Below are 226844 nucleotides of genomic sequence, written 5' to 3' on the forward strand. Positions count from 1 at the left end.
GGAAAGGCAAATCCACACCTGGAATACGTCTGTTCCTTTGAGAATGAACCATTGGCACTTCTGGGATGGAAGGGATCCCATGCGCTCTGGGCCTGCTTCAGGCCACACTCAGAGCTGTCAGCCTCTCCTGCTGTAGACTGCAGTGGTATCCCCAGGTGTATGATAGGCTCAGAACCTGCAGAACCCCCGCGGTGGTGGGCTTCTTTCTTTGTGGTAGATGTGAGATGGCCATAGTGTATCTTTCACTTTGGAGGGGAGTCGTCCTGCCCCAATGCCTGGACTCCTCAAAATTTCATGCATGTAGAAGGTCCTGAATCTTCACGGAGCTCCCTCTGGAGTGTGTGTGCCTTACCAAAGCCACCAGTTTTCCGTTTACTCTTGTTCATCTGGCCCATTAATATAATGCCACCAAAGTGGTGGAGCAATATGATACTCTGCAGTATGTCCAGATATCCAGATCTCTTCAAAGTATATTATGACATAGCATAGGAAACATAACCCTGGGGGGAAACTCTAAGTGTATATTGTTGTCCACTCAACGTAAATGCTAATTTTTTTCTGTCCCTGTCTATCTGATTGGGATAGAAAAGAACACATTTGCCAAATCAGTGGTTGCATAGCCTGCACCTGAGGCCAGAGAAACCTGCTCTAGCAAATAGGCACAGCAGCTGTAGTCAGGGCTAAGGTACCTGGTTGAGCTCCTGGTAGTCTACAGTTACCTCCCAGGATAATGGGTTCTGCAGGGGTGAGAATCTTGAATTAAACAGATAGGTGATGGAAACCAGCTTCCCTGCATTCTTTATATCCTTAAGGATGGAACTAATCTGTTACCTTTACTCTCAGGACTTTTCTTTGTGGACCCCCAGGAACAAACCAAGCCCTATTATATACTCAGGGACTGAGAAAAGACCATTGAGTGGGTCATAGAACCCAGTGGACCCATTGTAGGCCAAACCTAAGACAGGATTCTGCTTATTACCTGGCCCCATGTGCTTCCCCTGCTCTTACTGGGAGCATGCAGATGATACTTCAGGCATCTAATTATCAGTGTCAACACAGACCCTGTATCCAACAGACCTTGATATGTCTGGGTATTCTCCCTTTCCCAGTGAAGTTACCCAAGTAGATGGCCATAGATATCTTTGGGAAAGGACTGGGGGAATCATTAGCATGTATTCTTGCTGTAGTGTTGAGGATCCTTCCTCCTACGGACCTGGCCAGTTCTTCAGTCATGGTCTGAAAATTGCCTCAAGTCTGGACTCTGGGAAGGGATTGGGACTTTTTTGGGGAGCTAGTGTCTCTCCAGCCTTCCAGTCACCTATCCTTAATATTTTCTGCTGGTACAAGCTAAGTAGTACCCTTGACAGTTGTCCATCTATTTTGCCTCTAGGGATGCTTTGCTGGATTAATCATCTCCATAACTCCCCATGGGCCAGGTCCTCCTGGCTGCCACTCCAGCCTTACCAGCTATTATGAGAATTGTCATTCCCTCGCTTCTGGAAGTTAAACACTGCCACTTGGCCTTTATTGTTTTAGGGTCCAATTGTCCCCATTGCTATCAGTGAGCCAAGTCCTATAACAGTATCTTCCATCGTCAGCCCTGGTCTATGAAGGAGAGCCACCACTTAACATTTTTAGAGATTCTGGTGGGCCTCTCACCAGCAGATTCTCATGACCTTGGTAAATAGTGTGTCTTTTAGTTCTTTCTATGGAACATAATTATCTGACAGGTCTTCTGGTTATCTATGGCCCATTCTGGCATACCTGAGTCTTGTAATCCCACCTGCATCATCTTCCTTAGAAATTCTAACTTAAGCTTTCTTTGGCATGGGTCATCATCACTTTTTCCATGCTTGCAGGATCCATCCTAGTGGTGACTGCGATATCTCCTGGTCCTTGCCAGGATACTGAATCCTGTAATTCAAGAGAGGGGTCCCAAATTTATTCCTTCGTTGCACAGGTGGTTCAGTATTTACAAATCAATCAATGTGGTACATCGCATTGATAAAAGAAAGGAGAGGGCGCCTGGGTGGCTCAGTTGGTTAAGCGACTGCCTTCGGCTCAGGTCATGATCCTGGAGTTCCAGGATCGAGTCCCGCATCGGGCTCCCTGCTCAGCAGGGAGTCTGCTTCTCCCTCTACCCCTCTCTCCTCTTATGTGCGCTCTCTCTCTCTCATTCTCTCTCTCAAATAAATAAATAAATAAAAACTTTAAAAAAAATAAAAGAAAGGAGAAAAACCAGATGATCATTTCAATAGATGCAAAAAAAATTCAACAAAGTACAACATCCTTTCATGATAAAAAAAAAACCCTCAACAAAGTAGGTTTAGAGGGAACATACCTCAACATAATAAAGGCATATATGAAAAACCCACAGCTAATATCATCCTGAACAGGGAAAATCTGACAGTCTTTCCTCTATGGTCAGGAACAAGACAGAGATGTCCACTCCTACCAATTTTATTCAGCATAGTACTGCAAGTCCTAGCATCAGCAATCAGACAATGAAAAGAAATAAAAGGTATTCAAATTGGCAAGGAAGAAGTAAAACTTTTACTATTTGCAGATGACATGATATTGTATATAGAAAATCTGAAAAACTCCACCAAAAAAAACTGCTAGAACTGATAAATGAATTCTCAGTAAAGTTGCAGGATACAAAATCTACATATGGAAATCTGTTGCGTTTCTCTACACCAATAATGAAGCAGTAGAAAGAGAAATTAAGGAATCAATCCCATTTACAATTGCACCAAAAACTATAAGATATCTAGGCATAAACCTAACCAAAGAGGTGAAAGACCTGTACTCTGAAAACTATAAAACACTGATGAGAGAAATTGAAGATGACACAAAGAAATGGAAAGACATTCCATGCTCATGGACTGGAAGGACAAATGTTGTTAAAATGTCTATACTACCCAAAACATTCTACAGATTAATGTAATCCCTATCAAAATACCAACAGCAATTTTCACAGCTAGAACAAACAATCCTAATATTTGTATGGAACCACAAAAGACCCTGAATAGCCAAAGCAATCTTGAGAAAGAAAAGCAAAACTGGAGGCATCATAATTCTGGACTTTAGGTTATATTACAAAGCTGTAGTGATCAAAACAGTATGGAGGCGCCTGGGTGGCTCAGTCGGTTAAGTGTCCAACTCTTGATTTTGGCTCAGGTCATGATCTCAGGGTTGTGATCTCAAGCCCTGCCTCAGGCTCCATGCTGGGCGTAGAGTCTGTGTAAGATTCTTTCTCTCCCTCTGCCCCCCCCTCTAAAAAAAAGACAATATGGTACTGGCACAAAAATAGACACATAGAGCAATCAGAATAGAAAACCCAGAAATGAGCCTACAACTATATGTTCAATTAATCTTCAACAAAAGAGGCAACAATATCCAATGGGAAAGAGTCTCTTCAAGAAATGGTGTTGGGAAAACTGGACAGCTACATGCAAAAAAATGAAACTAGACCACTTTCCTACACCATGCACAAAAATAAACTCAAAATGGATTAAAGACCTAACTGTGAGACCTGAAACCATAAAAATCCTAGAAGAGAACACACGCAGTAATTTGACATCATCTATAGCAACTTCTTTCTAGATTTGTCTCCTGAGACAAGGGAAACAAAAGCAAAAATAAACTTTTGGGATCATCAAAATAAAAAGCTTCTGCACAGTGAAGGAAATAATCAACAAAATTAAAAGGCAACCTACAGAACAGGAGAAGATATTTGCAAATGACATATCTGTTAAAGGGTTAGTATCTGAAACATATAAAGAACTTATGAAACTCAACACCCAAAAAATGAATAATCCAATTTAAAAATGGGCAGAAGACATGAATAGACATTCTTCCAAAGAAGACATACAGATGACCACCAGACACATGAAAAGATGCTCAACATCACTCATCATCAGGGAAATGCAAATCAAAACTACAATGACATATCTCCTCACACCCATCAGAATGGCTAAAATGAACAACACAAGAAACGACAGATGTTGGCAAGAATGTAGAGAAAAAGGAACCCTCCCTCTCTCACTGTTGGTGGGAATGCAAACTGGTACAGCCACTCTGGAAACAGTATGGAGTTCTCTCAGAAAGTTAAAAATAGAACTTCTCTACTATCCAGCAATCACACTACTAGGTATTAACCCAATGAATACAAAAATACTAACTTAAAAGGATACATGCACCCCAATGTTTATAGCAGCATTATCTATGATAGCCAAATTATGAAAACAGCCCAAGTGTCCATCAACAGATGAATGGATAAAGAAGATGTGGTATATATATATACAATAAGATATTACTCAACCATAAAAAGAAAGGAAATCTTGCCATTTGCAATGATGTGGATAGAACTAGAGAGTATTATGCTAAGTAAAATAAGTCAGAGAAACACAAATACCATATGATTTCACTCATATGTGGAATTTAAGAAACAGAAACAAATTTAAGAAACAAATGAGCAAAGGGAACGAGAGAGAGAAACCAAGAAACAGACTCTTAACCAACTGAGAACAAACTGAAGGTCACCAGCGAGGAGGTGGGTGGAGAATGACTTAAACAGGTGATGGGGATTAAGGAGCGCGTGTGCTGTGATGAGCACCAGGTGATGTCTCAAAGTGTTGGATCGCTATATTGTACACCTGAAACTAATATTACGCTGTATGTTAACTAACGAATTTAAATAAAAACTTTAAGGGGGCGCCTGGGGTTGGTTAAGCATCCAACTCTTGGTTTCAGCTCAGGTCATGATCAGGTCGTGAGATGCAGCCCCACGTGGTGTTCTCAGCGTGGAGTCTATGATTCTCTGTCCCTCTCCCTCCCCCAACCCCATCTCCTGAACTAATAATTAAAAAAAAAAAAAACTTAAAAAAAAAAAAGAGTTAATCCAAAATTAGGTACATGTAAAAGAGAGAAAGTGGAGGAGATCAGTAAGCGCTTCTTTTCCTGATTTTATGTTCCTTCCCCCTCCAACAAGCACCCTCCGAATCCTGTTCCACATGTATTCCCTCTGGCTTCTCAAGTTCATAGTGGCTAGGCCTTGCCGCTCCTATGGGGCAGAGTCCCTTTCCACCCTTATCAGGCCCAGCACTTCCATGCTGGGTTCTGCTGCAACTAACCTAGTATAGGCCTAGTGACTAGGAGGAGAAGTGGGGGCAGATCCTGAAGGGATACCTGTTGCTTTGTGAGGGAGAGCCATCTGCCCTCTCTTCCAGCAGAGGAGGAACACTTGCTCTCACTATCGAGGAGTGAGCTACTTCTGGAGGCTCAGAAGATTCAGAGGAATTTGTGGAGTTAAAATCTTCAGGAGCATCCACCCAGATATCGCCATTCCAAGTGTCAGAATCTCGGGTTTTTCCAACTAGGACCCTGACTTTAGCCTAAGAGATCTGCCTTATTTGGGAACTTAACTGTCTCTGAAGTCAGTCACTCAGACTACTAAATCCTGGGCTGAGTCCTCAGCTTCTCCGCCCTTCCACTGCAGGAGATGTGGGCTTCTCTCTATGAACCAAAGAGGCCCTCTGGTTTTTATACCCAGCATTATCCTGTAGCACATCCACGGAGCTTAGCAATATCCTTATAGCTACTATTTCCTATGTACATCTCAAGCATCTCGTACACTGTGCCCTCTAGAGCATTCCATTCTATTGGTTCACTCCCCCAATTCACCACTGGGTGTGCTCCACCTACCTCCAGTGATGGGGTCCTCGTTGTAAGATGGGTGGTGATCCAGTTCCAAAACCCCATCTCATCACCAGCTTTCTCATCCACTTCTGTTACCAATTGTCAGAAGGTCAGGTTCTCAAGAGTTGATGCTGAGTTGGAGTTTGGGATGTAAAATGCTTGTTAGAGATCCATACCTATGAAAGGAAGGGAGCAAAAGCAGGAGTGGGCTGAAGGAAGTCTGTGCTGCAGGGTCACCAAAGTCTCAGCCAATCAGCAGTTCACCTTGGAGGGAGAGGTCCCATCAGGGTTGTCAAGTATCAAGTCTAAATGGCTAGACCTTTACACCCCTACTTTGTTAAGTCGCCAGATGCAGCCTGCCCCAGGAAGAGCATGACCTCAGGCAGGACGGCCCTGGCACGCTCTGAAGGAACTGACACTGGAGACTGCCTGCATATTACTCTCCCTGCAGCTGGGCAGCAGGTCCTTCCTTGAAAGGGGACCTGGACAACACATCACCATGTGTCCCACAGTAACATGAAAGTGCGTAAATCCTGAGCGTATAGCTTGGTGAACTCACCCAGGTAACCATCACCCAGCTCAAGAAATCACAAAAGCCCCATATATCCCTCTTAGTGTTTCTCCTTCAAGGTAACTATCCTTCTATCACTGTAGACGCATTTACCTGCTTTTTTTTTTCATTAACTGTGATCAAATACACATCACATAAAATTTATCTTTTTTCTTTTTTCTTTTTTTTAAAGATTTTATTTATTTATTTATTTATTTATTTGAGAGAGAGAGAATGAGAGAGATAGCACGAGAGGGAAGAGGGTCAGAGGGAGAAGCAGACTCCCCGCGGAGCAGGGAGCCCGATGCGGGACTCGATCCCGGGACTCCAGGATCATGACCTGAGCCGACGGCAGTCACCCAACCAACTGAGCCACCCAGGTGCCCAAAATTTATCTTTTTTTAAAAAAAAGATTTTATTATTTATTTGTCAGAGAGAGAGAGCGTGCACACAAGCAGGGGGAGCGGCAGGCAGAGGGAGAAGCAGGCTCCTGGCTGAGCAGGGAGCCGGATGCAGGGCTCCATCCCAGGACCCTGGGATCATGACCTGAGCCAAAGGCAGACGCTTAACCAACTGAGCCACCCAGGCACCCCTAAAATTTATCATCTTAACTATTTTTAAGGGTACAGTTCAGGAGTGTTAAATACATTCACATTGTTGTGCAACTGATCTCCAGAACTCTTTTCTTCTTGCAAAACTGACCCTCTGTCTATATGCATATATACCCATTAAACAACTTCCCAATCTCTCCTTTCCTCACCCGCTCGCAACCACCATTCTACCTTCTGTCTCTGATTTTGACTCCTCTAGGTACCTCATATAATTGGGATCATACAGTATTTGTCTTTTTGTGGCTGGCTTATTTTATTTAGCATAATGTCCTCAAGGTTCCATGTTGTAGCATGTGTCAAAATTTCCATCCTTTTTAGGGCTGAATGATATTCTATTGTATGGGTATACTTTGTTTATCCATTCATCTGTGAACAGACCCTTCGGTTGCTTCCACCTTTTGACTATTGTGTATAAGGCTGCTATAAATGAGTGTACTCCTTTACCTGCTTTTGAACTTTATACAAATGGAATGAATTATATCATGTGTATTCTTTTGTGGTCAGCTTCTTTCCTTCAACACCATGTATGTGAAATTCATCCATCTTATTGCATATAGCAATAGTTTATTCTTTCTCATTGATATATAGTAAGTAGTCCATTGTGTGATCACACCCTAAGTTGCTCATCCATTCTACCATTGATGGACATTTAGGTTGTTCCCAGGTTTTAATTTATTTATGAATAGTACTGCTATGAATACTCTTGTTCCTGTCTTCTAGTATACGCATGTACACATTTCTGAGGGTATATACCCAGGAGTTAAATTGTGGTTTTAATTTGTCTTTCCCTGATGACTAATGAGGTTGAAAAACTTTTTATGTTTATCAGTCAATTGCATATCCTCTTTTGTGAAGTGCTTGTTTATGTCTTTTACCCTTTTCTTATTTGGGTTGTCTTTTTTCTCAATGATTTTTAGTTTTGTAGTATTTGTATGTATTTTCCAAAGAGTGTTTAATTCTCCACTGTAGATGGCATGGTCTTGCTCCAGAATCCCAGGGATCTCTCTGGGGCTTGTCACAAATTACGCACACCATCTTCTCCCATCCCCCCAGCCTTGTGCATGTGTATTCCTGATAAGTGTCTCTTGTTGGATGTATGGATTGCAAATATAGTCTTCCTCCCTGTGGCTTGCCTTTTTGCTCTCTTAATGGTGTCTTTGATGAATAATAGTTCTTCATCTTTTTTTTAAGATTTTATTTATTTATTTGACAGAGAGAGAGATAGCGAGAGCAGGAACACAAGCAGGGGGAGTGGGAGAGGGAAAAGCAGGCTCCCCACAGAGCAGGGAGCCCAATGCGGGGCTCGATCCCAGGACCCTGGGATCATGACCTGAGCCGAAGGCAGATGCTTAACAACTGAGCCACCCAGGCGCCCAATAATTCTTCATCTTAATAAGTTCGAATTATCAATCCTTTTTTTATGGTCAGCACTTTTTGTATTCTGTTTACTAATTACTTTCAAAATATGCCTAAGAATAAACATGTATCTATTGAAATAATATTCTTTTGTGGCCTTCCTAAGGTTATATTGTGTAGTCCTCAAGGGCCCACTGGATGAAACACAGACTGGCTAACATGAATCACATGATCACACCCCCACCAAGCTCCCCAGGCTCCTCTCACTGCTCCCCTCTCTGCACTTCCCCCTTCAGCTATTTGCTGAAGAACTCGCACTCATATCAGCAATTCTGGAAACAGTGTGTCAGGAACCTATAGCAAACACTCCTCTTTCCCACCAGGGCCCTGATTTTTCATTTATTTATCATTTTTTAAAGTAATCTCTACACCCAATGTGGGGCTCGACCTCACAGCCCCTAGATCAAGAGTCGCATGCTCCACTGACTGAGCCAGCCAGGCTCCCCCAAGGGCCTGATTTTGTTCAGACATCCACCATGGTTCTGTACATCAAAGGAAGATGGCCCCACTCTGAGCTACAGGAGGGGCATCCTGATTGCCTAATCCAATCATGGCTCCACAGTCTTCCTGCCATGGGACCCAGTTCTGGCTAAGGAAATGTGTGCAGCTCCTGGGAAAGTCATCTTTGCTCCTGCCCAAGAGAACAGGAAGAGGGACCCCACTTCTTACTTTGGAAGTTATGGGGTCTTGGAGCAAATTCTATACACTGAGCACAGAGATTTGCTTGAAAGAACCTGGGCCTTTGATGATGTCAGGCACCAGCGATTGTCCTGTGTCTGAAGAGCAACCTTCTGCCAGTCTGCATTTCCTTCTGATTTAAGCCCATTTTGCATCAGTTTCAGTCCCTTTCATCTGAAAGCACCTAGTGACCTTGGATGAATGACTGAATGTGGACATCCTTGGTGGATTGTGATGTGCAGGGCCAGCTTCACTGGTGTGTGACCTTGCTGTCACGTGAGGCCTCATGCTTAGTAGTACCCCCCCCACGACCCCCAGCTTGGTTTACTGTTATGTTGTTACTGTTTCAAAATTCTTTTTTTTTTTATTTTATTTATTTATTTGAGAGAGAGAGACAGAGATAGCGACAGAGATAGCAAAAGAGAGCAGGAGCAGGGAGGAGAGGGAGAAGCAGGCTCCCTGCTGAGCAGGAAGCCGGATGTGGGGCTCGATGCCAGGACCCTGGGATCATGACCTAAGCCAAAGGCAGATGCTTAACCGACTAAGCCACCCAAGTACCCCTCAAAATTCTTCATAACTTATGATCAAGGGGCCCTGCATTTTCATTTTGCACTGGGCCCCCCAAATTGCGTAGCTGGTCTTAGCGGCATGACATTTCTTATCTCCTTGTTTTTCTTCATCTGCCTTCTCAAGCTTTGAATCGTCACAGCTTCATCTTTAAGACCTACTCCAGATGCTTCATCTGTAAATCCCACCAGCTTAACTGTAAAATGAGGAGGCTGAGCTCATCCTTCTGGATACTTTCCAGCACTGTTAAGAATTCAGCTTTCCCCCAACCCATTTTGGTAAGTAACGACTTTTCACTACCCAAAAGGGACCACTCACTACAGGCAAAATCCAAGCCCCCTGGCCTAGCACTCATCTTCTTATTCAATAAGCTGTTCATGTCACTCTTTCAACCCCAACCTCCATTGCTCTCCAATGGGAATCACCCCCTTCAGTCAAAATGAAAACAATAGAGGCTCCTGGCAGGCTCACAGAGAGCATGTGACTCTTGATCTCAAGCCCCACGTTGTGAGTTCGAGCCCCACGTTGGGTATAGAGATTACTAAAAAATAAATAAATAAAACTTAAAAAAATGGAAACAATAATAACAGTGAAAACAATGCATGTGAATAGTGGTTTACAGACTAACACATATTACAACAAATCCTTGCAATAATTCTGTGAGATATAATTTTTTAAATTACCTTGTACCTTTATTCTGATACAAATAGAATTTGCTGATCAGCATTATGCGTAGTGCAAAAGTCCACAAACTTAATAAGTATAGTTACTCGTCACTTTTAACAACTTTTTATTTTGAGAGAATTTTGGACTTATAGAATGGTTATATGAAGAATACAAAGACCTACCATATACCCTTATTCAGATTCCTAAAATGTTACCATTTTATCACATTTGCTTTATCATTCTTCACCCCATATATATATATAAATACACACACTCATATATACTCATATATACACACATATATGTTCATTTAGAGGTAAAAAGGCATATCGGTAATTTATTCTCAAGTGGTCAACTGGCTCAGGAAATAATCATATATATTTATATATTTAAATATATAATATACAAAGTTATATATTATATATTTATATATTAATATATAAAATGTATTATTTTTATTATATATACATTTCCTCAACCATTTGAGAGTAAATTGCAGATATGATGCCTTTTTATCCCTAAATACTTGATTTCCTGAAACAAGGGCATTCTTTACATAACAATAACAAAATTATAACATTTGAAAAATAACATTGAGGGGCACCTGGGTGGCTTGGATGGTTGGGCGTCTGCCTTCAGCTAGGGTCATGATCCCAGAGTTCTGGGATCAAGTCCCGCATCGGGGTCCCTGCTCTGCGGGGGGGCTGCTTCTCCCTCTGCCTCTGCCTCTCTCTCTCTCTCTCTCTCTCTCTCTCTGACTCTCATGAATATATAAATAAAACATTTTAAAAAAAAGAAAAATAACATTGATACCCTAATACTATATAACCTACAAACCTTATTCAAATATCATCAATTGTCTCAATAACGTCCTTTATAGCAAAGAGGAAAAAAGTATTTTTCTGGTTCAAGATGCAATCCAGGATCACATGTTGTAATTCATCAACAAGTCTTTCTAGTTTTCCTCAATCTAGAATAATTCCTCAGTCTCTCTTGGCCTGCCATTACCTTGTCACTTGAAGGGTACAGGCCCGATGTTGTGTACAAAATCATTCCATTTAGGTTTATATGGGTGTTTTCCTCATGATTAAGTTTAGGCTATGCATTTTTGGCAGGAATATCACAAAAAATGATGCTGTGTTCTTCTCGGTTCATTAAATCAGGAGCCATATGATGTCTATTTGTCTCACTACTGGTGATGTTAATTGACTTTGATTCCTAGGTTAAGGTGGGGTTGGTCAGGTTTTTCTTTGTCCATTTCTAATTAATAATTGCCGTGTCAGGAGGTATTTGTATACCATATCCTATTCCTCATAAAACTTTCACCCACTAATTTTAGTATCCATTGAGGCTAAAGTTACTAAATCTTTTTTTTTTGTTTGTTTTATCTTTAAGTAATCTCCACACACAACGTGGGCCTCAAACCCACAACCCCAAGATTAAGAGTCACATGCTCCACCCACTGAGCCAGCCAGGCGTCCCAAGTCACTAATTCTTTTAACTGAAAAAGTAAACATGACTCAATGGTTCAAAAAGTCAAAACAGCTTAATAAATACAGTAAACAGTACAGTGAAAAGTAAGTCTTCTGATATCAGATCCTGACTCCCTCCTTCTGCTATTTGTTTTTTCTGTGTCCCTGTGGCAGAGACAATGTTACAGGATACCGAAACCTATTTCATTTTCTTCTTTCTAGGCCTGCAAGAGGACAACACTTTCTACCCAGCCTTGCAGCGAGGCTGTGCCCAGGAGGCCAGTTCTGGCTCAAGGGCAATGCAGAGAAGTGATATGTGCACTTCTGGGCTAGAACATTTAGTTCCAGTGTACGATTCCCCAGCTCTCCCTTCCCTTGCTGCAGCAGCTGTGGAAGCCATGGATTTAGATGGTGGAGTTACCAGATGGAAACAGCCTGGATCCCTGAGTCACCACATGGAGAAGAGCTGCCATCCAGAGTTGCCCGTTTCGCATTGGATGCTCAAGAAATATAAGCCTTTGCTGTGGTGAGTAACTGATATTTCAAGTTTAATATTGTCACTACAACATGATTTAGTTTATCCTAATAAAAATGTCCTGAAAATGTCCCTCATGTATTAAAACTATGTATTTATGCATAATTTTACTGTATGTAAATATATTATGAGATAGTCTGTATCTTCCTTTTCTTACCTAACAACATTTTTGAGATTGTTCTCCATCAGTATATATGGCTCCTTCTTCTTCAGAGTTAGAAAGTGTTCTATTATGTGAATGTACTTTAGTGTATTTGGAAGGTAGCTTTCTTTCATTTAAATTTCTTAAATAGGTACTACATACATATAATTTAAAAGCAGTTCAAAGAGTATGTGTGAAAAATTCTCCCTCCCATGGCTTCCCTGAGCGAACACATTTCCCACCAAAGGTAACCAATATTTCCTGTTCCGTATGTATACTTCCAGAGATATGGATGTTGAAATGAACCTCACTTAGTCTCAGGTTTGTCTCAGATCCCAAAACAATGAGTCACATTCAAAGTTAGGTGCAAATCCACCACCACAGGATTTACAATGGAAGATTGTAGAAAACCAGTTTTTCACTCTCAGTTCACCACCCACCTCCAGACTATAAAAGATGTTGGAGAGGTTGAAAAAGAGAGGAGATTCAAGGTTTTTAGAGAAAGCTACCGGTGTCCTGAGTCATTGCCACACCCCTAACCTCATGGTAAGGACTATGTGCCCAGCACCTCACACTGATGGAAGGAGTTTTACTGGGATCACCCAACAGTACGTAATATGTGTTCCTTCCAATTTGGGAGACACAGTGGCCAGTTTCTGAGTTATGGCTGGAATATGTCAAAGGTGAAGGGCTGGCTTAGGCATCCCCTGGGGTAGAGATGAGGCTATGATTTGGGATGTAGCAGCACTCCCAACGGTGGGTCAAATGAATATGTTTTGCTGTGGTACATACTTGCAGGGGTTCTGGAGAAGCTCGGTCTCAGATCCTGTTCCAGAAAGCTGCCAGAGGGACTGCATTTCAGTGGGAGGAGGGTGGAGGTCCATCCCCAGATGCCCAGAGTCTTGAGAAAGAATTATGAACAAACAACTGTAAAAGCAATGCATTCATCTACAAGAAAGAAACCACAAAGATGTGATCCCCATCGATGGAATGAGGGAGCTTTATAGAACTAAGGAATCCAGTCCCTTCCCCAAAAAGAGTAGCTTTAAATCTCTGCGAACCCCAGAGAATGCAGATGCCACTCAGGGCAGCACTGGTTAAGGACAAACTTGACTGTCTGGCCTATTACTTCCTCCATGCGCTCCAACTTTAACAGGCCTTATGGTTGTGCAAGTCACTCACTGAAAAGCGTCCCTGGCTGTAGGTGTAAACGGGGGCTGCAATCCAGCCTGCTTTCCGCGCTCCAAACCATATGCCCTGGCAGGGGGTTGTGTCTTCTTGGAGGAAGAACTGCCTTTTTCTACTTCACATAGAGGTGCAGTTCTCTCCCCATGGGGTGGCATCCATCCACAAGGGGAACCTCTTTCTGACCTACACTGAGGCAGCACGTGGACTAGCAGCCACCCAGCATGGAGGGCTCAGCAATAGCTAGCAAGAGGAAGAAAGGAACAGAAGTATTGAATGAGGAAGGAGTGAAACTGATCACACGGTCCTTTTCCATGGGAGGCGACCCACCTCACAGAGGCCCAAGCTAGAGGGGAGAAGCCTCAGTTTTAAATCAATTTTAGAGTGATGACTATTACAGGGGGCTGGGCATTTTTGTTGCTTAACTGATGCTGTTTGGGAGACTAGCATGACACTAGGGAGACACTTGGGAGACTTATGACACGTAAGAGTGACCAGCAAAGTTGAGGGACCTGACCAAGATTTCATCTAAGGGGGCAAGAGAAAACTAGAGCCCCAGAGAATAAATTAAAGGACCAGTGGAAGAGCTGCACCCTGTAGCGGAGACCGCTAGCTCCCTACTAATGCACATTCCCTCCTTCAGTCACAAAGTCAGGCAATGTTTCCCAGTGTCTCTTGCAATTAGATAGAATCTTTAGACTCAGTTCTCTCTAATGGAATGTGAGCCGGGTTAGGGTTAATGTGATGGATGCCACTTCCAGGACTGGCCTAGTAACAACTTCTCCCCACTCCCCCCGCCACTGAAACTCTTTTCTTTCCTCTTCCACTAACTGGATACAGTTGGTGACAAGGACATCAAGGGTGATAGGCAGAAGGAACCTGGGTCCATATAAAATACGAATCACAAAGGGAAAAAGAATAACTTTACAGTGCAGAGAACTGGCAGACAACCACCTTAACCAAGTGATCAAAGTTAACACCACCATACCATATGCCTCCTGATATGATGCACTGAAAATAAACGATACCACTTCTGTAGTGTTCCTTCCAGAAATGCATATCCTCAAATCTAATCAGGCAAACCCGATGAACTGAGGACATTATATAAAATAAAGGGCCTGTACTCTTCAAAAAGTCAAAGCCGGGGTGCCTGGGTGGCTCAGTCAGTTGAGTGACCTGACCCTTGATTTTGGCTCAGGTCATGATCTCAGGGTCATGAGATCGAGCCCCCACGTCAGGTTCCATGCTCAAGGCAGAGTCCACTTGGAATTCTCTCTCCCTCTGCCCCCCCGCTGTCACACTCATATGCGCATGCGCTCTCTCTCAAATAAATAAAAATCTTTTTAAAAAAATGTCAAAGTCATAAAACAAAAAGACTGTAGATTATTCATTTAAAGGAATTTAAAGAGATGGACTTTTTTTTTTTAATTTAAGTAGGTTCCACACCCAGACTGGAGCCCAGTGCTGGACCTGAACTCACGACCCTGAGATCAAGACCTGAGCTGAGATCAAGAGTCAGACACTTAAACAACTGAGCCACCCAGGCGCCCCCAAGGAATTTGACAATTTTAAATGCAGTGTGTGATCCTGGCCCAGAAAAACAAGTTTTGGTTTTATTTTGACATAAAGGATATTTTGGGGACATTTAGAAAAATAGGGTATGATCTGTAAGTTAGATAATAGTATCATGTCAACATTAATTTCCAGATTTTGAGAATTGTACAATGGTTATGTAGGAGAATGTACTTGTATTTATGAAACACACACTAAAATATTTAATATTTAGGCATAAAGAGATGTGTCTATAAACTACTCTCAAATGGTTCATAGAATATAATGACATGGATACAGAGAGAGAAAGAATGACGAAGTAAATGTGGTAAAATGTCAACATTTGCAGAGTCCAGGGGCAGGGTATATGGGAATTCTTGGTACTAATTTTGCAACTTTTCTGTAAGTCTGACATTATTACCAAATAACTTTTTAATAAAAGAAGCTGGTTAGGTGGCTGGCAAAGGAATGTGGCCTGTGCCTGTTACTGATTAGACTGGGTAGATTGGGTTAATCCCTTACAACATGCAGCCAGCTCTGCCTATAAGAGGTTAGAATCCAGTATAGGTGGAGAGATTCATAGTTATATGGGCCTGCCTGCCAGTGACAAATTCATGGGGAGACAATCTGTGAGTTCCTGCATGGGAAGAACACAGGAGTCTTTTTTTTTTTTTAAGATTTTATTTATTTATTTGACAGAGAGAGAGAGAGAAATTGCACACAAGCAGCAGAGGGAGAAGCAGACTCCCCGCTGAGCAAGGAGCCCCATGCAGGGCTTGATCCCAGGATCCCTGGGATCATGACTTGAGCCCAAGGCAGACGCCTAACTGAGCCACACAGGCACCCCAAGAACACAGAGTCTTAAGCGCCAAGGACAGTACTTAAGGCCGTGGGAACTCAAGTGGTGTCCACTAATTTAGCTAATTAAAGTATCAAGATTTCTTTTGTTCTCTCCAGTTTTCACAGTGACTGAGAGTGATAAGGGCAACGAGTCTTCTACACGAGAGGCAATGCTTCACATAGCTCGAGAATAATTGCCCCAGTAAAATATGTTTCTTTATCATGAGATGCCAAGTTGGAATATCCTATGGAGGGAATGCAAAGTCCAGTAGTTTCTTAGCCACTGTGGGTGCTGTGGCTTTTTGACAGGGGGATGCTTCAACTCATCCAGAAAAGAAATACACTATTACCATAAATACTCATGACTCATATAGGGAGGTAATTGTGTGAGGTCTCTGGATATATTCCAATGGTCTCCTAGGACATGATTCTAATATATGTCCCACTTTTATAAGGTTTCCTGGGTTACCTTGTTCAGGGGTAAGGCATGCATTGACCATGTCTTCTGCTGTCTCAGAAAAGTTTCCCCATCAATGTTTAATATCATGGCCAACTTGTCCCTTCCGTGGCGTCCAGTGTCCACTTGAAGTTTTCTGGTGCTATGGAGGCTGTCTTTCTGGATCTTGCAAACAATCTTGTGCATATATGATGGCATTCTTGAACCTCTCTGTAGGTTCATCATTCAGTTTTTAATAGAAATCACTGTGTTTAAAGACTTCAGATAGAGCAGCTTATTAGCACAATGATCTGCAAGTGTTTCCTCTGATTTTTTTTTTAGTGTGGGCCTCCACTTCATGACAGTAATTCCCAAGACATCAAGAAACTCGCTTATTTGGTGTCCATTTTTAATAGGGACACTTGAGGAGGTAAAAAGAAAAAAACGTTCTCTTTCTTTCCATGATTTTCTGAAGTCATAGACCATGAGTCAGAATGTCAGAGTATATTGGTAGCTCCTTGCTGTGTTTAACAAGATACCGTAAGAGGTAAGCTCAGGCAAGAACGTCCTGGTTTGCAAGTGGGTAGGAAAAGGAATCGAGGGAGCACAGAAGTGGGTCCTTGTGCCTCAACAGCAGGAAAAAAGACTGAAAAGGTTATCCACGAAGATATTTCAGTTAAACAGAGGACTCCAGCACTAGTGCAAAGAACAGTCTCGAGGCTTTCCTTCCACCTATGCCTTTGATTCATATGGCTTCCCTGTAACTGCCCTTAAGTTGGGAGAGAGAGGCATGGAGTAAAGAAATAAATGAAAGTTGATACGTCTATCTTGAAAAAAATCTTTTAGGCATGATTTCTGGCATAAGAAGCTGCTTAGAAACAAATCGACCTGAAGTTTCTGAGGGAATTGTATTGCCATAACCCCACAAGCCTGGCCTGAATAAATCAGTAAAGCCATAAAACAACACTTGGATCTCCAGACTTGCACCATCGGGAAGCAGGCTGTTAGGGCCGTATAGTCCCCAAAGAGGGCATGCTCCCCACTTCAGGTATAGACAGGGAGAGCGATGGCTGAGGGCTTAACCAGAGCATAAGGAGAACAAGGAAGGACAAGAGAATTTTTCCTAAAGAGCAAAACTGGGTCTAATCTAGGAGCTTCCTTCACCACCAGGAAAGGGAGTCTTCACAATATCCATCCAGCAGGATTCCATGATTGCTTGGGACATGACTGTTCACATTTCCCATTCTCCCTCTTCCAAATAGTTTTTATTGCAGTTTTTCCTGTCCCCTCTGTCACTGTGTAGTGGGGTCGTGGTGAAGTGGCAACAACTTGGCTTTTAGTTATAGGCTGCTGCACTGTGAGGAAATTCATTCAGGCCAATTAAAGAAGGCTGTGATCCAAATTTGGTATGAATGCCATAATTGGATAGGACTTCTTGTGGTCTCCCTTAGGGGAAGGGTGAGTATATTTGGTGACCAGAAAGACCAACTGTAACAGAGACCTCTTGCTGTCTACCAAAAACCATTATTCTCTGCAGGCACACAGCTGAACTCTTTCCCATATTCCCTTCCAGTTTGGGAGTGGCCATATGATAAAGTTTTCTCCAATGTAATGTGAGTGGAAGCAATGTGTACCACTTTGTGACTTATGGGATGGTACAACACAAAATGGAAGGAGGCTAGGGTCCTGAATAATAGCAATGAAAGACAGCCATGTCCCTGACCTGAATATCTGCCCAGGACTGTTAGGTGAGCAAGAAATAAACTATTTTGGGGCACTTGGGTGGCTCAGTCGCTTAAGCGTCTGCCTTAGGCTCAGGTCATGATCTCCAGGGTCCTGGGATCAAGCCCCAAATCAGGCTTCCTGCTCAGCAGAGAGTCTGCTTCTCTCTCTCTCTCTCTCTCCCTCTGCCCCTCCCCACTGCTCCTTCTCTCTCTCTCAAATAAATAAGTAAAACCTTTTAAACAAAAAAAGAAACTATTTTGCTAAGTCACGTTTTGGATCTGTTTGTTGCAGAGATATACCCCATGAGTCGTGCTTATTCGATAAAATGATTACACATGTACATCCTTTTTAAACGCAATTATTAATGGTAATATACTAACCACCCTGTAAAGAACCTTGCTTTTTTTCATTTAATGTCTTGGTAAGTATTCCATATCAGTACATTAAAAACTTCCTCATTTTTCTTTTCTTTCTTTTTCGCTTTTTGATAGCGTAAGTACCACAATATTTAACCAGTTCCCTACTGATGGACATTTAGGCTGTTTCTGATCTTTTTGCTAGACATTCTCATGCTCAAGTTCTTTCAGTTGGTCCCCTGCAAATGCCAGATACGGGTCAGTTTCACGTCCGGCATGCTCTAGTTTTACTCTCTGATGGGGGACTTTACTTAGCTTCTTTTAGCCAAATTGCAAAGCTAATATGTGACATTATTGATTCTCTGTGGCACACTATGATAAATTGTATATTGAAAAATAAACTCAAATGGTTACAAGTCAAATATTGACACTGCAGGGAGGAATATGACATGGTGCTTACCAGCATGAATTACAGTCAAACAGCCCTGGGTTCAAATCTCAGCCCTGCTCCCTGTAACAGGTAACTTAACCTTGGGCAAGTTACCTAACTCCTCTGAGCATGTTATCTCACCTGTAAAATGGGAGTTATTGTGAGGATTAAATGAGACGGCAGGTGAAGCATTTAGCGCACAACTATCAGTTAAGAAGTACTGTAGATTTTTCCTTAATATAGCATTTTTTTTCTAATGACCAAAGAAAGCAAAAGTTAGACTTGACTCTGAGGTTAGGGCGTGCATTATAAGTATCTTTATTCTTAAGGTAGGAATTGTTTTTCAAAAGGTTAAATCATTCAAGTTTTTATCTTTTTTTAAATGATTTTATTTTACAGTTTTCTGCAGCTTGGTACTTTCTTTCTAAATTCTACCACTGGCATCTTCCCATGTCAGTAGAAATTATGGGCTTCATTTTTTTTAATGGCTATACCCATTTTGGGGGTAACTTCATTTTTAATAAGAACAAAGCCCTCATACTTGTAACTGTTCATATGAGTTTCCTATCAAAATATTGGGTCAGGGCTGATCTGTATTACAGGTCCAGGAAATTCAGTCACTGTCGATATTATCATTGATGTTAAAGCAAACACAGAGACTTCATTGCTTTGGGGAGTGAGAAAGAATTGTAGAAAACACATGCAAATGTAAATGCCATTCTCCTAGCACTTGAATTCCAGAAGTGAAACTGGAGGGCTGAACTGTCCATATTAGGAAATGACTGGTTGCTTGATGACCACACAGTTAAGCTCAGTATTTTGCTTTTGGGGGCGGTGGGGGTGACATGGAAGGGAATTGGTCAGGAGGATATTATTATTAGATCAGTTAGCTTTAGAACTATTCTATTCTCTTCCAGCATAATCTCAGTGCAGTTATAAGAATTGTAAAATCAAGTTTTCACTTCAATTGGAGAGCTTGAAAACCTAGCTGAGTTGGGGTTTTTTTGTTTGTTTACTTGTTTGTTTTTTAATGAACTCACGACCCTGAGATCAAGCCCTGAGTTGAGATCAAGAATCAGATGCTTGGGCGCCTGGGTGGCTCAGCTGGTTAAGCGACCGCCTTCGGCTCAGGTCATGATCCTGGAGTCCTGGGATCGAGTCCCACATCGGGCTCCCTGCTCAGCAGGGAGTCTGCTTCTCCCTCTGACCCTCTTCCCTCTCGTGCTCTCTGTCTCTCATTCCCTCTCTCTCAAATAAATAAATAAATAAAATCTTTAAAAAAAATAGAGTCAGATGCTTAACCAATTGAGCCACCCAGGTACGCCCCCAGCTCAGTTTTTTATTTTGTTTTTGTTTTTGTTTTTAAGATTTTATTTAGGGTTGTCTGGGTGGCTCAGATGGTTAAGCGTCTGCCTTCGGCTCAGGTCCCGATCTCAAGGTCCTGTTCTCAAGGTTCTGTTCTCAAGGTCCTGGGATAGAGTCCCGCATCGGGCTCCTTGTTCAGTGGGGAACCTGCTTCTCCCTCTCCCTTTGCCCATCCCCCTGCTTGTGCTCCCTCTTTCTCTCTCTCTCTCAAATAAATAAATTTATTTTTCAAAAAATAAAGATTTTATTTATTTGACAGGGAGAGAGAGATAGCTAGAGAGCACAAGCAGGGAGAGCAGCAGAGGGAAAGGGAGAAGCAGATCCCCTGCTGAGCAGGGAGCCCTACATGGGGTTTGATCCCAGGACCCTGAGATCATGACCTGAGTCGAAGACAGATGCTTAACTGTCTGAGCCACCTAGGCGCCCCCTCAGCTCAGTGTTTAAAGTTGAAGTTTCTGAATCAGATTCCCAAATGAGGTTATCTGTTATTCCCTGAAATTGCAGCAGGTGGAAATTCTGTTAAGACTGGTTTGAATCGGAGCGCCTGGTGGCTCAGTCGGTTAAGCATCTGTCTTCGGCTCAGGTCATGATCTTGGGGTCCTGGGATCGAGCCCCACGTCCACCTCCCTGCTCAGCAGAGAGCCTGCTTCTCCCTCTCCCACTCCCCCTGCTTGTGTTCCCTCTCTCGCTGTGTCCCTCTCTGTCAAATAAATAAATAAAATCTTAAAAAAAAAAGTTTGGTTTTAATGAAAGCACTCAACATGTGCTCTTGCTATAAAGTAGTAAATGAAGGCATGGAGTACAGACAACCCTTTCAACCTCTCTGGCATTTCATATATTTCACCTTAATAAAATACCAGGAATTCCCATTATACTATAATCAGGTTTCTTTAGCTAAGAAGGAGGGATAAAATAGCAGTAAGCTGCCAATGGGAACATGGCTGTGTCATGTGCTTTGTGGGGGCAATAAAGACATGATGAGCCAGGGAACCAAACACCTCACGCCTCACAAAAGCAAGTGCTCCCCTCCCTACATTTGAGAAACTCATTTCCTCCACCCCATATTTGGGAAGCTTCTTTTTCACTGAAGTTTCTCTAGGATACCTTGCATCCTCTAAGCCCACGTTTCCAAAATACCACCATAAATTCTCTATACTTTTTCTCCTGAAACTGACAGATTTTTTTTTTTAATTCAGAGAGGACAAGAATCCTGGCCAACCTTAACAACAGAAAATGCATATTACTGGGATGCCTGGGTGGCTCAGTCATTAAGCGGCTGCCTTCGGCTCAGGTCATGATCCCAGGGTCCTGGGATCGAGCCCCGCATGCTCCACGGGAAGCCTGCTTCTCCCTCTCCCTCTGCCTGCCTGCCACTCCCCCTGCTTATGCTCTCTCTCTCTCTCTCACTCTCTGTCTCTGTGTCAAATAAAAATAAATAAAATCTTAAAAAAAAAAGAAAATGCATATTACTGTTCTTGATAATTCAACATTCAGTGTTGGTGCCTGGAAATAAAGATTATTTGAGGGATGTAAAACCCCCGGGCATGTGTAGGTGTCTGTGTACACATTTAACAGCAATTGGTTGGCACCATGATTCTCCCAGCCGACCAAGCTCACTGCCAGGCCAACTTCAGCTTAGGCATCCTCTCCTCTTAGACTCACCAGCACTTGACAGCCTCTGGCTTATCACAGCTCTGTTGGGTGGGGAGCCAGATGGCTTCCAAAAAGCCCCAACCAGAGGCACAGACCTATGACCAGATGTCTCGTTTTGGGACAGATGGCTTGAACTGCTGCCTTTTGCTTTGCCAGTCTGTGGGACGGCTGAGTGCTAGAGCCACCAAAGAAATCTGGATGGAGTTTGCAAAGACAGCCTTCAGTTAAGTATCAAGGAGACTGAGACAATCCAATGTTTTCAAAGGTGAGTCACTTTGGGATCGATGAGTCCCTTTTTAATTGCTTTAGAGGTCTGACTTGTTCTATTCCTCAGTGAGGGGAAGAACAGTATGGTTAAGGCCGTTCATCAGAATGTTGGCCAATCCCAGAGGCAGAGGTTTGGAAAGGACCCTTGCAGTGAAAGTAGGTCAAAAGGGAATATGGCAAGAGAGCAGCTACCTGCAGAAGGCTGGCTGCCCGCTGCCAGGAGTCCTTGTTACTTTGAAGCCGTTCTCAAAGTTCAGCTTTGGGTCTCAGTAATTGGGTGCGGACAGTTTTCCAGGGTTGACTAGCTTGTGCAAGCTCACACATCAGGTAACTCAAGTCATCAGACATCAAATAACAACTGTCTGATTCAAAATATGAAAGGTTCAGTAAAAGAAAGGACTGAAGAGTCAGCCTGATGGGCATCCCCTCCCCGCTCTGTGGGAAAACACACTGCACAGTGAAAGCCCAATCAGGCTTCGGACAACATTACTGGTGCCTCCACCTCTGTGACGAGGTCCCCTCAGGAATCTGTGGACTTGATCCACCACCTCTCATACCCCATTGGACAGTCACACTCTTTCTCTACACATGTTCATAACATTTACTCAGCAGAGGCTTTACACATGCTCATAGAGGCTCCTGAGGCTATACCTTGATCTCAGGACAAGAGGAAACCTTAATCATCTGGTTACATTTTAATTTTCCATGGCATTAAAGGTACAGTAACTGCAGGACAGTCCTCTCCTGCCTTACTAGGGTAGTCAATCCTGCAAAACCTCTTGTGGAGCCAATGCAAGCTGAAAATGTAATCACTGGTAATTTCAATGGGAAAATATTTTATGTTTCTTGAGTTCCCAAACTGATCCACCATTCATGCTAAAATGCCAAATCTCATTAAGACAGACCCAATTACATTAACAATTAATATTGGCTATCATGAACACAAACGGAAGCCATCTTTCCCTTTACTAGTTATGACTAATTACATTATTATTCTATAATATGACCATTTCCCTGTTGTTTCTTAGCTTTTACGCCCTGTATATTTAAGATTAAATTTATAACAAAACATACATACAAATAATACCCATATTTATACAATTCAATCTTTAGTTTTAAAAAAAGAGCAATAAAATCAGTGAAAACCACACAAATGATATTAGTTTTACCGAACAAGTTGAAATACAATAGACATGGGGCGCCTGGATGGCTCAGTCGTTAAGCGTCTGCCTTCGGCTCAGGTCATGGTCCCAGGGTCCTGGGATCGAGCCCCGCATCAGGCTCCCTGCTCAGCGGGAAGCCTGCTTCTCCCTCTCCCTCTCCCCCTGCTTGTGTTCCCTCTCTCGCTGTGTCTCTCTCTGTCAAATAAATAAATAAAATCTTGAAGAAAAAAAAAGAAATACAATAGACATGACATGTGAGCTTACCCCTGCTGTAAATAAGCGAAACAGTGAGAAATCAGATGGGAAAACATAAGGTAACATAGACTAACCATGTGAAGGGGATGCATGGTGGCTCTCTTCTTTAGGTGCTAAACAGCTCCAAGAAATACATCCAACTAAATCCAGCCTAGTAGATGCAAAGAAATGCCCTGGGTATCCTTATCTTTTATTGCAAAACAAAACAAAACAAAACAAAACAAATTTTTTTAAGATTTTATTTATTTGAGAGAGAGAGAGACAGAGAGAGCATGAGAGGAGGGAGGGTCAGAGGGAGAAGCAGACTCCCCACTGAGCAGGGAGCCAGATGCGGGACTCAATCCCGGGACTCCAGGATCGTGACCTGGGCTGAAGGCAGTTGCTTAACCAATTGAGCCACCCAGGTGCCCAAAACCATCTCAAAATTTATCCCTTTAACTTAAAAACAATAAGCATTATTTTTCACTGGTCTGTGGGTTCACTGGGGGTTTCTTTTGGTCTGGACTGGCACACCTGGACTTAGTCTACAATGGTCTGGCTCACATGTCTGGGGGTTGGCAGGCTAGTTGGTCTAAGGGGCCACACTCATATGTTTGGCAATTGGTTAGATGTCAGATGAGGTCTCTCCTCACCCATCAGGTCAGCTATGAGCTTTTCACAAAGTCGTGGAAGAGTTCCCAACAGCAAGAGAGAGCAAGCCACAATTTGTAAGCACTTTTTAAAGAATCTCCTTGTATCAGATTTGCTAATGTCCCATGGAACAAAGCAAGTCACATGGCCAAGCCTAGATTCAGAGAGAGACTACACCTCTTGTGGGGAGAAGCTGGAAAATACCAAGGCTATTCTGTTCAATCTACTATATCTTGGAAGCCAAAATAGAGAGATTGAATGATATTCCTTATAAGCAGAATGGGTGATTTATCTCAGGGTTTAAACATATTTCCATGGGGGTGGGGGGGCGACTTTTCTGTTTAACTACTGAGGTCATCTAGTAAGGCTGCCATCTTGGGTCCACTACTGCACCTGAGGGAAAGAGATAAAACCAAAGAAGGCAGAGACTCTGTAGGCCACATGAAGGAATTTCAGTCTTGATCCCAAGAGCAATGGGAAGCCATAGAGCATTTTAAGGAGAGATAAGATCACTTGGGCTGCAGTGAGGATAGTAATTCTGGAAACTTTTTCAGGAAGGGGAATAGTGAGATAAGCCTTTAGTCGTAGAATACGGGGTTAAGGGAAAGATTTTGTTGTTGTTGTTGTTTTCTTTGGGTTTTTTTGTTTGTTTTGTGTTTGTTTGGTTTTATTTTTTTTTGTTTTTTTAAGGAAAAGATGGTTGAAACTAGAGCTTGATAGAATACTGATGGAAGGATCCAATATTGCAAGAAGTTAGAAGGAGAGCCCTGGGAATTGGGAAGGGAAACTAGAGTACACATGAAATGGTTGGCTTACAAAAAATTATCATACAATAAAATTGTATTTTTGTTTACAGTTCTATAGATTTCAACATATGCCTAGATTCATGTAACTACCACAACTGGGATACAGAAGAGTCCCATCTCCCCAAACCTTCCTTTTTGCTATCCCTTAATAGTCACTCCTCCACCCCTAACTCCTGGCAACCACTAACTTATTCTCCATCACTACAGTGTTCATCTTTTCAAGAGTGTCACTTTGAGACTAGCTTCTTTCATTCAGCATAATGCTTTTATTGTTATGATGTTATGATGTCAAGCTGTTGGGTATATCAGTATTTCATTCTTTTATATTGCTGAGTAGTATCCCATTGGGGTCAGCTTCTGATAGCATTCCCCAGGTCAGTAAATGGTTTCACTATTCTACCCATTACTCGGGCCAAAACCTTGGCTTCCTCCTTGACTCGACTCTCTTCTTCAACCTGGATACATCCAAACCATCAGTAAATCCTGGTGGCTTTACTTTCAGAATAGACTTGGAATCTGACCACTTCTTACTACCTGCACTGCTGTCATCTTGTTCAGGCCACCATCATCCTTTGCCAGGGCAAGTGCTTCTACTCTTACCCCTCCACCTTCAGTCTATTCTCCACACAACAGCTAGAATGAGTCTTTTAGAGACTTAAATCTGATCAGGCCATTCTTCTGCTCAAAACTCTCCAGTGGTTTCAGTGTTAACAATCCATAGTTGTCACCATGGCCTAAAAGACCCACATGATTGGGCCCCTGACTACCTCTCTGATCTCTTTTCCTGCCACCATCCCCTTCACTCACTCTGTATCAGCTCTAGGGGTCTCCCTGCTATTCCGTTAGCAAGCCAAGCATGCTCCTGCCTCAGAGCATTTGAATCTGCTGTCTCCTCTGTCTGGAATACTCCTTTCCTAGATTTCCACGTGGCTCAGCCCATCAAATCAATTCCAGTTTCTGCTTATCAGTCCCTCTCTAACACCTAAAATAGCAGCTACCTGACACCACTGTCTAACCCTTATTCTGCTTTATTCTTCATCAAAGCACACATGTATTTCTTTTTCTCTCAACACTAGAAAGATGAGGATTTTAGGATGAAGACTTTCGTTCACTGCTTAACAAGCATGTAAACGGGTGCCTTGCTTGGCATATAGTGTGAGTTCAATGAATATTTTCTATTTAATAAGTTATAGAGGGAAAAAACAGAATGGGAACATATGTCGATTTCTAGATTTTAGGACATTCTACATTTATTTCATTTCATTTCAGTATAGTTATCATATAGCGTTGTATTGGTTTTGGGTGTACAATATAGTGATTCTGTAATTCCATACATCACCCGGTGCTTATGTGCACTCCTTCATCCCCATCATTTGTATCACCCATCTCCCCACCCACCATCCCTCTGGAAACCATCAGTTTGTTCTCTATAGTTAAGGTTCTGTTTCTTGGTTTGTCTCTCTCCTCCCCCTACCCCCACATTACTTGTTTGTTTTTTTTTAAGATTTTATTTATTTGACAGAGAGAGACAGCGAGAGAGGGAACACAAGCAGGGGGAGCTGGAGAGGGAGAAGCAGGCTCCCCACTGAGCAGGGAGGCTTGATCCCAGGACGCTGGGATCATGACCTGAGCCGAAGGCAGATGTTTAACTGACTGAGCCACCCAGGTACCCATTGTTTATTTTGTTTCTTAAGTTCCACATATGAGTGAAATCATATGGTATTTGTCTTTCTTTGCCTGACTTATTTCACTTAGCATTATACTCTCTAGTTCCATCCACATTGTTGCAAATGGCAAGATTTCATTCTTTTTTATAGCTAAATAATATTCCATTGTGTATATACCACATCTTCTTTATCCATTCTCTATTGAGGGACACTCAGGCTATTTTTATAATAATCTAGCTATTGTAAATAATGCTGCAATAAACATACGGGTGCATGTATTCCTTTTATTTAGTGCTTCTGCATTTTGGGGGTATAAGGCATTCTGCACTTCCTGTTACTTATACAGTAAGATAATCAGGGGAAGGTGTACGAGAAGTGTAGGGCTGCAGATTTGCACAGATAGTGGAAAGCAAGTTAACTAGAAAAATATAATGAAATTTCCAGGCATTGTTCAGAGCCCATTTAAGGTTGAAATTTAATAACTCAGTGATGCCAGTCTGTTCAGCAGGACAATTTTTTACAACAAGATACAGGCACCGAGAAGCATGTTGGTCCATCTAGGGTGGAAGACTTAGGTGGGGAAAAGAGAGTGGCAGGCAGGCTTAGGAGTAAGAGTAGGACTGTAATGGAATACCGTTGTATCTAAGAATGTATTAAGAGGGGAAGTGAAGAATGTGAACTAATGGGGGCTTTCAACGGATTAGAGGTACTGATAAAGTGAAAAAAGTTAAGTTCTTGAGCAGTCAAGCTGAAAGGACATCAGGCTGTAACTGGACAGAAGGATGTTTCAATTACTAATTTGTGACGCGATAACGTTTCTGGTGAGAAGGTCCAGGTTTTCTATTGGGATTGGGAGGCTGATGTAAGGGTCGCTAGAGATGACGCCCGGACAGTAACCGGGCAGTCTGAATGAAATTATCAAGATGGAAGATAGAGGAGAGAAAAGTAAGACAAGAAGCTGGATGCACCAATGAACAGATGATCTGTAAGAGGCGATTAAACAGGTGGCAAAGTCTTGAGAGTAAGTGTCGGAGAAGCAAAGGTTTTTACAAGAGGTGACAGTATTCGGCAAATAGCTAGCTCCCCGAGCTTCTGAACCTGGGAAGTGAGAATACTAATTCTCCAGGGGATGAAGTATCCTCGGGGGACAGCCAGGTCTCAGTCGGAGACGTTCAGAGAAAACTGATCTGGAAGCGGGAATCTCAGGGAAAGATCGATTTGATAGCAGAGAGTTGGGGAGGGGACCGACGCAGAAGAAAACACGGACACCCCCCGTCTTTTATTTACCTTCCTCCCAACCTGACGCCTCGCCACACCAACCTCCGCAACTAGAAAACAGGCAGAGAATAGTGAACGCAGACCGGGAGTTCTGAGCTGTAGTGCGCTATGCCGATCGGGTGTCCGCACTAAGTTCGGCATCAATACGGTGACCTCTCTGGAGCTGGGGACCACCAGGTTGCCTAAGGCGGGGTGAACCGGCCCAGGTCGGAAACGGAGCAGGTGAGAACTCCCGTGCTGCTCAGACCCGCTCTTTTCAACTGTGCGGAAGTCCTCACACCGGAACGCCGCGGAGTTCGCGCTTTCCCATTGGCGGAAACTTCCGCTAGCGTCAGTCCGCATCCGCCAACGACTCGGTCGGGCGGGGCCGTCCCTAGAAGTCACTTCCGCTTGACCCCGCCCCTTGGTCCCTTTTTGGCCGCTTCCGGCCTTAGCCCCCGCCCCGTCCAGTGTGGTCCCGCCCCCGCCCCGCCCCGGGCTCGCGGCCGCGGCCCCGCGGCACCGCTTCCGGTGCGGGCCCCGCCCCGGCTGTGGCCCCCGGCTGCGGAGGAGTCCGAGACGCAGCTGCTGCGCCGGGGCCTGAGCGGCCGCCGCCACCCCCACCGGCGGACCCGGAGCGCCCCGCACAGGTAAGCCGCATGGGGCCCGGCTTCTTCAGTCACGCGGGAGCAGGGACTGTGGCAGGTGGAGGGGCCGGAGGGGTGCGAGGGGAGGCAGGTGTGTGGGGGGAGACGCGAAGGCGCGGGCGAGCAGAGCCCGGGGGCTGCGGAGGAGAAGTGAGAGCGCCGGGAGGAGACCCGAAGCGCCCTGCAACCCTTAGGGTGATTTGAGATAAAGAGATGGGAAGAGTAAAGGCCCCCGGGAACTGAGAGGGAAAGGATAGGTGGGGTTGGGGCGATCGAAGAAGAGCCAGCGGATTGGCTGGGAGGGCTTGGTAGAGGTAAAAGTGATAGGGCTGGACTGGGGGCCATGAAGAAGGGGGGGCTGGCGTAACCGGGGAAGGAGGTATGGGGCTTCAAGGGGACCGGGGCCAAAGGGATCCGGCTGCGAAGGTAGCGGGAATGGTAGGGGAGGCCGGGTTCAAAGCTACAAGCAGTCCGTTGCACCGGGCATGGTGGTCCGGGAACTTTGGGGGGAATGGGGGAGGGGGCCGAGTGAAGGGATGAAGTGGCTTAGATTTCTGAGACACAAGTTTTCTAAATGTAGGCAGGTGGCATTGTTGTTTGGATCTTTCTGCTTAGGGACGGGGTAGATGGGCTCTTTGGGGGAGGGTGTGTGTATTGAGTTGTGGAACTGAGTCATCTCAATCTTACTAAAGAAGCAGTGAGACACCTCCCCCTCTGCTGGGGACAGCACACTGAGAAGATGGTGCCACAGGACAAGAAGCAGTTGTTCAAAGACTGGCAGGACTCAGTTGAAAAATGATTCCTCTTGTGATAGATTGTAATGATGATAAGGAAAATTAAATTGATCGCCGAATTATTTGCTTTTTATTCTTTTAATTTTTTTTGACGCCAATTGTTTTTATCCTAAATGAATACTTTTGCCAGCTGGATTTAATGTGGGTGTAAATCTCATGTTTTGTTACACTATAAAAAGGGCTAAAGCAGAATGAAAGCAATGCTACAGGCATAACTCACACTTTCTCAAGTGCCAAGAGGAAGTAAAGGCAGTAAGAGGCAAATTGGAATTTGAATCTTTCACAGATTACAAAAGGCAAAAGCAGTGCTTCTCAGATAAACAATGAGTATTTTTATCTTTACTTTTTTGCCTAGCTTTAAAAAAAAAAATTGCACCTTTTCCCCCTACCCATTAAAAGATTAGTAAATGCAAGCAGTTTTTATTGCTAGGGATGTGATTCCTTCCCCATGAATTTTTGAAGATGCTGAAGGCACGTAGTATTTTATCTTTGTAGTCAGTTCTAAAACAGCGAAACAATGCAAATATCAAGTCTCAACCTGTGCAGTGAAGCTTCTTTCATGTGATGACAACATTGTACGCCATGTTGCAAGTCCTGTTCACCTAAAATTTGCCCGTGCATGGTAATCCATTCAGTAATGGAGGCGTGCTGAGGAAACATAACTCAAGTGAGGTTTGTTGGGGGTGGAGATCTGGAGAGGAGGAAGGGAAAGGGGGAGCTAGAGTGGAGAGGAGGGTGTGAAAGGGGGATGTGTTTGGAGATTGATTGGTAAGAATGCTGATAAACCTGCCCCCAGAATACTTTTGGCCTGAAAGCCTTTTCTGTTTGCATTTGTCATAAAATATCATAGTAGAAGTGAATCAGAAGGAAAAGGGATGTGAAGAGATTTACTTGGCTGTTTATGAAAAAGAAGCATTAACTTGTTAGATAATATTGATATCTGTTTCAATTTAATTAACTTTAAAATCTCCAGAGGAATTCCCCTGTTTGTTTTTTGAGTGACCATTGCAATTTGAAACTCTTGCCTCCTTGCGTGTTTCTTTCTTTCATGTTGTTGAAATTGGATTCTTTTTGAGGCTGTAATGTACAGTTAGCGTGGCTCAGCCCACTTGAAAAGCAGGCTGGCAATTCGATCTGGGAAATTTGAAAAGTTTTAAACCGAAGAGCAGTTTGCTATGTTCTGCTTTTGTATGCGAGAAATCATTCTGTCTCCCTGATAGCTCTGTGTCTAGCTAGGATGGTACTTTCTTTCTCTGATGGGCCTGGGAACGTAAGCCGCGTTCTCTCCTTTGTAGGCAGGCCCTTCTTTCCTTCATTATTGTGGTTTGCATACTCACAACCTTTGTACAGTGCAAACCCAGTTGCCTTTTCAGTGATAAATAAGGCTAATGTTTGATAATGTCAAGAGAGAAAGATCAGAACACAGAGGCTAGATACCGTCAGGATTTACTTTTTTTTAAACCACAGTTCACCACTGCTGAGATTCATCCCGCATTTCCTCTCTTAAATCCCGTTCTTCACCATTCCCTACCACTCTCCCCCCCCCCCCCCAACCCCCAGCTCCCACAACCACTCCTCTTAGAACCCAGGCTTTGGAGCATATGTCTAGTGTTCAGAACTCACACCCTTTCCTAGAAAAAGTAAAGTCTTTTAATACCTGTTTTACCATTTTTTCCCCTTGTTTCTTCTTTGTGGTTTCTGTTAATCACTTAAGGTTTAGCCCCAGTGTGCCGGCTGGGCTGTACCCAGGTTCAGAGCCATGCCCATCGGTGGGTGAAGCTTGAGGCCGTGATGGAGCCGCTGGCGCAACAGAAGCAGCCTCGGCAGCCTCCGCCACAGCAGGCCCCACGCCTGGCTCCTCTGCAGATGGACGCCAGAGAGAAGCAGGGACAACAGATGAGAGAAGCCCCGTTCTTGTATGCCCAGAAGCTGGTCACACAGCAGACTCTTCTTTCTGCCACCCCCGGGAGGCCATCTGGCAGCCCTGCCCTGGGTCCCTTGGCCAGAGGGCCACCAGCCGCGGCAGTGGCCCGAGTTTTTGAACGGAGCAATGTGAACTCCGAGCCCGAGGAGGAGGAAGGAGGTCTGGAAGATGAGGATGGGGATGATGAAGTTGCAGAGGTGGCTGGGAAAGAGGCCCAGGCCGCATCCAAGTATTTTCATGTGCAGAAAATGGTTCGCCAGGACCCCAGAGCAGCATCTGGATCTGGTCTGCTTCCAGCACCAGGGCTCCCACTGCGTGGACAGCAAGCTAAAGAAGACCATACCAAAGATGTTTCCAAGGCCCCACCTTCAGTCTCCACAGCTGGGCAGCCGAGCTGGAATCTGGATGAGCAACTCAAGCAGGTCAGTCTTCGTGGTGCGGGGGTCATTTGTTCTTCCTAAAGGCTGGCCGAGAGGAGTCCTGTCAGGGCCAGGATCTCTGCCAGTCCGTGCCTTCTCACCCCACCTCCGTGACCCAACCGCCTAGCCATGAACAGACTTTGAGTTTTTTTTCTCTCATACTTGTTTTCTTGATTACAGCAATGAAGTGTGCAAGTTACTCCTAATACAGATTGATTCAAGTGGGATGTGAAAGAATGTCAGTACAATCTTTTTTTTTTTTTTTTAAAGGAAGGGTGAGGTTGCAACAGTGTTATAAGGGATATCTAAAAATGCAGTGTGTGACTCTAATTACAGTTCTTTTAGTGAAAGAACAATCTTGCCTAAGACCGTTCCTTAGCTCCAGGCTAAACCAGGATCATGCTCTTTAAGGACAGTTTTGTTGTTTTGCAGTTAAGTATAGCTGACAAGAAGTGCTTGCATTGTGTATATTTTCCAACAAAGAGCATTGCAGACATGATTTCATTTCACCCTTACACCACCCCCTTTGAAACAGGAAAGAGTAGACCTCAAAATTCCCAGTTTAGCCAAGGCAAGCTTATGTGATTTTCAAACATGAGTGAGCATCACAGTCCTCTCAGGAGCTTTTAAAAAATACAGATTCTGGGGTCTTAAAGAATTATTTTGGGGTGGAGCCTAAGGAATCTATGTTCTTAACCAAGCCTTTGGCTTCTAATTACTCTTCTCTTTCTGACCTGCAGTGCTTGAGTTTTTCCTCACCCAAAGAATGGGAGTGCTGATGGGTTGTTCCAAGTTAAGTGACTCATTGATGCTTAGGGAGTTCGTGACAAAGCTGGTAGTACCTGGGTACTCCCCATAAGTACATGCTCTTCAGTGGCCCAGTGGTGCTCTTTGGAAATCCGTTGTGAAGAGCTGTGGGTTTTCACAGGGCAACTGAGAAGTCATCTAAAAGGTCCTTTGGAACCTGAAAAATCCGCGTCTTTGTGTAGAGGAGCCCTGTGTAGTTGATCAGAGTTTTAGCACAGCAGTGTTTGCAGTGGATTCCAGAGCAGGCAAAGTGGGGGTTCAATTCCCATCTTCCATTTATTACCCTTGTGATCTTTCGGGAGGGCTCTCAGTCTCTCTGAGCCTGGGTCTTTCATCTGTGAAGTGAAAATGACGAAGCGGGCCTCCCAAGGACGGTGTGAAGTTAGACCGAGCTATGGCGCGGTAGGTAGTAGTGCTCCGGGTGCTCTTTTATGCACGGAGTGCCATGCTCTGCTGTATCCCCATGGACAGGCTCGGAAGCAGGCAAAAGATGCTGAGGTGCCCTGGGGTTTTCCCTCAGCTCACCAGGCGGTAGTGGCTGAGCTGGGACTAGGATCAGAGAGTCCCAGCTTCCACGACAGCGGCAGCCTGGCCGCCAGCCCAGACCCGCCTCCTGGCTGATTGCTTTAGTTTAGCAAAACATCTGTGAGTTGCCTGCAGCCCCCGCGCTGCCTTGTGGCTGGCAGAGTTCCATGCCGGCCGGCCGCTGAGTCAGCTGGGCGGCTGAGTCAGCTCGGAGCGGGATCCCGCCCTGACAGCACTGGGAAAGTTCAGGCCCAGAGGCGGCTGGGCTGCCCCCGCCTTGGCAGCTGGCCAGCCTCTGCGTGTGTGCGGTCGTTCCTAGAAAGTGCAGCCGCGTGCGAGGAACAAGTGGAGCTCCAGAGCCTGTCTGTCTTCAGGAAGTGCAGCAGGTGTTGAGGTCAAGCCATTAGAGCTTTGAAAAAAGACTTCAGAAGCGGCGTGTGCGTGCACACTCGGGTGCACTGTGGCAGGCACCCAGCGCTGTGTTCTGGGCGCGGCAGCCCCATGCCTACACAGTTCAGTGCTCAGGGGCTGGCTGTTGGTTTCTGAAACCCTTTGAGTTCATTTTAAGTTTCTGAGGCATACTCACTAATTATAGACTGCCTGGCAGAGCACCTGCCAGAATGTTTTATAAACACCAGCAGAGCTGAGACCTAATCTCACACCCTAAATTTCCCTTTCCCTTGGATTTGGAGATCCAGAACTGGGTTAGGGGGTCATTGTTACAATGACTTTGAAACCTGAGATGCATACCTCCTTTTCTTTTTTGAATTTAATTTTACAAAATTGCCTTGGTCTGTGCCCTCCTCCTTTGTCTAAACCTGCCTTTAAAGGAGTAAATAAGGGGCTTCTGGGTGGCTCAGTGGGTTAAGCGTCTGCCTTCGGCTCAGGTCATGATCCCAGGGTTCTGGGATCGAGCCCTGCATCACACTCCCTGCTCAGTAGGGAGCCTGCCTCTCCCTCTTCCTCTCCCTCCCCCCCGCTGGTGCTCTGTCACATTCTCTCTCTGTCTCTGCTCTCAAAATAAATGAATAAATGTTAAAAAAAAAAAAAAGTAAATAATATGCTAGGGATTAAAAAACCTTTTTTTAAAGTTGTGCTTATGAAGTGGGGCTGAAAAAATATCCTTGGGGAGAGCCTGTAGAAACCATTACAGACCATGAAACTAGCTTTTGTTTCTTATGGGTTAACTTGCAGAGAGCAGAAATGGAGTATCCCTTGCTCCAGAAACAAAGATCTTCTGCAGGTAATACAAAATGATCTCACTGTCAATATGTTGAGGTGTCCATTTTGTTCTTTTATACAACAGACTTTGTTACAGAGGCTTCCCTGGGCCAGGCCTGAGCTCCATGGACTAAGGAACTCACAGTCTAAGCAGAGGCAGTGTGTGGAAACCTCACGGGCATTGGGTTTCGGGTTGCAGTAATTTCACTCTGTCCTAAGTCAGCTGAAGGCCAACCGCCCAGTCTTAGCTATGCTGTTCGATATTTTTTTTTACTGAAAATTTTAATGTATTTATTTGAGAGAGAAAGAACACAAGCTGGGGGAGAGGGAGAGGGAGAAGCAGACTCCCTGCTGAGCAGGGAGCCCGATGCAGGGCTTGATCCCAAGACCCCGGGATCACAACCTGAGCCAAAGGCAGATGCTTAACCTACTGAGCCACCCAGGAGGCCTATGCTGCAGATATTTTAAAACAAGGTTTTGTTTCAGACATTCACATACCAGGGTAAAAACATTAATTTTGTCTACAGCATAGCTAGCCTAGTTTGGTAAGCCAGTGGGGATACTCAAATAATATTTTGTAAGACTTTGGGGGGTGCAGGTCGGCAGGCATCTGCCAACGAAAGAGCAAAATTTAAAAAGCTTAAGGTCTCCACAGATTATCTTTTGCAATCCCTTTCTGAGAACATGTGAAGTCAAATAATTTTATGGGTTCTCTTTAAAGAAACTCTTAGAAAGTAATTGCTTCTTAAGGCCCAGATCGTTAGACAGAGTATAGTATTCTCTGACACCAGAGTGATGGGAAGATGGATGATGCCATTGAGCCAAGCATTCTAAAGCCCATCAGATTTCGATGGGCAGAGTAAATAATTGTAAAACAAGGCAACAGACAAAGAGCTGCGTGTCCCTTCTCTCGAGGGAGATCAGTAGAGCCCTGTCAGCATACAACCAAGTGGGGGGTGTTGCTGACCTATTAGGGGTGGTCATCTGTCCTCCTGGGAAGAGGGTAGTTTAGGCAATACAGGCTTTGTCTGTCTTGAGCCTATTAATGGAGCCAGGTTTCCAGAAGTAGAAAGATGAGCAATGGCTTGAGAGGCATGGGGAGCCAAAGCGTGTATGTTTGATTTTTTGCATACTTTGGCAGTCACCTCGGTTACTGAGTGTGGGAAGGAGGAAGGATGGCTGACTGCTTGGTCTCTGGAATCTGTTACCAAGAGTTCCTCTAAGTAGTAAGGTGCCGTTTCTTGGGCTAGTCCTACTTTTCTTGGTACATACTGCATGTCTTTGGAACATTTGATGCTTTTTGTAAAGATTGTGTGAACTATTGCCTGAATAAAAATAAAGTCATAGGCTTTCCTCACTTTTCTTTGTAGGTTTATCTTGCATGTCCTTAGCTCCTACCGTCACAGTGGAATCCATTCAGTGGTTCTAAATTGAGGTTGATCTCCACCCACCCACCCTGCTCCCAGATGTTGTTTGGCAGGGTCAGGAGACATGTTTGGTTGTCGAGACTGGGATGGGGGAGATGTGCTACTGGCGTGTTGTGAGTAGAGGCTCTACTGGTAAACATCCTTTCCTGCACAGGACAGGCCCCCGCAACAAAGAGTTACATGGTCCAAAATATCAGCAGTGCTGTGTTGAGAAACCGGCTTTACATTGTGTCATTAGAAAAAGAACATATGGGGCGCCTGGGTGGCTCAGTCGTTAAGCATCTGCCTTCGGCTCAGGTCATGATCCCAGGGTCCTGGGATCGAGCCCCGCATCGGGCTCCCTGCTCAGCGGGAAGCCTTCTCCCTCTCCCACTCCCCTTGCTTGCGTTCCCTCTCTCGCTGTGTCTCTCTCTGTCAAATAAATAAATAAAATCTTTAATTAAAAAAAAAAGAAAAAGAACATATGCCATGCCTTCATCAGACACTGCCCTAGACTCCATTCCTTTGTGTTTCGGTCTTGGTCACTGAAGAGTTTGGCAACCTTGAGTTTTCGTCACATCTACTTTCAGTATCTATGTTGAGTTCATGTCTTTCCCCATAGTCACCTGGGTGACCAAACTGTCACTTAGGAGAGGATTGGGACCTAGAACTTGTGCTCTCTCATTTGGCTTGACCAGTGGTGCTTCTAGCCTAGCATTCCATGATGTCTAAGATGTCTGTGGTGATATGTGAGACAGCTTGGTTGCCCTTTTAGACATTAACCCCAAAAGGTTAAGGCATAAATACTCAGCTAACATGTTAATTAGTAACAGATTTAATTATTAAATCAACATTGGTTTTGGAGCCAGAAGATGTGGATTTAGATCCAGCTCCACTGCTTGCTTGCTGTAGTACTTGGGGCAGGTGTCCTACCCTACCACTCTGAACTCATACATACATGAATCCCACAGGCTGGAAATTATCCTCTCCCACTGTGCTCAGGGAGCCATTGTAAAGTTATTACCAACGTGGAAGAAGAATTACAAGTGTGAAAGCTCTTTGTAAATTTATACCATCATACAAAGGTTGGGTCAGATTGGCATTAGCACCAAAATACTTTTTGAAGTTGTAATTCCTCAGTCTTTCCTACTTTTGTAGTAAGTCCTAGACACTGCCCTGAAACAATTCCATTTCACGTTTCCCAGAGCTGTGACCAAACTCTCGTTTTCTGGAGTTCTCTGAAACATTTCAAGATTATGTGAGCTGAAACCAGTCACCTTTTTTTTAGTCAGCACTTTAAAATAATCTTTTCTTTTCTCTTCGTTGAGAAATCATTGTACTTTTGAAGCTGCTTCTTTCCATGTTAAAATAGGGGTATGTGCTTGTTTCTTCTTTAGGTAGAACTAGGCTTTATTTACATTGAATTCTTTTTTTTTTAAGATTTTATTATTTATTTGAGAGAGAGAGAGAGCACGAGCAGGGGGAGGAGCAGAGGGAGAAGCAGACCCCCCACTGAGCAGGGAGCCCAATGTGGGGCTAGATCCCAGGACCCCGAGATCACAACCTGAGCCGAAGGCAGATGCTTAACCCCAACTGAGCCACCCAGGCGCCCCATGTTTACATTGAATTCTTATAAATACATGATCATGACCTAACTGAGGCCCTTACCCTTCTTGCCAAACACTGATCCCACCACACACATCTGAGATCCCGTCCCCCTCCTAATTTTCAGGGACTTGCTCCATCAGAGAAAGGCCTGTTGCCCTGACTCTTTGGACCCACTGGCTTCTGAAGCTTTTTCCACATTCATATGTGTTCTGCTGTCTCCCAGATTTAAAAAACAACAGCAAAAAACTCCTTTAATCAATAAATCTGTCTAGTTCATTTGTTAAAAGGGAATTAGAAGTCATTTTAAAAAACTTTCCCTTGAGGATACATTTCCTTCCAGCTTAGTTTTCATTGTCTCCTGTCCCCACAGCAGAGCCTCTCAGAAGCATTGTTTGCACGCCTGTCACCTCTAGCTCACTCACTCCTCCATGCGCTTCAGTCTAGACTCTGACTCTTCCATGTTCCTGAAGTTCGTCTTGGTCAGGCCTCCCAGTGACCGCCGTGTTGCTAAGCCTAGCCTACCCTCACTTCACTTGATTTCTCAGTGGTATCGAATACAGTAGACCCCTCTCCTTGAAACATTCTCTTCCTTTGCTTTCCGTACCGCCTCTGTTGGCTTATTTTCCTTTCTCTGTCTCTTCTGACAACTAGAACCCCACGTTCCCCAGAGCTGGTCTTAAAAACCCTCTTCTCTATATCCCCCTCCCCGGGCAATTTCTTTTAGTCTCATGGTTTTAAATACTGTCCACAAGCCATTGATTCCAGCGTGCATTGTTTGAGCCCAGGTTTCCATTCTGAGCTCAATCGCTGTATTCCCAGCTACCTTCTGGACAGTTCCACTGAGACATAATACTGGCTTCTCAAGTTTAACACATATAAACCTGAACTGTTGATTTCCAACCTAGTCCCCTACAATTACTTCCTCCTTTATTTTTCCTTCTCTGTAAAGGACATTTCTCTCCATTTGGTGATTCATATCAGAAACCTTAGAGTTGACTGTCTCTCATACCTCCTACCCTGTCACTCTATCTGGTGATGTCTAGTCATCACCAAGTCTTATCAATTCTCCCATCTAAATGTCTAGAATTCCGTCCCTTCTCTCCTTCTCCACTATCACCTACCTAATCCAGGCTACCTCCCTACTGCTGGAGCTATCAACAAGTGTCTGTGTCTTCCCTCCCCCATTCTAATCCATTCTCTACACAGTAGCTAGAATCTTCTAAAAAACAAATCAGATTATGCCACTCCTTTAATGCCATCCAAGTATGATGTCAGTTGCTCTAATTGTAAAAGGTAAAATCTGCATAATCTGATCCCTGCCTGTTTGTCAACCTTATTTTTGCATATCTCCTCACCTATCACTGTACCCGAACCATCCTGGCCTTTTACTATGCTAGTCCTGCCTAGAACACTCCTCTAGGCTAAATCTGCCCAGCCTTTAGTTCTCACCTTATACATCACTTCCTCAGAGGCACTGTCTTCCCCTTTAGTGTAGATCAGGTTATATGCTGTCATTGAACATTATCCTTTTGTATTTGTGTGGTTGATTGGTTTGGTATGTGATTCCTATACTAGATGGTAAGCTCTAAGAGAATAGGGACCATATCTGCCTTGCTTATCATTGTGTCCTGGTGCCCAGCGGAGTGATGGCAGATAATAGGTGCTGGATAAATACTTGTGTCTTCCACTGTCTTTTACTTTGCCCTGTTTTTGTTTCTGTTTTCTTAATGCAAATGGCACCATTTCATTTTTTTAGAGTAGTCTTAGGTTCACAGCAAAACTGAGTGGAAGGTACATTGATTTCCCACACCGCCCCTGCCCCAACTTATGCGCAGCCTCCCCCACTATCAAAATCCCCTGCTAGAGTGGTACATCTTTTGCATTCCATGAACCTGCACTGAGACGTCATTAGCACCCAAAGTCTATAGTTTATCTTAGGGTTCACTCTTGGTGTTGTATGTTCTGTGGGTTTTGACAAATGTATAATGGCACATATACACCATTGTAGTATCATACAGAGTAGTTTCACTGCCCTAAAAATCCTCTGTGCTCCACCTATTCATCCCTCCTTCCCCTTCAACCCCTGGCAACCCCTGATTTTTTATTTTTTTTTATTGTCTCTAGTTTTACCTTCTTCAGAATACCATATATTTGGAATCATATAGTATATAGCCTTTTCAGATTGGCTTCTTTCACTTATTAATATACAGTTAAGATTCCTCCATGTCTTTTCATGGCTTGATAGCTCGTTTATTTTTAGCATTGAATAAGATTCCATTGTCTGGATGTAGTACAGTTTATTTATCTATTCACCTATTAAAGGACATTTTGGTTGCTTTTGCAATATGAATAAAGCTGCTATAAAAATCTGTGTACAGGTTTTTGTGTAGACATGAGTTTTCAGCTCATTTGGGTGAATACCAAGGGACACGACGGCTGGATTGTATGTTAGGAGTATGACTAGTTTTGTAGGAAACTGCTAAACTGTCTTCCAAAGTGTGGCTGTACCATTTTGCATTCCCACCAACAATGAATGACGGTTCCACATCCTTGCCAGCATTTGGTGGTAGTAATGTTTGGTATTCTGGCCTTTTTTTTTTAATTGAAATTATCATTGAGATAATTGTAGATTCACATGCTGTTATAAAAAGAATAATTGAGAGAGATTCCTGTACACTTGCCCAGTTTCCCCCAACAGTAACTTTTATTTATTTTTATTTTATTTATTTCATTTTTTTTCTTAGATTTTATTTATTTGAGAGAGAGAGAAAGAGAGAGCAAAAGAGAGTGAACAGGGAGAAGGGCAGAGGGAGAGGGAGAAACAGACTCCCCTGCTGAGCAGGGAGCCCGATCAGGGCTTGATCCCAGGGCCTTGAGATCATGACCTGAGCCAAAGTCAGACACCCCCAGTGGTAACATTTTATAAAACTATAGTATAATATCACAACTTGGATATTGACGATGTTATTACCCACTGATCCCATTTAGAGTTTCCAAATTTTACTTGTACTCTGTGTCTATTTTTTAAGCCTATTTAGTTGTATGTTTAATATATCTACTTAATAATGCATTTGAAGCTGCAGATTTCTCTTAAGGTCACACTTTTGTTATATCCCACAAATGTTGGTATGTAATGTTTTCATTGGTTAGTACTAAACATTTCATTATTTTAGTTGTCATTGCTTCTTTAATCCGTGGGTTGTTCAAAGTGTTTTTTAGTTTCCAAATATGTGGGTTTTTAAAATATATCAATTTATAGCTTTATAATTAAGCTCTAACCATTGTGGTTAGAGAGCTGGTATGATGATAATTTTCTGGAATTTGTTACGATGTCCTATGTTGGCCTTATATATGAGCAGTTTCTATAAATTCTCCATGTGTGCTTGGAAAGAATGTAAATTTTTCTTTTGATAGATGTGGGGTTATGTATCTGTCTGTTGGATCAAGCTTATTATTAGTTGTGTAATTCAAATCTTCCTTATCCTTACTAAGTTTTGTGTAATGTTTCAAAGAGAGGTGAATTAAAGTATTCCAGGGTGGGACTGGCTTTCTTTTGGTGAGTGTTAGTACATTTTTTTTCTTACACATTCCAATCTTTATGTCTTAAGACCACATATAAAAAAAGACCTATAATCTCTGCCTTTTTATTAATTTAATCCATGTAGTTTTTTTTTTTAAGATTTTATTTATTTATTTGACAGAAAGAGATAGAGAACACAAGCAGGGGGAGTGGGAGAGGGAGAAGCAGGCTCCCCCGCTGAGCAGGGAGCCGGATGCGGGGCTCGATCCCAGGACTCTGGGATCGTGACCTGAGCCACCCAGGCGCCCCTTAATCCATGTAGTTAGTTATTAGGATCGGTGATACATGTGGGTCTATTTCTAACCTCTAGCTTTGGATTTTCAGTTTGACCAAGGGTTCTCTTTGCTTCTTGTTTTGTCCTCTCCTATCTTTTGTCATTTGATTGAGTTTTTTTTTTTTTTTATTCAGTCTTTATCTCCTCTACTGGTTTAGAAGTTATATTTCTGTTTCTATTCTTTTCTTGGTTACGTTTAGATTTTGCCTTGCATTCTTGACTTTTTATTCTACTCTCAAACAATATTAGGACTTTAGAGATTCTAGTTTTAACTTCTACTCCACTCCCATCTTCCGGTTTATTGTGGACAGTATTTTAGTTCCAGTTTGTTCTAACCCCTCCCCCAAATTAGTTTTTTCCCCAAATGCTAATGGTATTTAGACTGCCCACCAGGTTTATCCATTTCTTTGCTCTCCGTGACTTCTTCCAGCCCATTCTCTCCCTTTAGGCTTGGTCTTCTTTATACTTTTTTACTAACTCTTTTAGCAGAGATTTGTATCTAGTAAATTTGGTATGTCTGAAAAAAGTTTTTTTAATTTATATCTTTATTTTGCCCTTACTCTTGTGTGATTGATTATAGCTTTTAATTCTAGATTGACCCGGATGTTTCTTTTTTTTCTTTCTCATTTTCTTTCTTTCTTTCTTTCTTTTTTAAAGATTTTATTTATTTATTTGACAGAGACACAGCGAGAGAGGGAACACAAGCAGGGGGAGTGGGAGTGGGAGAAGCAGGCTTCCTGCTGAGCAGGGAGCCCGATGCGGGGCTCAATCCCAGGACCCTGGGAGCGTGACCTGAGCCGAAGGCAGACGCTTAATGACTGAGCCACCCAGGTGCCCCTCTTTTTTTTTTTTTTTTTTAATGCAGGGCTTGAACTCACAACTGTGAGATCAAGACCTGAGCCTAGATCAAGAGTCAGACGCCCAACTGACCGAGCCACCCAGGCACACCCCCCTTTTTCTTTTAAGTAGACCCTGATTTTTTTTTTAACACTTTGATGATATGATTCCACTCTCTTCTAGCAACTGTTTTGCTGTTGAGAAGTCTGTTGTCAGTCTAATCTTCGCCTTTGTGAATCCTTTTTCTCTCTTGTGCTTTTAAGATTTTTCTTTTTGACTGTTATTTTGCACTTGTACTTCAGTATTCTAGGGTTGGATTTACTTTTATTTATTCCACTTGGGCCTTGTTCTGCTCCTTCAACCTGATCTGAGTCCTTTTCTCCTTTGGCCGCTCTTTTTTCCCTTGACTTCTATTCTAACAGAAGTATTTGGACCCTCTCATTCATTCTTCTCTGTATCTTTTATAGCTTTATCTTTTTATGTCATCCCCCTGCATTCTGGAATGTTTTCACATTCTATTTCCCAATTTTGAATTCTCTCTTCAGCTCTCTCTATTCTACTTAGTAACTGAAAATATTGTTTATCTTAATATTGTGCTTAATTTCTGTACTTTTTTTTGACTTTTTAAAAACCTGCCTGTTTTTACCAGTTGGTTTCTATTCCTTCCTTTAAACTCTTTGAACATCTTTAACTTTTTAAAAACTATATTATGGAATTGTTAGAACTTTTTGTTATGGAAATCTCCTGCATACAAAAGAGAGGATGGTAAGGAACTGCCTGTGTCCTTTACCCAGGTTTCAACAATTACCAACATTCTGCCATTCTTTAAACATGCTTATTTTAGAGACGCTTTTAGATGATTCTCTTATCATTCTTGGAACACAGGTTCTTGTTTCATGTTACTCTCCCATATGGTGGTTTATTTCCTCTTGTGGTATTTTTGTTTTCCCAGTGTAAGCTCATTTTGAGCTGGGATTTGGTTCCATGGGAGTCCCATGTGCTAGATTATGGAAGCATTCCTAAGGGGAAGTTTTGTCTGCTCCTACGCTGAGGGCCCTACAAGTTTAGCTGGTTGTCATTGTGTTGGGGTAATGTGAATTTGGAGTCTCTGTCTGTGCCTGATGAGAACCTGGGCTTCCATGTCTTATGGACCCTATTTTTCCATGAGGGCCATGACAGGCGGCAAGGTTCCTTCTTTTTCAGGCCGGTGGGCAGTTTTTTAAGCCCCAGTTAATGGGGGATGGAAATGTAGTCCTTCCTGGCCACTGGCTTTATGCGGTTATCTCAGTGCTGGGTCCTGGCATGCAGGGGGCCTGCAGCCTGGACTCCTCTCCCTTTGGATTAAATCTGAGGTCCTCAGGCCTTAGATGTTAAGAACTATATCCAGGTCCTTCTCCCTTGAGTCCTACAGCTTTGGCACCTTCTCACTGCCGGTTGATTTCCTTTTTGTTTCTGGCACTGTAGACTCTGCTTTCTCTCTTGGTTTCAAGCTAAGCTGTATGTGTAAGGAGTGTGGAGTGCTGAATTTTATCTAGCATTTCTGCGTGAGGTTTTCTTTGGAGAGGGAGGGGGGCAGTAGACTTCCTCCATATCAGCCTGTCCTCAATCATGGTTTTGTTTTTGATTTTAATAGCTTAGGCTTTTGACCTCTTGTGTGCCAGGTACTTGCCTTATTTCACTGGGTTGTGTGAGGCAGGCCCTGATATTATCACCCTTTATGTGTTTGTTTTACAAATGAGGAAAGAATTGTGCTGCTTATAGTCTCACAGTTGGGAAGCTGGGCTTTTATATTAACCCAGGGGGTCTGACTTCAGCCTCCACACTTTGCCTCCTCCTGTGCTCCCTCTCACTCCATTCCAGATAGAGCAGGGCAAGGATAATCTTTTTTTAGTGCTCATGTTACTCTAAAAGTAACTTTGATTTATTTTTTCTAATTGTCAGAGTAATTCAGACTCATTTTAGAAAACATGAAAAATATAAACATTTGTAAAGGAGAAAATATAATCACTATAACCACATAACTTAGATGTAACTGTAAACATTTTCCTGTGCAGTTGACCGTTGAGCAACACAGGTTTGAACTGGATGGGTCCATTTATATGTGTATTTTTTCCCATAAATATGGTATAGTATGTGGATGTTTTTTCCTATGATTTTTTCATAACAGTTTCTATTCTTTAGCTCAGCTTTCTATAAAAATACAGCATATAATATATATACATAATATGTGTTAATCAACTGTATGTTTAATTGGTAAGACTTCTCGTCAACAGTAGGCTATTGGTAGTTAAATTTTTGGGGAATCAAAAGTTATCCTCAGGTTCTCCACTGTATGCAGGGTCAGCATCCCTCATTCCTAACCCTGGTGTTGTTCAGGGGTCAGCTGTATTTCCTTTGTGTTAAAAAAAATAAATGCCTGTAGGGGCACTTGGGTGGCTCAGTTGGTTGAGCATTGGACTCTTGGTTTCAGCTCAAGTCATGATCTCAGGTCCTGGGATCAAGCCCTGGGTCAGGGCTCTGAGCTCAGTGGGAAGTCTGCTTGAAATTCTCTCTGTCCCGGGGCGCCTGGGTGGCTCAGTCATTAAGCATCTGCCTTTGGCTCAGGTCGGGATCCCGGGGTCCTGGGATCGAGCCCCGCATCGGGCTCCCCGCTTGGCATTCCCCCTGTTTGTGTTCCCTCTCTCTCTGTCAAATAAATAAAATCTTTAAAAAAAAAAAAAAAAGAAATTCTCTCTGTCCTTCTGCCTCTCCTCAGAGCATGCGCTTGTGTGCACTCTCTCTCTCAAATAAATGTATAAATCTTTTTAAAAAATGCCTGTGATAGGCATTTTATATATAATTTCATGTCCAACTTTCATCACCTAGTAGACTATGAGGAATTTTTATCATTAAAATTTATTGTAAAGGATTATTTTAAACGTTTAATTTAAAAATACATATATATTACAGAAGTTATATTAACTTAAATAATTTTAGAAATATAGAAGTGCATAAAGTAAAAGCCTGACTTTCAATTGGTCATTGTTGTTAACACTTGGTACTCTATATCTTTTCAGAACTTTCTTCTTTACAAATACATTTTGCTTGTTTTTAACAAAAGTAGGAACTCTACATGTTATTCTATAAGGTACTGTATTACTCAGTGTTATGGCTGTCTTTCCCTGTGTGTTCATAATGATCTATATTAATATTTTTATAAGCATTTATCTCAGAATTATATAAGTAATATGAATAGATGCTCAGGAAAATTAAAACTACATAGGAAGATACAGAATAAAAATTTATAGTTTAAAAAAATACAGTGTTCTGTTGCCTACTCTGCTCCCTTCCATCCCACCCCACCCTATTCGACGGGAGGCTCCAGTTGGCATGAATCTGCTTCTAGGGCTTTTCATATATATGTATATATGAATACACATATATATATGAATACACACGCACACATATATACATACATATATACATACTGCACTGTGTAGTTACAGAATGTGTTAGAGAAGAGAGAGTGTGTGTATGTGTGTGTGTTTAGTATAAATTAAACTATCTTTGTAGATGCTGTGTAACCCTCTACCCTTGTGTCTACATTTCTGTGGTAGGTGAGTTTATCCTAGAGATTGAGTTTGTTGTGTCAAGAGGGTATATGTATATTATTATCTTTTCCTGTTTGCCTTTTTTATTTGTTTTTGTCTTATCCTGCTTGTGGCATTTGTCCATTTTTCTTTCTTTTTTTAATTGTAAAAAACACATGAGATTACCCTCCTAACAAAATTTTAAGCGTACAGTACACATTAACTGTAAACACAGTGTTGCACAGAAGATCTCTAGAACTTTTTCATCTTGCATGATGGAAACTTAAACCCATTGAATAGCCACTCCCCATCACCCTACCCCGCCAGCCCCTGGCGACCACCATTTCCCTTTCTGCTTTGATGAGTTTGACTGCTTTAGATATGTTATTTAAGTGGAATCATGCAGTGTATGTGTCTTTCTAAGACTAGCTTAGTTCACTTTCATTACATTTATTTAACTTTTTATTGAAAGATTTACATTATTTAACAGAATGCTCTCCAGGTTTATCCATGTTACCACATCCTGCAGGATTTTCTTCTTTTTCATGAGTCAGTATTCTGCAGCTGAGTAGAGTTGACACACAGGGTTACATTAGTTTCAGGTGTACAACATAGTGATTGCACAGGTCTCTACTTTACACTGCGCTCACCACAAGTGTAGCTGCCGTCTGTCGCTATGCATTTTATCCCCATGACTTAACTCATTCCATAACCAGAAACCTGTATCTCCCTCTCCCCTTCACCCATTTTGCCCATCCTCCTATCTCCCTCCCCTCTGGCAACCATAAGTTCATTCTTTGTATTTATGGGTCTGTTTCTGCTTTTTCTTTGCTTGTTTATTCATTTGTTGTTTAGATTCCACATATAAGTGAAATCATATGGCTCTTATCTTTCTCTCTGACTTATTTCACTTAGCATCATACCGTCTAGGTCCATCCATGTTGTTGCAGATAGCAAGATCTTATTCTTTTTTTATGGCTGAATGATAGTCGTGTGTGTGTGTGTGTGTGTGTGTGTACCACATCTTTATCCATTCCATATCTTGGCTCTTGTAAATAACAATACTGCAGTAAATATAGGAATGCACATATCTTTTCGAATTAGTGTTTTCATTTTCTTTGGGTAAACACCCAATAGTGGAATTACTAGATCATATGGTATTTCTATCTTTAATTTTTTAAGGAACCTCCTTACTAATGTGGCTACACCAGTTTACATTCCCACAAATTGTGCATCAGGGTTACTTTTTCTTTTTTTTTAAGATTTTATTTATTTATTTGAGAGAGCGAGAATGAGAGAGAGAGAGAGAGAGCACATGAGAGGGGGGAGGGTCAGAGGGAGAAGCAGACTCCCCGCTGAGCAGGGAGCCCGATGTGGGACTCGATTCCGGGACTCCAGGATCATGACCCGAGCCAAAGGCAGTCGCGTAACCAACTGAGCCACCCAGGTGCCCTGGGGTTACTTTTTCTTGACTTTCTCACCAACATTTGTTATTTCTTGTCTTTTTTTTTTTTTTAAGGTTTTTATTTTTAGATAATCTCTGTACCCAACATGGAGCTTGAACTCACAACCCAAGATCAGGAGTGATATGCTCCACTGAATGAGTCAGCCAGGTGCCCCTTGTCTTTTTGATTCTAACCATTTTAACAGGTGTAAGGTGATACCTCATTGTGGTTTTGATTTGCATTTCCCAAGGGGCACCTGGGTGGCTCAGTCAGTTAAGTGTCTGCCTTCAGCTCAGGCCATGATCTCAGGGCCCTAGGATCCAGCCCCCCACATCAGTCTCCCTGCTCAGTAAGAAGCCTGCTTCTCCTTCTCCCTCTGCCCCTCCACCCCGCTCATGCTCTCTCTCTCTCAAATAAATAAATAAAATCTTAAAAAAAAAAAAAGACTGTGAGTGATTTGCATTTCCTTGACAATTAGTGATGTTGAGCATCTTTTCATGTGTCTGTTGGCCATCTATCTGTCTTTGGAAAAATGTCTATTCAGGTTCTCTGCCCATTTTCAGATCAGACTATTTGGGGTTTTTTGGGTGTTGAATTGTATAAGTTCCTTATATATTTTGGATATTCCTTATCGAATATACCATTTGCAAATATCTTCTCCAATTCAGTAGATAGTCTTTTGTTGATGGTTTCCTTTGCTGTGCAAAAGTTTTTTTTATTTTGGTGTAACCCCAGTAGTTTATTTTTGCTTTTGTTTTCCCTGCCTATTGAGACATATCTAGAAAAATGTTGTTAAGGCCAATGTGAAATAAATTACTGCCTATGTTTTCTTCTAGGATTTTTATGGTTGGAGATCTCACATTTAGGTCTTTAATCCATTTTTAATTTATTTTTGTGTATGGTGTGAGAAAGTGATTCAGTTTCATTCTTTTGCATGTAGCTGTCCAGTCTTCCCACCATTTATTGTAGAGACTGTCTTTTCCGCATTGTGTATTCTCACCTCCTTTGCTATAGATTATTTGACCATATAAGCATGAGTTTATTTCTGCTATACCACATTTTCGTTATTCATTCATCCTTCACTGAACACTTAGGTTGATTCCATATATTGATTACTGTGAGCCATGCTGCACTGAGCATGAGAGTGCAGATACCTCTTCGAGATCCTGATTCTTGGGGTGCCTGGGTGGCTCAGTCTTTAAGCGTCTGCCTTTGGCTCGGGTCATGATCCCAGGGTCCTGGGATCGAGCCCCGCATCAGGCTCCCTGCTCTGCAGGGAGCCTGCTTCTCCCTCTCCCACTCCCTCTGCTTGTGTTCCCTCTTTCTCTGTGTCTCTCTCTGTCAAATAAATAAATAAAATCTTGAGAAAAAGAAAAAAAGATCCTGATTCTTGGGGCTCCTGGGTGGCTCGGTCGGTTAAGCATCTACCTTCAGCCCAGGTCATGATCCCAGGGTCCTGGGATCGAGCCCTGCCCCTCCCATTGATCTTCCCCCAGCTTGTACTCTCTCTCTCTCTGTCAAATAAATAAATAAAATCTTAAAAAAAAAAAGATCCTAATTCTTTTGGATAAATATCCAGAACTAGGATTACTGTATAATATGGTAGTTCTGTTTTTAATTTTTTCAGAAACCTTCATACTGTTCTCCATACTGGCTGTACCATTTTACATTCCTACTAACAGTGCACAGAGATTCCAGTTTCTTCACATCCTCTCCAATACTTCTTATTTTCTGTTTGTTTTTATAATAGCCATCCTAACAGATGTGAGGTGATATCTTATTGGTTTTGATTTGCATTTCCCTAATGATGAGTGTTGTTGAGCATCTTTCCATGTGTCTGTTGGCCATTTGTATGTCTTCTTTGGAGAAGCGTTTATTCAAGTGTTTGCCCCCTTTGTAATTGGGTTTTTTTTTTTTTTCTGCCATAGTTGTAGGAGTTTCTTTTTTATTTTTTCTAAACTTTATTTATTTATTTGAGGAGGGGTGGGGGGAGGTGCAGAGGGTGAGGAAGAGGGAGAGAAGCAGACTTCCTGCTCAGCATGGAGCCCAACACGGGGCTGAACCAAAATCAAGGGTTGGATGCTTAACCGAATAGGCCACCCAGGCACCCCTGTAGGAGTTTCTTATATCTTTTAGATATTAACCCTTATCAGATATATGATTTGCAAATATTTTCTCCCATTCTGTATGTTGCCTCTTGCTATGTTGAGTGTTCCCTTGGCTGTGCAAAAGCTTCTTATTCTGTTGTAGTCCCATTTGTCTGTTTCCTGTTGTTGCCTGTGTCCTATCCAAGAAATCATTGCCAAGACTAATGTCACAAAGCTTTCATCCTGTATTTTCTTCCAGGAATTTATAGTTTCAGGTTATGTTTAAGTTTTTTATGTATGGTATAAGCTGAGGGTCCATTTTCATTCTGTGCCTGTAGATATTCAGTTTTCCCAGCACTGTTTGCTGAAGGGACTGTCCTTTCCGCATTGTGTATTCTTGGTACTCTGTCAAAGAGCAATTGACCATATGTGTGTGGGTTATTTCTGGACTCTGTGTTCTTTTCCCTTGGTCTATAAAATCTGTCTTTATGCCAATACCATACTGTTTTGATAACTGTAGTTCTGTGATATGTTTTGAAATCAGGAAGCATGAGACCTCAGCTTTGTTCTTTCTCAAGATTGATTCAGCTGTTCAGGGTCCTTTGTGGTTCCATATGAATTCTAGAATTGTTTTTTCTATTTCTATTTAAAAAATGCCACTGGGATTTTGGTGGGGGTTGATTGAACCTATAGATCTCTTTGGGTAGTATGGACATTCCAACAGTATTAAGTCTTCCCATCCATGACCATGAGATGTCTTTCCATTTTTCTGTATCTTCTTTAATTTCTTTCAGCAGTATTTTGTAGTTTTCAGTACACAAGTCTTTCACCTCCTTGGTTAGGTTTATCCCTGAGTATTTAATTTGTTTGATGCTATCAAATATGGGATTGTTTTTCTTAATTTCCTTTTTGGATTGTTCGTTGCTAGTGTATGGAGACACAACTGATTTTTGTACGTTGATTTTGTATCCTGCAACTTCCCAGAACTCACTTCTTAGTTCTAATGGGTTTTTTTGTGTGTGGAATCTTTAGGGTTTTTACATTTGATTATGTCATCTGCAAATAAAGATAATTTTACTTCTCCCTTTCCATTATTTCTTTTTCTTGCCTAATCACTCCAGCTAGGACTTCTAGTGCTGTATTGAATAGAAATGGTAAGAGTAGGCATCTTTGCCTTGTTCCTGACCTTAGAGGAAAAACATTTAGTTTTTCACCATTGAGTATGGTGTTAGGTGTGGGCTTTTCATTCATGGCCTTTAAAATGTTGAGATAATTTGTAATTTACTTCTATTCCTAGTTTATTGAGTATCTTTGTCATGAAAGGATGTTAAATTTTGTCAAATGTTTTTTCTGCATCTATTGAGATAATCATGTGATTTTTATCCTTCCATCTGTTAATGTGCTATATCCCATTGATTGATTTTTGTGTGTTGAATCATCCTTGCATCCCACGGCATGAATCCCATTTGGTCATGGTATATGATCCTTTTAATGTGCTGTTGATTGTGGTTTGTCAGTGTCTTATGAAGGATTTTGCATCTGTATTCATCAGGTAGTTTTCTTGTGTCTTTTTCTGGCTCTGTTGTCAGGGTAATGCTGATCTCATAAAATGAGTTTGGAAGTATTCTTTCCCCTTTAAGTTCTTAGAAGAGTTTAGGAAGGATTGGATGTTATTCTTCTTTAAATGTTTGGTAGAATTTACTTGCAAAGCCATCTGATTCCAGGCTTTTCTTTGTTGGAAGGTTTTGGATTCTGATTCAGTCTTCTGTAAGTCACTATTTGTGTATGAGAGACCACAGCCTGGGAGAGGTGACAGGCAGCACAGGGCAGTGGGCATCAGACACGCACACCATGGTGCCTGTCACCCCTAGGATGGGGTTGCGGGGCTCGGGGGGAGCCTTAGGAGAAGCTCTCAGAATTGTAAAAGGGGCTGACTTTTAAACACAAAGTGCAACTGTTTTCTGTGTGAGGAAACCCGCTCTGTGGAATACCAAACTTGAAATGAAAGGATTTTTTTTTTTTTTACTTTATAAAATAATTCATCATAGCATTTTTTTTAAAATGTGTTCTTCTGTACATTCAAATTATGTAGCTTGGGGGCACCAGGCTGGCTCAGTCGATGGAGTGACTCTTGATCTCTGGGTTGTCAATTGAGCCCCACATTGGGTGTAGACACTAGTTAAAAATAAAATCTTTTTGGGGGCACCTGGGTGGCTCAGTCAGTTAAGCAGCTGCCTTCAGCTCAGGTCATGATCCCAGGGTTCTGGGATCGAGCCCCGCATCGGGCTCCTTCCTCAGTGTGGAGCCTGCTTCTCACTCTCCCTCTGCCTGTACTCTCCCTCTCTGTCTCTGTCAAATAAAGAAATAAAATCTTTAAAAAAAAAAAAAAGCTTTTTTTTTTTTTAAATGTACTTGTGGAGCACCTGGGTGGCAGGCACAGTTGGTAAGCGTCCTACTCTTGGTTCAGCTCAGGTCATGATCTCGGGGTCCTGGGATCAAGCTGCGTCTGGCTCAGCGGGGTCCCTGCTTGAGATTCTCTCTCCCTCTGCTCCCCCCCTACACACACACCCTCGCTCTTTCTCCGCCTCCCTCTCTCAAAAATAAATAATTCTTTTTAAAAAATTTAGCTTGGGAAAAAAAAGTTTCGTGAAGTTTCATGAAAAAAGTTTCTGAAGCACTGACTTTGGCAAGTTTCCTAACCTCTTCAGATCTCAGTTTCCCCTTCTGTCAGATGAAAGTCAGATGAGGTGTTCTCCTCAGCTCTCCCCCGCTGGCTCTCTGAGCTCTGTGGTGTAAATGGATGGCAGCGGTCATTGTGGGAGTCCAGGGCTGGGTAGCTTGCAGGGCAGGACGAGTCTGCTGGGAGAAGGAGCTGGGATTTTGCTCTGTGGCTCAGGCTTAGACTTGGCCGGGCTAGCAGGTTCACTCTTTGGCAGAGGGGTATCCACATCACCAACACTGCACTTTAGTTTTTCTTCCTCCCTTTGTAGGAACACCCCATTTCTGGGCAGTCTTCTTGGTTATGGCCTGGAGGGATTGTGTGCCTAGAAGGGAAGGGAAGACCGCTGTCTTCTCCCCTCCCCCACACTTCCTCCTTTCTACTGCTTAATCAGAAAAGTGTCCCTTAGCTCTTTTTCCAAGCCACCAAGTTTGAATTGATCTTTGCTGCTAGTGAGAGGTGGGGAGGCACTTTCTGGTTCCTGCTAAAGTTACCTGACAGCGGAAGGCGTGCATCTGATAATTATAACTCTAGGGCTTCCGAGGCCTGAGCGATTTAGCTAAGAGCAGTAATCCTGATCTTATCAGGAGGGTTTTGTAGTCCAACAGTGTTGTTTATAACAATATCTGTTTTACTTCCTGGGGCTTCAGTCACCTCTTAGGATTCTCCTATAATCCTGCCCATTACCCCCTTGTGCATGTCTCATTACCTCCTGGAATCGGTTAAAAGTGGTGGGAGGGCAAAGATGTTTTTCTTTTCTTCCTACCAAGATCTGGGAATTGGACTTTTAACATTACAGCATCAAAGCCTGGCCAGCAGTGGGGCTGTGTGGTGTAGGTGCTACCCACAGTAGAGCCGAGGTCTTGCTTATTCAAAAAATAACAGTAGTAACAACAGCAACATTCAGCCCTAATACTTTGGTTACATTTTATATTTCAAAGCAGTTAATAGTATCCATGAGTTTGCCATCAGCCCCTTTGAAGTCTAGTTCCTTTGCTAATGACTACTTTGAGATTCAGGCCCCAGGAATTTGCCAAGATCCTTGACCTTGGGGTTCAGAATCTATTAGATTATAGAGTAGACAGAAAGGAAACACATTACTGTTCTGTGTTTTCAGAGAACACTCAAGAATCTCTATAAAGGTTGTCAGTATGTGTGACAGTGTTCTGACAGGACGGTTTCTTAGAGGTTTTAGAATCTGGGGAGCCCAAGTGAAGAGTTGGAAGCTTAGCCTCTGCACTTCGGTCTGAAGGAAAGGGTTAACTCTTGCCTTGGGGAGGAGTGAGGGATGGGAACTAAAATTGCTTTGGACATCTGAGCTGTGCTTTAGTAAGATATTCCAGGTGGTCAAGGAGTAATCCTAAAATAGCCTAGATACTTAATTGCTTTTAAAGTCAGGCTCTCCTGTCTCTGGGGAGGTACAGCTCTAAGGAATGCAGTGCTGGCTCCTAAGATCTTGGAGGCGTGGTCTGGTGTGCCCTTTTTCCCCCCCTTTTCCCAAATCCCAGTAAAAAGAAAGGCCCAAGGTAGCCTTCTCGGGTCAGGAAACACTGGTTGAATTTCTCCCTTTCTCCTCCCCAGAAGCTTGGCTCTTGCCACGGCCAGCTGCCATAACCCGGCTTCTTTCAGGGTTATGGGATATTCTCCCTCCCTCCCTCTCTCTCTCTTTCTCTCACACACCCTATCCACCAGAGACAGTGGTCTCTTTTTCCATTAGCGCTCAGAGGCTTCCTGCTCGATTCCCTGCCCAGCGTCTCTGCACTTCCATTCTCTTGGTAAGATTCACAGCCATCTTCTTTGTCTTTCCCACCCTTAGTACAGGTCCCGTCATTTCTCCCTGGGCCCACTGCCCCCCACCCCACCCTGGATTCTGCACGGCTGCTGCACAGCCAGCCAGCCAGCCCCGGTGCTGGCTTTCCCTCTCTGGTCTTCTGTGCCGTCTACAAAAGTAGTATGTCGGCATTGCAAATCATTACTGGGGGCCATTCAAGAGTATCTGTTGTTAAATGAAGGGTCATACTGCTCCCTTACTGGAAAGGCTACATATTGTGAAGGTGTTAGTTCACTGAATTATTCTATCATTTCATTGCAATCCAGATTTTCTTCACTGGGGGCAAGGGAGAAGCGGGAGAGCAAGTGATGGGGCTTGACAGATGAGTCAAAATTAATCTAGAAAAAATAAGCAGTTTTTTTAATCATCTCTCTCTCCATTAAGCTCCACGAGGTCAGAGGTTCTAACTATCTTGTTCTTTTTCCCTCAGAACCCTTCACATTATCTGGTATATCCTAGGTGATCAAATGTTTGTATGTGAATGAATATAATGAAAAATTGAAAAGTGAAAATCCCCCATAATCTCAATCCAATTAGGTATCTACATACATTTGTATATTTATATTCTATTTTCTCCAACAAAAGTGGGTCATTAAAATCATCTAAAACACCAATTTAATCACTTACTTTTCTGTTCAGAAAACATCCACTGCCTCCCTCCTGTTCACAGTTCAGAATTTAAATTTCCTTCTGGTATTCAAGGCATCTCACAGCCTGTTTCCACCTCAGCTATTCAGACTTGCATCCTCCCTGCCAAAACACGCCCTGTTTACCCCCCCACTCCATGCTCATTTACACTGTAAATCTTCCCTCAGCCCATTCTTCCAGGCCGGCTTTATCTCCACCTTTCTTCCACCTCCTGGGCGCTTTGTGTTTTGGCACTTTGACTTGCTCTATTAAATGTGTGTGTCCAGCTTATTTTTCCAACTACTCGGTAAAACTCCCAGTGGGGAGAATCACTTTTTTGGGGGGTGGGGGTATTCTCAGCAGTTTGCACAAGGCTCTACCTGGGGTGGTTTCTCAGGAAATCAGTGTTGATTGAATTTGTCATAGGGTCTTTGCTTCTCAGGACATAAAGGGCCCCTAGAGGCCCTCTCATCCAGGCCTGTCTCATGTTGGATTCCACAGCATGACGTCCTAGACAGATGGCCATCCAGGGGCAGGAAGCTGCCCACCTCCTGAGAAGGCCCCCTCCATTCCTGGGCAGTTCGGATTTTTAGAGAAGTCCTTATTCTGTCCACCTGAAATTGTCCTCGTGGCAACTTCTGCCCAGTAACTCTAGTTCAGCCCTCTGGGGCTTTACAGAAAAAAAGGAAAAGGAACAAAAACAAAAACAAAAACACCCTTCTTCTTCTTCTGTAAGGCAGCCTTTTAGATTTTCTAGGAGTGAATATATTTCCCCTCTGTCTCCTTGATCTTCCAGGGTTGAGGTGTTGAGGAAGCACTGTGTTAATTTTGAGAAGCAGGTTAGACTGATTCATTGTTTTTTGAAGGCCTTTTATGTGTGAGTCACAGTGCCAGGTGCCATATTCCACTGGTCCTCCCAGAGGCATAACCTGCTTAGCTCTCTTTCTCTTTCCCCTGATGCCCTGGCCCCGGGGGAAGACAGGGGCCCATCCTACCCTGGATGTTCTGTTTTGGAGGTAGTGGTGAAAGGTTAGCAATTCTTATTCCAGTACCCCCCAGCACCCTAGATAAGTCTCCAGCTGATGATGTGTGAAGGCTGGTTTCCTGGCTGGCTGTACTTCCCAGATGTCACCAATGAAATGAATCAGGGAATTAAAGAATCTCCCTTTGAGAGGACCCCCGAGGGCCAGGACTTGTCATTGTAGGCACTCTATAACTGGAGGATTTTTTTTCTTCTCCTCCTCCCTCTCTCCTTTCCTGATGTCCCAGTGAGAACACTTTGTGCTGTTTTTTCCACCCACCAGGCAGAACAGGCGTAACAGAGAGAGCCAGACCTGGGTTCATGATATATTGGCGCTGCCACTTGGAAGCTCTGAGACCCCAGGCCAGTTAACCCATTTGCTCTTTGAGCCACTGTTTTCCCATCTCTAAAATAACCACCTCTACATCACACAACTCAGTGAGAAAATGCCTGCAAAGCCCCTGGCCCAGCCCTCGCTGCAGAGAAGATGCACAAACATCAGCTTTACGCGCCCCTTTCTCCTTCCCCCAACCTTCTTTCGCTGCCATTTTTGAGGGATTTAAAGGCACAACACCGTGGCTTCCCTGGGGAAAAGAAGCTGAATGTGGACATAGTAGCCAAAGTAGTCCTGGGTGGGTATTTGGGGACAAACTGTCAGTTTCCTGTGAGCTCCTGGTGAGATCAAAGCGGCTAAGAGGGTTCTCAAGTAGGAGAGGCTGGGAAGGTTGTAAATGGCAGTAAGTGAGCCCTCGCTGCGCTACCGCTGACTTCCCTGACTTCCCTGCACGCATCTCGGGGCTATTGAATGTCACAGAGCCTGTTCCCCTGGGCTGTAGACTTGCCTGCAGTGGCCCTTCAACCGAAATGCTTTTCTCGGGGACCCCTCGGCACTGTTGAGCTGGCTCCCTTTGGACATGTGTTCCCCACACTCACGTCTGCCACTCCCCACTGGCCTCCCCACCATGGTCTCAGTCAGCCACACTTGGCATCCAGGAAAGAATCATCGCTGGGCTTCCAGCAGTCACACCCACAGCCAGGTGAATAGGTCAGGAAACCTGCACATAACCTCAAAGTGCCTAAGGGAGCTGTGTTTTGCAGTAGTTGATCAGAGCCGAGAAGATAGCGTGGAAGCCTGTAGTCCTCCCCGTGAGAGGAGGAGGGAGAACAGAGGCGTTATGGGGTCGGAGGTCCCTGCCTTTCAGTAAACGTGTCCGTGCTTTTTATGTGCTGGGGGTTGGAGATACCCCAACGGGCCACACGCAGACGGGGGACAGAGGCGGGGGCACAAGTTGCCAGCACACTAGGTGACAGCCCAGAGGAGAAAGGCGTTGATTCTGCCCAGTGGGCAGAGGCGGGAGACTTCGTGCAGGGAAACAGCATTCCAGCAGGACTGTGAAGGGTGGGCAGGTCCAGGAATTACTCTCACTTCAGCCAGAAAATCCTGTGAAGCAGGGTTTAACAGCCCTGAGACAAAGAGTAATGCAAAGGGAGTGGACATTTCCCCATCAGCCCCAACGGGATATTTTAGATTAAGTAATGGCCCATCCTTGCCCTGGACAAAAGAAAACACCTCCACTCCTGGGAAACTCTCACCCTGTGTTTTCTTTAAATGATCACTAAAATTCCTATCTGTGGAATGGTGGGATTGCCCAAAGAGTTGGATGTCCTCTTTCCATCCTGTTCTGGCAAATCTCCCTGCCCACTGCAGTCACTGAGCTAGGGGTGCCTCAGATTAAAATCCTGTCACTAAGCAGATTTTTAAGGGTTTCATATACAGCGGGCCAAAGCTAGAGCAAGATCCGACCCTCCCACCGCTCGGGTTCTGATACCATTTGAGCAAAGCTGGAGATAGCCAAGGGGTCATGACAACCCCCAGTCCCCTCCCCCCCCCCACCCCCAAGGCATTCTCCTCTGTTCCTGAGCTGAGCTCTCGCACCTGGGTGTTTATTTTCACACGTAGTCACACGGTGCTTGCACTGGTGTGCTGGTTTTGACAGTCCTCTCCTGCTGTGGGAAGCCCTGTCTGGATTCTGGGTTGTGGATTCCGTCCTCCCCACCCAGCTGAGTGTTAAATCATTTCTGAGGGAGCATTCTGAGTGCCTGGAAGTTACTGTAATTAGCAAAAAAACGGTGTTTTCATCTCTCTTGGTGACCAATAGAGAAAGAATCCTCCTGTGAACAGAATCCGCTTCAGATCTCCAGCTAGAGAGGCTGGGAATTGAGCTGCCGCAGTAAACAGCTGACATAACAGAAGCAGCAATGATCCCCCATTAAATGTCTTTCAGCCGATAGGGGCTCCCGGGATAATTGACTTTCCAGCAGGAATTACTGGCTCAAACAAAATCACTGGGCATTAGGGCAACCTCCTGCATCCTTTGAAAGGGGGACTGTAACTCTCTCTGGTTTTGCTGACCTGACAGGCATAATTTATCTTGATTATTCATTGTGCTAGTTGCCACCAGATGACACCAGATTTCTGTTGACTGTAATTACAATGTGGGGATGAATCTTAGCTTTTTTCTTTTTTTTTTTTTTTTTTTTTTCCTCCTGCTTGGTTATTGGCCTCCCTGAGCTGAAGAGCTGTAGGGAGATCTCTAACGTCTGCCTGGGGAGATGATGAGTGCACAGTCAGATAGCATTTACTGAGCACTTCCTTACACACATCTTTGACGAGATAAGCAGGGAAACAATTTGGTGTAGCCTGTTTCATTTCAGCTGACAGAGTGTCAGTTCTTCTTGGTTATACTTACCTCCCTGTGTTCTAAATTGCTTCTATCAGAAAATGGGTCTGCATCTCAGAGCCCTCTTTGAGTAGGGGAAGCAAAGTATGGTCCCAAAATATAACTGAATAATAACCTCCTGCTTTCAGGCAAGCTTGATTAGAGGGGGCGATAGGAAAGAAGGGAATTAGACCAGGCTTTTGTATTATTGACGAGGTTTTACAATGCGATCCCTGAGCAGTTCAAAGAAAGTCCTCCCAAAAACCTCTGCTCCCCATCCCCAGATGCCCCTCCCCAGCCATTTGCACACCCCAGTGCTTGCACGTGCACATGTAGTCCTGGGGGAGAAGTGAGAGAGTGACAGCCTCCATGCGTCTAGTCCCATCCACCAGGTCCTCCGCTGACCAGCATGGCAGAAGTAAGAAGTAAGCAGACTTCTGCTGTGACATTTCGTATTCCCCACTAGTGGAGGGCCTTTTTGACTCTTCTGTACAGTAGATGTGTGTATATTTAGAAGAGGTGCTTAATTGATTAAAATAGCCAGTTACTGCCTTTTAACAATGTTGTAGTTCATCAAGCATTCACTGGGGCCTATTAAGTGCCAGGCAGTGTGCTGTATGTTGGGGGTATAAAGATGGATGAGACCCTCTCCTCTCAAGGAGCTTACAGTGTGGTGAGGATGATAGATAATTCCAAGATATGTTAAATTCCAAACCCAAAATGTACAGAGATTGCTTCCAGAGTACTTAGTGCAGCCGCAAGTGAGAGGAAGGCTTCCCCGAGAAGATGTTGCCTAATCCGAGGAGTTAAGAGTTACCCAACTGAATAAAGGCAGGAAGCAGTTCCCAAGAACATAAACAAAGGCATATTTGCCATTTCCTCCTATTGGGCTGAGTGGTGTTGGTTTAACCTAATCAATTAAATTAGGATTAGGTTTTCGTTATCTCTCTAATGGAAATGCATTTCACCCTAGTGGCACAGTCTCTGTACCTTGGGAATAATGTCAAGCTCTGAGGACCCTCCTATCACTAGACTTACGGCTTCTAGTGGGGAGGCTTGGTCAAGAGACCAGAACTTCAGGACCTGTGTCCTGCTCGCTGTGACCCTTTATCCTCCACTTAGAGTGTTCATGAGGGAAGCTGGGCTAGGTGTCTTTAATAACATACCATATAACATACCGTGTAGTATCTAAGCATGCCATAAAAATCATACAAATGCGTATACCATACAGAACCTGAAGAAAAGTGGTACAGCTCAGAGTGATGGCTTCTGGAAGATCAGCTAGGGATGAGCAGGTTCTCAGAAAGTTGGGCCTCTGTGTCCTTCCCTTCCAGGATTATCAAGGGTAAGTAACACCCACCCTCCTCCAACAAATGGATGTGATTCTTCCACCTGACTCTCTCTTATTTTGGAACTGTAACTGAAAGCAAAAGATGTCCCTGTAGGAGCGGCAGAGGTGGTCAGCTGAGCAGTCTTTTATAGTCTTAAGCCAGGATAGCACAGTTGCTAAGGGTTTTCGTCTTCGTCCTGAATGATTGCCTCGCCCTCTGCCACTCTGTCCTTCTCCCTTCTGAGCTCTGTGCTTTGTTCCCCTTCAGAATGGTGGTTTGGCCTGGACTGATGATGCGGATGGAGGCCGGGGAAGAGAGATCTCTCGAGATTTTGCCAAGGTCTGTAATGTTTCCTTTGTGATAACGAAAGGGGCAGTTCTCCAGTGGGTTGTTGTATCTGATCCCCAAGGAATAAGGACAGGAGTGGCCTGTGAGTCACATCTGTAGTCAAACAGAGAGATGGTTGTGTATCTCTGGTGTGAGACTTCCTGCATTAGATGGAATTTTTCATTGTGGTTTTTTTTTTTTTTTCCTGGGGGGACTGGGATTGCAGCTGTATGAACTGGATGGTGATCCGGAAAGGAAAGAGTTCCTGGATGACCTCTTCGTCTTTATGCAGAAGAGGGGTGAGTGTGCAGTCTACGCAGTTTTTCAACTCAGTGAATATTAATTGAGTGCCTACTGTGTGCAATTCACTGTTAGCCATCCTCCGTGCAGAGTGCCAGCATCTTACTTAGCCCAGGAGAACAAGAGGCATTTCCTGCCGATTGGTTCTGGCCTTAGCAGAGTAATTGGCAGACAACGAGATCGAAATGGGCAGAGAGGGCCTTGGCAGAAAATGAATGGAATGATCCATCCAGATTTGGTCCTGCCTTATTTGTGATGCTCTCTTCTGATTAACTGGTCTCTGGAGGTATTTCGAATTCAAATGTACTTTTTTCTTAGCCTTCTAGCAACCTTAGACATCACTTAAACTAGTATGTGGGGTTTCCTGTTGGTGTACCTAGTCTCAAAGAGACTGAGAAAGGCCAATAAAAGAATAGAGGTCCCTCAGGATTTGCTGAGAGGGTCTGAAATGATCCGGGGAAAGGGAAGGCTAACTCTTTTTCCTTATCCATTGGCTCTTTGATTTTTTGCACACACTGGCTTGGTTGGGGCATTCCTGCAGTTTAATTGTAGTTTGCGTGGGCATCTGCTTCATAATACACCTTCCCACTTCTCTGTCCATCTCTCCTTCTCACTCCCACCCCCCCTTCCCCAGCCATCTCCACTTTGGACCCTGGCGTGACTGAATCTTGAGCCCAGTGACTCAGCTTCCTGGCTTTATATCCTGTCATAGCAGTGGGTTCACCAGCCAGGTCAGCCCTCGGGAAGCATGGCCAGAAACCCAGCCTCTCTAGGAGAAGGTCCTCAGCAACCTGCCTAGCTCCACCTTCATCACCTTCAGGACAAAGCCACACGAGAGAGCTGTTCACACCAGCCTCTTGCCTGGGACTCTGCTTATGTCTGATCATGCATCCCCGGGTTTCTGTGTCAGCTCCTTTATTGAGACCTGGGACTGAAATCCTCCTCTTCGTCTTAGGCTGAGCTATAATGGCAGCCCCCAGCAGGTACTATTCTGTGTGAACTCTTTTCTCTCCCTCTTCCCCCCTCCCTCAACACACCCTTCCCTCTCTCCCCCTCCTTCCACTTCCTTTACCTTCTAAAGCCTCATTGCTGTCCTAGTAGCATGCCCATTACTGCTGGTTTTTCTTACAAAAACAATTGAAAGTTTTGAGTCTAAGTGTCCTCCCATCTCCAAGCCTCTCAAAGCAGTCTAAGCAGCCTAATTAGTTTGCTCCTCCAACTGCTATCTGGAGCTGCATGTGTCAGTAAAAAACAAGAATATAATCCTGAAAGATAATGTGACTCGCAGCAGTGAAACTCCCTGGTTGCCCTGAGAGCGAAAAATCCACTTAATACTTTGGTCTCCCTTCCAATTACCTTTTAATTATTTACAAGCTCCACAAGCCCAGCTGGTGCAGACCCAGGAGCTGATCCCGTCTCAGAGGGGCTGCCATAGCAATATAGATTTTAATCAGCAGTGTGGCTCCACTGTCTTATTTTTTCCTTTATTGTTTGTCTCCCTTCCCAGAAGGATTTTTTTAAAGGAAAATGGAAGTTAGATCAGCCTAGCCAAGAGTGAATCTCGGAAATGATTTGTTTACTACTCTGTGTCCCCGCTAGACTAGGAGCTCCTTGAGGACAGCCACTTTATCATTTCTTTGTGTCCCCAGGCTAGCACGGGGTCAGACAGGGAGGTGCTCAAAAGGTGTTTGCCGTATGAGCAGTCCTGTAGGTTTTCCTTACTCAGCAGGCCCTGCACGGGGAGGCTGAGCTGCCCCCCTTTGATAGCCACCCCGTAATTGGAAGCTGGCAGGAAAAAGCAGCATGCACTGCAAAGCCTGCCCCTCCGCGGCGGCTGGGGATTGCCAGACTGCCATCGAGTAGATTTCTGAGCAGGAGTAAGTGACTCCCTTTGATCGTGTCAGTTCACGGTTATTCAGGCTGGACAAATCTTTTTTGTCCTCAGCACTTAAAATGTTAGGTATTTTCACTGTTTGCTGGCATCACCTGTAGAAACAGAGGAGTCCATTTTGCTACTTGTTAGTTACCTGAATACAAGGTTTCTCAGCCTCAGCATATTTACTTAGGGGACTGGACAGTCCTTTGTGGTAGGGGGCACCCCCCTGAGTCATGATAACCAAAAATATCTCTAGATAGTGTAAACGTCCCCTGGGGGACAGAAGCACGTTCCCCCACCGCACCCCCCCCATTGAGAACCACTACTATAGAAGGATGGGAACGAGGGTGAAGGTCTAAAATTTCCTTTGCAGAGAAATTCTTTCTGGAAGTCATCTTACCTCCGCTCAGATAGCAGGACCTGAGGGCAGCAGGGGCCTGTGCCGAGCAATATCACAAGCGCCTCTCCCGCGGCTGAGTGCCCAAGGAGTGGGTGCTGGGACCCTGTCCTAGGCTGGGGCTCAGGGGAGGCCTCTGAGAATAGCTGCACTTCCCCCAGGTAGGAGGTAACAGGAGTGGAGGACCCACACAGGCGGAGGCAGAAGCGTGTGACCCCATGACCCAGGCATAGCCGGCACCCCACCGACCAAGAAGTTAGCACTCTGGTCTATGCACATAGAACGTGGGGAGTGGCACCAGAGCTGGGCCTTCAGGAAGCTTGCTGTGGCAAGCAGTGGCGGGAGGGGGGTTGGGTAGAGAGGGGAGAGCAAGGCACAGAGGCAGGGTGGAGGTGGTTCCCTTTAAACTCATGGTGATCTCCTCCCTGGAAAACTCGCATCTGATAGTCTAACCTAGAGGGGGCGCCTCAGGAGGGCTGCGAGCAGATCAGAGTTTTACTCATGTGAAGCTTGCTGTGTTTGCTCTTCACACAATGATGAGACCGAGGGCCCCCTGGACATTTGTGACTGATTCATCACTCCCAAATCGGAGTGTCTGGGGCACTCAGGAGCCAGATATCATTAGTTGGGTCCGAGGAAAAGCCTCAGAGACTCCGGCAGCAGGCCAGCGATCCTCCTCCAGAGCTAACAGGAAGGAGAAACGTAGAATTCACAGGAGCCACTAAAAACGGCCTGAGTTTCAAAGGCCTGCTGGGAGTGGGGGCAGGCAGCTTTGATGCTGCAGGCTGCACCGCAGAGGAAGGGGACAGGGCTCTGAGGGAGGCAGTGGCCAGCAGGCTGCCCCAGTGACCACAGCTGCAGGTGATAAAACGGCTGTCCAGTGGGAGAGGGGCCAGGCCATAACTGCTGCTTTGTGCAGGGTCTCCTTCGCTTGTTAACACGTTTAAGTGAATTGACTGCAACAGATGGGCCTTTCAGCTCCAGGCACCTTGGTTTCTGGGCCAGACCAGGGTGACTTGCACCCTGTTGACCCCTCCCCCACCAGCAGAGCAAGCTGCCCCAGAAGGAGCCTGAGAAGAGACCCAGGCAGGGGAAAGAGCTGTAGACTGAGTGCAAAGCCAGGCTCACATCCCCCCCGACCCATCTCCATGAGCTAGAGCAAATCCTTCTCCTTCTGGGGGCCACAGTTTCTGTACATGTAAAATGAGAGGGTTCAATTAGAGTTAATCTGGAAGTTCTTCCAAGTTCTGTGTTCTGTATTAAGTCCATGACTGTCTTTTGAGCTCCCAACACATAATGAGCCACCCTCAGTGACCAAAAAGAGAAGAAAAGCCCCTTTAGCAATTTTCTATCAAAACAGTTGTGTTTTGACCCCCAAGACCAAGTGCTTCTCCCCTTTCCTTACCTAAGCCAAATTGAAGTCAAGAAGTTGCCTTTGCTTCTGCTACCCCACCCGTGTTTCTCTAGAAAGATTGGTTAGATTTCAGAGTTCCGATGCCCCTTCTTACTTACCTTTGGCTGCATGTGCCTGCACGCACACGTGTGTGTAGAAAATACACACACGTTTCTTTGCCAGAAATAAAGCCAAACTATTGTAAATAAAATTCTCTGGCTAATTAAATTGACTGTGGGTGATTTCTGAGATATCATTCTGTGATAGATATTCCAGGGGGAAATCTAAGTAGGCCAGAGGGGGACTAATTTGGAAGTCTGATAAGCAGAGGCTTATAAACAGTTCCATTCTTCATCAGTGAGGAAGAAAAGCTTGTTTTCTTGTTCCCTAGGCCGTGAAACAGAAAGAAATCGATTTTGCTGTTATTTTTATTATCCCATGTACTTTATAGAACCGTTTCAACCCATTTTCTGATCTCCCCACAGCTCCAGCTCTAAGGGGTAGAGAGAGCAAAGGTCACCAGGTTAAGGGACTTGCCTAAGGCCACAGAGCCAATTTAGCATTTGTCCCCTGACTCCTGGGCCAGTGCTCTTTCCCTCTCCTGCACTTGAGAAACTTGGTCCCTAGTACCAGCAGCTCCATACTTCCTGTTCGGGCAACGGGCAGGCCTTGTCTCTCCTTCAGCCTTCTGAGCCCCATGGAGAATGCTGGTCCACCTCCACGGTGGGGTGTCCGGTAGGGTCTGACAGCATCTAGCCGATTAACCCAGAGGTAGAACTATTCATGTAAGAGGAGTCTTCATCTCAGGGTAAGGCCTATCTCTCAAGGAAGGGCAGATGTGACAGTTCACAGCACAGAGGCTGCCATCTGTCAGGGCAGGATGGGGTGGGGGTGCAGGGCATAGGAGGCAGAAGTTCTGACACATCATGCACGCACCCAGAGCACCCTCTCCCTGCCCCAGCTGGACACACCAGGTGAATGAACTGCTTAGTCACACAGAGGACAAGTTTTGTCAAGACCTCACCTAGAGAACTGCCCTCCTTCCCCCACTAGTTCTGTTCAAGGCTGCAAACTGACCTTGGTTTTCCCAAATGGATTGTTGAATCTGGTTTTGATGTGTATATACAAGGAATTTACTGTGGGAAAAGGGTTTGGTCTGCCTCAAAGTGCAATTTGAGTGTTTTTCCTTCTGTTGTGTGCTTATCTATCCATCTCAGGCAAGGAAATGTTCATGACATATATTGCTTTGCCTTTTGGTGGAGGCAGTTTCTCATATATTCTTTTTATCTTGAAGTAAATGGTCTGCCATGGACACTCTTCCTGATCGACTAAAATATGTTGTCTTTGTTAGATGAAATAGGCTTTGGGACTTCATTTTCTAACTTTATCCCGAAATGAAAGTCTAAAATGCAAATCTTTGTCTCTCAATTAGCCTTTGTCTGAGGCCAAATCTTTTTCTCTCCTCAGGTGTTTCAACTACTACTGATAAACTGCTTTTTTCTTTTTTCCACTTGTAATAGTCATGTAATGCCCTGTATCTACTCAGTTATCCATAATAACGGGAAGGGATCCTGGTTTTTGGAAGGCATGATTAATTTGAAGAGCCCAATTTTGTTATTAAATTCAGTCCCCTCCGCTTCAATTTTCTTTTTAAAGATTTTATTTATTTATTTGAGAGAGAAAGAAGAGAACATGAGCTAGGGAGATGGGCAGAGAGAGAGGGAGAAGCAGACTCCCCACTGAGCAGGGAGCCCAACATGGGGCTCAATCCCAGGACCCCGAGATCACGACCTGAGCCAAAGGCAGACGTTTAACCGACTGAGCCACCCAGGCGTGCCCACCCCCACCTCCTCAAATCTTTTGATACCTTTAGCACCTGGTAAAATGGAGTTGATAGTTTTGCCTTCTTTGTTCCAGGTGAACTAATATTTAGTACCTCATCCAAGGGTTGGTGCAGGAAAAGTCAAAAGCAAGGGTTTGGTTACACTTACACTTGAGAAGCTAGTGCCATGGATTGACAATGAAAGACAGCTATGCACTCCCCAGGCCAAAAGGCCCTTGAGTGGTTGGGCCTTTCCCCAGCCAACTTTCTGCCCCCTCTCCTGGAAACACCAGTCAGGTCTGTTGATCAGCAGCAGTCAAAGCAGAGAAGACCCAGTGGTTCGCCTCCTTCTAACTCCTTGGCCAACTTCTCTGAACAGAGTTTTTGAGGAAGGAGACAGCATAGCCCTAACCTTCATTTGATTATTAGCCAGAGGAGAAGACAGCATTAAACACTGACCTTCACCTAAAGCAATTAGTCTGAGCTAGAGTACCAAAAAGAGTGAGGAATTTAAAGTGAACCTTTCAGGTTGGCTGCTAGGAGTATAAATGGGCACAAGCACTTTGGAAATGTACTTGGTAGGATTTACTACAGCTAAACATAGGCCGACGCTGTTACTCAGTAACTCCACTCCTAGGCGTATACCCAACAGAGATGAGTGCTGCGTTCGCTGAACAACATCTCCAGGGTCGTCAGAGCAGTACCATTCGTTAGAGCCCCAAACTGGAAAGAACCCCAGTGCCCATCAGCGGTGGAATGGACAAACGGCACAGTCCTATAGTGGAATTCCACACGCGACAAAAAGGCATGAACTGCTGTACACATGGGAGGGCTCTCACGAACCTAAAGTTGAACAAAAGAAGCCAGACATGAGAGAGTAGATAGGACATAGTTACACGTATACAAAGGTGAAGAAAATCACCTGCGGAGATATGGGTGAGGATAATGGCTGCCTCCCGGGAGGGAAGAGGTAGGGGATGCGTGTTGATTGGGAAGGGGCACGAGAGTTTCCTGCGGCCCTGGAAGCATTCTGTGTTTTGATCTGAGGAGTGGTTACAGGAGTGTACACAGAAGTAGAACCCCAGTGAGCTGTGTATCCTTCAGCTTAGTGCGCTATAGTATGTATCTGTTAGACCTGCTCACTGGGAAATCAGAGGTAGAAGGCTTCGAGACACCTGTCAGTGCAAAATGGCGATATTTGTCCATCTTGCCTCTGCTCTGCTTTGTGGAACAGTCGACTACACATTGTGCTGCACGCTGCCAGACACGGCTGCCCCGTTTCCTAGGGTGAGGTATTTTCTACGTAAACAAGTTAGGAGGAAGATCACCAGTCATTTCTCTGCCTGTTTCTGGGCAGCAGGACCAGAGCAGGGTAAGAATTAATATGCAGAGGAATGGACAGGAAGCCTGTCTGCCTGTGCACATTCCCTGCTTCACATGGGTCTTAACTCTACTAGGCTCTCTGCTCGGCCACCCAGCTCTCTTGACAGGCAATGGAAATGATTAATGATCTTTTTTTAAAGCCAGGAAAAAGCAGCAAGGGTCCTCGGCAGGGCCATGTCCTGGGTCCTGGGCCCTCGCCCCGTGATCAGTGGGCAGGAAGGCAACCATGTGACTCTGTCTGGGGTCCCTGCTCCCAGTTGCATCTGGTCATCATTGGAGTGGGCCCATTCTCTGCAGTGGGGAGGAAGTCGCCCTCCCTCCCACACTCCTGCCATCTCCCATCTTTGTCTCCAGTGCCCAAGGAGGCCATCTCCTCCGTCTGCCCTCACCCCTATCCCTAGCTCTGTCTCCATAGTCTGAGTGGCAGGAAGGAGAGCAAAGTGCCAGGGACCAGGATTTTTTTTTGTTTGGCTCAATCTGGCTGGAAGCTCCTGATGACAGCTTTGGCCTTGCGAGTGCCCGTGCCCAGCGGCATTCCCACCACCCAAGGGTTAAAGCCCCAGGAGCGCCACAGCCTCGCTGGGTCCCCGGCCCTCATAAAAGCCTTTTTTCTACACTGTCCCTTGGGCTGCTTCAGGCTCCCTGGCTGAAATCTGATAAGGGCCCTCTTTGTTGGAACTGTCAGTCTCTTTTATTGAGGAGGGAACTGGAGACCAGCGGCATTTCTTGGGGTACAGATAAGGCCCTGGATTCCTGTCAGAAGGAGCATGATTAATTACCCTCAATCCTAGCTCCTGCTTTGATAGCAGTGACTGACAGTACACAGGCTTCCCCATCAGGTACTCACACCCCCTCTGGGAGGTGTGATGGGGGCGGAGATTCGGCCTCCTGCAGGGCCAACACCAGTGACCCACAGAGCGCTCTCTGCAGTGGCTGCTTGCCTCCTTCCTGGTTCTTAGCAGGTTGCTTTTGCATTTATTGTGGACAGAGACCTGTCACCTCTCAGATGAAGAGCCTCCTTAGAGGAAGATCTAATCCAGCCCAGAGAGCAGGCCATAGATGCCCCTCTTCCCCTCAGGGTTGAGGAAAGAACGAACATTGTGGTTTGTGGCCACACAGGGGTCTTCCTAGGAGAAGTTCCTAAACCACCATCTCAAGGTCACTTGGCAACATTATTCCATAATTCAGGCAAGCTCCTAAAACCAAGTCACCCTCCCTTCAGTAATAATCATGACTATCAATTTTTGTTTTAAGTTTTAATAAAAACTTATTTAGACTCATGTTCATCTAGTCCAAATTCCTCATTTCAGATGGAGAAACTGAGACCTGAATATGTCCATCCCTCATCCCCACCCCCCAGTATGATATATTGGTTCTCTTTCTTGTTAAGAAGATAAACTCAGCTAAAAGGCCTTCTCCCCCTCTCTCTTCATAGCTGAGTCTCCTTGGGACAAGGGAGATGGGTGCCAGGTCTGTTAGGCACAGAGCAGACTGTAGAGACAGACCAGCCTGAGGATCCAGCCTCTTTCTTGGTTGTCAGAAGAATGGAAGCCAGGACAGGTTTTGTGTCTGGATTGTCTGGATAACGTGAGAAAACCATACCGTCATTTTGAGCTGGCACTCAGAATAGTCTCGGCTTTGTTTCTGACAGCACCCGGGGGGCCTCCTGCCCTGGGAGCTATTTTTAGCAGTTTCACAGAGGGCCAGACTCTGGGAAGAACGTGCCCAGTCTCCTTATCCACTGATCTCTGAACAAGGGTCCCTGGCTGGACCACAGAGCAGAACTGTGGGGCCCACCACCTGGTGCCAGTGCACCCCAGACCTGTGGTTTCTTCCCAGAGGGGCGGGGAAGAAGTCACTTTTTGGTTAGATTTACAGTCTTGACTTCAAATGCCACTTTCCCCTTCCTTGTCCCAGCTCCCATACCTACCTCTGTGTCTGCCACCCTGAGCAGTTCTCAGCCTCATGCAGTCACACTCTACGACTATAAAAAGGTGCATTTTTCCTGAAATTTCTACAACTATAACATCGTTATCTTTCAAAGAAGCCACCTCAAATAACTAGACAGTCCAGTGACTACTCAGAGTAAATGTATAATTCCTCTCTAGGGAGTTGCCTCCAGAGGTAGTGTGAGCCACACCTGAGAACCTCTCATGGTTTATGACTACACCTCATCTTCAGATAAAATCAGTATAAACGGCCTGGTCACTTCCTATTCTCCTGGCTTGCCTCCATGAACGACCATTTCTAAATGTAAAATACACCCTTTATGTTTGAAGGTTTACCACCATTGGAGATTCTAATGAAAATAATGCCAACTCAGAAGGCCATTTGCAAATGGATCTCCAAAACCACAGGGTAGCTGGTTCCCCAAGGTGACTGTTCTGGAGAACAGCGCTCCATCGGCTGGGCAAGCCCCCGCCTGGTCTTACACACTCAGCCGCGCCCATCTGTGTATGGCACAGACCCAGCCATATTCCACTCTTTAATCCCTGCTTCCTCATCCCTTCGACCCCACCAAGTGCAGTCATAGATTCTTTACCTTCTCCAACCCCCCGGCTCTCCATCCGTTCTGCTGCTGCTCGTCCACTTTGCATGGGATGTGGACACAAAGAGCTTACGCACCCTCGGCCTCCATTCCCCAGGCTGTTTACTAAGGGTCATGACCCTAATGAACCTGCTGGGACCTGAGAGGAGAAGGTGACTTCTGCTCAGGGCTGTCAGCATCAGACATGTGATGCTGGTGACAGGTCTGGCAGGCACACCACAAGCATGACAGAAGTGCGTCAGAGGGTCCCAGTTGGGTAACCCATAGCTGGTTGCTTTGACTCTGAGAAACCTTTTTTTTTCCCCATCTGCACGGCAGTTTCATCTGTTAAACACTATAATTCTTTAGGGCATGGTGAGGGGGAAACAGTCTCTCTCTGCCTTCATGCAGCTTACAGTCCTCCTGGGATGCCAGGTGAACATACGTAAAACGATTAGAGACTAATTACCTGCTGACCTTGTAGGGCTTGTAATAGGAATTCTGAGAGAGAAGAAATCCCCTGAACTGGGATAGTTAGAAGATTCTTCCTGAAGGCCAGTGTGTAGAGGATTTGAGCGGAGGCAGGTCACGTTAGGCTTGATGAGGGAAAACACAAAGCGGAGAGTAGAAATGAGCCTGGTCTGGGGAGGGTCATGAGGAGACCCAGCTAAAGAGTGAGAGAGTGCGCCATCGGGACGCTTGAAATACTTCACAGGCAATCTTTTAAGGGGTGTGGGGGACCCTGGTGATGAGACTGGGCAGGCGTCAGGGTCTGTGGTGTGGAACAAGGACACGAGCGTCGTGATGGCCGCAGTGCGCAGGTGGAGCACGTGGGTGAGAGGCCGCCGTGGGCGGAAAGGAAGATACATCTGAGAGGCGCCTCCAAGGAAGAATCAGTGGCGCCTCCTAACCACCTCAGGGTGGGCGATGGGGAAGCGAAGAGGGGCCATTGCCGCCTGAGACCTCAGAGGACGATGGTGTTGCTGGAAGAAGAGGAAGTGGTGAGAAAGGAGGGGCTGGCTTTGGGGATAACGGTGAGCTCAGTGTGAACATTCTGACTTGGAAGTGAACAGGTCACCGGGGAGATGTCCTGGAAGCTTCTGGGAATGTGAGGGGACCTTGAGAGTGGTCCTTCCAGAGTCTCCAGGTGATGCCATGAGGATGCAAACTGGCCTGGACCGTGAGTGTGCTCAGGCTGACAGGCCTCCAGAAGGAGGTGGACCTTAGCCCTGGTCCTGCCAGGAGACCAGTTCTGCCAGACCAGGCTCTTGTGCTTATGTCAGGAATCAGATTTATTGTCCAGAGCAGCACAGAGAGGAAAAGTTAACCAACACAAGCTGTGTGTCTTGGCAAGGTACCCACAGTCCTCTGCTATTTTTACCTGTGTATCTTTGGATCTAACACTATGACCCCTTTGTGTTTGACCCTCCAAGGACCAGCTGGAAAAACGGAGTTCTCGAAGACCTCGTGCCCCCTCCTCACACTGCTGCCACACAGCCCCCCCATGTTCATGCTGCTTGCCCTTCATGGGACTCTTTGCTCCATTCTCTTGCTTGAATTACCCTGTGGAAGAGTTGTTGAGGCCAACATTTCAGGGCTAGGAAGAAAATGCCATTCCTTGAGGGGAAAGAAGCGGGAGGAGCTGAAACAAACAGCACTGCTCGAAAGTCAGGCTGGCTCACCGCCCACCAGGCCGTCAGCGAGACCCTCGGCAAGACTGGGCGGTGGGAGGGGTCCGAGGCAGAGGAGAGCAGCCTGTGTACAGTAAAAGGAGTTTGCCATCAAAAGGCAACAAGTCTCATACCCTGCCCCGGACGGTGACCCTTCCCTGTGGAATTCTCCCCTCTGACCTCCAGATCATTAATCCTGAGGCTGCCAAATGACAGTCATCCATCACGCCTCCTGCCGAGCATCCCAGCGGCCTGTGGAAGGACCCCGGGCCCGCCCTCCCTGCCGTCCCCTGGTGCTCATTAGTGGGCCTTCCTGCCTGGTGCCAGGCTTCCTAATCAAGTCCCCGGCTCCTCTCACTTCCCTTCGGGGCCAATGGCGGAAGCCGCTCTGACCCTCCCTCTTTCAGAGGCCAGGGAGGGGTGGAGCGATTAGTGGGGAGAGAGTCGTTCAGTGGCTTTTCATCCCCCTAGAGACCTGTGTGTGTCCAGCAGCCCCTTTGACTCAGTGGGGGACACAGGAGAGAAAACATCTCTCTGTCCTGCCGCAGGAGAGGAGGAAGCAGGCGGTACTGTTACAGAGTGCACTGGAGCTATGCGGGTGGGTGGTGGAACCGCTCAAGTGGCTTCTGAAGGCCCCAGAGGGGTGTGAGTTGCCACATCATTAGGAAAGAATCTGGACTCATCCTGCTAGCCAAAAACAAAACAAAACAAAAACCCAACTTTGAGGCCATCTAGTGCAGCCATCTTATTTACAGATGGGAAGACAGAGCCAGAGGCTCATGTTTTAAGCAAGACCACAAAGCCTGTGAATCGGACCTTTTTGCTCATCCCAAGGAGAACTGGCAGCTAGTCTTGATAGCTTCCAGCTTTGGGAATTTGAGTCAGATTAAAGCAGATTCATGAACATATTTCCAACTCTGCAAAAGCTGGGCACATGCATATGTCTTCTTTCTCTGCTTGATGACACAACCCTCTGTTTCTCTATTTGGGCAATCACAGGGACCCCCATCAATCGAATCCCCATCATGGCCAAGCAGATCCTGGACCTGTATATGCTGTATAAGCTGGTGACAGAGAAGGGGGGCCTGGTGGAGATCATCAACAAGAAGATCTGGCGGGAGATCACCAAAGGCCTGAACCTGCCCACATCAATCACCAGCGCCGCCTTTACCCTGAGGACCCAGTGAGTGGCCGGGGCCTTAGGGAAAGGAAGCTGAGGCTGGGAGAAAGGGGATGTTTTAACCTAGAGGAGAGGAAGGAAGGAAATTCCACTGTACAGTGGGCAAGATGGGAGGAATTCCCAATGCAGCCAGGAGCCAAATCCCTTTCTACTAAGTGATCATGAGAGCCACCATTTCCCAAGTGTCTGCCAAGGCTACTTTGCCATTCTGTTTCTTTCAGACCTCACCATCAACCCTGTGAGGTAGGTGCTGTCTCATTCTTCAGGAAACAGAAACTGAGTCTCCGAGGTTAAATGGTTCGATCAAGGCCATACCAGCTAGTAGTAGCAGAGCTGAGATTCACCCCTGGGCTTCTGGCCCCGTAGCACTCTTTCCAGGACATTATCTCCCACACGGCACCTCCACCCTAAGCCTAGCCCTTCCTACCTGACACTCTGCTTGCCTGGCAACAGAGGACCTGGGATTTGGGACCTATTTTTATCATCATTTGAATTAATTATGGGGGTACTAGGAGCAGGGGAACCAAGGGTAGCATCAGAGAATGAGGGCCAAGGGGAATCTGTTCGTTGGAACACACTGGGTATTGCTCTCTGGAGAATACGGAATGAGCATCGGTGAGGCAGTATGCTGAAAAGGAGAAGGGCTTTATCTTTGGAACTGTTCCAGCAGAAGTTGGGGACGGAGCTGTAATCAGTACAGCAGTCCTCCTCTCAAGGTTCTTGGGTAGATGATTGCTTCTTGGGACATGTGATGCAAAGAGGGACAGGAAACAGTGCTCCTACCTGACCAGCCTGACTCAGAATCGTGAGGGCATCCAGGAGCCAGGAGGACATTGCAAAAACATTTCTAAATGGCACCTAAAACAGTGCCAAAACAAACATGAAACGTGAGTGAAGATGTGCTTTATTTCACTTAAGGAACGGTGCCTCCATTTGGAGCAGAGTTTGGTACAGTGTTGAGTAGCAGCTAGAAGGGCCTGGGGCAGGGCATCCGACCTCCCTGGACCTTCCTCTTCGGCCAAGTGATCCTGTGTCCCAGAGGCCTGTCCCACAGAGACCCATAAACTTAAACTGGGTGGCTTCTTGTACCGTTCTGGACTATTCTCCTCCCTTCCTTCCTTCCCTCCAGGTACATGAAGTATCTCTATGCCTATGAGTGTGAGAAGAAAGCCTTGAGCTCCCCGGCAGAGCTCCAGGCCGCCATCGACGGCAACCGGAGGGAGGGCCGGCGGCCCAGCTACAGTTCCTCCCTCCTGGGCTACTCTCCTGCTGCCGCCACCGCCGGGGCCCCCGCCCTTCTCTCCCCACCCAAGATCCGTTTCCCCATCCTCGGGCTGGGCTCCAGCAGTGGCGCCAATGCCAGCAGCCCTCGGGTACCCCCTGCGACCACTCTCAGGAAAGGTCTGTAGGGCCCCGCAGGGAGGGTGGGCAGGGTGGGAGTGGCAGAGCCCACTGTCAGGTGCGGGGGCCGGGGATCATGAATCAGTCCAGCTCCTGTGCCTTTGCCAGGTGATGGCGTCCCAGTGACAACAGTGCCCGTGCCAAATCGCCTAGCTGTGCCTGTGGCCTTGGCAGGCCAGCAGGCCGGTACCCGGACGGCCGCGCTGGAACAGCTGCGGGAGCGGCTGGAATCAGGGGAGCCCCCCGAGAAGAAGGCGTCCAGGCTGTCGGAGGAGGAGCAGCGCCTGGTGCAGCAGGCCTTCCAGCGCAGCCTGTTCAGCGTGGCACGGCAGCTGCCCATGAAGATCAGGATCAATGGCAGGGGTGAGCGCCAGGCCCCCAAGCAGGGCCTCCCTTCCCGCTGGGTGCCTACCTGGGCTCCCCTCCAGGGCCCGTTCACATCCTGTGACTGGGCTTCACATCCCAGAACAGTCTCAAGGCCAGAAAGTCACATGGCGCTTGTGTGGCCACTGGGATCTCAGCTCACCAAGCTGACCAAAAATTGCCTCAGGCAGCGCCCTGTTCTCTGGCAAAAAAGAGGAGTCCTTCAAGGAGGAGGGTCCAGAGGCCCTCGGGGACAGCTGCTGTGCTCCTCTTCCTCACCAGCCTTTTGATCTGTCTAAATGAAAGGGCTCAGCCTTCCCCCCAGCGCCTCCCCGGATGTAGAGCTGGGCTCTGGGCGGAAGGCAGCCCCTCCATCCCCAAGCCTCCACAAGGGGCCCGAGTGCCTCAGGCCAGGCTGCCTGTGACCCTCCGGAACCAGGGGAAAAGAGGAAATACAAGTTTGGTAGCATCGTTGACATCCTTCCCTCCCCCTCCTCGTTTCTCAGGTGCCCTGCCTTCTCCTGAATCACACACTCCATGCCCCTTGTTCCCCCCCCACACACACACACACTTTCTTTGCGGTTCTTGCCCTTGACACTATCGCAGAACAAACTTCAGTGAGCATGTGATGGGAAGAAGTCAGGTGTGAAGGGAGCTGTGCGTATTCGCAGGCAGTGCTCCCTGCCCCCCCGTCCCCAGGTGAGGAGCAGAAGGACGCTGGCGGCAACAGCTCTGCTCTGTGCCCCTCTCAGGGCTGGTGCCCCTGGTCCTGCACCAGCCAGACACTAAGAGAAAAACAGCTCATCCGGAAGAATTCTTGGCTGCATGGTGAAAGGGCGGAGTCTGGGGTGAGCCAGGCAGAGGCCCCAGGTACCAGCACCTGCAGCTTTCACAGATGGTCAGGTTGAAATGGGTCACAGGTGCCGGGCCACACACTGAGCAGGCAAACCCTCTCCTTGAGGACCCAGCCTGCTTAAGCGGAGGAGGAGGAAAGGCAGATTCCCAGAGGTGGTGACTGGGCTTTCCTCGTCTCTGGTTCCCCAGCCCAGTGGGTGGTAAGTGCTTAGTTAGGGTTGGCCGAATCACGTTGAAGGTGTCGGTGCACAGCCAGGAGCCAGGGTCAGTGCTTTGCTGCCTGTGATCCCTTTCCTTGGACAACAGAGGAAGTGGGGGAAGTAAGTGGCTCCTCGGAAAATGGGGAAAGCAAGCAATTGGACATTGGCAAGCCTGGGTTCTCTTGCCAGACCTGACGCTCAGGAGAAGGTTGTACGGATGCTTTCTAGAAGTGGGAGGCCTCGGCCAGCTGTGGCCAGTCCGGGAGAGCGGGAGAGCCTCCGAGAGGACATTGCAGCGCCCGGAGGCCTGACCAGGCCCGCTGTCTCCCTTGTCCCCAGCAGAAGACAGATCAGAGGCCTCGGCTGCAGCGCTGAACCTGGCCACTGGCAGCATCGGGAGCATCAACATGTCTGTGGACATCGATGGCACCACCTATGCAGGTGAGGCTCTTGGAGCTCCGAGGGAGGTCCACAGCGTGGCAGTCCTGGCTGGCCCTGCTTGTCACCCTCCCATCTGAACCCCCTTCCCGGGGGTGGCTTTCTTGCATGTAGTCTCAAGGTTCCAAAGGTTAAGTGGTTTTTCCAGCCAGAAGCTGAGGGTTGCTAACAGGATGACAGATTCCCCCCAACTTTGACAGAACAATAGAAACCCTCCGTCTGACCCTTTTGGACCAATGGCTGGCTCGTTAATTGCAGCCGTCCTTTAGTGTGAAGCTACCCACGCCCTAAACATGTCATAAGCCACCTGTGACATATCGCTCTCCTCGGACCAGCTCAACCCCGCTCTCCCTAAACACCGCCTGTCATTCCCTTTCTTTAAAATGGACCAAGGACTGACATGCAGGCAGAGGAATCTGAGTGCGGCAGAAGCAGCCCCTGTTTGTAGGATTTCGCCCAGTCCTTCACAGTTGTCCTTCTCAGTCTGATGGGCAGTGGTTTGTTGGCTGGTTGGTTTAGCACCTCTACTGAGTCTTTCCAGTTGCTGGAAACCAGCCCTTTCCCCACCCCCATTTCTTTGGTTTAGGTGTGAGTTTGGGAACAAGCCCAGCCAACTCTTACTAAGAGCAGCTTGATGAGTGGGGGCGGAGAGCCCAGGCATGCTAGCCTCATGTTGGACAGAGGGCTCAGGAGGTGCCCGGTAGAGGGGCTTAAAGCTGCACGTTCCCGTCACACTGGGGGCATTTCCTCAGGGCATGTTCTGTCCCTTTGAATGTTCCTGTTCTGGGGGTTGGGGGCTGGGCCCCCTTGGGGCACCACACTGCAGGCTCAGGCTCTGGATCTCTGCTGGGCCACCAGCGGTGGGCATCAGGGTTGCAGCCAGGGAAGGGACAGAGTTCGGAGGCAGCCTGCAGAGAAGCAGTGATGCCAGGTTGCCTGCCAGTCACCACATGGCCGGTGCTTCGGAGGCCACAGTCAGAGGTTTCTGCCTGACACCAGGGGCCCCTCGAGGAGACCAGGCGAGCCAGCAGGCAAGGCCTAGGTGCCCTTTGCCATCTGGTGGTGTTCAGTGACCTAGGAGGCTTGGGGGCTGTGAGTGGGTCCACGGAGAAAGCAGGGAAGGAGGGGATCCGTGTCTAGAGCTGATAATCCTCTCCCTATCTCAGGAGAAAGGAGGAGATCACACCTCCTTCTCTCAGAATGGGGAGCAGTCAGAAGAGAGGTGAAAGTTCCCCAGACCTCACCTGCCTCAGTCCCCGTCCCACCTGTGCCCTTTGTCAGTGGGTGTGCAAGTCGCGCAGGCCAGGAACCAGGAAGTTGTTCCCGGGAGCCCCCAGAGCCGAGTGGACCCCGCTACTCTGCTCTCTCCCCGTCTCCGGCCGCACGCACCGCCGCTACCCTGGTTTGGGCCTCTCCCCGCTGTTGGAGTGGCTTCCTTGCAGGCCTCCATTGCCCTGATTCCACCCAGCCCCACGGAGAGCATTGTAAGACAGATCTCATCATGTCCCTCCCCTTAAAACCTCCAGGGGCGTCACCATCAGCACAGTGCGGGGGTAAGACCCGCCTCCTGAGAGGCACACAGGCCTCCCACCTCTCCCACCTCAGGCGCCGGCCCCCCTCCTCCCGCCCTTGAGTGCAGGCTGCCGGGCGCCCCCGCCGCGGCTCTGTCACAGCTCTGCTTGGCACGCCGGCCCTTCCTCCGGCTGCTCTTTCTGCCCGCCCGGGCCTGCTCTCTCCCCCGGAGCCTTTCCTGACCTGCTCGCCCTTGCCTTCTGACCTTCTCTTTGTTCCCACCACCCGCCGGAGAAGGGAGCAGCACCCGCAGAGCACTGGTTGTGTCTCCTCAAAAGCATGGTTTACCTCTGCCCCCTCGCCGGCCCTGAGCACCCAAAGGGGGAAGGTGTTCAGGACTCCGGGCGGCGGCCAGCGTGGGGTGCGGAGGATCGCAGCCCCGCGCTGGGTCAGGCAGCGCACGCGTGCGGGGACAGAGCACTGCCTGTGTCTCCTCAGCTGCTCACACTTGCACCCCCCACCCCCCGCCAGGTGTGCTGTTTGCCCAGAAGCCCGTGGTCCACCTCATCGCGGGGCCCGCCCCCCAGAGCCTGGGTGGCAGCGCCAGCGGCAGCAGCAGCTCTCACTGCTCGCCAAGTCCTACCTCGTCCCGGGGCACCCCCAGCGCCGAGCCCTCCACCAGCTGGTCCCTCTGAGGGGCAGGACCCAGCTCCCCACGCCCCACTCTCCTGTCGAGAGTGAAGGAGGTTGATGCACAGAATTTACCTCATCTCGCGGAGCCCATGTCAAACACCATTTGGCCAGATGTTGAGAGTTTGGACGTGTCCGTCTGTCCAGGCTCCGTTCAGGTCCTGCTGTACTCTGGGGACAGGGAGAGGCTGCAGGGGCAGGACAGGGCAGCGTTGTCCAATCAGGGATCGCCCTGGAGAACCAGGCAGGGTCTGCGGGCGTCCAGCTTCCTCCCGGGTTCCCAGGCCACCTCCCGTCCCGGGCACAGTGTATCGACAATCTGTAAGCCGGCACAGGGCTGGAGGCCCTCCACAGCCCTTCCCCTTTAATTTATTGCCCTTCCCCTGCCTTCTGTCAGGACCCCAGGGTCACTGGCCTCTTCCCCTGCTCAGTCCTCCAATCTTTAACTCCCGCGTGGGGCTGCTAGGGGCCAAGACCATGCCTTCGAGGCCCTTCTCTGCTGAGCATGGGATGGGGCCCTCCTAACCCGCCTTGACTACCATGTTTGGTTCCAGGGGTGTGGGTCCCTCAAATCCAAGTCTTGAAGCAGTCCTCAGGGCCCCATACTCCCCTTTTAGTGGTCCCAGGAAAAAGGGCACACGAGGGCAGTCCTCAAGTCCCAGGGCTTACCGGGTACCTGCTGAGGGAGAGGCAGAGCCTCAGGGGGCTGCCCAGGCAGGCCCTGGCACCCATTTCATACTGACCCTTTTCTGGCCCTCCCAGACCTCAAGCCCTCACTCGCCCTTGTTGGCCAGCTCTCCCAAGAACAGTCCACTTGTCCCTTGGGCCCTCCCTTCTCATGGGGCCACCTCAGCCCCGGCATCCCCAAACCTGCTGATGTCAGGTTCATTGAAATACCTCAGATTTGTAATTGTTGATGTTTGATTCTTCAGGAAGTATTTGCATCTCTGAAATCTTTTTTATATGTGTCTTGCTGACTTTTTTGTTTTTAATTTTTATTGTTGTTACTGTAGCACCAAAGAAATGAAAGCAGATCACCCCCAAAGCCGAGCAAACATTTGGTACCCCAGCCCCTCCGACCCTTCGCTAAGACCCCGGTGAGGAGGCGGGGAGGCAGGGAGGAGAGATGACTCAGGGATCACAGTGGCAGGGGAGGCGGTGGAACGAGAAGGCCCATGCTCATGAAGGTTGGGTCCTGAGACCACACAGTTCGGGAGATGGCCCCTGACCCATTTCCTGCCGGAGCAAGGCTTGTGGCACACCCCTCCCTGGCTCCCCAGGGTGGGGACAGAATGGTTGCCCTTCACTCGGCATTCCCATCTCAGGGTAGGGGCAGGCCGGAGAGGCTGAGTTGCCCCAGGGGATAAGGGGATGCTGTGAACTCAGTCCTCGTCTGGGACCCTGGGCTGGAGCAGGTTGCTCCCATGTTGGAAAGACGAGTGGTTGTCACACAGGGCTCCCCTCTCATTGAGTACGCCCTGCAGAGCTCAAAGAACACCACCCACTGTGACATCATCAGGCCCTGGTGGTTACAGGCCTCATTGCTGGCGGGAGCCCTTGCGCAGCTAGCATTCAGCCCTGTCTACAGAAGGAAAAGGAAATCAAAAGCTTGAGCACAAAACAGCTACCTCAGCCTGGTAAGCTGCAGCTCTGCTGGACTTCATCTTCTCGCTCCCCTCCCCAGGCTTCCACACACTCGCTCTCACATACACACACACAGCCCCGTCCACTGGGGCCTGACCCTCTTCTGGCCTCAGGAGCCTTCCCACCTTACCCACCAGGTAAGCGCAGGTGGTGGGCAGAGAAGGGCGTCTGGGATCTTGTGCCAGAGAGGAGCCCAGTTGGCTGGCGCTGGGCCTGCTTGAAAGTGTTGCAACATTTGGCCAGTGTGTCTTTCTCAGGGGTTTGGTCACGAAGGATGGACTCTTCCCAGCCGGAAGATGCAGGGACAGTACACTGTGGCTTTCTGGTCATTGGATCCTCTCCCCTTCCCCACGCAGCTTGAAAGCCCAAGAGAGGGGATGCCAGCAGGTGTCCCAGGAGCAGGGCCCCGGGCAAGAGAAGCTTTCCCTGAAGGGCACAGGGCAGGCCATGGGCCAGGACCGCTCTGGGCACCGCCCCCCCCCCCACCATCTATGTGTACTCTGACCAGGAAAATGTTCTAGCACATGGGTAGCCTAGGCAGTGATAAATACCTCAGACGTCCTCTTGCAGCAAGTGTCTGTATATGTGGTGGTTATTTTCTATCTTACATGTTCTCGAATGTTTATATTTCAATAAACCTCTACCTCTTCACACAAGCAGATCTTTTGGGTGCTTTCTGTGACTCTCCCAGTGGGCAGCGAGACCCCAGAGTGCTCAGCCTTTTTTTCTGCCATGATACACATCCTATGGCTACAACCCAGTTTTGGTGCAACCAAAAGAAATAGGCAGGGAGGGAAAGCATGGAGGACCTATAGCTGCCCTCTTCTGCAACAACACATGCCTCACCTGTCTGTGCAGCCCTCCGAGGCAGGCAGATGGGGACCTCTTTGCCGTTTGGAAGTGCTAGCAAATGAGGGAGACACTGGGATGGTCTTGAGCTTCTCTCATTCTAAACACCTTTTGAAAGAAATGACCAGTCCTTTAGTGTTTTGTTTTTTAAGATTTTATTGATGGATTTGAGCAAGAGAGAAAGAGAGCAGAAGTGGGGGGAGAGGGAGGAGCAGACTCCCCGCAGAGCAGGGAGCCCAACTCGGGGCTCGATCCCAGGACCCCAGGATCACACTAAACCAACTGAGCCACCCAAGCGCCTTTGTAGTGCATTTTCAAAAAATAATCTGTACACCCAACGTGGGGCTCAAACCCACAACCCTGAGATCAAGAGTTGCCCACTCTACTGACTGAGCCAGCCAGGCACCCCTAGTCCTTTAATAACTGGTAACCAGTAGTTGGTATCACATCTGACAGCTTCCTGTGACACAGCAGGGGGCTGCCACGTGGAGCTGCAGCAGGCCTAAACTAGCAGAGATGAAGAGAACCAGGGTCCAGAGACTTCCAGGGTGGAAACAGTGCACCGTGACTGCAGGGGGGATGCTGAGGGAGAAAGTGGCAGATGTGTAAGGCTTCTGACAGACCTGGAGAATCTAGGAAGAACAAAGTGCCAGGCCACTGCAATTCTGTCTCATTTCAAATTAACAAGAAGATACAGAAGAATATCTTAAAGACTTTGAGCAAGGGAAGAATTTCTCAAATTAGCCACTCCAAAAGAGTTTACCAAAAGATACAGGTATCATAAAATGACAAACTGGGGCGGGGGAGGGGAGCAGACTCCTGGGTGGCTCAGTTGGTTAAGCGTCTGCCTTCGGCTCAGGTCCTGATCTCAGAGTCCTGGGATTGAGCCCCGCATCAGGCTCCCTGCTCAGAGAGCCTGCTTCTCCCTCTCCCTCTGCCTGCTGCTCCTCCTGCTGTGCTCTCTCTGTCAAAAAATAAATAAAATCTTTAAAAAGGGTCTGGGGGGGGGGCAAGGTCATGAACAAGTGTTTTGTAGAAGAGGAAATACAAATGGCTGGACCTCATTGTGATCAAGGAAATGCACAGAAAGCCATTCCACACCATCAGTTTGGCACAAACTTTAGTCTTACAATGCCAGGTTTTGGCAAGGATGGGTAGCAATGGGAACTCTCACAGACTGCCAGGGGAGTGTAAATTAGTCTAACCACTTCGGACAACATTTTGGCATTACCTAGTAAAGTGACACATGCCCAGCAATTCTGCTCCTAGGTTTGTACCCCAGAGGAACTGCAAGGATGCCCCCAGGAGACCTGAGAGCAAATTTCTGAAGGCTGGTGTGTGCTGTTTTAAGTTCATTGCATGAAATAACTCCTTGGATCCTCTACACATTTATGAGATGAGACTATTATCCCCATTTTACACATGAGGAAACTGAGGCACAGAGAAGTTGGGTAGCCTGAGTTCCTTTAGCTAGTGAGAAGAGCTTGCAGGGCTTCTAATTCAGTGGCAACAGAGCCCAAAGTCTGCCCTCCCCGCAACTGCTAAGCATTCTACACACAGTGTCTCATTTCCACTCCACCCACACCCCTATGAGGCAGTGACTTTGTTCATTTTACAGATGAAGAAACTGAAGAGCAGAAATGTGCTCGAAGTCACACCTCTAGGGAATGGACTCCATAACCTCTCCTGCATGTGCCTCCCTTCAGTGAGGTGCAGGGGCGGCCCACCCCGGTGACAGAAGGAAGCAGAGGTTGGAGGGTGTGTTTAGTTGTCCCAAGTCTCCGTTCTGCCCACGTGCCCCTTGGTCTCTGCACAGCCGGGAGTCACCTGCCGGCCACTAGCAGCCCCAAGGTGCTCCAGTGCCGCCGTCCGGGCTCCGCGCCGTAACCTCCCCCACCTCATTGGTCAGTGCTGGTCACGTGCCGTCCACATAGCCAATGGGAGCGAGGGGGCGGCGCGGCGCGGGGCGGGGAGGGAAGCCCGGACGCCGACTGCGCCTTTGCCTGACAGTCCCTGCCCAGAAGGAAAGGAGAGTTGGTGGCTTGCGGCTTCTGAAAGAAGGTTCGGAATCACCAACGGAGGGAAGGGAAGAAGGAACAGACCAGAGAGGCAGGACCGGGACGAGTGGGGGGCCCTGCTGCGCTTGGAAACAGTGAGGTACAAAGCCCGGCAGCAGCTGGGACACAGGGACAGACAAGAAGGGCAGCGGGTGGCGGCTAGCCCTCTGTGGCGGAAAGCAAACAGGAGCCGGTCTGCGGGAGTGAGCCGGTGGAGGGTGGGTGCCTGGCCTGAAGGAAGGGCCCTCCGGGAGGGCAGCGCTCTGATTTGGAGCGCACTGGGCCCTTGGCATGGGGACCCAAACCACTCAGGCCCATGTAAGCAGAAAGGAGAGGGATTTATTTTCCGGGTGTGGAGGACCCCAAGGACAGCGGAACCTGGGGCTGGCCTCAGCAAGCGCTGCCCATGGAAGGTACTCCTCTCCTTCTGAAGACCAGCTCGCCCTGCTGCCCAGGCCACAGAGCAAGGCGACATTACCATCCCAGAGGTCAAGTTTATGTCTTCTCCATAAAAGAGACCTCCTGGGCTGAACCAAAATCTCGCCATCCCAATTCCACTTCCTGGGAACTGTCGGCTCCATTTGCTCTCACTGAAATTCAGCTTTTTCCGCAGTGAAAAACGGCAGTTTACAGTTCCCAAGTTCTCTCTGTGTCTGGTCTTCAGCCCTGGAGAGACTATGATTTTGTCTCAAGTCTAGTGATCAGGAACGGGCCATTGGCTCAGTTGGGCTCAGGACCCAGTGCTGGACCCATCCACTGAGAACTCGGCAGCCCCCACTGCAGTGGTGTGAATGGCAGGGAGGGCAGAGAACATTTTGCAGAAACGACGCTGGAGAAACAATCTCAGAGGTGTTCTGTCCTTCCACCCTGCCAGACTCCCCCTCTGCAAAACTCTGCTTCAGTTAAGTCAGTAGATGGAGGAAGTGTAAAGTGACGGAGCTGAGTAGGGTTCCGATTCTGGAAGCACATGGCCCAGCTGACAGAGCTCTGTAGGGCAAGGAAACACACAGCAGGGTAGGGAAGGAAGTTCAGAAAGAGAAAAATGGTCAGGTGACCTCGAGGGAGGTTAACTCTAAGTCAGCCTTGCTTGTGGCCATTGAAGATGGCCATTCTATCAAGCTCAGAAACGAGAAACCACCTTTGTGGGACAGGTTAGGGGAACCAGACGGTTTAGCTGCTGTTTTGCTGAAAGACTTTGGGCACGTTACTGCCCTTGTCTGGGCAGTTTCCCTATCTGTAAAATGGGGACTATAGAGTGATCTATAGATCATAAGTGAATCAGAACTCACTTTGAAAAGTCTAAAGCCCAATGCCCAAGGCCTTCGCCAGCAAGACAGAAGGCCCGTGGTCATCATTCTGCTGGCACCAGAGGGATGAATGGACCAACAAGCCCCACAAGGACCCCAGAACCCCACTGGCCACTCCCTGCCCAGCTCTACTCCTAGCCACAGGGCCCCCCCTGGGAAAGGGCAGGTGGCCTCATCCACTGAGAGTCAGGAACCTTGTGCCAACAAGGGCATTTCAGGCCCTCTAAGGCAGGCAGGGGACAGGGAGGCCTCTGACTGCAGCCACCTGTGACAGGTCCCGTGGCTCAGGCCTGACAGAAACCCTGGCATGGGGGGCTAAAGACATAGCCATACAGGCCTCCCTTCTCCCCAGGGAGTCCTTGCCCACCCTTGGTTCCTAAAGCCTGTCCGTCTGCTGTCAGCTCACTGGGGGCAAAGGGCAGACCTCAGTCTCGTGTGGCAGAGTGACGCTCTAGGCCTCAGTCTCCACACCACCTTTCTCCCCCAGTCGGGGCGCTGCCCTGGTTGCCAGGTTTTCTCAGACCTCTCCTCCCTGGCTCTTGGGCTTTGTCTGACATCTAGGGACAGATGAAGCAGCAGCCGAGCCCACAGAGGGCAGAGAGGCAGGGCAGGTACCAGGTGTGGAGTAACTCCAGCTCTACCCAGGAGAGGGGAGGCAAGCTGAGGAATCCATTCAGAACCAGCAAAGGCCCAAGCTGGAAGGACCCTCAGGGCCTGTTTCCACCCCCACCCCCAGCTTGCAGATGGGGAGACAGGCAGAGAGAGAAACTGGGCCTGGGTCTCAGGGAGGCAGGGGTCACTCTGTTTCCTTCTCTGGAGAGTCCCCAGCTGTTACCTTTAGGGGTTGAGAGGTGGCTGGAGGTTCCTGCCCTCCCGGTGCTAGAGCACTGATGCTCAGAGCTGCAGTGGCTCCTACCCTCTGGGGACCCTGTTCTCAGCCTGAGGGTCAGAACTCTTGGAGTTGACCCCATTCTCTAAGGGGTCCCCAGAGAGCAGTTGAGGCAAAAGATAGGAGTCCACACCCCATGAGGCTCCTCCATGCAGGGTCAGAAAAGATGAGGACCTCCATGGTATTCAAGCGTAAAGCAGGAGCTGCTCCAGGCAGTGGAACATGCTACATTGTCTATCATTGGCAACTGCATATTACAGCACATTGTTTCCTGAGTTTATTAATTGTAAATAAGGCCTTGTTGATGAAATACTGGATAAATAGACTTTATGACTAAAGCCCTATATGCAGGTGGTCTTGGGCACACCTCCATGGTTTTATGACTTTAGTACTGACTCACCCTAACTGGACCCCCAGGGGAAACTCAGGGGGACCAGGCAGCAGGCACTGAGCCAGGTGCACTATCTCATGTAATCCTCACATCATCCTCTGAGGTAGGTAAGGTGGTATCCCCATTTTACAGATGAGGAGACTGAGGCCTTGAGAAGGCAGACTTGCTCATTGCTCACTGAGCTGGTCCGTGGTAGAGCTGATGCGAACACAGGACTTCTTGGCTCTGAAGGCCACCCTCCTTTCATTTGTGACCCCAGGCCCAGGAACCCAGATGTCCTAACTCCTCGCCATGCCCCTCCTGCTTCCCCTGTGCTCCCCTCCTCAGAGAGGAGAAGGCAGACCAGGAGATACATCAAGCCCCAGGCCTGGCACTGTGTCCCCCCTACCCAGGGGATGACAGGGCTCTCTTAGCATGTCCCAGGTGCCCTCTCCTGTCTATCCCAAAACCTCATGGGAGGGGGAAGAGTTGTGAGCCCCTCTGCGAGGGAAGGGGGTTCCTCCCTGCAGACCCCTCAGATCCGGGTGCCCCTCACTCCGTGGTCCTCACTTTTCTACCACTGCTGCTCTAGCCCCAGCTTCTTGGCACGGCTCTCTGCCACCTTGGGGAGGGGGGAAAGAGGCAGTGAGAGGTGGGGAGGGGCTTGACCAAGTCTGGGAAGGGCAGGTCAGGGGCACGGGGCATTGGGCGTAGGGGACCATGGGCCTCCTGGGCATGCAGGCCTGGCAGAAGCACAGAGGCGGAGGGGTGCTGAACACCAGGTTCTGGGCACCCTCTGGGGCCACCTGCTGAGCCCCTCCAGCTCTGGGTCCCAGATTTTCTGGAGCTCAGCACCCATCCGGGCCAGCTCCAAGCCCACCTCCTTCAGGGAATGCTGGGAAAGGGGGGGCGGGGAGAGGGGGTCATTGGCTCCTAAGCTGATCTGGTGCTTCAGGACATCACCCCACTCTGGTTTCAGAGCCCCATTCTCACAGGGGCCTGCCTGGGACTCTGCCTTGACCCAAACAAGGGGCGTAATGGCCGTCAGGTGCTGGGAGAGGCTGATAGAACAGCACTTGGGGGAGGGAGCAGGATGGCCTCATTCTGCTCCTCTAGCCGTACACGTGACTACAAACTCCCCCGAATCCAAAAATGCAAATGGGTGATAGTCCCTCAGGGCTCCCTATTCGCTATACCACCCAGCCTAAAGGCTCTTGAGGGCAGGCCAGATTTCCAAACCCTCCCCATCTCCAGATCCTCCCGTCTCCCCACATGCAGGTCCCTGGCCTGCAAAGCCTTAGCCCTGATGCACTTTGCATTGATTGGCGAGCCACAGTGCAGGAGCAAGACCACCTGGTGCTCCAGCCTGGGATGGAAAAGGCCCTCTTGTTTTTTTTGTTTTTGGTGAATTTTTTATTTATTTGACAGAGAGAGACACAGCGAGAGAGGGAACCACAAGCAGGGGGAGTGGGAGAGGGAGAAGCAGGCTTCCCGCGGAGCAGGGAGCCCGACGCGGGGCTCGATCCCAGGACCCTGGCATCATGACCCGAGCCGAAGGCAGACGCTTAACGACTGAGCCACCCAGGCGCCCCTAGGCTCTGCTCTTGACCCTCAGGGAGCACACCCTGATCCCAACTCCCTGGGTCCAACAGGCCAGGCACCCTACCCTCTGTGCCTCCTGAATTCAGTCCTGCCTTCACCTCCCCAGGTGGCCTTGGTCTCAGCTCCTCCAGTCCCTGGTTACCAGGGCCCAGTGTGGTCTTAGAGGGCTCAGTCCACACAGCAAAGGTGGATCAGAGTCTTCTCCTTTGCCTGGGAGGCCCCATCTCTAGCCCTACCCCCACCTTGATCTGAGGGAGGGCAGCCAGGACCCCAACCAAGCTTTTACCTCCTGTGGGAGCTGGAGCAGCTCCTGCCCTGCCTGCCCCCGAGCTCTCCCCTCTACCTCTGGTGGTGCCCACCCTCAACACTACTTGGCTCCTTTGCCAGCTTTGGCTCTGGCAGCTCCTGGGGCCTGGTGGGACAGCAAGATCTGTCCCTTCATCCCCACCCCATTCTGAGCATCATTAGCCCACCCAAGGTCAGGGGGCCCCTCAGATCGGGCACAGGCCCAATTCTTAAGAGTTGGACATAGTGTGACCCACTGGGTAAACCGAACAGGGTCATGGGATCAGTGAGGATCAGAACCCCTGAGTACTGCCGACACCACTCCCAGTGTACAGATGAAGAGCTGAGCCAAGATAGCCAGGGCCACCAGGCCACAGCCTTTTCTGTGTCCTTAGGAACCCTGTCCTCCCCGCCTGAGAGGCCCAGGGAGGATTCCACAGGGGCCTCCCCCACAGTCTGTGTGGCTGGGGGCTGAGGGGAGTGGGCTTGCCTGGTGCCCACTCAGCAGGTGACAGTCTGGTCCCTGGGCCTCAGGGGGGCTGAGGGTGGAGTGGAGCACACCTGCCCTGTGCAGACTCTAGGGGCTTGCCGGGGGCTCTGCCATGGCCTGCACCTGTGGGCAGAGGCTGGGTGGTTAGTACTCAGGGACACTGGCCTCCCTTCTAGGCTGATCGGACTGTCCAGGTTCTCCTTCTTGTTCTGGGCTATGAGCAGGCCTGGGCCATGCGGACCTGAGGGCACCACAGGCAGCCTCCAGCTCCTCCCCACCTTCCACCTCTAGATCCTGGCAGCCATCTGGTTTTTCTTCCCCAGAGCCTGCATCTTGCTCTGTCACTAGTCCATCTGAGGGGACCCCCACCCCATCCTCTTGTGCCCATAAACACACACAGGCTCTTGGGTCTGGGCAGGGCCTGGCCTGTAGACAGGAGCTCGATCTCCAGCCTGGACCCTAGCCTGCCTGGGGGCTTACTGAGCAGTGCCCACCCCTCCTCACAGCGGCCCCTCCTGTGGCCCCTCCAGTCTTTCTACAGCCGTGTCAGGGGCCTGGGGTTAAATAAGGGGAAGAGCGAGACAGAACAGCTGGGTCCCCAAGATCTCAAGACATACCCAGCCCACCCAACAGGAAGGTAGCCGGAAGCAAATTGAGAGGCATTATGGGTTGAACTGTATACTCCCCCCAAAAAGCTATGTTTGTGTTTTACCCCTAGTACCTCAGAATGTGACCTTATTTAGAGATAAGGTCTTTGCAGAGGTAATCAAGGTGACATGAAGCCATTAGAGAGCCCTAATCTAATCTGACGGGTGTTCTTCTAAAAGGGAAATTTGGACACACACACACACACACACACACACACACACACACACACACACACACACGGAGAGCGCCTTGTGAACAGCAAGGCAGAGGTTGGGGTGATGCTTCCACAAGCCAAGGAACAGCAGGGACTGCAGCCACCAGAAGCCCGGGAGAGGCAGGCACAGGTGCCCCCCCCCCCCCCCCCCAAGCCCCCAGACGGAACCACCCCTGCCGGCACACTACCACACAAGGGGGCTGAGATGGAACCCCGGGCGGCAGGTCCCTGGCCCCAGCAGGACCCTGACTGGAAGCGGGCCTCTCGCCTCCAGGCAGCCTTGCCTGCAGCAGCGGGAAGCGTGCACTGATAGGAGCGAAACTTTCATGACTGCATGCCGACCCGGCTCTGAGCCTTTTCCGTGCTTGCCGGATTGAACCCTCCTACTCAGGGGCTGGAGAACTGGAACTGTTCTTGGTGTCTGTTTCCTTGTTTGTTTACAGATGAGGCCCAGAGAGGGAGAGTAACATGCCCAAGGTCACGTAGCGAGTAGACTGTGGAGGCAGGATTTGTGCCCGGTGTTCAGGCTCCGGAGCCCACAATCTTAACCACTAATGTGGGGACAGTGAAGAGCACAGGATCCTGGGATCAGGATTGGAGGAAGACAGACTGAGGTGAAGCCCCAGAAGGGGTCAGTATAGAAGGAGCTTGAGGTGGGGGATGGGATGGAGGTGGAGGGTGCTAGAGGCCCTGGGAGCCCCTCCACCCTCTTGCCAGCTAGCTGTTGCCCAGTCTCCCCGAGAGCCTCTGCCCTACTGTGACTTTGACCAATCGGTTACTCCCCACAGGACCCCTGCCCATGACCCAGCACGGAATTCTAGGCCACCCTCCCTGGACAGGCGCAGAGCCCAGGGCACCCACTTGCTCACAGAAGGTGAGTCCTGGGCAGGCCTCCCTGGGGACTGGAAGGCCCTAGAGTTGGGGCCCACAGACACTGGTTTACAGATCCTTTGCATGTTGTTTGCATAGGGCCCACCCTGCACCACTTCCTTCTGGGCACCTGAATCCGCCCTGAGGCGGAGAGAAGGTCTCCCGCAGCACTGCTCACCCTCCGGCACTGTGAGCCCTGCTTTCTCACTGACGTTGTCCACTGCAAACCCCCGTCTTGACTAGTGTGCACACCCCAGAAAGCGTAGAGTCTCCCTCCAGGCCCTGAGGAGACAACCCCCGACCCTCAGGGGTCTGGGTCGAGAAACAGACAAAAACTTGAGATTTCTTTCTGTACAAATGCACAATTGCAGACAATCACTGCAAATTTGCTTCCTTGAGGAACTAACAGTCCTCTCAGAGCAAAGCTCTGGACCCCAGTTCAAGATACACTGATTCAGACCAATCCCACATTTTACGAGGCCCAAGGCTACCGAGACCTTCTCTCACACTCCTTCCAGCCGGATCAACAGATCAGCCTCACTGCGGCAGAACACACCCCCATCCTGGGTCCTCGCAACTCTCCATCCCTGCATCTCCCAGCCACCTCCTTGCTGACTCTGTTTCTCTGTGTCTGTGTGTGCACATCTGGGAGCATGTGTGTGTCTCTGGGGGTGTGTGTGGGTGGGTGTGTGTCCACCAGTCTGTCTGCTTGTGCACACAAACATTTGCCCTGGAGGCTAAGGGAGGGCACCAGCCAGAAGGAGGTGGTCCCCAAACTGGAGTTCAAGTCTGGTGGACAGGGCCCCAGACACCCCAGCCCTTGCTCTGCCCCCCTTGCTCTGGCCTGTTGCATATTTCACCCCTTCACCCCCTCTACTTCTCAGCGGGGTCGGGGACTGCTCACAGCACTGCCCCACCTCCACACCTCTCATCTTTGGGCCTTTGCAGGTGCTCCTCCCTCTTGCTGAAATGCCCTTCGTTCCTTTGCCTGTTCATCCTTCCATGACAGTTCAGAGGCTCAGAAATCCCCTCAATGCGGAGGATGTACCCATCTGCTGCCCCCCTCCCCAACTCCCACAGTGCCTCTCCCCTCAGCGGGCATATTGTAATTGCTCACTTGATGATTGTGTGGCCCCAAACCACAAGCTTTTGGGGACAAGGAGTCGTCCAATCTGACTATGGTTCTCCTTTGCACAGGAAAGGGCCAGACATGTAGTGGCTGTTCAGAGAATGTATGCTAAATGGATGGATGGATGGATGGGTGGGTGGATGGTTGGGTGGCTGGGTGGAGCATAATGAGGAAGAAGCAGGAGAAAGGTAGTGTAGGGGTAAAGCTAGGGGCCATCCTAAGAGCAGGAAGAGACTAACTGGCCTGCAGTAGGGAAGACTGGGCAGCGGGGAAGAGAGTGAGGAGGGGCTGTGGGGAGGGGGAGGAAGGCAGACAGAGGGCCCCCAGCGGGAGGATGCCAGGCCTCACTCTATCTCTGGCAGCTCTGCAGCTCCTCTTTAAAGTTCAGGGCAAATGCCACCTCGTGCTTGCGTGCCTTCCAGGACGCGGCCACCTTCTGATGTGATTCTTCCTCTAGCTTTCCCTGCAGGGGCACTGGTACCTCCTGGGCCTGGAGGGTGCTAGTAGAAACGGAGCAGTCTAAACACTGCATGGGCCCCAGATAGCCCCAACCCATTTTCAATGGTTTCTTTCCAAGTTGCACAGATGTCCTCACTATGTCTCACTGGCTGGGATGGGGACTGGGGCAGAGATGCCTCCTCCATGGCCCCTACACACACAGAGCCCCTGTCCTGGGCACTTCCACTCCCAAGCATCCTGACATCCTTAGCAGCCCAGCAGCTAAGATCATCTCACCTCCCGCCGCCCCACCAGGCTGGCCCTGGGCCAGCAGTACCACCCCTTGGCCATGTGTGGCAGAGACAGGACTTGTTTTTTTTAAGGTTTTATTTATTTATTTATTTATTTGACAGAGAGAGAGAGCACAAGCAGGGGGAGCGAGAGAAGGAGAAGCAGGCTAGCAGGGAGCCCGACGCGGAACTCAATCCCAGGACCCTGGGATCATGACCTGAGCTGAAGGGAGACACTTAACCATCTGAGCCACCCAGGCGCCTGAGACAGGACTTGTTGAAGCTTTAAGATTTCCCACATGCTCCCCTAAAAGGGCCAAAATGGGACAACCAGGAGTGTTGATACCTGGGGAAGGGAGCCTGGCTTTGGCCCCATGGTTCAGGGTTTGGGGCTCTGGACTATTCCAGCTGGAGACAGGCTAGCCCACCTCCTGTCTACAGGGTCATCTCACCCAGTGTGGAAGCAGGACACCCACTCCAGCTTGGACAACCTGAGGGTGGGCCTGAGCAGCCACTTGCCATGTCTCCTGGCCAGGGGCCACCCCCAGCACTGATGGCAATACTGCCCTACCCGCACGCGGCCTTGGGGCTCTGCCTCTGGGGCCTGCACGGGGCCCTCTGACACCTGCTCTCCTTGAGGCCGCTAGGACGGCTGCTCTAAGCGGACCACTGGTCATTGGCACTTCCGCCTAGCTCTTCCAGGCCTCCTGTTCACCTGTGAAGACCCCCCACTCCACCCAGTCATGGCTTAGCATCCACCAGGACTGTGGGGCTCATGTGGCTGGGATCAGTCTGCTCAGGCTAGCTGCCACCAGAGCCCCTGCTTTCCTCAAACTCTGGGACGCAACTCTTCCAGGAGGCCTCCTCCGACCCCAGCCCACAGAGGCTTCTCTGAACTCCAGGCTTTGGTTCTGGACCAGATAGTTTAACACTGGACAGTACCAGGATGCACATTACCAAAGGGTGCTCTTTTTCTGGGACCACAGGGTGAATGGCGTGTGCTAGAGCTGTGCTATGTCGAGGCCCTGCTCCATCTGTCCCTCCTGGACATTCTCTTTCCCATGGTGTCCCTAGAGCTCCTCACCTGCCTTCGGAATCCCCCAAGGACAGGGTCTAGACTCCCCTGCTTCTCTGCCCCCTGGCATAGGTGGGCACAGGCTGGCTCAGTTGGCACCCTGGACTCCCTGTGGGGCTGACCCTGCCGGCTGTCTTGGGCCACCTGGGTGAGCATCAGCAGCTGCTCTGCAGCAAGGTCGCATCCCGAGCCTGGGCAGGGATTAAGACTCCACCCAGGCCCTGAAGTGCCTGGGCCCTGTCACCATCCCACCTCTGCTCCCGGCCCTGCAGGCCTGACACCAGCACCTCCTGCAAGTACACATCCCAGGGTCTCCTCACAGCCTCCAGATCACACTGTTTTGACGCTGAACGAGTTCTTCCCCACCCTCGGGGCTTTGTTTTCCCATCTGAACCAGGAGGGGAGTCGGCTGGGTAATGGCAGTGTCTTCCCAAATATTGGGGGGTGGGGGTGTTCCTCTCTGGGCTGCACAGAAATCTTTGCACTGCCCTCCCTCCCCAGCTGCTGCTCCAAGAATGAAGACCAGAGAATGAAGTATAAGGCAGGGCCAGTATTCAGGGCCCTGCCACGCACCCAGAGGAGTGCTCTGGGCCAAGGGGCTGTTGGCTCCTCTGGTTCAAACACGGCTGGCCTTTTCCACTTCTGTCTGCAGTAGAGGATCCTACCGGACGACCTCTTCCCCTAGGCCCCTCCCCCACAACTGGGCACCCTGATTTGTCTTCTGCGTCCTGGTCTGGCCTCCTCCACTCCTGTCCCTGGGACTCCTGCTCCAGGTAGGCCAGGGAGCATTCCACCTGCTGGGGGGAGGGCTGAAGGCAGCACTGAGCCCCTGGAGAGGGCCGTCCCTGCCCCCAGGCACAGCAGTGCCTGCAGATTCTGATAAAGCAGGCTGGCTCCACCAGCTGTGAAAACCCCAGCCAGGGGCCCAGCTGCCAGCCCAGCACGGACCCGTGCCCTGGCTTGTACACAAGGGACACAGCTCCAAGGGGGTGCCCAGCTATTATCACTACGGGCTCCAGATGTGTGACCCTCCACCTCTAGCTGAACCTGAAACACCAGCTGCTGATGGCTTTGGAGCTCCAGCAAGAGGACCAGGGACACTGTCGTGGAATGCTAGAGAGCTGGGAGGCAGGAGCAGACAGGCTGTCGGGTGAGTCCCCAGGGTCACCCCAGACACCGTATGGAGCAGGAGCTTTAGGAGGGGCAGCTATGGGCTGAGACCCCCAGGTCACTAAAGGCTTAGGTACCTAGGCTATCACAAGGTGGCCCTGCCCACCACACCCTCACATGGGGCAGGGGTGCTGGGTGCCTCCCCTAGAACCTTCAGCTTGCATGAACCTTCACCTTCCTCTCTCCCTGGGGACTGCAGCTTTCACCAGGGGCAACTGGGCCTTGAAGGAAACTGTTCTGTCCACTGAGCTAAAACCAGCCTCTCCCTCCCACTCTCCCTCGGGGGGCCACAGGGCCCCCGGTCCTTCCTTTGCCTCCAACCAGCACCTCGAGCCACATCAAACAATGCACTGCACACCTCCAGAGGGCGCCATTCGCGGAGATGACACTGTTCAGCACAGCAGCCCTGTTGGGGACCCAGTTCCCGTCTGTCTCCTTTGGATGCCCCAGACCTTGACAAGCCTTCCTGAGAACATGACCCCAGATGTGAGCACCAGCCCTGAGCATTCTGGAGCTCTCAGCCTGGGAAGAGGCCCTTGCTAGCACAGGGGACCTCCTGAGGTCCCCTATGGATAAGCAAGGAAGATCAGGGAGGGAAGGATGGACGCCTCACTTTCTGCTCCTGCATGAGGAGCTCACTCCGGGCCCTGCAGAGTCCCAGCTCACATCCCTGCCTCCACAGCACCTGTGCTGGCTGGACATGGCCTCCAGTATGGCCTGCAGGTGGCCAGCCAGCTTGGCCCAGTGCCCTGGCTCTCTACCAGCCATATCCACAGGGCCTTCTCTGAGGGCCTCCCGTCCTGCTCTGGGGCTCTGTCTGAGCACCTGCCAGGAAAGAGGAGCCAGGCTTCAGCCTGGGCTTCAGGCGCTGCCATGCCCACCTTTCCCACACTCACCTGCACCCTTCAGTGGGGCTCAGTGAGCAGGCACAGTCCAGTGGCCAAAAATGACAGGAGGGCCAGGGGAACCAGATGGGGGAGGGGCATCAGGTCCATGGGGCTCTGCCTCAGTTGGGAGACCCTGGAGCTAGGGCACCAGCTTCTGAGGCCCCTTCAGATAATGGAAACTGAGGCCCTGATGCTGAGCATGCACCTATACCTGACAACACCTTGGCTCAGGATTTTCCCTGGTGATTGAAATTTCAAATAAGCATCTGCCTCAACCCCACTAAATAGTTCTCAGTTCCAACAGCTTCTATGAGCCACAGTGCTGACTCTGGCCCAGCCCTTTGCTGAACAACCAAGTTCACCTGGCCCTCCCCGGCTTCAGGAGGGGGAACTGAAGCTCCAAAGGGGACGTCAGTTGCCCCAGGTCATGAAGGGGGTCCACTGCAAACTGGGCCCACACTCCCCGATCCCTGCTGCTCCCCTTCCCAGTATAGGAGTCTGGAAATGGCAGGGGACAGGGAAACATTTTGGGGACACCGTAGTTTAGCTCTAATATAGGGGGTCAGAAGCCCTTAAACCAAGTTACTGCTTCAGTACCCCTTTGGCTTCCATAGCTTTAGCTGGAAGATGGGGGTCCTGAGCCCTAGGCCTCACCCACTTCACCTCCAGGGACTGAGCCTCAGAATTCTACCACTGTCTTCCCACCCATGCACCTGGGCACCAAGCACTCTGCCCCAGCTCTGTGTGGGCACAGGGAGAAAGTACCGAGGAGAGGGTCACTGGGCTGACCTCCCCCACCCCACTAACTGACTTGCTCACTCACATTCCCAGACCCAATCCCTGCTCAGGATGGCACTGCCACCCACCAGCCCTCTCCCCGCAGACACCTCTTCTCTCTCGACTCCACGCCCACATTCTTGAGGCCGCTTCCAAGCTCTCTCTCCACATTTCACCACCACACAAGGCCTCTCCAAGATGGACTGTGAGGACTGTCCGCCGCCCCCACCTCCCACACCCTGGCACAGCGCCCACAACTCCACTCCAGCTGGGTGCTCTGTCTTCCCACTAAAAACAGGCGCTCCCCACAGACCGCCCCCAGCGCTTACCGAGAACCCCAACTCTGCCTGGCTTGGTTGTGGAAGGGCTCATGGTCTGCGGGAGTGGGGAGTGGCACGGGCCAGATGCTGAATTTACAGAGCCTGCGCAGAGGAAGGCACAGCCCCCAATGCTGTGGGAGCACAGGGAAAGGGAGCCTGATTCTCCCTTGGAGCGCCCAGGAAGGCTTTCCAGATAGGTGACCCTGGAGCTGAAGCTCAAAGGTGAATTAATTGCCCTAGAGAAGGCAAAGATGGATGTGGCAGGCGAGAGAGAGAGAGAGAGAGAGAGAGAGAGAGAGCAAGAGAGCACAGGCGGCAGGACAAGGAGGGGATCAGAGGAGCTGGGGCCTGGAGAAGGCAGCAAGCTGAGCCAGGAGCCCAGCAGGGCAAAAGGGAGGTCACAAGGGCCAGGAGCTCCTGTGGGTCTCAGGTGGCTGGTAGCAGGGCTCAGGGCAGGGGCATTTCCCCGGTTCCCTTGAACTGTGTTGCAGTTCTCGGCCCGCACAGAAGAGGCTTGGTGGGCACAAGGATAGAGGCCTGGGGAAAGAGGTGGGTCCCAAGGGGCTGGGGATATGGAGCAAGGGTCCTCTGGAGGTGGCCCTCCGCTTGAGCTGCCAAAGTTGCAGGCTTCCAGCACTGGGGGAACGAGGTGGGAGGGTGTGTGTGGGGGGAGTTACCTGTACTTCACCTCAGGTTAGATCTTTTTCCAAGTGCCTGACACTGCCTCTTTTTCTCCTAGGTGTGAGTTCTTTCGGGAGCAAAAAGACAAAAGAAGGAAGCTCTAATGGTAGAATCTGAGGCACGGGAGAGCTACTGAACTGCAGATTTTGGAGAGGGGGCTGGGAGATGGCTCCTACTCCATTTCAGAGGATGAGAGCGGCTTCCTTACCGGGAGGCAGGGACTCCTGGGTTCCCAATGTGGGAAGGGCTGGTGGGAAGATGCGCCCGACTTACCTCCTCGGAGCCCGGCGCCCAGGGCAGGGCTGGAGACAGGAGCCGCCTCGAGCTCCTCCACCCTCAGCTGCCCACGCGGTCCTGGCTTCTAGGAGCCATGGAAACCGCGGGCCACACCAAGCGGCGGGGGGGAGGAGACAACACAGTCCTTTCGCGTCGCTGAGTGGATGAAACCCTGAGGTGAAACCAGGCTGGTGTGGCCGTACACGCCCAGCAAGGGGGCCCGGGCAAGAATGGCAACTCATTACCTTCGGTCCCGGAGGCAGGATCCTAAGGGAGCGGGACCGAGAGGCGGGGACAGCCAGGCCCTCGGTCACCCACAGCACACTGGAAGCGCCTTCTGAATTTGTTTGGGGGGCGGGTGCATTTGGTTGGAAGGGGACCGGGATCCGTTCTTGAGGCCACATGAGCGTAGCAAGCCTCTGTGTTGCCTTAGCTTCGCTTGTTTACTTCGGATGGGGTGGTGGAGCTAACAGAACTGGGGCCGCACCCCCGTCAGGCCACGCCGTCGGACCTCAGTTTAAGCGAGAGCCGGAGACCTAAGATCAGAGGAACAGCCTCAACCCCGGAAGGAGGGGCCCGGCTCGCAGCGCGCCTGCCCGGGCGGGGAGAGGACGCCTCGCATCAGGGGCGTGGCCAGCCCTCATTGGGGGAGTGGGCGCGGCCCGGAGGAGCGGGGGCGGGCGGCCCGCCCCCACAGAGAGGTCCGGGGAGGGGCGGGGACCGGGGAAGACGCGCCGGCCCTCGCGCTCTGGCGCTGGCGGGGAGTGCGGGCGGCCAGAGGCAGCTCCCGCCCGCTTAGCTGGGCGATACCAGCTAGAGCCCTGGGGCGTGAACGCTCACAATCCGTGAGGTCCCCCAAAAGACCCGACCTTGTCTTTCTCCTGTGGAAAGTGGGGTCCCGTTAGGGGCGGGACAGCGGGTGGGAGGGGCTTCAGCGATCCCACCGTCGCCGCCTCGGCGAAAGGGGGCGTCGAGTGGCTCGGAAAAATGGCCCGCGGGGTGTGATCGCGGGCTTTCCCTTGGCGGCGTTTTCGTTTTATTGAGACAGTGCGGGTCTGCGTACGGCGCTGCTCAGGGAAAAGGGAACTTCCTTTCCCCCAGACCCCGTCCCTCCAGAAACCCCGCCGACGTGGCTCTCGGGGTTCTTCCCCGAAACTGTTCTGGATGCCCACGGGAATGCGGGCGTGCCGCAGGTCTTTAATAGACCCCACACACAAAGAGAATAAGGTCTCATTTGCTTCTTCCACGAAACCGGGAGCGGCGCCGGCCTTCCCGAGCCTCTCAGGACACAGGCCTCCGTCATCTTTGGCGCCCTCCGGGGTCCCCGGGCCAGGCGGACGCTCAAGGTCCGCCGGGTTTTCACTGAGGCAACAGCGAAACAATGCCCGCCCCTCCGCGCGCAGGAAAGGGTTGGCGGGCATGGGCGGAGTCGGATCTACAGAGGAGGCAGGGTCCCCCGGCCGGGTCGGGGCTCCACCTCTCGGCTCCCGGCGCCCGCGGGCGGGGACGGCACCCGGGGCGAGGCTTGGGGCCTACGTGCGTCGCGACACGACGGGGGGCGGGCCGCGGCCGGGGACGTCCCCTCTGCCCTCCCGGAACCAGTCTCCACTGCTGCCGCCCGAACCGGGGCAGCGAAGGCGGGTCCTCCAGAGCCTTCGAGTCGGGGCCTAGAGCGGCTAGGCCATCGAGCCGGGTCGAGCAGGGACTGGCGACGGCTGCGTCACGCGAGGGGCGGGGCCGTTGCGGGCGGAGGCCGGAGCCGGAAGCGGAAGAGGCGCTCAGAGCGGGGAGTGGGGCCTAGCCGCAGCCGGATCCTGGGAGACGGTGAGTGTGGGCCCAGGCCCGCGGCGGCGGCGGCGGCAGCAGCGGCGGGGGGTGAGTCGGAGGGACGGGCGCGCTGGTGCGGGTCTCCGGGCTCCTGGTTCCGTCTCAGCCTTGTCTCTTTCCTTTCTCCCCCTCGGCCCGCCTCTGGCCGCGGCCGCGACCTCTCACCCCTGACCCGCCGCTTCTCCCCCGGAGGGGCGGTCACCGCAGACCCCGACCTCTCGATCCCGCGGTGTCGGAGTCTGAGCCAGAGCGGCTTCTGAGGCCCCTGCAGGGATCCAGTTTCTGCCCTGCACCTCCCGCGGAATGGGGTCGGGGTCCTACCTGGGAGAGCCTGGAGGGGCCTTTAGACCCCTCCCATACCGTCTGCTCGAGGCCTGCAGACTCCTCCTCCCCGCGCGGCCTGAAGTTTGATTCTAGCTCAGGCTGGCCATCCGCCTGTCTCCCGGGTCGCCCCTCGCCGCTACTGGCGGCGGTTATGGGGGAAGGGGCTCAGATCTCTGAGAACCCAGGGCGCCTCAGGAAGGGACGCGAGCGAGGGCCATAGGCCTCCAGCGTGTTTTGTTGTGATGATGGAGCCGCTCCAGCCCGGGGGAGGGGCCGGGCCAAGCTGACAGTACAAATGCCCGGGCTGCTCCCTGGACCGGGAGTCTCTGTGTGCTTTAGTTCCGGGTGCGGGTGCCCTGGTGTGGAGCTGGGGTGGGAGTTGCCTGGGCCAGGCCCCCGTCGAGGCGGAGTTGGCTGCCTTCCTGCTTCCCTCCTCCATGCCCTTGAAAAGGAGGAGCGTTTCACCCGGTGTTGGCGGCTTGTAAGGTGGCAGGTTTGAGGTTGCAGTGGTGGGGCAGCGTCAGCCAAAAATAACCATGGGGCGCTGGAGTGGCTGGGATCCGGGAGGGCAGATGCCGACCTGGCTGGCTGCTCTTCTTGTCAACCCAGTTCTCTGGCCAGGAACTGCAAATGAGAAGTCAACTAGGCCTATGCTCAGAAAAGCTGGCATTCTTGGCCTGGTTTCCTTTATGTTATCTCTTTCTTCGCTGTGTAAGAGCAGAGCCTTCCTGAACATAATTGTGACCCTTCGCTTCCTTAACCTATTTGCTGGGGTCTCAGAGGTTCAGAGATAATTGAAGAGAAACGGGATCTAGAGCCTTGGCTGGGAAAATAATGAGGGACATCTGGTATTCCCAATATTTCCCCTGCCTAGAATGTGTTGAAGCAGAGGTTATCTCCTCTCTGATTACCTTGTGTGGTACTTTATAGCTCTCATCCCTGTCATCTCCATCGCCAAGTTGGCTGGGAGGTGTTGTCTCCCAGTTTTCAGGTATGGTGGCCAAGGCCTAGCGTCATGAGGCCAGTAAGTGGCAGCACTGGGATTTAGTTTGGGGTTTTCTACCCAGAGCTCTCTCTCCCCTTGGAAGGGACTTATAAAGTATCTTTTATGCCCTAACATAGACCCAGAGGTGTTGTCTGGAATCTTTTTAACCTTGTTAATGAAAAGCTGACTTCATTAATACATTTGACCTAAAGGCGTGTGCTAGGCACTGTTAAAGAAGTGGCATAATTTAATCCTCACAGAGTCCTATAAGAGATTACTGTCCTCTTGTTGCAAGAGGAGGTTGAAGGTCAGAGTAGTTTCATCTTCCATGTCACTTAGGGAGATGTGAGATACTGCCTTCATTCCATAACTTGGGCACCTGACCCAGGGTAATTGCAGGAAAACAGTGAAACATTAGTCAGCTGATCGTCAAAACAGAAGAGCAGTTTAAGCTCTTGAGGAGCTGTCAGTGATTTTACATAGTATTTACCTCCAAGGGGGGTTGCTGGGGCCTGGGCTTCCAGGTAGATAGGGGAAGAAACCTGCTGGTGGGGAGATCGAGAGCAGGGATTTTCTCAGGATCATGGAGAAGCTCCCAGGGATTTAGTCAGATGTGCCTGGCCGCCCTGCCCATCCACAGGGAGCTGGTTCATTCTGCTCTCCTGACAGACCCTTCTCGTGAGATGGGACCGCCTCAGTGGGTTTGTCCAAATGTGCTTAGTCAGGCGAGCCCAGGACTGACCACCACTGGGGTTGGCTAAGGCCAAGTAAAGGGTTGGGAGGAAGGCTGGCCAGCGTTCTGGGTGTGGGTGGAACAGTGAGCTGGCCTCACAAAGCCATCTTCCTCAGCAGGTGTCTGATCCAGCATGACAATTTCCTGTGGTGGATTTAAGTCCCTGCTGAACAGGGACAGTGAGGTAGGGCCCTTTTGGCCTGCCTCTCTGAGCACAGAAGCTTGCCAGGCACTTAGCCCTTTGGCTTCTCCTGAGATGAGCACAGGAGAGGGGACTGGAACAGGGGGTCTAGCAACGGTGGTACAGTTGGAGGCGAGGAACTGGCTGGCATGGCACCGCAGCTGGTCAGAGGGTGCCCCGGGGGTCTTGGGCAAGAAACTAGGGTGCTCTGAGGATGCTGGCATCAGTTTACTGGTGCTGAGACAGAGCGTGGAGCAGCAGGGGCTGGACAGACCCCCAGGTCTGTTTGGCCAGCCCCTCAGATCGGCTAGGGAATGTTTGTAAGACCCTATGCGCCTCCTTCTCCAAGGGCTGGTCTTCTCGTTTCCGCCTGTGGCCTCTCACACTGATCTGTGGTCTTTGCTCCCTTGAGTGGGGTCTAGTTCAGGGCCTCAGCCAGGCAACTTGGCTTCAAACTTGCGGGCTTTCACCCTTTGCTCCTGTGTGTTGGCTCCCTGCCAACAGCCCTTTGACTCTGGCCTCTGGCTTGACAGACCAGTCACTTCATAGGACCCCACAGACAGGAGGGAGCTGCGCCCAGGAGGCTCTCCTCTCTCCTTGGCCTTGGTCTCCTGGGATGGTGCTTACCAGCCCCGCCCCCCTTCTGTCTCTGCACCTGTGCTGGCTTACCCCGGTGCCCTGAGCACTCAGGCCCCCAGGCCCCGCGATGCTGTGCTGGGGAGGCAGCTGTTTGTTTGTTCATTGGCACAGAAGGGTGTTGCCCGTTGTGTGCTGTTTGACCAGTGTGACCTCAGAGCTCTTTTTTGCTTCATAAACCCCTGGGAGGGGCTGCCCCCAAGCACAACAATGGGCCTCTTCTTCAGGAGCGCCTAGGCGCCCCGAGCAGCCCCGGGGGCTGGAGTGGCTGGAGGTGGCTGGCCGCCCGGCTGCACATTAAGCAAGGCTCTCTCTTCCCCGCGGCCTAGATGCATCACTGTAAGCGATACCGCTCCCCTGAGCCAGACCCCTACCTGAGCTACCGATGGAAGAGGAGGAGGTCTTACAGTCGGGACCACGAAGGGAGACTGCGGTACCCGTCTCGAAGGGAGCCTCCGCCCCGGAGATCTCGGTCCCGAAGGTGACAGGGGGCTAGGTGGGAGGGAGGGGCTCCATCACTCGGCAGGGCTGGGGAGACAGTGTGGAGGCTTGTGGCGGCCCTGGGCTCCTTTGGGGCCTGCCGCCTCTGCTACTGTGTCCCTCCCACCCCCCAGAGCTCAGCTGCGTTCCCGGGCCTCTGTGTTCACTGTCGTCCTGTTGCCCCTCTCTCTGTCCCTGAGTCTTCCTTCTCCAGACACGTTCCCCAGCGTCTAGGCCGGCATCTCCCCTGCTGACTTCTGAGCCTCCCTTGTTGGGGTTGAGAACGCACCCTCTGTCCTTTCCGGAGCTCGGCCCCTCATCCTGTATTAGCAGCCACAGGGAGCTCTGGGGCGCTGGGACCCTCCAAGGCCCGGTGCTGAGCCTCCTGCCCTGGAGGGGTGCTGCCAGCTGCCCGGGTTCCAGAGGCGGGACTTCATGCACACGCTCTCCCCCCACCCCCACCCCCACCCGATGCCTCCACTCCAGCAGGCCACCCTGGGAGCTCTTTGTGGGGCTTCACCACACGCCTTTTGCCCAGAAGCGAAACCCGGGCTAGTGGGAGGAAGGTCCCCAACTTACTGATGTCCTCACCCCCCTCCCGGCAGCCACGACCGCCTGCCCTACCAGAGGAGGTACCGGGAGCGCCGTGACAGCGACACGTACCGGTGTGAAGAGCGGAGCCCGTCCTTCGGCGAGGACTGCTACGGGTCTTCACGTTCCCACCACCGCCGGCGGTCGCGGGAGAGGGAGCCGTACCGGGCCCGCAAGCACGCCCACCACTGCCACAAACGCCGCACCAGGTCTTGTAGCAGCGCCTCCTCGGTGAGTGGTGGCCAGAGTGTGCTGGCTGGGGCTTCAAGGTCCCATCTCTTTCTAGCCTTCTCTCAGGCTGGCTGGTCTGGGTGAGTACTGCCAGCCCCGCGCACGCGCATTGCGTGTGCGTGCGTGTGTGTGCGCGTGTGTGTGTCTGTGTCGTCTGGTCCAGGTGCAGGGCTGAGCGGGGGGGGCCCGGCCCCTCCGACTTCTGGCCGATGGCGGCGGCAGTGAGAGGGGCTCTGGTTCCGGCGCCGGCTGGCCCCCCGGCCTGTCTGCGTCTCCACGCTGCTCGGGGCCCCGGGCCATGTGGTGCGCGTGGCCGGGGACACTTAGGGAACCTGATAGGGTTGCTGGTATGTGGTCTGGAGCTGCGTGGCCAGGTCCCTCCCGCCCGGAGATGGCCCACAGCCACAGCCGCAGCCATGGGCACTGGCTGGAGTGCACACGGGTAGGGGAGGCCTGTCAGTCAGCTCAGGCCGGGAGCTTCCCTCTTTGACCTCTGACCTCCAGCCAGGCCCTCTGCAGCCTCGCCTCTTCCCATGAGGGGCGGTCAAGACAAGGGGGACAGGCCGCCCATGTGCCGGGGCGCGTGGACGGATGGCAGGAAGGCCCGCAGCCCCAGGCCTTGTCTGGTTGCCGGCCACACGCCGGGAGCGGGGCCTGGCCGTGTCGGGAGCGTGGAGGTGGTCTGGATCTCTGCCGCGCTGCACTCGGGGGCCCCTCGTGTGTCTGTCAGGTCGCGTGCCATCTTCTCCTCTCCTCCCCATCCCTCTTCCCTCCCGCCGGCCAGGAGGCCCCTGAGGAGTAGCGGCGGGACCGGTGCAGGGGCCGGGCTTCTCTTCTGCTCCGCTTTCCTGTGACTTCCTTGAGCGGCCATGGCTTGAGGGTCGACCGCGGGCGGCCCAGCGCGGCCTGGTGGCCTCTGTGCACGCCGCCACACACTGCTGCAGGATGGCAGCGCAGGTCTGTGGCCCCGCTTCTTCTCTTCCGGGTGCCCTCTGTCGTCAGGAGGCGCGGGATGGCCCGGCCTGTGAGATCGTGGGCGCCGAGGCCAGGGCCGAAGCTGGCGTGGGGCCCGTGTGGGCCGTCGTGGTAGGAGGGTCGCCCGGCCTGCTGAGGCTGGCGGCATGAGGGCCGCCGGCGGAAAGCCGTTTCTGGTGGCGACGGGAAGTGTGGCCGCGGAGGCCCGTGTGGGGGCAGGTGGCGGCTTGGCTCCGAGTGGCCGCTGTCGGGCATGCGCAGGGCCGCGTGTGCGAACTGAGGCAGGCGAGGGCCGGCCGGGCGTTGTGCAGCTGGAGCCAGAGTGGCCTCTGGCCGTTGCGGACGAGCGGACCCAGGCTGAGCCACAGCCACCTTCTTGCGCCGTTCTCGCTGCGTCTTCACGCTGGCTGGAGCCATCCCGGGAGGGCCCGGGAGGGGGACCCTCAGTGGCGAAGGGAGCCGGGGCCCGGGGCTCTCGGTGCCGCCCGGCCCCTCGGCAGCGGAGGCTTGGTCGTCTTTCTGAGCGTTTGCAGCGCCCTTCTCTTAGATAATGTCCGAGTTTTCTTTACATACCTGTAGCTGTTTTTACTTTTCTGTTTTTGAAGTCAGTTTGTGTCTTGACGTGTCCCTTGCAATATCCCTATCGTTATATATGCTGTGTGCCTTATGAAATGCTGGGATCTGGAAAATCCAACCAACCAACCCACCGGCTCCTCACCGTCTCCACCTCTGCCTTTGACTGACACCTCAATCTGTCAATCGGAACCGCCTACCATGCGATTGGTCGGATGGCGTTTCGGGGGGCGGTGCATGCAGAGAAGCCAACAGAGCAGTAAGCGCAGCAGCCGGAGTGTGGAAGATGACAAGGAGGGCCACCTGGTGTGCCGGATCGGCGATTGGCTCCAAGAGCGATGTACAGCCACCTTTCGTAAAACTTTACCTCTCTACTTTCTCCCCCCTTGTTAGACGAGACCTCTCCTGTCCGGAGGGGCCTCTAGTGCGCGTGGCGCCTTAGCGGGGCCACCAGTAATTGCCTGAATGACACAGACGCTAGCAACTTCTGTTTTTAAGAGCGTAGCCGTGAGAGAGAAACCTTTTTTGTTTTTGAGAATTTGAATGCTGTGAACTTGCAGGAGCTGCCGGCCGTCTGCCCTCCAGGCCCTCATGCCCTGCTTCTTTTCTCTCCTAGATGAGATCGTGGGGAACCTGGGCGAAGGCACGTTCGGCAAGGTGGTGGAGTGCTTGGACCACGCCAGGTGAGCGGTCCTCCTGGGCAGAGCCAGCCTGCGGTTCCTGAGGGCGGTGGGCGTCAGAGCCTCTCCCATGGCTTTCCAAAGGGTCACGCCATAGGGTGCTGGCCTGGGCGTGCTGGGCTTCTGCTAATCCCCTGAAATAGGAAGAAATTCCCGGGGCTCCGCAGGCATGTGGCCTCCCTGCCCACGAACTGTTGGCTGGCAAGGGGCGCTGCCCTGGCAGCCCCTCGGGCCCCCGGGGCTGTGGTGGTGGCTGTGGGGCACACGGCCGAGGCCCCGGCTCTTCAGTGGTCCGGGTCCGCTTCCTGCCATCTCATGGCGGGTTGGGCCTGCGTGGGGGTTGGGAATACTGCTGAGCCCAGACCAAGCCCGAGCCCCCCCTACCCCGCTCGGGAGGTCTGCCTGAGAGGCTGTGCGCGGCCCGGTTGAGAGGAACAGGACTCGGGCTCTCTGACTTAGCCGGCCGCCACCTTCTCCCACGTGGCCAGGCTTGATTGCAGGTCCCTCTGAGTGCGCAGGTAGAACAGGGCTCTATCTGTGTGTGTTTGGTGCTTCTGGGGAGTCTTGCTGCCTTCCAGGCTGCATGGTGACATGCTCTTGTCCCCTCGCCATTCCTCCAGACCAGAACTCGTGCCCCTCTACCTTAGGCTGGAAGGCTGCCTCCTGGGAGCCCGCTGCCTCCCTCTTCTAATGGCACTCTCACTGGTCTGGTGCTTTAGCTACCAGGTGTTCGTGTCCTTGTTGTGTCATTTGAGCCACATGCCACCCATCACAACCTTTCCACTGTGTTAGAGGTGAAGAGATCTGACCCATACCCCCCAGGTGTTGAGTGCTGGCACTGAGTACCACTGTACGGGGTGCTCAGAAAGAGTTGGACCTAGCCATCCAGCTAGCTCTGTGGCTTCCATATAAGGTAGTGACAGTGACTGACAGGAAATCTCCCTGGGCTCCCAGTTCCCACCCCTCGGACCCAGTGTGGCCCACCAGGTTAGGGCTGGGGCCAGTGGGCATGGGGACGTGTAGACCGCACTGGGACCAGAGAGACAGGAGGCAGACCTGCAAGCTGTGACACACAGGGGCAGCTAAGCTCTCTGGGCCGTGCCCCCGAGTAGCTGGAGGGGCAGTGAGCCTCTGAAGTCACTGAGGGGCAGGCACAAGGCTCGGGGGACATTTAGGGGGTCCAGAGGGAGTTGGCCAGAGGAGTGGTTATGAGGGGGTAAATTTCACTTCGGCAAAAGGGCCTGATCCTCAGCCATCCAACCCTGGTGGTGGCTGCCCATGGGAGTGACGAGCTCCCTGTGTTGAAGATCAGAACGCCATTGAGGGAGCCTGGAGCAGGTGGCCTTTCCTCTGAGGTCTTTCTCTGCCCTGAAAATCTGGGAAAATGGGAGAGGGAGAGAAAAACAAGGGTATTCTCCAGAAGATGCCTCTGCCCTGGGGCCTGTGAGCCTTTTCCTTAGGCACCAAGGCCAGCCTCCCGGAGGCCTTAAGGAGCCACATCCTTATGGGCCAGGGCTGTCTCACTCTAGTTCCCCACTGGGCTTCTAAAGTCTGGCTGGCCCTTCCCAATAGCCGCCAGGCCTGGCAGTTGAACCTCAGCACGTTCCCTGCTCTGCTGGCACCCTGGAGGTGGCCTATGGGGCGGGGCTGGCAGATGGGAAGCGCAGAGCCAGGAATTCTTTAAAATCCTCACTGACACTGAAGAGGCCTCCCGGCACTCGGTGGTCTCTGATACGTGCTGTGGCTGGTTGCTAAGCAGGCTGGGGGGGGCTAGAGGAAGTGTAGTAAAGGGAGCGCCCCGGGGACTCGCGGCGAGAAGACCCTATTGCTGGCACCCTTACCCTCTTACCAAGGCTTCGTCCCATCGTGGAACCCCCACCCCAGGGGGCGCTGTTTGCCCAGACCTGGAGATGTGCTTTAGGAAGGTCAAGAGGTGCTGCGAGAAGGTTCTGGCTGGGATGGCCTGGCCAGGGTCAGGGCTGACTGGCCTACAGGTCGGGTTACTGAGTGAGCTGGTTCCGGTGCTGGCAGGCGGGCTAGGCCTCTACTCCTCTGCGCAGTCTCCCGGGAGCTGGCAGTGGCTGGCATCAGATAAGGCCAGGCTGGCCCCAACACGCTAACTCAGAGACGCCAGGGGAGCTTGCTGCTGGGAGAGTGGAGGTGTGGCGTCACCGGGGGGCAGGCTGGGGGGCAGGTGTCTGCGCTCGCCAGACACCAGGAACTCCTGTTCCCGGACTCCTGAATGGTGTTTGCCAGGAGTTGCCAGATCGGGGTGGAGGGTGGGGGGAGAAGGGCAGGGGCCCTTCTCCTGAGAACCGCTGCTTCCTTCCCGGATCCCAGAGGGAAGTCTCAGGTTGCCCTGAAGATCATCCGCAACGTGGGCAAGTACCGGGAGGCCGCCCGGCTAGAAATCAACGTTCTCAAAAAAATCAAGGAGAAGGATAAAGAGAACAAGTTGTGAGTGTCACAGGGAACCAGAGGGAAGCTCTCGGCGGGGATGGTGTCCGCTCCGGCCCCAACTGCCTAGACCCCCTGGCGGAGCCATGTTCTCTCACCTGGTTGGCGCCAGGCCTTCTCCTGACGCACAGGGCCGGGCGGCCGGGCCCAGAGCCAGGACAGGTGGCCCAGTGGGCCCTGCCAGAGGAGCCTTCGGGTTGCAGGGCAGGCTCCACCCCAGCCATTGTGTGGTGTGCGCTGAGGCCGACTCCCAGGCCCGCTTCCGTAAATAGGGGCCTCGTGGCTCACAGCGGGGGTCCTGGGTGGGGGTCAGACGAGACGCAGCCCCGAAGCTGCTGGGGCTCGCACGCGTGCGCTGAGCAGCTCCTCTCCCGCCAGCCCCGTGCAAGCCGTGCGGGCTCAGGAAGCTCAGTTCCAGGAGCTGGAGAAAGAAAGGCACGATTCCATCTCTTTCTGAGGCGCAGGGACTATGGCCGTGTCATAAGTCGACAGGGCAGGACCCCTCGGACCAGCCTCCCCCTGTGGCAGTAGGAGGCGGTTTAGTCCTCCCCTGAGCTGATCTGGGTGACCTCCGGTGGGAGACGTGCTCCTTGTCTGTAACCGATGGTTTTTTTTCAGGAGCACGTGTGACCCAGGGGCCTGGGAACGGGGACCGGCTTCACCTGAGGGAGGGGCGGGGAGCCAGCCCCCCAGCAGAGACTGAGCCCCCCCCCCCCCCCCACCCCCATCATTCTCCTCTAGCCTGTGTGTCTTGATGTCTGACTGGTTCAACTTCCACGGTCACATGTGCATCGCCTTTGAGCTCCTGGGCAAGAACACCTTTGAGTTCCTGAAGGAGAATAATTTCCAGCCTTACCCCCTGCCGCACGTCCGGCACATGGCCTACCAGCTCTGCCACGCCCTCCGATGTAAGTGTGCGCACCACCACTCCCCCGTGCACACCAGCACGCTGCCGACCATCATGCCCGGCCCAAGAGGCGCCGGGTCCCCTTGGGCTGAAAGGCTTTCAGGGAGGACTCTCTGGGAGGAGGGAGAGGCTTCGGTCGCCTCTAGGGGCGCCTGAGCCCGCCTATGCCCCGGGCACTCAGGAAGAAAGGAGAGAGTGCTCCAGAATCTGCCCAGCTCGCCGTCCTGCAGAGGATGGAAAGGTTGAAGGCTGACTGGTAGATCCCAGCCCCAGGCGCTGCCCACACAGACCCTCCACCCGACCGTCCCTTCCCATCTGCCTGCTGGCCTTTCGGAGCCTCCTTTGGAGGTGCATGTGCCGCGCACCGCAGGATGTGGTGGTATGCGCAGGGCAGAGGTTCCTTGGAGAGGAGGTAGATAGGCCTAGAGCTAGGCTGTCCGGGGTCTGCACGGATGGAGGGAGCAGGGACGAGCACTCCCAGCGAGGGGAGCTGCTCAGTGAGGGCCCAGACTCCAGCACGTGCTGAAACTCAGAGGAAGAGAGGGCCCGTTGCTGGGGAGAGGTGCGTCACACCTCGGGGAAGGTCTTGACCACCAGCTGGGAGCTTGGAGCCAGAAGGTGCTAGGTGGCAGCCGGGTGCCACCATGGGTGGGGCGGGGACCGGAGGAGAAAGGTAGAGGTCTCCTCCCAGGCTGAGGGATGGAAAGAGGCAGGGCTGGCTTCAGGGGTGGCCCTGTGGTTATTATTTTAGTTCAGTGTTCTATTGTTGCTATCTTAACATTCTTTGAAACTTCTGAAAAAGGGGACCTGCATTTTCATTTTGCCCCGGACCCACAAATAATGTAGCTGGTGCTGGGGAGAGGGAGCCTTCCCAGGCTGATGCTGCAGCCTCCGGGAGAGACTTGAGGAGCTGTTCTAAATGGGAAAAGCATCCCCTGCCCCTTTTGTAAAGTATCAGACCCAGCCAAGGCCCCAAGCACCAAGAACGTGAGAGGGAAGCCAGTGTGGAGGCAGAGACCGCTCTGCTCCCCGGGCCCCCTGCGGGGGTCGGGGGTGCGAGGGTCGCCGGCAGGCCAGCTGTAGAGGTGAAATCTGGCCCAGTGCTGGCAGAGGGGCCTGAGAAGCAGCCGGGGTTCTCAAGGTTCTGCTTCTGTCCTTCCTGCTTCCCCAGTTCTACATGAAAACCAGCTGACCCACACAGACTTGAAGCCAGAGAACATCTTGTTTGTGAATTCGGAGTTTGAAACCCTCTACAATGAGCACAAGGTATGGGCCGGGAGAGGGCAGGGCCACGCCCTGGGGTGGGTCCCCCGCCGGGCCAGACTCCTGACCTGGCTTCCTTGCCTGTCAGAGCTGTGAGGAGAAGTCGGTGAAGAACACCAGCATCCGGGTAGCTGACTTCGGCAGTGCTACCTTTGACCACGAGCATCACACGACCATTGTGGCCACCCGTCACTATCGCCCACCTGAGGTGATCCTTGGTGAGTGACTGGATAGCCGCCACCCGATAAAGCGGACCACTGTCAGGAGGGTAGAACTACAGGCGGGGATGCACCTGCCCCCGGGGGCCGGTGTCACACTGTGGTGGCTCACTTGGCCCTACACAGAAAGGGTCTTCTGTTGGGGTTTGGGCAAGAACCCCGCCTCGCCAGAGCGGCAGCTGTCCTTTGACATCTGGGCTGGGAGCCCAGGGCTGAGTCTCACGGTCTCCCCCCCACGTTGGCTTTCAGAGCTGGGCTGGGCACAGCCGTGCGACGTCTGGAGCATTGGCTGCATTCTCTTCGAGTACTACCGGGGCTTCACGCTCTTCCAGGTAAGGCTGAGGCCTCCCACAGCATGCGGCGCGCCTGAGCGCTGCTCCTCGGGCGGGCTACAGGGGCTGGCATGGGGAGCCCTGTGACCGCCCCCCGCCCCCCTCGGGCAGCACGCTGGCACTCTCGGGCTCCTGAGGTTGGGGCAGTGGGGCTCTCAGGGCAGGAGGAGTGAACATTTGAGGCAAGGGGCACAGCCTGAGGGAGGGTGCAGAGAGGGGCCGGGCAGGGGCACATTCTGGGAAGAGTAAGGGAAGTCACTGGAGAGAGGTGCAGTGATGGACAAGTCCACCCGAGAGGTTAGGGAGCGTGCACTTGACCTTGAGCGAACAGGCTGGCCACCAGGTCAGAGGCTGGGACTACTGTTCACTGGTGGGTTCACATCTCTTGGGGGCAAGGAGTGTCCCTTATTTTTTTTGAGGGGCCAGAGGCTGGTACTGACCCCTGCTTGCTCTATCCCTGCCGTTCCAATAGACCCATGAAAACCGAGAACATTTGGTGATGATGGAGAAGATCCTAGGGCCCATCCCATCACACATGATCCACCGTACCAGGTAAGGAGCCCTGCTGGTGCCCTCGGGGCTCCTAGAAGCCTTCCCTCCTGTCCCCTACTCCGAGTGACCTGGCAGACCACTTGCCCAGACCTTCCCGCCCTGCTGCACCGGGCCAGCCCCCAGACTGCCGCTGTCTGCCCCCCAGCCCCCACCCAAGACACATCTCCCCCTGCCACCCCTAGCGCTTGACCCCTTCCTTTCCTTTGCTTTCAGGAAACAGAAATATTTCTACAAAGGGGGCCTGGTGTGGGATGAGAACAGCTCTGATGGCCGGTATGTGAAGGAGAACTGCAAACCTCTGAAGGTCAGTTTCTGGCTTCCCCCAGCTCAACTCATGCCAAGGAGACCCCAGGCACTGGGCAGACATACAGCAGAGACAGGCCAGGCAGCTAAAGGCTGCCTCCTCGCTCCAGCTCTATGGGAGGCCACACCGAGGCTGCTGGGTGCCGGCCGGCTGTGGGGCTGCTTGCACACCGCCCCCGAGGGGCCCTTAGCCCCGCCCCTTCCCCACAGGGTGGCTATGGATGTAATGGGGGAACACCAGAAGAGCCAGATGTCAGAGACCCTGCTGCTTCCTGTCCCCCCTCTTCTCTCAGTTTTGGGAAGAACTAGGCAGGACTGAGGTGAGGGGGAGGGAAGACATAGACCTGGCCAGAGAGCCTGTCAACTGCATTTGGTGCCCGGACAAGTGAATTCTGCAGAGGTGATTCTACCCACCTGTCAGGACTTTGCATGCGGGGGCAGAGGCACCGAGCCAGCAAGACCACCCAGTAGCCTGACAAGTTCAGAGCCAAACGCTCTACGCAGGCATGAGAGGAAAAGGAGCGGCTCACTGTCCAGGAGGGCAGAAGTAGTCCTCCAGGGAGGCAGCACTGCCTCCTCAGCCCATTGCAGCAAGGCTTCCCAGAGGCACAGGGACCTGCTGTGGCTTCCCACGACCCTGCCATCACACTGAGGCACCTTGTGTCCCTGAGCAGAGTTACATGCTCCAGGACTCCTTGGAGCACGTGCAGCTGTTTGACCTGATGAGGAGGATGTTAGAATTTGACCCTGCCCAGCGCATCACACTGGCGGAGGCCCTGCTGCACCCCTTCTTTGCTGGCCTGACCCCTGAGGAGCGGTCCTTCCACACCAGCCGCAACCCAAGCAGATGACAGGCGTAGCCCCCCCTCCCCCCCACGAGCTGGAGCGCAGGACTGGGCTGCCCGGCCTTCTCTCCAACTTCCACCACCAGGCCTCAGGGCCAGAGCCACCCAGCGAACAGTGCAATGTGAAGGAAGGCCGGAGCCTGCAGGGGACGAGACTTGATGCCCAGCTGCCAGAAAGCACAGATTTGACCCAAGCTATTTATATGTTGTAAAGTTATAATAAAGTGTTTCTTACTGTTTGTAACCCCTGGTACCGGTGTGTCCGTCTCCAGGCTCCTTGCCTTCCCCTCCCCCTACCTTATTAATAAAGTCTTTCTTAGCAGTTCAGCTTGTGGAGAGCTAAGTGTGAACTAGGCTGGCACGGAAGGGCTAGCCAGTGACAAGATAGATGCCGGGTGGCCCTCTGGGCCCCAGAGAAGAGCCCGGAGGTGGCAGGCCTGCTGGAAGGCACCGGTTCCCCTAGGCCCCACGGAACCTAAGGCAAAGGGCCGACCGGGCCTAGCCTGGCAGCATATAGTTTCACCTCTCCTGGCCCCATCACCGACTGCCACTTCAGGCTGCACGTGCCCGAGAACTGCGGCCAACTGAAGGCTGGCGACCGTGAGCCAACCAAGCTGGGCTCCTGGGGCTGGGGGTGGGGGGGGGCGCGGCACCTCACTGCGGCCCGCACAGCAATTTACTAGAGCCCAGGACTCTTGTCATTCAGCTTTATTTTAAGTGCTGGTTTTTGGTTCCCCAAGAGCTGCATGGGTGATGGTCCTGACCACCTGACTGGGGCTCCCTGGGGACTGGGGGGGCGGGCAGGATGCCTCTGAAACGAGCTGAAGGTAGAGGAATCATGCTGATCTTTAACAGGCCCGGGGAAGGCCCAGGCTAAGGGCAGGAAGAGGCTCCAGAGCCACCCACAGGGAGAAGACAGGCTTGGGCACGACCTCCCAGTGGCCCCTCAACAAGGCCCACCCCCTGCAGCACCACTGCAACTTACCGGATCAATCAGAGTCTGCTGAGCCAGGGCTCCTCAAGCTCCTCTTCCACCGTGCCCAAGCGGGGGACCTTACTGCACGAACAGGCAGGCACCCAGAAACCGTTTAATGGTTGCTTACTAAAATGCCTATAACCCAGCACTGCTCCGCAGACTGTGACCCTGCCCCTAGAGAGAGGGCTCTATCTTGGGAGCTTCTTGGCCCTGAGAGTGAGCAGAGGCTCAGGGAGGGTACACACAACAAGGCTCACAATCTCTGGCCTCCTCCCACTGCTGGAGACAATTGAACATTTGAGGGAGGACGGGAGGGAAGGAGGGACCAGCCCTCTGCCCTGCCTCATCTGCTCCTGGCTATGTTCCTATAAGAAAAGCGTTAAGTAGCCCGAAGCCCATGGTAGCAGGACCGACCCTGTGTCCGTGATCCTTGGCGAGCCCTCCCACTCACCCCCCTAAGCAGAGCGGGTGGGCAGAGAGCAGAAGGTAAGCCTGAAGGCCTGGCCCCTGCCAGGGACTCCAGGGCATGGCTCCTGTTCTGAAACCAGCCTCCAAGGTCTAAGCCTATGAGGTCCAAGGGCTTTCCTGCCTTAGGATCTGAGCAGCAGTATGCTCCTATGGCTGAGCCCCGCCAGCTGGCTCATCTAGAACTAGCCTCATTTTGGCATCTTTTGAGATAGGGCGCTGGCCCCAAGCGTACTCATCTAGAGTGGACAACCATAAAGGGTTCAATGCCCAGACATTGTAAGAACTGGGGTGGGGCCCAGACGAGAGGGACATGCGCCCTGCTCTGGGACGACAGCTGCAAAAGACCGTTTCAGGGAAAAGAGACGGGGGGGGCATAAGAAAGGGGGGTATACAGGCAGGCAAGGAGATGGGAGCGGGGTAGTGGTGGCCTAAGACAGAAGCACCAGGGAGCCTCTTCTGGCTCAGCACCAGGCTCCCCCAGGGACCTCCCCAATACTGAACATTAAAGCTGCACCCTGAGGGCTCTGGCCCCAGACTAGGCAAAGGCTCTGCCCCCAGCCAGAGAGGGTATGGGGCTGGGGGCACTGCTGGCAAGATGGGCACTGTGGTTCTATAGTAACATAATCTCGTACTACCTATGCTGAAAACAGAGAAACAGTATAAAATCCCAATACAGTAAAACCATCCTGATGCCACCCCCTTCCCTGCGTCTCAGAGTGATGGAGTGGAAAGGAAGAAGGACCCTTGAAAAAAATCCCAGCATAAAACTTGCATCAGCTCAGGAGAAAGGGTCAACAGTCCCCAAATCAACTTGTGGTGGGGCTCTGGGAAGGCCTCCCCAAAGCCCTCAAAAATGAACGGAGTGCAAGTCTGCCCTCTGGCGGCAGCTGCAGCACAGCCGGTTCGACATGATCAGGGGAAAGGCCGCCCGGAGCGGGGGCGGGGGGCAGAGGACCCGGAGCCAGAGCAAGAACAGGCCCCCAAACAGGACCCACCCGACCCCGCAAGGTGCTGGCCCAGGCCCCAGTGACTGTAAACCTGAAACTCGGTCCGTGAGCTGCCTAAGTCTGTAAACAAAGCCCCACCCAGCCACGCAGGGGGCCAAGTGTAGAGATGTTGAGAGCCACTCAGCCTGCCACCCACCCAGGACACCCAGTGGGAAAGCCTTCCTCGGCTATGGGCAGGTGACAGGTCATTTTTAAATATGATCTGTTCTCTCACAGAAGAAACAAATCCAAAAGCGAAAAAATTTAACAAGGTCCATGAAGCTTCACATCCTTAAGGCGTTCGTTGTCAAGTTCAGTGTGTCCGGAGCAGCAGGGGACTGCAGGGTCCAACTAGCCCAGAGCCCCTCTAGGCAGAGTGCAATGGAATGACGAACTTGCAGCCAAAGGGTGAGTGGTAGCTGATGCCCACCTCCTGGAACACCTGCTGGGGGAGGCCGATGTCACACAGGTAGATGCGGCCCGCACGCTCCCCCAGCGGCAGAGGCAGGCCCAGAGCCAGCGACCACTTGGCGTCGATACCCTGTTCGCCTTCATGCACGGGCGGGTCGATGCTGAGCACCGGCGCCCGGTTCCGGTTGGCCCAGGCCACCGCTGCCTTGTACCAAGGCTGGTCCCGCAGGAAGGCATTCTCGGGGCAGTCCAGGCAGTTGATCACCAGGTCCACGGGGCTAGAGGGCAGATCTGCGGGTGGAAAGAGCGGCACATGGGAATCGCTGTAAGCAGAGAGCAGCCCAGGTGGGGACTAGAACCCAGATGGCCCCAAGGGGGTCTTGTTCTGACACCACTCCGAGGCCTCGCCACAGTTGTTGCAGTTGTTGCAACAAGGCTGGGCCAGGCCCCAGGACTTCCAAGGTTGGGCTGGGTACCAGAGACTAAGGACGTGTCAGCCCGATGGACCACTGTCCTCGTGGAGCCCCCAGGCCGAAGTGTCGTGCTGCTGGCCGTGCAGGTCATCTCTGGGCGCAGCAGATGCACATCCAACTAACACCCTAAGTACATTATGAGCTCTGAGAAGGGGGAGCCGACTGCCGAGTCAGCCCTCCCAGGGAGTCCTGCCCAGAGCCCAGCAGAAATGGGCGCTGACGGCCATGTGCGGAGTGGCCCAACAACTGCAAGCAGGCCAGAGCCTTGAGTTAGCCTCCTCACCCAACCGGAGCCAGCCTGGTCTTGCTGCATCCCGCCCCGCGCCCCCACCCCATCTCATGAAAATGGGGTCTCCTTACAGCCCAATCTTAGGGATAGGGAGGGAACCGGTCACTTCTCCAGGCACTTAAAAAAGTTTCTCTGCTCAAACCAAGCCTCTGGGAGGGACAGCGTTAAGAAGAGATGTCTCAACAACCATGTAAGTCTTGACCAGCCTAAGAGGATAATTTGAGAATAGGAGAAATCAGACCAAATTCAAAGTCAGCATCCTCAGACTTGGCTCTTGGAGTTGAAATTGGAAAGCTTTTAGGTAGGCAGAGGAAGAATTGCCTAAAACAAGGCTTCATGTTACAGATCTCAAGCGGGGGAACCCAGAGCAGACCCGCCCCCTGGCTACAGTAATGATATTTCTCAATTAGGGACTCAGGGCTTCCTTACTTAGAACAGACCACCAGGACAAGGGGTGGGGGGATGTTGCCCGGGGCCAGGAGACTTTCAAGAGTGAGAACAGGGTCTTACTTTCCACATGCACACAGGAGCCTGGCCTGAGAGGAGACTGAGCTTCTGGCCCAGGGTCTGGCCCCAACTTGCCATCTGACCCCTGGCAAGGCCCTTTCTTCGTATTTCTTCTCTCTTCTCCTCCTCCCCCACTCTCATTAGAACCCACTCCAATCACTTTGTCCCCTCCACCCTACCCCACTTGAAATTGCTCTGGTTGAAATCATCAGGGGCTTCCACACAGCAAGATCCAGTGGTTGATTCTCAACCTTCATCTGAGCCTAACCTAGAGCGGCTTGCTGGCAGAGCTGACCGCACCACACCCCGTCTTCACTTGCCTTCCAGGTGCCAGGCTCTCCTGCTTTTCCTTCTCCCTCCCTGTCTGCTGAGCTGCTCTCTCAACTCCCTGACTTGTAACCAAAGAACTCAGACTTAACAACTTCCCTACCTCTTCCTAGAAGATAGCTTATCCAGGCTCGTCAGGGCTCATTCCCACCTACACACTCGGCACTCCAGGCTGGACCCCTTCACCTACCTGCGGACTCATCTGTATCAGTCAGCATTTCCACCTGCATATCCAACAGGCACCTTCCTCCCCAAACCTCCTCCCACAAGTCTTCCCATCTCCATCCTTCTGGTCACTCAGGCCAAACACTTTGCAGTTGTTCTTAACCCTTCCCTGTCACATCCCTTACATCCAGTCTGCAGCCTCTAGCTCCAAAACTAACTTAGAAACTAACCCCCCTTTACCTCCTCTCCCACTACCACCAGCTGGTTGAGATCATCGGGGCTTTCACACAGCCACCAGCATCTCCTTCTGGTTTTGCATGATAGCCTCTTAACACCTCTCTTTGTAAACTTCTAGTCTACTCCCCAACAGCAGCTAGAGGATCATTTGGAATCTGAGCTGAATTCTACCTTCCTGCTACTTATTCCTCCAGTGACTCTCCATCTCAGCTAGGGTAAAAGTTCAAACCCTTACAGTGATCCACAGGCCCTTTACACCTGACCCTGAAATGTCTAATTCTGCTACTCCCTACGCAACCCTCCAACCCTCTCTAGCTCCCTTCCCTACTTTATCTCCGTAACACCACCATCTGGCCTAACAGAAAGGTTACTTCTTTGTCTCTTTGTCCTAAGTAGAATGAAGCATGAATTTAAAAAAAAAAAAAAAAAAGTCTACTGCCACATCCTCAGTGTCAGGAGTAGTACCTGTTCCATAAATGTTTGTAAAGTGAACAAGTGGGTCCCCAGCACTCCATCTGAGTAGTGGGAGAGGGAGGACAGCGAAGGGATGGGAAGTAAGCAAGTCCACACCCGAAGTGTTTCCTTCGTGTACAAAGACTCCTAACAGGCAGAGGACACCTTGCATCCGTGATGTTCCACCCGTCGCCACTGGGCGGCAGCATCAGACCATCAAACTACGTGAGGAGGGGGGAGGCCGAGGCCCTAGCCCAGCCGGACGCAAGTGCTCACCTTTGAGGTTAGACACTTGCTGGCCCTGGGTCTTGCTGAAGAGAGAGAGCTCGTTGGTGATGGGCTCCAGCATCTTGACAAAGTTGGGCAGGAAGAGGATGACGTGGACATCATGGTTGGCCAGGTGCCTTCCGCAGCTGATCCCCTGCGCCCCTTTCACATGCGGGCCACACAGCAGGGCCACTGTGGGCCTCTGGTGAACATTTTTGGGATTCAACCTGGAACAGAAGGTAAACTAGCATTATCAGCTGCAGACCTGCCAATCCCTACGCCCTAAACCAGACGAGCGCCTCTCGGCACCTGTCGCTCTCCAAGTTCTTGGCAGCCCCAGGTCCCAGAGGGGGTGAAAAGCCACCCAACTCCAGGACTACAAGGTGGCATTCCCACGGTCCCACACCTCAGTGTCACTTCATCTGCTGGGTCCTCTCACTATAGGCAGTTCACCCAGATCTCATTCCATAGAACACTGTTGCCAGAACACTGCTCTCTGACCAGAAACACGTAACTGTTCCGTGGGACCTGCGAAGCCCAAACTCTGATTAGCAAAGAGATGAAGTCATTTCCAGATCCTGCCATCCAAAGCTGAGCCATAGGTAAGGAAGTTTGGAAGATTAACTCTGGAGCTGTTCCCAACTCACAGGCAGTGTGGTCTGCCTCCGGAGCGGAAGGCAGGGGGAGATGGACAGCAAGAAATGGGCTTAGGTCCCTCCTTAGCAATGACAGTCACTTACTAGTCTCCCAAAGGGAGGCAGATGACAGATGCTGTTCCAGAGAGGAAACCCCTGTGCTCCAAATACATTTGGGGGAATTTAGCAATGTACTCTGCATATATACCAAACCATTCATTTCCCACACTACATCTGCATGTTAAGGAAACATGATGAGCACTTCTCCCTTCAGAGACACCTGAGTTGTGGCATCTGACTTACCCATGTCTGTTCCTGAAGACGCTTCCTCTCACAGAGGCATCCCCCATCGGAGGACTCAAAGCAGACCCTGGCATCACATAGCTGACAGCAGAGGGCAGGGTCCAGACCCTGGCAACAGACCCATCTGGATGGGAGACCTGGCTCCACTACGTACCAGCAGCACCAACGTGGGCAAGCCTTTCTGCTCTCTGAGCCTTAGCTTGCTCATCCTCAAACACCAGGCCACTATTCACCTTCAAGGTGAAGTCATCAGGACCAAATTAAACACAGCTGTGAAAGCACAGTGATTAAACTGCATGGTACTGGACACACATGAAGCAGATTACTAGCTGTGGTGATCCTTCTCAAAGGAGCTGCAGGAGATGGCCCTTCTGAGAGGTCAGAGGCAGCGAGAAAAGCCAGGTCCAAGGACAACCAGCCCTAAGAAGCTGGCTAGAGGGCCATGTGACGGGGTGAGGACATTCACACCCTGCCCCCACACTGCTGTTTCTGAAATCTGTCGGCAGCTCAGCTCCCTACTGCGAAGCTGTTGCAAAGCCCTACTTCCCAGTTCCAGAGAATGACTTCACAGATCCCAGCCACGACCACGGGCTCTGTTCTATCCGCCTTCGGCACAGGCTACTCAGACCCAGACCCCTCGCCCTGCTGCTGGCCTCTGTTAATAACCCCTCCTCTGCAGGACTTCGCTTGGATGCTACTGCGGCTTCCCGGATGATCCTCTGTTTCCTCTACCGCCGCAATGTGCTTTCTGGAGACCTCACTAGCCTTCCAGAGCGCAGGTGTAGTATTTTATTCTCATGTCCCTAGTCCTAGCACAAGGACTGGCACATGATATCAGTAAATGACCACAAATAAAATTAAGCACTGCTTTTGACATATGGGCCCAGAGGGCAGGTAGGAAGGCACCAAACTCCAGCTCTCCCACTGGGTGGTTCTAGAAGTTCTCAGGTATGGAACTCGGGGTTGATCTCTGAGTGAAGGACAAGTGCCAAAGGCTGAGTCTCTGAAGGCTCTTAGAAGGGAGGCCTCTGGTAGCCAGGAGTGTCAAAGCCAGCTGTTATCAGGAAAGAAAGGGTCAAAGGGCGGCTTGCTGAGACAATAATGAGGACTTCCGGGAGGTGGGCAAGAGGGGCAAACAAAACCCTCAGAGCACCCAGGAAAGGGACTTCACAGAGGGACGCACACTGACAAACTCCTCCAGCAGAGCAGCACCTCCCCACGCGTAGCCCCCGCCAGTCCGGAGGCGTTTACCTGTTGGGTCCTCCGAGCAGGGTCAGGGCCATCTGGCTGGCGCACACTCCTGTCATCTCCAGTCTCCGCTCCAGAGTCAACCCGTGCTTCTCAGCCACAGACAACAGCTTTTTATGCAGTTCATAGGAAACACTTGGGACAACCAGGCCAGAGTCTGCAGTTCAAAAGGAGGTGAAGAGAGAAAGGGAAAGTGATTACAGGAAACCAGATCCACAAATGTTTGTACTTGAGCCAGGATTCTGTGAAAGCCAAGACTCTGAGACTGGCCCTCCCCTGGCCTGTCGGCCTAATGTGGGACGGAGGTGTACCATGGAGGCCCCCAGAGTAGCGGGTGGGGAATTAACAACTTGCGCCCAGTCCCAAAGAGCAGGGGCAAGCTTAAGCTGTCTTAGCACTTGATTCTTTAAGATTTTATTTGAGAGAGAGAGAGCGCATGCATGCAGGCACCCACGAGCAGGAGCGGGGGGAGGGGCAGAAGGAGAGAGATGAGCAGACTCCCTGCGGAGCAGGGAGCCCGATGCAGGGCTCCATCCCAGGTCCCTGGGATCACGACCTGAGCCGATAACCGACTGAGCCACCCAGGCGCCCCCCTCGTAACAGTTCAGCTTCAGACCATAGAAGCCAAAGCTACCTGGATTGCTCGGGTTATTACAGGGAAAGGCTGGCATAGCCTGCAAACAGCAGCCTGTGCGCCACGTCAGAAAAGAACAGGCTTTTTTCCGAGTGGGGGGAATGGCACCCCTGGCAGTGGGACTGTCCTCGCGAGCAGACTCCTCCTTCCCCACAAGTGGAACAGGTGCCAAGCCTCTAGGCCCTCTGCCCCCACCGTGCCGTCCCAGGTCCCAGCTGGATGACTTGCCCATCCCATCCGCTCCCCACTTCCTCCTCCTCCTCCTCCTTAGCCCTTCCTCTTTGCTTAAGAAATTTAATGAGCAACTTGTTTTTTCAAATAATTTGTCATTTTTCTCCCAACATTTGGGGCGAATGTAACCTAATGCTCAAACCTCAGGGCAAGAGTACATGGAAAGCAACCTACTCAGAAGAATCTTGAACATTTGCCATAAAAAAAAGGAACTCTATAAAGGTTGGGGAGAATCACTCAAAGTACAGCATGGAAAATACTTGGTTTATAAGGCCAAAGTCTGCAGCAGCTGAGACACTTGAGTCTTACCTGCATTAGCACCAACATACGAGGTGCATTTCAGGGCCCAGAAAACCAGGACAGGAAAGAAACACCAAAGTAAAAAACTGTGATCTGTGATGAGCAGCTCGTCTTGACAACCAATGCCATCTGACAAATACTAGAAGCCATTGGCCTGGCCCCAAGGGAGCAGACCTTTGCCAAAGAGCCCCATTTGGCCTCACTGGCTGACAGACCAACGCACACAGATTCCAATTAGCAAGTCATCGTGGGACTGCATGTAACTAGTTTTGTCTGGCTGGATCAGATGCCTTTTCAGAGCCTGTGTCTTCATCTATACTGGACTGTAAACTCCTAAAAGCAGGGAAATAAACCCTTTACTTCTTTGGCCCCCATCTCCTCAACTTGCTTCAGCTACATTTATCAACAGAGGTGAGTCCTCATCAAGTACTCAAACATAGTGCTATTTCTGGTCTGGCCTAACTCTATGGTAGAAGTTTTCAGGAAGTTCATCATCTTATCCTATTGGTTGCAAAGCCCTGTCTAGAAAAACTTGTCTTCCTCCCTGATCATTTCAGAAATAATTTCTTGAAGTTCTATCAAATATCCAGCCCTGCCTCCACAGACTCTTAAAACCACACAGAACGAGGCTATGGCAGTACATTTGAACAACAGGAATCCAAGCACAAAGACTGAAGCCAAAGCACCAAGGTATATATCCTGTCAAAGGAAGGCAAAATAGTAACTTAATGTAGTAATGACAATAAGAGATGTCTACACATCAAAATTAATGCTATCCTGTTGGTTAACTGAAGCCTTCTACCTGCCTGAGTCCTATCCCGGCCTTGGCACAAACAGTGCCATCAGGAACATGGATGGTCTCTTCTCTCTTTCCGAAATGTCAGTCCTAAGTTCCAATGCTGGAGGCTGCAGCCTGACCTTGCATGTCAACAGCTGATTAAAACAGCCATTTTTATGGCCTGCTCCAGGCACGCACATATTATCAGAACTAATTAGGAATCATTGATAGCAGTATGAAAAGGCCAAAGGAATTCTCAGGAGTCCTAAGCCACTAACCACCTTAAACCTGTCAGACAAGTCATGCCTACTTCAAACACCCTCTTTACCTGCAAAGTCACACAAAAGAGAGCTTTCCTTTGACCTGTGCATTTCTTCACCCGTTTATCTGCTTTCTGGTGAATCTGAAACGGGTCAAGGTAGGGGGTCCTGAGCATGTCACCCTACAAGTCAAGCATCCTGTGGGTCTACATCTTGTGCTGTAGGCGCAGGCACCTCCCTCTCCCATCCCGAGGGCTCTCTGGAGGCAGGCTGAGCGTTTTCTCCTCACAGTCCTGAAAGGTACAAAACTCACAGTACAGGGAGGGGAGAGCAGAGCCCACACCCCGGCTGGCTGGCTGCTCCAGCGGGGAGCTCTCTGATGCTGGGGAGCGCTGCTGATGAGCTGGCACACTTTGTAGCCTAGGGCAAGACAAGGCCGGGGTCCTTCCTCCTCAGTCTGCCAGTTACAGGGCCTAGGACTCTGCGGTACCCTACACCGTTTCCCTGAAAGGGACGTGCAAGCACCACAAAATGTTCCTTTTCAACATTTACACGTAAAGTCCCACCACCAGTCAGACTGGCTTATCAGAAACAGGCAGAGGGAATAAAACAAACTCCAAAGGAAGGGAACCAAGAACATAGCGTGTAAATGGCAAACAATAACATTGCCAAAGCCTGAACATGAGCCAAGCCTAATTATGTTTGGGCTGGCAGGTGGATCTTCATTGTTCTGGAACCAAGGCAATAAAATCCATTGGTAGGGTTTCTCTCACTATGTATTTTACAGCTGTCGGTGAAACAAGAAAGGGAGATATAATTACAGCCAGTTCGTGACAAGCAGAGCACATCTTAGGATCTGATTAACCTTAGGGTATCCAGGAAAACAGCTTAAGCACACTCTGTACAGAGGCTGGGAGACAAGACTCCTCCCAAACAGCTCACTCCACAGCATGAGGCTGGGGCCCTGCAACCTCACAGGCCAGCCACCACAGTGCCTGCTGCGGCCTCCCCTTCTTCAGGTCTCTCTCCCTTCCACAGGCTCCTTCCAGTACATACGACTTAAGGCCTCCGCCTCGTTCTCACACCCTCAAGCACCATGTCCAAACCTTCTCCAGCAGCTTCTGCGTGTACATCCCTCCCTGACCTTCAAACCTCCCAGCCTTTTGGTTGTGTGACAAGACTCCCACAACAAAGTGTCAGCTCCGATCTAAACTCAATCCTCACACTGACATGGCCCTTTAGTTAGAAAGGCTGTGTGCGCCCCATGTGTTACCAATGAGGAACACAGCTCATTGAAGGCTCCATGCCTCACTGAGGGCATGGGATTTCTCCAGGACTATGAATTCTGATTCCATTCTGTGGGGGTCACACAACTGTGGGGGGATATCACACTGGTTTGGTTTGGTTTTTTAAGTTCTTACTTTAATTACCCAGTGCTCATCACAGCAAGTGTACTCCTTAATCCCCATCACCTATGTCACCCACACCGCCCACACCTCCCCTCTGGTAACCAGCAGTATGTTCTCTATAGCTAAACACACGGATTCTTTTCAGGAGTATAAACCAGTAAATTCATACCCTCAGACCCACACTGTACAAGACAGCCCCTGTAGATTTACAAGAAAGCTACATAAAATGAAATTTGGTGTCACCTGTATCTCTGAAAGAAGGATTAGCTACAAGAAGCCTAAATACTCAATACTCTTCATTAGGGCCCACAAGGCCTCCGTGATCTGGCCCCTGTTTACTTCACCCCCTTTACCTTGGACCCCAACTCCCACCACGCTCCAAGGCACCTTGGCTGCCTTCTGATTCCTAAACATATTCCAAGTCCCTTCTGGCCTCAGGAAGCATGTCCCCTCTCCTGGGACTCTTTTCTCTCTTCCAATGTTCTACCCACACTCATAGCTGGTCCCTCATTTTTCTTAAAGAAGTCCCTCATTTGTCTCCTTCCCCTCTTAAATATCCCTCAGTCTCAGCAGGCTGCTTATTTTCTTCACTGTACTGAACACAACTTGTAAATAACTGTTTTCATTTTGGACTATCCATTTTGCCAGACTGCAAGCTCCATGAAGGCAGTGACCGTGTCTGTCTGGTTCACTGTGCTAGCCTGTTCTTCACGGTGCCTTCAGTGTCAGCACAGGGCCTGGTCGGTCTACATAAATATGTGTGGAATTAATGGAAGAATGGGAAGGAGACCTATAAAACTGCCTCAGCGAGTTCCATTCTGCAGCTGGGTAAGAGCCCAGCTGTAACCAAAGGTAAGTGTGGGTGAGGTGTTTCAGATTCTTTCCCCACCTTTTCCTTCCCCCACTTACAACAACTAGACAAACCCCCTGTCCACCCTGGACCTCATTCCTTCAGGTTAAAGCTCCACTGAAACAAGCTTTGGACTCAAGAGGTAAAGGACCTCCTGACAAGATGGCTTATTAATTATGAAGGGGAGAAGTATCTTTACAAAGAAGAAACTCGGTGGACGATACCTCACCAACTGATTAACTCAGCCCCAAAGGTGAGACAAACTGACACTGTATATTCTTACGATGTGATACCAAAATCGTGGGGAAAAGGTTTAACATGAATCACGTGGAACATAAATCACATGAATCAAAAGGAACAATCGGGGCACCTGGGTGGCTCAGCTGGTTAAGTGTCTGCCTTTGGCTAGGGTCATGTCCCAGAGTCCTGGGATCAAGTCCCCCATCGGGCTCCCTGCTCAGCAGGGAGTCTGCTTCTTCCTCTCCCTCTCCATGTGTGCTCTCGCTTCCTCTCTCAAATAAATAAATCTTAAAAAAAAAAAAAAGGAACAATCAGTAAATAAAACTAAGGGATATTCCGCAAATCAACTGGCCTAGACTCTTCATAAATGTCAATATCACAAGAGATGACAAAAGTTGTGGGAACTCTCCTGGTTAAAGGAAACAAAAGAGATACAACTGTATCTCGACTACATCTCATATGATGTAATGCACAACTGTTGACTAAAAATACAGCTATAAAGGACATGATTGGGACAACTGGAGAGCTGTGGATAAGGAGTGTATATTAGATAATATTTTGTGTTAACTCTGTTTCCTGAGAGCAATCTTACAGTGTGGTTTTAAGATCAACATCCTACTGAATGTACCGGGAGGTATGTAGGGGTAATGTAACGAAATGTAATGATAGCGACTAAATCTCAAGTGGTTCAGGTATGCGCTTGTGTGTTAATATAAAGTAAATGTGGCAAAATATTAATAGGTGAATCTAAATGAAGAGTGCATGATGTTCATTATACTATTCTAGCAACTTAAAGTGTAAAATTGTCTTCAACATAAAAAAGGTTTTTTTTGGGGGGGGGCACCTGGGTGGCTCAGTCCGTTAAGCTTCTGCTTTTGGCTCAAGTCATGATCTAGGTCATGATCTCAGGGTCCTGGGATAGAGCCCAGTGTTGGGCTCCCTGCTCAGCAAGGAGTCTGCTTCTCTCTCCTTCTGCCCCTCCCCACCGCTTGTACTCTCTTCCTCTCTCTCTCAAATAAATAAATAAAAATGTTAAGGGAAAAAAAGAAGGCTAAAGTATTTAAAAATAAATAAGTAAATAAGTTGGGGGGAGAAAAGAGAGTTAAGTGCCTTCAAAGATGACCAGCTAACACATCAAGCCAGTGGTAGGGTGGGGAGTGGCAGGAGACAAGAGAGTAAAGTAAAAAAACACAAAAACAAACCCTGTTTCCCACAGTTTTACAGCCTAGCTGAAAACAGAAAATATACATGTGCAAATACCAGAAACTAAACTGTTATCCTGAGCACACGTGTAAAGTACAGATTTCAAACCAGGAGCTGCAGGACGCCTGGGTGGCTCAGTCAGTGAAGCGTCTGCCTTCAGCTCGGGTCATGATCCCCAGGTCCTGGGATGGAGTCCCGCATCAGGCTCCTTGCTTGGGAGGGAGCCTGCTTCTCCTTCTCCCTCTCCCTCTGCTTCTGCTGCTGCCCCTGCTTGTGCGCGCTCTCTCTCTCTCTCTGACAAATAAATAAAAATTAAAAAATCTCAAACCAGGAGCTGCAGGTGATAGGTTCAAATTCTCAACCATGCCTGGAAAGGCAGGCAGGACTGTAGTCAGGACAGGAGGGAGAGAGAGCACTCCAGGTGGAGTGGGGAGGAACCATGAACAAAGTTCCACAAGCTGAAATCTGGATGACCTGTGCAGATGCAAATTCCCTGCTGGAGCCCCGAGGCTGATGTGAAGTCTGGCTTAGAGTAGTGGGCAGACCCAGACTTCAGAAGGCTCTAAAGGCCAAGGCCTATGACAAGTATCCACCTGATTATCCAGGCCCAGAAACTCTGAAGGACACCACATTAAAGGGCTGACTACTCCCTCAACTCCTGGCACTGGAGGATCTGATTAGAACCTGAGGTTCCTAAAATCAACCAAGTCACTGACAAGAAAGTCTGCCTGCAGAGACACCATTTCAGAAACTAGATTAACTCTGTTCCATGAAAAGTTATAGTGGCACCTGCTGCAGCACAGGTGTGTTAGTGCAGGCGTTCTGATCCAGAACATCTCCTAGAATTTACCTCCTGATGTGTCCCTGTGGCTCTGAGGAGCACAATCGCTGAAGGAGGTCTCACCACCTTTAGGATAAAATTCTTCAATGGCCACTTCTAAACTCAAAGATTTATTTCTTCCTGAATTCCTGTTGAACACACAAACCCAAAGCAGACTTCCTGATTATCTGTTCTTCAAGAGATAAGCACACTGCTGGTCTTAAAAGCATCAGAATATTTCTTAAGGGACTCTTGGTGACAAGAAGTAAAAGAAGGCAGCCAGAGCTCAGAGGCAGAAATGGAACACTAGCTGTGGAAGACAACTGCCAGCCTCAAACGTGAATGTCAAGCTTGTCCTGAGAGCAAGACACATCCTCACTTAAGTTCAAAGATTTAGCTAGCCAAGGTGGGAAGAGTAAAGAGACAAGCCATAAAGCAGCAGGAACACACCGACTGTGGCTTCACCAGCAGCTCCCCTTCAGAGCAGGAACGAGAACTGCTTTTACCAAGAGAAATGGGCATGTTTAAGTGGTGCTGGACTCAAGGGAAGCTCAGACCAGAGTGCGTCACTCAAACTTGGACTTGATCCTTTTTCAAGACAGTAAACAGTAACTCTACTTCAGGGGCACCTGGGTGGCTCAGTCATTAAGCATCTGCCTTCGGCTCAGGTCATGTTCCAGGGTCCTGGGATCGAGCCCCGCATCGGGCTCCCTGCTCAGCGGGAAGCCTGCTTCTCCCTCTCCCACTCCCCCTGCTTGTGTTCCCTCTCTCGCTGTGTCTCTGTCAAGTAAATAAAATCTTTAAAAAAACAAACAAATAAAAACCTCTACTTCAGGTCATCCTCCTCATATACTTGCTGCTCCCCAAATCTCAGCAGACAGATAGTATGGAGGCAAAGGAACACCCTTCAAGCAAAGCAAATGGGACAACCACAGAGAGTCACTGTCTGCACCAACAGCACCCTGCTGCCTCCCATCTGGGCTTCTAAACACTTGAGGGCAGAAGGCAGAAGGGCACCATTCCAAAACAAATGGTGGAAGTTAAGTAAGAATTCTACCCAGGGCGCCTGGGTGGCTCAGATGGTTGAGCGTCTGCCTTCGGCTCAGGTCATGATCCCAGGGTCCTGGGATCGAGTCCCACATCGGGCTCCTTGCTCGGCAGGGAGTCTGCTTCTCCCTCTCTCTCTCCCCCTGCTTGTTCTCTGTCTCTCCCGCAAATGAATGAATAAAAATCTTAAAAAAAAAAAAAAGAATTCTACCCAATAGGAAGGGTTCTTGAATTAATATACCCAAGAAAAATTTATTAGCATTCAGGAAATGAAGAATTTGAGACACTTTAAAATCATTCCTGATTTCAAAGTCTTACTGGATCACTTAATGCCAACAAAACGGGGATAATAACAAAATGGGGAGAACACTGCAATCTCACAGATGCACCATGAAAATTGTGACCTACATGAAGTGCTTAGAATGGTTCCCCGTGACATAGTAAATATCCAGTGAACTTTCACTACTATGACACTGATGTAATTATAATTATGTTGCTTCTCCTGAACCAGACTCCCACCATCCCCTTGCTGCCACCTCCAAACCTGCTATAATTTGATTACAGAGTAATACAAATTACTCTATAACATTTAGTTACTCTGTAAGGCCCCTGGGGTGACAATGACTTACCCAGAGGATCTAGAATGGTGCCTCACACATAGTATAAATTTTATAAATCTCGATGCTTTGAAATAACCCTACTGAGGCAGCCTTTGCAATTCATATTTGAAGTAAAAAACTGACTAACAATCATAAACTGGGCATTGTACTAGCTATTCCACATGATCTCATTTAATTGACAATTTTATTCCACTTTACAGATAAGGCAACAGGCTCAGTAGCCCCCATTTGGCTACATAACTCCATTCTCTGACTCTACAGAAGCCTCCTCATTGAAGCTTTTAATAACTCCCTGACCTCTCTCTCAGTGTGGTTACTCTACTATTTGCTTTCTCCAAGCTCAGCCACAAAGCACCGCAGGAGGGAAATCACAAAACCATGCAGACTTGGCCCGCCACAGACAGGCAATCTAACGACAACTAGACTCTCAGTGCCATTCTTCCTGCCCCACAGGTTCAATGCCTTTGAATCCTCCACTCTCTTTTCCACCTGCTTTCAACCATCAAATTCCCCTTCATCACTTCTCTCACACCTTTGTCTTCCTTTCCATTCAGGGGTCCAAACCTCTGGTACATTAGTTATGTATGAACCTAGTCTCCCTACTCTGGTATCTCTCCTCTCATTCCACCCTGAAATCTATCATGAGACCAGTCTTCCTGAAGACACTGAATCTTCCTGGAGCTCCTGGGTGGCTTAGTCGGTTAAGCATCTGCCTTCGGCTCAGGTTGTGGTCCCAGGGTCCTGGGATCGAGCCCCGCATTGGGCTCCCTGCTCTGCAAGGAGCCTGCTTCTCCCTCTCCCTCAGCCTTCCACTCCCCGTTTGTGTTTTTTCTCTGTCAAATGGATAGAAACTTAAAAAAAAAAAAAAAAAAAAAAGACTATGTCTTCTTAAAAGAGACTCGGATCATGTCATTTTCAGAATCCTTCAGCTGTTCCCTATGGCATAGGACAACGATAGCATACGCACACAAGGCTCTGTGGTCCAAAGCTTATTTAATTCCTGCTACTCCCCCACACAAACACTCTCCCTCCTGGCCAAACCAGATGATGGCCAATCTCCCACACGGCCCTTTACTCACACTATTCACCAGCACCTACCAGCCTACCCACACATCTCCTCTTTCTCTCTGCCTGGTGAAATTCTGCCCATGCTTCAAGGCTTCTGTCCTGCTCCCTTTGTGAAGCTGTTCCTGATCAGCCCAGCCTTCAGGACCTCTCCTGACTCTCAACATCCAGTGTAATTAACATCCACACCACTGGACTCCAGGCATGTATGGTATCCTTCCATTCCTAATACCATTTTTAGATTAAAAAAAAAAAAGATTTGAGAGACAGCGCATGTGTGCACATGTGCATATGAGGGGGGGAGTCTCAAGCAGACTCCCCTCTGAGCATGGAGCCCCATGAAAGGCTCGATCCCAGGACCCTGAGATCAGAGCTGAAATCAAGAGTCGGACACTTAACCGAAGAAGCCACCCAGGCGCCCCTTCCTAATACAGCTTAATAACGAATACAAGATCTTAGAGTGACTTACACAAAATAAGCAACAGTATTTAGACTAACCTATTTATTTTAGAATAATATGAATGTTGAGCAAAGATTCTTCTTTGAAGCCTTACCTCTCTCCTAACCAGTGTTCTTTGAGAACCTCTTACCACTGAACAGAATGCTCACACACATCTCACATTTTACAGCCAAACTTAATAAACAAGTATGTGACCACTGGATAGCATTATTTAGCAAGCTAAGTCCAAGCTGGAGGAATGTCTTAGAATCTGTGATTGTTGGAGACAGCAGCACTGTCAAAGGACTCGAAAAGGCTTTCCAAAGAGAAAAGATTTGGGTTAAACAAAGAGCTAAATTTAGTTGCTTCCTGAATGTGTTTTCCCAATCAACAGACCTTTTATAACACTGCCCCCATAACACACACACACACACACACACACACACACACACTCACTCCTATTGCCAAGAGGAGTGTGAGCAATTATAGCATAATGGCTTGGAAACTGTTGACACCACTCAGCACGCAGTCAATGTGCTGGATACCAGCAGCAAGCTGTCAAAATCCTCAGACGCAAGCCATCACACCACATGGGTAGTAAACATGTTGTTCTTTTGCTACCCTGGAGATTAGCAGAAAATAAGGTATTTGGGGTTCTAGGACATGAATGCCAAAAGGCTAGCTGGGGAGCTATCCAAGCCACCCTCCACAACTGATCTAAGCTGGTCCGTTTCTGAGGACACTAAAGAGAAATGACCGTAGTCTATTGTGCCATTACACTGCCCATCTCCTCTGAAACTGTTCTTCCTCCTCTTTAACCTAGCTACCTTCCGAAGGTAAAAGGAAATGTGATAGATAAGGTTTGTAAGAGTCTTTATCTCTCTGGGCCTCAATGTCCTCATCTGCAAAACGAGAAAATCATACTAAGTGAACAAGTAACCTAACACTAACACGGTCTTAGGTTGTTTCCCCGCATATTCTAGATAGTTTGCCTTACTCTGACTGTAACATCTGCTTAGAAGACCCCAGCCATGCACTATCTGAGTAAGAGTAGAAACTGAGGCTTGGGTCTTGTTGCTGGAACAGAGATAAAAACCACCTGTAGGAGAAGCTGCTCAGCAAGGCAATGGCTTGCTTGCTCTATTTCCAGCATAGACCCTGCTTGGCAAAAGGGCTTCATTTGCACTCCTATCACTACTGAGGACAAAGAGGAAAACCAGACAGCATGAAGTTGCAGGGCCTCTCATCCCCTCACTGTCATGACTCGATGAAGTGCAACTGGTCACCAGCACACACAAGCCGCCACACCTGAGCGCTTGGCTGAGGACCAGCTCACGTGGTTTGTTGTTCGCTTGTTAATGGCAATTCTGGAAAAAGAGTTTCATGCGAGAGAAGGGAACTTTTTACTTCTGTCATTAAATTAAACAAGGTGTGGGGCGCCTGGGTGGCTCAGTCAATAAGCGTCTGCCTTCGGCTCAGGTCATGATCCCAGGGTCCTGGGATCGAGCCCCGCATCGGGCTCCCTGCTCAGTGGGAAGCCTGCTTCTCCCTCTCCCACTCCCCCTGCTTGTGTTCCCTCTCTCGCTGTCTCTCTCTCTGTCAAACAAATAAACAAAATCTTTTTAAAAATTAATTAATTAAACAAGGTGTGAAAATCAAATTGGGGAGGTGGAGCGTGTAGTAGGAAAAAATTCCCACCCTCCCCTTTGTCTACATTAGCAATGTTTTCTCAGGCTCTTTTAGATCTGAGAATCTTTCCTGAGTCTACTATTCTATTCCTTTTAGCCACTTCACTCCAACGTAGGCTCTATCTCCCCAAGCTCAGGAAATTTAGGGAAACGACCTGTTGCATGACCAGACCACCTCAGCTCAGACAGCTACCAGCAGAGGTGGCTTATTTCGCAAATGAGGGCAGTAAAAGAGGGGAGCCGTAGGGGCAGATGAATAGCAGGAACTGAGTGTGCTACCAGACCTGCTGGATGATGGCTGCCTCTGAAAAGCTTAACACCTGGCAACTGAATCAGAAGCCTGATTCTGAGCTGGGCTGTTTGCCCAAACACAGGTGGTAAAAATCAGAGTTCAGGAAGTCACATGTCAGTGCCACTTAGGGAAACTACCTTAGTAAAGAGGTATGCCCACCAGAGTCCACCTGCAAACAATGGAAAAATAATTTGGTACTCTCTTAGCCTGACAGCCTTTTTTTCCCACATGGAAAGCAGGTGCAAACTTCTATACTCAGCAAACCAAATACAACACTGCTGTCTACAAAAAAGCCACGCCATATCTGACTTTCCTCCAAATGTAATTAAGCCATCTCCATAATAAGTCCTATAACCACTACTACTGTTCCAAATTTATATTCCCTATATTCAAACCCTCAAACCAAAATGAATATTGTACTTAGTTCCTTCTCTACTTAATTAAAATGATTATGATTCCTCCTTCAGCTCTTCAAGATCATTCAATAAGAATGGTTTTCCAACTGTATTTGAAGAAGCCCAGATAATAATGTGGCTTAGTGAGAAGCGACAGGGATGAGGTAGACTACACCTCTCCTATAGCTGGTTTTATCTGCCTCCAAATTCATTTGAGAGAGAACAGAGTGAGAGAGAGAGAGCACGAGACGGGGGAGTGGGAGAGGGAGAAGCAGACTCCCCAACGAGTGGGGAGCCTGAGGCGGGGCTCCATCCCAGGACCCTGGGATCCTAACCTGAGCCGAAGGCAGACGCTTAACGACTGAGCCACCCAGGTGCCCCTCTAATGCCACGTTTGAAGAAAAGATCCTAATGTTAAAACCACTGAGGCAACAGACTAGACTATCGTATACAATGACTGACGTAACTACCAAGGCACTACTCTGTTACGTGAGAAACAGGGACTAGCCAAACCCTCCCTGACCAGGGGTAGTAGGAGATGAGGATAGTATAGTAAACAAATGTAATTTATTGAAACCCCAATTTTAGCCAGTGGTTTCAACCGTCCATCTCTGTTTTTTACCCCAACAACTAGTAAAACAGAATTGAACTTCTGGTGAAATGTACAGGTAGTAACAGGCAAGCCAAAGTGAAAAGCCAAAGATCTGATTATGTGAATCTAGACAGCTGGCTCCTATGCCTTCAGTTGTTAATCATGACACACTAAATAAAGAGCAGACCAGAACCTGTCAGATGTGGATATAAATGGACATGAAATCAGCCCCCTACCCCACACCCCCACATCCCCCCTGGTAGGTAGAATGCCATATTAACCACATTTCCCAAGAGACAATAATAATAGCTAACCACAAAGCCACTTCAGTTAATTCCTACTACAAGACTCTGATTCAGAATTTAAGTCATTCTCTTTTCAGCGTAACTGAAAGGGGAGAGCAGCCGGTGGGATGCAGGGCTGTGCAACTCACCCGTGCAGAACTCCTTGCTCACACCGTGGGGCACTGTGATCCGCCGATAGACAATGGGCTCCGACTCCAGGATGTTCTCATCGTGGCGGTACCGAGTTGGCCTTTCATTTGGGACGCCCCGGGAACGGGTACCGCTTCTCCGCTCATAGGTATCAATCTCCTCAAACACAGCTGCCTTGTCAAAGAGGGCCAGGTTCCCTTCAAAATCAAAATCTGTGTCTGGGATCTCTTCGATATCATCCCCGAAGCACTCGTCATCTTTATTCTTCATTTGGCCATTCTTTAAGCCACTTTTCTTTGGAGTTGCCTGATTTGGGTGTCTGCTACTAGATGACCCTAGAGAAAAAACAGGGACTAAGGTCAGTGTGCCCACAGAAAGCACTCAGTGGAAATGGAAAATACATTAGTCTTTTATGGAGAGTGTTACAGGAATCAAAGTGAAGATGGTAAAGGTAAGCTATTTCTAAATCATATTAAGTAGCACAAACTACCACAAATCTCAAATAATAGATTTCATATATTACCCAAGTAACAGGGAATATAAAATAAGTACGACTCCTGGAAATCTTAACCAGTTCTATCCTTCATAAGGAAATTAGTTGGGGCACCTGGGTGGCTCAGTCGTTACGTGTCTGCCTTCGGCTCAGGTCATGATTCTGGAGTCCTGGGATGGAGCCCCACATCGGGCTCCCTGCTCAGCAGGAAGCCTGCTTCTCTCTCTCCCATTCCCCCTGCTTGTGTTCCCTCTCTCGCTGTCTCTGTCAAATAAATATTTTTTTTTAAAAGGGAAATTAGTAGTGACAGAGGCTTTTTTGACAACTGAATATCAAAAAAAGTAGAAGGGGAAGAGTACAGCAGTCTCTTCCCACAGGTCTGGGTGGTTTGATCTCAAATGTCTAGCAACAGTTAACAGAGAAATACCAGCCCCCCCCCCAAGTAAAATAAGTCCAACTCCTTGTAACCTGAAGCTCACAGGAACAGAATATTCAACTGGCTCCTAATTCTACGCTTACCAAGCAAGCAACCTTCTGATTTTTAATTTGATCTCAGCCTAGACCCCAGCAGGAGAGAATCTCTGCTTTAGAGAGATTCCAGATCTTGAGCCAGGCATACATCTATCACTACAAGTTGGTATTTTGATTTATAAACCTGTTTTTAGATCTCTTAATTAATGTGATCTCTTTTCTCAACACTTGTCAGTAAGCAATTTCTGAACCATCAAATATGACAAGGACCATACTGACCTGATTCTACAGTGACCACACCAAGATGCACAGCAACACCAACAGCAGGCACCCTCTATCTGGCCATTACACACCACTTAACTACTCTTCTGGCAGCCAAGACAGAACACCCCACAGAACTCTCCCAACCATCCATTCCCAGATAACCCTGAATTGAGTTTATACTCTGAGCCAATCTGACCACCCTGAAAGGGTGGACCAGGTTATTGGTATGCCAAATGGAACCTCCAATATGGTTTAAATAAATGTAATGTACTTCCTTTTGAAAGACTGAGCTCTCAATTATTAAAAATACTCAAGTAGAGGGGTGCCTGGGTGGCTCAGTCATTAAGCGTCTGCCTTCAGCTCAGGTCATGGTCCCGGGGTCCTGGATCGAGCCCCGCATCGGGCTCCCTGCTCCACGGGAAGCCTGCTTCTCCCTCTCCCACTCCCCCTGCTTGTGTTCCCTCTCTCGCTGTATCTCTGTCAAATAAAAAGAAAAAAAATCTTAAAAAAAAAAATACTCAAGTAGAGGTTAGAATGATCACAGGCAAACCCCTTCACACACGTATCATCCCAACTATACTACTCTAACTTCTCACAGTAACTCCCTTCTACCCTATAGATCAGCCAGGAGACCTAGGATCCAGCTGCAGTTCTCATTAACATATTATCTTATACCTGTCATCCAACTTTTCAATTTCCACGTATGTAAAATGTTCACTGTTGTATCCCCTGCACAGTTCCTAGCACATAGCAGGCAGTCAAGAAATATTTAACGAATTAATCAACACTGACAAAAACAATTACAATAATTATTCTGAAAGATGTGTACTGGCGCCTGGGTGGCTCAGTCAGTTAAGTGTCTGCCTTCAGCTCAGGTCATTGTCCCAGGGTCCTGGGATCGAGCCCCGCATTGGGCTCCCTGCTCAGCGGGAAGTCTGCTTCTCCCTCTCCCAATCCCCCTGCTTGTGTTCCCTCTCTCTGTCAAATAAATAAAATCTTTAAAAAAAAAGAGAAGAAAAAAGAAAGATGTGTACTGTGTCAACAGAACTCGTGTCCAAATCTTCCTAATGTCAAATACTGGTATGGAAAAGGGCTGAGCTGGAAAATGAGATCTAGGCCTCTGAAAAAAACTAAGGCTGGCCAAAATTATAAAGGAGAGGAAGATCTAGCTGAGCCACCATAAACAGCTTGAATTATGAAACAATGACAAGCCTGTCAAAATCTGGGTTAAGTTCTAGGTCCAATAATCTGACAAAAACATTTAGTGAAAGCATGCTGTGTACCACAGCTAGGTGCTAGGAATAAACTATATAACCAAGACATACTACTCACAAAGGAAGGAGGAGAGCTATAAAAAGCAAGTAACTAAAATACAATGTGGTAAGAGTTAGAGTAGAAGTTTATATAAAGTATCATAGAAATGTGGATGAGATAGGAATGGGAGAGCAGGCATGAGAACACAGGTCAGGTTAACACCATCGGCAACAGAGCAGGGAGGGGAAGAACCAGAAAAAAAAGTCCAGTGTGCAGGACGAATGTTCTGCCTCAATATTAAATCAAGGCATACTATTAGAAAACAGGTCTCGGGACGCCTGGGTGGCTCAATCAGCTCAGGTCATGATCCCAGCGTCCCGGGATCGAGCCCCACATCGGGCTCCCTGCTCAGCAGAAAGCCTGCTTCTTTCTCCCTCTCCTTCTCCCCCTGCTTGTGTTCCCTCTCTCGCTGTCTCTCTCTCTGTCAAATAAATAAATAAAATCTTAAAAAAAAAAAAAAAGACACTGAATCTTCTCTTTACTTTTGAACTAAAAAGAATAGAAAATTAAGATTTATGAGTTTAATGTACGGATAGGAACTGGCACCCTCATGAGGTTTCATGCCAGCCAATCACTGCCAGTATTTGAGGTATCAGAGGAAAGAGTGCTGTTCCATAACAAGAAGTGTGTCTGTGCAAGTGGACTTAACATCAATTTTTTTTATCATGGTAAAATATACATAACAAAAAACTTACCATCTTAACCATTTTTAAGTATACAGTCCAGTGGCATTAAGTACATTCACACTGTTGTACAACTGTATCAATTTTTAGCTACTAAAGCATACTGAAATGAGTAGGTAGCTTAAAAAGATTCCTATACCTTTGCGTTCTCTCTCCCTCTCCCAACATGGCGGCCTCAGCAAAAAAGAAGAATAAGAAGGGGAAAACTATCTCCCTAACAGACTTCCTGGCTGAGGACGGAGGGACTGGGGGAGGAAGCACCTATGTCCCCAAACCAGTCAGCTGGGCTGATGAAACAGATGACCTGGAAGGAGATGTCTCAACCACTTGGCACAGTAATGATAACGACGTGTACAGGGCACCTCCAATTGACCGTTCTATCCTGCCCACTGCTCCACGGGCTGCTCGGGAACCCAATATCAACCGGAGCCGTCTTCCGAAATCGCCGCCCTATACTGCTTTTCTAGGGAACCTGCCCTGTGATGTGACAGAAGAATCCATTAAGGAATTCTTCAGAGGATTAAATATCAGTGCAGTGCGTTTACCATGTGAACCCAGCAATCCAGAGAGGTTGAAAGGTTTTGGTTATGCTGAGTTTGAGGACCTGGATTCTTTGCTCAGTGCCCTGAGCCTCAGCGAAGAGTCTCTAGGTAACAGGAGAATTCGAGTGGACGTTGCTGATCAAGCACAGGATAAAGACAGGGATGATCGTTCTTTTGGCCGAGACAGAAATCGGGATTCTGACAAAACAGATACAGACTGGAGGGCCTGTCCTGCCACAGACAGCTTCGATGACTACCCGCCGAGGAGAGGTGATGATAGCTTTGGAGACAAGTATCGAAATCGTTACGATTCCGACCGATACCGGGACGGGTACCGTGATGGGCCACGCCAAGATACGGATCGGTACGGGGGCCAGGATCTCTATGATGACCGAGGCGGCAGGGACTACGACAGAGGCTACGACTCCAGGATAGGCAGTGGCAGAAGAGCGTTTGGTAGCGGGTACCGTAGGGACGATGACTACGGAGGAGGTGGGGACCGCTACAAAGACGGCTACGACAGACGAGACGAGCGGCCCTGGAGCTCCAGGGACGACTACTCCCAGGACGACTACAGGCACGAGGAGAGAGGTCCCCCCAAAAGACCCAAACTGAATCTAAAGCCTCGGAGGACTCCTAAGGAAGATGATTCCTCTGCTAGCACCTCCCAGTCCAGTCGAGCGGTCTCTATCTTTGGAGGGGCAAAGCCTGTTGACACAGCTGCTAGAGAGCGAGAAGTAGAAGAGCAGCTGCAGAAGGAGCAGGAGAAGCTGCAGCGCCAGCTGGATGAGCCAAAACTAGAACGACGGCCCCGGGAGAGACACCCCAGCTGGCGAAGTGAAGAGACTAGGAATGGGAACGGTCCAGGACAGGAAGTGAGTCATCACAGACTGGGACCTCGGCCACATCTGGCAGAAATGCACGAAGGAGAGAGAGTGAAAAGTCTCTAGAAAACGAAGCACCCAATAAGGAGGAAGACTGTCACTCTCTAACTTCTAAGCCTCCCAAATCTGAGCAGCCTCTGAAGGTAATGCCAGCCCCTCCACCAAAGGAGAATGCTTGGGTGAAGCGAAGTTCTAACCCTCCTGCTCGATCTCAGAGCTCAGACACAGAGCAGCAGTCCCCTACAAGTGGTGGGGGGAAAGTAGTTCCAGCTCAGCCACCTGAGGAAGGACCAGCAAGGAGAGCAGATGAAAACGAAGTAGATGGGGTGAGTGTCCCAAAAGGCCAAAGTGGGAACTCCAGCCGTGGTCCAGGAGATGGAGGGAACAAAGACCACTGGAAGGAGTCCAATAGGAAAGATGGCAAAAAGGATCAAGACTCCCGATCTGCACCTGAGCCAAAGAAACCTGAAGAAAATCCAGCTTCCAAGTTCAGTTCTGCAAGCAAGTATGCTGCTCTCTCTGTTGATGGTGAAGATGAGAACGAGGGAGATTACACCGAATAGACCTCTGCACCCTGTGCTTTTTCCTAGTCTCTCCACCCTGGAACATTCGAGAGCCAATCAAACCTCTCTCCAGACAAGACAATAAAACTCACCATCTCCTGGGGGGGGGGGGGAAGATTCCTATAAACTATGTATTAAAATAATAATAATGCAATCATAATGAACAAAAGCATGGCAGAGCTAACACTTCCCCTATTCCTCTTATAGGCCTTCTCATTTTTTAAATACTTTATTTATTTGACAGAGAGAGAGAGATAACAAGAGCAGGAACACAAGCAGGGGCAGTGGCAAAGGGAGAAGCAGGCTTCCCGCCAAGCTGGGAGCCCGACGTGGGGCTCGATCCCAGGACCCTGGGACTGTGACCTGAGCCGAAGGCACACACTTAACGACTGAGCCACCCAGGTGCCCCTCTTAAGGCCTTCTTTAGCTAGAATGAAGTTCTTAAAAAATTAACCAGGTCTAAGAAGATGGTCTCCCAAATTAAAAAGTATCAAGGTTATTCCAAACATGAATCCAAATGGACTATCACTGACTAACTTTACACTAAGTGTATATTCTGCATCAGGAGTCTGCAAACTATTTGGACTCTGCCAAATCCAGCCGCACTGCCTGTTTCTGTAGGTAAGTTTTACTAGAAAAGCCACACTCATTTGTTTACATATTGTCTAAGGCTACCTCTGTGCTACAAAAGCAACAAAAAATACTTAAGACAGAGACCTTATGACCTGCAAAGTCTAAAGTATTTAACATCTGAGCTTTTTTTTTTTTTTAAAGATTTTATTTATTTATTTGAGAGAGAGAGCAGAAGCAGGGGGAGCGGCAGGCAGGGGAGATGGAGAAGCAGGCTCCCCACCCAGCGGAGAGCCTGATGTGGGGCTCCATCCCAGGACCCTGGGATCATGACCTGAGCCAAAGGCAGACGCTTAACGACTGAGCCACCCAGGCGCCCCTAACATCTGACTTTTTACAGAAGTTTGCTCACCCTGCTCTCCATCATGCCTCCCAGAGGTATTCTTTTTGGTTATTTTTTTTTTTTCAACTAATGACTTTTCAGCCACGAAAAATTTTTTCCAGGACCAGTTCTCTGAACCTCTCTTTCAATAATAATAATTAGTAATAATAATTATAAGTGTGTCACTTATTAAACTACTGTCTTTTTTTAAGATTTTATTTATTTGAGAGACAGCACATGAGCACAAGCTGGGGGAGGAGGAGGCGAGGGACAAGCAGACTCTCTGCTCAGTGCAGAGCCCAACACAGGAGCTCAACGTCGGGTGCTCAACCCTGAGCTCATGACCTGAGCTGAAATCAAGAGTTGGACGCCTAACCGACTGAGCCACCCAAGTGCTCCTACACTACTGTCTTTCAACTCTACACTCAATCTTCGCAATCCCAGGCTGGAACTCTACAAACTACATATTTCCTTCCTTAGCTGGCTTCCTGTTAGGTTCCACTACCAGTAGTAGATACCTGAAGAGGATAGAAGGAGAAAGGAAGGAGGAATGAGAAGGGACTCTCTCCTTGTTTGCTTGCTATTTGCATCAGCACTGCCCTGGCAATTGGTTCCAGTCTCCAGTTTCTCTTCCTGGCACATGTAGACAGGACAAGCTTCACTGCAACTCCCTAGAAGTACTGGCACTGGCTCTGGTACTTCTCTGGGAAGTCCGTTCTCTGAACGTCCAGGTTCTGATAATGGCAACCTCTTCCCTGCTTCCCCTCCCTCAATGTCTCTTTTTGCTTTTTTGGGCTTCTGACACCTACTTAACCAATTCTATTAGGGGTGCCTGGGTGGCTCAGTCGGTTAAGCGTCTGCCTTCGGGTCAGGTCATGATCCCAGGGTCCTGGGATCAAGCCCTGCATCGGGCTCCCTGCTCAGAGGGAAGCCTGCTTATCCCTCTCCCACTCCCCCTGCTTGTGTTCCCTCTCTCACTGTTGTCTCTGTCAAATAAATAAAATCTTAAAAAAAAAAAAATTTCGTCTGCAATAACTAGCATATTACTATTTTCTTTCGTGGTATACCAAGATTTTAAAAATTAATGACTCGCAGCTAATTACTCTTCTAACCAAATGTTAATTTTTAATGAGCAAAAAAATTCTGAACCATTAATATTACTTTAAAAATCATTGTTTATTTAATCCTTTTTAATTTGTAAAGGTAAAGAACTTTCTGAATTACAGACATACAGAGAAATAGCACTTACAGCTCTAATTCTAAAATCTCAGACATGGGCCAAGAGTAAATAAACACAGACCAGTCTAGATGTTAAAGAGCTCATCTTCTCCCAGTGTGGATGGAAGTCTTAATTGACTTGAGCTCAAAATAGACAAATAGAAAAGACTTAAAAAGACTAACCAGATTCTCTGTTGTCTCTCACCCAACAGAGAGTAGGTATCTAGAAACATTAATCCCCTAACAGAGATCAAGTGATTAAATCATAAAGCCAAACCCCTCATCACTGCTGGTACCAATGGCGGAAACAGCTTAGCTATAAACAAACCAAAACAAAGAAAAACACAAAATTAGTAGAAGGGAAAATACTAAAGAAACACAAAGTCAAGCCAAGGTCTATTGCGGCTCTGGATTCACCCCTGGGAATCAAGAAAAGATGCACCCAGGCTTCATCTGCTCAGAGGTACAGGCAGCACTGATTTTTGTTTTTACAGCTGTACTGAAGTATAATTGGTATACAAAAACCTGCACATACTTAATGTATACAATTTATAAGTTTGGACATATTCAAACACTTGTTATACCATGACCACAATCAAGGTAATAAACCTATCCCTCACCTCCCCATCACCAAAATGTCAATGACTCAGTTATTCACTGTTCTAACTAAATATTAATTTTTTTTTTAAGATTTTATTTATTTATTTGACAGAGAGAGACACAGCAAGAGAGGGAACACAGCAGGGGGAGTGGGAGAGGGAGAAGCAGGCTTCCCGCGGGGCAGGGAGCCCGATGTGGGGCTCGATCCCAGGACCCTGGGATCATGACCTGAGCCGAAGGCAGACGCTTAACGACTGAGCCACTCAGGCGCCCCTAAATATTAATTTTTTAATAAGCAAAATATTTTGAACCATTGAGCCAAATTTAAACGAATATTACTGTAAAGGTTTACTTTATCTAGTCCTTTTTGTCTTTTCATGTCTTGTATCTGATATATATATGGTACGTATGTATGGTAGAAGTCAATAAATTGGTGAGCCAAGTAAGAGTTGCATAGAAATGCTTAGTTTTAAAAGAGGAAGTACAAGAAACCTAATGAAATAACATCAATATTCTGAGTCAAATACTTCATGCTTATTTTAAGGCACTATTTAGGCCAAAGCATAATTTCTTTGAAGCTGAATACAGTTTATGTGAAAGACACAAATGGGGGTGGTCTCCATGAGTGTCTTCATTTCAGCCAACTACACCTATAATCACACCACAGCTTACTGAATCCAAAACACATTTCACTCAGGAGAGAATTCTGATCAGCATTTTTCTATATTCATTCAAAAATGTTCATTAATCTGCTATCCGCTGGTATCTCTGCTAAGTGCTGGAGAGTCAATGGTGAACAATAATAACAAAACCCCAGTCCTCACCTGTTACTTGCACCCCCTTTACTATCACTCCCAATCACTTCTGCAGACCCAACAGTCAAATTGCCTGCATCTTTCCACCATGTACTTTCAATAGGCCCTTACCACAGATAAGCAATTTTAGAGTTTCTTGCACTGTAAGCAGACTCTGTTGCTGCCTATCCAACATCCAGACCTCTCTACCCTCAGAATAAAACACATTTTTGTTCAGATAGATACTATACCCTCTCTAAGGTGAAGGAATGGATTAATTTCTGAATCAATCAAGGTGGTGCTCATGCCAACAACTGATTCAAGCATGGGCATGAGAAGAATACTGGTCAAGAAGACAGGATTGGGGGGGCAGCAGAGGGTAGCTCTTGCCACAGTTTCTTAAGATTTTATTTATTTGGGGGCGCCTGGGTGGCTCAGTCGTTAAGCGTCTGCCTTCGGCTCAGATCATGATCCCAGGGTCCTGGGATCGAGCCCCACGTCAGGCTCCCTGCTCCACAGGAAGCCTGCTTCTCCCTCTCCCACTCCCCCTGCTTGTGTTCCCTCTCTCGCTGTGTCTCTCTATCAAATAAATAAAATCTTTTAAAAAAAAAAGATTTTATTTATTTATTATGTCAGAGAGAGAGCACAAGCAGGGGGAAAACAGGAGGCAGAGGGAGAAGCAGACTCCCGCTGAGCAGGGAGCCTGGCGGGGGGCTCGGTCCCAGGACCCTGGGATCATGACCTGAGCTGAAGGCAAACACTTAACCAACTGAGCCAGCCAGGCATCCCAGCAGTTTCTGATAAAGGTTTCCTCACTCCTAAAGAACTTCTGATTCTCAATCAGGGGCAATATTACCCCAATGGGACATTTGACAATGTCTGGAGACGTTTTTGGTTATTACAACTGGTGGTGGTTGGAGAGTGCTCTTGGCATCTAGAAGGTAGAGTCCAGGGATGCTGCTAAACTTTCTACAATGCACAGGACAGTCTCCCACAACAACAACAAATTATTTGGCCCAAAATATCAAGAGTACTGAGGTTAAGAAACCCTGCTTAAGATGATACACTGGAAGAGACAGTGTCTTCTCTCCTTCTGAAGAATCTGGATGGGACACACAGAAAGGCTGGACCCAACTAGTTTCAATCTGAGGACAAAGCCAACACACAAAGGAGAGCTTCACAGAAACAAGACTGAAGGCCTGATTGTACTATCCCTGGAAATGTCCCAACTCTGGACTCCACCTGTGACATAATTTCTCTCTGTTATTTGAGCCATGAGGTAGGGTTTCTATTACTCAGAGCACCCTGATATAATCCACTTGTACATGAACATTTACCATGCGCTTTTTCACAAAGATGACTTCACTGTTGTAATACTTTAAAGTATTGTAAGGTATTAGAAAAGCGAGAAAATACTTAACATGGTTATTTTTCATTTCAGTAAATAATCATTTACTAGCCAAGAGCAAAGGAAGACACTAAGGACTCACTCCACTTGTCATCTTGCAGAACCTATGTACCTGGTACCATCTTAGGCTTTGATATACACATTATCTGTTTGTCTTCAAAACAACCCGATTAAAATTACCATTCTACAAATGAAGAAAATAAGGATGCTCCAAACTGATACGGCTAATAAATGTCTGAGTTAGGATTTGAACTCTGAGCTTGGTCAGATTCCAAATTCCATGCTATTTGTGGAAACAAGAGTAGGGAAACCACATAACTCTGACAGACCTACGCAAAGTTAAAAGAACTAGCAGAGGATCATATTAAGACAATGAGCCCATAAGGCAAAGGCAAAAAACCTCTTCAGTACAGCACAATGCGAAAAAGGAATTCAAAAGGAACAGGAACAAGCATTCCTTTTTTAAAAATAAATTTTTGTTAACTGGGGCGCCTGGGTGGCTTAGTTGTTAAGCCTCTGCCTTCGGCTCAGGTCATGATCTCAGGGTCCTGGGATCGAACCCTGCATGGGGCTCCATGCTCAGCTGGAAGCCTGCTTCTCCCTCCCCCTCCCCCCTGCTTGTGTTCCCTCTCTAGCTCTCTGTGTCAAATAAATAAATCTTAAAAAAATAAACTTTTTGTTAACAAATGTTCAGAGTAATGCATAAAATATATAGAAAACTGCAGATATTCACTTAACATTTTGACATGTTTCCTTTTAGTCAAAAATATGCATCCATCTTACAAAATTTTATACCTTGCTTTCTTGCTTAGGAGCTTTTCTTTTTTAAGATTTTATTTATTTATTTGACAGAGACACAGCGACAAAGGGAACACAAGCAGGGGGAGTGGGAGAGGGAGAAGCAGGCTTCCTGTGGAGCAGGGAGCCCAATGTGGGGCTCGATCCCAGAACCCGGGGATCATGACCTGAGCTGAAGGCAGACGCTTAACGACTGAGCCACCCAGGCGCCCCTAGGAGCTTATTTCTGTTTCATGAAAGATTTCTCCAACTACTTTTTATATGATTTTTTATAGAGTATACTCTATTGATCTGTATCATACCTACCGATGAGCTTTTAAGCTATTTCTCATTTTTATTGTTACAAACTCAGCCCTAACACACCCCCTGGATCGCTGCAGCCGAAGGACCTCCCCCGTCTGACCAGCTGCAGCAGTGTGGGAACCGTTTGGCTAGCGCCTGCCTATGCTACCTGCTTTGTTCTGCAGTTATCTGTATTCTTACTCCAGCTCCCCAAGGACACTGTAATCCAACAAAGGGCAGAACCATGTCATTCAGACCTGTCACCCAACTCTATGGCATAAAAACAGCCATACCAAAAAAGGACACACACACACACACACACAAACTAAAAACACTCCAAGCAAACAACAAAAGAGTCTAAAGAGGTCACAAAAGAAAAGGCAACCTGAGATTAACTATGGGAAAGAAAGGGAGCTATCAAAACTGTGCGTGACTGAAAAGGACAGGAAGATGAAGTTGTCAACAGCAATACAAGAGGGAACATAAGGCCCGGGTTTCAGAGGAAAGGAGTTCAGCTGTGCCCAGCAGGAACTGACAATGAACTATCCCAGATCTATCACAATGACAGATGAAGATAAGCAATTAATCAATTTAAGAGAAGATAGGGTAAAAGCCGCAAAATGGGAAGCCATTTTTGGCTCAGCCTGAAGACTCTACAAACACCACTTGCAACCAAACCAGAGTTGTGGCTTTAGAAGGTATCAGGTTATTTCTCCTCACGCTCTGAAGACAGACCTTACATTCACTCCTTTGACAAATATACACTAACGACCAGCTATGTTCCAAATACTGTCAGGAAAGTAGACAGTGAAAAAATACCCAAGAGGAAATACTGACATCGTAGGTCAGCAAGAAAAAGATAATATAAAGTAAATGAAAGGCAGGCCAATATGCTCAGTTGTCTCTTATTCTTCCTTTTGCTCATACTTTAATAAAAATATGAGGAAGTCCTGGGTGAATAAGCGGTCTTAATACTTGGCTTACTCAGCCCAAAGGGCCTCGCTCTGTATTTAAAATGGCCTCAGGCCACTAAGAGAGAAAAGCACTTCCCTTGGAAAAGATAGAGTGCTTCGTAGATTTCTTTACCTTTCAATTACAAGGGCCAAGTATGTGTTAAGACTAGAGGCTGGCCGCCTTCCTGTGCCATTTTGCTGCCAGCCTTTGGCACAAAAGCCCTTTGGCCAGGACAACAAACTCATTGTTGTGTAACCCTCACTGCCACTTATTTATTGGTTTTTGTCACACACATATTGTAAAGGGGAACTTTGTCCTGCAGTTAGCACACTAAAGGGCACCTGAAGGTCAAACTGCAAATGTTTTAATGTCAGACTCAATGGGCTTCATGAGGAAGTGACTGAGAGCATCTGGGACCTTCTTTTCAACTCCCCAAATTCCAGGCCTTAGTAATCAGTCAACTTCTTGGGCTCCAGCAGCAGCACCAGGGTTTTCAAGCCTGTTGGATGAAGCACACCCAAGGAGGTTAAGTCACAGGAGGACCTCAGTAGGACCATAAAAACTTTCTAACCCCAGATGGTGGGATCACTGTCACACTGAACAAACCATACACAAACCTGTATCCTTAGCTGGTCTCAAATGGTTTCCCTCTACTCCCCAGCACTCATGTTCCATTCATCTACTTGACAATATTCTCAGTGGTCAGTTCAATGACAAAGGTCACAGGAACTATCCTCTATAACCACCCCACATATACACACAACCTAAAGAAGAGATTAAAATCTGCTTGTGCTAAATCTCTCATCAATGTTAGATTAGGTAACTAGAACCAACAAATCCTCAACAACTCATCATTAACCTTGAAAGAACACTAAAAACCAGAGAGATTATATTCGTACTAGGAATATACTAGTCTCAATATCAATGCACATATACCAGAGAAAATTCTATTTATATATCTCTAATGAGAAAAATACTTAATCTCCACTTCTTCATTCATTGATGAGAAAAACACTGATAATCTACATTACAACTACAGTGGGGAAAAAACCAATCTATCTTCTTGGAATCCTTAAAATGCCACATAAAATGCAGTCTCTGGTAGACCTTTCTACTCATCTTACAGGGTTCACTGAACAAATAAATAAAGGCAACTCTACCTTCTATCACAAGCCAATTCTGAGCCACATCTCATCATCAAATTCCCAGGCCACAGGTATTTTCCACACTAATCTGGATTCAAAAGTTCTCTGAATGAGAATAACATTTACTGCCATGATCTCTTTACCTTATTTATGTGCACTTAAAAAATCTAGGGAACTGGGGCGCCTGGGTAGCTCAGTCCTTAAGCAACTGCCTTCGGCTCAGGTCATGATCCCAGGGTCCTGGGATGGAGCTCCCTGCTCAGCGGGGAGTCTGCTTCTCCCTCCCCCACTCCCCCTGCTTGTGTTCCCTCTCTCGCTGTCTCCCTGTCAAATAAATGGATAAAATCTTTAAAAAAAAAAAAAACTAGGGAATAGACCAACCAGCAAAAGCAGAAAAAGCATCAAGCAGGGGATGCTTCTGAGAGTGATCCCACTTTTTTACCAGAATGACTTACTAAAGATCAAATAAATTACTTGTTTTGAACTTAACTGCACTCTTTCAAAAGAGAGCTGGTATAATTGTTGGTAAGGGGAAAAAAATTAGAAAGAGATAGTCTTTTTTTTTTTTTTAAGATTTTATTTATTTATTTGACAGAGACAGAGACAGCGAGAGAGGGAACACAAGCAGGGGGAGTGGGAGAGGGAGAAACAGGCTTCCCGCCGAGCAGGGAGCCCAATGTGGGACTCAATCCCAGGACTCTGGGATCATGACCTGAGCCGAAGGCAGACGCTTAACGACTGAGCCACCCAGGCGCCCTAGAAAGAGATAGTCTTACCATACATCCAGCAATCACACTCCTAGGTATTTACCCAACTGATCTGAAAACTTATGTCCACACAAAACCCACACACAAATGTTTACAGCAGTTTTATTCATAATCACCAAAAGATGGAAGCAACTAACCCTTCAATAGATAAATGGATAAACAAACTTTGACACATCTGTACAGTGGAATATTATTCGGCAATAAAAGGAAATGAGCTATCAAGCCACAAAAAGACATGAATGAATCTTAAACGCACATTGTTAAGTGAAAGCAGCCTGTCTCAAAAGGCTACATGCTGCATCATCTTAATTATGTGATATTCTGGAAAAGGCAAAACTAGAGAGATGGTAAAAAGATCAATAGTTGCTGAGGTGGGGGAAAGATCATGGAAGAAAAAGGGGAAGGATTGAACTGGTCAAACAGGGATTCTGTACAATACTGTAATGATGGATACAAGGCACTATATTTGTTAAAATCCACAGAGGCACTAAATTTGTTAAAACCCACAGAACTTAAGAACACAAAGAATAAGCGAGGGGCGCCTGGGTGGCTCAGTCGGTTAAGCGACTGCCTTCGGCTCAGGTCATGATCCCAGGGTCCTGGGAATGAGCCCCGCATCAGGCTCCCTGCTCCGCTGGAAGCCTGCTTCTCCCCCTCCCACTCCCCCTGCTTGTGTTCCCTCTCTCGCTGTGTCTCTCTCTGTCAAATAAATAAATAAAATCTTTAAAAAAGAATAAGCCTTAATGTATGCAAATTTTTAAAATATCATTGAGGAGGCAGGAGGATCCCAGGATGGATGGCAGAAGGCGACAAAACAATCTGTTACAAATAGATAAAGCAAGTCAATGAAGGGAGTGTGGGTCCAGGTTGGTAATTTTGATAGTGCTATACCTGTATACTAGAATGAAATCATTTAAGCCAATGGATGGCAGATGGTAGGAGACAGGTCTCTCACTGTTAAGAGTGAGAAATCACATTTAAAAAAAGGCGGCGGCTAGAATGATGCAATGTGGTAATGGATTTGAGTTGGAGACATTAGTATGAACTCATATTTAGCTTAACATAGTAAAGTTACACACAGGAAAATAATAATAGATACATGTATATACACTGGACAAGTATACAGATATCTATTTCCCTGCCCTGTCAGCTGGCGACACCCAGTAGCAATGAGCACACCTAGCACCTAGAGGGTGGCTTGTAATACCATTCTCCAATAAAAGAAACAGGGCTCCCTGGAGACATGGTTGATTCTAGGGCTAGGGTAGGAAATAGAGAAGATAAACCTGGAACATCCTGTACTGCCAAAAAGTACAGAAATACTAGGGAAAAACCCACCCACAAGAATGGGGGAATGTCAAAGGAAAACAGGAGCTGACTGAAACAGCTACCAGTGGCCAAAGCGGAAACAATTTGAGCACTAAAATAAAGCAGTGATGGGGGCACCTGGGTGGCTCAGTCTTTAAGCGTCTGCCTTTGGCTCAGGTCATGATCCCAGGGTCCTGGGATTGAGCCCCGCGTCGGGCTCCCTGCTCGGCAGGAAGCCTGCTTCTCCCTCTCACACTCCCCCTGCTTGTGTTCCCTCTCTCGCTGTGTTTCTGTCAAATAAATAAAATCTTTAAAATAAAGCAGTGATGAATTATAACCCAAAGTATAAGATAAATAACTATGAATCCATACTGATAAAAAATAAATAATTGATTAAACAGGGGGGAAAAGACATATCCCTGATGTAGAAGAATTCCAAATAATTTATGCAGATACTCTGCATATCTTTCTACTCCTTAGGTGTGGGCTGTAAACAGAGACTTCCTTCCAATATGGAAGGGGTGGGGAGACCTCTACAGAGGAGAAATGTGACACACACACTCCCTCAGCCCAGATATTAAGGTCAACACCAAGTCATAAACCATGTTGATATTACATACCCTTAATATGATGTGATGAAAATAATTTATCGCCGTGGTCTTCCTCCCCCAAACACATAACCACAACCTAATCATGAGAAAAACATCAAATACCAATGAAGGGATATTTTACAAAATACCTGACCAGTACTCATCAAAATAGTCTAGGTCACCAAAACCAGTCTGAGAAACTGCCAGAGGCAAGAGGAGACGTGACTACTAAATGTAAGGTGGTGTGCTGGACAGAAGTCTATAACAAGAACAGTAGATAAAAACTAAGGTAATTGGAATGAAATATAGATTTTAATTAATAATGTACCAATATTAGCTCATTAATATAACAAATCTACTTTAGTAATGTAAGACACTAATAACAGGAGCAAAAAGTATGTAGGAAAAAATTGCTAATGAAGGTTGTCTCCAAGCACATGAGAAACTATAAACTGCTTGAATATTTGAACTTTAAACAAACAAGTTCATGTTTTCAGCAAAGAAAAAAGGGCTTTTTAAAGTGAGAGTAGGGGCACCTGGTGGCTCAGTCGGTTGAGCACCCAACTCTTGGTTTCTGTTGAGGTCAGGTCATGATCTCAGGGTCCGAACACTGGGCATGAAGCTTGCTTAAGATTCTCTCTCTCCCTCTCCTTCTGTGCCCCACTCCCTTCTCCTGCACACAAGTGAATGCACAAGCTCTCCCTCTAAAATAAATAAATGTTAAAAAATAAATTAAAAAGGGAGAGTAAAGCAAAGTAGAGAGGGTTAAAGTAGAAATGGAAAGAATAAATTTTCTATCCAAGCATTCTACAGTTTTTCAAAGGATACAGAAGTAACAATTCAATTTCAGTCTCACGTTTTCAATTATTGTCAATTCAGACAGCTACTTTTTTTTTAAGATTTTATTCATTTATTTGAGAGAGAGTGAGCCGCAGGCACACAATCGGGGGGAGGGGGAGAGGGAGAAGCAGACTCCCCGCTGAGTGGGGAGCCCAATGCGCAGCTCGATCCCAGGACCCCAGAATCATGATCTGAGCCAAACACAGACACTTAACTGACTGAGCCACCTCGGTGCCCCAATTCAGACAGTTACTTAAGCAATGAAGGAAAATGTCTAGAAATACATTTTTTTTTAATTTCCAAAATTTCAATAGCTTATTCACGAAATCAAGGCATTTTCAAAACTTAAAATGTTGGCCCCGGGGCACTTGGGTGGCTCAGTTGTTTGTTAAGTGTCTGCCTTCGGCTCAGGTCACGATCCCAGGGTCCTGGGATCGAGCCCCGCATCAGGCTCCCTGCTCAGCAGGAAGCCTGCTTCTCCCTCTCCCATTCCCCCTGCTTGTGCTCCCCCTCTCGCTGTGTCTCTGTCAAATAAATAAATAATCTTTAAAAAAAAAAATGTTGGCCCCTCATACAGATACCACACAGATTCTGGTGAATCTATTATAATTCACTTTTATAACATTATTCTAGTGCATATGTTAAAGAGCATACCAGATTCTAGTGAATTATCTATGGTTCCACAGTGAGTAGATGGCACTCAACAATTTGTTAGTGCCAAACAAAACTAGGCAATCAATACACCTGTGCATTTTCTCCTTGATGTGTAAGGACAGGGAATACAACAAATTTAAAATTTAGTCTGTCAGAAACTGTCTGATCACAGAGATATGTAGGTCAATACCTTCCTCTCTTGAGGATGGAAGCCAAATCACAAGTTATTCAAGAATCCCCTTGAACAGCCAAGTGTAGGCTCACTCAAACATTACCACCTCCATCCGTTACCACATTAAAAACAATAATGGCTTTCGTCTATGTGAACTCCAGGTAGATAACTGACTTTTCATGAAGGAAGTTATGTGGAGGAGAGGGCAGGGAGCTGGTGTGAGTCTCTAACAGCTTATTTTCTTTCCCTTAATATCCTGAGGGACTAGCCCTGCAGTAAGACGATCATGCTGTATTTTTGTGAAGCTCTGCCAGCATCCCTTTTTATGAGGGTAATAAAGAATTTGTTTAAAGAACAGCAGTGGATAAGAGCTTATAGCCTTGAAACACAAGGTTAAGAAGAAACATCAACTTGATCCAACTTACAAGAGTTGTGCCGACGGCGGAAACTTTTGGACTGACTCAGGGACTCCGTGTGCCTGTCCACATAGCTCTTTGAGCACTGCTGCTGCTGTGGGGAAACAGCAACATCCTGACTCTTCACGTCTGTCCTCTTAGGGATATTCTGAGGGGCACTGCTGGATGAGGCTGGCTTCTTCACCAGCTTGCCCGTGCCATTCTGATTGATACCCACTTGGTACCCAACACCAGATGGGCCTAATTCTGTCTGATGAAGGTCTCCAAAATGTTGGTTTTCTCCAGGACCTGGTATCTCCAGAATTTTTAATTCCGTAATGTCACCTGCCCTGAAATACACAAAAGAGTCCAAGTCTCAAAACTGTAATAGTGTTACAACCAATGTTCATAGCAGCATACTTCATAATAGCCAAAAGGTGCAAACCCAAGTGTCCCCTGTAAGATGAATGGATAAACAAAATATGGTAAAGACATACAGTGAAATATTTACTCAGTCTTTAAAAGGAGGCATGGAAGAAAAGGGGAGTGTGTCGGAGGGGGAGACGAACCATGAGAGATGATGGACTCTGAAAAACTGAGGGTTCTAGAGGGTGGGGGGGTGGGGGGATGGGTTGGCCTGGTGATGGGTATTGAGGAGGGCACGTTTTGCATGGTGCACTGGGTGTTATGAACAAACAATGAATCATGGAACACTGCATCAAAAACTAATGATGTAATATATGGTGATTAACATAACAATAAAAAAATTTAAAAAAAAAAATAAAAGGAGGCAAATTCTGACACGTGCTACAACATGGATGAACCTTGAAGACACTACTGCTAAGTAAAATAAGCCATCACAAAAGGACAATTATTAAATGATCCCACTTATATGAGATATCTAGAATACTCAAATTCATAGTGAAAGAAAGTAAAAAAGTGGTTATCAGGGCTAGAGGAAGGGGGATTGTAGTTCGTTTTTATGGGGTATGAAGTTTCAGTGTGGGAGGATAGAAAGTTCTGGAGATGGATAGTGGTGATGGTTGCACATTATGTGAATGTACTTAATGCCACTGAACAATGGTTAAAAGGGTGAATTTTGAGGTGCCTGGGTGGTTCAGTCGTTAGGTATCTGCCTTCAGCTCAGGTCATGATCCCAGGGTCCTGGGATCGAGCCCCACATCAGGCTCCCTGCTTGGCAGGAAGCCTGCTTCTTCCCCTCCCACTCCCCTGCTTGTGTTCCCCCTCTGTCTGTCTCTCTCTGTTAAATAAACAAATAAAATCTTTAAAAAAAAAAAGGTAAATTTTATGTTATGGATATCTTACCAAATTAAACATACAGGCAATGTGAAAAAAAAAAAGTCTAACAGTAATAAAAATGATGAAACTGGGATCAATAGCGACCAGCTACACTTTTGCAGAGCTGTATTTTTTTTTCTAACTGAAGTATAGTTGACATACAAATCCAGGTATACATAGTCATCTGATATTTATATATACCATGAAATGATCACCACAATAAGTCTAGTGACCATCTGCCACCATATAAAGTTATTTTATATTAATGACTATATTCCTTATGCTGTACTTTACATCCCTATCACTTACTTATAACTGGAAATCTGTACCTCTTAATGGCAGGGCTCCAATTCACTGAAGTATCAAGAGACAAAAGTGAGGAAAGGTGAAGTACTTAAAGACAAGGTTCAGGCACCAAGAGTCAACTGACACAGCACTGGCCTTTAAAGAGACCTATTGTTAATCACAAAACTATCACCAGCATCTTAGATTTCCAGAAGGCCCAATGGCTTTCTTTTTTTCATTCATCCACTCACTTTGTCACTCAATAAGCGTATATACAGTATTTACCATATGGTAAGCCCTGTGCTAGGAATGGAGTAAATAGAGATAAAAAGCAACACACGCCCAAAAAGGAACAGTCTGGTCAGTGGAAAAGACAAGTAGACAACCAAAAGTGTTAAATACTATGACAGAGGTGTGTATAGGGTACCAGAGATTCCAAAAGCAAAATATGTAAGTTACTTTGGCAGAGATGGATGAAACATTTAAGCAAAGCCTGAGTGGGGAGGGAAAGTAAGAGTTGGCCCTGCAGAATACAGCAGGGAGAGGGGCATCACACACCAAGGCTCAGAGATTGAGAAAATGTGGCCCACTTGAGAACTGCCAAGTCATGGTGTTACTAACAGTAAAGATGCTTGTGGAGGGCCACCAGGAGGTAAAGCCGTGGAGGTAATCGGGGGCTAGATCATAATCACATCAGATTTTTCTGGTGGCTGTAGAGAAGGTGGAAAAACTAGAGGGAAGAACACCCATTAGACCAGGCAAGAAATAAGAGGGAATGAACAGGTCAAGTGACAATGCAAAGGGAGAGAAGAGGATGAACCCAACAGACGATCTGGAATCCCCAGGGCTTGGCGACTAACTGAACATGAGGAACAAAGAGAAAGAATGATTTACAATGATTCTAAGTTTCCAACTTGGAAAGGTGTCATTAGCCACCAATTAAGGGCAGACCTTTGGAAAAAGAAACCTGCAGGTGACATAATGAGTTCAGCTTTGAAAATCTTAAATATAAGATATTTTCTGGGATATCGACCTGGAAATGGCCAATAGACAAATTAAGTGTCTGGAGTTCAGATAATGGGTCTTAAAGATTTGGAGTCTCATGAATGTAATAAGTACACATGAAACGGTTTAGGGAGATTACAGACTAAGAAAAGAATCAAAAATAAAACTTGAATAAACCAATCTTAAAAAGTGAATAGAAGAAAAAGGAATGTGGTGCCAGGGGGATGTAAAGGAATGGAGGAATACATGGAAAGAAAACCCAAAGGGGTGACAGAGAAATTAAAGAGGGCACTTCAACACTTAGGGAGCATCTGAATAAAGTTAACATTAAGACACTGCCACTGAATTTGGCTATTCGGTCATTTATAACTTTGGCAAGAGCTAGTTCAACAAGATGATAAAGTTAGAAAAAAAGTAACAGTGGGGTAAGGAAGGACTAGAGAATGAGGCCACAAACGGAATGAAAGCAGACTATTCTGCTCTGAAAAGAACTGTTGGTATAAACAGAAGGGAAATGACAGGGCAACACCTAATGGCAAAAGCAAGCTGTGGAGGGTGTGTGGGTGTGCCTGTGTGTAGGTGGGTGTGGGTATGTAGGAGGGTGTGAACTGTGAGGGAAGGCTGGGAACGTTAGAACGCGAAGAGGAAAACAGGTATGAAGGTTGAAAATGAAGACACAAAAGAGATAGAACAGTGTCAAAGGAGACAAAAAAGGATAGTATATAAAGCATATGGGATAAGGGTAGCCTTGAACACAAAGGTTACGCCTTCTACTGTGACTTCAGAAGGGGTAAGACATTAATAATGGATACTCCTACAGAAAAGATTAAGTGAAGGTATTGTTCAGAAAGTCTTGTCTGACAGTTTTGTTGTTGTTGTTGTTGTTGCCATTTTAACCTAAGAATGGGAGATTTTGTGACAAACTGGTGAAAAGAGGGATATGAAGACAACTGAACTTGAGATCCGCAAACACTAAGAAACATACGTTCCTGTAACTAAGGACGTTCCTGTAACTAAGGACATCAGCTACTGGTGACAGTGCGCTTCTGAAGATAAATTATAATACAAATCTACAAAGAGAGATACATTTATGTGGGGGGGGAGATCAACAAAGGCCTTAGATATAAGAAAACACAAATAATAAAAGCCAAAAAAAATAGATTACTCTGAATTTGACCCATTTAAGTAAGAATACTGAGTGCTTGACGGAGATAAGAAAAAGGTTTCACAAACCCTGGTTCATTAGCTGAAAGCTAATTACGACACAAAGTCTATACTGAAACAGCAGCTAGACTATAAGCGTTAAGATTGCAAAAATCTCACCCCTGACAAGACACTCCTCAAAAGCAGCCCTTTGTAAGAGAACACTGGCAACTGGACCTAGATTCAAGCTCCACAAACCACCAGACTAGACTTGGAGAAATCAGTCAGGACACTCACCTGAAGGTGACTTCTGGCACGAGGCACTTCACTCCATTGTGGAAAGGCCGGGTGAGAGAAATGGTCTGGCTGATCTGATCCACTGCGGACACTCTTCCCTGATACACCCCCAAGCTATCTCCACAGTTGATGGACACAATACTGCCCAGCCAATCTGTAGCCATGTTTCTGATATAAGACCACTGTAGAGAGAAGGAGCCATGCAAATCTTGAGAAACACACAAACCTTTAATTAAATTCAGCAAATATTATGTCAGGCTCTGAACCAGGTGTTGCTTAATAATACATATTCTGGGGGCGCCTGGGTGGCTCAGTCCATTAAACATCTGACTCTTGATTTTGGCTCAGGTCATGATCTCGGGGTTGTGGGATAGAACCCCGGGGCATGAGATAGGGCCCTGAACTCAGTGGGGAGTCTGCTTGGGATTCTTTCTCTCCTCTCCCTCTATCCCTCCCCGCCTGCCCCCCTTCCCCTGCTCCTGTGTGCACTGCACGCTCTCTAATACATTAATCTTTTTATTTTTTTTTTTTTAAGATTTATTTGAGGGTTGCCAGGGTGGCTCAGTTGTTAAGCGTCTGCCTTCAGCTCAGGTCATGATCCCAGGGTCCTGGAATCAAGCCCCGCATGGGCTTCTTGCTCAGTGAGCCTGCTTCTCCCTCTCCCTCTGCCTGCCGCTCCCCCTGCTGTGCACGCGCTCTCTCTGTCAAATAAATAAATAGATAGATAGATAGATAAATAAATAAATAAATACTTTCAATGGGAATGCAAACTGGTGCAGCCACTGTGGAAAACAGCACAGAAGTTCCTCAAAAAATTAAAAATAGAACTACCCTATGATCCAGTAATTGCACTACTGGGTATTTATTCAAAGAATAGATATGGTGTGTACACACACAATGGAATATTACTCGGCCATAAAAAAAAAAAAAAAAGAATGAAATCGTGCCATTTGCAACAACATGGACAGAGTTAGAATGTATAATGCTAAACAAAATAAACCAGTCACGGGGCGCTTGGGTGGCTCAATGTAAGTGTTTGCCTTCAGCTCAGGTCACGATCCCAAAGTCCTGGTATTTAGGGCCGCATCTGGCTCCCTGCTCAGTGGGGAGTCCGCTTTTCCCTCTCCCTCTGCCCCCTCCATCCCACTGCTCTCTCTTGCTAATAAATAAATAAAATCTTAAAAAAAAAAAAAAGATAAGCCAGTCAGAGAAAGACAAGTACCTTACGATTTTAATCATACATGCAATTTAAAAAACAAAACAAACAAGGAAAGGGGAAAAAAAGAGATCAAATCAAAAACAGACTCTTAACTATACAGAACAGATGGTTACCAAAGAGGAGGTGGTGGGTAGGTGGGAGATGGGTGACATAGGTGAAGGGGATTAAGAGTACACTCATCTTTTTTTTTTTTTTAAAAGATTTTTATTTATTTGACAGAGAGACAGCAAGACACATGCAGGGGGAGTGGGCGAGGGAGAAGCAGGCTTCCCGCGGAGCAGGGAGCCTGATGCAGGGCTCGATCCCAGGACCCTGGGATCATGACCTGAGCGGAAGGCAGACGCTTAACGACTGAGCCACCCAGGCGCCACCAAGAGTACACTAATCTTGATGAGCACTATTTACAGAATTGGTGAATCACTATACTGCATACCTCAAACTAATATAACACTGTATGGTAACTATACTGGAATTTAAATTTTTTTTTTTACTTTTTTTAGTAGGAGCATGCATCTTAACAAATAACAATATCATTTAATTTTATAAGTGCTTTAAAGAGCAAATAGTAAAGATAATATTTACCTAGACATCAAATCATACAAACTATAATGTTTTTTATAGCTAAATCAATTTTGACAAGAAAATGGGAGGAATCAGTCTACCCAATGTCAAGACTTATTATATAGGTATAGTAATCAAGACTACGTGGTATAGGTAGGAGAACAGATATATAAATCAATGGAATAGAGTAGAAAACCCAGAAACAGACCCACACAAAATAGGCCCCGAACTGATTTTGATAAAGTGCAAAAGTAATTCAACAGAGGTAATACAGCTTTTACAAATGGTGCTGGAGCAAATGGATATCCATCAGTAAAAAATAAACCTTGACCTAAGTCTCTTAATTTACACATTTACTAAAAATGACTATAGACTTAAATGTAGTATGTCAAACCATAAAACTTTTAGGGAAAACATAAGAGAAACCTTCAAGATCTAGGGTGAGGCAAAAGGTTCTTAAGATACCAAAAGCATAATCTATAAAAACACAAACTGATACACTGGAGTTCTTGTAAACTAAAAACTTTTGTTCTGTAAAAGACCCTTTTAGGAGGATAAAAACACAAGCTACAGGCTGTGAAAAAATATTTGCAAACCACATATCTGAATAAGACAAAGGACTAATATCTAGAATGTATAAAGAACTCTCAAAACCCAGTAAAAAAAAAAAAAAAAAAATATAATAATCCAATTTAAAAAAAAGGTCAAAAAATACAAAAAGACATTTCAACCTAGAAGGTATACAGACAGCAAGCAAGCAGATGAAAAGATGATCAACATCATGAACCATTAGGGAAATGCAAATTAAAACTACTGTGAGGTATCACTACGCACCCACCAGAATAGCTAAAACAAAAAATACGGACAACACCAAGACCTGGAAAGGAAGTGGAAAAACTGGATTCCTCATACATTGCTGATGATAATGTTAAAATGATGCAGCCATTTTGGTAAACAATTTGGTAATCTATAAAAAAAAATAAGCATGCAACTACTACATGACCCAGCAACTGCACCAATGGTCATTTATCCCAGAGAAAGGAAGACTTAAGTTCACACAAATAGCCCCAAACTAGAAACCCAGATGACCTTCATGGGTGAGTGGTTAAACAAACTGTGGTATATCCATACCATGGAGCAAAAGTTAAAAAGCCAACCCCCAAAGTTACATTCTATATGATCCAATCTGTGTTAACATTCTTGAAATGACAAACTACAGATAGGAAGATGAGTGGTTTCCAGGGTTTAGGGAGGGGTGGAGGCAGGAGGGAAATGAAGATGGCTATAAAAGGGGCAACATGAGGGATCCTTGTAGTAATGGGAATTCTGTACCTTGACCACATCAATGTCAGTATCTTGGTAGTGACACTATTATAGATTTGGAAGGTGTTATCAATGAGGAAAACTGGGAAGGGTATATGGACTCTTTCTGTATTACTCCTTATAAGTGCATACGAATCTACAATTATCTCAAATAAAAAGTTTAATTTAGGGGCGCCTGGGTGGCTCAGTCGGTTAAGCATCTGCCTTCAGCTCAGGGCATGATCTCGAGGTCCTGGGATCGAGCCCCACATCGGGCTCCCTGCTCAGCGGAGAGCCTACTTCTCTCTCTCCCTCTGCTGCTCCCCCTCTGCTTGTGCTCTGTCTCTGTGTCAAATAAATAAATAATCTTTAAAAAAAAAAGTTTAATTTAAAAAATCAATGTCTTCTACGACATTAACAAAATAAATGAGGAAATTGTGTATGTTATCAATAAATGCAGAAAGATAGGGGCACCTGGCGGGCTCAGTCAGTAGAGCACACAACTCTCGATCTCAGGGTTGTGAGTTCAAGCCCCACATTAGGTTAGAGATTACTTAAAAATAAAATCTCAAATAGACAATATGGGCGCCTGGGTGGCTAAGGTGGTTAAGGGTCTGCGTTTGGCTCCGGTCATGATCCCAGCATCCTGGTATGGAGCCCCACATCAGGCTCCCTGCTCAGTGAGGAGCCGGCTTCTCCCTCTGCACCTCACCACCCTCTTGTGCTCGTTCTCTCTCTCTCTCTCTCTCTCTCAAATCAATAAAATCTTTTTTAAAAAAGCAGCACAAATATTGGAAAGAACTAAAAACGTCTTCATTTGTAAGCCCTATGATTGACTGTGTATATAGAAAATCCTAAGAAATGTACCAAATAAAAAATTCCTACTAGGATAAATTAATTTAGCAAGGTCACAGGACACAAGCTAAATTAAAATAAACTGTATTTTTTTTTAAGATTTTATTTATTTTGACAGAGAGAGAGAGACAGCGAGAGAGGGAACACAAGCAGGGGGAATGGGAGAGGGAGAAGTAGGCCTCCGGCCGAGCAGGAAGCCCAATGCGGGGCTTGATCCCAGGACCCTGGGATCATGACCTGAGCCAAAGGCAGAAGCTTAATGACTGAGCAACCCAGGTGCCCCTAAAACAAACTGTGTTCTTTATAATACCAACAAAAACTGAAAATGAAATTTTATTTTTTTTAAGATTGTATTTATTTATTTGAGAAAGAGAGATAGCAAGAGACAGCACAAGCAGGGGGAGGGGCAGAGGGAGAAGCAGACTCCCCGCTGAGCAGGGAGTCCAACACGGGACTCGAACCCAGGACCCCAACCTGAGCCGAAGGCAGACGCCCAACCAAGCCACATAGGCACCCTGAAAATGAAATTTTAAAATACTATTTATAATCATATTAAAAAACATAAAGTACTTAGAAATAAACCTAATGAAAAATGTACAGAACTTCTATAATGAAAACTACAAAAGACCCCTGAGAAAAATTAAAAGACCTAAATAAATGAAGAGATGCACTACCTTCATAGGTCAAAGAGCTCAATGTTGTCAACTCTCCCCAAATTGATCTATGGATCAAACACAGATATCAATAAAAATCCCAGCTGAGCTGGTCTTTTTGGAGAAACTGAAAAACTGGTTTTAAAATGTATATGTATATGGAAATGCAAAATACTTAGAATAGCCAAAATAATCACAAAAATATAAAACAAGGCTAGATGTTTTACACCACCTTATTTCAAAAAAAAAAAAAAATACCACCTTATTTCAAGATTTACTATAAAGCTAGAGAAATCAGTGTGGTGTTGGGGCACCTGGGTGGTTCAGTCCGTTGGGCAGCCGACTATTGGTTTTGGCTGAGGTCAGGATCTCGGTGTCATGAGGCTGAGGCCCCACACTCAGCACAGTCAGCTTGTCCCTCTCCCTGCCCCTGCCGCTCCCGCACAAATAAATAAAATCTTAAAAAAGAAAGAAGGGGCGCCTGGGTGGCTCAGTCGTTGAGCATCTGCCTTCGGCTCAGGTCATGGTCCCGGTGTCCTGGGATCGAGCCCTGCATCGGGCTCCCCGCTCCGCAGGAAGCCTGCTTCTCCCTCTCCCACTCCCCCTGCTTGTGTTCCCTCTCTCGCTGTGTCTCTCTCTGTCAAATAAATGGAATCTTTGGGAAAAAAAAAAAAAAAAGAAAGAAATCAGTATGGTGTTGGTGCAAGGATAGACAGATCAATGGAACAGAACAGAGTCCAGAAACAGACCCACACTGACTACTTACTGATCAAGGCACCAAGATAAATCAATGAAGAAATCGAAGTATTTTTTAATAAATGGTGCTAGAACTGGACATATGAGGAAAAATAACCTCCTATTCCTATCCCACACCAGATACAAAAAAATCATTTTGAAACAAACTAAACATAAAAGCTAAAACTAAAGCTACTAAGAAAACAAAAATTGTATCTTAGTGACCTTGGGAGAGAGAGCTTTCTTAGAGAAAACACAAATAAATACTGATCATAAAAGAAAAAAATCTGACGAATTAGATTTCATCAAAATTTAAAAGTTCTACTCATCAAGGGGGCACCTGGGTGACTCAATCAATTAAGCATCTGACTCTTGATTTCAGCTCAGGACGTGATCTCAGGGTCGTGAGACTGAGCCCCACATTGGGAGCCCTGCTCAAGAGTCTCTCTCTCCCTCTCCCCCCACCTCTGTCTCTCCCCCACGCCACAAAAAAGTAAATAAATAATGAAATAACGGTATTGTAATAAAATATTTAGGAAGGTATTCCACATAACCTAGACACATCCCAAAATCACTTCAATGGAGGCTACCTCCCAGGCAGCCAGCAAAGCACTTCAAGAAGCAAAAAGTTCCTGCCCTCTTCTCTTACCACCCCAAAACGAGGGGAAAAAAAAAAAAAAGTCAAGCAAGTCAAGGGAAAACAGTCACAATCAATATATCTGATAAAGGACTTATATCCAGAATACATAAGGAATATTAACAAATCAGCAATAAAAAGGAAACATATTTTTTTTTTAAAATGAGCAAAAGTAGTTATCTGAATGACCAATAAACACAGGAAGCGCTGCTCAACATCATTAATTACCAGGGCAATGCAAATTAAAATACAATGAGACAACTCAAATGTCTATGATGGACGAATGGATAAAATGTGGTAAACACATACAGTGGAGTATCATTCAGTCTGAAAAAGATATCTGATAGGGGCGCCTGGGTGGCTCAGTCAGTTGAGCATCTGCCTTCGGCTCAGGTCATGATCCCAGGGTCCTGGGATCAAGCCCCACATCGGGCTCCCTGCTCCGCGAGAAGGCTCCTTCTCCCTCTCCCACTCCCCCTGCTTGTGTTCCCCCTCTCGCTGTCTCTCTCTCTAATAAATAAATAAAATCTTAAAAAAAAAGATACCTGATAATACATTACAGCATAGATGAATCTTGAAGACATTATGAGAAGTGAAATAAATAAGCCAGACATGAAAGGACAAATCATGTACGATTCCACTTGCATGAGCTTCCTAGAGTACTCAAGAGACTACTTATCACAACAGACTATTCAATCACAGAGACAGAAAGTAGAAGGTGGCTGCCACAACTGGGGGGAGCTAAATTATTGTTTGATGGCTACAGAATTTCAGTTTGGGAGCCTGAAAACGTTCTGGAGATGGATGGTGGTAATGAATGCATAACAATAAGAGTGCACTCAATGCCACTGAACTGTACACTTAAAAATGGTAACTTTTATATGTATTTTACAACAACAAAAAATCATTAAGTTGGGGAAAACACCATAAGATACCATTTTACACCCACTACAATGGCTTAAAATTAAAAGGGCTGGTGGGTAATACCAAATGTGTGTGATGATGTGGAGCAACTGGAACCCCCTGACACTGCTGACAGTGTAAAATGATACAACTTTGGAAAAGAGTTTAGCAGTTTCTTATAATATTTTTTTAAAGGAAATACTGGATTTATTTATTTATTTTTATTTATTTATTTTTTAAAGATTTTATCTATTTGAGAGAGAGAGAATGAGAGATAGCACGAGAGGGAAGAGGGTCAGAGGGAGAAGCAGACCTCCCGCCGAGCAGGGAGCCTGATGCAGGACTCGATTCCGGGACTCCAGGATCATGACCTGAGCTGAAGGCAGTCGCCCAACCCACTGAGCCACCCAGGCGCCCCAGTTTCTTATAATATTAAACACAAACTTATGACCCAAAATTTCATCCCCAGGATTTACCCAAGAAAAATGGAAACATATTCACAAAAGAACTTGTACACAAATGTACGCAGCAGTTTTATTCACAAAAGCAGGAAGACTGGGAACAAGGAGAAGAGATAAATTATGGTATTATATAACGGAATGCTACTCAACAACAAAAAGGAACAAAAGATGCTACAACAAAACTCTATGAATAGCTAATTCTATCTCTTTCTGGTATCTGCTAAAATGTCACCACCCCAAAGAGGTCTTCCCTGGCTACCCCAATCTAATGTCACTGCCCATCACTCTTCAACACCTCACCTTCTGTTATGATCTCAAAATGCATCACTATATGAATTACCTTTTCGGTTTATGTTGTATCACCCCACTAAAATGTAAGCTTCATGAGGGCAAGGAACCTTGTCTTGTTCAGCCAACAGAGTGCCTACAATGAAAAAGGAACTCAAATATTTATCCAATCAGTGAATGAATTACATGTAATAAATCTGACAGAAGTTAATCACTGAAAATCTAGAGTATTTATATCTAAATGTCGCGGCTCTTCTTGGAAATGGTTCTAAAATCATAATACCCTTTAAGCATACTCTATGCAAAATCCTATATAAGATATGGAATCTAGGGATGCCTGGGTGGCTTGGTCACTTAAGCATCTGCCTCAGCTTGAGTCATGATCTCAGGGTCCTGGGATCAAGTCCCACATCGGGCTCCCTGCTCGGTGGGGAGCCTGCTTCTCCCTCCCCCTCTGCCTGCTGCTCCCCCTGCTTGTGCAGGCTCTCTCTCTCAGATAAATAAAATCTTTAAATATATATATATGGAATCTAACACTGCCCTACACACAGAAGGAAGTCAGGAAGTAGCAGATGAGTATAAACATAACATACAATATTAAGTACAAAATGAAATATTGCTTAGCATTCTCCATGAAAAATAAAATAAATAGAAGAGAATTTCAAGCTGTTTTCAAATATCAATTTCAGAAATATACCTACATAAGGGGCACCTGGGTGACTCAGTCGGTTAAGCTTCCAACTCTTAGTTTTGGCTCAGGTCATGATCTTGGGGTTGTGAGATCAAGCCCCACATGGGGCTCGGTGCTCAGTGCAGACCCAGTCTCTCTCTCACGCTCCCCCCCCCACTCCTGCTCACTCGGCTCTCTCTCAAATAAATTATTTTTTATTTTTTATTTATATTTTTTTAAAGATTTTATTTATTTATTCAAGAGAGAGAGAGAATGAGAGATAGAGAGCACAAGAGAGGGAAGAGGGTCAGGGGGAGAAGCAGACTCCCTGCTGAGCAGGGAGCCCAATAAGGGACTTGATCCCAGGACTCCAGGATCATGACCTGAGCCGAAGGCAGTCGCTTAACCAACTGAGCCACCCAGGCGCCCAAATAAATTATTTTTTAAAAAAAGAAACATACCTACATAAAATAGAGTCTAACGAAGGAAAAATAAAAAACACTCTTAAAAAAAAAAAAGAGTATGACCCATCAGAAACACAAAAACCTAAAGAGAAAACTCAGATTGTTTTCCAGTGCTCTAACTAAGCAATATCAGAAAACTATGCTGACAGAACAGAAAATAATGTATTAGCAGGCTCAATCATAAGATTTTTTTTTTACATTTTATAAAAAATTTCAAACATACACAAATGTAGACAGAGCAGCATAATGAACCCTACATACCCATCACTTAGCTGCCACAATTATCATATAAGAATTTAAGAAATCAGGTGAATTTCCAATGCAACACAATTTCCACAACACTGATAATGGTAAAAGGCACAAAATACACACACTTTAGGCTTATGTCCTAACAAAACTTTGTCTACTTAATACCACAAAAGTATGAATTTCCTTTCCTATCATTTATACTCCATCATAATCCTACTCTGATGCTCGTATTAGATAGATGCAGAATGAAAGCTGTGATAACAAGAATTTTTTTGAATACCAGAAATTAATGAGAGGTGAAAAAGACTTTCTTCCTCATTCAACATGTATCTTTAAGACTGTTAAGGCAGGGCGCCTGGGTGGCTCAGTCGATAAGCGTCTGCCTTCCACTCAGGTCCTGTGGGATCAAGCCCGCATCGGGCTCCCTGCTCCTCGGGAAGGCTGCTTCTCCCTCTCCCACTCCCCCTGCTTGTGTTCCCTCTCTCGCTGTGTCTCTCTCTGTCAAATAAATAAAATCTAAAAAAAAAGACTAATGTTAAGGCACAGCTGGGTAGCTCAATCGGTTAAGCGTGACTTTGCCTCAGGTCATGATCTTGGGGTCCTGGGATTGAGGACTGAGCCCTGTGTCAGGTTCCACGCTCAGCAGGGACTCTGCTTGTCCCTCTCCCTCTGCCCCTCCCCGCACTCGTGGGGGCTTTCTCTCTCTCAAGAAGAAAAAAAAAAGGCACTGATGTTGAACCAAAATAAAAAGCTTTTGCACAGGAAAGGAAACCAACAAAAGGAAAAGGCAACCTACTAATGGGAGAAGATATTTGCAAATGATATATCCAATACGAGTTTAATATCCAACATATATAAAGAACATACACAACAAATACAAATAATCTGATTAAAGATGGCCAAAGGACCTGAACAGACATTTTTCCAAAGAAGACATACAGATGGCTGACACATGAAAAGAAACTCAACATCACTAATCATCAGGGAAATACAAATCAAAACTACAGTGAGGTATCACCTCACACCTGTCAAAATAACCAGTATCAAAAAGAAACAACAAAGGATATGGAGAAAAGGGAACCTTTGTGCAGTTGGTGGGGATGCAAACTGGTGCAACCACTGTGGAAAACAGTATGGAAATTCCTAAAAAATTAAAAGTAGAAATACCACAAAGGCGTCTGGGTGGCTCTGTTGGTTAAGTGTCTGCCTCTGGCTCAGGTCATGATCCCAGGGTCCTGGGATGGAGTCCCACACCAGGATCCCTGCTCAGTGTGGAGCCTGCTTATCCCTCTGCCCCTCCCCCTGCTCATGCTTTTTCTCTCTCTCTCTCAAAATAAATAAAATCTTTAAAAAGAAAAGATATATGCGCCCCTATATTCATTGCAGCATTATTTACAATAGTCAAGAAATGGAAATAACCCTAAGTGCACACTGATAGATAAACATATAAGGTGTGGTGTACACACAAACACTGGAATATTACTCAGCCATCAAAAAGCATGAGAGCTTGCCATTTGTGACAACATGGATGGACCTAGAGGCCATCTGCTATGGGAAATAAGTCTGATAAAGACAAATATCATATGACTTCACTTGCATGTAGAATATAAAAAACAAAACAAATGAACAAACAGAAAAAGAATCATAGAGAACTGGTGGTTGCCAAAGGGGCAGGGGTTAGGAGGTTGGGCAAAATAGGTAAAGGGGATAAGGGGTACAAAATTCCATTTACAAAATAAATAAGTAACAGGGATGAAAAGTGCAACATAGGAAATATATTGTAACAACAGGGGCACCTGGGTGGCACAGTTGTTAAATGTCTGCCTTTGGCTCAGATCATGATCCCAGGGTCCTGGGATCGAGCCCCACATCGGGCTCCCTGCTTAGCGGGGAGCCTGCTTCTCCCTCTCCTACTCCCCCTGCTTGTGTTCCCTCTCTCACCGTCTCTCTCTGTCAGAAAAAATAAATAAAATCTTAAGATAATAATATTTTAACAACAGTGTACGGTGAGCATAGTGTGATGTACAGAATTGTCAAATTACTGTGTTGTACACATGAAATATAACATTGTACATCAACTATAATTTAAAAAGACACTGATGTTGTACATTCAAGTTTATATTGTTAATGATTGAGTAGAATTTTTTTTAAGGATTTTATTTATTTGACAGAGACACAGTGAGAGAGGGAACACAAGCAGGGGGAGTGGGAGAGGGAGAAGCAAGCTTCTCGCTGAGCAGGGAGCCCGATGAGGGGCTCCATCCCAGGACCCTGGGATCATGACCTGAACCAAAGGCAGACGCTTAACGACTGAGTCACCCAGGCACCCCAATAATTGAGTAGAATTTTTAATAGTTTCAAAATGTGGACTGCCAGTTCTACAATAGAAACTTTATAAAAAGTAACTACTCAACATGCAACAATTTGCCCTTTTTATTATCAGAAACTTCCCTCTATATAAAATACATTAATACATTATTCAAAATTCATCAGAAGGTTTAACTATAAAGAAAATTCCTCTATTAACTGAAAACAGTGAATCTAAAACAAGTGAGTGCCACCATCTGGGTTCCTAATCACATGACACACTAAGGAAAGGGGCTTCATCAATTATAGGGCTAACACCTTCATGTCAAAAGAAGAGCAACAGCTGAAGCAGAGATCTAGGGGCCACAAGGAGACCAACCTTTGATGCCTTTTACTTTCTACTTTTCCATCAAGGTATAATATATATAGTAAGTCTACATATTTTAAGTGTACAGCTGAATGAATTTTTTGCATACTAATTCACCCACATAACCACCACCTAAATCAAGACACAGACTATTTTAAACACCCAAAAAGGTTTCACTGTGCCCACAAAGGTAGCCATTATTCTGCTATCTAACACAAAAGATTAGTTTAGCCTGTTTTTGAACTTCATGTAAATGGAATCATAAAGGTTCTCTTTTAAAATGTTTGGCTTCTTGAGGCGCCTGGGTGGCTCAGTCGTTAAGCATCTGCCTTCAGCTCAGGTCATGATCCCAGGATCCTGGGATCGAGCCCCACATTGGGCTCCCTGCTCAGTAAGAAGCCTGCTTCTCCCTCGCCCACTCCCCCTGCATGTGTCTCGCTGTCTCTCTCTCTGTCAAACAAATAAATAAAATCTTTAAAAAAATAAATAAAATGGGGGCGCCTGGGTGGCTCAGTCGTTAGGCGTCTGCCTTCGGCCCAGGTCATGATCTCAGGGTCCTGGGATCGAGCCCCGCATCGGGCTCCCTGCTCGGCGGGAAGCCTGCTTCTCCCTCTCCCACTCCCCCTGCTTGTGTACCCCCTCTCGCTGTGTCTCTCTCTGTCAAATGGATAAAATCTTTAAAAAAAAAATAAAATAAAATAAAATAAAATAAAATGTTTGGCTTCTTTTGCTCAATATTATACCTGTGAGATTCATCCTTACTGCTGCCTGTAGCAATAGTTCATTCTTTCTCATGGCTACATAGTATTCTGTAACTATGCCTCAATGTATAAAACCATCCTGTTGATAGTTGGGTTATTTCCAGTTTGGGGGGCTACCATGAATAAAGAATTAAACATTTTTGTATTTGTCTTCGTGGGAAACAAAGGTACCCATTTATGCTGGCCATATTACACAGGAAGTACTAGAGTATGTATCGACTACTCTGCTCAAATGCTAAACTATCACTCTTTCCACATTAAGGATGAGACTTTTCTGTATCATTTCTCTCATAAGCCTTTAGATAACAGTCAGATAGCCCTAAATGATCTTCTACCCATGATGCAACTGAGGCAGTAGCCAAAATAATTCATCAACTACAAATGAACAACTTGACAATTACAGACCAATCAACTTCCATTTCATCTGCCACATCAGACAGAACTCACACCATTCAGATCCAAGGAACAGCTCTGGTCCACTAAGGACAGTTATAATCAACAGCTGGAGATAAGTGCTTAGTTACAGACGTATCTTTCCACACATTTATCTGGAAAGCTGTTTAATCAAAATCTTGGGAATGGCAGAGATCTTTAAAAAAAAACTTCTAGTACAATCTTAGTACTAATTCCAGATCTTCCATAAAAAGCAGCATAGTGAAAAGGGCATGGACTTCTGAAGTCAAACATCACAGGCCCAGGTTCACTTCTGGACTTCACCATTTACCAGCACTGACCAGGGCAAATTATCCGGAGTGTCAACTGTCTCAACTATAAAATGGCTATTATACCAATTATACCACCACCTCATAGAACTATTGTGGAGACTGAGATAATCTATATAGTTTCTATTATTAGTAAATTTTATTTCAAACGTCTCCTTTTAGCAGAAATATTGACCAGATAAGGGACTTGAGTTATGGCCCTAGAAAATCACAGCATGAAGGCCACTTCCATTCTTAGCCAAACAAAACTACAAAAATGCAACTACAGGGGCACCTGGGTAGCTCAGTCGTTAAGCGTCTGCCTTCCACTCAGGTCACGATCCCAGGGTCCTGGAATGGAGCCCCACATCCGGCTTCCTGCTCAGCGGGAAACCTGCTTCTCCCTCTCCCACTCTCCCTGCTTATGTTCCCTCTCTCGCTGTGTCTCTCTCTGTCAGATAAATAAATAAAATCTTAAAAGAAAAAAAAATGCAACTACAAAAACAAATTCTCTACATGTTGGAAATGAAGTCCCAATCTTCAGCTAAAACACACATATCTTGGGTGCCTGGGTGGCTCAGTTGGTTAAGCAACTGCCTTCGGCTCAGGTCATGATCCTGGAGTCCCGGGATCGAGCCCCGCGTCGGGCTCCTCTGCCGAGCAGGGAGTCTGCTTCTCCCTCTGGTCCTCCCCCTCTCATGCTCTATCTCATCCTCTCTCTCAAATAAAAAAATAAATAAAATCTTTAATAAAAAAAACACATATCTTTAGGGGTACACAAAGATATGCAAGCAAAGGAATCAATTTCCAGTCTTTCATAAACCTGATCAGCCCACATAATTGGATTACCAATAAAAGATTTTCAACCATAAAATGTATTATTTTAGGACATGAGTCTGAAAACTATGGCCCATGGGCCAAATAGGGCTCACTACCAATCAAGGTTTAGAAGAACACAACCACACTTGGGAGTGCCTCAGTGGCTCAGTCGGTTGAGCCTTAGACTCCTGATTTTGGCTGGGGTTGTGAGATAGAGCCCCGAGCTCAGCATGGAGTCCACTTGAGATTCTCTTTCCCTCTCCCACTCCTGCATTCTCGCACTCTCTAAAATAAATAAATCTTTAAAAAAAAAAAAGGAAAAATATGAAATAGACAAATCCTGAGAATAATGCAAATTACCAAAAGTGACTCAAGAATAGAAAGTCTGTATAGACCTATACCAAGTAAAGAAACTGAATTAGCGGGGTGCCTGGCTGGCTCACTGGGTAGAGCATGTGACTCTAGATCTTGAGGTCCCCATGTTGGTGTAGAGATTATAAATAAACTTTAAAAAGAAAAGGGGGGTGCCTGGGTGGCTCAGTCGGTTCAGCATCTGCCTTCGGCTCAGGTCATGATCCCAGGGGCCTGGGATCCAGCCCCGAATCTGGTTCCCTGCTCAGCGGAGAACTTGCTTCTCCCTCTCCCTCTGCTGCTCCCCCTGCTTGTGCTCTAAATAAATAAATAAAATCTTAAAAAAAAAAGAGGGGCGCCTGGGTGGCTCAGTCATTTAAGCCTCTGGCTCTTGATTTCAGCTCAAGTCATGATCTCAGGGTCATGGGTTGGGGCCCCTTCCAGCTCTGTGCTCAGGAGCCTGCTTTGAGATTCTCTCTGCCCTCCCCCTATGCATGTACTTTCTCTGTCAAATAAATTAAAAAAAAAAATTGGGGCACCTGAATGGCTCAGTTGGTTGAGCATCGGCCTTCAGCTCAGGTCGTGATCCTGGGGTCCTGAGATTGAGCCCCATACCGGGCTCCCTGCTCCACAGGGAGCCTGCTTCTCTCTTTCCTTCTGCCTGCCGCTCCCCCTGCTTGTGCGCCCGCTAGTGCTTCCCTCTCACACTCTGTCAAATAAATAAAATCTTAAAAAAAAAAAAGTGGGGTGCCCAGGTGGCTGAGTCGTTAAGCGTCTGCCTTTGACTCGGGTCATGATCCCAGGGTCTTGGGATGGGGCCGCCATCGGTTTCCCTGCTCAATGGGAAGCCTGCTTCTCCCTCTCCCACTCCCCCTCTCTCGCTGCTTCTCTGTCAAATAAAATCTTAAAAAAAAAAAAAACTGAATTAGCAATTAAAAATCTTCCCATAAGGAAACGCCCAAGCCAAGAAGACTTCACTGGTAAATTCTATCAAATATATAGAAAAATAAAAAATGCTACACAAACTCTTAGAAAACAAAAGAGAATAACATTTCCAAACTCATTTTATGAAGGTACTATCACTCTGATACTAAAGCCAAAGACATCATAAGAAAACTTCAGTATCCCTCAGGAACACAGACACGAGAATCCTTAACAAAATATTAGCAAACTAAATTCAGCAACATATAAAAAATATATACACCATGACTACGTGGGGTTCAATCCAGGAACACAAGATTGGTTTAACATCCAAAATTCAAGCAATGTAATACACCATTTAACCTATCTTATACATATCTTAGAGGGGTTTTTTTTAATATAGAAAAGGTTATTTGAACATTGTATTTTTTTTTTTTAAGATTTTATTTATTTGACAGAAAGAGCACAAGCAGAGGGAGAGAGAGGGAGAAGCAGGTTCCCTGCTGGGCAAGGAGCCTGATGTGGGACTCGATCCCAGGACCCTGGGATCACGACCTGGGCCGAAGGCAGCCGCTTAACCGACTGAGCCACCCAGGCGCCCCTATTTGTACATTTTAAAAACATCAAGGGGCACCTGGCTGACTCAATCAGTAGAGCATGTGGCTCTTGATCTTGGGGTTGTGAGTTCAAGCCCCACATTGGGTATGGAGCTACTTAAAAAATAAAATTAAATAAAAACATTGAACTGTGTATTTAGATAACTTTGTATTTATTATTTATTTATTTTAACATTTTCTTTTTTTTTATTTGACAGAGATAGAAGAGCACATAAACACAAGCAGGGGGAGAAGAGGGAGAGGGAGAAGCAGGCTCCCCACCAAGCAGGGAGCCCGACACGGAGCTCGATCCCAGGACCCTGGGATCATGACTTGAGATGAAGGCAGACACTTAACCGACTGAGCCACCCAGGCATCCTTTGTATTTATTTTTTTAAAAGTCAATATTTACACGTCAAAAATTACATCCTTAAACTATTTAAACTACTTAAATTTATGACGAAAAAATTTCAAATGCCAACTTAATGTGTAAGAGATACAGATTTTCTAATGTTCTAAACACTAAAAAATGTTTTAAGACCTGAGTAACAAGGGAAAAAGAATCATTCATGCCAAAGCAACTCCACCATATCTTCAGCCAATAAAAAATTATTTTTGAAAATTTGACAAACTCCAACTCCTTTTAACTTCTACCCCCGAATTAATTTTACTCTTGTAGCGTACCCAGACATAAACCTAATATTCCAGGATGGAGCCAACCAGTGCTGGGGTCAACCTTCCTTTCTTCTTCTAGATTCTATATTCTCCTAATGTAATCTACTACCGCAGGTCACCTCAGTTCTAACCACATCACTGATTCAGATGAATGAAACTCCACTTGAACCCCTTCTAAGTCACATCTCTACCTTCATCAACTGGTACAATTGCATTTTTTGGACCCAACTGAAATTTCTCACATGTATATGACCCTTCCATTTCATTAAACTGCATTGGACAAATCTTGCGATTAACCAGATGATATTTTCTCTCTTCACTTCATAAAGGTAACAAATCTGATCAGCACACCTTCCAGATAAGGCTTTAAATACACACTGTATATAAAGAAAGTGATACAGCTTCAACCCACCAGAATCCCAACTGTAAGCTGTATCCATAAATCAAACCTCTCCAGACACTGATGCTCAAAACCAGGATTCCATCTAATTTTACCACAATCTGGCAAATTCCCCTATCTCACCCACCAGGTCATCATAAAAGACTTAACAAATGTCCTGCTAAAATTCTGACACACTATCACTATATTCCTTTGACAATGCAAATGTCCTGTCCTGTTTTTTTGGCATTATAAAACTCTAGCACCCCTGCTCCTCTGGCTATTAAGGACAGAAAAAGGACACATTTTTCACTTTGCGTTAGTTACAGCATCTCAGGAATTACAAATTATCTCAAACATTTTCTAGCCCATTGTTTTTCAAACTACAGGTCTTTAGCGGTCATATTAGCTGTCAATTTAGTGAGTTGCAATCAACTTTTTTTCTTTTAATGAAATAGAAAATGTCAAAAGGCATCATATGCAGAAAGGGTAAACTTTTGGGCTGTATGTGTGTACTCTGAGCATGCTGGGAGCACATTAAGTCATAATGTAAATGTATCTTAACTGTGGGTCTCAATTCAAAGTTTAAAACACACTTTGCTAGTCCCACAGCCCTACCCCCACAAGGAAGCTCCACCAAAAAAATTCTTAGCAATCAAAAAGTTATGTTATTTGTAGCCATCTTCATTTCATACAGAGAAACCAATAAAATTTTGAACTCGGTACACCTAATCTTCCATTCATTAAAAAAAGGCCTAGAATCCATCTGAGGTTTCCAGTTGAAATACTAACCTGCTCAGAGACAGTCATTTATGTTCTGATGGTAGTAAGACCTGTATTTGACAGCTGACTGAAATCAGTTTAGCCTGTGGCTAGGGAAGAGAACAAAAAACCATTCTGATTCCTCATCCGTAACCACAGGAGAGAACTGTTAGAACTCCTCCTAGCTCTGGAATTGGGAGATTCCCTGAAAACCAATTGGCGAGGACACGCCAAAACACTTGAACCACTCAACAAGCCAACTACTGATAAATTCAATTCATAAATTCAATCATACAAAGAGCACTTAACGAGGCTCAGACTTACACCTACAGCTGGAAAGAATCAAGAAGCTGCGCCCTGGCAGGTATCATTATTTCTCAACCAACCTTCCCTCTGAGACCCCAGTTCACGTCTATCCTCAGGCTATATCGGTCACGGATGTGGCACCCGCGCTGTTCCATGCCACCCTACTCCATTGTGCGAATGGACATTGAGGCAAAGAGTGGGCGAGCTGCAGCGACCATCAACGAGGCGAAACCAAGAGCCTAGGCCGCTCATACCTCACACCTCACATGATTCCCAGGCTATTTAGAATCCTGCTGCCTTCAGTCTCCCACCTCAAACCATACCCCCTGAGGAAGCCCGTAGGGCCTGGCCCCCAGGTCGCGCCAGCCTTGATAAAAGTCTACAAGGCCCGGAACCCGAAGCCTAAAAGCAAACGCGCCTGGCAACACCGGAAGCCCCCTCCCGCCAGCGCCCACAGCCCAGCGGCCCCCTCGTTCCCACCTCCACGCCGTCTGGCCGCCGCCGCCTCCGCACACCTCGCCACGTCGACCCCGAAACAAGAGAAGACCCAGAGGCTAAGGGGCTCCTCCACACCCACCCCCACAGCCGCGGCCGGAAGCGCCCCGCGTCTCCACGCCACCGTCGTGATGTCACTTCCGGCGCGACGCCTTGGAAACCAGAGGGCCGGCTGTTGGCAAAGCAGAGCGCCCGGGAAATTTGAGAGCTTGCGAGAGCGCGGGGAAAGCAGGCGCTCCGCCTTCCTGAACCCGGCCTGGGCGCCCATTTTGTGAGCCCCGCCTGCTTTTGTTGGGTAGAGTCCTGGTTGGAGTAGGGGTCCTGCCCCACTCTCCCGCCCAGACACCTGGGGGATTCCACTCTCCCGCGTAGTCCTGATGAAATGTCCCCGCTTTCCCTCCAGACCCCTTGGGCTTATCGCTGATGAAGACCGGAGGACTTTGGAGAGTGCCTGGTGACGTGGACCCCATCCTCGATCAGTTGCAGCAGTGGAAGGCAATAAGTAGGCCCCCTCGAGGGATTAAATTCCGTTCGTGGTTAATCTTAAGAGTGTATCAGCTTCAGCTCATTTTGGATTTAGCGCTAAGCCATTCTGTACTTGAATTCGGCCTCCGCCCCCCATACACACAACACCCCAGTACTTGGTACAAAGGAAAGTGCCACTCTCCTTGGGGCATTTTAGAGCCTCCTGATGGGGTTTTGGAATATAGGTAAGATTCGGTGGGCTGGAGTCCGGAGCCCACGACCAAGACAGAATTCTTGAGATGTCTTTGGTGCAAAATGGTGGTTTTATGAAAGCTCTGGGACAGCACCCGTGGGCAGAAAGAGCTGCTGCCCCAGGGTTGTTAGGGGTGGCTGATTTTATACTTGGGAGTTGGGGGAGGTAAGGAAAGGGAGATTTCAAAAGAACTTTCATATGCTAAACAGGACCTACAGGATACCAGAGGCCTTGCCATTGTCAAATTAAGGGGTTTTTTTTTCCTTCTAGCAAGGCATTAACATTAAGATAGTTGGGAGCTTCCTGGAGGAACTTTACACTCCGCTTCAGTATCTTGTCAATGGGCTACAGGTTCTAAGGACGTTTAATTCTATCTACATTTCTTTCTGGAAGCTAGGTTATTGATAGAACTGCTTTGTTCTTGTATATTGCTAAGACATTTGTAAACTGAGGGAGACTCATGTCTTGCAGGATTGTGGTCTCTACAATAGTTGTTTTTCTTTAGCTATAGGGCAGCCAGGAGTGTATGAGGAATGTCACATATATCCCATGTGGGGGCGGGGGGTGGTCAGCTTCTGCTTTGTCTTCACCTTGCCTTCTGTTCCCTCATCACAATCCTTTAAATAAACTGTGTCTCCAGGGTTTATATGGGGTGGGTTGCTAGTGACTGTAAGATCAAGTTTAGGGAGGATATGGTTTGCATATTCATTTAGAGATTTATGAGTTAACCCGGCCTCAAGTGAATAATTTAACAAAGCATATTCTCCATCTTTTGATAGTTCTACAGTGAGAAAAGGTTTTCCATATACTAACTCAAAAGGACTTAACCCTACTGGTTGTTTTGCGCAATCCCCATTCCAGTTTTCCTGAGTCTCAATGCTTAAGATTGAGTATCTACAAAGATGTGTTGTTGAAACATTTTTTTAAATCAGATAGCCAAATCAGGACTAATTCATTGTGAAATAAGTCCAATTTTAACAGATCTGGCCCAGTGATTTATATAAGCTCAGCAAGAAGTGATTGATCATATAGATGTTTTAAAATCTGCTTTGCCAGGAGCCTGGGTGGCTCAGTCAGTTAAGCGTCTGCCTTCAGCTCTGGTCATGATCCCAGCATCCTGGGATCAAGCCCTGCATCGGGCTCCCTGCTTAACGGGAAGACCGCTTCCCCCTCTCCCTCTGCCCCCCACTCATGCTTGCTCACTCTCTCTCGTGCTCTCTCTCTCTCTCAAATAAATAAAATATTTAAAATAAATAAATAAAATCTGCTTTCCTGGAACTTTTTATGAGTCTCTAAGTTGAACTTTTAGTAGCTTCTCTAGGCCAGAAACCAAGCCAAGTGCTTGCTAGACATACCTGTAAATCTAGACAAATTCCTCTTCTCAAGGTCCCCAATATATCCTGAGGGCCCTGCACCTTCCAGGAAGTAACATTCTCTATTCACCTGGTAGGGCTGCTGGGAACTCTGTAAGCAAGGTATCAGGCCAACATTTATTTACAAGGGGCTCTATTGGCTCTATGCTTCATAAAGTCAACCTTAGTTCCTTAAAGCTGTATGGTCATATATGAGTCTATGCAAGTCTCTCAAATATGACATTCCTGTCAAAGTCTTGGTAAAATAACCAATGTTTCCCATGGTGTCCTGTTACAAGAACAGATTCCTTTTTTTTTTTTTTAAGATTTTTATTTATTTGGGGCGCCTGGGTGGCTCAGTCGTTAAGCGTCTGCCTTCGGCTCAGGTCATGATCCCAGGCTCCTGGGATCGAGCCCTGCATCGGGCTCCCTGCTCGGCAGAAGCCTGCTTCTCCCTCTCCCACTCCCCCTGCTTGTGTTCCCTCTCTTGCTGTGTCTCTCTCTGTCAAAAAAAATTTTTAAGAAAAAAAAAGATTTTTGTTTATTTGAAAGAGTGAGAGAGAGAGATCATGAACAGGGGGTAGGGATGGAGGGAGAAGCAGACTCCCTCTGAACAGGGAGCCAGACGCGGTACTCGATCCCAGGGATCATGACCTGAGCCAAAGACAGAGGCTTAACCCACTGAGCCACCTAGGTGCCCAAGAAGAACAGGTTCTTAATGAACTTATGCAAATGACTGTACTTGATGAAAAGAATGCTTATGGAGATCCTTTGAATTTCATAGGGTTCAGATAGAAAAGTTAAAGGCTTTATTTTATTATTATTTCTGTGTATCATTGATGTCTTAAGAGAAAGCTTCCTTAGTCTGAAAGAGTAAATATTAGAGAACCAATGTTTTATTTTTTTTTTAAAGATTTATTTATTTATTTGAGAGAGCGAGAATGAGAGAGAGAATACACGAGAGGGGTGAGGGCCAGAGGGAGAAGCAGGCGAGGTGAGGGCCAGAGGGAGAAGCAGGCTCCTCGCCGAGCAGGGAGCCCGATGTGGGACTCGATCCCGGGACTCCGGGATCATGACCTGAGCCAAAGGCAGTTGCTTAACCAACTGAGCCACCCAGGCGCCCGAGAACCAGTGTTTTAAACAAGAGTAAAACGATAATCATCCTCAGCTTAGTTGGTTCTGGAAATTCTTACCCATTTCAATTTTATGATCTTAAAGATAATAAAAACCTGTATTTGTCAAAAGTCCTTTTTATGAATCCCCTTGAAGATGAAACACGTTTTGCAAGAGAATAAGAACAATAACTATGCATGACAAAAGATTCAAAAATGGACAGGGTTAAAGATTTGATGAGAGGTTACAATACAACATAGCTGGCGAGGAAATCTGGTTATTTCTGTGACACATAACACTTCAGTAATCAGAATATTAAGTAATGGCCTTATACCAGAACACATTAAAACTTTAGGAACTGCGTATCATCTCTAGAATAGTTACAGCTTTTGGGGCACCTGGGTGGCTCAGATGGTTAAGTGTCTGCTTTCGGCTCAGGTCATGATCCCAGAGTCCTGGGATCGAGCCCCGCATCGAGCCCCGCATCGAGCCCTGCATCGAGCCCCACATCGAGCCCCGCATCGGGCTCCCCGCTCTGCAGGAAGCGTGCTTCTCCCTCTCCCACTCCCTCCGCTTGTTCCCTCTTTCACTGTGTCTCTTTCTGTCAAATAAATAAAATCTTAAAAAAAAAAAAAAGCTACACTGTAATTTCTTTAAAAAAAAAAAATAGAATAGTTATAGCTTTTACCCAAGCAATATAACCTAAGGCTTATTATTTAACAATGCTTCCCTTATTTCCATCAGTCTTAATTACATTTAGCAGAATTTTAACTCTTAGAGACCTTAGTCTCCTGTGAAAACTAAGTAGTAACCAATTGTGAACTGTCACACCAGAATTCTTTATATGGCAATTTTATGAATCTATTAAGCACAAAGCAGATTTACCAACAGACTTAAATATCCTTAGTTTATTTGCAATAAGAAGTCAAAAGCTGGGGTGCCTGGGTGGCTCAGTCGTTAAGCGTCTGCCTTCGGCTCAGGTCACGATCTCAGGGTCCTGGGATGAGACCCACATTGGGCACTCCCTGCTCAACGGGGAAGCCTGCTTCTCCCTCTCCCACTCCCCCTGCTTGTGTTCCCTCTCTCGGTGTGTCTCTCTCTGTCAAATAAATAAATAAAATCTTTAAAAAAAAGTCAAAAGCACAAACCTACATCCAGTAATCAATGCTTTAGCACTTTATCCTATTTGTAAAAGACCTGGATGTCCAATGAATTCAATCCCATTTATCATCCAAGCAAAATTTTAAAGTTTCAGGTTACCAAAGACTTTGAAAGCTATCTTAACAATTACCCATGAAAATTCTGAGACAGACAATTAATCATGATTTTAGTCATCTTTTTACTAAAATTGCAACAGAGGAGCGCCTGTGTGGCTCAGTTAAGCGTCTGCCTTTGGCTCAGTTTCTGGGATCGAGCCCCACATCGGGCTCTCTGCTCAGAGGGGAGCCTGCTTCTCCTCTCCCTCTGCCTGCCACTCTACCTACTTGTGCTTGCTCACTCTGTCTCTATCAAATAAATAAATAAAATATTTTAAAAAAATAAAATTGCAACAGAGATAACACGAGCTTATTTGACCTTCAGTAAATTTTGGTCGAATAAAATGCTGGTAACTCTAAAGACAGGTTTACCTTAAATAAACCAAAAAACTTAACGTAGTTGAAATACCGAACTATGTTCCACCGGGATCCGCTTTTAAAAGTCAGGCAATTTGCTCCCCATCATTAATTTTTACCTGAAACACTGGTGGGGAAATCTGAAGTGGGCAGTGTTAAATCCAGAGTATGCTCTGCTCCTGGACAGCGAGGGGAGGCGGAGGAGCCATGGTGCTAGAGGCACCCAGGATGGTCTAGAAGCCAGTTATGCAGGCTGCACCCAGGGTGGTACAGAAACAGAAGGAGAGGAAGGGGAGACCGAAGAGGCAAAGTGCTGCCAGAGGCAGAGAAAGGGTTTCCCATTCTAGAGCTCATCAGCTCAACAGAGAGCAGATGCCATGTTTTCCTGCCAACAAGAGGGAATGGGCAGTCCACATCTGGCTGGAGAAGTCAGAATTATCCCGAAACAAAGGGAGTTTCGACAGCTGCTTGAAAATATTCCTTCGTTTTTTTAAGATTATTTATTTGTCAGAGAGCAAGAGAGAGAGAGAGAGAGAGCACAAGCAGGCGGAGCGGCAGGCAGAGGGAGAAGGAGAGGCAGGATCCCCGCTGGGCAGAGAGCCTGATGTGGGGCTCAATCCCAGGATCCTGGGATCATGATGTGAGCCCAGGGCAGACACTTAGCCGACTGAGTCACCCAGGTGCCCCAGGAATATTCCTTAAAGCCCCGGTCCTGGGGTAGACTAACAGAGACAGTTGGTTCCAATTATAGCCAATAAGCTGGGAAATGAATGAGGGCAAAGCCCCCACATCTATTAAGAGGAACAATTAGAGTCAGCATCCCCTTTGTCAGGGATGGCCTGTGTTTCCTCCAATCTGGGTTTATTCGGAGGAGGCCTATTTAGATAATTATCATCCAATATATCAGGAAGGAGTTTACTGGTCTGGTTATGACCAAACACATTCTGCAAGAGGCATTTAGGTCTGGGTCTTGATTTAGAGCCCCGAAGGCCTGGATGGACCTAGGGTACCTCCATCTATTTGCCCTGTTTCCTCCAGAACTGATAGATCCTACTGAGGCCATGCTAGACCAGGATGTGGAGAAGATCACATTAGACCAACGAGTAGGAAACCTCACATGGGATTCTTAAGATTGGCAGCCATCCTGATGACATAGGTGGCTGTCCCGTGCCCAAGACAGACAACTTTGTACAAGAACAGGAATAAAGAGATGGCATCAAGTTTCTGGGTCTTATTACCATCCTGGCCAGGTTACTAACTTCCAGCCAAAAGGCAGGCTTTCTCCTCCCTATAGAGTAGCCACAGGCTAGAGGATTGGAGCCTGAGCAATAGACATGAGTGTTCCAACAAGACCATACTCTTTAGGGGTGCCTGGATGGCTCAGTCAGTTAAGCAAACATCTGCCTTCGGCTCAGTCAGATCATGATCCTGGCGTCCTGGGACCGAGCCCCCGACTGGGCTCCCTGCTCCGCGGGAAGTCTGCTTCTCCCTCTGCGCCTGACTCCGCCCCCCCACTTGTGCTCTCAATCTTTACTCTCTAGCTTTCAAATAAATAAATAAATAAATAAAATCTTAAAAAAAAAAAGACCATACTCCTTAAAAAGTCCCTGAGAGTAAAGGGAGAGGAAAGTACTCATCAAGTTTGTACCGAAGCTGAGTCCAGATGAAAAGACTTGAAGCCCCACGTTCAGATGCCAAATGATGTAGTTTTTTGAATATTGGTGAGGTTGGTGCGGTCCTGAGCAAGCCGATGGCCAAGAAAGAATTTTTGAGACATCTTTGGTGCAAAAAGGTGGTTTTATTAAAGCTAAAGGAGCTACTGCCCCGGATTGTGAGGAGCAACTGATTATATACTTTGGGGTTGGAGGAAGTAATGGTAAGGGAAGTTCCAAAAAGATTTTTTTTTTTTAAGATTTTATTTATTTATTTATTTGAGAGCGCGAGAATGAGAGAGAGAGAGGGAGCACATGAGAGGGGGGAAGGTCAGAGGGAGAAACAGACTCCCTGATGAGCAGGGAGCCCGATGTGGGACTCGATCCCAGGAGTCCAGGATCATGACCTGAGCCAAAGGCAGTCACTTAACCAAGTGAGCCACCCAGGCACCCAAAAGGATTTTTTTATGCTAAAGAAGACTCACAGTAAGTATACTAGAGGCAGTACTATTGTCAAGTTAATGTTGTTTTTCCCTCTAGGAAGGCATTAACATTAAGACAGCTGGGAATTTCCTGGAGGAACATTATACTCTGCCGGCCTTAAGTATTTGTCCATGGGCTGCAGGTTATAAGGACATTTAATTTTATTTACATTTCCTTCTGCCTTTGTTTCCCACATCAACAACCACAATGAGATACCACTTCAAACCCACTAGGATGGCTGTAATTAAAAGCAAAAAAAAAAAAAAATTGAAAGAAGTGTAGGTGAGGATGTGGAGAAATCAGAACCCTCATCCGTTGCTGGTGGGAACATAAAATGGTACAGCTGCTGTGGAAAACAATTTGGCAGTCCTTCAAAAAGTTAGAATATCCATATGACCCAGCAATTCCACTTCTAGGTATATACCCCAGAGAACTGAAAACATATGTTCGAACAAAATTTTGTACACGAATGTTCATAGCAGCATTGTTCACAATAGCCACAGGTGGAAACAACCTAAATGTCCATCAACAGAACAGATAAACGTAGAGACAAATTAAATTAGAGGTTGCCTGGGGCTCAGGGGAGGGGCAAATGGGAAACAGCTCTGCATAAATGGGCCCAGGGTCTCCATAGATTCGCCTCTTCTGGACATTTCACGTAAACGGAATCATACAGTACATGGTCTTTTGTGGCTGGCTGCTTCCAAGATGAGAACAAAGGCAAAAGAAATGTAGACAAAATTAAATTTCCTTACATCTTGCAGCCCACTGACAATAACCTTAAGGTGGTTGTGAGTTCCTTGAGGAAGGTGATACTCTGCCTGTCTCAGGTATTTGTCAATGGGCTATAAGTAGTAAGTGATGTGTGAAACAAAGGCAGAAGAAAAACTATTAAGTTTCCTTACTGCCCACAGCCCATTGACAAGTCCTTGAAACAGACAGACATTCCTCTAGGAACTCAGCTGCCTTAATATTGACTTTGTAATGGCAAGAGGGAATCAGCCCTGAGAAGGGAGCAGAAGGCTAGATGAGGACAAAGCACAGGATGACACCCAGCAACCTTCCCCCATCCCCTACTCCCGGGTGGGATTTGTGTGACATTCCTCCAAGAAGCTCCCAACTGTCTTAATGTTAATGCCTTACCAGAGAGAAAAACAACCTTAGCTTGGTAATAGCAAGGCCTCTAGTATCTTGGAGGTCCTCTTTAGCATATGAAAGTTCTTTTGAAATCCTCCCTTTTTCTTACCTCCCCCAACTCCCAAGTATAAAATCAGCCACCCCTAACAACCCTGGGGCAGCAGCTCTTTCTGCCCACGGGTGCTGTCCCAGGGCTTTCATAAAACCACCATTTTGCACCAAAGACATCTCGAGAATTCTTTCTTGGTCGTCGCCTCCGGACCTCACCCCACCGAACCTCACCTATATTCCAAAACTACATCACGTCTACACCTCTCCCACCACACCCTGTGATCCTTACCTTCTCCTTGGCCTTCTCTGTCAAGCTCCTTTCCCGATGTCTAAACGAGAGAGAATGGTCTTAATTTTTTTTAAAGATTTTATTTATTTATTTGACAGAGACACAGCGAGAGAGGGAACACAAGCAGGGGGAGTGGGAGAGGGAGAGGCAGGCTTCCCGCTGAGCAGGGAGCCCGATCGGGACTCGATCCCAGGACCCCGGGATCATGACCTGGGCCAAAGGCAGATGCTTAACGACTGAGCCACCCAGGCGCCCCGGTCTTAATTTTTTTAAATAAGGCAGGGCTAGATATTGAGCATAAAGAACCAGGGGCAGGTAGAGCTGTGCTGGGCACTAGGGGAGGGTGTGTTTCCTATTGGAAAAGATGTCCAGGAAGAGAACAGACAAGTGTCCCGGCTGAGGCCTCAGGTAGGAGGAGGCTCCCAGCTCCAGCCACCCAGCCTCCTGTTCTCCCTCCCCTTGCCCTCCTGCAAACTCAGAGATGAACCGGCTCAGCAACAATTGGCTTTTTCAGACGGCGTGCTGAGTTGCCACTTCCTACTCTGGTGGGGGGGGGGGGGCGCGGTTTAAACACTTTGGGGAATCCCTGCTTCACAGGTTCCCAGGCAAGCCTTAGGGGTTGCAAGGGTGCACAGGTTTGCGGATTTTCCTCCGTGGACCCTGCAAGCCAGCTATTAAAGTACTCAGGAGAGAAGATCTCACCATACAGGTACAGAGCGGGACCAAGCAGAAGTCCAGAGGTCAGCAGGAAGGGGGTTCCATGGAAAAAACCTCCTAAGTCATCCTGGCAGATGGCCCAGAGGGTGGGCTCCCTTCCAGGTTCCTCCTGCTCCTGGGGACCTAGAAGCCAGCTATCCTTCCCCAGCATACCTCAAGGGTCAGACTCGCTGTGCAGAATGATTAGGAGTTCAGGACACTTCTGGGTGTTCCCCAGAGCCCAAATGGGTGATGACTGCAGGTTGTATACCTCCATGATGCCTTGCTCTCCACTACCACGCACCAGGGTACCACATCCTGAGATCTCTGACATTTCCCCTTCAAGAGAAGCGCCAAGTGGGAAATCAATGAATAGTTTCACATGCAGGGTAAAAGCCTTTAAACAAATTTGGTGACAAACCCAAGAATTCCATGGCGTGTTTCACAAGTCAGCATTTTTCTTAAATAGATTGAGTCTTCTTTTGGAGACCCACCAAAAAATGCTCAGTGATGTGGGAAACAAAGGCAGAAGAAAAATTATTAATTTTCCTTCCTACTTCCATTGACAAGTCCTTGAAACAGGCAGAGGGACATTCTTCTAGGAACTCAGCTGTCTCGATGTTAATACTTTGCTAAGGGCAAAAGGCAATCTTAGGCTCAATCTTCAGGATCCTGTAGGTCTACTTTAACATAAAAATTCCTTTGGAAATTTGCTTTACCTCTACCCCCCAAGATACATTTTGGCAGTCATCCTCCAAGCATATGACCCACCGATATACATCTGAAGGGTCTCATGACTAAGTTTTTACTAAATAGTAATAAATGACCTAACAATAGCTAGCCCCCTGGGATCCTGGAAACCTTGTTTCCAAAATACCTGGGAGGCTTAAGCTATCCCTAACCCCCTTCCAACTTGAAAGTATATAACGGGCCATTCCTCACAATTCCAGTGCAGGTTTCTGCCCACGGGTCCGGTCCCATGCTTTGATTAAAAACACCCTTTTTCACCAAAGATGTCTCACAAATTCTTTCTTGGGATTGGCTTGAACCCTAACATCTCTCTTACATCACTCAGGAATTGGGGCACCAGTTGGTTGAGCATCTGACTCGTGACTTCCTCTCAGGGTCATGAGATTGGGCCCCCTGTCAGGCCTGCGCACTGGCCATGGAGCCTGCTTAAGATTCTCTGTCTCCTTCTGCCCCTTCTCCCCTCTCTAAAAAAAAAGAAAGAAATGCTCAGGAGCAAAAGCCCCAACAGGGCAATTTACATCTTTATTTATTTATGACCCAATCCTGTGGAAAAGCAGACAGAGGTTTAAACAGGAGAAAAGTAAACCCAGACAAGCAAAATAAGAGGCTCCAAGTCACCCAACCAACAGAGAAATTATGAGGGAAGAAATCAACAAGGATGTATGGAATGCCAACCTTGTGCTCATCCCTCATGTTAAAAACTGGGATGGATGGGGCACCTGGGTGGCTCAGTCGTTAAGCGTCTGCCTTCAGCTCAGGTCCTGATCCCAGGGTCCTGGGATCGAGCCCCACATTGGGCAACCTGCTCGGTGGGAAGCCTGCTTCTCCCTCTCCCACTCCCCCTGCTTGTGTTCCCTCTCTCACTGTGTCTCTCTCTGTCACATAAATAAATAAAATCTTTAAAAAAATAAAAAAATAAATAAAATAACAACCATTTGGGGCGCCAGGGTGGCTCAGTTAGTTAAGGATCTGCTTTCGGCTCAGGTCCTGATCCCAGGGTCCTGGGATGGAGCCTGCTTCTCCCTCTCCTCCCCTCTCATGCTCTCTCTATTGCTATCTGTCGCTATCTCTGTCTCTCTCAAATAAAAAATTTTACAAAATCTTTAAAATAAAAAATACATAAAAGTAAAATAAATAAAATAACAACCATTTATTCAGCTAACTAGTTTGTGGATTAGTCGGATAGTTCTGCTGTTTGGGCTAGGCTTGGCTTGTCTTTGCTGGACTTCCTCAAGGAAGGCTGGCCAGGGTCTGTCTGGTTTAAGGTGGCCTTGACTGCTCTCTGTTCCACACAGTCTTGTATTCTCTAGAAAGCTAGCCTGGGTTTGCACCTGATGGTGTCAGGAGCCCAAGAAAGGACAGCGGTGTGCTCAGAACCAGCACGCCATCACTTACAATTCATTCTATTGACCAAAGCAAGTAACAAGGCCCTTCTCTTGTGGACCTGCGTGCTGTGCAAAGACCCATGGATACAAATTTCTTCCTTCCAAGCCTCATTCCTGTTTCCTCCTGTAGCTTCACCAACTTTATCATACCATATCCAACATGTACACGATAGAACAGGTAGGAAGTATTACCCCATTTCATAGTTGAGAAAATGTGGACTCAAGGAGTTGAAGTCATTTGCTGAGGGTCATACAGTAAATGGAGGAGCTGAGATTTGCACTATTGATAAGATACCAAGACCAACAGAAAGACAAAACTGAATGAATTGAACTTGCCAGCCAAGGGAGCCCTGTGTTCATTCAGAAAGTCTCCCAGCAATGCTTGAGCAGGTCTGATAGATTTTACACTGAGTAAATGCAGGAGATTTTTTTTTTTTAAAGATTTTTATTTATTTATTTGAGAGAGAGAGAGAATGAGAGATAGAAAGCACGAGAGGGAAGAGGGTCAGAGGGAGAAGCAGACTCCCTGCCGAGCAGGGAGCCCGATGCGGGACTCAATCCCGGGACTCCAGGATCATGACCTGAGCCGAAGACAGTCGCCCAACCCACTGAGCCACCCAGGCGCCCAATGCAGGAGATTTTGATTGGCTCTAACAGAAATGGAGAGATTCTAAATGGCCCTAACAGACATGGGGGAAAGATTCTGATTGGTTCTTAGGCCAAAAGTGAGCAACTTCAACATTCTACAAGGGTCCCACTCCTTATGAGGTTTTTTTTTTTCTGTACATTAAAAAAAAAATTTTTTTTTTAGATTTTATGTATTTATCTGAGAGAGAAAACAAGAGACAGAGCATGAGCGGGGGCAGGGGGCGGGGCAGAGGAAGAGAGAGAACCAGACTCCCCACTGAGCAGGGAGCCCTACACAGGGATCAATCCCAGGCCCCTGGGATTATGACCTGACCCCAAGGCGGACACAACCTACTTAGCCACCCAGGCGCCCCTAAAAAAATTTTTATTGAGGTAAAATACATGTAACATAAAATTTACCACTAGTGACATTTAGTATATTTACAATGTTGTGCAACCATCACCATTAATTCCAGAACATTTCATCATCTCAAAGGAAACCCCATATCCATCAAGCAGTCACTCCCCATTCCTCCCTCCCTGCCACCCCTGTCAATCACTAATCTGCTTTTTGTCTCTATGGATTTGCTGACTCTGGATGTTTCATATAAATGGGATTATTACAACACATGGCCTTTGTGTCTGGCTTCTTTCACTTAGAATAATGTTTTCATTACGTATTCTAAATGTATTCTAAAGATTCATCCGTGTTGTAATACGTACCAGCACTTCATTCCTTTTATGGCTGAATAATATTCCATTGTGTGGACACACCACATTCTATTTAACAATCAGATGATGGATATTTGGGCTATTTCCATCTCTTCGCTATTGTGGATATTGCTGCTATGAACATTTGTGTACAAGTTTTTGAACACCTGTCTTCAGTTCTTTTGGGTATATATCTAGGAGTGCAAGTGCTGGGTCATATGGTAATTCTGTGTTTAATTTACTGAGGAGCCAACAAACTGTTTTCCTCAGCGCTGCTTTTTTATATTCCCATCAGCAATATATAAGGGTTCTAATTTTTTCACACCCTCCCAACACTTTTTATTTTCCTCTTTATGATGATGATTACTATAGCTATTCTATTGACTATGAAGTGATCTGATTGTGATTTTGATCTGCATTTTCTGAGTGCTTAATGATATTGAGCATCTTTCTGTGTTTTTTTTTTTAAGGTTTTATTTATTTATTTGACAGAGACACAGCAAGAAAGGGAACACAAGCAGGGGGGGTGGGAGAGGGAGGATAGGGAGCCTGATGCGGGGTTCAGTCCCAGAACCTGGGATCCTGACCTGAGCGGAAGGCAGACGCTTAATGACTGAGCCACCCAGGCGCCCTCTTTTTGTGTTCTTGACCATTTGTATATCTTCACTGGAGAAACATCTCTTCAAGTCTTCTGTTAATGTATTAATTGGGTTGTTTGTCTTTTTGATACTGGGTTGAAAATTTCATTATATATTCTGGATATTAGTCTCTCTTTTTTTTTTAAGATTTTTATTTATTTGACAGAGAGAGACAGCGAGAAAGGGAACACAAGCAGGGGGAGTGGGAGAAGGAGAAGCAGGCCTCCCGCTGAGCAAGGAGCTCGATGCGGGGCTCGATCCCAGGACCCCGGGATCATGACCTGAGCCGAAGGCAGACGTTTAACGACTGAGCCACCCAGGCGCCCCTGGATATTAGTCTCTTATCAGATATGTAATTTGCAAATATTTTTTCCCTTTTGTGTATTGTCTTTTCACTCTCTCAATAGTGTCCTTTAAAAAACTAAGTTTTGGGCACCTGGGTGGCTCAGTTGGTTAAGCGACTGCCTTCGGCTCAGGTCATGATCCTGGAGTCCCAGGATGGAGTCCCGCATTGGGCTCCCTGCTGCTCAGCGGGGAGTCTGTTTCTCCCTCTGACCCTCCCCCCTCTCATGTGCTCTCTCTCTCTCTCATTCTCGCTCTCTCAAATAAATAAAATCTTTTTTTTTTTGCTTCACAAAATTCTTAATTTTTTATAGGTTTTGAGGATCAGTACAGACGTTTCAATTTGTACACAATTCTTAACATACGTACTGAAAATCTAAAAAAACCATGTAGTTGTGATTCTTTTCTAAAAGTTATTCCAGTGACCTTCCAGCTTAAAATTTGGAGGCAAATTTTCCTTAACAGTATATCAAGTACCAAGATCTTCAAATGCTGATACACTGTTACATTGTTAAGTCCCATTAATTCACAATTTGATATCATATATACTACATACTCAAGTTCTCAATCTTGCACAGCACATTAACAGAGTTACTAGGAAACCTGGACTACCACGACCAAGATGTTACAGAGTGCACAAGAATTCGGACCGGGAGAGACAAGATCTAGGAGTGGTTTTCTTTAGGAAACAATTCTACCAAAAACAACATGGGAATAGAAGTAATTTAAAATATTCAAGACATAGTAAATGCACGACCGACTCCAAATTGCCATTTAGTATGCTTGGTATTATAGGATATAAAAACTACCCCAGCTATGGAATGTTGAGCTGACACCCAAGACAATCAAAGCCTCCCACATTCAATATCCCACTATTTCCTGGTTGTACCGAAAAATAAACAACCAGCAAATGATTTCACCTCTTGAAAAAAAGCACTTACACTTAAAAAATGGGATGAAGTGGGATTCCCTCCTTCTTAAAAATGTTTCTAGAGCTACTAAAAAACTTGCATTTACAAAATAGTTGATAAAAACATTCCTCTGGATTGTACAAGAAGGGCGACAGGGACCACTACTGATAAGACGTGGTTTATGGTATTAATCAGACTTGGCTTCTTTCTCTCCTGCTTCATCGGAGGCTGGACTCTCCTCATTTTTAGTTTCTCCGTTTTCCGCAGGTAAGTCTTCTTTCGTTTCTTGGTTAGCCACTTCAGCACGTTTTCCCTTTGCTCCCCTTTTCCCCTTTGTTTGCACTTTCTTGTCTGAAGATTTATCCTTTCCTGCCGCCTTTTTTGGCTTCGTTTCCACTTTTGCAGGAGCAGGTTTAGCGGACAGCCTCGCCGACCTCCTCTTGGGCTCCTCCTTCGCCGCCCCCTCGGCGGAGCTGACCTTCCTTTTGGGCATCGTGGCGGCGGGGCGGCGCGGGCCGGGTGCTTGCGGGCCGCGGCGCGCCGAGACCCTTCGCCAAGCTGGGCTGCCTGGCCGCCACCGCTCCTTCCGCCGCCCGAGCTGCTGCGACCCGCCCTAAATAAAATCTTTTAAAAAAATAAAATAAAAAATAAAAATAAATAAAAAACTAAGTTTTTGGGGTCACGTGTGTGGCTCAGTCATTGGGCATCTGCCTTCGGCTCGGGTCATGATCCCAGGGTCCTGGGATCAAGCTCCGCATCGGGCTCCCTGCTCGGCGGGAAGCCTGCTTCTCTCTCTCCCACTCCCCCTGCTTGTGTTCCTGCTCTTGCTGTCTCTCTGTCAAATAAATAAATAAAATCTTTAAAAAAAAAAACTAAGTTTTTTTTATTTTGATGAAGTCCAATTTATTTTTTCTATTGTTGTGCTTTTGATGTCATATCTTTTTTTATTTTTTAGGATTTATTTATTTATTTGAGGAAGAGCAAAATCAGGGGGGAGGGGCAGAGGGAGAGAGAGAGAGAAGCAGACCCTCCTGAGTGCAGAGCCTATCGCAGGGCTCAATCCTATGACCCTGAGATCATGACCCAAGCCTACCAACATCAAGAGTCAGATGTCCAGGGCGCCTGGGTGGCTCAGTTGGTTAAGCGACTGCCTTCGGCTCAGGTCATGATCCTGGAGTCCCGGAATCGAATCCCGCATCACTTCTCCCTCTGACCCTCTTCCCTCTCGTGCTCTCTGTCTCTCAGTCTCTCTCTCTCAAATAAATAAATAACATCTTTAAAAAAAAAAAAAGAGTCAGATGTCCACCCGACTGAGCCACCCAGGTGCCTCTTGATGTCAAATCTAAGAAACTACTGTCAAAGATGTGCATCTGTGTTTTTCTTCTAGGAGTTTTATGATTTTAACTCATATATAGCTCTTTGATCCATTTTGAGTTAATTTTTGTAAGTGGTGTGAGGTAAGGGTTCAACTTCCCTCATTAACATTTTGATACCGGGGCACCTGGGTGGCTCAGTTGGTTAAGCATCTGCAAAGTTTCCCAGGTCTTATGATTTAAAAGAACAATATTTCTCAGCACTATCATTGACATTGATATGATTTCAATGAACATAAGCCCTAATATTATGCCCTCGATACTTATTATCAGAAGCAGCACCCTGTTTGTCCTTTTTAAAATCTCCCTTTTGATCCTTTTTTTAAATCTAAGAAGAGACCACTAAATTTGGATTCATGTCCCCAGATCTTCACAGCTGTGTTTATTCCTTCTCTGTGTCCAGTTGATCATCAGTTGTTCAAATAATTAATCCACTTTCTTTCTCTGCAATATCATTTGATGAATCAATTTTCAAAATAGCAGTTGCACAGTAGCTTCTAGGACTCTAGAGTTCAAGCATCTTGTGACTCTAATGTAAAAATACCAATTAGAACCTTGAGAAGAGTTTAAAAAGCACTTCTAAACCATAACTCTTGTCTTCCCAAGAGCTAGCCATGAGAATTTATTCCAAAGGGTATTTTTAAAAGCCAAGTAGGGGGTGCCTAGGTGGCTCAGTTGTTAAGCATCTGCCTTCGACTCAGGTCATGATCCCAGGGTCCTGGGATCGAGTCCCTGCATCGGGCTCCCTGCTCAGTGAGGAGGTTGCTTCTCCCTCTCCAACTCCCCCTGCTTGTATTCCCTCTCTTGATGTCTCTCTCTGTCAAATAAATAAATAAATAAAAATATTAAGAAAAAAAATAAAAGCAAGTAGTGTATTTTTTAAAGATTTTATTTATTTATTTAACAGAGAGAGAGAGCACAAGCAGGCAGAGCATCAGACAGAGAGAAAGGGAAAAGAAGGCTCCCTGCTGAGCAGAGAGCCCTATGTGGAGCTCAATCCCAGGACCCTGGGATCAGACCTAAGCCAGAGGCAGACGCTTAGCCAACTGAGCCACCCAGGCGACCCCCAAGTTCTTATTTTTAATTTTGTATAAAGATTTTTCTTTTCTTTTTTTTTTTTTTTTTTAAGATTTTACTTGTTTATTTGACAGAGACACAGCGAGAAAGGGAACACAAGCAGGGGGAGTGGGAGAGGGAGAAGCAGGCTTCCCGCCGAGCAGGGAGCCCAATGTGGGGCTCGATCCCAGGACCCTGGGATCATGATCTGAGCTGAAGGCAGACACTTAACGACTGAGCCACCCAGGCGCCCCTAAATAAATAAAATCTTACAAAAAATAAATAAAAATTGTGGTAAAATACACATAACATAAAATTTACTATTTTAACCATTTTTAAGGGTTCAATTAAATGACATTAAGTGCATTTGCAAGGTTGTATAACCATCCACCACTATCTCAAAGACTTAATACTTCATTATTTTGGATTTGGAAAGGCAGTGTTAAAAAAGTTGTTAGAAGGGCGCCTGGGTGGCTCAGTCGTTAAGCGTCTGCCTTCGGCTCAGGTCATGATCCCAGGTTCCTGGGATCGAGTCCCACATTGGGCTCCCTGCTCCACGGGAAGCCTGCTTCTCCCTCTCCCCCTCCCCCTGCTTGTGTTCCTGCTCTCGCTATCTCTCTCTGTCAAATAAATAAAATCTTTAAAAAAAAAAAAAAAGTTGTTAGAACAGGGCGCCTGGGTGGCTCAGTTGGTTAAGCAACTGCCTTCGGCTCAGGTCATGATCCTGGAGCCTCAGGATCGAGTCCCACATCAGGCTTCCTGCTCAGCAGGGAGTCTGCTTCTCCCTCTGACCCTCTTCCCTCTCGTGCTTTCTATCTCTCATTCTCTCTCTCTCTCAAATAAATAAATAAATTCTTTAAAAAAAAAAAGTTGTTAGAACAAACTGGCCTCAAGAACAAGGAATATGTTATTTTGGCCACCTCATTAATCAGAATAATAATAGCAATATTTAAAACAATAACATAAGAGCGCCTGGGTGGCTCAGTTGGTTAAACGACTGCCTTCGGCTCAGGTCATGATTCCGGAATTCCGGGATCGAGTCCCACATCGGGCTCCCTGCTCAGCAGGAAGCCTGCTTCTCCCTCTGACCCAACACCCTCTCATGTACTCTCTCTCATTCTTGCTCTCTCAAATAAATAAATAAATCTTTAAAAAAAATAAAACTAACATAATAAAAGCATGATAATCACTAAGAATCTTAGTCCTTCCTAAAGTAAAGAAACCTTGTTGATTTATTTAAAACAATGTAGGAAAAATAAAAAATAAGATAAAGATAAAAGAAACTTAGGGTATAGGAAAAGGCAGCTGGGAAACAGAAGTTAGATTTTTTTTTTTTAAAGATTTTATTTATTTATTTGAGAGAGAATGAGAGATAGAGAGCACGAGAGGGAAGAGGGTCAGAGGGAGAAGCAGACTCCCTGCTGAGCAGGGAGCCCGATGTGGGACTCGATCCCGGGACTCCAGGGTCATGACCTGAGCCGAAGGCAGTCGCTTAACCGACTGAGCCACCCAGGCGCCCAGAAGTTAGATTTTTTTTTTAAGATTTTATGTATTTATTTGACAGAGAGAGACACAGCGAGAGAGGGAACACAAGCAGGGGGAGTGGGAGAGGGAGAAGCAGGCTTCCCGCTGAGCAAGGAGCCGGATGCGGGGCTCGATCCCAGGACCCCGGGACCATGACCTGAGCTGAAGGCAGATGCTTAACGATTGAGCCACCCAGGCGCCCTAGATTTTTTTTTAAAGATTTTATTTATTTATTTGAGAGAGAGACAGAGAAAGAGAGGAACAGAGGGCGAGGTATAGAGGTATACAGGGAGAAGCAGACGCACCACTGGGCAGGGAGCCTGCTCCTCCCTCTCCCACTCCCCCTGCTTGTGTTCCCTTTCTCACTGTCTCTCTCTCTCTGTCAAATAAATAAAAAAACTTAAAAAAAATAAAAATAAAAAAATAAAAAAACAAGACCTAACTATACAGTGCCTACAAGAGACTCACTTCAGTTTTCAGGACACACAAAGACTCAAAGTGAAGGGATGGAAAAAGATATTCCTCGCAAGTAGAAACCAAAAGACAGCATAAGTATTTTGACAAAACAAGGCTTCAAGCCAAAAATGCTAACAAGAGACAAAGATGGGCCCCTGGGTGGCTCAGTCAGTTAAGTGGCTGCCTTCGGCTCAGGTCATGATCCTGGGGTCCTGGGATCAAGCCCCACAACCAGCTTTCTGCTCAGGGGAGAGCCTGCTTCTCCCTCTCCCTCTGCCTGCCACTCTGCCTACTTGTGCTCTCTCTCTATCTCTGTCAAATAAATAAATAAAATCTTTAAAAAAAAGAGAGACAAAGAGGTCATTATATAATGTCAAAGGGGTCAATTCATCAATAAGATATAATAATCAGAAATATATATATATTGTACCCAACATCAGAGCACCTAATATATATTAAGTAAATACTAACAGATCTGAAGGGAAAAGTAGACAGCAATGTAATAATAGTAGATGATTTCAATATCCCACTTTCAACAATGGATAGACCATCCAGAGAGAAAATCAACAAGGAAACACTGGACTTGAACCATACTTTATACCAAATAGACCTACCACACATATATAGAAGATTCCATCCAGTAGTAGCAGAATACATATTTTATTCAAGTGCACAAGAAACATTCTCCAGGATAGATCATATGATAGGTCACCAAACAAATCATGGCAAATTTACGGATATTGAAATAATACCAAGTATCTTTTCCAGCCACATTGGTATAAAACTAGAAATAATTGAAAGGAGGAAAGAGGGAAAAATGAACAAATATGTAGAAATTAAACAACACACTCCTGAACAACCCATGGATCAAAGAAGACATCCAAAGGGAAATCAAAAAATACCCTGAAACAAATGAAAATGGACCACAGTACACCAAAACCTATGTGATGTTGCAAAAGCAGTTCAAAGAGGGAAGTTCGCAGCAATAAATGCTTACATTAAGAAAAAAGAAAGATTTCAAATAAACTACTTAATTTTATACCCCAAGGAACTAGAAAAAGAAGAAACTGAGGCCAAAGTTAGCAGAATTAAAAGACAAAGATCAGACCAGAAATAAACAAAACAAAGACCAGAAAAATAATAGAAAAGATTAATGAAACTAGCTTTTACTTTTTAAAATTTTTTATTTATTTATTTTTTGAAACTAGCTTTTTTTTAAGATTTTATTTATTTACATGAGAGAGAGAGAGAAAGAGTATTCTGTTGTATGGTTATACCACATTTTATTTATCCATTCATCAGGTGATTAATATTTGAATTATTTCTTTTTTAGGTTATTATGAATAACAGTGTTATGAACACCCATGTACACATTTTTGTGTGGATATATGTTTCAGTTCTCTTGGGTATATACCTAACAGTGGAATTACTGGGTTATATGGTGACCCTGGGTTTAACTTTTTAAGGAACTATTTTCCAAGGTAGCAACATCATTTTACATTTCCACAGAAATACATAGTATTTCTTTTGTTTGTTTGTTTGTTTTGTTTTTTTAAGTATAATTGACATACAATATTCTATTAGTTTCATGTTTATAACACAGAGATTCAACATTTGTATACATTACAAACTGGTCTAGTTATCTTCTGCCACCATACAAAGTCAATACAATGTTATTGACTATATTCCCTCTGCTGCACTTTACATCCCCATGACTTATTTATTTTATAACTGGAAGTATGTACCTCTTGATCCTCTTCCCCATTTCACACCCCTAATCCCCTTCCTGTCTCACAACCACAGCTCTGTTTTCTCTGAGTCTGAATTTTGTTTCATTTGTTTGCTTTGATTTTTAGATCCCGCTTGTAAGTGAAATCATGCAGTACTCCTCTTTCACTATCTGACTTATTTCACTTAGCATAATGCCCTCAAGGTCCATCCATGTCATCACAAGTGGCAAGGTTTCATTTATTTTATGGATAAGTAGTGTTCCACACATCTTTAACCATTCATCTATCAATGGACACTCAGGTTGCTTCCATATCTTTGGCTATTCTTTTTTAAGGTTTTATCTATTCATTTGAGAGACAGTGTGTGTGTGAGCATGAGCAGAGGGGAGGGGCAGAGGGAGAGGGAGAAGCAGACTTCCTGCCGAGCAGGGAGCCCGATGCAAGGCTCCATCTCAGGACCCTGAGATCACGACAGAATCCAAAGGCGGATGCCTAACTGACTGAGCCACCCAAGTACCCCCATATCTTGGCAATTGTTAAGTAATGCTGCAACAAATATGGGAATGTATATTTGAGTTAGTGTTTTTGTTTTCTTCAAATAAATACCTGGGAGTGGGATTACTAGATCCTATGGTAATTTCTATTTTCAATTTCTTGAGGAAACTTCATACTGTTTTCCATAGTAGTTGTACCAAGTTACATTCCCACCAACAGTGCATGAGGGTTTCTTTTTTTCTGCATCCTTGCCAACACTTGTTATTTCTTGTCTTTTTGTAATAGCCATTCTGACAGGTGTGAGGTGATATACCGTGGTTTTGATTTGCATTTCCCTGATGATGAGTGAGGTCGAGCATCTTTTCATGTGCCTGTATTTTTACAGACACTAAAGTATACATGCTTCCCTTAAAAGACACTCAGAAGCCCCCAAAATGAGGCAAGCATAGATTATTCAGGAGACATTCCAGAAGGGATAACTGATTCCCTCTTCATGTGCACTCCACCAGCAACAACAATAGGACTAGTACAAGTAGAAAAAGTTCAAAGCTTGTCGCTGACCTATCATAAGTTCTATATCACCACACTTCTGTTCTAAACAAACTGGTCTAAATTCATTAGCTAGAGTTGTCAGAGATAATTGTATAGCCATGATTCCCTTGTAAATCAGTCAAGGGGAAATTTGGGTTATAGCAAACACTCCCTGCTGCATCTGTGGAAATACTGTAAGGCAAAAAAGAAAATGACTCTCTAAAATAGGCCAACTTGATTTTGGGACACGTTTTGATTGCCTGGATTTCATAATCTAGGACCTTGGCTTCCAGACCTATCAAAAGACTAATAGTCATTTTGATTCTGATAATTGCCTATATTACAATTGGCCTATATAGCCTATCTGGAATCCTAAGAACCACTAGGGCACCATCGGTAGGACAGCCATCGTCACATCAGATGGTCCAATAACTCATCCTACAACAGAAGAAGAAAAGATGAATCCTGGGTCAATTATAGATGACATTCAGTGGAGGGCGCCTGGGTGGCTCAGTTGGTTAAGCGACTGCCTTCGGCTCAGGTCATGATCCTGGAGTCCCAGGATCGCGTCCCACATCGGGCTCCCTGCTCGGCGGGGAGTCTGCTTCTCCCTCTGACTCTCCTCCCTCTCATGCTCTCTGTCTCTCATTCTCTCTCTCTCAAATAAATAAATAAAATCTTTAAAAAAAAAAAAAAGATGACATTCAGTGGATGTTCTTCTTAATCAGCAAATTTATTTTAATCTGCAAAACCTTGGCAATGATGAAAATCTGGATATAATAATGGAATGAATGTCCTAAGACCTAACTTTGTCTGCACTTGACCCAAAAGGAGGACCGAGAAAGAACAGCCCCCAATAGCTGGAAATAATATACTGATCACAGCTGGACCTCACTATTATCGCAGGTTGGTCTAATGCTCACAGTCTCCTTTGTTCCCCTCTTCTCTGGCTCTTTTCTTACAGAACACCAACATCATACAAGGTTATTCTGAGAACATGATAAAATGAAACAAATAAGGTCACTTTTTGTAGAGACAGAAGTAGAAGGGCCGCAGGAAGGAGAAAATAGGGAGTTTTGTTTAATGGGTAGAGGTTTAGAGTTACAAGATGACAAGTGTTGTGGGGATGGATGGTGGGGATGATTGCATAGCATTATAAATGTATTTAATATCACCGAACTGTACACTTAAACATGGTTAAGATGGTACATTTCATTTATATGTATTTTACCAAAATTTTTAAAAATGGAAAAAAAAACAAGGCCACTTCATAATTTTGTCTAAGCATAGGTAGAAGTTAGGTCACAGTGCTACCCATAAAATACCCAATCATAGAATTGTCTCCACTTTCTAACAGCATCCAATCGAGAGCTAACCCCCCCTAAATTACTCACCCAAAGCCCAAATTGTGTAAGAAGTTCTAACATTCCTCTTATTGAGACACCCCACAGTTTCCTATGGTGTGCGTTCTCCCTCACAGCAATGACTAATAAACCCAGCTTGCTTCACTACAGGTGTGTTCTTGGTGGTCTTTGGTTGAAGGGCATTGACCATATATATTAATTACATTTCTTTTTTTTTTTAAAGATTTTTATTTATTTATTGAGAGAGAGAGAGAATGGTAGGGAGAGAGCATGAGAAGGAGGAAGGTCAAGGGGAGAAGCAGACTCCCTGCTGAGCAGGGAGCCCGATGCGGGACTCGATCCTGGGACTCCAGGATCATGACCTGAGCCGAAGGCAGTCGCTTAACCAACTGAGCCACCCAGGCGCCCCATTAATTACATTTCTAAAAAGCAAAGAGCAGTTCAAGTTAATTGTGTTTTTTCTTATTTTTATAAAGCAAGTATCTTTGAAACACACCCAGTTAAGAAATGGAACTTTATCGGTCATCCTGGAAGCCCTCTACGTGTCCGATTTCAATTATAACACACTCCCTCCCCACCAGAGGATGTGATTTTCTGTGAGGGCTGACTGGCTTGAGAAACATTTAGAGCAGGCCACACCAGGCCAAACCACTGTCCATATCCTGATAGTAATCATTTCCTTATTCTTACTGTAAGATTCGTCACCAAGTGTGTATTCCTAGACATTGCAGTTTAGTATTGTTCATTTCTCTTTTTTTAAAGATATATTTATTTATTTTAGACGGAGAAAGAGAACATGTGGGTGGAGGGGAGGGGCGGAAGGAGAGGGAGGGAGAATCTCAAGCAGATGCCCCGCTGAGCACAGAGGCAGGGCTCTATCTCACGACCCTGAGATCAAGACTTGAGCCGAGGGCGCCTGGGTGGCTCAGTTGGTTGGTCGACTGCCTTCCGCTCAGGTTATGATCCTGGAGTCCTGGGATCGAGTCCCGCATCGGGCTCCCTGCTCGGCAGGGAGTCTGCTTCTCCCTCTGACCCTCCCCCCTCTCATGTTCTCTCTCTCATTCTCTCTCTCCCAAATAAACAAATAAAATCTTAAAAAAAAAAAAAAAGACTTGAGCCGAAATCAAGAGTCAGAGGCTTAACAGACTGAGCCACCCAGGTGCCCCCTGCCTCTCATTTTTGAGGAGGCATCTGCATAGCTATCCCCAAGATCTGCAGCATCCCCTTGCACCCACTCCTCCAGCTCCAGCTCTGGGCCTCGCCTTCCTGTATGCATCTGTCTGGTAGAGCTCTCATCACAAGGAATTGGATGATGTGTTTATGAGTTGGTTCCTCCAACCAATTTGGGAGGCTTTTGAAGGCAGAGACCACGTTTTATTTGCTTTATAGTCCCCAGTGCCTGGTCTAGAGAATGCACTTCATCAATGTGTGATCAATTAGGGGAAGGCAGTGAAGTGGTAGTCTTGTGCCCCAACTGGATGGTGAGCTTCTGAGAGCCATGCCTTCACCTCTTCACTGCTTCCTCTTCCTCTCCTTCCTCCCGTAGTTGAACCCAACATGAGAATGGGCTCAGACTGGGCAGGTGAGGCGTGATGGATTCATTCAAGAGCCAGAAAGCTGGGGCACCTGGGTGGCTCATTCAGTTAAGCAGCTGCCCTCAGCTCAGGGTCCTGGAATCGAGCCCCATGTCAGGCTCCCTGCTAAGTGGGGAGCCTGCTTCTCCCTCTCACTCTACTCCTCCCCCTGCTTGTGCTATAAATAAATAAATAAATAAATAAATAAATAAATAAATAAATAAATCTTTTTTAAAAAAGTCAAAAAATTTCCACAATAGGACTTCTGGATAATATCTTTATTTAGCTTAGGTAAAGGTTTCTTACACATTTCTGGATATTTGGGTTAGAATTTTCTCTATTGCACTCAATAAATTGTTCTTAAGCTTTTATATATGATAAATGCAGACATGCCAGTACAGTGCAGGTTGAAAAAAAGCTTCTTGTGTACAAACTTTTTTAAAAGGCATTTTTATATAGGGCATAGAGACCTGGTCTCTGGTGCCTGAATCTGGACATTCCCTCTGCTCTCTACTCCTCTTATGCGCAAGTCCGCAGCCCCTCTTGGACAGGAACAGGGGCCTTCCAAGGCCAGGAGGCAGCCCTGTTCCTGCCTGTGGGGACAGCAGAAAAAGGCATCACAGTGTCCCGGAACCATGTGGTCAGATTGCTCAGTAGTATCCTAAGCTGCCTCTTCCCTTCACTCATGACAGCTCCTAAGTGTCAAAGAAATTGGACAGGCCCTGGTGTGGCCTGCTCTAAATGTTTCTCAAGCCAGTCAGCCCTCACAGAAAATCAGCCAGCCCCTGGGCTTAGGGGCTTCTAGAGCATTCCCTCGAGGTTTCCTGGGGCTTAGGACTTCCTAACCCAACCAAGCCTCCTGGCTCAAGCACAACTCCAGAAGGCTCCATCTGCTCCTTTGTGGCCCCTGCTGTGTTCACTGTCCGTGGTCAGTATGGAGAGGAGCAAGTCCAGGGTGGGGGGCAGGCACGATCCTTCAGGCTTGCCTGCAGCCCAGACAGCAAAACCCAGCCAGACCAATATCTGTGGGTTTCAGGCTGAAGCTTAGAATACCTCCCTGATAGGCCAGGTAGACAAGAGGCTAGGCTGCAGGGCTCTCAGTCCCCTAAGTGCGTACCCGCACTTGGACGTGCTCACAACGGGCATGCTTCATGGTCAGCCCATAAATGGGGGTCATATCCACCTTCGTGCCCCGGGGCACACTGAATTCCACCTGCTGCAGCAGAATGGCCAGAAAGAGAAAGACCTCCAGGCGGGCAATGGTCTCACCGATGCACTTCCGCTTGCCCATTCCAAAGAGAATCACCTTCTCACTCAGTGCCTTGTTGATGGTGCCATCAAGAGTGAGAAATCGCTCTGGTCGGAACTCAGATGGGTCACCCCATAGCTTCCTGTAATCAGAGAGAAGCAGCTGAAGTGGTAGCCTGGGGGCTCAGAAGCATCAAGTGGGTTGAACCCCAGCCCCAAAGAGTAGGGGATGGGCAAGTGGCCCAGGGACAGCAGGGTCTGGAGCTTGGAAGAGGGCAGAGTTGCCCTTGCCTCCTCTCAACTTACTGGTCATGGTTGATCTGCCACTGGTTCACAAAGACACAACGTCCCTTGGGGATGTAAAAGCCACTCAGACTTGTGTCTTTGGTGGTACTGGGGAAGAAAGAAGCCCAGTCAAGCTCAGGACCACAAGGACATCCCCCTGCCTCCCATACCTGTCCCTCCCTCCGGGCCTGATCAGGTACATGGACTGGAGGAAGGCCCACTATCAGACAGCAGTTGATCCATGGGGTCTCACCTATGAGGGATGGTGAAGGGGACGAAGGAAGCATGTCGGAAGGTCTCCAGGATGAATGCCTCCAGGTAGGGCAGCTGGAGCCTGTCAGAGAGCCGGGGCTGCCGAGCCCTGCCAATCACTGTGTCTGCAGAACATAAAGGACCATGTGGGGTGCCTGGGTGGCTCAGTGGGTTAAGCATCTACCTTCTGCTCAGGTTATGATCTCAGGGTCTTGGGATCCAGCCCAGCCCTGCACCAGGTCCCCTGCTCAGTGGGAGTCGGCTCCTCCCTCTCCCACCCCTCCCCCAGCTTGTGCTCTCCTCTCGCTCACTCTCTCTCAAATAAATAAAATCTTTAAAATAAAATAAAAAAGGACCATGTGGATGAAGGGGCTGCCCAGAACTTGGCCAGGTCCTCTGCCTTGAGCACTTTAAAGGAAGCCACCACCTACCCAGCTCCTCCTGGATCTTTTTCTGTACATTGGGGCTTGTCACCAGGTATAGGAGGCTCCAGGAGACGGCAGTTGTGACGGTGTCAAATCCTGACCAGGGGAGAACAAAGGGAAAGATTTAGCAATTGGCAATTGGCAGGCCAGGGCAGTCGGGCACAGGAAAGGCACGATGGGGTAGCTCATACCAGCTCCAAAGAGGTCCAAGACAACATTAACAATCTTCTCGTCAGACAGCTGAATGTTGGCATTCTCATCCAGCCTCTTGTCCTGACAATGCTCGATCAGGCTGTCTGTGATATCCCGAATGTGGCCCTGGGTAGGGAAGGCCCACAGGTGAACAAGACCCCAAACCCAGACCAACCTCTCCATCCTGGTTCCTCACCGTCCCTAAAACCTTCATTCAAGAGGTGACCCCTCTACCTCAAGGCTGCCATCCCAGCTTCTCGTGCCCCTTTAAGGCTCTCTCCTGCCTCAGAATCCTGGCAGCCCCAACTCAAGGGACACCTGAGACAGAGGGGTCATCTAGACATGCTCTTTACACTTCTTTCTCCCATGAGGCCAGGAGACCAACTTTTTTAATTCTTCCTGTTCCCCACAACCACTGGCCTTGGGTCCTGCACAGACTGGGTATTCAGTAAATATTGCTGTCTGATGGAAGGATTGAAAGGCTAATCAGGGAAAAGTTCTATTTCCCTGCCAAGGATGGAGTCCACTCAACCACTCACCTCAAAATCCCAGGGTGAAGGCCCTGAGATCCTGCCAAATCCCCTACTTCTCCAGTTACCTCTGACCTTCTGGCCCCAACCCTACTGCTTCCCACCACCCACCTGCCTCTCCCCAGCCAGTACCTTCTCAAATGTTTTGTAGTGTTCCTTGACCAGCTTTTGCATGAAGCTGTAAAACCTCTTATTCAGGTCCTTGAAGAAATCCAGGGCAGGGTTGGGCAGGTATCGGAGGATGGGGAAGAAGTCCACAGGGTTCCCAGAGGCAACCGCCTCCCCGAACTCATTATTCAGGTTGATTAAGCTAAGCAGCTCTTGGTCGTCATGGTCATAGCGCTTGCCAAAGCACATGGCACAGATGACATTGGCCACTGACACCACTACATATCTGTAGGGGTCAAAGTGTCCAACCTCTGCCATCTGTTCCTGCAACCTGCTGAGGAGCGCCTCAGCCTCCTTCCTCACATGCTCTTCCAGGTAGCAGGAGGATGAGGAACCCGGGTCTGAGGCAATGGAGAAACTTTTCAGGGCGTTCTGGGCCAGGCGCCTGCGGGCAGCCCACACTGGTCCAGAGTCTGGGCTGAAGGACATGCTTTGGCCATTAGTAATCAGAGTGAAGCTGTAGAGGTCAGGCCGGCCCTTGAAATCCTCACCCTGCCTCACCAGGGCTTGCCGGACGGTGTCCAGGCCGCTGAGCACCAGCACGGGTGTGGAGCCAATGTGGATTTGCAGCACGTCCCCATAACGCTGGCTCAGCCTGGACAGCGCCAGATGTGGGTTCTTCCCCAGGGTCAGCACGTTCCCCAGCAGGGGCCAGCCCCAGGGCCCCGGGGGACTCTTCAGGCCTTTGGGAACCCAAGGCTGCCAAGCCCTGACCACCCAGAGCACCAGGCAGAAGACAGTGGAGGCCAGGAGAAGCTCTGTGGCCGAGATGGGGATGGAGAATCTGGACGCAGAGAACATCATCAGCGTAGAGTTCTCAAGATGGCTGCCGAGAGGTGGGGTGGGAAGAAAAGACCAAGCTATTAGAAGGGGGGATATGAGGAACCAATGTCCTAAAGTGTCAGCATGCTGGTCAAAGAAAGGAGAAATTTTCCTATCCAGAACAGCTAACTGGACATGAAGGAGAGGAGGAGACGGGAGAAGCTGTTTGTTGAGCTGCCACCGTGTACCAAGAATGTCATAGCTAGGGCGCCTGGGTGGCTCAGATGGTTGAACGTCTGCCTTCGGCTCAGGTCATGATCCCAGGGTCCTGGGATTGAGCGCCACATCGGGCTCCCTGCTCGGCGGGGAGCCTGCCTTTCCCTTTCCCTCTCCCTCTACTGTTTCCTCTGCTTGTGCTCTCTTGCTCTCTCTGTCAAATAAATAAGTAAAATAAAATAAAATAATTTCATAGCCATTCATTCAGTCCTGTCCAGAGCCTAAAAGGTAGACTACAGAGAGGCTCAGAGAGGTTAAGTAACTTGCACAAGTTCACACAGTCAGGAAGTGTTGGATCCATACTCCCAACCCAAAGTGCCCAATTCCAGAACAATCCTGCACCAATCTAAAACAGGGTTTTCCTTGGTGCACCTAGGTGGCTCAGTTGGTTAAGCATCCAACTCTTGATCTCAGCTCAGGTCTTGATCTCAGGGTCATGAGTTCAAGCCCAGCATGGAGCCCCCTTACAATAAAATAAAATAAAATAATAAAATATAAAATAAAGAAAAGACAAGAAAACAGGTTTTCCACACATCAGTCTGTGATTCCCATATAGCACCTGTACTGTTATTTATTTTATGCTTTTCTAAAATCAACTTTAAATCTACCCACTTAGCATCATCCCAAACAAAAATATCTGTGTCAACGTACAGGTTTGATTTTCCCCCCCCTAATGTATATTAAACACATAACCGACATGTGTCACCCCCAATCCCCTTAAGTACTATCCACCACACTTGGGGAAACACTGTCATCAGAACTAGGGATCATGTGCTCCTTTTGCCTCATTTCACATTTGGGGAAATTGACCTCCAGAGGGGCCATTGACTTGCCTAAAGTCACCCAGCACTCAGTGACAGAGCCCGGACTCAGACCTCTTAGGGCAAGTTCCCTGGAAAGTTCACAGCTTCTGTCACAGGTACCTCACTTTGAAGAGTGGTCAGATTCTCTCCCAGAACTCTCAGTTTTCTTCTGCTCCATCCCAGGGTCTAGGGAATCCTGCCAGGCCAGACCCTCGGACAGGGTAGGGAAGGGACAGGGGACCTGAAGGTCACTGCCTAAGCCATACAACTCTGCCTCATGAGGCTCTCTGAGTTCAACTGACCCACAGTTTAAAAGCAGCCGGAGACAAGCTACATTGAGGATCCAGGTCACAGAAATCCAGGCCAGGGTTTTCACTGGGCTCAGTTCTCAATGAATGAACTGTCTGGGCCTCCCCTATTTCCCAGTCACCAGAGAAAGGAGAAGAAATGGAAGACTCCCATGAGATAAGGGCTGCAAGAAAATGCTAGACTGGAATTAGGGAAATTAAGAATCAATCTAAATTTAACAGAAGTGGAGACAATACTTTCTCTCAAGGCTTGTTCTAGAAAGGGTGTGCAAATTCATGGACTATTCTCCTCAAGACATTGGCCTCTGACTGGGGCACCTGCCAGGTGCCCTGGACTGGAGATGAGGAGCTCCAGTGTTCCAGGCTCAATGGCATGGCCTTGGACTTGTCATTTTGCCTTTCTGGGCTCCAGTTATATCACTTGGGGTGGGGGTCCGGGGGATATGATCTCTGATTCAGGGGGCCCAGCTAGATCTCAGAGAAGAGAAAACCCAGATCTGACCTGGGGAACCTCCCCTTCTGAATCCTGGTTTCCCCACAGGAGAACCTGCCAAGACGGGGAGATTGTCTGGCTCCTACTGTAAGTATATAGCCATCTGTCTAAGGAGGCCTCCTGGAAGAGCTGGGTCCCTCAAGCTCTGATTCCCTGAGTGAACTAGGGACAGGTCTTGGGGTGCCTTGGTTTCCCTTCTGCCCACTGGGTGCCCCAAGGCCCTCCAGCCTTAGCGAGACGGTAAGAGGCCAAGAAAGATGTGACTGGTGAGTCTTCAGGGACTGATAGTCCAGCTCTGCAGCTGGCAGTCTCACACAGATCGCCCCCTAGTACAGGACAGAGAGGGCAATCAATGGGATAGGGAAGGGCCCTGGACAGTGCCCAGGACTCCCGTTCAGGTCAGCATCTCTTGTCCTGGCCAGCACATCTTGGCTCTGACAAGCCAGGCCTTGGGAGGGTCAAGATAGCCAGGGGTAGCTTTTAGATAAGGCAAGGTACTACCGATAAGAACCCAACCTGCCCCCTCCATCCATCCTGCCCACCCAGGGAAAAGCTGCCCTCCTCACACAGCTTGGACAAGGGGCTGCACATCATCCTAGCTTCCCACAGTCGTGTCCTTATTTCAGCCTCCCAGGTGACCCTGATGGGGAAGCCCCAGGGCATTCAGAGAGTCAGTGGGAATGGAACCGGAGCCTGAATCCTGGAGTCCTTGAAGGGGGGCCATCTAAAATCTAGAATTCTGGCACTAGCTGTGGGACCTTGGGTAATTCCTGCCCTTGCCCTGGCCTCAGTCTCCCCACTATGGAGCCAGAGTGCCTGGTCACTAAGGACACTCTTAGCCCCCTTTTTTGAGGTGCCAGACCAGTGGCCACCTAGGAAAACCTAGGAAGCATCAAAATTTTCTTTCTGTTGGGAGAGAAAGGGCAAGCTAGGAGTCCCCAGCACTCACCTGTGGCTGTGAGGAGGTACTGAAGTGAGCTGGGACGAGTGGTCTCTTAAGCCAGAGACCCCAAAGAAGATCAGGGAAGGCTCCTAGGAACCTTGATGAGGGTGAAAGCACTTCCACCTTTATAAACAGCTTGTGCGCTTGGCCACGCCCCCTGGAGCTAGGAGAGAGGGAGGGGCGGGCTAGAGTGTGTGGGGGGGGTGATTCTAGGAAAGTGGGAAAAGGGAGGGAAGGGGGTTGGGAAGTGGGGAAGAAGACAAGGTTGGGGGAACTCAGAGGGACAGGTCGGAACCCACTATGGGGACTCCTCATCCAAGTGCCAGCAAGTAAATGGGTGAGGGCTGGGGACACCTGAGACCCCAGTTCCAAGGTCCCCATGGACAGCGCAGACCCCAACTGAGGTGGGGATTTGAAGGAGAAGTCTCAAGAAAGCCCGAAGACCCGGTATGGGACCCTCCATCCCCGGGTGCGGGGACCCCTCAGCCTAATTTTTGCATCCACTGGAACACTGGGCTTGCAAGTGCCTCCCCCCCTTGCCACTAGTTGACAGTGGCCTGGCAGGCGGGGCGGGGCTGCCGTGTGTTGACCTCTTTCCCCCGGGTTACCGAGTCCGGGCTCGCGTGAGAAGCACGGCGACCCCAGCCCCGAGGTCACCGGGGCCGGAAGGCCAGAGGCGCCGAAGGGCTGGCTTCGTTCCCCAAGAGCCCCCAGAGCCCGGGTGACTAGCCGACGTCTGAGCTCCCCGACAGACAGACGAGAATGGATGGAAACGCGCAGTCTCGCTGAGCGCTCACTGGCCCTCACTAGCTCTAGGGCCACTTTGGAATGCTACAAACCCGGGGTACCTCCAGCTGGCACCCACAGGCCCTCGAGGTTCCCTCTTGACTCCCGGGGCTGCTAGCTCATTGGCCGGGCGGAGAAATCGGGCGGCGAGTGGGGCTGTGCTGCGGCGAGTGGGGCTGTGCGGCTAGCTCCCCTTGGCCGAGGAGAGGGGGACCCTCCGGCCGGGCAGAGGAGGGGGCGCCCAGCGCAGAAGCCTCCCCGGGCTAGCGTGCAAGCGTCTAGTACACCCCTCCAGGGGGCAGAGGTCACGCGGCCCATCCCCGCCCCACCTGGCCGGGGGCGCGGTGCCCGGGAGTTGCGTGAGAAGGGCCCGGAGACGGGCGCAGCCACCCAGCTGCCAGACTCCCCACCTCGGGTCCCGGCACAGTCACGCGAAGGGGAGAGGAGTCGGGGGCGGGGCTCTTAAAGAGCCGGACTCTAGGCGAGCCTGGAGGTGAGGGAGGAGTGAGAGGAACGGGGAAGGAGCGATTGGATTGAGCGGGCGGGCGGTGCAAATGGACCAGGTTTGCGTGCGGAGCTAGGGTTTTGCCTGCAAGCAGGAGCCTGCGTGTGTGGTATTTGTGGTCCACGCCTGTGGCAGGACACGCAGCCCCAGCGCCACACGGCTCGCCTGGCTGGCTCGGGCTGGCTCTGGCTGGCTGCCTCAGACGCTGCCCCTGCCGCTGCCGAGCCCTCCCGCTGTAGAACGCGCGCGGGGCAGAGTGGGGGGAGCCGCATTTGCTTGTCTTGCTGATCCTGTCCCCAACTAACCACATCACCCGCCCTCCCCGCCATGCTCCCCGACCCAGTGAATGACACTTCCACCCGCTGGCCCAACCAGAAGCAGAGCCTCATCCCGCCCCTTCAACGCTCCACTCAAACATTGGACAAATATTTACCAAACGCCTAGTATGTGCTGGGCACTGTCCTGGATGCTGGCGATTGATATACAAGTGAACAAAACTGACACTGCTCCTGCTCACATGGACCTTACACTGGGGACGGGACGAGGCGGGGCCAGATAATGCATAGAAAATGTCAGAGGGTGAAAAGTGCTTTAGAGAAAAATACAGGAGAGAAGGGGTAGAAAACCCTGGGGAAATTTGCAAATCAAAATAGGGTGGGTGGTCAGGCGCGCCTGGCTGGCTCAGTTGGTGGAGCAAGCGACTCTTGATCTCGACGTCATGAGTTCAAGACCCACTTTGGGTTTGGAACCTACTTTTAAAAATAGGGTGGTCAGAGAAGGCCTCACTGAGAAAATGACACTGAGCAGAGGCAAGAGTGTGGAATCAAGACTCAAGGCGCACAAGTATCTGGAAGCAGAGGAAACAGCAAGTTCAAAGGCCCCTAAAGGTGGTCCTTGGGAGGGGAGGGTGGCCAGGACCAGGTGCACTGAAAATGGGCAGTGGTCTTGTGAGGGATTTCTCCTAGCATCGAGTGACCCCCTCTCCAGGTACAGAGAGCACCCCCTTGAGAAACATCTGTGTGTGAGCGGGACACATTGTGGGGTCTGAGGCAAGGAAGATCTAGACTGTGTGGAGGGTAGGCTGCTGCCCCCCTGACATCTGTCCAGCCCCACTGCCCTATCCTCCCCGTCCTCCCCATCCTCCGCCGGGATCCCTTCATTGCTCCCTAGAGTAAAAATAGCCTCCAAACCTGGTTCCCACTTGCCTGTCACTCCCTCCAATTCCTTCTCAAGCCTGTGGCATCCAGAGGGGTCTTTTCAAAAGTGGGAAATCTCATTCTGTCACAACCATACCCCTTCAGTAGTTCCCATCTGAAGGAAAACCAGAATCTTTGACAGACCCTACCAGGCTGGACCACCTCTACTTCTTCTTTTTTTTTTTTCTTAAGGTATCACACTTTTAATTTTTTTTATTTATTAGAGAGAGTGCACATAAGCAGGGGGAAGGGCAGAGGGAGCGGGAGAAGCAGGCTCCCCACTGAGCAAGGAGCCCCACCACTCCTGCTTCTAATCTCCCCTATTTTAAATCTCATCTAATGGACACCTGGGTGGCTCAGTCGGTTAAAGTATCCGACTCTTGATTTTCGGCTCAGGTCATGATCTCAGGATCATGAGATAGAACGGGGAGTCTGCTTGAGATTCGCTCTCTCCCTCTGCCCCTCCCCCACTGCACATGCCATCTCTCTCTCTCTCCCCCTCTCTCTCTTTCCCTAAAATAAATAAATAAATCTTTGGGAAAAAAAATAAATAAGGGCGCCTGAGTGGCTCAGTCGGTTAAGGGTCTGCCTTGACTCAGGTCCTGATCTCAGGGTCCTGGGATGAAGCCTGGCATCAGGCTCCCCGCTCAGCGGGGAGTCTGCTTCTCCCTCTCCCTCTGCCCTTTTTCTCCCCAATCCCCCTCCCCCTGCTTGTGCTCTCTCTCTCTCAAATAAATAAATAAAATCTTTAAATAAATAAATAAATCTCAGGTAAAACATCACGTCGTCTGGGAAGCCCCTACCCCACCCCAAGTCCTCCCCACAGCTAGTTCAGTGTCTCCTGATCTATGTTTCCAGCACTCCTCCATAGTAACTCTCAGGGCACTTGACCCTTGCTATGACCTCAACCCAACTTGTCATTCCTTCCTTCCTCCATGTCCTAACACGGAACGAACCCCAGCCTGGGGGAAATAGATTAATAAACCAAGCCTTTGCAAGATATTAATAATTGGTAAAACAATTAAATCCAGCTCTTTTTTTTTAAGATTTTATTTATTTATTTGAGAGAGAGAGAATAAGAGCCAGAGAGCACGAGAGGGAAGGGGGTCAGAGGGAGAAGCAGACTCCCTGCTGAGCGGGGAGCCCGACGCGGGACTCGATCCCGGGACTCCAGGATCATGACCTGAGCCGAAGGCAGTCGCTTAACCAACTGAGCCACCCAGGCGCCCTAAATCCCGCTCTTCATTGCCCTGCCTCCTCCCCAGGCCTGGAATGCCCCCCCTTATGTTCTCCTTAGTCTACCCTCCTGCCGAGCCCCTTACCCGCCCCCACCCCGGGGTCTCAGCCTTCTCACAGTTCCTGGAGCATTTCCAGATTCAGCACAGGCTGTGTTTGGGGCATGCTTTCCGTCTCCCCCGTGGGGGAGGGGTTTGTTGCGGATCTTACTGTCTCTCCATCCCCCGCCCCACCCCCCATGGCCTTCCGCAGTGCTGACCAAACAGTGGTGGTCGGTCCGAGACCCTCAGCCCAGAGCCCTCTCCCCTCCTCACTGCCCCGCTGTCCCCGTGTTCCTGGTAGCAGATGGATCGATGGTTAGGGAATCCTAGCCAAAGATCTTCTCACGCAAAGGCGTGTGAACTTTGACCCAGGACAGGCTGTTGAGCTCCACACCAATGCCCTCTAACCTCCTGCCTGCCTCCCTCCTTCTCTTCCTGGTGATTTGGAGGCCCCTTTGTCTTGTGGGCTGTTCACTGACACAGGGTTGGCAATGAGAAGTGCAACGCCTCCCATAACCCTAGTGCACCAGACTCCTGTCCAGGAGTATGGGGAAATGGGGGGCCCTGACCCAAGGGCTGAACCTGTCCACCTTTGGACCCCTGAGGCTTTGCTGGTAGTCTGGGACAAGACACTGTGGTGGGTAGAGTCCTGACCAGGAAGCAAGGGGCCAGAGTTCTAGACTCTGCCTCAGGGCCTTTGTACTTGCTGTTCTCCTCCCCCTGGAAACTTTCTCTCCAAATCTTCCTGCCTTACTTCCTCATATATCACTTTCCTAGTATGCCTTCCTTAGTCATCCTATGTAAAACTATACCCTACTCCTAGTCTACCCCCCTCTTCTCAACTTGAGTTTTATTTGTATATTTCCAAATTTTAAATGTACTGTATATTTTATCGTGCTGTGTATGGTCTATGTCCCTCGACTAGAATGTAAGCTTAAGCAGAGTGTGGACTCTTGTTTGTTTTTTGTTTTTTTTGTGTTTTTCTTTTAAGATTTTATTTATAGGGGTGCCTGGGTGGCTCAGTCAGTTAAGCATCTGCCATCAGCTCAGGTCATGATCCCAGGGTGCTGGGATCAAGCCCTGCATCGGGCTCCCAGCTCAGTGGGGAGACTGCTTCTCTCTCTCCCTTTGCCTGCCACTCCCCCTGCTTGTGTGTGCTCTCTCTCTCTTCTCTCTCTTACTCTGAGAGAGAGAAGAGAGAGAAATCTCTACTTCAGAGAGTATGAACGGGGAGGAGCAAAGGAGAGGGAGAGAGAGAAGCAGACTCTGGGCTGAGTGCAGAGCCCAATGCAGGGCCTCCATCCCACAACGCTGAGATCATGACCCGAGCCAAAATCAAGAGTGGGACTCTTAGCCAACTGAGCCACCGAGGCACCCCCTCTCATCTGTTTTGATCAATGCTTCATCAATAGCAAACTGGCACATTGTGAAAGCATATTTGTGACATAAGTGAATGGAAACATGCAAAACTCCCAAATAGGAAAACACATCTAGTTTTCAATAGCAGAGGCCTAGTGAGATTCTGGGTCTTTGTAAGCAGGGCACCAGGTCCAAGGTGGTCAGCCGAACAGATCCTCCCCCCCGGATCCTTTTTTCAGCACCTGCTCAGTGAGTCAGTCATTCTGTTCCCAGAAGACAGGCAATTGGGCACCATCCTGCCTTCAGAAGCTCATCTCAGCCTGGCCCAGATCAGGCATCCTACCTTATGCCTCCTTCACTTCTGTCCAGGGCCAGCATCTGGGCAAGGCCACATGGCTGACCACATGGCCATGGTCACCAGAAGTCCTCAATTTCTTTCCATTTCAAAGCCCCCTGGTTCCTCTCAACGGGCCCACAATCGGGTTCCCTGCAATAATCGGCAGAGGGTAGGCTCTGGGGTGGCCCTCAGCACAGAGAGCTCTGCAGGATTGGGATGAGAGACCTCCGTATTTTGATAGGTGGGGAACAGCTGGGAAGGAGCAGACCTGGGAAACTGCACAGAGAAGGCTGGGGAACGGGGGAGAGTGCCCACAGGCTCTGGGCTAACTCTAGAGGGCAATGGAAATGAAGGCAGACCTTCTTCCTTTTTCTCTTCTTCCTTCAATAGCAACAGATACGATTAAGTTAGACCCATAGTATATGTCTGAATTTGACTAATTCTACTCAGGTTAGCAGTTGCCTTTACTGTTGGGGGAATATTTACCAAGCCAGTGAATTGTGATAACAGCCTTGCACAGAAATGTTTGGCCTGCTGAAGGGGGTGTTGGGCATGCTCAGGGGAATGCTCTAATCCCCAGTTATAGATGCCCTTTTATATATAAACACCGGGGTCTACTGAGAATGAATGTTCTCATCCTCTCATCAAAGCAAGACCTCTGCTTTGTCAGCCAAATGCTCGTGGATGACCTCCCACTGTCTCTGCCAAGGAGGTGGTCTCATTCAGACCTATCAGGGCACAGCCTGACTGCCCCACCAGCCAGGACCTGGCCACTCGACCAACTAAGAAACCCTTTCCCACCTGCCCCACCACTTGTAGACACACGATAGCCATTCCCCCCCACCTTGAGTTCTCCTCTTCCTAACACCCTCCTCAACCCCAGTTTTGTGCAAGTGTCCTCCATCTTCCTTTTCTGAGCAATGTGCTTTGGAGGAGACTGACCCTAGCCCCCCAGCCTAAAGCAGTGGGTGCCAGCTGCTCTGCACCAGCCATTGTGGCCCCAGTTGCCTTGCTGGTGATTGGATTAAACACAGATTTATGATAAGATTCTGGCCAATGATATGTAGGAGAAATCTGGTTCATGATAGGAATCTGGTTAAGAAAGACTGGTTAAGGGGCGCCTGGGTGGCTCAGTCATTAAGCGTCTGCTTTTGGCTCAAGTCATGATCCCAGGATCCTGGGATGGAGCCCCAAGTCTGGGTCCCTGCTCAGCGGGGAGCCTGCTTCTCCCTCTGCCCTCCCCCTGCTCATGATCTCTCTCTCTCTCTCTCTCTCTCTCTCAAATAAATAAATAAAATCTTAAAAAAAAAAAGACTAGTTAATGATAACAACGCATCACAAAACCTTCAGAAAGAAAGGAGAATGTTTTTTGGACCATTTGTATTGTTTTGTGTGTGAAACAAGGTCCAATTGAGGCAGCTGCCTAGGGGCCTGGGAGGGGCTGAAAGTCAAGGCCACTGCTCTGCCTAAGGGTGCTGGGTCCTAGAGAGTGCCTGCACCACTGGCCAGGAAGACAGAGGCTCCCAAGAGCCTGAGAAGGCCCAGCATGCCCACCAAAGCCTCGTGGTCAGCAGGGAAACAGAAGGCAAGAGCTAGAGGTGTGGTGGAGAGAGACTGAGATTCTGCTTGAGTTTTTATTCCCCAGGATGAAAATGGTTTTCATCCTAAGTTTGTCGAGTGGCCAGTCACCGGCAGGTAGGGCAGGCAGGCTGTTCCCCAATAGGTCTGAATGAGACCACCTCCTTGCAGACACTGTGGGAGCACATCCAGGAGCATTCGACTGACAAAGTTTTTTTGTTTGTTTGTTTGTTTGTCACTAAGAGTAATTTTATTATAGATGGGACCAAATACTTTGTGGAACGTATTTGTGATTGTTTCCTGAAAGCCACAGGAAGGACAGGGGAATTCCCTTAATGATAAAATGCTTCAAGGCAAGCTATTCTGAAAACCAGGGTCAACTGGGACAGCTTTTGAGAAAGACTTCTTCACTCTGAAAAAGGATACATGGCAAGAGGTGCAGTCCTGTCCCTCTGGTCCTGGTCATGTCTGAATGTGATGGCTGGAACTGCAGCAGCTATCTTGTGACCAGAGGGAGGCAGCTTGGGTCAGAAAGCCGAGGTTCCAAGGATGGTGGATCACATATTTGCAAAGAACCCATTTATTATTCAGGGTCCTTGCAAGAAACAGGATCCATTCAAACTGGGTCATTGGGGAGAGTTTAATAAGGACGATTTACAAAGGTGTGGGCAGGGCTTGGGGAAACCAACACAGGATAGTGTGGTACCATACAATTAGTAACAGAGAGAAGCCTCCACTCTCTTGGGCTGGAAGGGACAAGAAGAAGGTGTTTCCCTGACCCAGAGAAAGACAAAGGAGAGAGGACTGCCTGGCAGGAGCTGTGGCCTACCATAGTGACCTTGCTGGGACCTGTGGAGAAAAAGTACCCCAGCCTCATTCTCTTCCCACGCTCGCATCTCACACTAGTGCCTCCTATTGACTGAACCCAACAAGGAGCCAGAGGATGGGGGCAGCCCACTGATAGAGTCTGCAGAGTTCAGCCTCTCGGTGCACAGAGCAAGAGAGAGGGGTTAGATCTGGAGGACAAAGAGGAGTTTCAGTAAGTCTGGAATGATCTCATTCATCTGTTTGCAGGCTTGTTGTCAGTCTCCTCTGTGCAGGGCCTATCTTGTTCACTGCCATAAGCATCCCCAGAACACGCTCGGATGTGCAGTTCAGCGAGTTCACGTGGGTGGCGGTGTGGAGCACCGCTTGGAGGGATGAGCTGAGGAGGGAGCCAAGAACTGCGCTGGTCAATACGGCAGCCATGAGCCACATACGACTACTTCAATTTAAAATTAAATCGAGGGCGCCTGGGTGGCTCAGCTGGTTAGGCAACTGCCTTCGGCTCAGGTCATGATCCTGGAGTCCTGCATCGAGTCCCGCATTGAGTCCCGCATCGGGCTCTCTGCTCGGTGGGGAGTCTGCTTCTCCCTCTGACCCTCCCCCGTCTCATGTGCTCTCTCTCTCTCTCTCTCTATCTCTCATTCTGTCTCAAATAAATAAAATCTTTAAAAAAATTAAATTAAATTAAATTAAATCGAATTCTGAGGCACCTGGGTGGCTCAGTTGGTTAAGTGTATGCCTTTGGCTCACGTTGTGATCCCAGGGTCCTGGGATCGAGTCCCACATCGGGCTCCCTTCTCCAACTGCCCCTACTCATGCTCTCTCTTTCTCTCTGTCAAATAAGTAAATAAAATCTTTTTAAAAATTAAATGGAATTCAAGTTTAGGCTCTCACTTGCACTAACCACATCTCAAGTGCTCCATAGCTGCCTGTGGCTTATGGCTACCCTCTCAGATGGCACAGAGAACATTTCTAGCACCACAGAAAGTTCTATCGGACAGCACTGGCCTACAAGTGGTGAGACCAAGTAGGGGGTTCCTGCAAAAGCCCAGGCGGGAAGCAGTGCTGACAGCCTTCTGCAGACAGTGCCACAGGAATGGAGAGAAGGAGTGACACCCAAGAGGTATTTAAACAGTAGAATCCTGAGAATTCTACTAGTGGTGAATGACAGAGAAAGACTTCCAGGATTCCCAGGTTTCCAGCTGGGGTGAGGATCAGAGGGAAAGTGTGTGTGCAGGGAGGTGACATGCTTCATTTGGGCATGATGAGGATGCTGTGAGAGTGGGGTCTCGGGGTGGACACATGCAGCAGTTGATTGGATGTCCAGGACTGAAGCTCCAGGTCCATATCTTGTAGATTCGAGACCCCCTAGATTTAATGACTCACCTGTGTCCACCAAGGTGCTCCTTCTCTGCCAGGTCTGGGCACAGAGACGAAAGGGATTCAGCCCCTGCCTTCAAGGGGCCCACAGTCTCGGCTGGAGTTTGGGTTAGACGATGGGCCAGCCAAAAACCACAGCTCCTTGTGACCTGAGCCGTGGCAGAAGTGAGAATGGAATAATGAGAGGCACAAAGAAGAACTCACCCAAGGAGCAGAAAAGGGGTTGTCAATTACTGAGTCCTGACCAACAGCCAGACTGATGAATGTGCACTGAATTAATTTGTTGAGTGACCCAGGAGTGCCCTTCACCCTTCCCCTCACCTTTAACTTAGCCAAGCCCTATGTGTTTCCCTGGGATCCTCTCTTCAGGATAGGATTGCTATGAAGCTAAACCAGAGACCTTAAGCACGCAGCACAGAGCCTAGGGCATAGCAGGTGCTCAATAAATTTTAACCATAAGGATTATTGCAAGTTCCATAAAACCGATGCAGGAAAATGCCCAAAGCAGAGTCTTCACAAGCTCTTGTGCCGGTTAGCATTCTTACTTGGGAACACTAATTGATTCAAAAAATCTTATTCTGAATGCATGCTGTGTGCGAGTCCCAGTGGTAGAAACTAGAGATAAGAAGAGAAGCAGAGGCCACCTCAACCTTTAAGCTCACAGTCCAAAGGGGAGGCAGCACGAAGGAGGGCAGTGTGGAGCCTGTGGTGACTGCTGAGCAAGGTGTAGAATGACAGGCAGGAGGTAGCCAGAGAACACAGGATGGGGCATGAGTTTCAAGAAAAGGGATAGACATATATGGAGAAGACGATGGGGGTGGGGGCAGGCGGTTCATGGGGGCAAACAGAGCCAGAGAGGTGAACAAGAGCTGCTGCTGAAGCCTTTGGGTGCTAAGCAAAGGAATTTTTTTTTTAAGATTTTATTTATTTATTTGACAGAGAGAGAGAGAGGTCACAAGCAGGGGGGGAGGAGTAGAGGGAGAAGCAGGCTCCCTGCTGAGAAGGGAGCCCGACGTGGGGCTTGATCCCAGGACCCTGGGACCATGACCCAAGCTGAAGGCAGATGCCCAACCAGGCGCCCCAGGAGTTTGGTTTTTATCCTGAAATCTATGGGAAGCATTGAGGGATTTTAAAAAGAGAAGTATTCAATATACACTCCAGAATGGATAAAATGAAAAATATTAAAAATATTCCATGGTAGTGAGCATGAGAAGCATGGACCCTCATACATAGCTAGTGGGCATATCTAGTATGTTGAAAAATTGTTTGGTAGAATCTACTAGCACTGGACATATGTCTAGCCTATGACCTAGCATGTCTACTCATGGGTCTATACATAGCAGAAATACATATAAGCACATGTGCAAGGGGCACCTGGGTGGCTCAGTCAGTTAAGCATCTGACTTTAGTTCAGGTCATGATCTTGGGGTCCCGGGATCAAGCCTTGCATCAGACTTTCTGCTCAGCAGGGAGCCTACTTCTCCCTTTTCCTCTGCCCCCACCCCCGCTCATGTTCACTCTCTCTGTTTAGGTCTCTCTCTCTCAAATAAATAAATAAAATCTTTTAAAAAATCTATTAATCAAAAAAATATACATGACCAAATAAACAGTACACACAGCATGATTTCATTTATATAAAGAACAAAAACAGGGACACCTGGGTGGCTCAGTCGGTTAAGCGTCTGCCTTCAGCTCAGGTCATGATCCCAGGGTCCTGGGATCGAGTGCCGCATCGGGCTCCCTGCTCGGCGGGGAGCCTGCTTCTCCCTCTGCCTCTGCCTCTCTCTCTCTCTCTGTCTCTCATGAATAAATCTTTAAAAAAAAAAAAAAAAGAACAAAAACAGACACAACTCATCTACACTATTAGAAGTTGGGGTTGCAGTTACCCTTGGGGAGGGAGCACAAGGTGGGGGTTCTAGGGTATTGGTAATGTTCTGTGTCTTGATCTGAGGGCTAGTTATGTGGCTTTGTTAAATCTGTAAAAATTCAAGCTGTACACAATAGCTGCACTTTTCTGGATGGATCTTATAATTTAAAAGTTTCTTTTTTCACTTGTTAGCATTTAATGAACGCCCTCAAATGTGGCTTCAAGCTACTAAAACGCAGGCACCCCCGACACCCTTAATCTTCTCCTCTGCTCTTCTACTGAAGAATTTGGCCTTCACGATGACAGGCTGTTTTGGGAGTTTTCCCTTTCCCAAAACTTTGTAGTAGCCCGATCGCACCACATCAATGATGGGAGCAGCTCCAGTCTTGTTTTTGGCAGCATTTACCAGTGTCTGCTCACTGACCAAGGTCCACAGTTTATCAAGGTTGAGAGTTGGGCAGAAGCTCTGGTTCCTCTTTAAGTGGTAATGTCTCATACCAACTTTTCCAAAGTATCCTGGGTGATATTTGTCGAAGTTGATCCTGTGGTGATGCATGCCACCAGCATTACCCCGGCCTCCTGGGTGCTTCCGGTGCTTGCCGATGCGGCCGTGGCCGTGGCTCACATGGCCCCGAAGTTTCCAGGTCTTCCTCAGTCTGGATGGCATGTCGGCAGCTCAGACGGAAAAGGGAGGCCTTTCATAATTTAAAAGTTTTAAGATTTTTATTAAAAATAAAGATAGTCTGTCATGTACAAGTTCAAATGTTTTATGTAGATACTCCATCCTCAAGGATGGGGAGCAGAACTCCCCACTCCATAGGTGTGCGCGGCTCACAGTGAATTTCTTCCAAAGAGCACAGTATGGAAAGGGGCAGAAGGAGTGACTCACCATACAGAAACTTGACAAACTTCAGCCAGCTGGTCGAGGCCAACATCACCCATCCTGAGTCAGGTTGACAACATGTAGCCTTGCGCGATGTGACTAAGATGGCACTTTACTTCTTGGTCTTCCTACCAATAACCCATAACCGCAGCCTTATCATGAAAGAAACAAACAAATTCCAGTACTGGGCAGCCTACGGAATACCCGACTGGTACTCGTGAAAACTGCCAAGGTCATCAAAAACAAAGAAAGTCTGAGCAATGTCACAGGCAAGGGGAGCTTAATGAGACATGATCACTCAGTACTATGTGGTGTCTTCCTGATGGGATCCTGGAACAAAAGAATACATCAGGCAAAAGCTAAGGAGATCTGAATAAAGTATGATTTTAGTTCATTGAAGAATGAGAGCAAGAGAGAGGGAGAGGGAGAAAGAGACAGAGGTAGAGAGGAGGGTGAGAAAGGGAAGGAGGGAGGCAGGGAGGCAGGGAGGCAGGGAGGCAGGGAGGTGGGGGCAAGAGAGACACAGACAGACAGAAAGAGAGAAATAGTTTTCTGTAAATAAAATGTAGCCTAGCCTCAGACCTTGATCACTTTATTGTGTGAGCTGAACCCAGTAGAGATACAGACAGAAAACAGTTGTCCTTTCTCTCAGCCCAGGTCTTCAAACGTGCTCTGCAGCTCTATCAGACTTCCCAACCTTGCCCCTTGACCTCAGCCCAGTTTGACCCCACAGCTTTCTCCTTTTCAGGAATTAGAGAGCCCAGTCCAATCTAAATCAAACATGGCTTCTCATATCCAATTCAGGTAGGGAGCATTCCCAGCCTCCTGGGGACCCAACCAGACCCCGTGGGAAGGGGAGAAGTTTGCTCTGTTTCTGTACTCCTTCCCTCCACAGCCGCCCACCTTGCTGGCCTCTCCATCAGAGGGCATGAAGGGGGAGGGTGCTGGAGGAGAAGCCAATCTCTTTTTATCTGGCTGGTGCTGTGTATCATCTCTCTGGGTTAAGGATGCCCTTATGTAGCAGATGTTCCACGGCCAGCTTTTCATCAAGTGCCTTAGAGCCCCAACTGTCCTCACATCACAGAGTCCCAAAGTGGCTGATGGACCCTAGCTGACATCTTGCCCGCCCCCTCCCAGCTCACCCCCGCAGGGGTCCCTCTCCTCTGAAGTGAGGTCCTGTCCCTACAGGATGTCTACCTGACTCTCAGGAGACTCATATCCTGGTACTACACCCTACTCCGGTCATACAGGCTGCCCTCTGCTGCCCCCACCATTCAGCTGCTCCCCCCAGTCCAGGGATACTTTCCAGGCAGGTGCATAGCGTGCTGGTCCAGAGCAGTCTTCTGAAGGTTTGGGTCCCAGCTCTAACACATTGCTCTAGAGCAAATTACCCCACCTCTCTGTGCTTCTATTACTCCACTGTAATATAAAAATAGTATTAATCGGAGGGGGAGATGAACCATGAGAGACGATGGACTCTGAAAAACAAACTGAGGGTTCTAGAGGGGAGGCGGGTAGGAGGATGTGTTCGCCTGGTGATGGGTATTAAAGAGGGCACGTTCTGCATGGAGCACCGCATGTTATACACAAACAATGAATCATGGAACACTACATCAAAAACCAATGATGTAATGTATGGTGATTAACATAACATAATAATAAAAAACAAAACAAAACAAAATAGTATTAATTTCCATTCCACAAGATTACTGAGAATGTTTTTCGTTCATACATGTAAAGCTCTTAGAACAACTGGGCCCATAACTATCAAGCTCTATAAAGTATGTGATAAATATACAAATGGCACAGTTCCCCTCCCCATTCTCCAACCCACATGGCCTCTTGGCTGGGAGGGATAAGCCGTTCTCCCCTTTTGCAGGTATCCCGTTCTCAAAGCTAGGGTCTCCTGGACTCTCCTCACGTGGCTCCTTGAGATGGAGAGTTCCTCCTGCCTTCCCTGGGAGAGGAGAGAGAATCACCGTGGAACTCCTTACCAAGCAACAGCCCTCTTGCTACCTGAAGACTCCTTTACTTTTACTGAACGCCCGCATACTTTCCCCTAGGACCTCGGATAGCTGACATTTGCCATATCTACTCTCTGTCCTCTCTATATACATACACACATGGACATACACTTTTAAACAGAATCACTTATTTTTTATTGAAATTCAATGAATTAACATATAGTGTATTATTAGTTTCAGAGGTAGAGTTCAGTGATTCATTGGTCTTTTTTTTATTTTTTAAAGATTTTATTTATTTATTTGATAGAGAGACACAGCGAGAGAGGGAACACAAGCAAGGGGAGTGGGAGAGGGAGAAGCAGGCTTCCCGCGGAGCAGGGAGCCCGATGCGGGGCTCGATCCCAGGACCCTGGGATCACGACCCGAGCTGAAGGCAGACGCTTAACGACTGAGCCACCCAGGCGCCCGAGTCATTGGTCTTATATAATACCCAGTGCTCATTACATTATATGCCCTCCTTAATGCCCATTACCCAGGTACCCCCCCTTCACCACCCTCCCCCCAGCAACCCCCAGTCTTGTCTCCTGTGATTAAGAGTCTCTTATGATGTGTCTCCCTCTCCGATTTCATCTTTAAATAGAACCATTTAAACGTAAATTGCGGGGCACCTGGGTGGCTCAGTCGGTTAAGCGACTGCCTTCAGCTCGGGTCATGATCCTCGAGTCCCGGGATCGAGTCCCACATCAGGCTCCCTGCTCAGCAGGGAGTCTGCTTCTCCCTCCGACCCTCTTCCTTCTTGTGCTCTCTATCTCTCATTCTCTCTCTCAAATAAATAAATAAAAAAAAATCTTTAAAAAAAATAGAATGCAGCAGCCTTTTCATCTCTTTTCAGATTAAGGACTTGGGCTGAAATTCAGAGGTGGCCAGAGCATGTCCATTCCCTACCTGGTTTTGCAGGTGGTCGGAGGGGTGCTACAGAGCACCCTTCCTGAGAGGAACAGATCAGCCTGGTCCAAGGGCTCAGGCAGGGTCTCTCCTCATGGGGGCAGTGGGAAAGGAGCCTGGAACAACCCCGAAGACTTTTGCTCCCAGCACCCTGCCCTGGAAAGAAATAAGTCTATTGATCCTAGGGACCCTGAAAAGAGCTGGGCATTCCTCCCTAGGGACATAACACCTCTCCCTGAAGTGCTGCCCTGAGCCATGGGTAGTAGGCGGAGCTGAGGGATCATGGCCCAAGGCCAAGGGCTGACCCTTCCAGCTTCATTTGGTAACTTTGATATCAGGTGACCAGGATGGCCTGGTCAATCTGACAGAGGGTGGTATTTATAAAAAGTCCCCTCCCCCAGAGCCAGAAGCTCTGTACCAGCCTCCACAAGCCTGCTGATTTCAAGCACCTGCCTCTACAGGTACCTTTCTGGGGCTCATTTTCCAGTCCCTGGGAACCCCCCCCACCCCCGCCCAATATATCCTGGGAACCAGTGGAGATGGAGGAATGAAGGGACCGTGGGTTAGGTGTAGGAGGCCTGAGTTCTAGTCCTTCCTGCCCAGCTCCAGACCTCAGTTTCTCCATTTTTCAATTGGCAGCTTGGACTGGGCCATCTCTAAGGACCTTAGCGTGATTCAAATGGAGAAATGGGGAGGGGTCCCCACCTGGCACGAGGGCAGCTGTGGCTCTGGCTGCAGCCCAACCTCAGGCTCTAATATTGTGAGGGGATGGAGAGGATGTGCTCTCCTTGGATGTGGTAAAGAGTGCCTTGGGGAAGGGGCCATCACCAGTCATTCACATCAGCCCTGGGTGGGACCTTGGCCTCCTTGGTGTTGCTGGCTGGGAGCAGTTCCCTGTTCCCTGGGTAGGAGGAGGTATTGGCAGGAAGCCAGCATTGGCACAGACCCTTTGGCATAATGCCATGCATAACCCTGAGCTGGGGGCTGGCAAGGGTGCTTCCCTGTTTTGAAGTGTCAGTTGCCTCCACTCCAGCCTCAGAACTGGAGACTGAGGAGATGGGCAGAGGGGAGGGTCTGGGCTCAAAGTGCAGACACTCAGGTTGGGCATTTTGAGGTTCCTTTCCAGGCCTCAGATTCTCTGATGCTCTCAGGGTGAGCTCCTGGGACACAGGACCCATGGTGGATGTATCTTAGTCTTTCTGGGAGCCAAGCACCTAACATATGCCAGTGTCTACTGACTGAGTGAGTGAATGAGGAAGGAAGGAATGCCTCCATCTTGACACTCAGCCTGGCTCCTTCTTTTTCCCTAGTAGTTGGTACAGATGGCATTGTCCCAGATGACCACAGAGCTTCTCCTGGCCTCTGCCACCTTCTGCCTGGTGCTCTGGGTGTTCAAGGCCTGGCGGCCTCGGGTTCCCAAAGGCCTGAAGAGTCCCCCGGGGCCCTGGGGCTGGCCCCTGCTGGGGAACATGCTGACCTTGAGAAAGAACCCACATCTGGCACTGTCCAGGCTGAGCCAGCGTTATGGGGACGTGCTGCAAATCCACATTGGCTCCACACCCGTGCTGGTGCTCAGCGGCCTGGACACCATCCGGCAAGCCCTGGTGCAACAGGGTGAGGATTTCAAGGGCCGGCCTGACCTCTACAGCTTCACTCTGATTAGTAATGGCCAAAGCATGTCCTTCAGCCCAGACTCTGGACCAGTGTGGGCTGCCCGCAGGCGCCTGGCCCAGAACGCCCTGAAAAGTTTCTCCATTGCCTCAGACCCGGGTTCCTCATCCTCCTGCTACCTGGAAGAGCATGTGAGGAAGGAGGCTGAGGCCCTCCTCAGCAGGTTGCAGGAACAGATGGCAGAGGTTGGACACTTTGACCCCTACAACCAAGTGCTGCTCTCAGTGGCCAATGTCATTGGTGCCATGTGCTTTGGGCAGCACTTCCCTCAGCACAGTGAGGAAATGCTCAGCCTTATAAAGAACAGCAACGATTTTGTGGAGACTGCCTCCTCCGGGAACCCTGTGGACTTCTTCCCCATCCTGCGATATATGCCCAACCCCACCTTGCAGAGATTCAAGACCTTTAACCAGAAGTTCCTGCAGTTCCTGCAGAAAATTGTGCAAGAGCACTACGAGGACTTTGACAAGGTGAGCCCAAGGTGTTGGTGGTGAGGGGACACCCTGCAGGGCCTGGGTGTAGCCCCTCTCACCCAGCTTCCAGGTACACACACTGCTGATGTGCTGCCAAGGCCTAGGAAAGCTCTGGAATGCCTTGGATGGACTGTGTGGATCTGGGACCAATCCCTCTCCCTCTCGGGCCTCAGTTTTCTCAACCAATTACCTCCCTCTCAGGGTTGCTCAAAGCCCCAGAGATATTTGCTTGTGAATGGGGCCCTGGCAGAGTGCCGCGATGGGAGGGGGTTGTTATCATGAGAAGGCTTTTGTTCTGCAGGAACTTGAACCCTGACAGAAGCTAACCCTCAGCTCAGGTGGCACTTGGCTTCCCAGTACTTCCCCCAACCTCCTCCCTTGAAATTGGACCCCTTGGGTTATTGGGAGGAAGGGCACCCAGGGCTGCTACTGGAGCAGCTGCCCCTGGAAGCCCAGCTTACTGCCTGGAGGCCGGGCAGGAGTGCTCTGTGGGTAGGGCAAGGTCTGACCTGGAAGTGCCAGGATGCCCCAAGCTTGTGTCCCCACAGAGCAGCATCCAGGACATCACAGATGCCCTCTTAAAGCACAATGAGAAGGGCTCCAGAGCTGGTGGTGGCCACATCCCCCATGAGAAGATCGTCAACCTTATCAATGACATTTTTGGGGCAGGTAGGAACCAGACCCATGCCCCTTCCATCCATCAGTGCCTGCTGTTCACCCACAGACTTGCCCAGCCCCTGAGTCCATCCCATCATTTGCTAACCACATACCAGATGGTGTGGGACACAGACACCTGGCCCATGTTCAGGGTCTGAGTCCAGGCTGGGCCAACAATTCCCAGTGGGAATTCAACTAAGCCCCCCTCGGCCTCTGGGCCTCAGTTTCCCCACCTGAACAATAAGGGGTTCTCTAGCCTGTAAGTCTAGATCCCTATAATTCCAGCAGCTAATTATGAAACTAGTGACTCAAATTTGTGTTGAGGAGACCTGGTCTCTGCCTTCAGGAAACTTATGGAGGGTAGAGGATGTAGGGGGAAGGAGGCAGAGAAAACAATGCTTGGTACATAAGTGCTGGGTGCTTAGTAAATGCTGTTTTTTTATTCTTGTCTTCCTCCCTTCCTCACCTTGCACCATGCTGCCCAGGATTTGACACCATCACAACGGCCATCTCCTGGAGCCTCATATACCTTGTGACAAACGCTGAGATACAGAGAAAGATCCAGGAGGATTTGGGTATGTGGTAGAGATGTATGAGCTGAGAGAAGACTTGGGATCCCCAGGTCATTTCTTCAATGTACATATAGCTGTTTTGTACCTACTATGTACCAGCCCTGGGCATATAATGGTGCCCACTCTTGCCTAGAACATGCTGGGGGTAGGGTGGTTAATGGGCCTCAGATAGAGAAGGCATAGTTCCAAGTAATAGAGGACTTAGATGCCATGGAGCAGTTAGGGCAGCCCTAAGCCTTGTTTGGTCTTCTGTTCTCTGTAGACACAGTGACCAGCAGGGCCCGGCAGCCCCGGCTCTCCGACAGACCCCAGCTGCCCTATATGGAGGCCTTCATCCTAGAGATCTTCCGACACACCTCCTTCGTCCCCTTCACCATCCCGCACAGGTAAAGCCAGCTTATCCTGACCTGCCACCTTTGTAGTCCTCACCATGTTTCTTCCTCCCATCTTCTCAGCCCTGGCCCTGGCTCAGACCTTGGCCTCTCATTTCTGGCTGTGTCACCAAGTTCCTCACAGACCCTCAACCTCTAGGCTGCCCCTAACCAGTCCAACCATGATCAAACTACCCAGCTTTCAGGAGAAAGTCACACTCCTGACCTCAGCTCTCCTTCACCTCTGCTCTCATTCCCTCCCTACAAGTATTCTCAACCCAGCCAGGCTGGCCTCACTGCACCTGGCCAGCATGATGCAGTCAACCTCCAATTTTGCTTATGCTGGACCTTCTGCTTGGAATGCCTTCTAACCTCTTCTTCCACTACCAGAATCCTATCCCTGTCCAAGGTCAATCACAAACTTGCCCTTCACTAGCAGGCTTTCTTGACTTATCCAGCTAACACAGCTTCATTCTCTGATCAGTCATTTGTCCTTGATTATGTCCTGGGATTTTAACAATGTCAAGAGAGGGCGCCTGGGTGGCTCAGTTGGTTAAGCGACTGCCTTCAGCTCAGGTCATAATCCTGGAGTCCCAGGATCGAGTCCCGCATCAGGGTCCCTGCTCAGCGGGGAGTCTGCTTCTCCCTCTGACCCTCTTCCCTCTCGTGCTCTCTATCTCTCATTCTCTCTCTCTCAAATAAATAAATAAAATCTTTAAAAAAAAAAAAAACAATGTCAAGAGAAGAGAGTTAGTGAACATTTACTTCTACCCGTATGTTGGTCTAGTTATTCCCAGAGCAAAAGGCCTGACTCCTCAGCCAGGCTGGGAACTCCTCAGGGCTAGCCCAGACTGCCTGTCTCTTGGCTCCAGAGGATGGCCAAGTACACAGCTGGACACAAACAAAAGTTTAGTAAACACTGGCTGAAGTTGAAGGAGCTGAGGAAGGGGAAGGATAGTTTCATCCCTTCCCTGCTCCTGATAGTCCCTCCCAGTGTAGGATATGGAGACTATGGAGACTGTGGAGGGCAAGCTATTCGGGGGGTGGGGGGAAAGTAGGAGCAAGTAGCTCCTAGAGACATGCCCCAGTGTTCCTGCCCTGAGCCTGACAGAGCCCTCTTCCCTCCTCAGCACGACAAGGGACACGACACTGAAAGGCTTCTACATCCCCAAGGAACGTTGTGTCTTCATAAACCAGTGGCACGTCAATCATGACCAGTGAGTGTACCTCCCCCACAGAAAAATACATGAAATTCAGCAGACAGGAAGGCTGTTTGTACCCCTAGGAACTGGGTATAAATAGAGGAATGGGGCCTCAATTGCTATATATACTCTGTTCTAAGTGGCAAAATTTAGGTCCATGTTTCTCAAACATTAGTGTACATAGGAAATGACCAGAAGGTTGGTTAGATTAGGGGGCCTCATCCCCCAGAATTCTACTTTGGTAGGTAAAGTGGAGTACCTCAGGTGATTGTGATGTCAATGGCCCAGCGACCTCTCTTTGGAAAATCCCACTCTAGCCTAGAGGTAGGGGGACCATATAATTTACCACCCAAACTGAGGCACTTCTGAGTGTGAAAAGGGATGCTGTCAACAAATACTCCAAAACAACACAGCATAAACCAGGATATACTGCTGATTCCCCTTGTATATTGAGTAGGATAGAGATGTTTTCCTTCTTTTAATTTCTTTTAGTTGAAGCATTATTTCTTTAAAATAACAAATTGATATGACAAAGCACCATTTGCAAGGCCAATCATTTTAGAAAGAGCTTTGTAAAAGAAATAAGCATGAAAGTACAGTTTGGTTCCTCTCTCCACTCTCTTCTCATTACTCTCAATCTATTCTAACACTGGTGCCATCCACAGAAGTCTCCCCAAGGCTTTTCCTCCCAGGGTCTCCCCTGGCCAGAAATCCCATCTCCTCTGTTCCTCCTGCAGAAAGCTGTGGGGTGATCCATTTGAGTTCCGACCAGAGCGATTCCTCACTGCTGATGGCACCTCAATCAACAAGACCTTGAGTGAGAAGGTGATGATCTTTGGCATGGGCAAGCGCCGGTGCATAGGGGAGGTCCTGGCCAAGTGGGAGATCTTCCTCTTCCTAGCCATCTTGCTGCAGCAGCTGGAGTTCAGTGTGCCAGCAGGTGTGACAGTAGACCTAACCCCCATCTATGGGCTGACCATGAAGCACACCCACTGTGAGCATGTCCAGGCACGGCCACGCTTCTCCACCGAGTGAAGGCACTGACATGCCAAAGCAGAGGGAGGGGTAAGGATCACCCATGGGGCCTCAGCCCCTGTTGTTATCCTTTTCTTAAATAAAAGCTTTATGGAGGCATAATATACATAGCATACAATTCACCTTCTTAAAGCATACAATCCAATAGCTTTTAGTATATTCACAGATCTTTGGGCACTTCTGGACCCAGTTTCAACATGGGGGGTCTCCACACACACAACACCAAGCAATTCTCAGACACCAACAGGGTGTCCAAGAATTCAACTCAATTCTGACACTACCTACCCAGAGATAGCATGACACTGCACAGGTAAAGGGCTCGGTTCTGCAAGACTTCCCCTCACCTCTGACTTCAGTTGCCAGTCACAAGCCCCAGGCTGTTACCTGTGCTTCTGATCAACCAACTTCAGATTGGAGGTTCCAACCACCTTCTCCTTAGGTTCTTTAATTTGCTAAAGTGGCTCACAGAACTCAAGGAAACATTTAGGTTTACCAGTTTATTAAAGGATATGGCAAAAGATATGAATCAACAGCCGGATGAAGAGATACACAGGGCGAAGTCTGGGGAAGGGGGACGGAACTTCCATGCCCTCTCCAAGCACCTCACTCTCCCCACTCTGTGTGTTCACCAACCTGAAGCTCTTGAGCCCAGTCCTTTTGGGATTTTATGGAGGCTTCATTGCAAACTCAGGACTGACTAAGGCTTTGGCCATTGACTGATTGATCCTCCAGCCCCTTTCCTCTCCCTGGAGGTCAGGGAGTGGGACTGATCCCACTCTAACACATGGTTGGATCTCCGACCAACCAGCTCCTGCCCTGAGTGCAGTCCAAATGTTACCTTCATTAACATAACAAAAGACATCTTCATCATTATCAACACTTAGGAAATTCCAAGGGTTTGGGGAGCTATGAGCCAGGATCCGTGGACAAAGACCTAATACATGAATCCCAAGCAGACTCCCCATTGAGCATGAAGTCCAAGGCGGGGCTCAATCTCACAACCCCAAGATCACAACCAGAGGAGAAATCAAGATTGGACGCTCAACTGACTGAGCCACCCAGGTGCCCCGCTAGTAATATATCTTGATCCAAATCTACAATGATTGGGCACCTGGGTGGCTTAGTCGGTTGAGCGTCTGCCTTCAGCTCAGGTCATGATCCCAGTGTCCTGGCATAGAGTCCCACATCGGGCTCCTTGCTCGGCGGGGAGTCTGCTTCTGCCTCTGCCTGCCGCTCCCCTTGCTTGTGCACGTGTGTAGTATGCATGTTCTCTCTCTGACAAAGAAATAAATAAAATGTTTAAAAATATATATTATGTTCAAAATAAAAAAACAAAAACAAAAATAAACACACCACTACAGAAAATCATCAAATCACAAAGGAAGAGAGCAAGAAAAGAAGAAAGGAGCAGAAGAAATACAAAAGAGCCACAAAACAATTAACAAAATGGCAACCAGTACATACCAATAATTATTTTAAATGTAAATGGACTAAATTCTCCTATCAAAAGACAGAGTGGATGAATAGATAAAAGAAACAATACCTATCTATATGCTGCCTCCAAGAGACTCATTTCTTCAGATATAAGGCCACACACAGACTGAAAGTGAAGGGATAATAAAAAATTCATGTGAATGGAAACCAAAAGAAAGTTGGGGTGGCTATACACATACCAGAAAAAAAAGAGTTTTTTTTTTTAAAGATTTTATTTATTTATTTGACAGAGAGAGACACAGTGAGAGAAGGAACACAAGCAGGGAGAGTGGGAGAGGGAGAAGCAGGCTTCCCGCCGAGCAAGGAGCCTGATATGGGGCTCGATCCCAGGACCCTGGGATCATGACCTGAGCCGAAGGCAGATGCTTAACAACTGAGCCACCCAGGCGCCCCCAGACAAAAAAGAGTTTAAAATAAAGACCATAATAAGAGACAAAGAAGGTCATTACATAAGATAAATGGGTCAATCCAACAAAAGGATATGACATTTGTAAATATGCACCCAACATAGGGGCACCTAAATATATAGAGTAAATACTAACAGACCTAAAGAGATGGGGCGCCTGGGTGGCTCAGTCGTTAAGCATCTGCCTTCGGCTCAG

General features: G+C 47.9%; 7 protein-coding genes and 1 pseudogene across 13 annotated transcripts; 4 read left to right on the forward strand and 4 right to left on the reverse strand.

The window, feature by feature from the left end:
• The first annotated feature begins 28462 nt into the window (after window positions 1-28462).
• On the forward strand, window positions 28463-79949 carry ARID3B (AT-rich interaction domain 3B). The gene is made up of 9 exons (XM_025883772.2): window positions 28463-28573; window positions 31079-31710; window positions 59583-59654; window positions 59869-59941; window positions 72010-72193; window positions 73320-73591; window positions 73700-73954; window positions 75352-75450; window positions 77491-79949. The coding sequence occupies exons 2-9, from the start codon at window positions 31156-31158 to the stop codon at window positions 77652-77654; spliced, it is 1674 nt and encodes a 557-aa protein (XP_025739557.1). The 5' UTR covers window positions 28463-28573; window positions 31079-31155; the 3' UTR covers window positions 77655-79949.
• Window positions 79950-88792: 8843 nt separating this feature from the next.
• CLK3 (CDC like kinase 3) lies at window positions 88793-111254 on the forward strand. Of its 4 annotated transcripts, XM_073877366.1 has the most exons (15): window positions 88793-88878; window positions 92459-92579; window positions 92848-92956; window positions 95700-95747; window positions 100933-101084; window positions 101689-101905; window positions 103697-103793; window positions 104070-104136; window positions 106474-106590; window positions 107332-107498; window positions 108669-108763; window positions 108849-108978; window positions 109228-109310; window positions 109783-109862; window positions 110076-110833. In XM_073877366.1, exons 4-15 carry the CDS (start codon window positions 95745-95747, stop codon window positions 110482-110484), a joined length of 1617 nt encoding a protein of 538 aa, XP_073733467.1. In that variant the 5' UTR covers window positions 88793-88878; window positions 92459-92579; window positions 92848-92956; window positions 95700-95744; the 3' UTR covers window positions 110485-110833. The 4 variants fall into 4 exon arrangements, with proteins under 4 accessions (XP_073733467.1, XP_025740002.1, XP_025740003.1 ...); XM_025884217.2 differs by lacking the exons at window positions 88793-88878; window positions 92459-92579; window positions 92848-92956; window positions 95700-95747 and adding an exon at window positions 97531-97792; XM_025884218.2 differs by lacking the exons at window positions 88793-88878; window positions 92459-92579; window positions 92848-92956; window positions 95700-95747 and adding an exon at window positions 97531-97741.
• Window positions 111255-111703: 449 nt separating this feature from the next.
• EDC3 (enhancer of mRNA decapping 3) lies at window positions 111704-172937 on the reverse strand. Of its 3 annotated transcripts, XM_025884221.2 has the most exons (8): window positions 172595-172700; window positions 161839-161922; window positions 154173-154354; window positions 150174-150493; window positions 132052-132387; window positions 118759-118912; window positions 116579-116796; window positions 111704-114142 (listed from the first exon to the last, which is right to left on the reverse strand). In XM_025884221.2, exons 3-8 carry the CDS (start codon window positions 154334-154336, stop codon window positions 113808-113810), a joined length of 1527 nt encoding a protein of 508 aa, XP_025740006.1. In that variant the 5' UTR covers window positions 154337-154354; window positions 161839-161922; window positions 172595-172700; the 3' UTR covers window positions 111704-113807. The 3 variants fall into 3 exon arrangements, with proteins under 3 accessions (XP_025740006.1, XP_025740005.1, XP_073733468.1); XM_025884220.2 differs by lacking the exon at window positions 161839-161922 and having other exon boundaries at window positions 172595-172723; XM_073877367.1 differs by lacking the exons at window positions 150174-150493; window positions 154173-154354; window positions 161839-161922 and having other exon boundaries at window positions 172595-172937.
• Window positions 135425-137373, forward strand: LOC112833199 (eukaryotic translation initiation factor 4B pseudogene; annotated as a pseudogene).
• Window positions 172938-187124: 14187 nt separating the features above from the next.
• On the reverse strand, window positions 187125-187570 carry LOC112833408 (non-histone chromosomal protein HMG-14). Its single transcript, XM_025884569.2, has one exon. The coding sequence runs from the start codon at window positions 187568-187570 to the stop codon at window positions 187265-187267; it is 306 nt and encodes a 101-aa protein (XP_025740354.1). The 3' UTR covers window positions 187125-187264.
• A 9873-nt stretch (window positions 187571-197443) lies between these two features.
• Window positions 197444-204027, reverse strand: CYP1A1 (cytochrome P450 family 1 subfamily A member 1). The gene is made up of 7 exons (XM_025884122.2): window positions 203872-204027; window positions 200245-201106; window positions 199582-199708; window positions 199397-199486; window positions 198967-199090; window positions 198735-198821; window positions 197444-198571 (listed from the first exon to the last, which is right to left on the reverse strand). Exons 2-7 carry the CDS (start codon window positions 201082-201084, stop codon window positions 198286-198288), a joined length of 1554 nt encoding a protein of 517 aa, XP_025739907.1. The 5' UTR covers window positions 201085-201106; window positions 203872-204027; the 3' UTR covers window positions 197444-198285.
• An 11137-nt stretch (window positions 204028-215164) lies between these two features.
• LOC112833035 (large ribosomal subunit protein uL15-like) lies at window positions 215165-215668 on the reverse strand. The gene has a single exon (XM_073877461.1). The coding sequence runs from the start codon at window positions 215640-215642 to the stop codon at window positions 215196-215198; it is 447 nt and encodes a 148-aa protein (XP_073733562.1). The 5' UTR covers window positions 215643-215668; the 3' UTR covers window positions 215165-215195.
• Window positions 215669-219179: 3511 nt separating this feature from the next.
• CYP1A2 (cytochrome P450 family 1 subfamily A member 2) lies at window positions 219180-224852 on the forward strand. 2 transcript variants are annotated; one of them, XM_025883969.2, is made up of 7 exons: window positions 219191-219228; window positions 220078-220908; window positions 221460-221580; window positions 222054-222143; window positions 222403-222526; window positions 223642-223728; window positions 224451-224852. In XM_025883969.2, exons 2-7 carry the CDS (start codon window positions 220090-220092, stop codon window positions 224746-224748), a joined length of 1539 nt encoding a protein of 512 aa, XP_025739754.1. In that variant the 5' UTR covers window positions 219191-219228; window positions 220078-220089; the 3' UTR covers window positions 224749-224852. The 2 variants fall into 2 exon arrangements, with proteins under 2 accessions (XP_073733563.1, XP_025739754.1); XM_073877462.1 differs by lacking the exon at window positions 223642-223728 and having other exon boundaries at window positions 219180-219228.
• Window positions 224853-226844: the final 1992 nt, after the last annotated feature.

The sequence above is a fragment of the Callorhinus ursinus genome, unplaced genomic scaffold (genome assembly GCF_003265705.2).
Source record: "Callorhinus ursinus isolate GAN/ISIS: 27379988/994484 unplaced genomic scaffold, GSC_fseal_2.0 scaffold25, whole genome shotgun sequence".
Classification (NCBI taxonomy): Eukaryota; Metazoa; Chordata; class Mammalia; order Carnivora; family Otariidae; genus Callorhinus; species Callorhinus ursinus.

Coding starts and splice junctions, on each gene's coding strand:
- CYP1A2 (XM_025883969.2), top strand. CDS start 220,090: ATGGCATTGTCCCAGATGACCACAGAGCTTCTCCTGGCCTCTGCCACC. Junction 220,909..221,459: donor ACTACGAGGACTTTGACAAG/GTGAGCCCAAGG, acceptor GTGTCCCCACAG/AGCAGCATCCAGGACATCAC. Junction 222,144..222,402: donor AAAGATCCAGGAGGATTTGG/GTATGTGGTAGA, acceptor TGTTCTCTGTAG/ACACAGTGACCAGCAGGGCC.
- LOC112833035 (XM_073877461.1), bottom strand. CDS start 215,642: ATGCCATCCAGACTGAGGAAGACCTGGAAACTTCGGGGCCATGTGAGC.
- EDC3 (XM_025884220.2), bottom strand. CDS start 154,336: ATGGCTACAGATTGGCTGGGCAGTATTGTGTCCATCAACTGTGGAGAT. Junction 116,797..118,758: donor CTGCTCGGAGGACCCAACAG/GTAAACGCCTCC, acceptor CTTCTGTTCCAG/GTTGAATCCCAAAAATGTTC. Junction 114,143..116,578: donor GCAAGTGTCTAACCTCAAAG/GTGAGCACTTGC, acceptor TTCCACCCGCAG/ATCTGCCCTCTAGCCCCGTG.
- CLK3 (XM_073877366.1), top strand. Junction 104,137..106,473: donor GAGTGCTTGGACCACGCCAG/GTGAGCGGTCCT, acceptor CCCGGATCCCAG/AGGGAAGTCTCAGGTTGCCC. Junction 108,764..108,848: donor CCCTCTACAATGAGCACAAG/GTATGGGCCGGG, acceptor CTTGCCTGTCAG/AGCTGTGAGGAGAAGTCGGT.
- LOC112833408 (XM_025884569.2), bottom strand. CDS start 187,570: ATGCCCAAAAGGAAGGTCAGCTCCGCCGAGGGGGCGGCGAAGGAGGAG.
- ARID3B (XM_025883772.2), top strand. CDS start 31,156: ATGGAGCCGCTGGCGCAACAGAAGCAGCCTCGGCAGCCTCCGCCACAG. Junction 59,942..72,009: donor CGTCTTTATGCAGAAGAGGG/GTGAGTGTGCAG, acceptor GGGCAATCACAG/GGACCCCCATCAATCGAATC. Junction 73,592..73,699: donor TGCGACCACTCTCAGGAAAG/GTCTGTAGGGCC, acceptor TGCCTTTGCCAG/GTGATGGCGTCCCAGTGACA.
- CYP1A1 (XM_025884122.2), bottom strand. CDS start 201,084: ATGATGTTCTCTGCGTCCAGATTCTCCATCCCCATCTCGGCCACAGAG. Junction 199,709..200,244: donor ACTACAAAACATTTGAGAAG/GTACTGGCTGGG, acceptor TTCCCTACCCAG/GGCCACATTCGGGATATCAC. Junction 198,822..198,966: donor CCCTTCACCATCCCTCATAG/GTGAGACCCCAT, acceptor TTTCTTCCCCAG/TACCACCAAAGACACAAGTC.